General features: G+C 40.7%; 1 protein-coding gene across 18 annotated transcripts; it reads left to right on the forward strand.

Moving 5' to 3' along the window:
- Window positions 1-6127: 6127 nt before the first annotated feature.
- On the forward strand, window positions 6128-223301 carry LOC136866181 (piggyBac transposable element-derived protein 3). 18 transcript variants are annotated; one of them, XM_067142919.2, is made up of 4 exons: window positions 136462-136558; window positions 136876-137207; window positions 137313-138151; window positions 222678-223301. In XM_067142919.2, the coding sequence occupies exons 1-3, from the start codon at window positions 136531-136533 to the stop codon at window positions 137658-137660; spliced, it is 708 nt and encodes a 235-aa protein (XP_066999020.2). In that variant the 5' UTR covers window positions 136462-136530; the 3' UTR covers window positions 137661-138151; window positions 222678-223301. The 18 variants fall into 18 exon arrangements, 5 of the variants coding, with proteins under 5 accessions (XP_066999018.1, XP_066999020.2, XP_066999015.2 ...); XM_067142917.1 differs by lacking the exons at window positions 136462-136558; window positions 136876-137207; window positions 137313-138151 and adding an exon at window positions 6128-6415; XR_011017925.1 differs by lacking the exons at window positions 136462-136558; window positions 136876-137207; window positions 137313-138151 and adding an exon at window positions 26730-26749.
- The last annotated feature ends 65057 nt before the right edge of the window (window positions 223302-288358 follow it).

The raw sequence follows: 288358 nt of genomic DNA on the forward strand, positions 1-288358 counted from the left end.
AAGGGGTGGATGTATCCTGGTTTTGCGAGTTGGAACATAGGGAAAAGAAGGATGCAGTTGTCGGAAGAAGAGTTTGGCGATATCTTCGTTAGAAATCACTGTTGCAGATGTAATTACGTTATATCCCGGAAGAGATTCCTTTCCACGCCTGCGTTTATCAAACTTGTTTCATTGTCTTCTACAGGTTGTACCTGTAATTTTGAAACACCATGTATAACTAACTTTGCCGAGCGAGTTGGCTGTGCGGTTAGGGTCGCGTAGCTGTCATACGGGATACAGTGGGTTCGAGTCCCATCGCTGGCAGCTCTGAAGATGGTTTTTCGTGGTTTCCTATTTTTACACCAGGCAAATGCTGGGGTTGGACGTTAATTAAGGTCATGGACGCTACCTTTCCAATCCTAGCACTTTTCCATCCTTCCGTCGCTGAAAACCGTCGATATGGTAGTGCGACGTTAAAGACGTTAAAGAAATAACAAAAAAATCTAGTTTTAAAAATTATCAAAACAAGAACTCGTGCACCTGGGACATTTTTAAATGGACCAATTAAAAAAAACTATATCATTCCGAAAATATTTTATTAATTTAGGTGACATTTTTAAAGTTGCCTTAATTAGCGCTTTATTGGCGTTCTCCTAAAATTTGATGTAAATAGGACTAAAATTACACATTTCAGAAAACTCTCCTCGTAAATGCGAGATATTCTGTCAATACATTAGATAAACTGGAATGTTAAAGGACCTCTTTAGGGTCAAATTTCAGCACTCTGGTGTCACTCACTTATAAGCAGAGCCGCTCAAAACAATGGGAAAGGGACAGATATCGGAGGACTCGGGATTAAGGGGCCAGGAAGTTCAATAGATTGATTATACAACCTGTGACAATGAAGTTCGGTGAATGAAGTCAGAACGGTCGGTCCGGCAACACTAGCGACACGCAACCCTGCACCTGCGTAGCAGCAGGTTTTTACCACCTGCTACCAACGTTGTTCGGTTGAGCATCGTGTGTGTGTGCCGTGTAAGACCTGTTTGACACAGTGCGTGTTTAGTGCGTTGGTTCTGAACTGCGAACTGGAACATGAACGACCAAAAGATCAATGTACAGTTTTAAGCTTGGCAAGACACCGAAATAAATGCATGCGATGCTGGTACGTGTTTATGAAGAGCAAGCACTGTCTTTGAAGTGTGTGTACGAGTGGTTCGCCCGTTTTCGAGGAGACCGGGAAAGTGTTTCTGACAACCCTCGTAGCCAAAGACTGGCGACCGCCGTCAGTGACGAAAGCGTTGATAAGGTGAGGATATTTATCACGAACGATCGGCGATTAACTGTGCGCATGATAGCGGATGAACTGCAGATTAACCGTGAATCCGTGCGACAAACCGTTACTAAGAAGTTAGGGAAGAGGAAAACGTGTTCTCGTCTTGTGCCACATCACTTGACGGACGATCAGAAGCAGGCACGTTTGGAGGCTTCACAGGATATTGTCGAAACGGCGGATGCGACACCAAATTTCTTGAGCATCCAACGAAACGTGACGGGGCTTTTGAACACCATCCCAAAGGAAGCCTTCTTGCAAAGTTTCCAGGACATGTATCGCCGATCTCAGCAGTGCATAGTTATGGGCGGGGACTATTTCGAAGGACAGGAAGTTCACTGTAGTGCATTGTTCATCTATGTTGATAGTACAGGACTATTCACCGAACTTTATTGCACAGGTTGTATTATTCAAGGCCCCACACCGTTGGCTGCGGAGAAGCGTGTAACTGGGGAAGACATGTCCATGCGCGTACCGCCATGTTGCGGGCGCTCCTCAGTTGACGCGGAGACCGTACGGAATTCATGCTTTAACTTACATTTCGCACACATGAAAACATTCGCCTTAAAAAATTAATGACAGCCTACACCGACTACCGTGTACACACACAATAAATATACATAATATTAAGACTGTGGAAATATTAAAATATACTTCTGTATAAAACTGAACAATCTACACAAATCCTTTGGATAGCTTATAGATGGCGCACCTAAAAAGAGAAACCTTTAGCGGACTGAATAAGAAGACTGAAAAATACACCACTACAAAAATACACTAGCGGTACCTCGAAAATGATCATGTCGCTCACTTTAATATAAGGGTCATGTTTGTAACTGATGTGTTTGAACATTGTACATATGGCAAGAAGGCCAGACTCAAAGGACGAGAATAACGTGGCAATCTGTCTCTTGAGAAACCTAAGATCAACAACTATTTAGCTTTATTGAAAATCTGAAGACATGTTCAAAAAGCGGTCTACAACTTAAGTATGATTACATATCGTGAGATAAAAATTACCTGTCTCTCAGCTGACTGGAAAACACATAAATTAAGTATTTACAAACTCCTGTACCGATAACAGTAATCTTCAATATCAACAAAAAAGGAAACCTGTGAAATAAAATTATTCTATGAAAGGTACATATGATTCCTCTCAGATAAGTCATTACAGCAAATTTTACTCAATTATCTGAACAGATTGTTTAAAAAGTACCTGACTGCAGAAATCTTTCTAAAACAATCAGATACATGTTTTATCATTTTCTGAATATGAAATGCCGGCTCTGCGGTTTAAGGGTAGCGTGTCTACTTCTTACCCGGAGGCTCCGGGTTCAGTCCCTGACCAGGTCAGAGATTTGTACCTGGATCTGAGTGCTGGTTCGAGGTCCACTCAGCATACGTGATTACAGTTGCGGAGCTATCTGACGGTGACAACGGCCGAGAGGATTCGCCGTGCTGACCACATGACACCTCATAATCTGCAGGCCTTCAAGCTGAGCAGCGGTTGCTTGGTATGCCATGGCCTTTCTGGCCTGTTGTGCTATGGGGTTTGGTTTGGTTTGGTTTGGATATGATATAACGTAATTGGATGAGTAGAAGTTAAATTATCATATTTGTGTGATTTGGATTTAGGTAAGTTAAATGCTGCCTGACATTCGTTACACTGGTGCTAGTCTTCTATTGTGTATTTCTTAAAATGAAATTAATATCTAGGGTTAGTTTGAGTTTCTCTGCGTGGTTTAGGCTTAAGTTTTATTTTTTAGAATTTGCTTTACGTCGCGCCGGCACAGATAGGTCTTATGGCGACGATGGGATAGGAAAGGCCTAGGAATGGAAAGGAAGAGCCCATGGCCTTAATTAAAAGTACAGCCCTAGCATTTGGCTGGTGTGAACATGAGAAACCACGGAAAACCATCTTCAGTGCTGCCGACAGTGGGGTTCGAACCCACTATATCCCGGATGCAAGCTCACAGCTGAGCGATCCTAACCGCACGGCCAACTCGTCCGGTTAGGCTTAAGTAAGAATGTTATCATTTAAGACGTAAAACCCTCCTCATAATACTACCTTCTTAAAAACTTTTAAAAACTCATTCTGAATTAACATTATCTGAGCACATACAAATTGAAAGTGCATTCTATTTTTTCTCTAATATGAGCAGCATGATTTTCACCAGAAAGAAAATAAAATGAAATTGAAAGTAAAGCACTTGCAAACAAAAAATATTAATATCATAGTGAAAAGTTAATTTGATTAGCGTTTTCTAATGCATATTAGGATTGACAAGATTGTAATGAACTTTGTTTAGACTTCATACTGTCAGATTTTTCTGGAATAGCGTATTAACAAGTGTATTTTTTTAATTATAAAGCAAGTTGGAAAAATACGATACTAATAAATAATTTTTCAGATAACTGATAATTTGAAGCAATACCTTGCCGTAATATTAGTAGGTTTTATCAAGTTGTATCAATCATATCTTACGGATTCATGGCCCAGGTTTCTCAAATTTGTAATACCGCTATACAGTTTGTATGAAAAATATGTAGTCTTTTTCAGAACAGCTTTTTAGTTCTAAACAATTATCCCCCAAGAATTGGAAAAAGCCAAACAAGAAAAAGAAGCCTAAATATTCTAAATTTCATGTCCATGCATTCTCTGAATCAACCACCCTATAACCTGTTTAGTTCTCGATTATGGTAAATGAAAGTTATTTTTTAACAGTTCTGTTTCTACTCACATGTGAAAAGAAATACCAGATCCCATCTGAAAGCAATCTGTACAAATGAAGACTGCACACGAATATCTTTTTATTCCACAGGTAAGGCCTAATATTGCCGTTCAATTTAACTAACGTAATGTATCTTTTTTTTTCTTTTTGCTAGTGGTTTTACGTCGCACCGACACAGATAGGTCTTATGGCGACGATGGGACAGGGAAGGGCTAGGAGTGGGAAGGAAGCGGCCGTGGCCTTAATTAAGGTACAGCCTGGTGTGAAAATGGGAAACCACGGAAAACCATCTTCAGGGCTGCCGACAATGGGGTTCGAACCTACTATCTCCCGAATACTGGATACTGGCCGCACTTGAGCGACTGCAGCTATCGAGCTCGGTCGTAATGTATAAGCTCCCACATTCCTTGAAAATATTTGACAATGTATTAACACTCCGTCACATATAATACCAAACCAGATCCACTAACAGGCATGATTCATATCGAAAATATGCAAGGGTCTGTAAGCATTACCACGTGCTAGCCATGCATTCGAAGCTGAAGCGCCCGCAACATGGCGATGCGCGAGAGAGTTCAATATTCCGCTTAGCATCAGTGCGCTCTGTGAGTCTAGATAAGTAATATTAAAGTCTTTGGTATTATTAGATGCTCAATAAAAAGTGTCAGCTAAAAGCATTCGCGTACGGTATTCAGCCTAATATTTGTATAACATATCTCTTGATCTCTGTTTTATAACTACGATTGTTTGCGTTCATGTTTGACAATTCAAATTTAGATGAATGGCGGATGAATTGTTTTGGTTCACCCAATATTGCCTTGAGCTTTTATCATACATACTCTTTCTGAGGAAAGGTAGTGTGACTGTCAAAGAAAAAAATCTGGATGATGCCGATAATCTATTGAATATATAATACCACATCAGTATGCCATTGGATGTGAATCTTCTTAATGGGACAGTGGAAAATATTCAGGATATTTATAAAGTTATTTACCATTAATATTAAGTAAAATTTTTCATATGTTACCTGTTTAATGTACTAAATTGTATTTCTGAAAGAAAAAAAATCTGTGGCCGTTATTGTTGGAATTTTATTTTTTACTTTGTTGATGAACTTTGGGAAGAGGAGGCCTGCCACCTTGATTTGTTATGGGTCCCAGAACTTATATGGACAACGTTAAATACATAGAATTATTTATTTAATTAATTTATTTTTGCTATTTGTTTTACGTCGCACCGACAGAGACTGGTCTTATGGCGACGATGGGATAGGACTGTGAAGGAAGCGACCCTGTCTTGAATTAAGGTACAGCCCCAGCATTTTCTTGGTGTGAAAAATGGGAAACCACGGAAAATCATTGTCAAGGTTGCTGACAGTGGATTTCAAAACCACTGTCTCCCAAATGCAAGCTTACAACTACGTGATCAAACTCACTGCGTATTATTATTGTTATACAAATCCGGTATAACGTGGTCCGACACACCGCGATTCGGATATAACGCCGAGAAGAGCATTCCTCCCTAAAAAAGTTAATTATTTATTAAATATTTGTACGTCTTATCGAAATGGGGTTCGAATCCACTATCTACCGAATGATGCAAGGCGACAGCTCTTTATTAGTGAAGCTTATTGTAGAAATTCAGTGAAGTTTTTTTGTTCCTTGGCTTCCAATCTCAGGTCATTTCACTAGACTGTAGCTCAACGTTTTTGTTGTCCGCTAAGTTCTCGACCAAGAGGAAACAATACAGTATGGTTAGGTTATCAGCCTAGGAGGCTATAAAACGGCATTCGTGGAATTTCACAGAAGCAACCGGAAATAAACAATTGCTTGAGCTATTTGCGGCCTTTACTTTTCTAAGAATTATTTCCAAGGCAAGCAACAGCGTCCTCGAAAGTGAACACAGCCCTTACTCCCCTCTGTTGTCCGCGAAGTGTACGGTACAGTGTGAGTTCACTGCACATGTCGTGATGTCGCAGAAAAGGAAAGCGTATTCCGTTAGTGATAAACTCAAAATAATTGATCGTGTGAAGAATGGGAAGTCAAAGGCAAGTTTATCACGTGAGTGTGGCATTCCAGAAGGAACGATTAGAGGGTGGATGAAGGAAGAAAAGAAACTTAGAAGTTTCGTGGACACAGTAGAAAGTGGTGTGGGGTTGCAAAGAAAAAAGACTAAACTAGGAAAAGATAGCGAACTAGATGAATGTCTCTACAGGTGGTATGTAATAAAACGACGTGAAGGGGTACCACTTTCAGGACCCGTTATTAAAGCTCAAGCTGTGAAATTCCACAATGATTTACACGGCAACAATGATTTTAATGCGTCACATGGGTGGTTTTCGCGGTGGAAATCTCGTCATGGTATTACCCAGGTAAGCATAAAGTGCAAGCGAATTGTGTTTCTGTGTTTGGTGGCGTATTCGACTTATAGTTGTGCATTATATTGTAATCATTTTCCTCGTCCTTTACATATTTTGTCACTTCACAGGTCACCTCCCGATATAACGCGGCTAATCTATAACGCGGGGTGAATTCATTCCTCCAACAATTGCATTATAACGGGCTTCTACTATAATAATAATAATAATAATAATAATAATAATAATAATAATAATAATAATAATAATAATAATAATAATAATAATAATAATAACAACAGATCGAATGGTACAGGTTGAGCCCTTCCGGATGCAAACTGTATGGCTGACAATTTCTAAATAATGAAGTTTATTGATTTTCACTCAGGTATACGCCCTACTGCCGTCCCCGTGGTGTAGGGGGCAGCGTGCCTGCCTCTCGCCCTGAAGCCTCGGGTTCGATTCCCGGCTAGGTTAGGGACTTTTCTCTCGACCTGAGGGCTGGTTCGAGGTCCACTCATCCTACGCGATTAGAATTGAGGAGCTATCTGACGGTGAGATGGCAGCCCCGGTCTCGAAAGCCCAGAATAACGGCCGAGAGGATGCGTCGTGCTGACCACACGACCCCTAGTAATCTGCAGGCCTTCGGGCTGAGCAGCGGTTGCTGGGCAGGCCAAGGCCCTTTCAAGGGCGTTACACTTAAGGGCCGTGGGGTTTGGTTTTATAGGCCCTACTCTTATTTTTGCTTGTGGTGAGGCGGCTCTTGACATTGGTATGGGAGAGCCTTGGAATCATAAAGCCGTAAATCTGACCCAAGCCTAACTGGCTCCTGCCCGCAATTAGTGAAAGGGAGGAACAAGATTCCGAAATAGAACGCTCAATACAGTGAGTGCAAAAAATTTTCGTACAATGCCGCATATTTTAGAAAACAATGAATTTTTCATACGTTTAGGTAAGTTTATGAATTGAATAAAACAATTCATGTAGTATTCAAATATTTTTATTAATTCTACAAACAATATGAAAAGAAAACATTGTCATAAAGTTGTAAAAAAGAAGAAACAAATAATATCTCTTTTGGGACCAACAAAAAGTATTCGTATGACCCCTGTCTTCTGTACATTTCTCCATCAGTCTGTGGAAATCAATATTTTGTAGGATTGCCCCTGGCGGCTATGACAGGTTGGATGTGATTGGGCATTGATTTTACTAAATTAGCACAGCAAGAAGGGGGGATTTTCTCCCCTTCCTCCTTGAGAGCATTTTGTAAATCTCTCTTGTTTGAAATGCATCTAGACCTAATTTTTGTTCCAAGGTAGTGCCATCCATTTTCAATTTGGTTTATGTCAGGGGACTGGGGAGGAGTTTCCAAGCGTTAGGGAGTGATGTGCAACAACCACAGCTGGGTATTTCTAGCTTTGTGTTTCGGATCATTGTCCTGTTGAAAACGATAATCACTTCCCAGTCCCATTTTATCAATACTGGCAGGTAAGTTTTGCTTCAAAATATTGACGTACATTCGATGGTCCATCTTGCCTTCGATGAAATGAAGATTTTCCACTCCCTTAGCGCTCGTACACCCCCACACCATCACTGAATCACCCCCATGTTCCACAGTAGGAATCAAGTTCCGCTGATGTAGCTCGGTGTTTGGTTGCCGCCACACTTGGAGGCTCCCGCCTGACCCGAAGATGTTGTACTTGCTCTCATGGGTCCAGACAGTCCTGTTGAAGACCTCCAGACCTGTGTTTCGGTGCTCCATGGCAAAGCGTAGCCGTTTCAAACGATTAACCTTGATGACATACAACTTCTTACGTCCCTGACGCCCGTGGAAGTCCATTTGACAAAGGGTGCACTGTCGACTCGCTCACAGTAGCACCTCGCCATTCCAGCTGAACAGCAATTTTCGGGGCACTGCATCACGGATTTTTCTTCACTTCTCGGACAAGGAAGCGCCTGTTTGCCTGGGTCAGGGTCCGGGTACGTCCAGTTCTAGGCTTGTTACTGTAGCTTTTTGTCTCGGAAAAGCGGTCGATGATCGACTGCACGGTTGACTTAGGCCTCCCAACTGCTTCTGCGATCCTTTTGAGCGCCCATGTCTTGTTGTGAAGGTGGTTGATGACTTTTCATTCGCTGGGAGTAATTGTCGGACTCTTTAGCCCCAGTCTGACAACGTGTGAATGCACTCGAACGCTGTCCTGTCAACATCTGAGTCGAAATGAATGATTGGGATACGTCCGAGCCATAGCAGCATGCACAACGACATTATCAGAGTGGAGGGCTGATTTTACTCACGAAAACGGGGGTCGTACGAATACTTTGTGCGGGTCCACAAACGAAAATTTATTGTCTGTGAATTTTTACAAGTTTATGACAATGTTTTGCCTTCGTATTGTTTATGGAATGAATAAAGGTATGAATACTACATGAATGTTTTTTTTCAATACATAAACCTACCTAAACGTATGAAAAATTCATTATTTTCTAAAATATGTGTGGTCGTACGAATACTTTTTACACTCACTGTATGCCGGTAGTTGTCGCAAGAGGAATCATTCATAAACCTGTCACTGTAGGGGAACTGGTGTCAGATATCAGACCTACTGTATTATGTTAACAGATCTATTCGTTTCAATACCTTGGGTGAAATATAGTCAAATATTTACAATCTCCGCGGATAACTATTCGCGGACGAGGATGAAGGAAATGGAGAATGTTTAAATCGTGTGGAGGAGTTTAATGACCTAGGTGTAATTCTTAGTAACAGGAATGGCTTATCCTTTGAGAAAGACATCGATAATATTATATAATCTTCCAGGCTGTATGGGGTTTGTCAAAAGAAATTGTAAAGATTTCAGTAATATTGCATTTGCTACAACATTGTTTTGTTCCTGGTGAGACCCCTCTCGAGTATGGTTGTGAGATGTGGCTCCCGTATAAAAAAGGCCACAGGGTACCATCTCGAGAGAGTGCAGGTAATGTTCATGAAGTGGATTAGTTTTGGGTTCCTGGGCATGGCATTGTCTTCAAGTAGGTATGAAGAATTTGTAACAATGCTTGGAATGATTACGCTGACAACGCGCCGAAAATATGCGAACGGAAGGCTAGCACCTAAATGTTTGAAGAGTAAAGTGGACTGTCCGGCTAGACTGGGATTGATTCCACTTCACGTTCCAAGCAGGCGAACAAGGCAGAAATGTACATTCCACCTGCCCAAATGTAGAACCGTTGCACACGAAGACCTTAGGACCATAAATCAGCTGGAAGGGTCACTCGATATTTTTCACCGCCCTGCCACTGCAATTCGGAAAAGCTCTTCTCAATGGCGGAACGTGATCATTTTGCAAATTATATGAATTCTTATGTGAATAGTCTGTAGAAAAGTTGTGAAGATATATATGTGTAAGTTCGTATATATATATATATATTTGTATACAATATATATATTATTTAATTTTCACCGGGCGAGTTGGTCGTGCGGTTAGGGCCGCTCAGCTGTGAACTTGCATCCGGGAGATAGTGGGTTCGAACCCCACTGTCGGCAGCCCTCAAAATGGTTTTCCATTGTTTCCCGTTTTCACACCAAGCAAATGCTGGTGTTGTACGTTAATTAAGGGCACGGCCGCTTCCTTCCCACTACTAGGCCTTTCTATCCCATCGTCGCTGTAAGACCTGTCTGTGTCGGTGCGACGTAAAGCATATTGTTTTTAAATTTCTATTACATCATCTGTAATTTGGATATTTTATTGTATACATAGCGATGAAGGGATATGAAAGGGCTAGGACTGAGAAGGAAGCGACCGTGGCCTTAATTAAGGTACCGTACTGAATCCATAATTCTACGATGAAAAATAATTCCAGATATTTATTTCAGCTACAAATAACTTTTTTGAGAGTAGCCATGTTTTTATTTCAAGAGTCTCGCTCTCTCGTGGGAACCGAACTCACCGTGACAAGCTAGCCACCATCTCGTGAAATGCCGAGATATTTCGGTTGACCTCGAGCACTGAATAATTTATCAATTTCGGGAAATTCTTCATAACGAGAGACTTCGGCGACATGGTAAATCCAGGAATAAAGAATCTAAATTATTAATAAACTTTACGTGAAGACAGAATCCCCAGGGTAAATATAAATGCAGTTAAGCCTGGAGGAAAGTTGGCGTCATACTCACGGATTTGCGACACGTGTCAAGGTCATTTCTGAAGAAAGACCGCGAAACTACATGTCAGAAATAAATTCATTACGCCCGTCGCAAATATGGGAAAAATATAAAATTAACACCGTAATGAATTATAATTCTGTCTGAATTTGTGGAATAAATTTCAAGAAAATTGGTCCAGTGGATGTGAAATTAGCAGATTGCACCACCAAACGTCATGGTGAGGGTGGCGTCCTCTAAGAGGGTATAAAAGAAATCGCCTCCACCTACTTTAACTCATTCTATCTGAAGGTCTGGATGGTGAAACCCACGTCGCTCGTCTGCAAGAAAGTGCGGGGCTTAGTTCTCAAAATAACTTGTTATATATTCGTGTCAATGGTTCAACTAGAGTATTAAATGGAAGGTGATAGAAATTTTCCTGTACTTCCGCCGACGAAAACTGTGAAGGCATAGATATCTGTTTAAAATACGTAGCTGGGTTTCTCTCTGTATTATATTGTGTGTGTTTGATATTGTCAAAGGGAAGTATGGAGGCTAGCCAGTTAGGTCTGATTTTTGTTATCTATTGAAACACCTGGCCAGTATTGGGGTGAACTAAAGCAGCGTCCTGGGAAATCTATCGCAGTCGCCAGTAGAGAAGAAAGTTCGTCGCATGTTAAAACGCGAGGAAAGTGCGTTATTTGCGGTGTTAATCGATAGCGAGTGTAAAATGTATTAATGTTGTAGAATAGAATTTGTTAGTCCCAATAAAATGTTCAATGCGCGTGACGAATTAATATTTAATAATGATCAGGCGAATGTGTTATATTTCTGGTCGTCATGTGAAGCTCTTCAGGGCAGTAAAATTCACGTCGAGAAACTGTATATTGCGAAGTGTAAGCAATGGGCTAACATTCTTTAAGATAGTGTTCAAACTGAGTAAAGTTAGGAAGGTGATAACGATAATGTAGTCGTGGTGAATGCAATAATTTCGAATATCGTATGAGTTCAGAAATTTTATCGAAATAATAATAATAATAATAATAATAATAATAATAATAATAATAATAATAATAATAATATTTACAGCAGGATTACATTTTTCAATGTTAAAGGTGTATTTAACAGATATGTTGAGTAAGATTTGCGTTCGTCTCGAAATCTAGTGAAGTCTGATAAAGTTATATATATTCATGGGAAGGTAATTTTTGTGACACCGTGTATGTCGGTGATATAGGAAATCACGGTGTGTTATTGTATTCTTGAGGTCCGAAAGTTGTAGTAAAAATGAATGGAAAGGATTCTTATAAAAATTGTTCGTCACGGGAGTATTGAGGTTTGAAAAGTTTTGAAACAGGAAGAAAAGGATTGTGCCGGAATGATACGTTGATAGGATGGTTGTGTAGATGTTGGAGGCATAGGAAGCCTGTATTTCATGAGTAATGCCGCCGTGATAGGCGATGAAGATGAATTTTTGAGACAGGCTATATTTGTTAATGGCGAAGAATTTTTGAGACAGGCTGTATATTAAATGTGATATTTCTGAGGCAGGCTGTATTGATATTCCACCAACAATTCGGAACAGCTGACCGGGTGAAAGTTGGTTCGAAATGAGTGCTTGGTGATGCACATTATGATTTCAAGTCAAGATCTCCCAGTGAAAAAAAATTCTGTAGAAGATTGTAGCTCTTGGCAGTTTTAAGTCCAAATGACGATTTATGTGAAGTCAGCATAATGAATATTATAGTACGCGATCTCAAGAATAGAAGGGCATTCTGAATACACGGTTGGTGTTATTTGACTGTTATAACAAATTTCCATTCAGTAAATTTTATATATTACGAGACGATAAATTATCATTAAATCGGAAACATTACAGGATGAGATATTGGACGTTATTAAAGTGATAGTTTGGCTGTGTAGATTCATTGAATTTCGCTTCACTGGATAATTTATGGGTATGAATGTTTGGAATAGTGAGATGGTAGGCGATTTTGGGCCTCACCCTAGAATTACAGTGTGGATTTTTGCGATGGTGATGATTACTGTTTTGGCGATATTCACGTAAAGAAGACGTGTGCTGAAATTAATTATTATTTTTCCAAACTTCATTGCGTATGTCGAGATCGTGTTTGAGTTGTGGATTGTTGGCCACGCGTAATTTATTTTCATTTTCACGTTTTATTGACAAGACAGGGATTTAGTTGCATTTTCAAACTTGCGTTCATTCTGTGGAAAGATTCGTTTCGTTGTGTGCTATAGTTTCGACAAGGTTTCCAGCTAAATATCAAAGAGTGTGTTTGAAGTTACGATTTCACCTGACATTCTAGAGGATGGATAGACATCCCAGTTTCCGCTCGACAATAGATTTAGAACGTCACACGGTATCATAGGAGTATATGGATGAGCTGAAATCCCCATTTACGCTCAACGATAGGTTTAGGAGTGTGTGTGTGTGTGTACATAGATGTTAGAGTGTGTAGAAATTATGTAGGCTTGACGATAGGTTCAGGGTGTCGTCTGTATATATTCAAGTCTTAGGTTAGGTGTTTTGTGAAGTGACTTGAACGATGGTAGTGTCTGCAGTAGGGTATGCATGGCATGAACGTGAGGGTTGTCCAACATTTGATACTTAGCTTATGGTGTTTGAGTATTACTGCTGTTTGCCACGCGCATTTGAGTTCATGAACTTTAGTATTTTAATTTATTTACGGACTTAATTGTTTTGTCGTTCAGACGTCCGATTGCTTTGTTAGTGTGCGTGTTGACACTTAGCTTATTTATGTGAGACTTGAGTTACGAATGCGGGTTCGATTCGTCAGTTGGGAATATATTTTATTTTCAATTTTTCGTTCTTTCATTTTTATAATAGTTGACTGTGGTCTATCAATAACTTGTAGTTAGTTTATTGGGACAAACAATAAGTAGATGGATCTGTAATGGTAGTCGTAGTTGTAAAGGAAAGAATTCCCTAGTTTGTTTTAGTATTTTGATTTTACTTTATCATGTGGACTTGTAAGTTTATTAAACTTAACGCAACCGTTTATAACCTGAAAGTTGGTTTTATAAGAATATTTTTCAAGTGATGTACCACTTTTTCTTTAACTTCAGTGTTTGGCATTTCTTTTAAATGCATGATGAGTAAGTGTTTCCTGCATTTCGCAGTTTTGTTCCTTCAGAATGATGTAACGTAAGATCCTCTCGGATCGAATCGTTGTTGGTTCCTTCTGAACAGCTGTTTAGGTGATGCACGTTTCAGCATCGGGATTATTCCATAACTTAAGGGTGTCACGAGATGACAATATATGGTGGAATTTTATTTTTAATTATGACTGCTGCTTTTAACTTGTAGTGAACACCAGGCTTTCCAGTAGTATTTCGCAACCTATCCAAAGCAACTGATAGTCAATTTGGTTCGATAAAGGGTCCATTCGGCGGGTGTTCCCATATCCGACAGGGTATTTGACTGGTGGATAACCTTAATTAAATGTAAATCTCGAACGCTACTTGTTGAAGGTCAGATATTCCACGGATCGTGTATAATTCTCAGTTATCGTTTGGATCAATAGGTGCCCGATTTTCAGGTTTTCTTTTCATTTTTCTAGTTTTCGCTCTCCACTAATCCGTGATATTTCTACTTTTTCTCCGAAGAAAGTTCTTCGATAAATGTAACTGATAAAACTCACGCAGTGCAATGTGACTGCGTTAAAACATTAAATAATTAAATTTTTTGATGAATGATGTTATAAAACTATTTTTTCGCATTTAATTAATTCAATAAAAGTCAAGTATAAAAAGCCCAGCGCGCTCTCACCCTTGCGATTATTCCCGTGCAGTAGAGTACAGTACAGTACTGTCTGCGTCTCACGAGAAGTTGCGGCAGCTTGTAGGCACGGCACGAGTAACAGATACCACACTAAGCTACAAACATTAGTCGTGATAAACAGTGCGAGCTCTCTGAAAGAGATGCGTGTTCATTATGCAATACTTGCAGTAAATGTGTAACTAAAGCGCAATTGCACTACAGTTTGAAACTTCACAGCAGCACCTTAGTTCACAAGAATCACCGCGGACGGAGCTGATGTTTCTTGTCAGGCCTTGAGACTTGAGATTGGCGCATGCGCAGCGGCCATGCTTACCCTCCGCACCCCTTACGGGACTTCTCGTCAGACGATCACAGTACACGTTTTTGTTTTTCTTTAAAAAAAATATGGATTTGCGATTTCGGAGGTACTTCGGATAACCCGAGTTTCGGTTAACCGGGGTTTTACTGTACGTCTACTACTAAGATATTTATCCGCAATTTTGCACCCGCAGAATTCCTTCCAATTTGATATGAATTTCAACCTATAATAGCTCGCATCTCCGTGGCTCAGGTGGCAGCGCGCCAGCCTCTCACCGCTGGGTTCCGTGGTTCAAATCCATGTGAGATTTGTGCAGGACAAAGCTGAGGCGGGACAGGTTTTTCTCCGGGTACTCCGGTTTTCCCTGTCGTAATTCATTCCAGCAACACTCTTCAATATCAGTCATTTATCATTGCCCCAGAGGAGTGCGACAGGCTTCGGCAGCCGGCGCAATTCCTATCCTCGCCGCTAGATGGGGGCTTCATTCATTCCATTCTTGACCCGGTCAAGTGACTGGAAACAGGCTGTGGATTTTCAGTAGCTCGCATCTGGTTTCCTGCCCTCGAGCAGGCAGCTGAGTCTGGGCCTTGTGTTTGCGGGCTTCCTTCGTCTCGCAAGTAGAAAGAGTAAAAAACCCATCTCCCTTCACCTGCTTATCCGAGAGCAAGCGAGCGAAATCTGGCGTAGAAAAGGCAGGAGAGATTTCTTAAACACTTTCTAAATAATAGAGAAGTACATATGGTAGCGTATATTACTGATCGATATTGCAAAATGGTCAGGGTTGAGGCCTTCCGATCAGAGGGTCCCGGATTTGATTCCGAACCGGATAGGTTGCCTATAAATGTACAGAAATGTAAATATATCCGCTCAACTAGAGCAAGATCACCGTTATAATATCAAATTTCACTGTGCGATAAAAACCTGATGCCTTGCACCTCAGTAAAATTGCTTGGCAATTTAAAATGGAACAAACATGTTGAGGACATAAGGTACAAAGCATACAGAGTCTTGGGATTCATCCGCAGATCTCTACTGGGAACCAGAAAGAAAGCAGTTCAGACAGCCTATTTAGAATTAGTACTGTCGTACCGGCTTTCTTCTTGGCACCCCTCTACTAAGCCATGCCTAAACTAGAGGGAGTTCAACGCCGAGCGGAACGACTAATTACTCAACACGGTCATTTAAATACAGCCAGGTCACTGCCCCCCACCCTATGACAGCTCTCTGTAAACAAGTAGATATTTCTTTTCTGCGATAACCCCTCACAGGTAACATTCACATAAACCTTTTCAACCGCTTACCGCTCCGCTCAAGTAGGTCAAGGTGTGCCCCTTTTCCTTCCATTTACAAGAACAGCATCATATCAAAGTGGCTTCTTTATTCGTTCTGCTCGGCTGTGGAATGAACTCTCACCACAGACAAAAGAACTACCTGCAGATACATTTTGTAAAGAGATATAAATATTGTACATATAACGGAACCTTCTCTACATAACATAATTTATTTTTTAATTTTTTTTTTTTTTTTGCGAGGGGCTTTACGTCGCACCGACACAGATAGGTCTTATGGCGACGATGGGATAGGAAAGGCCTAGGAGTTGGAAAGAAGCGGCCGTGGCCTTAATTAAGGTACAGCCCCAGCATTTGCCTGGTGTGAAAATGGGAAACCACGGAAAACCATCTTCAGGGCTGCCGATAGTGGGATTCAAACCTACTATCTCCGGGATGCAAGCTCACAGCCGCGCGCCTATACGCGCACGGCCAACTCGCCCGGTAAACATAATTTTCCTCTGTGTGAATGTTCAGTATGCGTGGGAGGACGGATGAAAGTTTATGTGACCCCGAATGAGTGAGACTAAATGTGGGTATGAGTGAGCAGGCCTAGCTGAAGTATATGTGGGGATTCAGGCGTGTGTGTGTTTGAGTTGAACTACTTGAATGTTAAACAGGTCTTGTGAATATTATGTAAATATGTGTATATGTAAATACAGTAACTATAGGCACATTAATCTAGAGCCCTGTACGGATGCGGATATCCGCGGAGTTAGTGTCTTGGCGGATGTAAACTGTATGACAGCGAGGATAATTTTGTTGATAATTTCTAAAAAATGAACTTTATTGATTTTCTCTCAGGTACAATCTTATTTCTGCTTGTGGTTAGGCGACCGTTGACAGTGGTATGGGAGAGTGTGATATCTAAATAGCTAAGGGACCTAAGCCTGACTTGCTCCTGCCCGCAATTAATGGAAGGAATGAACAAAGGTCAATACGTCGATAGTTGTCGCAAGAGAAAATCTCTCATAAACCTGTGACTGTAGGGTTTCTGGTGTTGATGATGATGCTTGTTGTTTTAAGGGGCCTAACATCGAAGGTCATCGGCCCCGGTTTCTGGTGTTAGAGAGTCGATTGAAAAATGTTTAACAATTCTTTCTTTCTCTCTTATTTCTTGAGGCGTGGTGGTCCAAGGAGAAACTCAGTGAAAGAGTGTATAGAAATAACATTATTTTTAAACTAACATTTGTACGTGTCTTTGCATGCGTGGAAATTAATTTTGTGGGCATTTATAGAACTGATAATAATTTCGTATGGCTATCGCTAGCCTTGTAAAGCAGACCCCCGACGAGGGTAGGTGACGTCTGCTGAATGAGTTGCAGGAGTATTGGGGACAGTACAAACATCCAGTCCCTTAGCCAAGTAAATTAACCGTTTACTATTAAAATCCGAGACCAGGTCGGGAATCGAATCCGAAAACCGACGCTGACCACTCGGTTATGGACCTGGATGAACACTGGAAGTTGTATCATATTTTTTTTCAATATCCTTTTAGTAATGTTGGAACATTCTAGTTCCTGTTTATTTTGTGGTAAAAGTTAAATATTTTCAGAAAGAAGAGAGCGAGAATGTAGAGAATCAATGAACCCATAGAAAATCGAAGGAAGTTGATCTTTTATACCACAGTTAGTCTCCAATGTTGTGAACCACTAAAACAGAGGTCTCAAAAGATGTGTGATAAAGTAAAGAGTACCAATAAATTCGCGTCCTCGTCGCGGGGTGGTGCAACTTTTTTCACCGCCTCCCTCCCTCGCATACACTGGAGGTGAGTTGCGTGTTCTTTTTTAAATTATCCTACATTTCTGACATTGCCGGGAATCGAACCCGGCCCTCCAAGGACGGCAGTTAATAGTACTAACCGTTACCCCAGGGGGGTGGACAACATGTGTGGTAATAGAATAAGATACCGAGCTCGATAGCTGCAGTCGCTTAAGTGCGGCCAGTATTCAGTATTTGGGAGGTAGTGGGCTCGAACCGCACTGTCGGCAGCCCTGAAGATGGTTTTCCGTGGTTTCCCATTTTCACACCAGGCAAATGCGGGGGCTGTATCTTAATTAAGGCCTATCTGTGTCGGTGCGACGTAAAGCAAATTGTGAAAAAAAAGAAAGAAAGAAAGAAAGATATTTCGGATGACTTTGTATTCCACACAGCGAGCAGAAGGCAAGAAAATACCGAACTTAACGCTGTTGTAGCAAGGGTCAGTGGACCCCGGCATGGTATCAGTGATCCGTGAAGGAAGTAATCGACTTATTGTTCGCTTCTCTGTGTCTGAGTGGCAGTATTTGACGGACTGAGGTAAAACCAAGCGAAGAAACATTCTGGATGCCTCTACTTTAATCTTGTAAAGTTCCATGAAAAGTGGGTAGGCTTTCATTTTTCTTATTTTTCATTTTGCAATCCAAACCGAATGAGAGAGAACTTTCAAAACTGATGGAAATCGTCTCCGCATCGTGTATACCATCAGTCCTCTCAGAATTGCTACACGAAACGAATGTGCAGAGGATAGATACTGCATTATTATTAGGCCTGTAGTAAGAAGACAGGAGCCCCTGGTTACTCCTACTGATCGACCATGAATTGCGACATACGGTACTCATCTTTTTACAATGACAGGAACTTTGTTAGTCACACGATGTGGGTGGGTGCTGCTGACGTGAGTTATCATGTTGTTTACGCGTGATCCTGGGTGTAAACTCCATTAACGACTGGGCGATAAATGCATGAAGTATGAGGTTTGCAAGATACGCTCATATCTTATCTTCTCTGAAGTCTGATGTGCACACGAAATTACTTTCCTAAGACTGAACAATGAACGAGCGTAATTTTAAATAAAATTGTAAAACATATCTATTGTTGAATTTCCTTCTGTACGTATACTTGTACTGTTCGTTTGTACGTTAGTACAGCACACTCCAGTAACTGGAGGGACTGAAGAGGTGCTGCATTACTGGAAAAGCCGGATTATTGGGATGTACAGGCTAAACCTTTTGATTTTATAGGAATAAAAAATACGCGGTACGTTTTCAAAGAGATTAATTTGCACACTGTTTGATATTGTATATGCAGTATGTTTCGTTCGCACCGAGACTATTTTTTTGCTATTCGCTTTATGTCGCACCGACACAGATAGGTCGTATGAGGACGATGGTACAGGAACGGCCTATGAATGGGAAGGAAGCGGCCGTGGCCTTAATTAAGGCACAGCCCCAGCATTTGCCTGGTGTGAAAATGGGAAACCACGGAAAACCATTTTTAGGACTGCCGACAGTGGAATTCGAACCCACTATCTTCCGGATGCGAGCTCACAGCTGCGCGTCCCTAACCGAACGGCCAACTCGCCCGGTCCGAGACTATTTAAGGCAATAACTAAAAATTATACACTTTAATTAAAGAAAACTCTTACACACCACTGGAATAAACACAACATTACACTGTATTTTGGGAAAGGAAAGCAACCTACCCATTGTTATTTTCAGTAAAAAAGCTGTCGCTTGTACTTTGTTTCTTCACATATTGAGATATTTTGAAGGTTTTATAATCTCCTCAGAAACAAAACATAGCATTCAAATCCAAATGTTTAAAAGTATTATACCCAGGCGAAAAAAGAAAAAAGGCGCATTACTGGACGTGCCGCAATATGGAGATTATACTGTACTCGGGTACCTGCGAATACGGTTCGTTCGCTCAATGAGCAGTGTAGCGGCCTTCGGTACAGAGAGTCTCGGGTTCGATTTTCGCTGGGGATTTTAGTCGCGTCTGTTTCTTTTCTCTAGGTTGGGAACTGGGTATTTCTGTCCGCCTCAACACACAGGGTTGGCGTCAAGGAAGGTGGCCGTAGAACTTGGCTCAGTCCGCACGTCAAGTAATTGGGAAAATGCCAGTAAAGAAGGAAACGTGCTTTTTTTCTTTTGAAAACTGTCTAAATGCAGTAGCTATAAAAGTATTCATAACTATAATGACTTGGATTTAAAGTTCTCGGAGTGTTGTGGGGATTTAAAGTGTTACTACGCATCCTCTGTTTTGTGCTGGTGTGAAAAAAGTCAGCAAACTTCTCAATTTCTCGCAAATGATTATTGGAGAGTGCTGCACAGGTCAAAATTATTCTGTTATGAATTTTAGTTAATATTATGAAACGAAATTCTGTATGAATGAGTAATTAAGCCTTAGAACACATTACTATTGAAGGAATGTCCGGCTCCGTGGCTAAATGGTTAGCATGCTGACCTTTGATCACAGGGTACTAAGGATGTCAACTCAAAAGACGTGCATCTGGCGAGCCGAACTTGTCCTCGGACATTCCCGGCACTAAAAGCCATACGCCATTTCATTCTATTTAATTAAAGGAATCTATCTATATTATACATAAAACTACCTACTTATTTATTTTTTACAATCTGCTTTACGTCGCACCGATGGGAGAGGAGAGGGCCAGGAGTGGGAAGGAAGCACGTGGCCTTAATTACGGTACAACCCCGTTATGAAAATGGGAAACCACGGAAAACTATCTTCATGGCTGCTGACAGTGAGGTTCGAACCCACTATCGCCCGAATGCAAAAAGATAGCTACGTGACCCAGAAACCGCACAGCCAGTTGCTCGGTTTGTTATTTAAATACAATATGTAAATATAGATGATAATATGAGAATGACAGTTTCTTAACAGAATTATTCGGGCTCTCTTTCAGTCCTGTAGTGTAATTCTGGCAACGTGTTAGTGGATTTAGCTATGCTCTCATTGAAACAGTCGTATGGGGCGGAAGGAAAAGGACTTTAACCAAAGACAGTTAGTAGTATGCCATCATGAGAAAGAGAAAAGCATTTGAAACATTGCTGAAATGCTGCAAATGACGAGAAGCACACTGGCCGATATCAAGCATAGACATAACAATGGAGACAGTATAGAACTGAAACAACACAATGGCCGCCCCAAAGTCCTCACATACACAGAAGAATCGATGATTGTGAGACAAAAAAGAATCTTAGTTGAAGTGCTCCTAAGTTGGCTACTGAAGCTCAGTCAGCCACTGGTAAGAGAATCAAGACCTCTGGAAAAAGCCGGTTACAAGGGTAGGTTCGCGGGAATGATGCCTCAAATTTGCGAGAGAGATAGACGTAAAGTGGTATGATGATAAACAAGAACTTTGATGGTTCTGTTTTGCAGATGAGAGCAAATACAGTACAGCGTGCATAGTTCAGACGGTAGGCAATTAGTCTGGAGAAAGCCTAACCAAGAGCTAGCAACCAGCAATTTGATCGCGACTATAACACGGCGATGGACATGTGATAGTACGGAGCTGAATACCAGCTGTGGGTGTGGGTGAGCTGGTGTTTATTGAAGACATCTTGAAAAGAAAACATCCTTCGCCAAAATTTACGAAAAAGTGCAGAGAAACCTGGTACAATCAATCAATCAATCAATCAATCAATCAATCAATCAATCAATCAATCAATCAATCAATCAATCAATCAATCAATCAATCAATCAATCAATCAATCACTACTGATCTGCATTTAGGGCAGTCGCCCAGGTGGCAGATTCCCTATCTGTTGTTTTCCTAGCCTTTTCTTAAATGATCGCAAAGAAATTGGAAAATTATTGAACATTTCCTTTGGTAAGTTATTCCAGTCCCTAACTCCACTTCCTATAAATGAATATTTGCCCCAATTTGTCCTCTTGAATTCCAACTTTATCTTCATATTGTGATCTTTCCTACTTTTAAAGACACCATTCGAACTTATTCGTCTACTGATGTCCTCCCACGCCATATCTCCTCTGACAGCTCGGAACATACCATTTAATCGAGCAGCTCGTCTCCTTTCTCCCAAATCTTCCCAGCCCAAACTTTGCAACATTTTTGTAACGCTACTCTTTTGTCGGAAATCACCCAGAACAAATCGAGCTGCTTTTCTTTGGATTTTTTCCAGTTCTTGAATCAGGTAATCCTGGTGAGGGTCCCATACACTGGAACCATACTCTAGTTGGGGTCTTACCAGAGACTTATATGCCCTCTCCTTTACATCCTTACTACAACCCCTAAATACCCTCATAACCATGTGCAGAGATCTGTACCTTTTATTAACAATCATATTTATGTGATTACCCCAATGAAGGTCTTTTCACCGGGCGAGTTGGCCGTGCGTGTAGAGGCGCGCGGCTGTCAGCTTGCATCCGGGAGATAGTAGGTTCGAATCCCACTATCGGCAGCCCTGAAAATGGTTTTCCGTGGTTTCCCATTTTCACACCAGGCAAATGCTGGGGCTGTACCTTAATTAAGGCCACGTCCGCTTCCTTCCAACTCCTAGGCCTTTCCTATCCCATCGTCGCCATAAGACTTATCTGCGTCGGCGCGACGTAGCAAAAAAAAGGTATTTTCTTATATTAACATCTAGGTACTTACAATGATCCCCAAAAGGAACTTTCACCCCATCAACGCAGTAATTAAAACTGAGAGGACTTTTCCTATTTGTGAAACTCACAACCTGACTTTTAACCCCGTTTATCATACCATTGTCCACCGTCCATCTCACAACACTATCGAGGTCACCCTGCAGCTGCTCACAATCTTGTAACTTATTTATTACTCTGTACAGAATAACATCATCTGCAAACAGCCTTATCTCTGATTCCACTTCTTCACACATATCATTGATATAGGCCTATATAAGAAAACATAAAGGTCCAATGGGAAGTTCAGGTTCTGTCAAGACAACGACCCCAAGCATAACTCCCATATTGTTCAGATGTACAGTATCTGCTCTACAATTGTCCTAAAGTGCTCCATCCTCTACCACAAAGTCCAGATATGAACCCTATCGAACGCCTATAGGCTGAACTCAACGCCAAGGTTCAATCTACACTTCCAAAAACAAAAGTACTGAGCCACACCCCCTTGCATCGCGGAACCAATCCCAGTACAAATAAATACCATAAGAAATATGAGGCGTAGATCGCGACTAGGAAAGGCCTAAAAGCAAACAGCCTTGAACTGGAAAAGAGCCTGTTGACAAAAAAAATAAGGGACTAAATCTAATAAAATTCAAATACATGAAATAAAGGTTTATTGAAATCATGAAATGAAGGTAGAGGGAAAGGAAATTAACCAAATAAAAAGGATAAAGAACGGTTACATACATAAGCAGTCCAGGCCGAGTTGTTGGCACGACATTATTCCGTGAGTATGAAGTCACAAAAAAAAGTATCAAAACATTCGGCGGGCTCACTGAGTTAAGTACAAAACCATTTTAAAGGTGCCAGTATTAATATTGGTGCAACAGATCAAAAGAGATCGTTCTTTCCATGAGTATATTTAATATATTTTTCCACTCAACAACGTTCGGACACCACCCTCATTAATAACAATCACCACAGATCATATAACTCCTACGCATCAAGGAGAAATCCCCGAGTTGAAAAGAAAAGAAAATACGTAGGATTATCAGTATGGGATAAAAGAGAAATAACACTGGACCAAGGAGATAATATATAACAAAAGGGGAAAATCCCAGGCATGCATATAACCTAAATGAAGAAAACAAAAAATGGCGGCCCTATAGGTAAGTGAGCGGCCAAGGCAGGTGCGAAGACAAAGAAATAGCACCATACGAAAATGCATTAATAAAATACTGAAACAGGATACAAATTCAAATGATTGATACGTCTTTGTTACACTCCCCTCTCATACTAACACTCGTGCAAACATTCAGACACAGCCGGGATCGGCAAGCAATACGAGCAGCAGCGTCAGTTAAATGACGAACTCACTTTAATAAAACATGACCCCAAGGCCACGAACGAGGTCTCAGTTATTCAGAACTTGCGTGCACAGGTCAAACGAATTCAGCTGTGGGATCAGAGAAATCCCGCAGTCATGCACAAACCCATCAATGTTCGCACTTCGTACGACAGAGTGGAAGCTCGCGCCGACACAAAGAGCAAACAGTCATCAGATGGCGAATTACATAAAAATGTAGCGCACATACACAGAAGTAATATGAGACTCTACCATCAACATATCATAATCTCAATAACCACAAGAAAAAACATGCAGTCCATTCATACTGCGGAGCGAACAACACATATCAATCACCTATATATAATTGAAACAAATATTACGAAAGAATACCCATACCTGGAGTATATTAACTGTCAAAGAAAGGGGGAGGGTGGTAGTACAGGGTAAGTTTGAAGCGTTTAAAGACTTTTCTGTACGTCAAAAAACGCTATTCCGATACGCGTTGAGTCCATTTTTACATTCTCTCAAAGCAAAACCAACGATTCGAGACAAGGAGATAAAATTAACATATCGTCGGAAAGATACGACCATCAGTGCCCAACATCGAGGGAGCTGCCCTCTCTAGTATAATCATGGAAGTTGTCAAGTCATCCAAGGTGAAGCCGGAAGAGGCCATTAGCAATAACCGAACAGTAATATTTAGGAATTTGCCATGCAGATATGGCTCAGTACTGATAAAAGAGACTTCTCGAAGAATGGGAAAAATCTCCTCAGAAAAAAAAAAGCATTTAGTGCACAGCATGCGACGACGTTTAAGGTTATAAAGCGGAAGGGTGGTCCAACCAGTTATTAATTTGCAAGTATTAAAGTGAACTTTATTTTCACTGATATCTTCTTCTACCACTTTTCTCACATCTTGTGGGGTCGCGGATGTGAACTTTGTCGCTCATGTGGATTTGGCCCTGTTTTCCGGCTGGATGTCCTTCCTGACGCCAACCCTGTGTGTACTTGCCTGTTTCTGTGGTGGTTGGTAGTGCGGCGTGTTGTGTTGTGTTGTGTGCATATGAAGAGGATAGTGTTGAGACAGACACCAACAACCAGTTCTCGAGCCAATTAATCACACGGGATTAAAATCCCTTAACCGACCTGAAATCGAACCCCCGGCACCTTCTGAACCGAAGGTCTCAACGCTGACCATTCATCCAAGGAGTCGGACTTTTATCTTCACTGATATATGTCCGAAAATTTTGTTGTCAGGAAATGATTTCTTTCTTAATCTGTTTACCCTCCAGGGTTGGTTTTTCCTTCGGACTCAGCGAGGGATTCCACCTCCACCGCCTCAAGGGCAGTATGCCGTTCTTCAAAAATATTTTCACCATCAGAATGTTGGCCTGGATAAAATTCCAAACCTATCCGCAGTGCTAATGTAGAGTGAAGGCATATGACGCTGTTGATGGTGATTCGCCCGTCAGATGTAGACGTTAAGACTTGAGCAGACCCCTTGGTGCTCTTTGACAGGAGTAGGCTATGTACCGCCACCGGTTTTCACCCTCTACCATCATACTATAATATAATTATATCACATCATTCATTTCATCTCATTAACTCCTCTGATGAGGTTCACGTCAGGAAGGGCATCCGGTCATAAAAATCCGCCACGACAGTTTCATCTCACCTCGTACCCGACGCCGTAGAGAAACGAGACAAGGGTTGAACAAACAAACAAACAAACAAACAAACAAACAAACAAACAAACAAACTGTAACTGCTCGGTGTTCGACTTGACAATAGGGTTGCCAACTCTTAAAGCAAACTTCTCGTCAGCCTTCTCACAAATTTCCTATGATACACACGTCTTCAGTTCTAATAGGGTATACGACATTTGAAGTTCATGAAGCTCTTTATTGGTATTTTCCCAGCTACTTGACGCCAGCACTGCATGCAGATTAGGTCCAGTTCTACGACCGGATACCTTTCTTGATAATATACAGATCTATATGGTGAAATAAATGTTATTATTAGCCGTACTACCATCATACCGTACTTTATTTATTATTTTTACTCCACAAAAATTCTCCAAACATATGAATAATTGTAATTTATTACTTGAAATATTTTAGAACATGACAAGAATTTAGATTTCAGAAATTAAAGTTCCTATTTTAAATGTATACTTTGAACTAGAGGAAATTGCTTTGAGATGTCCTCTTTCATTCTAACAAATCTATAAAATTCCGTATGTGTAAATTTTAAATATGGAAATATTTAATCCAATTTGCAGCACTTGTAAGTGTATTATTTTGAGTAGGGGAATGTTCAGTTCCACGAAATTTACGCATGTATTTGTAAAGAGTTCTCCGTCAATTTATAGTTCAAAATTACGTGCAATTTGCCATTATAAGTGCAACATTTTATTCTACGCTAAGTGACAGTAAGTTTTACTTGATAACAATGATTAAAATACCGGTCATACAGAGAAGTCTTTAATAACCTTAATCCAAATAGCAGTTAGGTTTAAATTTCCTGCAATTGTTTGTGAAAGATCGGCCTGTGGACAACCGCAGTCGACAGGCTTTTTGTTTTTCTCTCCACAAGTTTAAGTGCGTGAGTTCCTGTAGCAAGGTCTCATGAGAACTGGGTTAAGGACAAAAGGCCTGAGAGTGGGACAATGTTATAGCAGAGTAGATTGGTGTACGGGTCCCTACTGTTGTGTGAGCAGGTCTGCCTAGTAATGTACTTCTTAGCGATCTGTTGATCAACTAATGACAATCAGACCTATTTGTTTTTGTCTACTCGTAGCTCAATTCAACAAAATCGTTACTAAATAGAAATATCCAAAATAGCAGACGGAAATTCGCCAGAAAAATTCATAATCTTTGCAGCGATTTCAAGAAGGCCCTATACACATACACTCCCAATCAACATTCACAGATACCGGTACCACAAGAAGTGCCAAATTATTCGGGAGTGCTTTACCCAGTTCCAATAACCACTAAGTGTGAACAAACGAAAAAAAAACAGGTAACAAGCTATCTGCAAATATAGGTATAGTATTCGAACAATTCACACTATCCCCAGTTTGGTTAAGTTTATTATAGATTTGTATCTTTTATTGCATATAGCAGGCAGTTACATACATCCCATTTACAATTTATGATCGTTTGAGTGTATTATTACGACGGTTAATATATATATCACTCGAGATGGTTAAACAAAAATTGTAGTATTACATAGAGAGGAAGTTCGCGAGTTCGTATATCGAGGGCAATGTCGGGAACTACTCAACCGATTTAAGCAATTTGTTCACCATTAGAAAGCTAATTTCGTCCAGATTATTATAGCAAAACAAAGCCATCCCCATAAAGGCCATAGGATTTATAGCAGCCAGTCCCGTTATGAATGGTGTAAAATGTCGCTTACAGGGTAGGTTGGTGCGTGGATTCCGGTGGACTTGGCAGACTGATGTGTACTAGCAACTTCTGGCTCAGTGAAGAAAAAATATTATGAGCTTTGTATGTTCTAAAACAATGGGTGATGAGTTAGCATATTCCCACAAGGCCATTGACCCCTAGTTAAGTAGTAAGGCTATGTAGATTATAGAATGAGGTCATTGACCCCTAGTTGAGTACCCCAAGGCCATGTAGGTTCTAGACTTGAACGCGGAATAACGTTATAACCTTATGTAAGAGAGTAAGCCTAACATCACAGACTCCATTGGATGGGTCTCATTGGTCAAGGAATGATCTGGGGTGCTCTTGCCACCCTACGCATACGTACGAGGGCAATGCTAACCTCACTGGCAAACCTGGAGTGTTTTTGACCGCTAGGTGAGGTTATGACGTCATACCCTTACATACGAGGGCAATGCTAACCTCACGGGCCACTTTGGAGGAGCCGAATCGTACGGACCTCCCTGGAGGAGGCGAATCGATCGGGCGCCCATGGAGGAGCCACAGATCGGTTAGATGACCTGAAGATGAGGTTAAGACGCCATTATGGCGCATTAATCTAACCTCGCGCTCGACCGCCAACATAACCTCACACACAGGCTCCCCTTGGAGGAGCCGAACTAGTGAGGTGACTTGTAGGTGTGGTTAACACGTGTGTTAACCTAACCTTGGCCACGAAATGGTAACCTAACCTCATACGTGCTCTTTGTCGTCCCCCCATGGAGTAGTGACGGAGTTGTGACGTAATAACCGCGGGCGATTTCAAAATGCATGCTTATCTTTACATAACCGAACGCGCAGGCCTTCTCCTGACAGAGCTTTGACGTCACAGCGTGACAAATGAATATCAGATCCCGCTACAGACATATCAGTGCGCTCTCGCGGTCACTTCTTGAGTTATTGTAATCAAAAGACTATCAGATCCCTCTAGAGACATAACAGTGCACTCTCGCCACGACTTCATGAGTTACTGTGAACAAACGACTATTATATCCCGCTAGAGTCATAAACAGGGGAGAATAACTAGTGCGCACGTCCGCATGTACATCAGCTTGAAGTACACTCTTACGGCGAGTTTGCAAGTTACTGTAAAACGGATTACTCACGCACTCACAGGCTCTTTGCCCTTCTCTCCCTTGGTGTAATGATGGAGCTGTGACGTAATAAGCGCGGGCGATTTAAAAATGCATGCTTATCTTTACATAACCGAACCCGTAGGCCTTACCCTGACAGAGTTGTGACGTCACAGCGAGGGTGATTTGAAATGCGGACTGCTGGCTAGGGGTGCATGACGTTATAACCTAACGTGTGTCCATTCGTTGTCCCGTTTCCCTACGGTGTCGAGTTTGTGCTGAGATGAATCTTTTTAGATGGATTTTTTATAACCAGATGCCCTTCCTGACTTCAACCACATCAGGGAATATAGTAAGATGAATTGAATGACATGATATATAATAGTAGGAAGCCGGTAGTTGCACATAGCCTTCTCCTGTCGAATAGCATCGAGAGGTCTGCTCAAGGCTTTACGTTTCCATGCGACGGACAAATAACAATCAACAGCATTATATGCCCTCACTCCATATGCGCACTGCGGAGAGGATTAGAATTTAATCAAGGCTTTTTGGGCACACGATCTAGTGATTAGAAATTTTATACAATCACCTACCTTACCCTGCCAGGCTGAATGCCTCAGATGGTTGAGACGCTGGCCTTCCGTCGCAAACTTTGCAGGTTCGATCATATTTACATAATGCTGACGGAATACTTCAGCCTTCTGTAAATTCTCAGAACTAGAAGTTCTTCAACCTACATTTTCAGAAAGATAAAATGGTGACGACTAGGAAAATATTTGATAGGTGTGAGGAGAGAAAGGGAATGCAATAAGTAGAACATTTTAAATTTAATGAAATATTTATTGTGCAATTATTTACAAAATTAAACAAACTACTACCGGTTATACTACAGTCTTGGTTATGCTACCGCCAACGTTGCTGTCCTCCGTAACATCTTACTGTGAAGAGATAGCATGCTCCCAGAATTGTAATGCCCCCCGCAACACTCATATTATAGAATACATTTATTGTTTATGAAATTAAGATTTCAAAATATATTATACTATGCATGTTATGCTTCGCAAAGAAGTTGATGCAGTTCTTACCTTAAAACCATCCATGTGTTTAGTTCCTTTCTGAATCATTATCAGGTACTGGAAAGAAGGGAAGAAGTTCATCTATACACTGTCTACAGTTTACAATATTCGGATTAGGTCCATGGCAATCGCATTTGATGTGATTTTCACTTCGATGCTTGTAATGTCGTCGACAGCCTCTACATGAAGCCACATCGATTGACATCTTACTGTGGAGAGGTACAATGTCCCAAAAAGCATCTACGAAAAAAGTGACGTACGTAGATAACAATCCTGGTGGTAAACACTGAATCAGATGTTTTGGCATCTGATATAAGGTTCTATGTTTATAGAACATCTTAGCCTCACTTCAGTGAGGTAAATAAGATGTAGCGTATTAGTTTCGCTGGCAGGCGAACAAGATGCACATTCACAGTTTTGTTTGTTATCAAGTCGATTGTCTGTAATCGTGTAGTCTTTTTCTTCTTTCCGTTCCATACTGTACGGTGTAGAAGCACACACTAATGATCATGATGTAGGGCTATCCTTATTTATAGTCTTGTAACAACATTCACTAGTAGATGGTAAGTGACATCACTCATATGAATAATAAGACAATAGGCTGTTGCGTTAGCAGAGATATTTTCAGATGTTTTAAATTCTAAACAAAGAACGACAGGAGATTCTTTTATAGATTCTTCATGATAAGAACAGTCTATAATTACAATCGGTACTTTATTTTTAAATTATTCGGCCGAAAATAGCGGACGATCTTCTTTCTGATAATGCGATGATTGGAATTTAGAAAACATCTTCTTTCTGATAATGCGATGATTGGAATTTAGAAAACATGTCATAGAAAACCCCAAATTAATTTTTCTCAATATTAATGTCGAAGTTTTCGAAGGGATACGTAGTTCGTTGAGATATAGTCCAATATTTTTTTTAATTTACAATGATCAAACTGTGAGCTACATTTTTCATGGTTAAATTTACGATGGGTTTGAAATCCACAAATAATATACAAAGGCTTTTCAGTAAAACGTGACGTTTTAACAGCCCAGCTATGCTTGTTTGTAGGTAGTAACACAGTATACTCATGCAGCTACCAACTTCGAAAACGTATAGGTAATGGTGTATCACTTTCTAAAATCTTGAACAAACGAAGTTTCTCTCGATCAGATAATGTTACATGTGAAATCCTCCGCAATATACGATGAAGTGTAATTTTCAAGTCTACTGGTGTTTTTACTCCTCTAAGAGAATTGTAATAACTTCGATCAAAGATCAGAATTAGCTCTTGTTTTGCGTTGATTATAATACGTCTAGAGCCATCAGCAAAGCCGAGAATATGTTTTAATGGTAACATACCAGAAAATGTAGCATCCTGATTAATCATCCAGTTGTTATTAGCTTTCGGACACCATCCTGCCATCCATAAAATATTTCTTTCTTCATCTCTATAAGAAGCGTAGAGTTTCATTGCACTTGTAAAACTAACATTCTTCGATCTATCTATTTCCACATTATTTAATTCATAAGGGACTTCACAAAAGAGGAAATCTAGATCATGGTTGTTTAGTTGAGATGTGCTTGGTCCATTTCCAACTCCCCTATCTTAGCATCCTTCAATATAGATGTAGCTTTCATGTGGTAGGTTGTATACACCTTTCTGATTAATGATAAAGCGAATTTCATCATTGTTATTAAGTCCAAACGTAAAAAGTTGATAATAATGAAGCTCACTTCGTACTACACCTTCATGAGTTTCTACTGTGTTCATAACGTCCAGCATTTCTTCCATTTTGTTGTAGTAGCGTATAACCTAGTATAATCTAAAACTAGGAGACTGTGCTTTTCGTCATCTGTTAACTCGTTGAGTCTTCGCAAACATGTAGTATGTCTCCTGAATGTACACCGTGTTTTATATATTTTTTCATACTGGTTTAAGATGAAGTTTGCAAGCTACGTACGTGTGCCGATCTAAATTAATGAGCTGACTATGTTTATTCACAATCCTAAGAGTGATGTTACTAATGTGTTTTACAGACACAGGATGATAAAGAACTACTGGCGGTTTCTCACGAAGAGTATAACCACTTTCCTCTGTGATAATAAAGTCGTGCAGGACGTGTGAAGGTTGTTGATTACTATACAAGTCTGTAATAATATTACAAGTGATGTTTATATGATGATCATCGAAGTGTGTTATAGGTTGAACAGACTCAACGTACGTTCGGTATGAGCTCTCTTGATGAAAATCCAAGCAATGGTCCAATCGAATCAGGTTGTGATTTGAAGTCAATCTTGAATGAAGACACAATAACACATTTATATGTGATGTTGCTCACAGTAATTGAGAACTTGTAATTATTATTACTAAAACTCTCATCACTAAACTGTTCAATTAACGTACTTTCAATGTAGTCATGAATATCGTCTACTGAATAACTGCCCGACGGTAGCGTTAGCACATACTCATCGTAATAGAACTTGTTTACGCCATCAAGCACATTATAGATTTTACTGTAGCTCTCAAACGACACATGTCCAAGACTATGCGGCTGATGACCGAGTTCGATCGGTGGATTAAAGTAGACGGTTTTTCGGGTCCTTCTCCGCATTCGGCGAAAGTTCTTACACCGTTGGTCATCACGTGCACACTGATGCTCTTTGTCTACTTTCTGGGTTTGATATAAGAACATAAGACATAATCGTCTGCACATGCGTGTATTGAATTTTTGCACACGGTTTTTATTTTAAATAATGTCTGCACTGCTTCCGATATAACGTATGAGCTCAAATAGAGGAGGTAAGTCTCTTTAGCTATCGAAATACCATACTTTAGATTTACATTTTAGGTAGGAAACGTAATAGTTCCAGGCCCGCGACTATTGTCCAAGTTAATTACAGCACCCTCACGTTTACGTGGGCATGCTGGTAGTTGATCGCGCATATACACAGCGCTAAAATAATGAATTCCTAGTTGTTTAACAAACGTAAAAACTTCTTCGTGGGTTAGAGCTCGATGTGGCAGTGAATTCAGTAGAATTTTCTTGTTGATATGTAGATGCCAAGCCCTTTTTTGCGTGGCGCTAGCTTCATGTGTATGCCTTTGCCTCGTATTGCAGTTGCCTCCATTGTCTTGTTATGGCGTTCACTCTCGTTCAACTGTTGCTTCGCTTCTTCTACTGCCTTAACAGTTCTTGCTACAGCATTACCTCCACCCAGCAAAGACCCTAAAGCGCAGGAAGAAATCCTCCTCGTTTTGGTACAGGAATAATTCGTCCACGTTTACAAAACATTGCTCTGCATTTTGAAGAAATTCTCGCTCTTGCTACGCGTAGTGCCTTAGTAATGGCTACTCGCAGATTGAATTCCCCTTCTTTCCATCTAACAATTTTAGTTTTCTTCTTCATAACGTTTGGATATCGTTGTTTCACCATTCTGTACACGACTTTACTCGTCAAGAGCGATTTATGAACTGACAGTTACTTGTTGCTTTGCTTGATATGTATATTACTATGGTCTACCTTATTATTCAGTTACCTTGAAGATTATAAAGCAGCAAGACACACTACCCGTTAGTGACATAGTACCACTATCTCTGGTACAACTACACAAAGACGTCATGGAACGTTGTGTCCTCTACTACTCGATGTATAACTGGCCCAGCAGGATGCGGAAAGACGAATCTTTTACTCACACTCATTACCCCCTTTAAATGGCACGCGCTTCGAGAATATTCACGTTTTCTGAACGTCACTCTATCAACCACTATATACTATTCTAAAAATTGTAATGCACGATATGGTTAAAGATGGTATGAAATATTTTCACTTTAATGCACATGAGCAAGCACCATCACCGGGTTATGTGCTTCCCAATTCTCTCATGATCTTTGACAATGTCGCTACAGAACAGCAAACGTTATTCGTGCATTTTAGTATGGGACGACATAAAAATGTAGATTGCATTTTGGGTATTTATGTCAAACCTATTCTCGTGTGCCTAAGCACTTGATACGCCGCAACGCAAATACTGTGCTTTTTCGGCAAGATGATCGCAACATGTGACATGTGTATGATGAGCATGTTAACACTGCTATGACATTCAATGACTTTAAACGTAAGTGTGCTACATGCTGGTCATCATATCGCTACGGATTTTTAGTTATTAATAAAGAAAGTGATGTTCATTATGGACGGTATCGCCTAGGTTTGATCATTTTATATGCATCAACACAGAGTTACAGACTCTACTTGATCAAAAACCGCCACCATGACAACATTACGCAACATACGTGCTCGAAACGATATTCGACGACAGTTTAAAGAGCTTGAACGCATTCAAGCAGATATTTATTTTCGAAAACGCAACTAGGTACACCATTGAAATACATTTTTAATAATACTTCATTGCAGCGATCATGTTCTTGCCCTGTCTTCCTACCTAGAAGTTGGTTTCGAGAAAAAGCTCAAAAGTGTTTCTGCCTTCCTAGATCTCTCAGCAGCCTATTACACAGTCTGGAGAAGAGGTATTCTCCTCAAACTTATAAAGGCAGTTCCTTACCTTAAAATAGGCACACTGATTGGTAATATGCTGAGTAACAGGCCATTCCAAGTTTCAACTGAAAATGTTAGGAGCAGTTTCCATACAATCAGTAATGGTCTACCGCAGGGATCTGTCCTATCACCTCTGCTATTCAACTTGTATACTCATGATCTACCCGAAACTCTATGTCGCAAATTCATCTATGCAGATGATATAAATCTTACAGTTCAAGCTACCACCTTTGATGAAGCTGAGAATATATTAAATGCAGATCTTGGGAAGATGGATGAGTACATCAGAAATTGGCGGCTCCAGCCAAGTGCCTCAAAATCTGAGGTTGCCACATTTCACCTTAGTAACCTACAAGCGAAGTATCATCCTAGAGTGAAGTTTAGGAATCAATACCTAAAGTAGAATAGCTGTCCTAAGTACTTAGGTGTGACATTGGACAGGACACTGACCTACCGAAATCATATTGGAAAAACGGCTGCAAAACTGAAAAGTCGTAATAACATACTTAGTAGGTTAGCTGGAACATCGTGGGGTGCCAACGCCAGTACACGCAGGACTACTGCTTTGGCTGTTGTATATTCCCCAGCTGAATATTGTGCAGGCATTTGGTTAAATAGCTCTCACTGCGATCTAGTGGATATTCAACTTCGCCAAACAATGCGTATCATCTCTGGTACTCTCTGTTGTACTCCCTCCCAGTGGTTTCCTGTACCATGTAACATAGCTCCACCCCATCTTAGGAGAAAGCAATCTCTTGTTCGCCTGTGGTGTAGGATCGTGGAAAATGATGCTCTTCCAATTCATCATGATGTCAAACGTCCTTCTAAACCGAGATTGAAATCAAGAAAGCCAGCTTGCAAGACGGCTGTAGATCTTTCGTCAACCAGGTTCAATCTCCGAAATGCCTGGAGAGATGAATGGATAAACTCGACACCTCATGGCCTACTTTCAATCAGTGATCCCACTACAAGGCTTGCTGGCTTTAATCTACCTCGGACAATCTGGTCAAGGTTAAACAGGATTCTGTGGTATGGATCGAACTAGTGCAGCCCTATATCAGTGGAATTGGATAAATTCTCCCCAATGTGATTGCGGTTTTGAATTGCAAACCATGAAACATATTGTGCAGGAGTGCCTTATACGTGCATATCCCGGATCCTTGGATGAACTCCACTCAGCATCTCCAGAACGAATTAGATGGATTACAGACCTTTCTATCCATATTTGAAAAGTGGTCATAATGCTGTAAACTGTATATACGTAACAATATAATTTAATGTAATTCTTATTGTCTTGTAAGCATCATACGCTAAATAATAATAATAATAATAATAATAATAATAATAATAATAATAATAATAATAATAATAATTGCCCAAGTTTACTACAAGTTTTCTTTCTATGCAAACATTTCGTGATAAAGAGAAGCTAGATCAAGAAAAGCCTGAAAAACAAGAAGAAGAGAAGCAGGATAGGGATGAAGAAGAAGAACTTAACGATACTTTACCATCTAAGCGAATTAAGGTTTTTAACTACAGAAGTTATTGCTGAAAAACCTGCTGCATCAACACAAGATCTGCCTTCTTTGTCTGAGGTTATGATCACACCTGAGTATCATAATCATTTTAAGACTTTTATTCAAAATACCTATTAATCGCTCTTTGCCCCATATATAGAAGAAATGTTTACAGGACAAACTGACACAACCTGCGGTTTTCGCTATGAAGTCGACTGTTTCTGGATAGGTAATGCAAATGTTAAGATTAATGTCAACAGACCCACCGCAAAAGGTGTTACCTATAAACCTACTAAACGTCCGTTAGAACTTCTTTTCTCACGAATACCTGACAAGGTTACAATTTCACATACATACATACATACATACATACATACATACATACATACATACATACATACATACATACATACATACATACATACATACATACATACATACATACATACATACATACATACATACATACATACATACATACATACATACATACATACATTATCATTATAGACTGTTATGCCTTTCAGCGTTCAGTCTGCAAGCCTCTGAGAATTTACTAAACGTCGCCAAAATCTTTGATTTGCAACTAGTGCTGTGGCCTCATTTAGTTCTATACATCTTATCTTTAGATCGTTAGAAACTGAGTCTAACCATCATCGTCTTGGCCTCCCTCTACTTCTCTTACCCTCCATAACAGAGTTCATTATTCTCCTAGGTGACCTATCCTCCATTCGCCTCACATGACCCCAGCACCGAAGCCGGTTTATGCGTACAGCTTCATCCGTCGAGTTCATTCCTAAATTAGCCGTTATCTCCTCATTCTGAGTACCCCCTTGCAATTGTTCCCACCTGTTTGTACCAGCGATCATTCTCGCTACTTTCATGTCTGTTACTTCTAACTTATGAATAAGATATCCTGAGTCCACCCAGCTTTCCCTTCCGTAAAGCAAAGTTGGTCTGAAAACAGACCGAAGTAAAGATAGTTTCGTCTGGGAGCTGACTTCCTTCTTACAGAATACTGTTGATCGCAACTGCGAGCTCACTGCATTAGCTTTACTTCACCTTGATTCAATCTCATTTACTATATTACCATCCTGGGAGAACACACAACCTAAATATTTGAAATGATCTACTTGTTCTAGCTTTGTATCACCAATCTGACATTCAATTCTGTTGAATTTCTTATCTACTGACATCAGTTTAGTCTTCGAAAGGCTAATTTTCATACCATACTCATTGCACCTATTTTCATGTTCCAAGATATTAGACTGCAGGCTTTCGGCACAATCTGCCATTAAGACCAAGTCGTCAGCATAGGCCAGACTGATTACTACATTTCCACCTAACTGAATCCCTCCTTGCCATTTTCTACCTTTCAGCAGATGATCCATGTAAACTACGAACAATAAAGGGGAAAGATTACAGCCTTGTCTAACCCCTGTAAGTACCCTGAAACAAGAACTCATTCTACCATCAATTCTCACTGAAGCCCAATTGTCAACGTAAATGCCTTGGATTGATTTTAATAATCTACCTTTAATTCCATACTCCTCCAGTATGGCGAATATCTTTTCCCTCGGTACCCTGTCACATGCTTTCTCTAGATCTACGAAACATAAACACAACTGCCTATTCCTCTCGTAGCATTTTTCAATTACCTGGCGCATGCTGAAAATCTGATCCTGACAGCCCCTCTGTGGTCTGAAACCACACTGGTTTTCATCCAACTTCCTCTCAACTACTGATTGCACCCTCCCTTCCAAGATGCCAGTGAATACTTTGCCTGGTATACTAATCAGTGAGATACTTCGATAGTTGTCGCAATCCTTCCTGTTGCCTTGCTTATAGATAGGTGCAATTACTGCTTTTGTCCAATCCGAAGGTACCTTACCAATACTCCATGCTAATCTTACTACTCTATGAAGCCATTTCATGCCTGCCTTCCCACTATACTTCACCATTTCAGGTCTAATTTCATCTATTCCTGCTGCTTTATGACAAGGGAGTATATTTACCATCCTTTCCACATCGTCAAGCGTAATTTCGCCAACATTTTCCTCCTCCCCATGAACTTGGCTGTTCGCAACACCACCAGGAAGATTTCCTTTTACGTTGAGAAGATGTTCAAAATATTCCCTCCACCTCACCAGTGATTCCCTGGGATCTATTGTGAGTTCACCCGAATTACTCAAAGCACTGTTTTTTTTCCTTTTTCCCTCCCTTCCTAAGATTCTTTATTACTGTCCAGAAAGGTTTCCCTGCTGCTTGACCTATCCTTTCTAGGTTATTACCAAAATCTCACACTTCTTTTTGGATTCAATAACTATTTGTTTCGCTCTCTTTCTTTCGTCTACGTACAAATCCTTGTCTGCATCGGCCCTTGTTTGGAGCCATATCTGATAAGCCTTCTTTTAACGTTTACAAGCTGCTCTCACTTCATCATTCCACCAAGACGTTCGCCTTTTCCCATCCGACAAACAATTTTTCCTAGGCATTCCCTTGCTGTTTCTACCATAGCATCCCTGTATGCCACCCATTCACGTTCTATATCCTGAATCTGCTTACTGTCTACTGTTCGAAACTTCTCACTAATCATATCCATGTACTTCTGTGTAATTTTCTCTTCCTGGAGATTTTCTACACTTATTCGTTTACAGACATATTTCACTGTCTCTACTCTAGGCCTAGAGATACTTAGTTCACTACAGATCAGATAGTGGTCTGTATCATCGAAAAATCCCCGGAAACTCGTACATTCTTAACAGATTTCCTGAATTCGAAGCCGGTTATGATATAGTCTATTATGGATCTGGTACCCCTAGCGTCCCATGTGTAGCGGTGAATAGCCTTATGCCTGAAGAATGTATTCGTAACAGCTAAACCCATACTAGCACAGAAGTCCAGCAAACGCTTCCCATTCCTATTAGCTTCCATATCTTCCTCACATTTACCAATCACCCTTTCGTATCCTTCAGTTCTTTTTCCAACTCTCGCATTGAAATCGCCCATTAGCACTATTCTATCCTTGCTGTTGACCCTGACCACGATGTCACTCAGTGCTTCATAAAACGTGTCAACTTCATCCTCATCTGCACCCTCACATGGTGAATACACTGAGACAATTCTCGTCCTAATTCCTCCAATTGCCAAATCTGCCCACATTATTCGCTCGTTTATGTGCCAAACAGTTGAGGCCAGTTAGCCCTAGGAAAGTGGAATGTTTGCCCTTGGAACAAGTTTTGCTATGTATAATCTCAGTTGCACCAGTTATAACTCTAGTCGAGGAGTATTTCTGTCTAAAAGCAAAGGGGCTGTTTTAGTCGAGGGATATTTCTGTCTAAAAGCAAGGGGGCTGTTTTCAAGGACATTTTCTCTATCAGACCAAATGTTCAACTCTTTAAATTGGCAGTACATGAAATTAATCCAAACGTTAAATGCCGGGCTGAGTGGCTCAGACGGTTAAGACGCTGGCCTTCTAACCCCAACTTGGCAGGTTCGATCCTGGCTCAGTCCGGTGGTATTTGAAGGTGCTCAAATACAACAGCCTCGTGTCGGTAGATTTACTGGCACGTAAAAGAACTCCTGCGGAACTAAATTCCGGCACCTCGGCGTCTCCGAAGACCGTAAAAGTAGTTAGTGGGACGCAAAGCAAATAACATTATTATTTCAAACATTAAATATTCTCCCAACAGTAGTTTTATTGATTCCGAATTTAAGGCCTAGATCTTCGTCAGATTTGTTGGTCCTTAGCTTCATAACTGTCAAGAAGAAACACAGTCTGTTTTCTCCCAGAACAGCAAACACCATATTACAATGTTGGACGTCTACAAACCCTGTATAAAGCTATATGACATCACGATTACGCATTGTTTACTCAACAACCAAATTACCTGTAGTATTTTTTGATTGCTGATGTCTTTGAAAATGGGAGTCACAAATGTAACATTCACTTCTTCGGGTATATTTACGATTTCTTCCCGTACTTCCAAGGTCATTTCTGCATATTTCGATAGTTTAGGCTTATCGTGGTAATCCGGCAATTTTCTGGTGTATGGCCTCTTCTTTGTTTTTGTTGTGTTCGTGGTTCATGGACAAAGCGATGGAACAGCGCCCGGTTTTAATCTTGCTCTCTCACCTTTAAATACAAACGCATAAATTCGCTGGTTATCAAAATGCCTAATCAGTTTATAGGTAGGAAATAGGAATTATTTCCCTTCGTAAATCGCACTTACCCTTCAAAGTTTTCGTGAAGTCACCGGGTTTTAAATAATGGGAACACACTTTAATATTTTCAGTCAGATTCTTCTCACCGAAATTTTTCCTTCTAACAGTATATAACAATTTTTTCCTCATTTCTTTATTTTGTGGAAACTGGTGAAACGAAAAAATGGGCTTCCCTGATTTTTTCAAAGAGGAACACTGCAACAGCTCGGCATAGTCACCAAAATAACAACTTAAGCAACTTAAATTCGTGGATATTTAGCGGCATGAGTACACAGGAGACAAATGAAGAGCGCATTGCGCTTACCCAGTACAACAGCAGTGCGCTCTATCGGTGCTAGTTCTATACATCCCTATTACGAGAGGACATACGCTGTAAATGCAGATAAGAGTCGCAAATATCGAGAGTTTATTTCTAAGCTGTTTCCGTCACATCAGCCGTCTGCACGTGGTCTTAATGTTATCTACAAGTCTTTGTTGCCGTATGTAGACGTAATATATTGGAATGGAATAACCCTTACTCGTAGAACGATTACAATTTCTAAGAGCTTCCCAAGATGCTGGTCACACAGGTCACTAGTCAGAAATTCTACAAATAGGGAGAGAATTACGTCATGCGGGTATTATCCAGTAATCGAGATAGGACCTCACCCGTAAAGATAAGCATCGCACACGTGTTGTATAAACCAGCTCGTCGCACCTGCTATCGCAGACGCGTTATTATACGCGGAAAAAATTATCTCTAGCAAGCAGACTTAATAGAAATGATTCCAAAGAGCTATAAGTATCTACTACCTTTACCAACAAGTTTGTCACCGGGCGAGTTGAACGTGCGGTTAGGCGCGCGCGGCTGTGAGCTTGCATCCGGAAGATAGTGGGTTCGAATCCCACTGTCGGCAACCCTGAAGACGATTTTCCGTGGTTTCCCATTTTCACACGAGGCAAATGCTGGGGCTGTACCTTAATTAAGGTTACGGCCGCTTCCTTCCAACTCCTAGCTTTTCCTATCCCATCGTCGCCATAACACCTATCTGTGTCGGTGTAACGCAGGGCCGGAACTAGGAGATTTGACAGGGGGGGCAAAGATTTTTTGCCGCCCCCCATCCTCGATCCCCCTCCCTATCCCTTCCCCTACCGCCAAAATATAATACCTCCGTAAGCTATTTTTTTTAAATGCGGCAGTTGAAATTACACACGATATGTATACTATTAAGAAGTTTTATTTATGAAAAACTCTTATATTTATACAATTATATATATTAATACATACATTACACTTATAATGAAAAACACTTATGCAATACTAATACAAATAATTTGTTTTTAGTATAACTCAATTGTAACTACGCAAAAAATTATTATGTATTGTACCTCAAAACTGAATTCTTCGGGCCTTCTTAGCTGCAAATGTACTGATGATGTCGTCAAAGTTGATTAAGGGGTGCTCGTTTGTGTTCAGTTGATATTATACTTAGATTAGAGAGTCTCTCCTCTCCCACTGTATTTCTCATGTAGTTTTTGATGATTCTGAGTTTGCTAAAACTTCGTTCTCCAAATGACACTGTAACTGGCAACGTGAGAAACGTTCTCAGTGCAATAGTAATGGTAGGGTAACCTTCCTCTAGTTTATTTTTATAAATAAGACAACATTTTTCTTGATGTGGCTTCGTTTAAATTTTTCGTCAACTGATAAAGCGTGGTGCTTGAAACTTTCTATTTCAAATTTGATTTGTTCAATGTTGAGATCAGCAGTGTAGATATTTGCCAATTTTCTGCTTCCATTTTTAGATCTTTTGTTTGCATTTCTTAAATTCTAACTCCATTCAAACATCCAAACTTGCTGTTTATGTTGTACAAAGCCTTAACCTTTAGATACTCGCGCTCAGTTTTCCCCCTTTATTACTCGCGTGGGGTCTTTAAGGCCTCCGGAACGGTATGCATTGAAAAAATACTCTAATTACAATAAAATTCCATCTTATTTTACTGCAAACACTGTACCACATTAAAAAGCATGTTTACAAGAAATCAATAAACATTAAGTAACATTAAGTTCATGACAGTGTTCTTTTTCTCATATTACACACAATTCTCGCATATTTTCATCATGTGCTCTCCACAGACATGTTCCTTGCATTTTTCACATCTAATTTTTATTTTCCTCTCCTTTGACCTAGGGCAAATCAGCATCTCTTTCTTGAAGTGTATGGATCCTCTACATCTGTCATCATTATCTGTACGTAGTCTTTTCTTGATATTTCTAGGCAGGCTAGGTATAGCAGCACGCGCCAAAAGCCATGGTTTCATTAGTTCTTTTGCCAGCTCTTTCAAAAATACTCTCCTTGGCATGTTTTTCTCGTGGCTGGAATTGAATTCCCATACAACGAAAGCGTTGATACCAACCACATTGAAGAGATGATAGAAAACAACGAGTGTCCATCTGTTGGTTTGTCGTGCTACATTGTAAGTTTGGCATGACTTGTAATTTGTGCCTACACCACCTTTTGTGCTGTTATCAAACAAAACTATTTCCGATTTCTTCTTCTCATCCTCTTCAATAGCTATCGTGATGAATGCTGGAGATAAATATTACCGCTTTATGATTGCTGAATATTTCACAGTCTGGATCAGAATCAGAAGCAACTGGGACATCATCATCATCATCATCATCATCATCGTTTTCATCTTCTTCTTCTAAAAGGCACTGTTCAATATCCTGTGCTTGACGACTGTGCCTTCCATCCATGTTCATCTGAAAGCAAAATCCAAGTAGAAGTAACCCGGAAATATGAGAGAAAATCAATAACACATCGCTCTAATTGCTGCACTGTATCTCATGTCAAAGTAGAAGCGCCTTATACTGTAGGTTATAGGCTTATGTCTTGTATATTAACAATTCCCAGACATCACAGGAGGTTCAAATACTGGCCAAAATATGTGTATTACACGTTCACATCATCAACACTAAATAAATAGTTAGTTATAAGCAAGAATATGAAAAGAGTTACCTTATTTTATTTTCATAAGTAATTACTCGCGTGGGGTCTTCCCGGCCTGGTCACTGCTCTCCACTGAGTACGTTACTTAGCAACAATGAGCCAACTACTGAACTGAGCTCCCCTACCCACTACATGAAGCTATTGCATGTGTCAAGGTCACACGGAGTCACTTCGGAAAAATATAACAATTTAAAAAGGGAGTGGGGCCTCAAAGACCCCGCGCGAGTAATTAAAGGTTAAACCTGTCACTGAGTTCCGTAATCATCTGATCAATAACCTCTAACATAGCTACTTGGTATACATTCTGAGTACTTGTCGGAGATTCATCGCCACGCAGCTCGTCAGACATTTTTTTCATTTTTCGTTTGTCCGGCTCCATGGCTAAATGGTTAGCGTGTTGGCCTTTGGCCACAGGAGTCCCGGGTTCGATTCCCCGCAGGGTCGGGAATTTTAACCTTAATTGGTTAATTTCGCTGGCATGGGGGCTGGGTGTATGTGTTGTCTTCATCATCATTTCATCCTCATCACGACGCGCAGGTCGCCTACGGGCGTCAAATTAAAAGACCTGCATCTGGCGAGCCGAACTTGTCCTCGGACACTCCCGGCACTAAAAGCCATACGCCATTATCATATTATTCGTTTTTCTTTGTCTTTTTTCTGAGAACTCAGATGGTAGATCACTCATGCTTGCTAAGAATTTGCTCTCAGTAATGGCCTCAGATGGAGCAAATTCTCTCCAAGACTTCAAGAGCGTTAAAAGACCTTGAAGTTTCCGGGCAGGCAAATCTACTGTTACATCTTTCCTTTGCAAAAACACATTGACATTATTGATCTTATTGAAGAAAGCATGCCAAAAACATGTGAAAACGATGAAGTCAAGTTTCCCAATATTTTTCAAAAGGGAGCTTCCCTCCCAGCCATATTTGCCCCATTGTCGTAGGAATGGCCTCTACAGTTCTCTAAGTTTAGTCCATCTTTGTCTAATTCTTTTAGGATTTCTTGGCTGAGACCTTCACCTGTTTTGTCACTAACTGGGAAAAAATCAATAAAATTTTCTTCTACCTCCAATGTATTTGTTTTGACGTAACGAACTACTTGAGTCATTTGCTCACTGTGGCTGATATCTGGAGTGCAGTCAAATATTAAGGAATGATATTTAGCATCCAAAATGTCTTGTATGATATTTTTCCTTATGTTACTGGCAATAATTTCAAGGAACTCATCTTGTATTTTATGTGAGAAATACGAGATTTGCCCTTTCTTATGCCGCTCAATATGTTGTAGAAGAGGGACATTGTAATGCGATATAAGTTCTACTGTGTTCAAGAACTTTCCACTGGATGGATCGCTGAAATCACAGTCTTCTTTAGTTCCTCGGAATGGACTCCCTTGCTTTGCTAGTAATAGAATAGCATCGATAATGCAGCGCAATACCGCCTTCCAGTGAGACTCTTCTTGATGGATCTGGTTTTGGAGTTCTGCATCAATACTTTCCTTTCCTAAACAAGATTCTAAAGTTTTCCACGAACAAAAGCAAAGATTGTGGTTGGATGAATTTTCGTGTTCAGGCAATTTTTCACTGAGTTTTCTCCAATGAGTAAGTCCTTTTTCTTTAGCTATGAAAGGCACTTGATTTGATGCTAAGTGTGAAAACAGCCTGCAGGGAACACAATATAGAGCTTTCTTACTTTCACTATAGCCTAACCATGATCTCTATACTTTTTCTCCATGTTTGAGAACTTTATAAAACCAAGCTTTGGTTAAGTTACGCCCTTCTCTGCTGCTATTACTTAAATGTCGCTTAATTAGATTTTCAAAGCTCATTTATGTTATGTAACACGTTTCAGAATCTGAAAAACTCTGTGGCCATGAACCAGGATCCCTAAAATCAAAGGAAAACTCGGACGTTTCTTGAACAGCAGTTGTAGGGTCTGGATCGGATAATAATTCATCTTCATTCGCTTCACCAGTAGGACTGAGTTTCTTGCAAAGTTCGAAATGTTGCGTGCCTTCCTCTCCAGCTTCAACGTCATCTAAAATACTAAAGCCGGGATTAAAATTCAATCAGTAATATGGTATATTAAAAATGAAGTATTAAAAAAATTGTCGTGAAGTCCGATAAGGCACAATTAATTCGTCTCTTCCCTAAGGTGCTATAATTTAATTGTTGAAATAAAATTAATATTTACCTGATTTTTCTTTTGAGCCTTCATCTTCATTAACATTAGGCTTTTTGAAAATGCTTCTAATTTTGGTGTTTGTGACAGCACATCGTTTTCTTTCTTCCTTCTTTCTTTGGCAAGTTTTCTCCACTGAGTCGTATTCTGCCATCCATAATTTGGAAACATAAAAACGCAGCTCAAAGTGTACTAAGCAATTCCGTTTTCCAGACGCTGATAAACGGTATCACGAATAACTAACCAACACTCCGAACACTAATACTAACTAAATACTAAATGCAAATAAAATAAAACAACTGCCGGTTCGTATCAACACACGCAGACAACAGTGTACGCAGGCTACTAATTATTCACATCAGTAGTAGACATAACAGTATAAGACTCACTCCAGACCCATGAATTACGTTAATTCTTGTGTCGCGTCTTATAATGAAGAAAATAACTTGGTATACAGTGTCAGTGTAATAAAGTTGGTGAATTGGGCAACAAAATTAAATAAAATTAGACAATATTAATTGTGGTATTATTATTTTAAAAACCTCATTATTATTTTTAATAAACTTTTCAAGATTTGCCGCCCCCTGAAATCTGCCGCCCGGGGCACGTGCTCCCCCTGCCCCGCCCTAGTTCCGGGCCTGGTGTGACGTAAAGCAACTAGCAAAAAAAAAAAAAAATATGTTTGTCACAGGTCCACGGAAGTATTTTTGCGTACAGGTCAGTTCCGCAAGAAATGCTCCAACTAGGCTATTGCCAACCCGTAGCTCGAAAGTATGATAGTTTTCCAGATTACAAGCACAAATACTGTATGTTACCCCGATATGTATGTATGTATGTGATTGTGTAATTTTCATATTAAAATTGTCCAGCTACTTGTTTTTTGTTTTTGTTTTACTTCGTGTATCTGATGACAGTATTACTAAAAAAAAACAGAAGAGCACAAGAAAGTTTCACCGAGCAAGTGGCTGCATGGTTTGAGTCACGTAGCTGTCAGCTTGCATTCGGGAGATAGTGGGTTCCCACCCCACTGTCGACAGTCCTGGAGATGGCTTTCCGTGGATTCCCATTTCCACACGAGGTAAATGCTGGGGCTGGTCTTTAATTAAGGCAACGGACACTTCCCTCCCGCTCCTAGCCCTTTCCTATTCCATCGTCTCCATAAGACCTGTGTCGGTAGGCCTACTACGTAAAGCAAATTACCTCCTACTGATCAATTCAGTTTTGAAACATCAGAACCAAATCCAGATTCAGAGCCTCCGACAATATAAGAAGTTGAACAAATAATACACGAGTTAAAAAACAACAAAGCTCCCGGGGAATATGTTATAATTGACAAAATGTGGAAACTAGGTTGCAGAAATCTCGCTCAGAAAATCAGCAAAATTCTTACAGATATCTGGACCAGTGTAACAATTCCTGACGACTGGAAGTGTGCAATAATTCACCCATTACATAAGAAAGGGGATAAAAATGACATAAATAAGTACAGAGGTATTTCCCTACCAACAAAATTCTTTCAAAACTCCTACTGAAGACAGTAGCGTAGCCAGGATCGGCCGATGGTGTTTTTGTTTTTTTTTGTTTTTTTTTGTAGTTGCAAAATGGTGGTAAAACACAATGAAGGTGCATGGATGACTTATCATTATAAAGGCATTGATACAAATAAGTTACAGATTTGTTGGTTCTACAATTATGTGTGAATGTTTATTTAGTTTATTGTCAGTTTCGGTATATGTTCTTTTTGTAAAAATTCCATGGGGTGTTCTAATCCCCGGTAATTCCCCCCCCCCCCCCCCCGCAGCTACGCCCCTGACTTGAGGGACTTGAAATGGAAATAGATCACTGGACTGGAGAATATCAGGCAAGGTTCAGGAAAGGCAGGTCGTGCGCAGAACAGATTCTGAATCTCAAGACCATCCTACAAATTTGTAAAAGCAGGCAAATGGTAATTACTTTTGGGGACTTCATAAAGGCGTGACTTTCGATAGACAGACCGCACTTTTCCCTGTACTGGAAGAATTCAAAGTAGACGGAAAAACAAGAGAATTAATCATGCAAACACTAACCGGCACCATTTCAAAGGTTGAATTCTTAGGGGAATTGTCTGAAACAATTGATGTTAAAACAGGAGTCTGACAAGGAGATGGGTTGTCTCCTTTATTGTTTAATCTTGTTTCGGAAAAAGAGATTTGGACTTGGGAGAAAGAAGGTAAAGAAATTGTTACGTGCTAGATGCGACCGTGCCGGATGCGACCCGGCCATTATCGTGCCAATAGCGACCGAGCGGAAAAGCACCGTGCCGCATGCGACCCATCAATCACTTACAATTGATCTGCATTAAGGGCTGTCACCAAGTGGCAGATCGCTTATAAGTAGCTAACTAGGTCTTTTCTAAAATAAATGTCTGACACCGTTGTTAGCAGGTTCGAGTGCCGTTGGTCGAAAGAAAAAAATAATAATGTTGCTGGCTTTACGTCCCATTAACTACTTTTATGGTTTAAGGAGACGCCGAGGTGCCGGAATTTAGTCCCGCAGGTCTTATTTTACGTGCCAGTAAATCCACCAACACAAAGCTGACGTATTTGAGCACGTTCAAATACCACCGGACTGAGCCAGGATCGAACCTGCCAAGTTGGAGTCGGAAGACCAGCATCTCAACCGTCTGAGCCACTTAACCTGGATGAAAAAAAAAAAAATCACCATCAGAATGTTGCCGGCAGGGTAGGAAAGTTGGTGGTAGACAGTTTCTAATCACTAGATTGCATGCCAAAAGCCGGGATTCAAATCCAAAACTTTTCGCAGTGTTCAAATAGTGTGAGGGGATATGATGCTGTTGATGGTGATTCGGCCGTCGGATGGCGATGTAAAGCATTGAGCAGACTCCTTGGTTATTCGAGAGGAGTAGGCTACGTGCCGAAACCGGGTTTCATCTCTCCCTACTTCATTATCATAATCCCACATCCAGACGCGCAGGCCGCCCAAGGGAGTCAGGTAGAAAGACCTGCACCAGGCAAGCTGAACACGTCCTCGGACACTCCTGGTACTAATAGGACACGATAAGTAAGTAGGCCTGGGAGAAGTCATCCAACTTTCAGGACTGAATCGTGAAGCAAACCACGAAAGGATCTACTATTCACTTGGAACCGGTATAATAAAAAATCCATATCCCGAAATGCAAAATTAAGGCATTACAACACTGTAATCAAGCCTGAAGTACTACATGCATCTGTAACACTGATCATTGGGGCAGATCACTGATTAAAGATGTAGAAAAGCAAGAAAGAAAAATCTTAAGGAAAATGTTTGGACAAGTCTGTACAGGCGGAATCTGGATGATAAGGAAATCTCATAACCTGTACCAACACTCAGACAAAATCTGAGACACATTTAGGAAAAGACATTTGAAATTCTACGGACATAATTCTCAAAATGAGTAATCAAGAGATTGACCAAAATAATTCTGAACCTTGCCCCATTAATGAAAGTAAAAAACAATTGGTCCGCCTCTGTGGTGTAGTGGTTAGTGTGATTAACTGCCACCCCCGGAGGCCCGGGTTCGATTCCCGGCTTAGCCACGAAATTTGAGAAGTTGTACGAGGGTTGGAACGGGGTCCACTCAGCCTCGGAAGGTCAACTAAGTAGAGGTGGGTTCGATTCCCACCTCAGCCATCCTGGAAGTGGTTTTCCGTGGTTTCCACTTCTCCTCCAGGCAAATGCCGGGATGGTACCTAACTTAAGGCCACGGCCGCTTCCTTCTCTCTTCCTTCTCTATCCCTTCCAACTTCCCATCCCCCACCAAGGCCCCTGTTCAACATAGAAGGTGAGGCCGCCTGGACGAGGTACTGGTCATCCTCCCCAGTTGTATCCCCCGACCCAATGTCTCATGCTCCAGGACACTGCCCTTGAAGCGGTAGAGGTGTGATCCCTCGCTGAGTCCGAGGGAAAAGCCAACCTTGGAGGGTAAGCAGATTAAGGAAAAAAGAAAGAAGAAAAAACAATTGGCTGCACGAAGTTGAAGAAGATATCCAGGAAATAGGCATCACAGATGACATTGTGTTAGATCTAAGTTCAGAAAATTAGTCGACAGTCAGGGTTTTACACACCATCCAAGCACTACCACCAGTAGCGGCGATTAGGAATTAGAGGTAGGGGGCACTGACAACAAAACTGTACGGTATAATAGCTGGGTTTGTGGGATATAGCCAACGGGGGGAGAGGAGGTTATATGCATCAAAACTGTTTTTTTTTTTTTTTTTAAACTACAAAGTGGTAAGTTTTCTGATGATGCTCTTTGAGCGAATTTCGACAGAGAGGTAAAGGTTGACTGTTTAACCAACTTAAGTGCGGTAATAATAGCTTTCTGAGATGTTGATATTACTCACTAAAACTTTCACCAAAGGAACAATATTATACATGTATTACAATTAGATGGACGTACGGCGTAAATATACGAATAAACATCATTTAGAAACTGATTACACACTTACAAATTAACAGACACTAAAGAAACTTGCAGACTGACGAATGCGCGCAACAAGCGGGTGCCTTTGTGTACATGACCTTGGCTACCCTTCCTCACAGCACATGCAAAGTCTCCACTACTTGCTGTGACGCTATACAAATCGGTTGGCTGCGACGAACGACATTTTCTGCGTATTTCCGTTAATAATTATGTTAATAAAAGAAAATAAAGGAAATAATTACCTGATAACACAACAGGGTTTGTACATATTGCCCTTTTTTTTTTTTTACAAATAATTCCTAGTTTCAGCCGGCTAAAGTGGAATAAAAATGTAATATTTTCTCTCGCCCCTTCCCCACCTAATCGCTGCTACTGACTACGACCAACGAAACCTGGTCAGAAGATCGCAAGATAAGCCACAGCGAGAAGATGAAGAGATTTTGGGAGAAGAAAAAAAAAGCAACATCAGCAAAATAAGTTCAATAAGTCTGGGATAACGAAGAAAGAATACATTACTCATTCGTACCATTGACATACAGTACGGAGGGAAGAAGGATAGAGTAGTTCTGAAAGGCACTAGCCAGGTTTGAATAGGTTTCATCCGACCCTGGCCTGACGTGTTGCGCAGTTATTTACATTCAATGTCGTTCCCCTCCGTGCACTACAAATAACCTCCAAATGGCCTGGTTCCTTTCACGCGCCGTGTAAGCCTTGGGAGGCTCCCGTAGGGTGAACCGGTCACAGCCGTGGAACCGGTGGAGTGACGCTGCAGCCTCGCAGCTGTCATGTTAAATAGAACGCAATAATAGTTATACTGTACGCAGAATATTCCATTAACCGTGAAAAGAACACATTCGTATAGACAAAACAGTTTTTTCATCATCATCATCATCATCTGTTTACCCTCCAGGTTCGGTTTTTCCCTCGGACTTAGCGAGGGATCCCACCTCTACCGCCTCAAGGGCAGTGTCCTGGAGCTTCAGACTCTTGGTCGGGGGATACAACTGGGGAGTATGACCAGTACCTCGCCCAGGCGGCCTCACCTGCTATGCTGAACAGGGGCCTTGTGGAGGGATGGGAAGATTGGAAGGGATAGGCAAGGAAGAGGGAAGGAAGCGGCCGTGGCCTTAAGTTAGGTACCATCCCGGCATTCGCCTGGAGGAGAAGTGGGAAACCACGGAAAACCACTTCCAGGATGGCTGAGGTGGGAATCGAACCCACCTCTACTCAGTTGACCTCCCGAGGCTGAGTGGACCCCGTTCCAGCCCTCGTACCACTTTTCAAATTTCGTGGCAGAGCCGGGAATCGAACCCGGGCCTCCGGGGGTGGCAGCTAATCACGCTAACCACTACACCACAGAGGCGGACCAAAACAGTTTTTTATTACAGAAATTATTGAAGTGAAATAATTTCCTAACACGAAAAATAACGTCTGTTCATTTTCGAGATTAAGAAGAAATCTAGATTTCATCATAATAAATTTAGTCTTCCTTTTCGCACCTTGGGCACAAATTCTGAAATACTTGCACTTCACCATGTACAATAACGACTTCATAATGGAGAGTGATCCGATTTATAAAAACTAACGGTGTCTTCCGCTGATACATGTATCAGGATGAAGTTCAGGTGTTCCTGACATTCTCTGGAGTAAACATTCATGGGTCCTGGAAAAAATTGCGTCCTCGAAGTTGTATTTCCAGAGTTGACGTTTGCTGACATGATTCGCTATTGTTATGTCCAGTTCTTTTCGTGGAAGAGTCCGGCTCCATGGCTATATAGTTAGCGTGCTGGCCTTTGGTCAGAGGGGTCCCGGGTTCGATTCCCGTTAGGGTCGAGAATTTTAACCATCATTGGTTAATTTCGCCGGCTCGAGGGCTGGGTGTATGTGTCGTCTTCATCATCATTTCATCCTCATCACGACGCGCAGGTCACCTACGGGTGTCAGATCAAAAGACCTGCACCAGGCGAGCCGAACATGTCCTCGGACACTCCCGGCACTAAAAAAGCCATACGCCATTTCATTTTTCGTGGAAGAACAATATGCCGAAAGAGTAATAATGTAGGACTCTCTATGTTATATTTTCAAAAATATCATAATAAGTCGTACACGAGACTGATATAATGCCAGAATGAGTGACAAGATCTTCTCAGTGATGCTATGTTCTACTAGCTAATCCAAGCGAGTTGGCTGCGCGTTTTGGGTCACGTAACTGTCAGCTTGCATTCGGGAGATAGTGGGTTCGAACCCCACTGTCGCCAGTCCTAAAATGGTTTTCCGTGGCTTTCCATTTTAACACCAGGTAATGCTGGTCACGACGTCTTCTTTCCCAGTTCTAGTCCTGACTTATTCAATCGTCGTCGTAGGACATACATAATTATGCGTTAGTGCGACGTAAAACAAATAGCAAAAATCTATCTCTAACATAGAATTTATTCCTCAAGAAATAGATTTCTATATTTGTTGTAAGTAACAAATAGGAAAATAACATATCATTTTCAAAGCCCGACATTTTCACATCGGTTTTTTTTTTTCTTTTCTATATTTGTTGTAAGTAACAAATAGGAAAATAACATATCATTTTCAAAGCCCGACATTTTCACATCTTTTTTTTTTTTAACGGGGCAGTTTATCGACTGATGGATATGTCGCTATTTGCATTTCACGTAGCCCTTGGCGTTTCAACACCACAAGTAATTGTTGCTGTTTGAATATAGTAACATCTTAAGTAATTGTCGGCGTTTACTCTTAAAGGAAGGAAGCTTTTCCGTGGTTTCCTATTCTCACATCAGGCAAATATTGGTGCTGTATCTTAATATTATTAAGGCCACGGTCTCCTTTCCCCTCCTACCCCATCGTCACCATACGACCTGTATCGGTGCAACGTAAAAGCAAACTGTAAAATGAAACAAAATCTGTTCAGCCGTTTTCTCGTGATATCAACACAGACAAAAATTGAACTGAGCGAATTTTTTACTTTTGTAGACCCAATCCATAATGAATACGAAGTATGAGGCAAGAATTTGAACTGTGCAAACAAAATTATAATTTCATCCATATACTGCGTGTTCCTTTCTTTGACTCGTGGGGACTTAAAAAAATCAGCCTATTACTTCATCTTTTTTTTTTTTTTTTTTGCAAAAGGGAGATCATTATTTTTTCATTTGATTCTTCGTGTTCTATCAACACAGTTCTTTGTGGAAGCCACGCCCTTACTAGAATACTTCTGAGTACTGATTCACTGATTTACTCACGTCACTCGACAGAATCTCATCCATTAACACGTAATTCCTTATAGTGTCCAGCAATAGTCGGGCAGTGAGGCAAACAGCAAAACGATTACGTGTCATGGATGTGGAAGGCAGATTCTGTCCAATCATTATTTTATTAAATCGCGCTGTTCAATTTGGCGTCTGCTTCTTCTCAAGACCCCGAGTACAAGAACACGCAGTAATATAAGCTGATGATCGTATTAACAAAAGTACCATATCTTCTCTCTGCCCCTTACAGCCCTAGATTTGATACTCAGATACTCTACGCTTTGTCAGAATAAATCTCAGGTATACAGTTTATAATATGAACTACAAACGGATGTCCGAAGATTAGAACAGAGAGCTGAACATAATTTGAATACTGAACTATAAATTAAAATAAAAACCTACAACCTGTTTTCCAGTCATTGACCGGGTCAGGGATGTAATGAATGAATCACATATAGGCAATTATTATGATGGGGTCGCCACTCCCAAAGTGATTTAGTAATGACTGATAGATGCTATGAAATGAGAATGGAGAGTGTTGCTGGAATGAAAGATGGCAGGGAAAACCGGAGTACCCGGAGAAAAACCTGTCCCGCCTCCGCTTTGTCCAGCAGAAATCTCACATGGAGTGACTGAACTATAAAATGGATGAAATATTAGAAACCTAATTTTGTAATATAATCAACTCATCTCCAAGTTACGAAACAACAAAATTATTGTATTTCGGGCGTACGAATAAATTAAAAAAACATAAAACAAACCAGGAGAATCATATAAATATAACGATTTTGAATATAATGAAAGCTTATTCTATCAACAAAATCAATACCGGTATTCGTTTAGGCTGATCAACTAAGTTACGGAAGAACTTGAGTTTCATACTTTCTATTCATTGTTTTTACATGAATAAACTCAAACGATTAAAATGTGCAACTAAAAATTAACGGTATGTAGTGCTGAAAAATGAAATAATAATGTTTTATGCAACCGAAATGAGAATATTACAGTTGAAGTGTGGCTTCGTTCGAACTTTATTAGTAATGACCCCAACATGGGCCTCCTAAACAAGGACACGGAATGAAGCCAGCAAGGCCCAGCCCCCATCTGGAGCCCCCTTAACGAGGCCACGCCAACCGACTTGCGCGTCAGCAAACTAAGCTGTAGTCTGTTATTGACTTTCTGGCGGCGGCCATCTCTGTATGTAACTACGTCACCAACCAACAACTCCTCCTGAACATCAGCGTGGCAACAACGCAGAGGTGTACGTGACTCACATCAATATGAAATCACCGCTATGACAAACCATCATATTTCACAACTGCCTGCAATCATGCTGACACGTTAGGAATTTTACACTAACCATGACTGTAAGATGCATAGAACTAACGTTCCCATTATATTATTATTATTATTATTATTATTATTATTATTATTATTATTATTATTATTATTATTATTATTATTAGAACGTACTCGTTGACAGTTACAGTTTTTAAAAATGCATACAGGTACGACCCTCTTACAGACTATATTTTAAGTTCACGTACTGGGATTTATTTTGATACTACTAACTATCTGGTCATTATTTTAGTCGGTAGTTCGTTCAGTAAATACTGTACATACAGTAGGCCTGCATATTAATGGCCGCCATTCCGGAGCGCCTGCTTTAACACAAAAGCGCAATATCCGTGAGACCCATTAGAGTTACAAAAATGTGTATGTGACCTTTCCCGTAGAAAACTGAACTGAAGTTCACTCATTGGCCTTCATTTGGTGATGTGACCCATTTGCCCATTGTTTTTTGGATTTTTAGTGCGTAAAACTTGTTCCAGTTCAGTAAATACCTACATATTAATTAGCGCCATTTTGAAACGATTAATTATTGAAAATTCAGAATAGGCTTGCGTTTAAACTGAATATCTGAGATATAGCCATACAAAATTTCAGCTCGATTGGTCCTGTAGTTTTGGAGTGATTGAGCGAGAAAGAATCATACACCATATAATTTAAGTTATTTGATGACTTTTACAAATAATTTCACAAATAACTCGTACGTTCAGATCATATTATGAAATAAAACTTAGTCATGTGAGAGTTCCCTTTGAGTGTGTGTGTGCAAAATTTCATGGAATTCCGCTTAGCTGTTTGGATGCGATATCATTTGGGAAGAGAGACACAGACAAGCCGCCTCTGTGGTGTAGTGGTTAGCGTGATTAGCTGCCACCCCCGGAGGTCCGGGTTCGATTCCCGGCTCTGCCACGAAATATGAAAAGTGGTACGAGGGCTGGAACGGGGTCCATTCAGCCTCGGGAGGTCAACTGAGTAGAGGTGGGTTCGATTCCCACCTCAGCCATCCTGGAAGTGGTTTTCCGTGGTTTCCCACTTCTCCTCCAGGCGAATGCCGGGATGGTACCTAACTTAAGGCCACGGCCGCTTCCTTCCCTCATCCTTGCCTATCCCTTCCAATCTTCCCATCCCTCCACAAGGCCCCTGTTCAGCATAGCAGGTGAGGCCGCCTGGGCGAGGTACTGGTCATACTCCCCAGTTGTATCCCCCGACCAAGAGTCTGAAGCTCCAGGACACTGCCCTTGAGGCGGTAGAGGTGGGATCCCTCGCTAAGTCCAAGGGAAAAGCCGAACCTGGAGGGTAAACAGATGATGATGATGATGAGACAGACAAACGTAATTTCATCTTTTATTATACATACATACATACATACATACATTATCAATATAGACTGTTATGCCTTTCAGCGTTCAGTCTGCAAGCCTCTGAGAATTTACTAAACGTCGCCACAATCCTCTATTTGGAACTAGTGCTGTGGCCTCATGTAATTCTATACCTGTTGTCTATCGTTAGAAACCGAGTCTAACCATCGTCGTCTTGGTCTCCCTCTACTTCTCTTACCCTCCATAGCAGAGTTCATTATTCTCCAAGGTAACCTATCCTCCTCCATTCGCCTCACATGACCCCACCACCGAAGCCGGTTTATGCGTACAGCTTCATCCATCGAGTTCATTCCTAAATTAGCCTTTATCTCCTCATTCCGAGTACCCTCCTGCCATTGTTCCCACCTGTTTGTACCAGCAATCATTCTTGCTACTTTCATGTCTGTTACTTCTAACTTATGAATAAGATATCCTGAATCCACCCAGCTTTCGCTCCCGGAAGGCAAAGTTGGTCTGAAAACAGACCGATGTAAAGATAGTTTCGTCTGGGAGCTGACTTCCTTCTTACAGAATACTGTTGATCGCAACTGCGAGCTCACTGCATTAGCTTTACTACACCTTGATTCAATCTCACTTACTATATTATCATCCTGGGAGAACACACAACCTAAATACTTGAAATTATCGACCTGTTCTAGCTTTGTATCACCAATCTGACATTCAGTTCTGTTGAATTTCTTACCTACTGACATCTATTATTATTATTATTATTATTATTATTATTATTATTATTATTATTATTATTATTATTATGTCCGACTCGTTGGCTGAATGGTCAGCGTACTGGCCTTCGGTTCAGAGGGTCCCGGGTTCGATTCCCGGCCGGGTCGGGGATTTTAACCTTAATTGGTTAATTCCAGTAGCCCGGGGGCTGGGTGTTTGTGCAGTCCCCAACATCCCTGCAACTCACACACCACACATAACACTATCCTCCACCACAATAACACGCAGTTACCTATAAATGGCAGATGCCGCCCACCCTCATCGGAGGGTCTGCCTTACAAGGGCTGCACTCGGCTAGAAATAGCCACACGAAATTATTATTATTATTATTATTATTATTATTATTATTATTATTATTATTATTATTATTATTATTATTATTATTATTATTATTATACATCCATTATAATTATAGACCGTTATGCCTTTCAGTGTTCAGTCTGCAAGTCTCTGTGAATTTACTAAACGTCGCCACAATCCTCTATTTGGAACTAGTGCTGTGGCCTCGTGTAATTCTATACCTCTTATCTTTAAATCGTTAGAAACTGAGTCTAAATTATTATTATTATTATATTATTATTATTATTATTATTATTATTATTATTATTATTATTATTATTATTATTATTATTATCCCTGCATAAGTCTGAATGTTTGGTATCCAAATAATCAGAAACTTCCAAGGTTATCACTGTTGTTCCTCAATTCTTTTCCTTTTCTTTTTAAAATGCTTCTCCACAAAAATCTTGGTATACTGAGTACGAGTTTAGTTCTATGATCTCCTCATTTCTTCACATACTGACTGTATCTTGAATAACGGATGAAAATATTGACCTAGAAGCAGTCCGGCCCCGCGGTTTAGGGGGCAACGCGTCCACCTGTCACCCGGCGGCCCCGGATACGATTCCCGGCTGGGTCAGGGGTTTTTAAGTGTAAATGATTAATATATCTGGCCTGGGAACTGGGTGTTTGTGTCGTTCTTAACGTTCATCCTTAATGTTCCTTTCGTCACATGCATCACTCTACACTTTCTTCATTCCAATTACACGAAGGTTCATATCACATGGTGCAAGTAGGGGCAAAAGATCTCTAGAGGTCGACGCCTCGAACAAATAGCATTAAAAAAAAAAAAAAGACCTAGAAAGAGCGAAAAGTCACTTTTATACCAGCTGTCCATCTCAGAATTATTATTGCGGGATTTCTTTAATATTCAGAATTCTCTCCGCAGCATCTGCAGATTGCCATAATAATGCAGTTTATCTAACACAAGCATTCAATATGTTGATGATAAATGGGGTGAAAAGTCATGTTTCACCAAGAGGAAAATAATCTCTTAAGTTTTAATTAGTGTTGATGGGGTTATCTCACGGGGATCACTTAAGTACTTGCATATTATAAGGAAAAATCTTCATTGGAGTAATAACATTAATCAGGTTGTAAATACGGATTACAGATCTCTTCACATGGTTATGAGGGTATTTAGAGGTTGTAGTAAGAACGTGAAGGAGAAGACGAGTAAGTCTCTGATAAGACCCCAAACAGAGTATGGTTCCAGTGTACATTGTAGAACGCACACCAGGATTACTTGATATAAGAACTGGAAAAGTTCCAAAGCAAAGCAGCACGTTTTGTTCTGGCTGATTTACGACTAAGAGTAGTGTTGCGAAAATATTGCAAACTGTAGGCTGGGAAGACTTGGGAGTAAGGAGACGAGCTGTTTGACTAAGCAGGATGTTCCGAGCTGACAGTGGTAAAATAGCGTGGGATGACATTAGTAGACAAATAGATTTGAGTGGAGCTTTTATTGAAAAGATCATAATCTATATATATATAAAATAACCGAACTCGATAGCTGCAGTCGCTTAAGTGCGGCCAGTATCCAGTATTCGGGAGACAGTAGGTTCGAACCCCACTGTCGGCAGCACTGAAGATAGTTTTCCGTGGTTTCCCATTTTCACACCAGGCAAATGCTGGGGCTGTACCTTAATTAAGGCCACGGCCGCTTCCTTCCCACTCCTAGCCCTTTCCTGTCCCATCGTCGCCATAAGACCAATCTGTGTCGGTGCGACGTAAAGCAACTAGCAAATATATATATATATATATATATTTATAAAATAAAGAGTTTTGTCTGTACATTGCTCAGAATGTAAAAGGAATAATATTTCTGTATCAGTCGTGTCCGCAGTAACAAGGAAATGCACTTTTTTATTTTCTGTAATGTCTGTCTGTCTGTCTGTCTGTCTGTCTGTCTGTCTGTCTGTCTGTCTGTCTGTCTGTCTGTCTGTCTGTCTGTCTGTCTCGACAAAACGGCTGAAGAGAATTTAATAAAAATCAGTATACGAAGTCGGGGAATAAGTCGTTACAATCTACGCCATAAATAATCTTATTCGCGCTGAGTAAAATGGTACCGGTAGTTTAGGAGAAGGCCTAAAATTTTATTCTCAAATATTTGTTATTAGTGGTCGTATCTTAATAAAAATCAATATGCAGAGTCGGGGGATAAGTCGCTATAATCTAGGACATAAATAATTGTATTCACGCTGAGTGAAATGGCACTTTAGGGGAAGGCCTAAAATTTAATTCTCAAATATTTATGTTATTAGTGGTCGTATCACAATGAAAACCCGTAGGCAAAGTCAGGGAATAAGTCGCTACAATCTAGACTGTAAATAATTGTGTTCACGCTGAGAAAAATGGCCGTTTAGGTGAAGGCCTAAAATGTAATTCTCAAATATGTATGCTACTAGTGATCCTATCTTAATGAGAATCGGTATGCAAAGTCGGGGAATAAGTTGCTATAATCTAAGCCATAAATAATTTTATTCACGCTGAGTGAAATGGTAGTTTAGGGGAAGTCCTAAAATGTAATTCTCAAATATTTGTTATTAGTGATCGTACTGATAAATACTACATAACTAAAGTTATATAGTATTACATTTTCGATCATTTATATCTTATACATTGTAGCGATATGATCACAGAGATATTCATGAATTTGAATGTTTGTTACTAAGTCCATATCAGCGCCGAGTCAAGAGAAAATGGGTAGACAGAATTTAATGAATGACGCCTAGGTTGTCTGTGATAGCTTTTGGTGGAGCTGTGGAGGATCAAACCAGCCTTCGGGCTGAATACCCAACACAAGTCGGAGAATAAGGAATTGCAGTCTACGCTACAAATAATTTTATAAAACGCCCTAATGTCACAGAGTCGAAAGAAAACTAAATATGAAGGCCTACAATATAGAAAGCTCATAAAATTGATCAACAATAACAATAGGAGGAAGAGAAAAGGTAGGAAAGGGAAATGTAGAGTAGAGGATAGGAAAAGACAGGTGGAACAGGAGCATGGGAAGGAGAAAAGGGAGGAGGAAGTAGCTTCTGCAGCTATCAGGAAAGATAGGGCTGACCAGGAGGGGAGGGGATCAAATGAGGTGGGTAGGGTTGAGGCTCTGGTCATGGGGGATTCCATCGTTAGACACGTGGGGAAAGTGTGTGGAGGAAAGGGAACCAGGGTAGAATGTTATCCAGGAATTAGGCTGAGGCAGATGTTGAGGAAAGTAGAAGAGAGGGAGGAGGGGAAGGAGAAGGTGGTAGTGTTTCACATTGGTACCAACAATGTAAGGAAAGCTGATATAAGTACCAACATAGTTGGAGATGTGTGGGATCTGGTAAATGCAACACGGGTGAAGTTTAAGAAAGCGGAGATTGTTATTAGTGGAATACTGTGTAGGAGGGATACTGACTGGAGGGTGATTGGGGATTTAAATGAGACTATGCAGTGGGTATGTGGGAAACTGGGAGTGAAATTTCTAGATCCTAATGGGTGGGTAGGAGATAGGGATCTACGCTCGGATGGCCTTCATTTAAACCGCAGTGGTACGTATAAGTTAGGAAATTTGTTTGGAAGGGTAATAGGGAGGTACATTCAGGGAAACGGGATGGCCTAGGGAGCGGTGATAAGGGAACAGGGAACTGGAAATCAAGTAGGGATGACATAAAATTGTTAGTGTTGAACTGTAGAAGTATTGTAAAGAAAGGAATAGAACTGAGCAATTTAATATATATATATATTGTAATAAGAGTTGAATCATGGCTGAGAAATGATATAATGGATGCAGAAATTTTCTCACCGCACTGGAGTGTGTATCGTAGAGATGGGATAGGAATGGTGGGAGGGGGAGTGTTCATTCTGGTGAAAGAAGAATTTGTAAGCTACGAAAATGTTAAAGATGAGACACATGAAATTCTAGGTGTAAGGCATAATAGGCAACTTGATATATTTGGAGTGTACAGATCGGGAAAGGGTAGCACTGACGCGGATTCGGAATTATTTGATAGGATAGTCAGCTGTGTGGGAAATGACATGGAAAGAAATGTGATTGTAGCGGGAGATCTGAATTTGCCAGATGTAAATTGGGAAGGAAATGCGAACGACAGGAAGCATGACCAACAAATGGCAAATAAGTTAATATGGGAAGGACAGCTGATTCAGAAAGTGATGGAACCAACCAGAGGGAAAAATATGTTGGATGTGGTGCTGATAAAACCAGATGAGCTCTATAGGGAAACTGAAGTAATAGATGGTATTAGTGATCATGAAGCTGTTTTTGTGGTAGTTAAAAATAAATGTGATAGAAAGGAAGATCTTAAAAGTAGGACTGTTAGGCAGTACCATATGGCTGATAAAGCAGGCATGGGGCAGTTTCTAAAAAGTAACTATGATCGGTGGAAAACGGTAAATACAAATGTAAACAGACTCTGGGATGGGTTTAAAGAAATTGTTGAGAAATGCGAAAACAGGTTTGTACCATTAAGGGTGGTAAGGAATGGTAAAGACCCACCTTATTATAATAGAGAAATAAGACTAAGAAGGAGGTGCAGACTGAAAAGAAATAGAGACAGAAATGGCTGTGCAAGTTTTATATGTATATATCTTTTTGTAAACTGAAACCGCAAGTTTTCTTCGAAATATTCAACTGTACAATTTTGCAAATCTTGGCAAGGTGGTTCGCAGCCAGAAGAGGTACGATTCCATAACATACCATCCAGTAGGGAATTAAGAGAAAAAAATAGCTCTTGGCTATATTTAGCCAAGGTCCTAATAAAGGAAGTAGTTTGATATCTTCAGATTACTCTCGCATCTGTAGTTACACCTTATTATTTTCAGAAGGTGTCCGTCCCCGTAGCGTAACGGTTAGTGTTATTAGCTGCCGTCCTCGGGGGCCCGGGTTCGATTCCCGGTACTGCCAGAAATTTAAGAATGGCAGGAGGGCTGGTATGTGGTTCAAATGGTACACGCAGCTCACCTCCAATGGGGGTGTGCCTGAAAAGAGCTGCACCACCTCGGGATGAGGACACGAGTTTACGTTTATTTTCAGAAGGTGATTGAAGCCGTGGAGGATAGTGGATTCCTTGTGATAAGAATTAAGACGGACAATACAAAATAAAAGTTTTCATGTTTAAACAGTTTGGATAACCTCAAATATCCAAATGATAATGTCACAGTCAATCTAAAAACAGAAAAAACAACTCCTAATTTGCGGGTACTTGGTTCGTATTGTTGAAGAGAGGACGGAGTGTGACATTTGCGTCGGCAACATCTCCTTGCCTACAACTTCGACACCAATAAATGGAACTGATTACGCATCAGGACAGAGGAGGACTTCGATACCTTGTTTTGTTGCTCTGATGAAGCATCTGTAGGAGTTTGTTGAAGCTACTGTGCCCTACTCTCGGAAGTTCTTCAAACGTACGAGCGCAATACGAGGACTTGCTACTTCAAACCCTTTCAGAATATGTTCTTTTGCAGTGTGAGGTCAAAGAATATCAGCAAACTGTTAGTGCTATTATCTTAACCAAGTTCGTAAGATCTCCATTAACTGATATTGCATTGGTAAGAACACAACATTTCAGCCACCCAGAGTATCACTCCAAGCTTTCGTCCTGGAAAAATCTTTAAGTTGTGACATGACGAGGCTACTATTACTTCATATAGTTAATAATACAGATATTTAATATTACTGATGTAATTTACTAGCTCAGTGAACATAAACACTATACTGCGTAGTGTTTTGTAGTCTGTCGTCATAATAATGCGTTAAGAACTTTGTGCGTCTATGCCTGCCATCTAGCGAAGAGATTCTGTAGCAGCCTATTCGCAAAAAAGCTTCGCATTGGGCAGGCAGTATAGGGTGATCGAGACGGCGGTGACTTTGTTTCTTCTGTTGCCACTCATCTCCGATAAATATACCTTAGCAACCGTAAAGAGGTGTTGTTTTGAATTTCGGAAAATAGTTAGAAAGTTTATTAGTATCCGCGTGGTACATTGAGGATTTCTGAGATCTGCATAACGTTTTTGCGATTGCGTTAGTGATTTTTTACGAGTTCATGCGGATCATTCAAGCTGTTCGCTTAAGTTCACAAGTGCACTGAGTGTGTCACGTGTGCTTCCTATACATTTGATATACTTCGTTTATCACTTAATCAATATTAATTGTTAGTTATTTGTGGGTACGATGGTCGCCTCCAGCGGAGGAGGCGGACATAATTTGAGTGATCAAATACCAATGAATCAGGAAGTAGAAGATTTAATGGAAAATAAATCACTTCAAAGCTCTGAACAATCACCTGCTCAAAAGAATAATCAAGTAAATAACGGTGCTAGTGTTCAAATAGAAAAGGATTTTTACCCTCCCAATCATTATGGCCCATTTAACGTATTCGTAGAATCCAATAATAACCAGCATCTTGGACAATTACACCCTATGGCACTTGGGCGATATTTTCACGAAAATGCTTTAAATGTGAAATCCATTACCCGAAAAGGGAGGAATCGTTTACAAGTGTCATTTACTACTGCCTTACAAGCTAACGATTTTTTGTGCCATTCCATTCTCGACACATTAAAGTTAAAAGCATACATTCCGTCCTCAAATATACTAAGAGTTGGCCTGATCCGAGACGTTGATAAAAACCTCACGGATGATGAAATACTCAAATACATACAATCTACCGTTCCCATTAAGTCAGTACAAAGACTCAACAGACGGGTAGTGAATAATGAGAATATTGAGTATCTACCTACAGGGTCTGTTAAAATTATTTTCCGAACCCAGGCTTTGCCGCAATACGTTTCTCTTTTTAGCGAATATTTACAAGTTGAACAGTTCATTTTCTCACCCATATTTTGTCGAAAATGCCAACGATATGGTCACACAGAAAAACAGTGCAAAGCTCAATTTGTCAGATGCAGAAAATGTTCTCTTGCACATCCCACCAATCAGTGTACCGAAGAGTTTCAAAAATGTGCATACTGTAAGGGTAGTCATTCAACCGGATCTAACGGATGTCCAGAGCATAAATACCAACAAGAAATAAAAAAAAGTTATGAGTACGGATTACCTTTCGTTTGAAGAGGCTAAAGCGAAAGTTACGCTACCCATTTACTATCCACAACAGCATCCAAATCACTTCCCCCCCCTTCCACGAAATGACCCCTCTACTCCCCTTCCTCCAGAAAATCCTAAAAAAAGAAAATTCACCCAAGTGGTAATACAAACTCCAAGACCCACTCCAACGCCCGGGTTTGATAAGGAGCAATATATAGCAATTTTACGTAATGAACGAACTCCCTCACAGGGGCCAGTCTATCTATCCCACCAGGTAACCCCTACTGATCCTTCCACTTCTTCTTCTTCTACCTCACCCCCTTCTAAGAGTATCAGCAATTCACAATCACAACAGGCAACTATTCTACATCAGAAAAAAAGTCAACTTCAACAAGAAATTCTAAAAATCATAGGACTCCTATTACAAAGTGCCGGAGAAGAAGGGCAACTCTCACATACTATATATCTTTTAAGGGATCAAATAACTAATATGATGCCATTATATGTTTCGCATTTTGCAGTGGAATGCAAGAAGCATAGTTCCTAAAAAACATGAGTTACAATTATTAATCCGCGAAACCTCTTCTAATATCATTATCATTCAGGAAACATGGTTTTCTAGCTCTTCCACATTTCGTTTACCGGGTTTCAATCTTGAACGACAAGATGGACCAGGTAGTGCTGGCGTAGCGGTTTTTATTCAACAAAATCTTACCTATCATATTTTACCTATCACTTGCCTAATTCCTTATACTTTCGCCATAGGTGTTACACACAATAATAGCCATTTCATTAATGTCTACTGCCCTCCTGATATTTACATTACTGCAAATCAATGGGCACAATTTTTTTGTCAATTTCATACTTTAGATCACGTCATTATCTTCGGAGACTTCAACTGTCACCATACGTTATGGGGAAGTCAGCATGATACACCAAAGGGAATTCATCTCCTATCTGAGTTTCAGCAATATGATTTCACATTATTAAATGATGGATCTCCCACGAGAATATCCCCTCCTGACACACCTCCTAGTGCTGTAGATCTAACTCTTTGTAGATCCCACATGGCTCCCATAATCACATGGCAAACACTATCAGACACATATTCCAGTGATCATTATCCTATATTTATCACGCATGGTATTGGAAAACTATGCTTACCGCAAGGAGCAACTCAAATCCGTAGCAATATCCGCTCATTTCACACTTTCGATAAGCAAACTTACTGCACATTTATACACAATCAACTTAGTAACCTTCAGCAAACTCCTATCTCGTATAATACACTTCATTCTATTATTAATACCTACATTGATACATTTCATCCTTACAAACCTTGTGTGTCCACGTATTTACGACCCTATCAGTATATACACTGGTGGGATAGTGCCACCAATTAGTATTAAAACGAAAACGTTTATTTCAGACGTACCGAAATGATATGACGTTACAACATTATTTATGTTTAAAGCGTCATAATGCAAGTATGAAACAAGTATTTCATGAAAAGAGACGGACAGCCTGGAAAACCTTCATATCATCTTTGACTTCACAAATGTCCACTGCCTGTTTGTGGAATGCAATTAGAACTCTTACGCGTGCTGCCCATCAACGCCCATATTCACCCATTCCGCGAGAGATTCTTACCCCGTTTCTCATTTCTCTTAGTCCAGATTATACCGTTCCCTTCCCTTTTCCTCAAAATGTTTCCCAATCTACTCTATATTCAACTTTGTTACAACCTATTCAACTTCATGAATTAACTCAAACACTTATATCTTCGACAAGTTCTGCTCCCGGTCCAGATTCAATAACTTATGCTATGCTTCAATTGTTGCCATCTTCAACCCATAAGATAATACTCGAATATTTTAATAATATGTTAGCTGCTGGAAATATCCCTACAGAATGGAACATCTTTCATCTTATACCAATACTTAAACCTGGAAAAACGCCAACCAACCCGGCGCATTATAGAGGAATCGGTGTTGGGTTCATGTGTAAGAAAAACATTCCTAAAAATACTATTAAATCGTTTGGTCTGGATTATGGAATATTATCACCTCATACCCAAATAACAATATGCTTTCCTTAAAGGAAGGTGTACACAAGACCCCCTTAATATTTTCATCGTTGATCTTTTGTTAGCTAGATATCGCAAACATAGTACAATTGCTCTATTTTTAGATATCAAAGGTGCATATGATTCAGTCCTCTTACATTTACTATGGGAAAAACTTGGGTCAGATGGATTTCCGTATAAGTTCATATTACTTTTATATCAATTACTTACATACCGCACTCTTATCGTTAAAACGCCACATACTCCACTTGAGGGTAGACAGACTTCGACCGGTTTACCACAGGGGAACGTTTTAAGCGGTGTTCTATTTGCTTTTTATATGCGTGAATTAGAACAGATAATTTCACCATACGCTAGAGTTTTGTCTTACGCTGATGATTTTACTATATATATCTCCCATGAGAGCATCCCTGAATGCAGGAGGATCTTAGCTAGTGTAATGCGTGACGTAATTAAGTGGTTGGATACCCATGGTCTAACTCTATCAATTCCTAAATGCACAGCAATGCTTTTTACGCACAAGAGATCGTATGACCACTCCCCCTTAATACTTGGTGAATTTCTAGTTCCGTTCTCACTTCAACACACATACCTCGGTATCATATTTGATCATAAGCTCTCGTGGAAACATCATATTAATGCAATTCGGCAAAAAACGGACGGGTATATCCAAATCCTTAAAACAGTGACACGTAGAAGTTGGGGAGCAGATCCATTAGTAGCTTTATCGCTTTATCGTGCTACAATTCGCTCTGTATTAGTTTATTGTGCATTTTTTATAGATATGGCCGCACCTTCCATAGTTTCACATCTCAATACCATACAATACAAAGCGCTTCGAATATGTATAGGTGCATTAAAAACTACTCCTACAAATGCCTTACTTGTAGAAACAGGTGAATATCCTTTGTGGATTCGTAGAAAGTCTTTAGCAGGTAAATACCTTCTAAAGAAATTTGCTTTGGCTCGGTCACCATTAATTCCAAAATTACAGCTTCTACGTGAATATTATACGAAACATCCCCCAAGAGGAGAACGAACCCCTGCTATCTATCAGGCATACAAACTGTTGTGCACGCACAGCGATAAATTTCTACGTTTGCCAAAACTTCCCATGTATTCTATCCCTTATAATAGCCTACTTTTGCAACCTAAGATCATAATATCCTCTACAACTCACCTTTCTCCTTTAGAACACAATGTTCTTCATAGTCCTTCCGAATCCAAAAAAAATTAAAATTTCCTTATCTGAGAACGAAATCAGTATATGTACTGACGGTTCTAAGTCCGAACAAGGCGTAGGAGCAGCATTCTTTATTCCCAATTTCAATATAAATGAAACTTTCCATTTACCAAATAATTTTTCTATATTTTCTGCAGAGTTATTTGCAATTAGACAAGCACTTATTCACGTTCAGCAACAGCATTATAAACGAACAACTATATATACGGATGCTCAAAGTATACTTCACGCATTAACCTCTCCCAAACTCTCTTATAATTGGTATTTATACCATGTGAAATATTTATTGTATCAACTCGAACAATCAGCCGTGTACATAACTGTAGTGTGGATCCCAGGGCATTCTGGTATTTTTGGAAATGAGCGAGCTGATTCTGCAGCTAAGGCAGCTAGTACTCAAAATAAAGCACCAATTCTTGTAGCCCTTCCTCCCCTTGACTTCTTTCCTGTACTTTACGATGTAGCATACAGTTCGTGGCAAGAGAATTGGCAATATTCCACTCATACAAAAGGCAATTTTTTTTATCGAATTCAGCCGCATATTCCTCATAAACCTTGGTTTTTTTATGGATCATACACTCGTAGGCATATCACAAATATCATACGTCTTCGTTTCAACCACGCACTTACACCACAATACAAGTACCATTTCCACCTTTCTAACCTCTCTACCTGCGTGTGTGGCCACCCACATGGTGACAGTAATCACATTTTATTTCAGTGTCCACAATTTGATTCTCCCCGTCGTCAATTTATGCATCGCCTTCTAAATTTATCCATTCCCCTTCCTACAAGTGTTTCCTGTTTATTGTCAACCCTCACTCCCACTTTAATTGATACAATAAATAAATTTATTGATTAGTCCAAATTGCATTTATAAAAGGTGAGCTATTCCCTCCTTCATATAGTAAAAATATGCTTCTTGTTTCCACTGTAAAATTTATTCCAACCTTTACAGATAAATACAAGCGAATCATAACAAAGCGTGTGATTTTTTTTTCCTTTCAATAATTGGTCCCATAACATATTATCTATCTCACATTCAAAATAAAACGCATATAACAAAATTTCATATCCAAGACACTTGAGTTTATACCATAAATATAGTGACTGGACGAAATTCACAGAGTCCAACCCACACCATCAAGAAGAAGAAGAATCTCCGATAAATAGGATTACTGATGCGTACCGAGTATTTTTTTTAAATTTGCTTTACGTCGCACCGAAACAGGTAGTTCTTATGGCGACGATGGGATAGGAAAGGGTTAGGAGTGTGAAGGAAGAGGCCTTGGCTCTTGGCCTTAATTAAGGTGCAGCCCCAGCATTTGCCTGGTGTGAAAACGGACAACCACGAAATGCCATCTTCAGGGCTGCTGACAGTGGGGCTCGAATCCACTATCTCCCGAATGCAAGCTCACAGCTGCGCCCCCCTAACCACACGGCAACTCGCCCCTCTAACCACACGGCAACTCGCCCGTCGTACCGAGTGTAACAGCCTGCCTGAATATTGGCGGGAAGTAGCTGGGGAGTTAGATAACTTTCTTCTTTAGCATGCCATTTCTCTGGTTCATAAATTTTCTGATACTACTGGTACGTAGCACACTGGTTCATCATAGAATTCGAGCTATTCAATCTCTATTCTGACGCACTAATTGGAATGAGCAGTGTGCATATTTAACGGAATAATGGGAGAGGAGTGTTCAGGGCTGTCTGCGGCCTGGTCATTCCAGCTCTGGAACTTTGGACTGTTAGATCGGCACAGTAGTACTATTCGTTGAAAGTGAGAAAATGTGCGGTTTTTCATTTGATCGAGTATTTTATATGATAACACTGCTTTTAATCGCTACATTCCTACTGACGTTTTTGTAATGACCTATATTGTCTTCAGTTAGGAAAACCACAAAGTCAGTCTTTCTGAGAATCCCGTAGCGAAGCACGGGTACATCAGCTACTATGAAGATAAAGTTGGAATTCAAGTGGACAAATTGCGGCAAATATTCATTTATAGGAAGAGTAATTAGGGAATGGAATAATTTATCAAGGGAAATTTTCGATACATTTCCATGATCTTTGAAGTAATTTAGTGCCTCAGCCCGTATTTTGTGATAAATGCTTATTTGAGCGCTTATTTCATATTCTAACTCTTGTTTTATTTTTCGCTCTTTTATGTTTTTTGGTTGGTGGGCGGAGAGTTACAGGCTATTTACGATTGTCGCAACAGACTGCAGACTGGCAGCAGAACGACTGTACGAGTAAAAGGAAATAGTCTAATCACTCCCTCACTTATCCGTGGTGGTTAGTGAGTTAGCCACAAGGTAGCGCTAAGAGCAATACGTGCGATCGCCAAACACGTGTATGCATCGCCCGGTAGATAAGTTAGTACACGATATGTAGTGCGTGAAGTACGCTCAACCGTTTATCCGTGTCCAAAGACGAATATGGTACTGTATCAGTACAGTTCCTTGTGCGTGATAAGCTGTAAGTGTATTAAATAATTGTTAAATAATCGTTATGCCGTTCTGTTTCGTTCCGGGTTGTAAATCGGGATACAACAAAATACCCGGCGTTAGGCATTTTTTCAGTTCGCCAAAACAAAAAGATCTGTTTGAGAAATGGACCAAAGCAATTCCGCGGAAGGATAGACAGTTGGCGGCGTGTAGCAGCATTTGTGACCTACATTTTTCGGAAGACCTTCTTATAAAATCTGACTGTTTTATAGTAAACGGTGAAAAGGTAGAAATTCCTCGAGAAAGATGGAAATTGAAATCCGGAGCAGTACCTCATATTTTCCCGAATTCACCGAAATGCCTGTCATCCCAGATAAAATCTCGAAAAGAGCTTGATAGACAAAAGTATGGAAACAAAAACAAGAAAGAAGTAAGTGCATTTTATTTTATTTCAGTTTTCTTTCGTGTATTTTGAATTTAAAGTAAACAAACTCCTTTAAAAACGTTTTCCAGTTCAACAACGGCCAGTACTGGCACCATAAGAAAAACAACAAAGCTAGCTAGTGGTGCATGGCAAATCGACAAGAGGGAAGGGCTACTACTACTACTACTACTACTACTACTAAGTTTTCATTCCTCCCCTGAAGGGCTTCTTAGACGGTGACGCCGTCTGTCAGGCCGGAAAATTTGTTACGGTGGAGGAGATGTTCGGAGAAGGTGAGGGGGTTGGCGGCCGTGGCCTATACTAGGAACTGTCCGGCATTTGCATTAGTTCAGGAGAATGGAAAACCATTCTCAGGACAGCCGACGGTTGGAGCCAGCCGTGTACCATCTCCCGAATGCAGAGGCGTAGAGCCGTGGCCACCCTTCCTCTGCTCGGTTGGCCGGTCAGAGTGCAGAGCTGTTTGACCACGAACCAGCTGTGGCCACTTATGGGCCGAGACTCGCTCTGCTTCTACCGACCGGGAAGGGGGAGCATGTTGTTACAGACTGGATAAAGAGGTACAACCATTTGCTTATTTCAGGGACATTCGGTAGCCAGATAAATACGGTGTCCGGATATTTCGTACTGCGGACATTCCGTACCACTTGATTTTTGAGGACATTTCGTACCACCTATTGTTCGGAGATCAGAAGAATGCACATGTTTAGTGTGACACGGAGCGAACGGGTTTTAGCCAGCAGAGCCAGTGACGTAATCGTTACCATAGCAAGCGGGCTACCCAGGTGACTTTATATTTACCTTTAAGGTACGTTTTCCTAGAAACGACTCTGGCGATAATCGCTCCGCAGTAGTCGCTCAGCGATTATCGCATGTGGGAAAATGATAACATGAAAACTCAGAAGAAGAGTCCTTCACGATGATCGCGGAGCGATTATTACTGGAGTCGTTCTAGAAAACGTACCTTTACTGGCAGCACTCTGCTCTTGTTAGTTGTAATCCAGCTATTGCTATTGCGTTGTTCTGCGTTCGTTCGTATTCCTTTCTCAGTTGTTGCCATTTATCCGTTGTTCTTGCTCTTCATTTCTCTTCTTATTTATGTGTAACTGTTTTGTAAAGACTGCGTAATGTCTTGCTAAAAATGTTCTGAGCTCGGTAATATCATGAAGCAGGATGCTATCCTACTTACACAAAGTCCAAGTGAGGATCTCTCCTCTAACGGGTAATGGACAACGGTGAATTGCATAGTCCTAGCCGCCTGAGCGCAAGGAGGGCCATGACTCAGAATATGTCCGAGATGCCCACTCCCACTCCATAGCAACTGGTATCCCGATTCTCAGGCCCACTTACAAGGTCACTCAGCCGTTGCCCATGGTTCACGAACATTACGTGACTACAGTCACCCACACCACGAACCAGGAATGCCTAGGAACAACTGTGTGTAAAGATGGGAAAAGGCGAACATCTTGGTGTGGAATGATGAAGTGAGAGCAGCTTGTAAACGTAAAAAGAGGGCTTATCAGAAATGGCTCCAAACAAGGGCCGAGGCAGACAAGGATTTGTACGTAGATGAAACAGAGCGAAACAAATAGTTCTTGAATCCAGAAAGAAGTCGTGGGAATATTGTGGTAATAACATGGAAGGGCTAGGTCAAGCAGCAGGGAAATATTTCTGGACAGTAATAAAGAATTAGGAAGGGAGGGAAAAAGGAAATTAACAGTGTTTTGAGTAATTCAGTTGAACTCATAATAGATCCCAGCGAATCACTGGAGAGGTGGAAGGAATATTTTAAACATCTTCTCAATGTAAAAGGAAATCTTCCTTGTGGTGTTGCGAACAGCCAAGCTCATGGGGAGGAGGAAAATGATGTTCGTGAAATTATGCTTGAGGAAGTGGAAAGGATGTAAATGAACTCCATTGTCATAAAGCAGCAGGAATAGATGAAATTAGACCTGAAATGGTGAAATATAGTGGGAAGGCAGGGATGAAATGGCTTCATAGAGTAATAAGATTAGCATGGAGTGTTGGTAAGGTACCTTCAGATTGGACAAAACCAGTATTTGCACCTATCTATAAGCAAGGGAACAGGAAGGATTGCAACACAACAACTATCGAGATATCTCATTGATTAGTATACCAGGCAAAGTATTCACTGGCATCTTGGAAGGGAGTGTTCGATCAGTCGTTTAGAGGAAGTTCGATGAAAACCAGTGTGGTTTCAAACCACAGAGAGGCTGTCAGGATCAGATTTTCAGTATGCGCCAGATAATTGAAAAATGCTACGAGAGGAATAGGCAGATGTGTTTATGTTTTGTAGATCTAGAGAAAGCATATGACAGGGTACCGAGGTAAAAGATGTTCGCCATACTGGGGGACTATGGAATTAAAGGAAGATTATTAAAATCAATCCAAGGCATTTATGTTGACAATTGGGTGGGCTTCAGTGAGAATTGATGGTAGAATGAGTTCTTGGTTCAGGGTACTTAACAGGGGTTAGACAAGGCTGTAATCTTTCCCCTTTATTGTTCGTAGTTTACATGGATCATCTGCTGAAAGGTATAAAATGTCAGGGAGGGATTCAATTAGGTGGAAATGTAGTAAGCAGTCTGGCCTATGCTGACGACTTGGTCTTAATGGCAGATTGTGCCAAAATCCTGCAGTCTGTTTTCAGACCAACTTTTCTTTATGGGAGCGAAAGCTGGGTGGACTCAGAATATCTTATTCATAAGTTAGAAGAACAGACATGAAAGTAGCGAGAATTATTGCTGGTACAAACGGGTGGGAACAATGGCAGGAGGGTACTCGGAATTAGGAGATAACGGCTAATTTAGGAATGAACTCGATGGATGAAGCTGTACGCATAAACCGGCTTCGGTGGTGGGGGCATGTGAGACGAATGGAGGAGGATAGGTTACCTAGGAGAATAATGGACTCTGTTATGGAGGGTAAGAGAAGTAGAGGTATACCAAGACGACGATGGTTAAACTCAGTTTCTAACGATTTAAAGATAAGAGGTATAGAACTAAATGCGGCCACAGCACTAGTTGCAAATAGAGGATTGTGGCGACGTTTAGTAAATTCACAGAGGCTTACAGACTGAACGCTGGAAGGCATAACAGTCTATAATGTATGTATGTATACTCATGCTCATAAATTAAGGATAATTGCATATTGTGGTGCCACACAACGTGGCACTACACAAAACTGGCCCTAATAACTTAGACACATATTGAACACAAACGAAACATATCTGTAAGTCCACGGTATTGGTGATAAGTCGATAAAACCGTCCCAAAACACATGTGCTACAAAATGCCACTGTTTCCTGCGCATGTACACCGACATCAATATGATATATGATCACCATGCACACGTACACAGGCCGCACAACGGGTTGGCATACTCTGGATCAGGTGATCTGGGGTATAGCCTCCCATTCTTGCACCAGAGCCTGTCGAAGCTCCTGAAGTGTCCTAAGGGTTTGAAGACGTGCAGCGATACGTCGACCGAGAGCATCCGAGACGTGCTCGATGGGGTTTAGGTCTGGAGAAGAGGCAGGCCACTCCATTCGCCGGATATCTTCTGTTTCATGGTACTCCTCCACGATGGCAGTTGGGTGGGACCGTGCGTTATCATCCATCAGGAGGAAGGTGGGACCCACTGCACCCCTGAAAAGGCGGACAACATCATCATCATCATCATCATCATCATCTGTTTACCCTCCAGGTTCGGTTTTTCTCTCGGACTTAGCGAGGGATCCCACCTCTACCGCCTCAAGGGCAGTTTCCTGGAGCTTCAGACTCCTGGTCGGGGGATACAACTGGGGAGTATGACCAGTACCTCGCCCAGGCGGCCTCACCTGCTATGCTGAACAGGGGCCTGGTGGAGGGATGGGAAGATTGGAAAGGATAGGCAAGGAAGAAGGAAGGAAGCGGCCGTGGCCTTAAGTTAGGTACCATCCCGGCATTCGCCTGGAGGAGAAGTGGGAAACCACGGAAAACCACTTCCAGGATGGCTGAGGTGGGAATCGAACCCACCTCTACTCAGTTGACCTCCCGAGGCTGAGTGGACCCCGTTCCAGCCCTCGTACCACTTTTCAAATTTCGTGGCAGAGCCGGGAATCGAACCCGGGCCTCCGGGGGTGGCAGCTAATCACGCTAACCACTACACCACAGAGGTGGACAAAGGCGGACATACTGGTGCAAAATGACGTCCCGATACATCTGACCTGTTACAGTTCCTCTGTCAAAGACATACAGGGGTGTACGTGCACCAATCATAATCCCACCCCACACCATCAAACTACTACCTCCATACAAGTCCCTTTCAAGGACATTACGGGGTTGGTATCTGGTTCCTGGTTCACACCAGATGAGAACCCGGCGAGAATCACTGTTCAGACTACACCTGGACTCGTCCGTGAACGTAACATGGGACCACTGTTCCATGACCATGTACTGTGTTCTTGACACCAGGCTTTACGGGCTCTTCTGTGAACAGGGGTCAGTGGAATGCACCTTGCAGGTCTCCGGGTGAATAAACCATGTCTGTTCAGTCGTCTGTAGACTGTGTGTCTGGAGACAAGTGTACCTGTGGCTGTGGCAAGGTCCTGAGCAAGGCTACCTGCAGTACTCCGTGGCCGTCTGCGGGCACTGATGGTGAGATACCGGTCTTCTTGTGGTGTTGTACACTGCGGACGTCCCGTACTGTAGCGCCTGGACACGTTTCCTGTCTGCTGGCATCGTTGTCATAACCTTGAGATCACACTTTGTGGAACACGGAGGGCCCGTGCTACGACCTGCTGTGTTTGACCAGCCTCCAGTCGCCCTATTATTCTACCCCTCATAACGTCAACAACATGTGTTCGTTGAGCCATTTCCACCACACAGTCACCATTAGCACGTCTGAAAACATCTGCACACTCACTCGCTGCACCGTACTCTGACATGCACCAACACACCTCTGCGTATTTGGACTGCTACCAGCGCCACCGTACGACGACCGCAGGTCAAATGCACCACATGGTCATACCCCGAGGTGATTTAAAACCGCACACCGCCCACCATAGCGTTGTTTCACCATGTATCAGCATTATCCTTAATTTCTGGGCATGTATGTATGTATGTATGTATGTATGTATGTATGTATGTATGTATGTATGTATGTATGTATGTATGTATGTATGTATGTATGTACGTATTCGTAATGTCTGTCGTAAGCAATAAGGGAAAGACAATTCACAGGGAAGCTAGAGAAGTGATCAGGAATATTATAAACCAGTGAGATGAGGAAGCTACACTTGTTAACAGAGAGTAACTTGCGGGCTGCTAATTACATTTGTATATATCATTTTCATTTCTTCCTCAGTACGGTATTTTATGCCATTTATTCAGTCTCAAACTGTTTAATCAATTAACTTCATCTTTTATATGTTCGCACAGTCTTCAAAGCATTTTTCTGAGCATCATATTGATAACCTTGATACTACCCTACTCTAATAATTTTTCAGTTATTTATTTGAAGATTTTGATAGAAAGTGCAAGTTTGATAATTCTCAGATTTTGTATGCATTGTAAAGTGATATTTACGAACTACTGTATGTTTTTTGTACTGAGACAGGTATACGTATCACAACACTGAGATATATTATTGATGATGATGATGATGATGATGATGATGATACTTCTTGTTTATATAGGCCTAACATCTATAGTAGGTCATCGGTCGCTAATGGTACCAAATGAGACGAAATGTAATGGTTTAAAAGTTCAAAATCATCCACTGACTAGATGATGAAGAATGAAAGGATGGAGATGAATTTAAAACAGTGGATCCGACCCGCAATGCCCTATCTTCCCAGAAACTATCATAAACAATACTATCACTGACCAAGGGACTGCTTCTAAAGCACAATCCTGAATTGAGGATGCTTGTTGTCTAATGGGGTACAAAATCCATGCCAACGGCTCCTCATATTGGTACTACTACTACTACTACTACTACTACTACTACTACTACTACTACTACTACTAATAATAATAATAATAATAATAATAATAATAATAATAATAATAATAATAATAATAATAATCTGAATGTCTAGCACTGAACTACAAGCTTAATAAATTAGAAATATTAGAAAGAAGAATTATAAGGAAAATATTAGGTCCTCCAAGAATTGCAGAGTTTTGGAAATTAAGAAGTAACAATGAAATTTACCAGAATGTAGAAAACATATCAGAAACAATAAGAAAAAGGAGATTGCTATTTCTTGGACACATTTACAGAATGGATGACAATAGACTGTGTGTTTGAGTCATCAGTCCATAGACTGGTTTGATGCAGCTCTCCATGCCACCCTATCATGTGCTAACCTTTTCATTTCTACGTAACTATTGCATCCTACATCTGGTCTAATCTGCTTGTCATATTCATACCTTGGTCTACCCCTACCGTTCTTACCCCCTACACTTCCTTCAAAAATCAACTGAACAAGTCCTGGGTGTCTTAAGATGTGTCCTATCATTCTATCTCTTCTTCTCGTCAAATTTAGCCAAATTGATCTCCTCTCACCAATTCGATTCAGTATCTCTTCATTCGTCCGCCTCTGTGGTGTAGTGGTTAGCGTGATTAGCTGCCACCCCCGGAGGTCCGGGTTCGATTCCCGGCTCTGCCACGAAATTTGAAAAGTGATACGAGGGCTGGAACGGGGTCCACTCAGCCTCGGGAGGTCAACTGAGTAGAGGTGGGTTCGATTCCCACCTCAGCCATCCTGGAAGTGGTTTTCCGTGGTTTCCCACTTCTCCTCCAGGCGAATGCCGGGATGGTACCTAACTTAAGGCCACGGCCGCTTACTTCCCTCTTCCTTGCCTATCCCTCCCAATCTTCCCATCCCTCCACAAGGCCCCTGTTCAGCATAGCAGGTGAGGCCGCCTGGGCGAGGTACTGGTCATTCTCCCCAGTTGTATCCCCGACCAAGAGTCTGAAGCTCCAGGACACTGCCCTTGAGGCGGTAGAGGTGGGATCCCTCGCTGAGTCCGAGGGAAAAACCAACCCTGGAGGGTAAACAGATTAAGATAGAAGATCTCTTCATTCGTGATTCGATCTATCCATCTCACCTTCAGCATTCTTCTGTAACACCACATTTCAAAAGCTTCTATTCTCTTTCTTTCTGAGCCAGTTATCGTCCATGTTTCACTTCCATATAATGCCACGCTCCACACGAAAGTCTTCAAAAACATCTTTCTAATTCCGATATCAATGTTTGAAGTGAGCAAATTTCTTTTCTTAAGAAAGCTCTTCCTTGCTTGTGCTAGTCTGCATTTTATGTCCTCCTTACTTCTGCCATCGTTAGTTATTTTACTACCCAAGTAACAATATTCATCTACTTCCTTTAAGACTTCATTTCCTAATCTAATATTTCCTGCATCACCTGCCTTCGTTCGACTGCACTCCATTTGTTTTGGACTTATTTATTTTCATCTTGTACTCCTTACCCAAGACTTCATCCATACCATTCAGCAACTTCTCGAGATCTTCTGCAGTCTCAGATAAAATAACAATATCGTCGGCAAATCTCAAGGTTTTGATTTCTTCTCCTTGGACTGTGATTCCCTTTCCAAATTTCTCTTTGATTTCCTTTACTGCCTGTTCTATGTAAACATTGAAAGGGAGAGGGGACAAACTGCAGCCTTGCCTCACTCCTTTCCGCATTGCTGCTTCTTTTTCAAAGCCCTCGATTCTTATAACTGCAGACTGATTTTTATACAGATTGTAGATAATTCTTCGTTCTCGGTATCTGATCCCTATCATCTTCAGAATCATAAATAGCTTGGTCCAATCAACATTATCGAATGCCTTTTCTAGATCTACGAATGCCATGTACGTGAGCTTGTCCTTCTTGATTCGATCCTCTAAGATCAGACGTAAAGTCAGGATTGCTTCACGTGTTCCTACATTTCTTCTGAAGCCAAATTGATCTTCTCCCAACTCAGCTTCAACTTGTTTTTCCATTCTTCTGTAAATAATACGTGTTAAAATTTTGCAGGCATGAGATACTAAACTAATAGTGCGGTAGTTTTCACGCCTGTCAGCACCGGCTTTCTTGGGAATAGGTATAACAACATTCTTCCGAAAATCGGATGGGACTTCTCCTGTCTCATACATCTTGCACACTAAATGAAATAACCTTGCCATGCTGGTTTCTCTTAAGGCAGTCAGTAATTCAGAGGGAATGTCATCAATTCCAGGTGCCTTGTTCCTATTGAGGTCACTCACAGCTCTGTCAAACTCTGACCTCAAAATTGGGTCTCCCTTTTCATCAGCATCAACAGCCTCTTCATGTTCCAGAACCAAATTATCTATATCTTTACCTTGATACAACTGTTGGATATGCTCCTGCCATCTTTCTGCCTTGTCTTCTTTCCCTAGAAGTGGTTTTCCATCTGAGCTCTTAATATTCATACACCTAGATTTCCTTTCTCCAAAGGTTTCCTTGATTTTCCTGTATGCAGCATCTACGTTTCCCAGGACCATACAGCCTTCGACATCCTTGCATTTCTCCTTCAGCCATTCCTCCTTAGCTACCTTGCACTTTCTATCCACTTCATTCTTTAATCGCCTGTATTCTTTTCTGCCCTCTTCATTTCTAGCATTCTTGTATTTTCGTCGTTCATCAAGCAGGTCTAGTATCTCCTGAGTTATCCACTGATTCTTAGTTGATCTTTTCTTCCTTCCTAACATTTCTTCAGCAGCCCTACTGACTTCATTTTTCATGACTCTCCACTCTTCCTCTATAGTGTTTCCTTCAGCCTTTTCATTTAGTCCTTGTGCAACATGTTCCTTGAAACAATCCCTCACATTCTTTTCTTTCAACTTGTCTAGATCCCATGTTTTTGCATTCTTTCCTTTCTTCAATTTCTTCAACTTCAGATGGCATTTCATGACCAACAAGTTGTGATCAGAGTCCACGTCTGCTCCTGGGAAAGTTTTGTAATCCAACACCTGGTTTCAGAATCTCTGCCTAATCATAATGAAGTCTATTTGATACCTTCCAGTGTCTCCAGGTCTCGTCCACGTATACAGCCGTCGTTTGTGGTGTTTGAACCAAATATTGGCAAGGACTAAATTATGATCAGTGCAGAATTCAACCAGACGACTTCCTCTTTCGTTCCTTTGTCCCAATCCAAATTCTCCTACTGTACTACCTTCTCTTCCTTGGCCTACCACTGCATTCCAGTCTCCCATCACAATTAGATTCTCGTCACCTTTTACATATTGTATTAAATCTTCTATCTTCTCATATATTCTTTCGATTTCTTCATCATCCGCTGAACTAGTAGGCATATAGACCTGCACTATTGTGGTGGGCATTGGTTTGGTGTCTATCTTGACGACAATAATTCTTTCACTATGCTGGTCGTAGTAGCTTACCCGCTGCCCTATTTTCTTATTCATTATTAAACCAACTCCTGCATTTCCTCTGTTTGATTTTGTGTTGATAATTCGGTAGTCGTCTGACCAAAAATCTTGTTCTTCCTGCCAACGTACTTCACTTATGCCAACTACATCTAACTTTAGCCTACCCATCTCCCTTTTCAGATTCTCTAACCTACCACAACGATTCAAACTTCTAACATTCCACGCTCCGACTCGCAGAATGTCAGTATCCATCTTCCTGATGATCGCTCCCTCTCGTGTAGTCCCCACCCGGAGATCCGAATGGGGGACTAGTTTACCTCCGGAATATTTTACCCGGGAGGAAGCCATCATCAGTACATCATTCATACAGAGAGAGCTAATTGTCCTCGGGAGTTAGTTACGGCTGTAGTTTCCCGTTGCTTTCAGCCGTGTAGCAGTATCAACACAGCTAAGCCATGTTGAGTATTATTACAAGGCCGTATCAGTCAATCATCCAGACTGCCGCCCTTGCACCTACCGAAAGTCTGCTACCGCCCTTTCGATGAACCATTCGTTAGTCTGGTCTCTCAACAGATACCCATCCGATATGGTTGCACCTGCGGCTCGGCTATCTGCATCATTGGGACACGCAAGCCTCCCCACCGCGGCAAGGTCACATGGTTCGCAGAGGAGGGACAATAGACTAACTAAACGAATCTTCAAGTACCTTTGGGAAAAGAAATCAGCTACCACCTGGATTCAAGAAGTCAAGAAAGACCTGGAAAGGAACAACATACGAGAAGAAGAATTATTGGAAAGAAAGATTTTTAGGAAGAAAGTCCTACAAATGGAAGGATTCCAAGGGAGGAAGGAAAAGAAAACAGGCACAAAGTGGACTGAAGACAGGAAAAAGAAACACAGTGAAACAATGAAAGTATACTGGAAGAAAAGGAAAGAACAACTAAGGAGGAACAATTGAAATTGTAACGTGGTCCTTACAAGGCCGGAACGCAAGAAGAAGAAGAAATAATCTGAGGTGGCGCAGCTCTTTTCAGGCACACTCCCATTGGAGGTGAGCTGCATGTACCATTTCAACCACATACCAGCCCTCCTGCCATTCTTAAATTACTGGCAGTACCCGGGCCCACAAGGAGGCAGCTAATAACACTAACCGTTACGCTACGGAGGCGGACATTTTGGTACGTATCGCTAGTGAAGTAGAACCATGGTATTACAGTACTAATCAAAAGTAGCGTAGACTCAGGGTGTTCCTCACATTATGGTACTACTCACAAGTATTGCACGTCGCACAGGTAACACAGACCTATGGTGATTCTCACATAATGGCGCCACTCATAGACAACGCAATCCCATGGTGTTCCTTACCTAGGTGTACTAATCATGGGAGCCAGTATTCTCGTGGTGTTCCTCACATAGTGGGTGCTAATCACAGGCAACGCAGACCTACGGTGTCGCTCATATAGTGGTGCTAATCAAAGGCAACGCCCAGACCCGTGGTGTTTCTCACAACTGTACTACCGGGCGAGCTGGCCGTGCGGTTAGGGGCGCGCGGCTTTGAGCTTGCATCCGGGAGATATTGGGTTCGAATCCCACTGTCGGCGGCGCTGAAGATGGTCTTCCGTGGTTTCCCATTTTCACACCAGGTAAATGCTGGGGGTGTACCTTAATTAAGGCCACGGCCGCTTCCTTCCAACTCCTACGCCTTCCCTATCCCATAAAACCTATTTGTGTTGGTGCGACGTAAAGCAAAAAAGAAAAAAAAACAATTGTACTAATCAAGGCTATTGGAAAACACATACTGATTCACCCTCTGTTGCTACTAATCACAAACCTATTGGGTACCTAACATAGTGGTACTACTCGCAAGCAAAGGCGACCCATAGTGTTCCCCGCGCGATAGTACTAATCACAAGTAATTTCATGGTTCTAATACTATCATCCCTTGGTCGCCTCTTACTACAGGCAGGGGATACCGTAGGTGTATTCTTCGTCTGCGTCCCCCACCCACAGAGGGATAGACAGAGAGAAATAAGAAGGAAAGAGAATGGATCCGTCACTTCGAAAAAATAAAGTAAGGAACGAAAAAAGGCAAGAGCGACGAAGGGCGTGAAAATGAGACTCCCTAGGCCTCGAATGCTCTAATACCATCGGGGTCGGGAAAAGAACAAGAGTTGACCAAGGAAGGTCAGACAGGATAGATGAAAGTGAGGAGACTGGCGCAAGTACGTGGAAGCAATGTCAGGACTCAGCTAAGGGCCCCGTGGTCACCAACCCACGCACCAATGTTGAGAGCAGCTGGGGACCCTTTTAGTCGCCTCTTACGACTGACCGTGTGTGTATTCTTCGTCTGTCTCCCCCACCAACAGGGGGTGAGACATATTATTAGGCCTATGTGTAATTCAGAATTAATTGTTTTGATATGTTAGATGTAGAAGCTGGGAGGTTTTCAGTAGTAGATATTGCAACATCTGGAAATGATGTTCAAATTACGGACTTGAAAAAATCTATTAAGAAGAGGAACCATGATTTTCCATGTATACAATATTATATCATCATTATCATCATCATCTGTTTACCCTCCAGGGTCGGCTTTTCCCTCGGACACAGCGAGGGATCCCACCTCTACCACCTCAAGGGCAGTGTCCTGGAGCTTCAGACTCTTGGTCGGGGATACAACTGGGGAGAATGCCCAGTACCTCGCCCAGGCGGCCTCACCTGCTATGCTGAACAGGGGCTTTGTGGAGGGATGGGAAGATTGGAAGGGATAGGCAAGGAAGAGGGAAGGAAGCGGCCGTGGAGAAGTGGGAAACCACGGAAAACCACATCCAGGATGGCTGAGGTGGGAATCGAACCCACCTCTACTCAGTTGACCTCCCGAGGCTGAGTGGACCCTGTTCCAGCCCTCATACCACTTTTCAAATTGCGTGGCAGAGCCGGGAATCGAACCCGGGCCTCCGGGGGTGGCAGCTAATCACGCTAACCACTACACCACAGAGGCGGACATATTATATACAACATGTTAACCTTCTAGTCTTTGGTTTATGTGTGTAAGGTTCATTATTACCGTATGCTTGTTTATAAGATACTAGTACGTACTGATAAAACGCTTACGTGTAGATATATTATAATGGAAAACAGCCGGTTGATTTCATGTCAGTTTGAATGTAGACAACCCAGATGCAGTTCCCTACCCTTTTAGTCGTTTTCAGCCGGTTAGATAAGCCCGATTAAGCAGCCCATAACACGGCCTGATGTACACGTCCTGAGAGAAAAGAGAATTATCATGCTTTATTAAACTGTGAGAGATTCATTTTGATGAAATTTCCGGATATTTATTATTATTATTATTATTATTATTATTATTATTATTATTATTATTCACATTTCAAGAGAAGTTTCAAAATAGACGATGTCTACAGACCTGCATTGCTTTTGTTGCATCACAAAAGATATAATAATTATATTATTAATTTTTACATCATTTCATTTCATTAATGGAATAAACTAAAAATAAGTACACTGTATATCTACTTCTTTTTTTAAAAGCTATTTGCTTTATGTCGCACCGACACAGATACGTCTTATGGCGACGATGGGATAAGAATGGCCTAGGAATGGGAAGGAAGCGGCCGTGGCCTTAACTACGGTGTGAAAATGGAAAACCATCTTCAGGGCTGCCGACAGTGGGGTTCGAACCCACTATCTCCGATTACTTGATACTGGCCGCACTTAAGCGACTGCAGGTATCGAGCTCGGTGTAGCTACTTCCATAAAGTATAATATCATGTAGGCCAATGTAATACAAATAGTATTTTTTATTATAATTAATATGGATTCATTGCTATGGTAGATAAATATGACGCTGAAAAGATTAAATACAGTTGATTTCTTAACGGATGAGTGAGACGCCGAGGATAATGAGACATCAGTGAAATGCAAAAACCGATGCAAATCTAAATAGGCCTACTGGAACACGAAATGTCTAATTATGTTTCACCATTATATTTGCCATGTAATTTTTTCGTCTGTGGTGTAGTGGTTAGTATGATTAGCTGCCACCCCCGGAGGCCCGGGTTCGATTCCCGGCTCTGCCACGAAATTTGAAAAGTGGTACGAGGGTTGGAACGGGGTCCACTCGGCCTCGGGAGGTCAACTGAGTAGAGGTGGGTTCGATTCCCACCTCAGCCATCCTGGAAGTGGTTTTCCGTGGTTTCCCACTTCTCCTCCAGGCAAATGCCGGGATGGTACCTAACTTAAGGCCACGTTCGCTTCCTTCCCTCTTCCTTGTCTATCCCTTTCAGTCTTCCCATCCCGCAGCAAGGCCCCTGTTCAGCATAACAGGTGAGGCCGCCTGGGCGAGTTACTGGTCATTCTCCCCAGTTGTATCCCCCGACCCAGAGTCTGAACCTCCAGAACACTGCCCTTGAGGCGGTAGAGTTGGGATCCCTCACTGAGTCCGAGGGAAAAAAGAGCAGATTAAGAAAGAAAGAAAGAAAGAAAGAAAGAAAGAAAGAAAGAAAATAATGTAATTCTTTCGCTAAAAAACTCAAATACAAAAAGCAGTGGCACCCGCCTTAAGAAGGAAATAATGTTTGCAAAAGATTTAGCCAATAATATTGCAGATTTTTGTTCTTGTTAATGCTGTGATTTGGTATGTGCGAGCAATACAAGTTGAAGCTAAGCAATATATGAACCTACTAAGTGAAAAAATCAGATTGATTCGTCCATATTCATCTGTGTTCACATATCTGGTTAGATGAGGCAAGACGCTGAATACTGCGAAGTGTGAGTCGACGTTTTCCTGTAGCAGATAGGAGCGGATAAGAGCCGACCTGTCTGGGCAGAACAGGAAGTTCGTACTTCCAGGCACATTCCTCGTTCTTGCATTCTTCTCATCTCCACATAATAGGTCGTTATCTACCTGCGAACGGTTTTCCTGTAATCCTCAGATATTTACGCCAGGACAATCCGTACCACTTGATGTCAAATTCGAATTCCATTTCCACGCCAGCGGACGTAATGAGCCTGACAGACACACTTTAGAAATCAGAAACAAAAATAATTTACAATGTTTGCTGAAGAAAACTTCCATATTGTTTTAATAATTGCCCTGTATACTATACTTATCACTTATGTTTACGTAAACATTATCATAAGAAAGTTGATTTTTTGAAATATAAATCCTGAAACAAAACAGTGCAATAGAAATATACATCGTGTTCGGGCGCAATGTGCCTGGTGAGCACAAGGATGGATAATATTACTATTATTGTGAATATAAACTACTGCATTATTTAATTATCAAGTATTAATAAGTAAAATAAAAGATTCTGATGAACTGGTCGATAGTTGCTTGAAGGTCACGCGGAAACAGGAAACTACTGAAAGATGGAAGGTAGCTAGGTCCCCGCGAATGACGGAATAAGAGATAAGAATTAACATGCGTGCCAATCATATCAGTTGCGCCAGTAGTGGACATTGGATATACAAATGAATACATGCAGTAGGATATCGTTTTTACTTCGCAATATTTCCCACTATTTCACGTGGAACGGAATGTCCTCTCCTAAATATTTTAAAGTCATTAACTGACACTTCACAAATTTCGCTGGCACGGGGGCTGGGTGTATGTGTAGTCTTCATCATAATTTCATCCTCATCACGACGCGGAGGTCGCCTACGGGCGTCAAATCAAAAGACCTGCACCTGGCGAGCCGAACATGTCCTCGGACACTCCCGGCACTAAAAGCCATATGCTATTTCATTTTTTCATCAGCCGGTCAAGTGGTACGAAATGTCATAGAACCGATAAATTTCACAACAACGTAAGGAAGTGACGCTCTTCATATTCCTACCTCATAATCTCGAGGACGAGTTTGTTCTCCAGATTTTTATAACGTTTCTACAGTAGATCAAACTGTTGCGACACCACATTCAGCTTATTAAACAGTGCCACGCCTGACTTTTGGTTACCCTGGACACCATTACTGTTAAAACAGGACCTACAATATAATATAAAGCTATTAGGAACGTATTTTAAAGCGGAATATCTTGTTCTCTTCTGTTCGAAACGTTCTGAACCAACCATCGTTCATAATTTCCATTTTCTAGTGTATTCCTTTATTGAAGTAAAATATACAACAGTATATACTACTCAAGACAAACTTCCAATCAATCAATCAATCAATCAATCAATCAATCAATCAATCAATCAATCAATCAATCAATCAATGCGGTTATTTCATTCCCGTTCCTCATACGAGGAAAGGCGGGCCATCAGCTCAACTGAGGAGCTCTTCGGCCATAGAGAGGAAGAAAAACAGAGAAAAAAATGGAAATGCAGTGTGTATGTGTCGTACATACCATAAAAGAGATTGTGTAGTGAACTGGCGTAAGGAGACCCGGCCAACAAGTCGGACCCCAGGGGAGACCCGCAAGGCACCCCGCACAAGCAAACCCCCGCGTACACCAGAGGGAAAGGGGATGAGAACTTTATTTATTGTTGGAGCAAAGCATCTCGGGCGCGCATTTCGCAAAAGACAAGGTTACAGAGCGGTACAGAGAGTTACATTACACATACTGAGCTGGAGAAATAAGGGGGTGTGCGAAGGAGTTGGAGGCAGGAGGAGGGTAGTGTTGTGAGAGAAGGTGGGACAGGGTTATGGTCATGTTGGTGACGGAAGTAGCGAATAAACGGAGAAGGTCCAAGATCGGGAGGGGTGGTAGAAAAAGTATGGGTGGGGGAGCGGGGACGTTGAGGGGAGGCGGGGGTGGGATGGGTGGCGCGACCGGTGATGGGCGAGGAGAAGTGTGGGGCGAAGAAGAACGGACATGGCGGGGCGGGGAGCGGGAAGGTTCCACTCGATAAGTTCTTCCGCGAAGACGGACGCCGGTGGTGATCAGCTGGTCAACGTCGACTGGAGATGAGAGCTGAAGACGGACCATGAACGTGGGGCCTTGGTCGATGAAGATCCGAAAGGCTCGACGGGTCGCAACACCAGCCAGTTGTAGTTCGGTCTGGATATCCTGTTCCGGGATGGCCGGGTCGATGCCACGGACTACGCAGCTCAGAGATGGGTGGAGAGGCGGTGCTGCCGCGTCGGGCTTGGATCCACGGCATGCATCCGGAGCCGCAGAGGTGGTAGCCGAAACATCGACAGAGGGAAGCAATGGACTCGGGAGAGAGGCTGGTAAGGAGATGAGGGGAGTATACATGATAGGAGAAGAGTGGCTAGTCGTGGTAAGTACTGGGGAAGTAGTCAGGGGAGTGGAGGCAGAAGTAGTGAAGGTGGGCGTAGTGTTGGTAAACGTAATGGAGGTTGGAGTTGGTGACGCCGTCTGGCGAGATAAACGTGGTCCAACTGTGAGAGGAGGGTCTATAATGGATCGTAGGTCACGGATGAGATAATCGGGAGTTGGAATCACCTCGTGCCGTCGACCAGCGATGATGGCGCCATCTGCGATGAAGTTCTCCACTTGGGCTTGTTCCCGGAAGAAGGCGGGGACGTCCGGTGAGGTCTGGCCAGAAGATCTGTCCTGAAGCCGGGCAACTTCCCAGATTGAGTGGCCGTGTCCATCAACTTCATTACAAATGAACCAGTCGGAGAAGGACGTGTCCACGCTTTTAATGAGACAGGTGTACATGGTGGGGGATAGGTGACAGCCAACTAGGCGTCTGCCCGTTTGATTGTTCTTAGGCCGACTGAGCAGAGAAGAGCGCCACCCAGCCGAAAAAATAGCGTGGAGATGTGAAAAAGAGTTATCACCGAAGCCCTGTTCGTAGTGTGACCGTGACAAACTTCCATAACACTTCAAATTGCATGAAACGTTGAGCGCACGGCACTTACATTTATTGCTTCTACATTTAGTTTTACAATGCCACCTGTGGTAACCCTGTGCTCCTGATATTCTGTTAGTTGAAACCACTGCTCTGAGACCTACTTCTCTCTATCTTTTGCGGATTCAAAGGTTTCCTCCTGCTCCACAAAATGTTCGATACCAGGATTTTATTTCTTGCCTGGCATATTTTTGCTCTAATATGCCCGGAGGTGTGCCTAAAGCGATAAAAACAAAGTAAATACGCTTCTCATTCAAGGAGCATTTAATTATAAAATAGTCAGTATTACCCGCATAAGCCCAGGCTTGGTAATTACAGGCTATACCTCTATTGTAAATTAAAATAGGGGTAAAATGTTACTTTTACATTTCCTTCAAAGGCTAGCCTATGTATTTTAAGGTTACAGTATGAATATAGTTATTTATGTCGGTGAGAACCTCCAATAGAGTCGACGTCTGGTATGGGAACACGTACAGTCCTTCCTGGTTTTTTCTTCCTTTCTTTCTTAGTCCTCAAGGGCAGTGTCCTGGAGCGTAACACATTTGGCCGGGGATACAACTGGGGAGGAAGACCATTATCTCGCCCAGGTGGCCTCACCTGTTAAAATGAACAGGGACCTTGTAGGGGATGGGACGATTGGAAGGGATAGGGAAGGAAGCGGCCGTGGCCTTAAGTTAGGTACTATCCCGACATTTGCTTGCAGAAGAAGTGGGAAACCACGAAAACCGACTTCGAGGATGGCGGGTGTGGGAATCGAACACCCTCTACTCAGTTGACCTCCTGAGGCTGAGTGAATCCCTTTCCAGTCCTCGTACCACTTTTCAAATTTCGTGGCAGAGCCGGGAATCGAACCCGGGCCTCCGGGGGTGACAGCTAATCACACTAACCACCACACCACAGAGGCGGACCTTCCTTTTTCTACTGGTGTAAATTTGCCTGTAGATAGTCTCAATATTTTAGCTGCTTGTTTCTGCAAATATTTTTTTTTAGATCTCTTTGCATTCCTTTTTGATGTCCTCAACCCTATAATCAACGAGAGAAACTCTGAAAATCAATTGAGCTACTTGCAGAATTCGAAGAGCCTGAAACAATCGAGGGCTAAAATCAGAAAGAATGATCAGTCATTGGTAGACTGTCTGTGAATGAAATCGTGAGTCAACGGGTAAAGCAATTTCTCGTTGTAAGTAGCAGTGGCGTGCGGTGAACACATCCGTTACCCCAGCTGCAAATATATATATTTAATGTAAGCAAACGTAGCCTCACTACACTCTCTAAAATCAACATTACAATTTTATAAGGCTGCATTTTTCGTGGAAAGGTCTACCTGAGAAAGGTTTTTCAGGAATATTTTCAACCACACACTCGCACGTATTTCCAAATAGATATTTACGGCAGTGACGACACCATCATAACTTAACATAGAGCAGATTTTAAACAATGTACTTACAGTTTCACCCGATGACGCTTCGTGACTTCCTGGGACTAAATATTTGTTTTTTACTGAAAAAACCTGAATCAGCAAAATTTAACTGGTATTTTACTGGTATTTTACCGTCGCCGAAGTTTTATAGTTTCGCTCGCTTACTGAGTAAACGTGCATCAACGACAAACGAGGGAAAATATTCGTCACGACGTATAACACACGTTATATTAATAAAGAATGGCACAGAACTCACGAAAACTTCACCCATAATCCAAGAGGAACACTACAAAACTTCACTATATACCACTATACAAAATTCTTTTACTTCGCGCTTAGCTCTGTGTTCATGCTGGGCAATCTAAATACTTTTCTGCGGCTATCGGAAAACATACTCTACACGTGCCATCAATGAATTGCTCAAAAAACTTTATACATGCCGAAATCCAAAAATAAAATATGTTCTTCTATATTAGAATTGATTTCATAAACTGGCTCTACTTTTATTAGCAAGACGATGTGCTATACTGTTAACATGTTGATATTTTTCCTGTAGTCTCTAGTGTGTGGCGCTGAATACTTCGAGTGTGAAGTATTAAAACTAACGTCCCTTACCTAAGCTAGCTGGCTTGTCGCCGTAAATTGCTGTCGGGGGAGGACCCACAGTCCCGCCCCGCTTCCAGGACAAGGAAGCTTCACGCGACTTACATTTCGCTGGGGTAGGAAATCCAGCTCGCTGGAGAAGCTGAATTGCGGTAGTGCGAGCGGATTGTCGAGACAGCTGTACTTGGCTTAAGGGGCCCATAGACGTGCAATATTATTGCGCAAAATGGATTGTACAATATATTGTTAGCTGCATATAGACGTACAATATTATTGCACAAAAATCGAGTTTGTGCAATATTTTTTTTCTAGTTGCTTAACGTCGCACCGACACAGATAGGTCTTATGGCGACGATGGGACAAGGAAGGGCTAGGAGTGGGAAGGAAGCGGCCGTGGCCTTAATTAAGGTACAGCCCCGGCATTTGCCTGGTGTGAAAATGGGAAACCACGGAAAAACCATTTTCAGGGCTGCCGATAGTGGGGTTCGAACCTACTATCTCCCGAATACTGGATACTGGCCACACTTAAGCGACTGCAGCTATCGAGCTCGGTGTGTGCAATAAATAGAATCGTGTGGAGATAATATTGATAGTTGTGCAATATATTGTGCAAAGCGGTCATAGACGTACAATATGCGTTGCAATATATAGTCAGTCCATGCCAGTATTTTATTTGGTGATTATATTGAGTGACACTTATCTTTGCTGCGTTTTGATCGCCGTGGGCGTAAGTGCCAAAAAGAAGCAGAAACGGAAAAGAAGCACAAGGGCCAAACAGTGGTTTCTAGACAGAGAAAAGTACACTCCTGAAACTTTACTCAATAAACTGAGAGAATGGGAACCAAATGATTTTCGAAACTTTCTGCGCATGAATGGTGAATTTATGGTGAATTCCTCGCTTTGCTCTTAACGTCCCACAGAGCCGGAAGGCCATGGTACACTTCGATAAACTCCAAAATAAACTTTTTCTCCTCCTTTTTGCCTGCCATCACGATACCTTCTGCAACGCTTATTGATACCAACTGGCGGGAGGACGGGATATTGCACAATATTGCCAACACACAGCACAGTATTTTGCGATTTGCTCAATATATTTCAAACTTTCTTGATTTCGTACAATATATTGCACAACCCTTCAATATTAAATACACACTATCAATTTTATTGCACAAACACCGATATTGTGCAATAATATTGCACGTCTATGGGCCACTTTATATATTCGCAATTTTTTAAACTTTGTACAAAGCGTTCTAAGGAATAATAAAAAAATGTAAACACAAAATTATTTACACCAGCAGCGCTGGGGTAGATGGGGTTCAGTGCACGCCACTGGTGAGTGGTGATGTTAGTTTGCTTTTGATCATGTTCTATTATTATCTGCATCGTAATACTGTATGTACTTTACTATACTATGGATTGAATTAAATAAATCACAAATATATCAAGACAAAAAATTGAATCATATCAACCTGCTAAATGGTTGTGGAGTTCCAAGATAGCACAAAGACGAAGGGATATTTTGGCTTGAACATAGCGTATCGAGGAGGAAGTGCGGCATCTTTTCCGTTCGCCCGTAATAGAGAGCTCAAGAGGTTGGTGGGACACCCGCTTGGTGGCAGCCCAGGCGATTGCGATGTTTTTTTTTTTTTTGTTATTTGTTTTACGTCGCACCGACACAGATATGTCTTCCGGCGACGGTGGTATAGGAGAGGCCTAGGATACTGGCCGCACTTAAGCGACTGCAGCTATCGAGCTCGGTAATTGCGATGTCAACAGAGACCCTTGGCCATTAGCCCGCGTTATATTCGCCTTCAGATGTAGTAATTTTTATTGCTCATTATTGTCGCTATCAGAGATGTTTCGACAGTTTGCATTATTAGTGTATTCACGATTGAGTGGTGTGAGCAGTGTTATGTTTTAAATACCTCGGTCTTCGTCGCTATTGTGCTATAAGGCAACGTACATCAGTGCGGGAGGAAACTATCACATCATGCCCTCGTGTTTTGTACCCGGCTGCAGATCTGGATATGACCGATCGTCTTCAGGTAGGCATTTCTTTAGGCCCCCTAAAGAGAGAGGTGTTTTACTGAAATGGGAAAAGGCTATCCATAGGAAAGACCGAAAATTAACTCATAACTGTTTCGTGTGTGACATTCATTTTTGCGATGACTTTCTAGTAAAAGTAGACTCGTTTACGGTGAATGGTGAAAGAGTAGAGATACCAAGACAGCGCTGGAAATTAAAACCAGATGCATTTCCTCACATATTTCCTAATCTACCCAAGTATATTTCTAAGGCAGTTAATAAACGTAACTTCCCCACGAACAGGCAATCCACACGAAGAGATTTCTCTAATAAAAGCCCTGAACAGATCGTAAATATCAGTGATAGTGATCAACCTGTATCCTCAGCAGTTGAAGATAGCTCTAACGTCGCAGATGGCAGCGAAATCATCCAGGAAATATTCCAAAGTGCCCAGCAGATGAAATCATTTTCAAACGTAAGTTGCATGCTTGAGTTTCTTAGTAGATTTTGAAGTAGTAGTCCCGATAATGCCTCTGTTATCCTCGCGCTCAGACATCACTGTGGATGGCAGTGCCATCTGTGCGGCGGTCCACGGTAACTCGTGATGATGTCGCACTTCCTCTTCGATACGCTATGGCTTGAGTTTAACACAGAGCCCCGATCATCACGATTTCAACTCAAAATGGCTGACGCCCCCACCATTTGCCACGACGTCAACGATTATTGAGTCCGGCTGCTTGGCTGAATGGTCAGCTCAGTGTTCTTCGGTTCAGAGGGCCCCGGGTTCAGTTGCCGACAGGGTCGCAAATTTTAATGTTAAATGGTTAATTTGCTTACCTCGGGGACATGGTGTTTGTGCTGTCCCCAACATCCCTGCAACTCACACACCACACATAACACCATCCTCCTCCACAATACACGCAGTTACCTACACATGGCAGATGCCGCCCACCCTCATCGGAGGGTCTGCCACTGCGTAACGAGCTCGGTGTCTTTTTCGCAAACATAACTTGCACATAAGCGCACTGCAATTTTTCATTAATTAATTTCTCGGAAACGGCTGAGAATTGCGCCTTACTACTTTCACCTGTTACACTCCTGGTCATGTGTACCAAAGATGGATCGAATCGGTCACCCATGCGCCCAAACCTCCCCCTGTAAGCGTGAATGAAGTTAAAACAGTTAAGAAGCCTAGCAAGGCTTAGCTTTATGATTTGAAAGGCGTATTGATAAAGTTTAAAATTAGGAGTATAAGTTTTCGTAAGTGGGTAAACAGGTCCTCTATGATTTAATTTTGGCCAGAATTATATCAATATAAAAGATGCTGCAGTGGATCTCTGCTTAGAACTGGTCTTGTTTGTTCTTTTGGACCTAATTTTGCCTCATTCAAACATTGAACTCGAGCGTGTGTTCAGTCAGGTCAACATCGTTTAAAACAAAGACACGCAAATTGAAAACCAAAATCTTGTCAGCAATTTTGAGCGGAAGTTTTGGACTAAGCCGTGTCAAAACTTGTTTTTACGTGTGAGGTCCCGCCGGAAATTCTTTGATTTGTTGGCACAAGCGCAACTTACACCTTATCGGAAAAATCAACGGTTACCTCAAGTGCTTCTAGAATAATAATAATAATAATAATAATAATAATAATAATAATAATAATAATAATAATAATAATAATAATAATAATAATGGCGTGTGGACTCCGAAGAGGACTGATGCAGGTCTTCCGAGTTGACGCCGAATAGGCAGCCTGCGCATCTGTTAGGATGGGGCTCTGCCTATGATGTATTCTATTGATGAAGACGGCACACATATCCAGCCCCCGAGCCAATTATGTTTAAAATCCCCGACCCCATCGGGAATCGAACTCGGGATCCTCTGGACCAAAGGCCAGCACTCTAACCATTTAGCCACGGAGCCGGTAATTAGCTGCCACCCCCGGAGGCCCGGGTTCGATTCCCGGCTCTGCCACAAAATTTGAAGAGTGGTACGAGGGCTGGAACGGGATCCAGTCAGCCTTGGGAGGTCAGCTGAGTAGAGGGGGTTCGATTCCCACCTCAGCCATCCTCGAAGTGGTTTTTCGTGGTTTCCCCACTTCTCCGCCAGGCAAATGCCGGGATGGTACATAACTTAAGGCCACGGACGCTTCCTTCCCTCTTCTTTCTATCCCTTCCAATCTTCCCATCCCGCCACAGGGCCCCTCTTCAGCCTAGCAAGTGAGGCAGCCTGGACGAGGTATTGGTCCTCCTCCCCAGTTGTATTCCATACCCAAAGTCTTTCGCTCCAGGATACTGCCCTTGAGGCGGTAGAGGTGGAATCCCTCGCTAAGTCTGAGGGAAAAACCAAAGAGGTTAAGAAATTAATAATAATAATAATAATAATAATAATAATAATAATAATAATAATCTATGACCTCAGCTACCGTGTGGAGGCATTTTAATTTGACGCCTTCTAGCTTCCTTCTTGTGAATATTGACGCCACATTGTACTCTAGGCCTATGTGTCAGAGTAAACCAAATCTCTCTTGGGCGACTATGGCTGAGTTTTCTTTCGGGTGAACACCAGATATGTCACAAAATATACCGACATCGTACGACATGGTGTGTCGAATGGACTTTTTTCCGTCCTTCAAAAATACGACTACCTCTGCCGGGATTTGGAGGTCGACACTCTACCACGGAGGATAATTATGTATATATTTGTTAAGCGAGTTCATTATTATTTAAAACGATTTGTATATATATATTTCTCTTTCACCCTCGGCCACTACTCTCAAAACACGTTTTTCTACGTGTATGTGAACCTACACTCTCATGATTGACCCTCATACAAATTACAGCGACCGGGCGAGTTGGCCGTGCGCGTAGAGGCGCGCGGCTCTGAGCTTGCATCCGGGAGATAGTAGGTTCGAATCCCACTATCGGCAGCCCTGAAGATGGTTTTCCGTGGTTTCCCATTTTCACACCAGGCAAATTCTGGGGCTGTACCTTAATTAAGGCCACGGCCGCTTCCTTCCAACTCCTAGGCCTTTCCTATCCCATCGTCGCCATAAGACCTATCTGTGTCGGTGCGACGTAAAGCCCCTAGCAAAAAAAAAAAATTACAGCGACTGCTTGCAGTCATTTTGGCAATCAATTTTAGCTACTTTTCGTCATCAAGTGCTGGCAACTCTAGGTAAATATAGTACAAGATCATCGAAAAAGAATACCCATATTATTAAAAGTTGATGCTTCAAGTTGGATGTATATGTTGAGGTGATTACAGCCTTGAACTAAAGAGGAAAGAAGGGAGGTTGTTTTTGTAAACCGCTGCTTGTAGTAGTTGCCTGACATTGACCTTGACCGGGTGATGTAACCCTCGCTATGAATAGCGCCACTGCACGCGTGCTGTTTGGCTAAGTCAGTAAGATGTGGACTATCCAGCAGAAAGTTCAGTGTGCGCTTTGGTTCGCGGAATTCAAATCAAATGTGCTTGTTCAACGTAAATTTAGAACTACTTACAAGTGTCGCGATGCACCGGACAATAAAACCATTCACCGATGGTACAATCAGTTTAAAGAAACAGGATGTATAACCAAAGGAAAATCACCAGGGCGGCCAAGAACATCACAGGTTAATGTTGAGCGTATTCGCTTGTCGTATGTCAGAAATCCGAAGAAATCTATTGCGCAGCGGAGTTTGGAATTAGGAATACCTAAGACTACTATCCAAAATGTTCTGCAAAAACTTATTAAGGTATGTAAAAAATCTCTAGTCTTTTCTCTTCACTTTAAGACTATACTGGCCTCAGTATGTTTATATTACTTGAACCAGAAAATTGTAAAAATTTGGGTGTTGTTTTCGATGACCCTGTATAACCAGATAATTCAAGACTGGGGCATGGTGCATGTACCGTGAGGTATCGTTCGTTGTGTTTGTGAAATCTATCGATATTTAGTCATTTTTGAGAGAAAGATTACAGCCATGTCTAACATAATATGTAAGTACCTTGAAACACGAATTCATTCTACCATCTTAGGCCCCTTAAAACAACAAGCATCATCATCATTCTACCACCAGTTCTCACGGCCGCCTAATTGTATGTTGGTTTTAATAGGAACATATTTACGCGGTTTGATTATGAGCACGGCGCTGCTCAAGCTTAGGAAGTGGAGCTAATTGTTGCTCAGTGGTTGCTATGTCTACCGCGAGGTCACCCGCTAAATGCAACGTTTAACGAAAATCCCCCTATCCGTTTTCTTGAGACTCAGTAATAGACAAATTAAATAGAACACGACATAGCCTATTATTTGTCCTGTCCGGTATAAAAACCAAGTATCAGGTTAATATAGGTTAATATAAAAAAATTACAGAGAGACGATTATATATAATACTAGCTGATGTACCCGCGCTTCGATGCGGAATTCTACATTGTATGCGGAATTCTAGCGTACACGTCGTGAGCAAGATAGTATTAAATTGTATAGCTCTTAACGTTACCCTAGAAACGCGATGGGGAAGTCACCAAACATCTTTTCTTATATGAAGACTGACTTAGGGAATTTTTACTGTAATGGTAGACCCGCTTGCATACCATCAGTCACAATAAGGTTGGGGAGTTTTCATTATAATGGTAGACACTCACTCTCCGCCTGCCTATTTACATCCTCAGAAAGACTGCCTTTGTGGTTTTCCCAACTGAAATGAACATACATTACAATGACGTCAGTAGGAATGGTTCGATTAAAAGCAATGCTTTCATATGAAATACTCGATCAAATGAAACACCATACATTTTCTCATTTTTAACGAACAGGACTACACTGCCGATCTAACAGACCAAAGTTCCAGAGCTGGAATGACCAAGCCGCAGACAGCCGTGATTCGTGAACACGCTTCATCGGGGAGAGGGTCGAATAGTGAAGACTCTCAGGGCAAAAACTATGCCCTTTTACTAATTTGTTTCCTAGGAGTACCCGATGAGTCGGAAAATATCAAGTTCACTACACTGGCGGCGGAAAAATATATCTGACTTGGATGCAAATCGTTCCTCCAAGCCAGAGGAGAACCCCCTCTTCACTGATAATATGGAGTAAAATGAATGTAGAATTTAATAAAAACGAAGAGGAAGAAGCTTTTCTTAAGCTTCTTGACCATGGCGTCATAGAAGCTTTTCCCCAGACCTTAAGCTCTTTTCAGAGTTGAATTTTGAGTTATTTAGTGAATTGTGGTGCTATAATTCGGAATAGGCCTAAATTGTTATTCTAGACCAGGCCATACTACTACTACTACTACTACTACTACTACTACTACTACTACTACTACTACTACTACTACTACTAAGTCAGCCTCTGCCTTAAGTATGCACACTGCTCATTCAAAACAGCGCGTCAGAGTAGGGATCGAATAACTAGTGATGTGCGCGAGTGATGCCTGGAATCGCGGTACTCGATTCTTTCGAGTCCAGGCTCGGACTCGCTTCGCTTGCGAAGGCTCGATGATAGCATGACGTCACACGTTCGCTCACTCGCCGGCTCGTAGATGGATGAAGCATGCGTACAAGCGGTCGCTGAGGGTTTATGGGATTGCGACAGCGCGGTACGATATGAAAAAACTGAATGAATGCGGAAAAGGAATAACCTAAATTTGATAATTACTTGAGAACGATAATAATGCCACTTAATACGCATAATAAGATATGAAAATATCCGTTTACGGCGTCTCGCACACACTTCACTGAATATGCCATCTATTCTAATATTGATAACATAGCTTATCTGGCCTTCATAGCCCAACTTGGCCGGTTCGATACTGGTTTATTCCGGTAGTATTTGAAGGTGCTCAAATACGTCAACCTAGTGTCGGTAGAATTATTGGGACGTAAAATATCTCCCGGGGGACTAAATGCGGTACCTCGGCATCCCCGAAAACCATACAAATGTACGTACTTGGACGTAAAAGTTATAACATTATTATTATTATTATTATTTCAAATCCCTGTCACGGTATGTATGTTGTAATTAGTGTATTTTAAACATGTGCTATTTTTTTTTTTGCTAGGGGTTTACGTCGCACCGACACAGATAGGTCTTATGGCGACGATGGGATAGGAAAGGCCTAGGAGTTGGAAGGAAGCGGCCGTGGCCTTAATTAAGGTACAGCCCCAGCATTTGCCTGGTGTGAAAATGGGAAACCACGGAAAACCATCTTCAGGGCTGCCGATAGTGGGATTCGAACCTACTATCTCCCGGATGCAAGCTCACAGCCGCGCGCCTCTACGCGCACGGCCAACTCGCCCGGTAACATGTGCTATTTGTAGACTATAGACGGTATTTCTGCACACATTGTATTGCTTCGCTACTGGTAAATTATATCTCATGTAGCCATTATGCATATACACGGGCGTAGATGTGCTAATATGATCGGTAGTATGACAGATTTATTGTAACCATAGCCTATTGCTAACCGTGCCAAAGCCTACAATCGTCCGGGGGAACAGGTGAATTACAGCAGTTTATATGTACATCTTACTTTCGGCAGATATAATGTCGGGTATTAAGATGAGGCGTCCAGAATGTGACGTACGTTCACGCAGCAAATCAGCGGACAGAACGTCATTCTGTTCTAGCTAAACAGCTGACAGTTTGTTAGTAAGTCACAACCTTTAGTGCCTATGATGATGATAATAATAATCATAACAATCGAATTATTGACGACCGATGACTGAACAACATCAATCATCAGCAGAAAACATATTGCACTCCACACCACAAAAATATTCTGTGGGTGACCCTGAATGCCGTGCACTCCAGTACAGTAGATTTTAGTTCTAAGGCATGTCCACAGATAGCGACACCAGTATGCTTGGACTCGAGTCTGGAGTCGAGTAATACCGATTCTAAGAGCACATTACTCGATTCTACTCGTCGCTAGCCCATCACTACGAATAACTGGATTACTGTGAAGAACTAGTGTGTTACGTACCAGCTGTGTCAGAAAATGTATGAACCAGAGGAATGGCATGCTAAAGAAGAAAGTTTTCTAACTCCCCGGCTATTTCCCGCCAATATTCAGTCAGGCTATTATACTCGGTACGCAGCCTAATCCCATCTATCAGTTTGAGAGGCAGCATAAGAGACAAATAACATCACAACAATCAATGGTCAGTGCAAGACCGACTCCAATCCCCAGACCTTAATGCTACTCTCGATCGTTCAAAGATGGCGAATCGAGTAGCCGGAATTGTTGGAAATCGGGGTTTGTTTTGGTTTGTTGTTATCGTACATAGCCTGTGTAATTTTATGAAAGTTGGCGATAAATGTTAATTTCTTTGTAGAATATAAGTGTGCGAGAGTATTTATATGAGTCAGTGGACACATACGATCTGAAATTATACGCAGCAATGTGAGAATATGCTTATTTTGATCGTGTTTCTACCAATTAAGAGTAGTTGTATGAGAGGCACTGCCATAGTTAGACTAAAACCTGGTCCACCTAGTGCACTCATGTTCCTACGGAATAGAACATTAAGATAGAAATGGATTAGGATTATACATCGTGATTATTTTGAAGTCCATGACAAAACTGTAGCGTGCATACATCATTTTGAGAATAAGTCTGAGGTTAGGGAAGCCATTTCTCTACTTCCAAACTATTCGTGTTCCATGAAAAATATTAATTTAGACAGTATATAATTGATATTGTGTTATTCCGTCAGTGTCTATGTGCTTCAAAGTGCCTAGTGATTTAGATGCAAGTTTATTTTACAATCATTTGTGCTTTGCCTGCGGAAATGTTTGACTGAATCTTGGAGTATAACAAAACAGTGTGACAGTTAGAGCAATCTGTATACTGTTACACAGAAAAAATAGTGACTTAGAGGGAATAGCTGGGTTTGTAACGTAGGGTTTTACACTACCAGCACCTTCCGATTCATGCTGTGGTTATCTGTTATCAAGCAGACTGCGCCGAACTGAAGCTCGTGCATGTGGTTAAATATCAATGTTTAGTCAATAGAGTTTTTGCACTCATGTTCGTTAATGGGTAAAAACCTATTATACAGGTATCTTCAGTGTCTGAACGTTTCATTACTAAGTTTACTGTCATTGTGTGAAGTGCTGTTATGCCATATGTCAACATTATGTTAACATTACCAGAGCCGTTCATTGGGTTAACATAATCATTTCGTGTGTACTTGGGCTGAGTGACTCAGACGGTTAAGGCGCTGGCCTTCTGACCCCAAGTTGGCAGATTCGTTCCTGGATCAGTCCGGTGGTATTTGAAAGTGCTCACATACGTCAGCGTCGTGTCGGTAGTTTTACTGGCATGTAAAAGAACTACTTCAGGAGTAAGTTTCGGCACTTCGACGTCTCCGAAAACCGTAACAAATGTAGTTAGTTTGAATTAAAGCCAATAACATTATTATTTCGGGTGTACTTCCCATTCATTGGGTGCTAAATTTAAGAAATTGTCCACTACTTCAAAATTAAGGCAACAAATTGTGTTTCACAGTTCTCATGAGAGCGAATAAATCGAGGAATTTCGTACCTTAATTTATTTTGAAACATCAAAATGATGTTAGAAGTATCATTTTAACAGTGGTATCATGTATTTTCATCTATCCAGCGAAGTTAAATCTAAGAAAAAGCGTTATTTGACGAATCGAAATTTCTAAATAATCAGCTTGTTGGTCTCTTTTCTAGTAGAACATATGTGGTTCTTGTTGGCGAAGAGTTTTCATACGTGTAAAAATGATTTTTCCTATGATGTTACATTGATCATGTTAATTTACCGCCGTTTATATAATATGTACGTGATATTTTCGTGTTAGCCAATACCAGTAATCCGGCCATTTCGGCCGCCATGTCTTTTTTTTTATATTACGGTCTGAGGATTGGAGTCTGTCTTGGTCAATGTAATGTTATTGTTGATCAATGTTATGAGCTTTCGACATTGTAGGCCTTCACATTAAGTTTTCTTCCGACTCTGAAATACCAATCATCATAGTCGGTACGGTAAAACTGAATAACACATAAATGAATGGAAATTGTATTCTCTGTAACTTTTGTTATGTAATACTTTTCGATAGGACCAAAAACACAGGAATTTAAAAATTAAAATTTAGGTGCCTTCCCCTAAACTACTATTTCATCCAGGGTGAATAAAATTGTTTATATCTTAGACTGTAGTTTATTATTTCCTGACTCTATAAGATACCGATTTTTATTAACCCATTTTCTCGTGGCTCGGCGTCGATATGGACTTAGCAACAAAAATACAAATTCATGAATATCTGTGTTATCATAGCCGGTACGGTAAAAATGTATACGACATAAATGGTCGGAAATGTAATTCTGTACAACTTTGGTTATGTAGTATTTTTCGATACGACCACTAATAATATAAATATTTGAGAATTAAATTTTAGGCCTTCCTCTAAACTACCATTTCTATCAGCGTGAATAAAATTATTTATGGCTGAGATTGTAGCGACTTACTCCCCGACTTTGTATACCAATTTTTAATAAGATAGGACCACTAATAACATAAATATTTGAGTATTAAATTTTAAGCATTCCCCTAAACTACCATTTCTATCAGCGTGAATAAAATTATTTATGGCTCAGATTATAGCGACTTATTCCCCGACTTTGCATACCGATTTTCATTAAATTCTCTATAGGCGTTTTCTAGTGATGCGTGTACATACATACATACATACAGACAGACAGACAGACAGACAGACAGACAGACAGACAGACAGAAATTACGGAAAATTAAAGAGTGCATTTCCTTGTTACTGCTGACATGACCGAAGCAGAATTACCATTCTTTTCAAATTCTGAGCAATGTACAGACAAAAACTCTTATTTTATATATATAGATATTATGCCCAATTAGACTGTGTTATGACTTTGCTGGCAAGACCTTGTGTTTACAGTGCACAGTCTTCAGGTGTGGGCTAGAACAATTGTGTTACTTTCACCGATCTGTCTCAGTCTCATCCTTGTGTTTGAAAAATGAAAGTGACTGAGGTATGAGGGATGCTAGTAATGCCATTCCCAATGCAGCCAGTCCCTGTTATGAATGGTGTGAAAATGTCGCTCATAGGCTCGGTTGGTGCACACAATCCAGTGGGCTTGGCAGACTGATATGTAATAGCAACTTTTTTTTTTTTTTTTTTTTTTTTTTTTTACAATTGGCTTTACACCGGACCATCACACATAGGTCTTAAGGCGACGATGGGAAAAGGAAGGACTAGGAGTGGGAAGGAAGCGGCCGTGGCCTTAATTAAGGTACAGGCCCAGCATTTGCCTGGTGTTAAAATGGGAAACCACGGAAACCATCTTCAGGGCTGCCGACAGTGGGGTTCGAACCCTCTCTCTCTCGGATGCAAGCTCACAGTTGCGCGCCTCTACCGCGCGGCCAACTCTCCCGGTTAATAACAACTTCTGGCTCCGTGCGAAAAGCAACAGGAAACTATATCACTCAGCATTTCATTAGTACACCTCTTCAGCCACCTATGACGGCTGGTGGCGGAGCTGTTAAGGTCCAAACCAGCCTCCGGGTTGAACACTTTACATACATTGTGACTTGTTTTTGGATTTGTTTCATCTGCGCATTAAGTCATGTTCTGGACATAAAATATCCAGGTACTACAGCCTTTAGGTGTTCCGATTAACTAGTTGTACCTGTCAAGAACGAATTAACTCGGCAAGTTGCTTGACCTGTTATCGATATCCATGCGTCCATAACTTGCTTTTCCCCTGTGGGTAGTAAAAATTTCGGAAACGAGTTTGTCATACATAATGAAGTAAGTTCTGCTTTGCTTTTATGGGGGGGGGCTGTCGATTCTATAGAAGACAGGCGTGGTGCCATGCATTCATCTAGTTTGACCCCTGCGTATACCAATGTGCTCCAACTGTTTTTATTTTTGTGAGCCATTATTTTCGAGCTAGTGACTAGGGAAAGTACATCTGTCCCAAAATCGTATTGATGTACTGTATGTATGTAGAGATGGAAAAAGTATGCTATGACTGCTTCGCTTGTAACTGATATGGTTGAGATATCTTGAGTGTCAGTTTGGTCCGAGGTCGTACGTCAGCCGAGATCCTTGCGCTGCATTGCCTCGGCTCGTGTTGAGAGCTAGCTCTAATCAACCACAGGAACACGCAATAGTGAAAACATCCCTCCACATAGGGTTGGCGTCAGGAAGGGCATGCTGCCGTAAAAATGGGCTTAACGGAAGTTAGTGCCCATCCCAGACAACTGGGAAAAAGGCCAGGACAGAAGAAATAGAAGTGGAATTGGCAGTGGAGTGTAACTTGCAGTGATCAGTCCGGTTCCGTCGCACCAAAGCAATAGACCGCTCACCATGGAACTTATGCTGAGTGAGAAAGGGAAAACATTGTGCGTGATCGACGGGTTCAAATTTCGGTATCACAAGCCACTCGCTAACAATAATCAGCGATGGATATGCTGTGCCAAAAACTGTAAGTCATATTTTGTTCTAAGTGATACGAAACATTTTGTTCGAAACTTAACACCGCACAATCATGAAAAACCTGATGAACTGCTACTCAAAAGACAACAGCTGAGTAATTCTTTAAAACGTAAAGCTACAGTTGATATTACTTCTCGGCCATCAAATCTTATACTTGGTGCTTTAGAAGAAGGTGACATCGCAGCTTTGACAGCTGTGGACGTAAGACTTATCACACGCACGATTTATCGAACTCGGGCAAAGGTACAACTTCCTCTCCTTAAATCGATAGCTGCAACTCACGAAGCTCCGAAACAAGTGGAAGTAAGGGCCAACGCTGGAGAATATTCTTCTAATGACGTAAGTATATAGTAGACTAAGTAGATTAAGTGGGAGTTACTGACATACGTACGGGACTGAACTGACGCACGTGGTGGGACTAAACTAATTCTAATAAACACATACGCAGGCTAAGCTGACCGGACCTGACTAACATAACAGGTGTTCCCGCAAAACCCGGCGCAGAAAGAAAAAACTTTTACAATTAATCGGCCAGTGCATTCCCTCCCACTTGAAACAGAACGTACGGTACTTGAATTTACCATATATATTTAATAAGCGATGGCATCTCCGCCCGCGTTGATGTCTCGGACAATTAGTTGTGATTTATTTTTCTGTGTGATATATTTACAAGTTACTTTACGTCGCACCGACACGGATGGCGACGATGGGTTAGGAAAGGGCTAGGAGTGGGAAAGAAGTGACCGTGGCCTTAATTAAGGAACAGCCTCAGCATTTGTCTGGTGTGAAAATGGAAAACCATGGAATGTGTGATATCTGAAGCCATCTAGTTTCAGTATCGACTCGGTTAATATATAACTATCAGGTTCTTTAGTCTGACGAAACTAATTTTGAATAAATACATTTATAAACTACCTGAAAAAGAAAATATATGTTTACAGAATTATACCTTAGAAGAAACAACTTAATTATCAAATCACACTCAAAAATATTTAGAAACTAGCTCGTGTACCTGTGCTTCGCTACGGAATTCGACATTGTATACGGAATTCTAGGTACCGGTGGTAAAGCTGCCCCTATTTTTTCCCGAATACATGCAAACAGCTAGGAAGTAAATGTCTCTTAAGGGGCCCATAGACGTACAATATTATTGCGAAAAATGGATTGTACAATATATTGTTAGCTGCCCACAGACATACAATATTATTGCACAATATTCAGGTTTGTGCAATAGATAGAATCGTGTGGAGATAATATTGCGGGTTGTGCAATATATTGTGCAAAAGCGGCCATAGACGTACAATATACTTGGCAATATATAGTCAGTCTATGCCGGCATTTTATTTGGTGAACACACTTTTCTGTATCACGAAGTCGCTTCACTTCCTTCCGGAAGTTTGTACGCAGAGAACTGATTTTTTAAAATAACTTTTTGCTTGTCGGCGTTCGGGTATTTTTCGCGATATTTCTCAATAAGCACCTCGTTCTGTTCACCTTTTTTTTAACGCGATTACTATGTCCCATAGAGCCGGAAGGCTTCGATAAACTCCAAAATAAACTTTTTCATCACCTGTTTGTCTGCCATCACGATACGTTCTCCCCCATTTGTTGATACCAACTGGCGGGAGGACGCGATATTGCACAATATTGCCAACACACGGCACAGTATTTTGTGATTTGCGCAATATATTTCAAACTTTTTAGATTTCGTACAATATATTGCACAACCCTTCAATATTAAATACACACTGTCAATTATATTGCACAAACTCCGATATTGCGTAATAATATTGCACGTCTATGGGCCCCTTTAATCCTATCTTGCGCAACATCTTACAGTATGTGCAGGTAACCCGATATGGACTTCCGCGCACAATGCAAAAACGGCGCAAGAGGCTGTAAGTGAGGCCCATCTCAAAATCACTGTGCCATTTTATGTAGAGCGGAGTCCAATACTCCAATCATTTTTACGAAATGTTACTGCACTGTACTGTCGGTAGAGAACTGCGCACCTGATTGGTTGAAGATGCCATTTTCTTTTGATAGAAAAGGGTGGTCACGGTATCATGGAACACGTGATAGGTTAGGACTAATTACGAACATGTCAATTCACCGCCATTTTGTATAGTCTCATCACACCGAAATTGATAGAAACGTGTTTTTCGCAGTATTTTATAATCTCTGGCAGGCAAATACTGTGCAGCAGATATGATAGCTTACGTCATGTAATTACTATTGTTACAGCGTTCAATAGTCATAAAATTGGACCGTAAGGCTGTAACACATCAATAACTTTACGAAGCGAGAACTTTTGCTCACCTCGTGAATACAGAGTTGTAGTAGCTAGATGTTCGCGCAAAAAGTAGCTAAGCGGAATTATGCATGTTAGGTGCACGTGGACAAGCTACACGGAGCAGTGAAGGTTCAAAACCTCATTGAGTCATGCCTTTTCTTTTAACTTTCATTTCATACTCTTCCAGGCATCGTTTACTAAGACTTGGCTCCTCTGTAGTCTCAGATATTCTTCTAAGGAAGTTATAATTAAACAGACAATAATTATCGCCACGTAAGCACCGACTACGGACACATTCATTGAGAATACCATCTGAAACAGGATGGATTCGTTCAACCAAGTAAGAAGCATTTATTTTAATTTATTTTATTTATTTATATGAAAAAGGCATATAGGACGTCATTTTTTAATGAGCGCACAATTGTAGCAAATTTGGAGTTGCGAACTTTCCCGATGTGTTCAAACAGAAATTCTTCTTTCTTTCTCCTTTATTGGCTATCTCCCATCTTGGGGAATGTGCCATAAACGTGAATAGTCGTTTCGCTGTAGGATTCGTTTCCACCTGACAAGTAAAGGTTGTTCCTGCCGACTGTATACAAACAATAGATTCTTTGCGCAGGTAGAAAAAAGTCTGACAATGATATCCCAATTTTTTACCTTTTCAATGCCTTTTGCGTATAAATAAATAAATAAATAAATAAATGAATTATTCACCTTTTTGCTTAACTGGAAAATGAATAATATAAAAGTTGACAGAAAAAACATTCTCCGCACAGGGAGTCGAACCCACGACTATCGAATTACGAGTCCGAGATCTTACCGCTACGCCAACAACTGCTTGGCGTGCGCACTAACGTAAGTGGCTTATACGGTGTAAGAGCCGCATCAACATTTTTATTTTAATTTTAATTTTAATTTTAATTTTAATTTTAATTTTAATTTTTATTTTTATTTTTAGTTCCTATACGCTTGGTTACGTGCCAGATGCGACCGTGCGGGATGCGACCCGGCCATTATCGTGCCAATAGCGACCGAGCGGATAAGCACCGTGCCGCATACGACCCATCAATCACTTACAGTTGATCTGCATTAAGGGCTGTCACCAAGTGGCACATCGCTTATAAGTAGCTAACTTGGTCTTTTCTAAAATAAAGGTCTGACACCGTTGTTAGCAGGTTCGAGTGCCATTGGTCGAAAGAAAAATTTAATAATGTTGCTGGCTTTACGTCCCATTAACTACTTTTATGGTTTAAGGAGACGCCGAGGTGCCGGAATTTAGTCCCGCAAGACTTGTTTTACGTGCCAGTAAATCCACCGACACAAAGCTGACGTATTTGAGCACGTTCAAATACCGCCGGACTGAGCCAGGATCGAACCTGCCAAGTTCGATTCGGACGACCAGCATCTCAACCGTCTGAGCCACTTAGCCCGGATGAAAAAAAAATTCACCATCAGAATGTTGGCCGGCAGGGTAGGAAAGTTGGTGGTAGACAGTTTCTAATCACTAGATTGCATGCCAAAAGCCGGGATTCAAATACAAACCTTTTCGCAGTGTTCAAATGGAGTGAGGGGATATGATGCTGTTGATGGTGATTCGGCCGTCCGATGGAGACGTAAAGCGTTGAGCAGACCCCTTGGTATTATTCGAGAGGAATAGGCTACGTTCCGAAACCTGGTTTCATCTCTCCCTACTTCATTATCATAACCCCACATCCAGACGCGCAGGCCGCCCAAGGGAGTCAGGTAGAAAGACCTGCACCAGGCAAGCCGAACACGTCCTCGGACACTCCTGGTATTAATAGGACACGATAAATAAGTAGGCCTAAGTCGTAAATAATTTCAGAGAATTAGGATATTTTTATTGCTAGTGGCATTACGTCACACCGACACAGACAGGTCTTAAGGCGACGATGGGATAGGAAAGAGCTAGGAATGGGAAGGAAGTGGCCCTGGTCTTAATTAAAGTACAGCCCCAGCATTTGCCTGGTGTGAAAATGGGAAACCACGGAAAACCATCTTCAGGGCTGCCGACAGTGGGATTCAAACCCACTATCTCCCGGATACAAGCTCAGGGCCGCGCGCCTCTAACCGCATGGCCAACTCGCCCGATAAAAACGTAAACGCATCACCATGTTTCGTACTGTAAAACGAGTTTCCCCCAGAAGTGTTATGTAAAGTAGGGGCAGTAGCTGCTTATAGGACTTATTGAAATGGCATTGCACTTCGTTTAGCTTAGCTTATCTTGGGTGATGGCACAACTTATCAAATGACAATTTGCTTGTCAACGCCGGTCGCATCCGGCACGGTTACAGATTATGCGGTCGCTAGTGGCATGGGTCGCATGCGGCACGGTCGCATCTGGCACGCCACCATACGCTTGGCCATCTGGAGTTCCGACTTCGGATACTTTCATTTCTAGCCAAGCCCTGCATGCCTATACTTGTTCACTGGCAACGACTGCTCGGAATATTATTCTGGCAAAGACTGCCTGATTTGACTTATGTAGTTGCTTATGGATTGAATCTTGTTCAGTCCTGGTTTTGAGTCCAACACCGCATTGAGTTTCCTTTTAACTTTTGTCTACGGTTTCACCACGGACATCATTTAAAGAACTAATGGGTGTTTTGAATTCACTGAAGGGATTCTCTAGGGGTGCACCGCGAGATTCTAGGCCCTTAATCGCCTTCGAAAGTGACGAATCATGCACATGGACGAAAGTGATACGTTTATATACAGTTTTAGATTCAAATGCGCACTTTGCTTCACGAACACACGCAGTATGGCTATTATAAATACTTTTAACTATACCTTTCACTTGATTTAAATTCTCCTGGTAGAACAATATTGCGAATAACCAAGTTCCTCATCTTGTTAGAACAGGTTCCGGCGGAAGAGAAGCCTCAGGAAGATGAGTTTTGTACAACAGTACACGAGCTGGTGCTTTTAGGAACAGAATTTTTCCCACTTGAAAATACTTTGTTGAAAGATGGAAAGAGAGTACCGTACGTATCTTTTCTGCAATACGATGCCATCCATGGGCCAAACATGTGACATTGATGCGATTTGGAGAAAAATACTCGAAGTGACTGACCAGCTTTCGTCATATACGAAGCTGCATCTGTGCCAAAAAGGCGCACTTTGTAACAATCAATCTCCGATTCACTAAGCCACAGAAGTCGCAGGGAATCGTTAACAAATCTTGCAACTGTAGCGTGGATGGATTTTTCTAGCACTTTGCACGAAAGTAAATGAGATTTACCGGATTCTTCAGAAGATAATTTACCCACTATGAAGTTCGCAATGTATCGACCACACGAATCGGTTGTTTCACCTACCGATATCCAAACACAGTTCTCTCCTATATCAGATTGTATTGAATCCACGACAGAAGCGTGCATTGAAAGTAAATAGCTCTTCCTAAGGGTAAATTCATCTGGTGTCCTTTGATTAGCACAATACTTTTCAAGAAACGAGCGTAGATGTGGATTATTGGGGTTGTAGTATGGATGTAAAGGAGAGGGCATATAAGTCTCTGGTAAGACCCCAACTAGAGTATGGTTCCAGTGTATGGGACCCTCACCAGGATTACCTGATTCAGGAACTGGAAAAAATTCAAAGAAAAGCAGTCCGATTTGTTCTGGGTGATTTACGACAAAAGAGTAGCGTTACAAAAATGTTGCAAAGTTTGGGCTGGGAAGAATTGGGAGAAAGAAGACGAGCTGCTCGACTAAGTGGTATGTTCCGAGCTGTCAGCGGAGAGATGGCGTGGAATGACATTAGTAGACGAATAAGTTTGAGTGGCGTTTATAAAAGTAGGGAAGATGACAATATGAAGATAAAGTTGGAATTTGGAAATCTAAGATAACAGCAAAAGTAACTGATGTTGGTGAATACGGCCTTAGTTGTAGATCGCCGAATGGAATTTCCAAATTGACGAGCCGGCAACCTAGAAGGCGGCGTTAAATTTAAAAGTCTCTACACGGTAGCTGAAGATATTATTATTATTATTATTATTATTATTATTATTATTAATATTATTATATAACAATACTAGATGATGTACCCGTACTTCGCTACGGAATTCTACATTGTATACAGAATTCTAGGTTAGGTAGTGTACACCTTGTGAGCAAGGTTGTATTATATTGCATAGCTCTTAATGTTACCCTAGAAACGCGACGGGGAAGTCACCAAAAGTCTTTTCTCATTTGAAGATTGAGTTAGGGAGTTTTCATTGTAATGGTAGGCCCGCTTGCCTACCATCAGTCACAATCAGGTTGAGGAATTTTCATTATAATGCCAGACTTGGAGGCAAATTTTTCTCCAAGCCAGAAGAGAAAACCCCTCTTCACTGCTAATTTGGAATATAATGATGTAGAATTTAATAAAAGTGAAGAGAAAGATGCTTTTCTTAAGAAACGGCTCTTTTCAGGGTTGAATTTTGAATTGTTTAGTGAATTGTAGTGCTATAATTTGGAACAGGCCTAAATTGTAATTCTAGACCAGGTCATACTACTATTACTAAGTGAGCCTCTGCCAAATGTGCACACTGCTTATTCAAAACACCGCGTCAGAGTAGGGATCGAATAGCTGGAATACTATGATTAACCAGTGTGTTAAGTACCAGAAGTATCAGACAATGTATGAACTAGAGGAATAGCATGCTAAAGAAAAAAGTTCCCTAACTCCCCAGCTATTTTCCGCCAATATTCAGTCAGGCTCTTCTACACGCAACAGTAATCAATCGGAGTTGAGGGCACCATAAGAGGCAAAGAACATCACAACTAACAATGGTCAATGTAATGGTATTGTTGTTCAGTATTATGTGCTTTCGATATTGCAGGCCTTCACATTTAATTTTCTTCCGACTGTGATATACTACTCTTAATGATCGGAAATTGTATTCTTTTTTTGCTATTTGTTTTACATCGTACCGACAGAGATAGGTCTTTGGCGACGATGGGATAGGAAAGGCCTAGAAAGTGGAAGGAAGCGGCCGTGGCCTTAATTAAGGTACAGCCCCGGCATTTGCCTGGTGTGAAAATGGGAAACCACGGAAAATCATCTTCAGGGCTGCCGACAGTGGGGCTCGAACCCACTATCTCCCGATTACTGGACACAGGCCGCACTTAAGCGACTGCAGCTATCGAACGCGGTGAAATTGTGTTCCCTATAACTTTTGTTATGTAGTACTTTTCTATAGGACCAATAGCAGAGGTAGGGTATTTAAAAATTAAATTTTAGGTGCTACCCCTAAACTACAATTTCATCCAGGGTCAGTAAAATTGTTTATAGCTTAGACTATAGTTTCTTCTTCCTCGACTCTATATACCGATTTTCAATAAATTCTGTGCACCTATTTTCTCGTGGCTCGGCGTTGATGTGGACTTAGCAACAAAAATCGAAATTTATGAATATCTCGGTTATCGTAGCCGCTACGGCAAATTCTGTGTAACTTTAGTTATGTAATGTTTATCGATAGGACCACTAATAATATAAATATTTGAGAATTTAATTTTAGGCCTTCCCCTAAACTACCATTTCACTCAGCGTGAATAAAATAATTTATAGCTTAGATTGTAGTGGCGCAACTCCCGACTTTACATACCGATTTTCATGAAATTATCTTCAGCCATTTTCTCGTGATGCGCATACATACATACATACATACATACAGACAGACAGACAGACAGACAGACAGACAGACAGACAGACAGACAGACAGACAGAAATTACGGAAAAGTAAAAAATGCATTTCCTTGTTACACATGACCGATACAGAAATACCTTTTTTTTTTTCCAAATTTTGAGCAATGTACAGACAAAACTCTTATTTTATAATATATATATATATATTTAAACTCTCAGCAGAATGCTTTGAAATATAAAATAGCAATGGCGCGATGTTACTAATCTAAGTACCGGGCGAGCTAGCTGTGAGGTTAGGCGCGCACAGCTGTGAGCTTGCATCTGGGAGGTAGTGGGTTCGAACCACACTGTCGGCAGCCCTGAATATGTTTTTGCGTGGTTTCCCATTTTTACACCAGGCAAATGCTGGGGCTGTACCTTAATTAATGCCACGGCCACTTCCTTTCCACTCCCAGTTCCTTCCTATCCCATCGTTGCCATAAGGCCTATCTGTATAGCTGCGACGTAAAGCAACTAAAAAAAAAAAACAACAACCTAATCTACGTTTAGACAAATAGCAATTCACCTTGTGAATGGTCGATTAGGACTCTAATTGAAAGTGTGGAGTAATTGGAAATGATATAGCCTATTGGGGAGGGGGGGGGGGGTAGAAACGATAATGTATTTGCGCAACTGGGCTATATATCAATGAAGGTCAGTTGTGGGCTGGGTAAGTACAAGTAGGACGTAAAAATGCCTGGGTGCTGAATTCATTTCCATAAAAATTAGGTTTTCTTTCCCGCAGACATCATTTTCTGTTGCAGGTTATAGTAAGTGTGGTAACTGCTCATTTGTCGTAGTCATCAGTGAACTATTTATGTCGCATTACTTCAACACACGTACAAACAATGAGGTCATCTAGTCGGGCAGTGCACGCAAGGCCAACTCGGTAAAACAAGAGAACAACGTTGCCAAATTTCAGCACGGAGTTATCTGTTTTTGTAATGATTTAAATTTGCGTAAAGGAAAACATATTTTTGCAATAACCTAATACTTAATTTTCCAGGTTTTGTGCAGTTGAAATACACCGATTTACTTGGCTACCCTGTATACATACGTAACTACTGGATGTAGACGGCGTTGAACAAGGTGAAATAAGTTAATTGTGTTTAATTTTTTTTTTTCGCAGGGATAAAAACAGTTCAAAGTTACTGAACACAGGCGTAGGTTGTGATTGTCAAGTGTTCTAGATCTAATGTGCTGACAGCCAGAACTACATTGATCATTGCTTAGGTTCTAATTTCAACTTTAGATAAAATGGAATTCATCAAAACTGTAACAAATCGTGGCGTTGAATGTATTATTATGGGTAATTTTAAATACAGAAAGCAGCGCAAAATAAAAACAGCGGATATATCATGGAGATGTACAGAAAGGAATTGTGTCGCAACTTTACAAACTAATTCAGAAGTGAGTGAAATAGTACGTTTACGAGACATCCATGATCATAAAAATAAAAGCGATAGGACAATTGAAACGCACGTTGTGCGGAATAATTTATTGTAAACGAAAAGCTTGTGAAGAAGTAACTCTGCAACCAAGTAAGATAGTACGATCACAGTTATCTAGCTCAGTCAGTTATGAAATGCAGAAAAAGGATACAACAAACTTTCTTTTATCATTGTACAGAGTACGAAGGAAACATTCCCCTACTCTTTCTCGTCCTGCAAATGACGGAATACAGCAGGTGAGTAGCTTAATATTGTATAACAAGTCAGTATGAGAAATTCTGCTTTGTAAAGATCGAAAATAATGTATACACACAGTGTTATAAAGCTAAATCCGTCCGACTTCTTTGCTGAATGACAGCGTTCAGGCCTTCAGTTCAGAGGTCCCAAGTACGATTCCCGGCCGGTCGGTGATTTTAATCGTGTCTGATTAATTATTCTGGCTCGGAGACTGGGCGTTTGTCTTTATCCCCACACACTCCCATTCACATTCAAACAAAACAACACACTTCCAACCACCACAGAAACACGCAGTAGTAAATGCAGCATGCCCCTCCATACAAGATTGGCGTCAGGAAGGACATTCAGCCATAAAACAGGGCCAGATCCACATGTTCGACACAGTTCGTACTCACGACCCCACATGTGCGGGAAAAGCGGTAGAAGAAGAAGACCGGGAGAGTTGGCCGTGCAACTGTGAGCTCGCATCCGGGAGATAGTGGGTTTGAATCCCACTGTCGGCAGCCCCGAAGATGGCTTTCCTTGGTTTCCCATTATCACACCAGGCTGTACCTTACTTGAGGCTACGGCCGCTTCCTTTCTATTCCTAGGTCTTTCCTGTCCCATCGTTGCCATAAGACTTATCTGTGTCGGTGCGACGTAAAGCAAATAGTAAGTTAATACAGAATAGAGAAGTACCTTCCGCCTTCTTCATCAGCACTACTGGAGAACTCCAAGGGCTTTCCGAGAGTTCTGTTACTTGCTACTCCACCCTTTTGAGCATCTCGTCCACTTTGCGTTGCTTCACGAGTGAAACTCGTCGAAACGGAGCCTTGATCGCCGCGCTGTCCCCTCGTCAATCCGATGCTGGACAAGTTTCGTCCGGCCTAGTCGTCTTAGATCCAAGAAGAAGACGTCCTGGTACTCCAGTAGTATATCTTCATGCTTCTCTTGTTCCGCACGTCCTAGGATCCCACTAAATCCCTCATACACCTTCCGCAGGACTTCTGGCATGTTCCGTCTTGCTCTTACTACTGTGTTTGCTTGCATAGGCCGATCCGATTCGATGGCTTCGTAGTGGGCAATGCATACAACAGGCTCGCAAACTCTGTGCTGTGCTTTGATGGATGATGATGTCGTAATCATTTAAGTTGGACAGTTGAATATAAGACTGATGAGATGTATGGCAGTTTCTGCATCCTCAATACGAAGCGTGTTGGAGTTCATGTCCAGGATGATTTTATGATCATTCAGGAAGTCGAGTACGATGATGATCTCGTCCATGGTATCTAACACAAGAACACGGTGCTTCACTCTCCTCCACCCCTCGGATAATTCCATTATCCTCTCGCTGCGGACAGGTGTCGTATCTTCTGCGACAGTAATCAGGCTAAGGTTCACCCCTAAAAGCCGAATTCTCCGATGCCGCTCAACCATTAGCTTGACGATGGTCCTCGCTGCTCTGGCGCCGATCAGCATGCTCCACACTATCCCGTCGACGGCTCCGTTTATCATCATGCTGCTGTCGTCGGCTTGACGACTATCCTGAGCCAATCTTCTTCCCGTAAGACTGCCTTATTGCCGTTTTCCTGACCGATGTCTTTCGCGACCGTCCTGACGACAGCTGGAGGCTCTCGTCTTCGACAGTCTTCGCAATTCCAAATCATGTGGCCTTTGTTACCTCAATTCCAGTAGGTGGCATATCTTCAGAGCGTCCACTGGTTCAAGCGTTGTTCCGTTGCCTCGTTTGCTGGATTTCGCCTGGCTTCGTAGAACCTTTTAACGCCGTTACCGTCTCGGCGACCCTCTGTACCCTGCCCGGATACGGATGCTTTTACCTCCCCACCACCACCTCTTGTTAATAGACCGAGTTGAATATGCTTCGGCTTAACAGCGACTATTTTTTGTTAGCCTTGCAACTCTACATTCAGGAGGTGGAGGGACTGGTCTTCACCGTCGGCTGTCCTGAGAATGTTTTTTATGGTTTTCCACTCTCTTGCAATAGGGCGAATCCCGTGATAGTTCCTATCATAAGCCATCTTCCATCCAGCCACCGTAAGCTGGCGGTGTAACTGTCATTTTTGGAACATAATCTGTGACCAGCGGTGCGAAAGAAGCGGCGAGATTTTCTTCCGTATCCTCCGATCATTTTGCCATCGTTAGTATTATGAATGTCTTTGCATTTTACAGACAATGCTCGGCGCTTGTGGCGCAACCCAGTGACTGAGTTATATGCTCGATGGCCTAAAAGACGATACATCATAGCCAATACTCCCCGGCTGTAAGCCCTTGAGATTTTGATTTTATTTTGGAAATTAAGGAACCGCTTCGTGGCATCCACTTGCGACCGGCCATTCTTCAGGTGGCTGACCGCTCTATTAGCATAATCTAGATTCTAGAGAACAGTTGCTGCAACAGATATACTCCGGTTTCGCATGGCTGACAGCGGGTTCCACACAGTGCTGTGACTACATCGAAGGACTCGACCCCAGGGAGGCAAGCGCGGCTTTTCATTAGGTTCGACGGTTCACTGGATCTCCTGTTACCAAGGGGCCACTTTTTTGCTTATTATTATTTTCCTAAGGGTAAATGCACAGAGGATATTGTTGGTAGTCTGGCTTTTTTCGTCTAGAACTAGATCATCTAGCCAGCCCAGCCGGGTGGTTCATTCTACAGGGTCTTTATTTATGCTTGGCAAGGACTTTCTCGCTCGACCTTGGCCGCCGATGACAGGCCGCTATCGGCCGCTGGCGCGCGCGGTTTCCGGCACTTACTGCAGTGCAGTTGTTGAGAGCTGAGCTCCGAGATAGTAGGGTGTTCAGTTAAGCTACTGCGTACTGTATGTCGTATTGTATAGTACTTTATTGTGATTGTGTATAGTACTGTAACGTATGTGAAATATTCGTTACGTGAACCTGTATATCTGCACAATACTTACATTAAGTGCAGAAAATCGTGTGCTAGAACAAGGCAAAAGTTTCGAGCGAAATGTCCAGGGAGACCCATTCCTATCAATCAATCGAACAATAAAACTACTGGCCAAGAGATTCAAACGTACAGGTTCAGTAAACAATAAAAATGGACGTAAAGGTCGTTATCTCCTTGCTGAAGCGTGTTTGGTAAAAATGGTGAGTAAAATGCATGATAAATGCATTATAATGAATGATAATGATTTTGAGCACCGTCTTCTGCCATACATACGCACGCGCGGTAGTCGGCAACTGAACCGTCACTGGCGGCCAAGGTCGAGTGAGAACGTCCTTGCCAAGCACAAATCTTCTTAAGCCGTCGTCTCCAAACGGAGGTAGACGATCCAAACGGCCAGCTCCGATCTTGACGTTGCAGCCATGTCATGTGGATTTATTGGAATATCTCTCAGGATCTTTAATGCAGCGGTTTCCCGTTGCCTTCTGCATCCTAATGCCGTTGACCAAAGTGGTTCCTCCGCCTTTGGGAACAAATTCTTGTCCCCGGGACAATAGAGTGCCCTTACCCATACCCGCTCATCCACTCTCAAAGAGACTGTTGGCACTTGGTAAAGGGGATCTCCTTATACCGGGAGATAAACGGTCCCTTCATTCGTTAGCCGCCTGCATATAAAATGTTATTTTAATATACCATTGCCCCCTCTCTACCGCGGGGAGGTGAATGTCAGGATTTCACCGTCATTGAAACAAGGACCAAATGGCATTTCCTTGTTTCTCTGGTTCTATAGAGAGGCAAGCACAAATGAAGACCCTTTATGAAGCAAACCAGCAGAAGCTTCGAAAATAGCTCTAGGCGGGAAACAAGCAATGGGCTATAAAAGGATTAAGGAAAATGTGCTTTACAATAAATGCAGACATTGCTACAGAAATGTGGGGCTCCTACACGTCCCTTCTCTGTTACACTACATGGAAATATTTGAGCAAATAATAGATTATACTCGTAAAAACAATAATGATACGGTAATAATTGGGGGAGATCTAAACTTACCTGAAGTTGAATGGAATGGAGCTGCAAGTGAAGCCCATGAACAGAAACTGGCAAATAAGTTAATTTGGGAGGGAGGATTTACACAAGTAGTACAAGAACCAACTCGTCTCAATAACTTGCTAGATGTATTCTTGGTTAAACCATGGGAAATTGTTGATAAAACTGAGGTAATTGAAGGAATAGGTGACCATAAGGCTGTAATAATGGATGTAGGACTTGTACCAAAAATGCTTAATAAGAGGGTCACAAAAGACAAGAAATTATACAGAAAAACTAAAGTTGATGAATTTGGGACTTACCTTAAATCACAATTCAGTTGTTGGATAAGTGAAGGGAATAATGTGGATACACTTTGGGCTAAATTTAAAGGAATCATTTGGGAAGGAGAGAAGAGATTTGTACCTGTTAAGAAGGGTAAAATGACCTCAGACCCTGTTTATTACACAAGGGAAATAAGAAAATTAAAAAGAAAATGTAGAATAGTAAACAGGAAAATCAAAGAAGGTAGGGAGAGTAGAGAAAGTAGAAAACAGCTAATGAGGGAACTGAATAGAGTGAAAAAGGAAGCAAAAGAGAATTATATGAATGGCATTCTTCAAGAGGGTAATGACCACAAAGGGAAATGGAAAAAGCTGTATTCATATATTAGGAATCAAAAAGGAAAAGGAATCCAAATTCCTACAATGGTGGGAGAAGGGGGTGAACACTATTTAACAGATACTGAGAAAGCAAACCTCTTTAGTAGGGAATTCCAAGATTCAGTAGAAGATTGTCAGGACTTGGAAACCGTAACAGAAGATAGAGAGGGAGAGACACAGAGGGAAACAAGAAGCTTCTCATTCACAAATGAAGATATTTTCAGAGAAATCCAACTGCTTCAGCAAGGAAAAGCAGCAGGAAGTGATCAAATTACTGGGGAGGTATTAAAGACAATGGGGTGGTATATAGTGCCTTATTTAAAATTTCTCTTTGACTATGTCATAAATAATAGTGTAATACCAAAGGAATGGAAGGAATCTATAATAATACCAATTTATAAAGGAAAGGGTGATAAAAGGAAACCAGAGAACTACAGACCAATCAGCCTGACCAGTATAGTTTGTAAAATACTGGAGAGTTCAATAGCAAAATACATCAGAGGGATATGTGATGATAAAAATTGGTTCATGAGGAGCCAGTATGGATTTAGAAAGAAATTTTCTTGCGAGGCACAACTGGTGGGATTTCAGCAGGACATATCAGATCAGTTAGATTCAGGAGGCCAGTTAGATTGCATAGCCATAGATCTTTCCAAAGCCTTTGATAGAGTGGAACATGGAATATTATTAAAGAAATTGGAGGGAATAGGATTGGATGTAAGGGTTATACGTTGGATAAGAACATTTCTAAATTCAAGGGTTCAGAAAGTCAAAGTAGGAAATAATATATCACAGGAAGAGAAAGTCTGGAAGGGAATTGCACAGGGTAGTATAATCGGTCCGTTACTTTTCTTAATATACGCAAATGATTTAGGGAACAATATAACATCGAAAATAAGATTGTATGCAGATGACATAATTGTTTATAGGGAAATAAATAACATTGAGGATTGTTCAGAATTACAAAGGGACCTTGACAGTATCCAAGAATGGGTTGAAGAAAATAATATGAAGATTAATGGAGGCAAATCAACTGTTACAACATTTACAAACAGGAGCTTTAAAACTGAATTTGAATATACTTTGGATGAGGTAGTTATCCCTAAAGATGGCAAGTGCAAATACTTAGGTGTGAGATTTGAAAGTAATTTGCACTGGAAGGGTCATGTTGATGACATTGTTGGGAAAGCATACAGATCGTTACATGTCATAATGAGACTACTTAAAGGATGCAACAAAGAATTAAAAGAAAAAAGTTACTTAAGTATGGTTCGTCCATTGTTGGAATATGCAAACAGTGTTTGGGATCCTCACCAAGAATACCTAATAAAAGAACTAGATGGTGTGCAGAGGAAAGCAGCAAGGTTTGTAACAGGGGATTTCAGGAGAAAGAGTAGTGTATCAGAAATGTTAAAGGAACTTGGGTGGGAAACTTTAAGTAAGAGAAGGGAGAAAACTAGACTTATAGGATTATATAGAGCCTATACAGGAGAAGAAGCATGGGGAGATATCCGTGAGAGGCTTCGGTTGGAAAATTATTATATTGGTAGAACTGACCACAAGTACAAAATTAGAAGGAATTTTAGCAGAAGCGATTGGGGTAAATTTTCTTTCATTGGGAAGGGCGTGAAGGAGTGGAACAGTTTACCAGGGGTAGTGTTTGATCCTTTTCCAAAATCTGTACAGATATTCAAGAAGAGAATGAACAACAACAGAGATAATAAATTAAATGTTAGAGGGCAATTGACCAGTGCAGGATATTGTAAATAATAAATGTGTGTGATTAAATTAATTCCATCCCCTGGTCTAAGGAGTTTGGACAGCCCAAGTAAGGGACTGCCTGTAGGGGTGAAGTACAGTGGGGACTTCGAGGGCCCTGGGACCGCTACGGTAGCTGTGAAGGCCCTTCAGGAACTCTGAAAAGTGGTGGCAAAAGGGGCTCTGGTTAAGACGCAGCAGGTCGTTATGCTACTTAGGTTCCAAAATGGGTAAAATATAAATATGTAAGTAAATTCAGTGTTAATTTTAATCTTATACCAGTTGTATAGTATTATTAGAAGTAATTTCACATACCGTACTGTGTATGAGTTGACTATGTTTGTAAGATATTATAAGTAGAATTTTGTAAACAATATAAATTTATTAAGGATGATGTGTGTGTTTGATAGAAAAAATTATTAGTGTAAATTGTATAATATTGTATTCTAGGAAAATTTTCTTCGTCTCCTGTTAATTTAAAATTTAGTGCTTGACAATAATGCATTTTAGTGTACCATTTGCCACCGAGGTAGACACCTCATTTGCAAATAGAGAGATTTTGATTTTTGATTTTTTACACTTCTTTGTACTCATACTATCCTTCTTCCTCACATTCGCACTATCCTCCTCTCTTCACTCCTAGATGGAACCAGTGGAACAAAAGCAAGGCTCGTCTTTGTTTTGTTAACGCTTAAATGACTATTAAGAAACATTTGTGACGTGTCAGTTCAGTTCCATTGACACCCATGACGTCAGGAGATGGAAGAGTTTGCGGACATGGAACTGGAAGTGATTGCTGTAAGTTACTGTGATACAGGATGAAGAGGAACGGCGTCAGGCGAAGTACGTACACGAGGCGAGAGTAGAATACGTGATGTAGAATTCGTTACCCTGTACAGTGAACTAATTGATGATGAGACATGAGACATTTTTCTTTCAATATTTCAGAAAATCTGAACATTGCTTTTAACAAGTCACCAGTTCTGTTTCGTGAAAACACTCTGTACGTCAAAATAAAAATATAACTTAGCTTTAATTTCTTTTCGTATCGTATTCCATATTTTACTTTTGAAACTGTTCTCCATATATTTTAGCTGCGATAAATCATAAAGAACATAAATGATACGAAAATAACGAACCAGTTCAAAAAGTTGCTCGTTATTCACTTTTGTTAAACACGTACAAACTCCACACACACAGCATATCCACGAACCAGTAAAACTGTCGTGGGGTGATGATACACAATGTTACGCAACGGATACTGCACTGATACAGATGCAAAAAATGTGGTGGTGTGTCTTATTTGTGTGAGTGCGTTTGTCAAGCTGAAAGAAACCACTTAAATAATAATAATAATAATAATAATAATAATAATAATAATAATAATAATAATAATAATGCCATTGGCTTTACGTCCCACTAACTAATTTTACGGATTTCAAAGACGCCGAGGTACCGGAATTTAGTCCCGCAGGAGTTCTTATTTACGTGGCAGTAAATCTACTGACACGAAGCTGACGTTATTTGAGCACCTTCAAATAGCATTGGACTGAGCCAGGATGAACCTGTGAAGTTGGGGTCAGAAGGCCAGCATCTCAACCGTCTGAGCCACTCATCCCAGCTCCAGGTATTCCTAGCGTGGGTCGTTCCTCCGTGCTTTCTTTATGAAAGCGTTACTTGAAGCGAAACATGACTGTGTCCCCATTGTATGCTTGCTATCTATTGTGAGAAAGCTATGTATGAGAACAACCGGACGATTCTGCTTGGAAGACATGTGAGAAATGGGGTGAGAAAGTCACGAGAGAACTTTTTATTCTGCTATTCAGTAGACTAGTGTGATATATTCATACCGGTTTCTTCTTGGGAACTGCTTCTTTAAAATCATGTTGTTTAATAACAGGTTACAGGATTTACTGGAATTATTGATTCACGGGCTGCCTGAGGGAATTTGCTCTTGCTACAACTTTTCCATTTACCGAGCTCGATAGTTGCAGTCACTTAAGTGCGGCCAGTGTCTACTAATCGGGAGATAGTGGGTTCGAGCCCCACTGTCGCCTGCGCTGAAGATGGTTTTCCGTGGTTTCCCATTTTCACACCAGGCAAATGCCGGGGCTGTACCTTAATTAAGAACACGGCCGCTTCCTTCCACTTCCTAGGCCTTTCCTATCCCATCGTCGCCATAAGACATATCTGTGTCAGCGCGACGTAAAGCAAATAGCAACTTTTCCATCGCCAAGGAGGACAAGGCCCTTAGTTCAGGGGGGTGATGTAAACTGCCTCCGATGGGGGCTGTTACTTTAAATTACGTAAATTATCTTCTGTTTAGTAAAGATTTGTACGTGAGTTTCTTTTGTCTACAGTATAGAATCTTCAAATTCGCCACTGAGTACATTTCAGACGGTACTACGTGTCCATCCGTCGAAATGACCTCTAACAGCGACGTTAAAGTAGTCATACATGCTTCTTTAGGTACACGTACATTTTTCAGTGTACGAATCATTCCATAGAAAACTTAACCGTGTTTTCAACGCCAGCCATACAAATATACTTTACTGAAGTATTATGAGCAAAACATATGATTCAAACATCGATGCCCTTGGGTCACTCATGACCTGTTTTAAATAGGAAAACAACAAATCTTTCAATCATTTAAGCAAATTGTCGCTAAAATGAAATTCGTTTCATAAGAAGTCAGATTATCCTAGCTCAGTCCGGTGGTATTTGAAGGTGCTCACATACGTCAGTATCGTGTCGGTAGATTTACTGGCACTTAAAGAACGCCTGCGGTACTAAGCTACGGCACTTCGGCGTCTCCGAAAATCATAAAAATAGTTAGTGAGACATAAAGACAATAACATTACTATGTAAATCATTTTATTCACGCTGAGTGCAATGGTAGTTTAGGGGAAGGCCTAAAATTCAATTCTCAAATATGTATGTTGTTAGTGGTCCTGTCGATAAATACTACATAACTAAAGTTATATAGAATTTAATTTCCGATCATTTATGTCATACATTTTTACCGTACCGGCTATGATGAATTTGTATTTTTGTTGCTAAGTCCATTTCAAGGCCGAGCCACGAGGAATGGGTAGAGAATCAAGACCGACACCAATCCTCAGACCTTAATGCTACTGTCAATAGTTCAAAAATGACGAATCGAGTAGCCGGAATTGTTGGAAATCTGGGTTTGTTTTGGTTTGTTGTTATCGTACATAGTCTGTGTAATTTTATGAAAGTTGACGATAAATGTTAGTTTCTTTGTAGAATATAAGTGTGCGAGTGTGTTTATATGAGTCAGTGGACACATACGATCTGTATTATGCGCAGTAATGTGAGAATATGCTTATTTTGGTCGTGTTTTTACCCATTAAAGAACTTGAATGCACTAGGTGGACCAGGTTTTAATCTAACTATGGCAGTGTCTCTCATACAACTACTCTTAAGTTTCCTACGGAATAGAACATTAAGATAGAAATGGATTCGGATTATACATCGTGATTATTTTGAAGTCCATGACAAAACTGTAGCGTGTATACCGGTACACCATTTTAAGAATAAGTCTGAAGTTAGGGAAGCCATTTCTCTACTTCCAAACTATTCGTGTTCCATGAAAAATATTAATTTAGACAGTATATAATTGATATTGTGTTATTCCGTCAGTGTCTATGTGCTTCAAAGTGTCGAGTGATTTAGATGCAAGTTTATTTTACAATCATTTGTGCTTTGCCTGCGGAAATGTTTGGCTGGATCTTGGCGTATAACAAAACAGTGTGACAGTTGGAGCAATCTGTATACTGTTACACAGAAGAAATAGTGACTTAGAGGGAATAGGTGGGTTTGTAACGTAGGATTTTACACTACCAACACCTTCCGATTCATGCTGTGGTTATCTGTTATCAAGCAGACTGCGCCGAACTGAAGCTCGTGCATGTGGTTAAATATCAATGTTTAGTCAATAGAGTTTTTGCACTCATGTTCGTTAATGGGTAAAAACCTATTATACAGGTATCTTCAGTGTCTGAACGTTTCATTACTAAGGTTACTGTCATTGTGTGAAGTGCTGTTATGCCATATGTCAACATTATGTTAACATTACCAGAGCCGTTCATTGGGTTAACATAATCATTTCGTGTGTACTTGGGCTGAGTGACTCAGACGGTTAAGGCGCTGGCCTTCTGACCCCAAGTTGGCAGATTCGTTCCTGGCTCAGTCCGGTGGTATTTGAAAGTGCTCACATACGTCAGCGTCGTGTCGGTAGTTTTACTGGCATGTAAAAGAACTACTGCAGGAGTAAGTTTCGGCACTTCGACGTCTCCGAAAACCGTAACAAATGTAGTTAGTGGGAATTAAAGCCAATAACATTATTATTTCGGGTGTACTTCCTATTCATTGGGTGCTGAATTTAAGAAATTGTCCACCACTTCAAAACTAAGGCAACAAATTGTGTTTTTTTTTGCTAGGGGCTTTACGTCGCACCGACACAGATAGGTCTTATGGCGACGATGGGATAGGAAAGGCCTAGGAGTGGGAAGGAAGCGGCCGTGTCCTTAATTAAGGTACAGCCCCGGCATTTGCCTGGTGTGAAAATGGGAAACCACGGAAAACCATTTTCAGGGCTGCCGATAGTGGGATTCGAACCTACTATCTCCCGGATGCAAGCTCACAGCCGCGCGCCTCTACGCGCACGGCCAACTCGCCCGGTCAAATTGTGTTTCACAGTTCTCATGAGAGCGAATAAATCGAGGAATTTCGTACCTTAATTTATTTTGAAACATCAAAATGATGTTAGAAGTATCATTTTAACAGTTTTATCATGTATTTTCATCTATCCAGCGAAGTTAAATCTAAGAAAAAAGCGTTATTTGACGAATCGAAATTTCTAAATAATCAGCTTGTTGGTCTTTTTTCTAGTAGAATTTATGTGATTCTTGTTGGCGAAGCGTTTTCATACGTGTAAAAGTGATTTTCCCTATGGTGTTACATTTCATGTTAATTTACCGCCGTTTATATAATATGTTCGTGATATTTTCGTGTTAGCTAATACCAGCAATCCGGCTACTTCGGCCGCCATGTTTTTAAAATATTTTTTAAATATTACGGTCTGAGGATTGGAGTCGGTCTTGACAGAATTTAGTGAAAATCGGTATATAGAGTCGGGGAATAAGAAACTACAGTCTAAGCCCCCCCCCCCCAAAGAAATGGCTGTTCACGGCTCACGGCTGTCCGCGGCCTGGTCATTCCAGCTCTGAAACTTTGGAATGTTAGATCGGCAGCGTAGTACTTACTGTTCGTTAAAAGTGAGAAAATGTGTGGTTTTTCATTTGATCGAGTATTTCATATGATAGCATTGATTTTAATAGCGACATTCCTACTGGCGTCATTGTAATGACCTCTGTTGATTTCCGTTGGGGAAACCACTAAAGCAGTCTTTCTGCGGATATAAAAAGGCAGGTGGAGAGTGAGAGTCTGCCATTATAATGAAAATTCTCCAACTTGATTGTGACTGATGGTAGGCAAGAGGGCCTACCATTACAATGAAAATTCCCTAACCCAGTGTTCACATAAAAAAGACGTTTGGTGACTTCCCCGTCGCGTTTCTAGGGTAACGTCAAGAGCTATGTAATTTAGTACAATCTTACTCACAACGTGTACAATACCTGACCTAGTATTCTGTATACAATGTAGAATTCCGTAGCGAAGCACGTGTACATCAGCTGGTATCTATATAAATATAAAATGAGGTGTCCTAACTGACTGATTCATCATCGCCGAGCCAAAACTACTGGACATAAATAAATTGAATTTTGGGGATACATTTATATTACAATGTACGTGCTTACTAAGTAAGGATTTTTGCATATTCCATCGCTAGGGGACGTGAAAAGGGGGTTGAATTTTTAAAATGAGTGCATCTATATCTCAAAAACTTAAAGAGTTTAAGGACTCGAAAATTGGTACTTGGAATCTCCTTTAAAAATAAGGAAACACGTATTTTTTTCTTTCAGTAAATCCTATTTACGCTGGCGAGGGGATGGGGGAATCGTTAAAAATGGGTTGAATACCTTTTATGAGGATACTTATATCTCAAAAACTGAAGATGTTACAGACATGAACATTGGAGTCACCTTCAAATATGAAGAATTACGTATTATTTTGTTTTCGGAAAATCCAATTAATGGGGTGGATTAAAAAAAAGACTATATCTACAGTATATCTCAGAAACTTTAGATGTTACAGGCGTGAAAACTAGTACTTTTAATCTTTTAAAAATAAAGAAACACGTATCTTTTTGTTTTCGGAAAAACTTAAGGGCGGGGGGGGGGGGGGTGAAAAAGGACTGAAAAGGGAGTTGAATTATTTTTACTAGGATACTGATATCTCAACAACTGAAAATGTTACAGAAGTGAAAATTGGTATTTGGTAGCTCCTTTATATAAAAAAGGTACGTATTTTTTGTTTCGGAAAATTCACTTACGGGGGGAGGGTGAAAGGCAGTGAAAAAATTGAATACATTTTACGGGGATACTTATATCTCAAAAACTGAAGGTTACAGACGTGAAAGTTGGTATTTGGAATCGTCTTTAAAGTTAAACAAACACGCACTTGTTATGGGCGGGGATCAACTTCATCGTCGGGGGCGGAGGGTGAGGGTGGTGGGCGAAAAAGGAGTTGAATTATTTTTATCAGGATACTTATATCTCAAAAACTGAAAATGTTACAGGAGTGAAAATTGGTATTTGGAATCTCCTTTAAAAATAACGAAACACGTCCTTTTTTTTGTTTTTGGAAAGTCCATTTAAGAGGGTGGGGGAAGAAGTTAATGATAATGCTATTGGTTTTACGTCCAACTAACTACTTTTATGATTTTCGGAGATTTAATTTAGCCCCGCAGGAGTTCTTTAACGTTCCAGTAAATCTACCGACATGGGGCTGACGTATTTGAGCACCTTCAAATACCACCGGATTGAGCCAGGATAGAACCAACACCACGATAGAACCTGCCAAGTTGGGGTCAGAAGGCTAAGCCACTCAGCCCGGCGGTGGAAAGAAGTTGAATTCTTTCGTACGGGTATACTTTTATCTCAGAAACTGAAAATGTTACAGACGTGAAAACTGGTATTTGGAATCTCCTTTAAAAATAAAGAAACACGCATTTTTCTGGTTTTCGGAAAAACCGCTTAAGGGGGTAAAAAAGAAAAAATGTGGATGAATTTTTAAAGTGAGTACCGGTATATCTACAATAATATGTAAAAAAGATAACATGTTGTTGTTGTTGTTGTTGTTGTTGTTGCTAGTTGCTTAACGTCGCACCGACACAGATAGGTCTTATGGCGACGATGGGACAGGGAAGGGCTAGGAGTGGGAAGGAAGCGGCCGTGGCCTTAATTAAGGTACACCCTGGTGTGAAAATGGGATACCACGGAAAACCATTTTCAGGGCTGCCGACAGTGGGGTTCGAACCTACTATCTCCCGAATACTGGATACTGGCCGCACTTAAGCGACTGCAGCTATCGAGCTCGGTAGATAATATGTTACAGGCGTGAAAATTGGTATTTGGAATCCCCTTTCAAAACAAAGAAACGTGCATTTTTTGAAAAGCCACTTAGGTGGGCGTGGGGGAAGGACTGAAAATATGTTTTAAATTATTTTTATGGGAATACTTATATCTAAAAAACTTAAGATGTAACAGACGTGGAAATAGGTATTTGGAATCTTCTTTAAAAAAGAAACTTTTTTTTTTGACTTGAGAGAATACTGTTTCTCACATGTACAGTTGTATGTCACATGGTTGTCTTAGCCCCAAAAGGCAGTTACCACAAACGTGGTTTACAATGACTTTCTGGGGTAAATGGAATTCACCCTGTGTATAAAGGAAAGGGTGATAGACATAAAGCTGAAAATTACAGGCCAGTCAGTTTGACATACATTGCTTGTAAGCTTTGGAAAAGCATTCTTTCTGATTATATTAGACATGTTTGTGAAATTAATAACTGGTTTGACAGAAGACAGTTTGGGTTTAGGAAAGGTTATTCCACTGAACCTCAACTTGTAGGATTCCAGCAAGATATAGCAGATAATCCTGGATTCAGGAGGTCAAATGGACTGCATTGCGATTGACCTAACTAAGGAATTTGATAGGGTCGATCATGGAAGACTACTGGCAAAAATGAGTCTTATTGGACTAGAAAAAAGAGTGACTGAATGGGTAGCTATATTTCTAGAAAATAGAAATCAGAGAATTAGAGTAGGCGAAGCTTTATCTGACCCTGTAATAATTAAGTGGGGAATTCCTCAAGGCAGTATTATTGGACCTTTATGTTTTCTTATATATATATATATATATATCAATGATATGTGTAAAGAAGTGGAATCAGAGATAAGGCTGTTTGCAGATGGCGTTATTCTGTACAGAGTAATAAATAAGTTACAAGATTGTGAGCGGCTGCAGGGTGACCTTGATAATGTTGTGAGGTGGACAGCAGGCAATGGTATGTTGATAAACGGGGTTAAAAGTCAGGTTGTGAGTTTCACAAGTAGGAAAAGTCCTCTCAGTTTTAATTACTGCGTTGATGGGGTGAAAGTTCCTTTTGGGGATCATTATAAGTACCTAGGTGTTAATATAAGAAAAGGCCTTCATTAGGGTAATCACATAAATATGATTGTAAATAAAGGGTACAGATCTCTGCACATGGTTATGAGGATATTTAGGGTTGTAGTAAGGATGTATAGGAGAGGGCGTATAAGTCTCTGGTAAGACCCCAGCCAGAGTATGGTTCCAGTGTACTGTATGTGACCCTCACCAGGATTACTTGATTCAAGAATTGGAAAAAATCCAAAGAAAAGCAGCTCGATTTGTTCTGGGTGATTTCCGACAAAAGAGTAGCGTTATAAAAATGTTGCAAAGTTTGGGCTGGGAAGACTTGGGAGGAAGGAGACGAGCTGCTCGACTAAGTGGTATGTTCCGAGCTGTCAGCGGAGAGATGGCGTGGAATGATATTAGTAGACGAATAAGTTTGAATGGCGTTTATAAAAGTAGGAAAGATCACAATATGAAGATAAAGTTGGAATTCAAGAGGACAAACTGGGGCAAATATTCATTTATAGGAAGGGGAGTTAGGGATTGGAATAACTTACCAAGGGAGATGTTCAATAAATTTCCAATTTCTTTGAAATCATTTCGGAAAAGGCTAGGAAAACAACAGATAGGGAATCTGTCATCTGGGCAACTGACCTAAATGCAGATCAGTATTGATTGATTGATTGATTGATTGATTGAATTTTCGATGAGTTTTTATACTTCAGGGATTTTCAGATAATGTCGTAGTACAGTACCGAGGAACGACAAATGATGAAATTCTCGCGAGCGAAGCCGCGGGTAACTGCTAGTTGTAAATAAATTTGACAGTACTGGTTCAGTGGGAAACTAGAAACGCAAGCGCAAACGAACAGTTTTAAGAGGGGAAAAGTTAGATGAAATTCGTGCAATTCTTGAACAAGAGCCAAATAAATATCTCCTGAAATTAGCACAAGTAGGGGTTTCGGTTTTTTCTGCACAGAAAGCAACAAAGCTGCTAAAATTCAAACCGCATAGGATGAACGACTCTTCAACGTGAGGAAAGTCAGAGGCTTGGGACCATAAAATTGAATACTCTGCCTAAACGGTTAAAAGTAGTCCTATTCCACGATGGAGCGCGTAAAGTGTACCTGAAATTCGATTTCTCAGTAAAAAGTTCATATTAACGTTCTTTATCTCTGATAGTTTCCGAGAAAAGAAAGGTTTTGCTGTGTTTTGGCGCATGCCTTATGCTTGGCCTCTGTCTTGGTTTTGTGATCGGCAGTAGGCAAGAGGCCTGCCATTATAATGAACATGAATACACCCTGACTCGATTGTGACCGGCAGTACCTTCAAATATTATCGGACATTAATGTAGATCGAACCCGCCATTTAGCGGTTAGCCCAACATTTAATGGTATTATCGATAATTAACTCTTGATACCCCTGCAGATGTTTTATTTACGTTATTATGTCGGTTTTATTGGCATTATTTTGGAGAATGAATATCACAGTGTTAGTTTTGAATATATCGTGGCTTTTTTTATTTTAGAAAATTCGTTACATTGCTTGCACCGGCAGATCTTTGTTTGGTGGGTTGCACATAACACCAATGGTGGGATGTATAATTATTATGTTAGTTTTAAGTATAGACAATTTTAAAGCATAATGAGGAAAAGGGAAGTACAGTTTTGTAGCGACGTTGTTAGCGAAAATATTCATTGAAATCTGTCAACGTTATAGGGTAGGCCTATGTCTAAAAACTACTAGCCATTATGGAATTTTCCAGGACAGAAAACTGACAACACTGCATACATAGCGGAAGATGCTGACACACCCCCAGGACGCGATCAATACTTCCCTGGGTGCGTGCGCCTGAGTATGAGGAAGCACAAAAGGCAAGGAGGGGAAGGTTCGAGAACAAAATGGAAGCCATCTTTAATCTTGGAGAACACCACACATGTCTTTCTTTCTCATCGTGCTGCGCAGTGCTGTGAGAACAAAATGGAAGCCATCTTTGCTTTTGGAGAATAACACGACATTTATCTTTCTCCTCGTGCTGCGCAGTGCCTTGCTGAGCTATTCTTGTGAGACGGAATCGTCTCTAATAAATTATAATTAGCAACTGCCGTACTAGATAGATACTCAATTTAAAGTGCTGAAAGAATAAATAAATAAAGCTATAGGTAAAACACATTATGTACAACAAATCAAGGAAGAATCACTGTACTATTTGCATTGTTAAATCTGAAATGCGATTATTCGGGGAATAATATGAATGTTACCGTAGTTTATTACAATCACTATCTGATGTACCCGTGCTTCGCTACGGGATTCTTAGAAAGACAGACTTTGTGGTTTTCCTAACTGAAGTCAACATAGGTACCGGTACATTACAAACACGTCAGTAGGAATGTAGCGATTAAAAGCAATGTTATCATATAAAACATTCGGTCAAATGAAAAACCGCACATTTTTCTCACTTTCAACGAACAGTAGGGCCTACTACGGTGCCGATCTAACAGTCCAAAGTTCCAGAGCTGGAAGGACCAGGCTACAAACAGCCGTGAACACTCGCTGCCATTATTCCCTTATATGCACACTGCTCATTCCAAACAGTGCCTCAGATTAGGGATTGAATAGCTCGAATGCTATTATGAACCAGTGTGTTATGTACCAGTACCGGTAGTATCAGAAAATTTATGAACCAGAGAAATGGCATGATAAAGGTGAAAGTTATGTAACTCCCCAGCTACTTCCCGCCAATATTCAGGCAGTCTGTTAAACTCTGTACGACAGGGAGAGTTGGTCGTGTGGTTAGGGGCACCCAGCTGTGAGCTTGCATCCGGAAGATAGTGGATTCGAGCCCCACTGTTGGCAGCCCTGAAGAAGATATTCCGTGTTTTCCCATTTTCACACCAGGCAAAGGCTGGGGCTGTACCTTAATTAAGGCCAAGGCCGCTTCCTTCACACTCCTAGCCCTATCCCATTGTCGCCATCATTCGATGCAACGTAAATGAAATTAAAAAATAATCGGTACGAAGCAGTAATCCTATCTATCGGAGATGAGTGGCAACAGAAGACACAAAACACATCACAACAAACAATGGTCAGTGTAATGTTATTGTTGATCAATTTTATAAGCTTTCTATATTGTAGGTCTTCACATTTAGTTTTCTTTCAACTCTGTGATATTAGGGCGTCTTATGAAATTATTTATGGCGTAGACTGTAGACTGTAGTTCCTTATTCTCCGACTTTACATAGGCTACCGATTTTCGTTAAATTCTGTTTACACATTTTCTCATGACTGGGCGCAAATATGGACTTAGTAACAAAAATCCAAATTCATGAATATCTTTGTGATAATAGCCGGTACTGTAACAATGTATAAGACATAAATGATCGGAAATTTAATACTATATAACTTTAGTTATGTAGTATTTATCGATACGACCACTAACAACTTATATATTTGAGAATTAAATATTAGGCCTTCCCCTAAACTACCATTTCAATCAGCGTAAATAAAATTATTTATGGCCTAGATTATAGCGACTTATTCCCCGACTTTGCATACCGATTTTTATTAAGATACGACCACTAATAGCAAATATTTGGGAATTAAATTTTAGGTCTTCTCTTAAACTACCATTTCACTCAGCGTGAATAAAGTTATTTATGGCCTAGGACCTAGGTTGTAGCAACTATTCCCCGACTTTGCATACCAATTTTCATTAAATTCTCTTCAGCAGTTTTCTCGTGATGCTTGTGCAGACAGACAGACAGACAGACAGACAGACAGAAATGAGGGAAAATTAAAAAGTGCATTTCCTTGTTACTGTGGACACGACTGATACAGAAATACCGTTCTTTTTAAATTCTGAGCAATGTCCAGACAAAACTCTTATCTATATTCTATATAATATTATAAAGAGGAAAAATTTGTTTGTTTGTAACGAATAGACTCAAAAACTACTGAACCGATTTTAAAAATTACTTCACCTATAGAAAGCTACATTGCCAGTGAGTAACATGGGCTGTATTTTATTTTCAAAACAATTCGAGGGGGGGGGGGGGCACGGGGAGAGATATAAAAATAATAGGCTAATATAGGCAAAATATCGAATTTGTCGTATAAGGACGAGACAAAGCTAAATTTAATCCTCTTGATGCAAAGAACAAAACTCGGACGGGCCCGTAAACCATGTTTTAAGGCCCTAAAACCAACCGTTACGGAGATATTGGCACCACACTACCCCTGCTCTAGGAATCGGATAAAGTAAGGAACTGCCGTAACCATGCCAACGTCAGCTCCAGGATTCTACAGCAGCGAAATTATCTGCAATAAATCACAAAAACCTAACATGTTACAGACATGAAAATTGATATTTGGAATCCCCTTTAAAAAGAAAAGAAAACAAATATTCGTTTTCAGAAAATCCACTTTAGGAGGAGGGGGGTGGGTGACAAGAAGTGAGGAATGAGTTGAATTATTTATATGAGGATACCCATATATCTCAAAAAGTGAAGATGTTACAGACATAAAATTGGTACTTGGAATCTCCTTTAAAAGTGAACACACTCTTTCTGGAAAATCCACTTAAGGGGGTGAAAAGAATAAAAAAGCGAGTGAATTTTTAAAATGAGTATCTTCTTCTTCTATCGCTTTACCCACACCTGTGGGGTTGCGGGTGCGAACTGTGTCCTCATGTGGATTTGACCCTGTTTTACGGCTGGATGCCCTTCCTGACGGCAACCGGATGTGTAGGGATGTAATCTATACTTCTATACTAATATTATAAAGAGGAAAAAATTGTTTATTTGTTTGTAACGGATAGACTCAATAACTACTGAACCGATTTTAAAAATTACGTCTCCTATAGAAACCTACATTGCTAGTGAGTAACATGGGCTGTATTTTATTTTCAAAATAATTCGAGGTGGGCCGACGGGGAAGATAGAAAAATATTAAAATAATAGGCTAATATAGGCGAAATCGAATTTGGCGTACAAGGACGAGATAAAGCTCATTTTAAGCCCCTTGACGCAAAGAACAAAACTCGGTAAACCATTCGGTCCCGAAAATCATGTTTAAGGCCCTAAAACCAACCGTTATGGAGATACTAGAACCACACTACCCCTGCTCTAGGAATCGGAATAAAGAAACGAACGGCCGTAACCATGGCAACGTCAGCTCCAGGATTCTACAGCAGCTAGATTATGCATGTACGTTACATTATGCCAACCAAAATTGATACACATATGACTTACTATCTGGAAAAAATAAACTGTTGTGTAAGACGCTCATAGCACTCCTTTGGGCGGGGATGGAAAGGGAGTGAAGTATAAAAATAATAGCCCCGGAGATCATCGTAGTACAGCGACCAGCGGTTGCCGACGGGCCTCCGTTTTTACGTACTGGCTTAGGATTCAGCATTTTGCGGAGTCTGTTACCTATAGTTTAAACTATTTTACATCAAATTATGGAATAGTAGGATCACTGATATTATTAGTGCCGATATTTTGGTCCACTATTACGATCATTGCAACCATGAAAACAACCTATATACTGTACACAATTGTCAAGATGGTGCGCCCATGACTTGAAAAAATTTCTCAACATTTATACTCAGATTCATTATATGATGTGCGACATGAGTGACAAGCCCTGAGAATTATAATTCTCGATAATTATAGTAGTTTCTTTTATGCATCGCGTATTTCCTTGATCATTTGTAATAGTTACTAAATGTCGGATCAAACAAATACATTCAATAATATTTATATTTGTAGTACTATCTAGCGGAAGTATACTTGCACTAAACCTGCAGCTTTGTGAAGGGAGCAGGTATATGTAGGTAGGAATGAAGGAATAACACGCTAGCAAAAGATCTTAGAGGTCGACGCTAATTGAGAACTAATATTTAGAGGCCCCCATGAATAAAAAGAAGATACACTAAAATTACAAACATGACAAATAATCTGTACGTACTTAAGTAAATACACCAGTGACATAAATATCTAATGAAGTCAGTCACACCGATAGTATGAGTAATTAAAGCTATTTTCTGATAACCCGTACGAAGAACTGGTACTTCTGCTAGTTATATATATATATATATATATATATATATAGATTTACAGCGCTCTTGTATTTGTATGTGTATAATACCTTCCTAGCTACAGTATATCCTCGGCCAGCTTGATGCGTCGCTGTAGCTAGCTCCTTACCGGCCTTGACAATCGGGTCCACGCACTGTAATCGGAATAGTTACACAGCTCGACACGTGGCGCTGGCGGCCTATCTATTTCCGATAGAAATGCATACTTCTTTTTGGAAAAGATGTTGACTTTGTTTGCCGATTTATCGTAATTTAGAGTTATGGAGAATGTTACATAGGTTAATACTGTTAAAATGATTAATCGTAAAGGTTGCTTTTGTTGATATGTGCCAAAATAACGTCGTGAAATGAAACTGCGGAGAGATGGAGTAGTCCAACTGACGTTCCTTAACTGTGAGAAATAATAGTAATCGCTTTTATTATCATGGCATTTGGATACATACGGTACCAGAACTTACCACAATACTTTTATCTTCTGGTGTTAACCTTGAGATTAAGAGTCATTGTTCAATTAGAGTTTTAAAATTCTTCAAGTGCTGCTCACAGGAAAAAGGCTGGACAAAACATAAAAATTCTACTCTTTTCTATATTCGTTGTATGGATAACATAAGTATTTTGACTCAAACATGTCAATATATATAGTATCAGATTATATTTCATTCATATCTTTCGCTAGAATTTTAAATACCGAGCGAGTTGGCCGTGCGGTTAGGGGCACGCAGCTGTGAGCTTGCATCCGGGAGATAGTGGGTTCGAACCCCACTGTCGGCAGCCCTGAAGATGGTTTTCCGTGGTTTCCCATTTTCACACCAGGCTGTACCTTAATTAAGGCCACGGCCGATTCCTTCCCACTTCTAGCCATTTCCTAATCCACCGTCGCCATAAGACCTATCTGTGTCGGTGCGACGTAAAACAAATTGCAAGAAAGAGAAGAAGAAGAAGAAGAAGAAGAAGAATTTTAAATAAAAATTCAGAGAGAGAAAAGTATTTTGAATAAATACATTGTTAACTGTTCATTACTCAGGTAACAACACTTCATACGTTGGTTTTACCGTCATAACAGTAATGGTTTTTACTTATCAGTGTTTAAATGTTAAAGTTCAGATTATCTTGGATGAAAATGGGTTGTGTTGCTGTCATATGGCAAATTCAACTCCGCCTTACCCTTTCAATCCCTGACCACACAATTGTGTGGGTACGTATTTTTATTTTTATTTCTTAGTAGAGATCGCTTTTGGGCCCCAGACCGGTCCACATCGATTGTGCGGGTAACTGGCTACATCAAGGCCCCACACCGCTGGCTGCGCAGAAGCGTGTGACTGGGGAAGACATGTCCATGCGCGTACCGCCATGTTGCGGGCGCTCCTCAGCTTGACGCGGAGGTCGTACGGAACTCATGCTTTAACTTACATTTCGTACACATGAAAACATTCGCCTTATAAAATTAATGACAGCCTACACCGACTACCGTGTACACACGCAATAAATATACATAATATCAAGACTGTGCTAATATTAAAATATACTTCTGTACAAAAACTGAAAAATCTACACAAATGCTTTGGATAGCGTATAGGTGGCGCACCTAAAAAAAAGAAACATTTAGCAGACTAAATAAGTAGACTGAAAAATACACTACTACAAAAAATACACTACCGGTACCTCGAAAATGATCATGTCGCTCACTTTAATATAAGGGTCATGTTTGTAACTGATGTGTTTGAACATTGTACGTATGGCAACAGGCCAGAAGGACGAGAATCACGTGGTAATCTGTTCTTGAGAAACCTAGGATCAACAATTATTTAGTTTTATTGAAAATATGAAGACATGTTCAAAAAGCGGTCTACAACTTAAGTATGATTACACATCGTGAGATAAAAATTGCCTGTCTCTCAGCAGACTGGAGAACACAAATTAAATATTTACACTCTCCTGCACCGATAACAATAATCTTCAATATCAACAAAAAGAAAACCTGTGAAATAAAATCTTTCTATGGAAGGTACATAGCTTATGATTCCTCTCAGATAAGTCATTACAGCAAATTTTACTCGATTATCTGAACAGACTGTTTAAAAAGTACACGACTGCAGAAATCTTTCTAAAACAATCAGATACATATTTTTTTTCATTTTCTGAATATGAAATGCCGGCTCTGCGGTGCAGGGGTACTTCTTACCCGGAGGCTCCGGGTTCAATCCCCGGCCAGGTCAGAGATTTGTACCTGGATCTGTGTGCTGGTTCGAGGTCCACTCAGCATACGTGATTACAATTGCTGAGCTATCTGACGGTGACATGCGGCCGAGAGGATTCGTCGTGCTGACCACATGACACCTCGTAATCTGCAGGCCTTCAGGCTGAGCAGCGGTCGCTTGGTAGGCCATCGCCTTTCGGCCTATTGTGCCATGGGGTTTGGTTTGGTTTGGTTTGGATATGAAGTAACGTAATTGGATGAGTAGAAGTTTAATTATCATGTTTGTGTGATTTGGATTTAGGTAAATGCTGCCTGACATTCGTTACACTGATGCTAGTCTTCTATTGTGAATTTCTTAAAATTAAATTAATGTCTAGGGTTAGTTTGAGTTTCTCTCCGTGGTTTAGGCTTCAGATTTATTTTTTACAATTTGCTGTACATCGCACCGGCACAGATAGGTCTTAAGGCGACGACAGGATAGGAAAGGCCTAGGAATGGGAAGGAAGAGCCCGTGACCTTAATTAAAAGTACAGCCCCAGCATTTGCCTGGTGTGGTTTCCCATTTTCAGGTGTATCAAATGTGTAATACCGCTACACAGTTTGTTTAAAAAATTGTAGTCTTTTTCAGAACAGCTTTAAAAGTTCTAAACAATTATCCCCGGTGGATTGGAAAAAGGCAAACAAGAAAAAGAAGCCTAAATATTCTAAATTTCATGCCCATGCGTTCTCTGAATCAACCACCCTATAACCTGTTTAGTTCTCGATTATGGTAAATGAAAGTTACTTTTTAACAATTCAATTCCTACTCACATGTGAAAAGAAATACTAGATCCCTTCTGATAGCAGTCTGTATAAATGAAGGCTGCATACGAATTCACCCTCGTGAATATCTTTCCATTCCACAGGTAATGCCTAACTTTAGGCCTAATATTGCCGATCAATTTAACTAACGTAATGTATCAGCTCCCACACTCCTTGAAAATATTTGACAATATATTATCACTCCGTCAAATATAATACCAAACCAGATCCACTTACAGGCATGATTCAAATCGAAAACATGCAAGGGTCGGGAAATATCACGTGCTAGCCATGCATTCGAAGCTGAAGCGCCCGCAACATGGCGATGCGCGAAAGTGTTCAATATACCGCTTAGCATCAGCGCGCTCTGTGAGTCTAGATAAGTAATATTAAAGTCTTTGGGCTACATGGAACTCAAATATGAAGCTCTCTTTCTATTCCACGAAGTTGTGAGATCTGTTTACTTTTCGTCTACAGACAGCATGGCTGCCAGCAACCACCGACCTCGAGGTAAACTTTAATTATGAGATTCTTAAATGCTATCTATAGCAGCAAGTTAACAGCTAGGTTATAATATAAATACCTTAACATAAGATTGTAGTATGTTATTTCACATATATAGTGCTCAGAGATTATTCTGTATTGTTATAAATATTTACCAACACAATTGTGTGGGTTAGGATTCTGTTTACAAATCTATACATAACCTACTCTGGTCACACATTATCTTTGTACTGTCGTAACAGTTTAATATACAAACTTCTCATTCATATACGATATCATTTGTATTGTTTATGCTTACTTCAAACATCTCACTTAATTTCTAGGTGTAAACTGTCCTGATGATGACGAAATTGTTCGATTACTACAAGATTTTGATTCCGACCAGTCTGTCAGTGATGAAGATTATGTTGATTGGGACCCTCCAGTTATATTGACTTCAGTCCAGGGTGAGCTGTCAGAAAGTGGTGATGATGATGATGATGATGATGATGAAGCATGTAATTATAGGAGCAGTCTTCAGACATTTAGGTCTACCGTACAAGATATTGACCAACATCCTACCACACCCACTAGTTCTCGCAAAAGGTCTGATGTTTGGAAAGCAAAGCCATTTCCTGAAATTGCAGTATCACCACTAAGCCAACAACAACTGCAGGTGAGATATTAAATCATATTAAGTATTATGTTTCAAGCAGCTGTGCATTAATTTTATTGTTCTGATGACTAAACATTTCCTTTTTTTTTTTTTTTCCAATTTTAGAACTCTTCCGTGGTTGGAACACCCCTGGATTATTATGAACGGTACCTCACCAACCAATTATTTGACTCAGATGCTCACTACACCAACTGCTATTGTCTGGCAAAAATGGGCAAAGAATTGTGCACCTCTGCTGTTGAAATTAAGACATTTTGTGGGATGCATTTGATCATGGGTTGCATTCCATACCCAAGGATTCACATGTACTGGAAGAATGGAATTAAATTAGAAGTAATTGCCAATGCTATGTGTAGAGACAGATTCTTTCCACTCAGGACATGTCTTCATTGGGTAGATACTGCACTGCCACCTACAGATGAAAAAGGCAATAAACTATGGAAGGTTCTGTGAGAGAAAGATGCCTTCAACTTCCTCGAGTAGAAAGTTCGTACTCAATTGATGAACACATGGTCCCTTTTACTGGTAGGTGCAAGCTAAAACAGTACATTAAAAACAAACCCAGACCTGTAGGACTGAAAAATTTTGTTATCACAACCACCTATGGCTTAGTCATTGATTTTGAATTTTATCAGGGGAAGAGTACACCGTTGCCAGAGACACAATTAGGATTAGGTCCTGCAGTAGTAATTCGACTTGCGGCTACAGTGCCAGAGGGGAGCTGTCTGTATTTTGACCGGTACTTCACCAGAGAGCTTAAGTTACATGCAACTGGTACAATAATGGCCAACAGAATTAAGAACGTGCATTTCAGCCCTGACAATAAACTGAAGCGAGGAGACATTCAGTCATACGTAAGAAGTGATGAACAGGTGGTCGCTGTTAAATGGCGTGATTCAAAGTGCGTAACAATGGCTTCAACATGTCATGGGGCAGATCCAGTGGTAAGTGTGAAGCGTTGGAACAAAAAGGTGCAAAAGTATGATGATGTGGATTGTCCTTGTTCGGTGAGTAAGCATAGGAGGTGTCGATATCCATGACCAGTTGTTGGAGTACTATAGTGCTTGGATAAAAACAAGAAAATGGACCCTCAAGGTATCATTGCATTTAAATGATATGGCAGTTACAAATGCGTGGCTGGAATATAGGGATGACTGCAGGAAGAGTTCTATTCCAAGAAACAAAGTCATGGACTTGCTAGAATTCAGAATGCAAGTTGGTTAATCATTGCTTTCCCTTGGTCCAGTTATGGAGAATGATAACTTGTACGCAGAAGAGGAGCCTCCCCAGAAGAAGCACTACCACAAATAGATAAACGGATGGATAGGTATGACCACTGGCCAATAGTTGATGATCTGAAGCAAGCCAGAATGTGTCGGTTGAAGGAGTGCGCAAGTCGAACACGATTCCGTTGTGAGAAGTGCAATGTGTACTTATGTATTAGTAAGGAAAAACACTGTTTCAAACTATTCCACACTCAGAAGTAAAAATGATTCTCGGACTGAGTTTTAGGTAGTAAGTAATTTTTAAGAAATGTATTTTTAACATAATTATTGTTCATTAATTATACATTGTGATACATGTTAATGTAACAAAACAGTTAATTGAAACCTTATTTTAATAAGTAACAACACAATACTAGAAATTCTTTATTTACTAAATAATAATACTGGTTGCCATAGGGAGATTGTGTATTATAATTTACTGAATGAAATCCTAGACCACACAATTGTGTGGGTCCTATTCTGAGAGAATGATAGTCATGAGAATTTTTTTACCATTTTTACTTAGCTATTTGATCATTATGCCTAATAATTTATGTGATCCATTTACTTTGGCTGAAAAAATTGCTCAGGATTGAAAGGGCTAAAAGATTATTCAATAAAAAATTTAGGGGTAAAAATATCCGATTAGCGTGATTAGCTGCCACCCCCGGAGGCCCGGGTTCGATTCCTGACCTTGCTACGAAATTTCGAAAGTGGCACGAGGGCTCTAACGGGGTCAACTCAACCTTGGGAGGTCAGCTGAGTAGAGGGGGATCGATTCCCACATCAGCCATTCTCGAAGTGCTTTTCCAGGCAAATGCGGGGATGGTACCTAACTTAAGGCCATGGCCGCTTCCTTCCCTCTTCCTTGTCTATCCCTTCCAATCTTACCATCCCCAACACAAGGCCCCTGTTCAGCATAGCAGTTGAGGCCGCCTAGGCGAGGTACTGGTCATCCATCCCAGTTGTATCCCTCGATCCGAAGTCTCACGCTCCAGGACACTACCCTTGAGGTGGTATCTCTCGCTGAGTCCGAGGGAAAAGCCAACCCTGGAGGGGTAAACAGATTAATAAGGAAATAAAGAAGATAAATACACGAAATAGAAACGGAAAACTAAGATGAAAGTGCTAACTGCTTTGAGCCACTCCGTAGTTTTGTCCTGGTGTACAGAGAATTCGTGAAATGATAGTGTCCCTTTGCTTTTCTTTTTCCTGTTCGAAATACAAAAAGGCACACAGCAATACATATTCGAATATTTCCAAACACAGTTCAAGAAAAGCAAATCACTACACCATAAAGGAACGTATTAGCGCATAAATTAAAATTCTTGTTTAGGACGAAGTTACAGCGAGGAAACACTTTGACCCACTCATTACATTTGTTCCTGTTTGCAGAAAATTTCTTCTCGAAGTCGAAGTACAAAAAGGCGCACAATAATGCCACAAATTCCAAGATTTGTAAACACAATTTTAAAAATATAATCACCACGCCACACACAATAATAAATTAAACTCACTAGCGCATAACTATCAGCAAATACAGTAGACAAAATGCGCGACACTTCCGGATTTAGCCTTGTTAAAATGGGAGACAATTCGCAAGTGGCGCTCCTAGTGGCGTGACCTAAAAATTAGCGCTAAATTCAAATATCAATATAAATGCATATACGGAAATGGATAAATAAATTACGTCTAGAAAGAAAGTGTTACTAAGATATTAACTTCAAAGTTGCTAAAGCAATTCTGGATAAATTAATGAAAAATTATTTAACAGGTTATTATTTAAAGACTGAAATTAGACATATAATCAAGATGTGAAATGGACTGCTGTGAAAGGGCTTGATCTTTCATTTATGCATTACTTTTTTAGCTTTAGTAATCCTGCCTGAACTTTCACAGCTAGATTTGTCTTTTTTCTCATTTAATAGCGTTGTATCATCACATTAAGGCACTTCTCAATAAAAATATAGGCACATTCCTTACATACATGGTTCAATTAATTTACATTTAAGAGCTGGACAATTTTCCTTTCAACTTGAAGCCTACTAACAGAAAGAAAATCTATAGTCTTGAGAACATTCAAAATTTCCCTATAAGCAATACTTGCCATTACATTATGGTAAAGCAAATTTGCATCATCATATTGTTTCAACAAAATATGTACATTTCTTATATCACCCATAATTTCTTCAGTGCTTGACAACGCATTACGGCATTCTAAATGGGGTAACTTTGGAACACAACCAGCCAAACACAGCGGCGACTAGAGGGGGGGGGGGCGAGGGAGAGGCAGTCTCCCCCCACTTTGTGGAGAAAATATTACGTTTCATTCCATTTTAGCTGGTTGAAACTAGGAATTAAAGGATTTTTTAAAAAAAAAGCAATTTGTACAAGCCATGTTGTCTTATCAGCTAATTCTTTCCTTAATTTTATTCAATTATTAACCAAATTCATCATCATCATCATCATGATCATCATCATCATCATATCCCTTTTTCCAGGTGTAGCCGGGTACGGGCAAATATGGTTCCTCTCCACTTTCTTAAGTAGGGGACACCCTAACATTTTCCGAGGCACCATATCTGCTTTATCCATATAGGCTATTGTAACGATTGGCTCGCCACACCCAAAGGCATTTTATACCTACTGCCAGGTTCAAAATTAGGCCGCCCCCAACATGGAGTCAGAAGCCTTTCGTAGCCGCTCCTCTAGAGTACAGACGCTACAGGTTTGCTCCTTCCGCCATCTCCACCGTACCGAAGTCCACCTTCTCCGCCGTAGATGCCGTTGAGGTCTTCACTCGTAACCCTGAGCTGGGACCCATACCAGATGTTACACACCGGGTAAGTATGCTCTGGAACTCACACAGGCAGGGGCGCCACTCCCTGGGTAGAGAGCTGCTTCCGAAGAGGGTACCTGGTACCCAGTGGCGTATCCTGGAATCTCCACTGAGGCATGCAACTAGTAACCATGCAGTTAACACAATGTATTAAGTAAATTTCAATTCTACTCACCTTAATTACATGTAGGTTGAACTCGAGCCAAACAGTTTTACTGTAAGTTTCTGGATTGAACGTGCGTACACAATTCTTGTTTTCTGTTTTTAAATTTACGAGGGTCCGCCTCTGTGGTGTAGTGGTTAGTGTGATTAGCTGCCACCCCCGGAGGCCCGGGTTCGATTCCCGGCTCTGCCACGAAATTTGAAAAGTGGAACGGGGTCCACTCAGCCTCGGGAGGTCCTCTGAGTAGAGGTGGGTTCGATTCCCACCTCAGCCATCCTCGAAGTGGCTTTCCGTGGTTTCCCACTTCTTCTCCAGGCAAATGCCGGGATGGTACCTAACTTCAGGCCACGGCAGCTTCCTTCCCTCTTCCTTGTCTATCCCTTCCAATCTTCCCATCCCCCGCAAGGCCCCTGTTCAGCATAGCAAGTGAGGCAGCCTGGGCGAGGTACTGGTCATCATCCCCAGTTGTATCCTCCGACCCAGAGTCTGAAGCTCCAGTACACTGCCCTTGAGGCGGTAGAGGTGGGATCCCTCGCTGAGTCCGAGGGAAAAGCCAACCCTGGAGGGTAAGCAGATTAAGAATAAGAAGAAGAAATTTACGAGGGAAGGTAGAGGTCTCCCGGCTTTAACTATTTGAATCTTTTCATCAAACGAACGGCCAGTAAATGGCTTTTCAAACTGATTTACAATTATATCCGTTTTAGACTCATCCATCGTTAATACCACATGTGCGCAAAATATAATAAAACACCGAAAACACAATGAATTAACTCACTAGTTAGCCACAACTCAAGCACTGGAGGTAAGTCACCCCAGTGGCATTGGTCAGTTTCGTCACGTTGGGTTATTATTCTTTATTCAAATAGTTATTTCATTCCTGCCCGGTAAGGGGCAGGCGGGCCACCAGCTAAACATGTAGCTCTTTGGCCGGTGAGTGAGTACATAAAAGTAGAATTTTGAAACACATACATAGAAGTATGTCTCGTACATACTGAAAACAAAACATAATCAAATACAGATTGAAGCAGAGAAAATAAAAAAACATAAACAAGTATATAACAAGGAAATATTATGTGATTTCTTCCATGTCAGTCTATTTTTCATTGATTTCGATTGGCACACAAAGTATAAACGCACAACACATCGTACTGAGAGAGAAATGTCTTCAGTTCATCTTGACGTACGATACGAAAAACACTATGGTGGAAGCAGAAAGAAATGGACGTACACTAGTGGAACAATGAGGACGCGAAAAACACAGAATGATTGAAAATGAACACGGATAGAGATGACACTGGTAGTGTCGTAAAGCACTCAGACACAGATATTGGAGGCCGGTACCACTGCCGCGAGGAGCATCGTAATATCCAGTAAAAGAAAAATTAGAATAAAAAGGCAGTGGGACAGGGGGGGAAGTTACGTGATAGGGGTGGGGAAAAGGTAAGAGATAGCAGGAGAGCGGTCATTATTAAGGATAGCGGTGGCAAGAGGAGAAAGGTTGAGGGCTTCTTTAATCGCAGAGTGATTGATGGCTAGGGCAGATTGTAAGTATTTGAGACGAAGATCATGGACATGAGTAAGGATGGTGGGGAAAGAATAAAGAGGTTGGAAGTCAGCAGAAGGGGTGTCAAAGGGGAGATGGTATGCAATACGCATAGCATGTCTGTCAAGTTTAAGCAAGGTCACGTATTGTTGTCTGTCAGCTGTGAGCCAGGTCAAGGAACTGTATGTTACGACAGGGCGAATAAAAGATTTATAAACTGTGAGGATTTGGGAAGGACGGAGGCCCCACGTTTTACCAGTGAGAATACGAAGGGCTCGGAAGCGTTGAAGGGCACGTTTGTATACTTGTGTTAAATGATGTTTCCAATGAAGGTTGTTCTGGAATTGAATACCAAGGTAGATTAGGGTATTAGTTTCTGTTAGTGGAGTATTATACAACGTTAAAAGAACTCGGTGACGGGGTCTAGTGAGGCGGGATTTTTTCCGAAATACAATAAATTGGGTCTTGGTGGGATTAACAGCAATATGCCAGGCGTCGAACCAGGATTCTAGAACGGAGAGGTAGGTCTGTAAATAACGGGTAAGAGTAACAGTAGTAGGTGTAAGTGCAAGGATAGCCAGATCATCGGCATATTGATAGAGTCTTAAAGGGGGGTCGGGATGTGGGATATCATAAGTGTATAAAATATATAAAAGTGGGGAAAGTGGGGAACCTTGGGCTACGCCCGCAGTCATACGAAAGGAATAGGAACGGGTACCACGGATGAGGATCTGTGCTGATCGATGTTGAAGATAGTTGAAAATAAATCGAATGATAGTGATAGGAATGGGAAGATGGCGTAACTTAAAAAGCAACCCAGCATGCCAGACTGAATCAAAAGCCTTATTCACATCGAGGCAAACTAAAGCGGCAGTTTTACGGGGGCGAAGATAGGCATTGAGAGAAGAGGATATGTGAAAGAGGTGATCGTGAGTGGAATGATGGGATCGAAAACCGGCTTGAGAGGATGGAATAAGACCTAGAGAGTCGAGATAGGAGGAAAGTCTCCTACTCAGAATCCCTTCTAGGATCTTGCTGAGGACAGGGAGTAAGGAGATTGGGCGATAAGACCGAATGTCAGATGGGAGTTTATGGGGTTTTAGGAATAGGAGAAGATTGGCGTTACCCCAATGATCGGGGTACGCGCCTGTATAAAGAATGTAGGTGTAAATAATGCTAAGAAGATAAAAAAGAATAGGAGGGGCTTCTTGAATATGACGATATGAGATGGTATCGGAGCCAGGGGAGGTGTTTTTCCGATGTTTCAGGAAAAGCCGGATATCAGTGGGTGTAATGGGAGCATTTAATGGATGAGTATAATCAACATGAGAAAAATGGAGGAATGAAGGTTGAAGTTCAGGGAGGTTAGGATCAGAGTAAGCAATGATGGTAGGTTCGTGAGGATGATGGAAATTAGGGGCGTGGGAGGGGGAAAACACAGTTTGATAATAGTCAGCGAAAAGATTAGCCTTGTCTTGGTCAGTTTGTGGATGAGTGGGGGGATGTGTAATAGGGTAGCGAGGAAGAGGGTTGGTAGTTTTGGTTAGTTTTCGAAAAGTCGTCCAAAAACGTCGAGGGTCGTGATAATCAGCTAGCTCAGTACACTTGTCCATCCACATTTTACGTTTAATAGCTTTAATATATGAGCGCGCGTGGCGTAAAGTTCGGCGGTGTTGTTGGAGCGTAGTAGGGTCCTTGGTTCGAGTATATGTAGTAAAGTAGTCATGAGCTAGCTGCAATAAGCGGAGAGCTGTGGGGGGTATAGGAGGTTTAGAGGGGTGGTAGGAGTGACGAGGAATATGAAGAGAATCTGCGGTAAGGATAGCTCGCTCTATTTTAGAAATTAGGGCGAATAGAGTGGGAATATTAGTAGGCGGTACAGCATCACTGAGTAAGTTAGTGAGAGTAGTGCGATAAGTATTCCAATTAGTGTGATTGAAACGACGAGTAGGGGGAGGGCGAGGAGGGGGTAAGGTCTGACGGGGAAGAACACCAGGAAAGGTGAGAAGGGCTGGGGCGTGATCGCTACCTATAGAAACGAGCTGCTGGATGGTGATAGATGTGGCAAGGGAGGGAGAAAGAAGGAGGACATCAGGGGTGGAATTATTGGCGGGGAGGGTGTGGAAAGGAAAATGGAAGCGCATGCCCCGGAGAGACGTACATAAATTAGTGAACTCGGAGATTTGAGTAGGGGTATATGAAGTAACATTAAGGTCTGCAACTATAATATATTCAGAAAATGTAGCGTCTATGTATTTAATAAAATCAGAGGGAATGAAAGGTTTAGACGGTATGTAGATAGTAGCTACCGTAATGGTTTTCTGAGGAGTAATTACTTCGAGTATTAGATATTCAGAGAAATTAGTAGGGAAGTGAAAGTAGTGCTGAATAACAGTAAAATCCCGTCTGACGCCGATAGCCACGCCACCACGGCCTTGAGTCGGACGATCAGCGCGATAGAAAGTAAACCGGGGAAATTGAGGCATTTGAGCCGGCGTCAGAATAGTCTCATTCAGAACAAAAATATCCGGGGCATACAATGAAAGGGAGGTGTCCAGCAGCGGCCGATTGGACTTAAGAGATCTTATGTTGGCATAGTAAAGCTTCAATACGCTAACGCATAAAGTGAACAGTACTTAGGGGAAAAAATGCAAAATGCATTTTATTCCCCGAGTACGCCACGTCGACATGAGTGTTCAAAACCAATCGAGCCGCTAGCTGAATCTGATTTAGGATGTGTGGGCGATGGAAGGGGAGGACGTTCTGTAACACCATCGTAATAAAACGAATGATGTTCTCAGAACTCGGAGGGAGGAGGAAGGAGGAAGAGGCAGGGGTAGGTAGGTCTTGAGATTGAACAGGGACAACGGTTTCAGGATGATCAGGTTCAGGAGCAGGTTTGGAACGACATTTATAACTGAAAGCAGGATGATTTTGATTACAATTAACACATTTTGGATTCGACTTATTGGGACAAGCATGAGTAGGATGCTCCTCACGTGAACAGATGGCACATACCTCCGGATGAACACATGGTGTCCCTGGGGCGTGGTCGAACCTCTGGCACGTCCCGCAGCGGATCTTCTGAGGTGGCGATGTTCTGGAGGGTTCCACCCGATGGCGCCGGGCGTAGATCATGGCGCCGTCACGGAGCAGGGCGTCGAGCGTCGAGACGTCGCGTGATAGAATGCGAACCAAGGAAGTGGGTCCTTGAGCGTTCCGAATACGGATGACTCGGTAGATGTGGTGACCCTCGAGTTGGAGTTGAGCAGCCACCTCATCGTCGGTGTAGTCTCGGTCGACTCCATAAGCAACCACAGATAGAATTGTTGCTGGTCGGGTGGGCGGTGCAGGACGTTGTGTTGGACGCTGTGTGGTGACATTAGTGGCCCGTGCATGTGTCCCCAGTTGATGAGCTCCGATGTTATTCATGAAGTGATGGTAAAATGGTTGGCAGGTTTTAAGATTATAACCATCTCTCGACCGTTGGATTTCAAGTTTATAATCCTGAAGATTGGGCGTAAATTTTGCAATTAGTTGATAGATGCACCTGACGTTGGCCTTGGTGATGTCCAGATTTGTAAGCTTTATCAGATAGAAAGGCGGTTGAACAGTTGGCTGGAGCGTTGGAGTAACAATACTGCGCTGGCGAATATTAGGTGGTATTGCTGGGTTTTGCGCCGCCTGAGCATAACTACGTACATGTGCAGGCATGTACGTTGCAGGTTGGTCCAACAGGTTGGGCAGTTGGTGGGCGGTCGATGGTCCAGGGCCCAGCAAATGAATCCCAAGGTCCGTTCCAGAAGATTCCAGACGAGCATGAGATCCCGGTGAGGTTTCGACAGAGCCTGGAGAACGTTGTATCAGGGATTGTGTCGGACAAATTCTTTTCCTTTCTCCATCAGGACTTCCAGAACCAGATTCCGATAAACGACGAGGTTGTTTGGTTTGAGTAGTTTCCATGTCCTTTGGTGGCGACCTGGGTGAACGTGATCGCGTTGGTGATGGCGGCGGTGAAGGAGTCATCGCGTAACTTCCAGAAACTTCTTGATATGTAGACGTAAGACTGTCGACGTGTAGAGATTCCGGTCCGATCATATACTGTAGACTGAGAGCCGTATGTCACGTTGGGTTCTCGCTGGGGGGTAATCTGTGGGTCCCGTTCGCTGTAAAGATGCCGACTTTCTCCAAGTTGCTAACAGATGGCAGAGGGTAGCACGGTTATGGGGTGACAAATTCTGACCAATTTCAATTGCAACGACGTCGTTCGGAGGGTTTTAGAACTACGTCTGCCACCGAATGCAATTTTAAGATTGAATGCAGGGGGGTGAAACTCTAATAGGGCTTTTGGTTCCAATCTGTAGCTAGCTTCAGGTAGTTTCAGTCTCTTTTTCTAGATGGCGCTGGAGGTCATTCATAACGTGTAAATAGTTATATACACGTTCTGTAGATGGCACGCAAGTAAGCATGAAATGAGCGGTGTTAATAATTAAAGGCAGTTTGTCTCGAAGTGAAGTATTTAAAGTATTTCAAGTCTGACCTCAATCAGTGGGCCCTTCTCACAAATTAATTAGTCATAAAATGTCAAGCATTGTGGAGATAATATTGCTGGATTGCATCGAATTCGACTTTACCCAATCGATTAACCTTGTTCGAACTTATATCGATTTTAATCGATAGTTCCCATGATGCTACAGTATTTGTGTTGTTTGAATTCCAAGTGCTCATGTGCTTGTGATGTAAATCTTAGTTCCTTGTGCTTGTTTATTTGAAATATATCTTCGCCAGTCCTCCTGAAATCCTGTATTTCCTGTTTGAGTACACATCAGGGGCTGAAAGCTGAATGGTTCTATTAATGTAGTTCTGTATGTTTCCTGTCTCAGTGCATTTAATTCTGTTATTTTTATTTTCATGTGGTACTTGGATATTGATGTGATACCCCATTCTCTTGCATATGGTGTGCTCTGCTGTCTTGTTTTCGAAGGGATTTCTTATTTGTTATAATACCAGCTTTGTGTTAATGTGTCAATCATTCATTTGAAGTTAAAGCTGCTTTGAGGTGTGAGGTTATGTTCTCAGTAACATAGTATGCCATACGAACTAGGGGTATCAGATCATTATTTACAACGTAGTAAGTACTTGGAAATAAAAATATATGAATTACAATGCATTGGGCATGGAAGTAGTAGAAGTGCATTATTATCGCCGTTTGGCGGGGGGGGGGGGGGTTGTGGCGAGGGGCAGGGAAAGGAAGGGGGAGGAGCCGTAAGCATACCCGGATATGCGTCACTGCGCCGGATGTTAATTCTCCGCGCTATCTGTTGATAGTAATACTAAGGTATTGCACCAGAATTCACATTGTGGCGCTATCTCGGAAAAGAGACTAAAACTACTAGCGCCAAGTGGCTTGGAACCGAAATTTATCATTGAGTTTCATCTCCATTCTATTCTATCCTCTTTGATTGAATGCCTTACATCCGTAACTCCTCCATTCGCTGTCTCTTCCTAGAGTGGTGTAGACGGCGAGACTACACCAGCACCACACGTAGTCAAGCAACGGAACCAGTACAGTTGCGCGGACCTTTTTGAACTTCTGAGAGATGAAATCGTTAATATTTGACTTGAAACAACCTAAAATCGTACATCAGACAGTTCTTTGTGTTATCATAACGCATGCAATGAATGCCTTGCATTCAAGGAGAATACGCCCCTGGCAACAAGCCACCGTTCTTTTAAAGCACTAATCACTGGAAACTTGTGAAATGAAATTCCATTACCTTTAATTTCTCGCGAATGACAATAAGGAACACAACAATAAACCATGATTGAAACTGCGAGTGCTTATTATCACAAGAATACACACATTCACAACCAACTCAGTAAACACATTCAAAGGCGCGAACCTGGTAAACAGGGGGCAAGAAAGCGATCCTAGCGGCCCGGCATTGAACTACAGTGTGACCACTTCGATAACGTTTTATGGGCCCTATTTCCAGGCCTTGTATTATAACGTAGGCAACGGTTCGAACCCACTATCTCCCGGATGCAAGATCACAGCTGCGCGCCTAACCGCACGGCCAACTCACCCGGTATTTAAAACCCTAGTGCAAGGTATGAATGAAATGTAATTTGAATATGTATATTGAAATTACATTTTAAACATGTTTGAGTCAAAATATTTGTTACCCATACAATGAATACAGAATAATGTAAGACTTTTATGTTTTGTCCAGCCCCCTTCCTGAGAGTAGTACTTGAAGAATTTTAAAACTCTCATTGAACAGTGACTCTTAATCTCAAGATTAACATCAGAAGACAAAAATGTTTTGGTAAGTTCTGGTTTGTATCTAAATGCCATGATAATAAAAGCGATTACTATGATTTCTCACAGTTAAGGAACGTCAGTTGGCTACTCAGTCTCTCCGCAGTTTCACTTCACGACGTTATTTTGGCACATATCAATGAAAGTAGCCTTTAGGATTAATCATTTCAACAGTATTAGTCAATGTAATATACTCCTTTATTCCCTAAATTAAGATAAATCGGCAATCAGAGTCAGTATCAGAACGTCAGCTGGACTACTCCATCTATCCGCAGTTTCATTTCACGACATTATTTTGGCAAATATCAACGAAAGTAACCTTTAGAATTAATCATCTTAACAGTATTAACCTATGTAACATTCTACATAACTCTAATTTACGATAAATCGGCAATTAGAGTCCATATCTTTTCCATAAAGAAGAAGGCATTTCTACCGCAAATAGTTAGGCCGCCAGCGCCACGTGTCGAGCTGTGCAACTACTCCGATTACAGTGCGTGGACCCGATTGTCAAGGCCGGTAAGAAGCTAGCTAGAGCGACGCATCAAGTCGGCCGTGTCAGCTGATTACTTTTTTCACGGTACACCCGCTACAAAAGCGAGGGCAGCGCCATCCTGACGCATATTTATGTTTATTTGCGGCTGCCGCTTACTCTAAGAGTTGAGGTTTGTTGAAACCAGCATGTTGAGTCGTAGGCGTAAGGAAGTGCTATTGATTGAGAAGTTTACGTTTTCTTTTCACAAACATCTCGCTGACGATGTGGAACGGTGGAAGTGCACAACCCGTGGATGTAAGGCGTATTTTAAGCGAAATAGTAAACATGAAATTTTTGACAAACATTTGGGACATAACCATTCGCATTTAGATGAAAGTGTTTTGAGACAAAAAGCTATTAGCAACACTTTAAAACGTAAAGCCCAAGACAGATTGCACGAACATCCTGCGGAACTTACAGGAGGTGAGCTTGAACCTGCTGATTTAAATGTGTTGACGATTCACGATGTCAACGTTATCCGGAAAAGTATGCATTATGCACGCTCAAAATGCTTACAGAAACTGTCTGCATCAATACAAGGAGTGCATCAAGTAAGTAGCTATTTTTATGTTCAGCTTCTGGATGACATTGTAATGTAAAGTTCTCTTTTACATACAGGGTCAGTTTCATTTGTAGATCCTTCTCTGGTAATTCTTAATTAACAACTGAAAGGTACGTACGATGATACAAAACGCACTCCAGGTAAGAAGCTGCAGGGCGCTGCAAAATCCCGCAGCTTGATGCTCTTTTGCTGCCAGCTGCTTTGGTACTTGATTATCAGTCATACCAACTGTTGGTAAGATATTTCTTAGTAGAGATGGGAACGAAGCGAGTAATACCGCTGAGTAAGCCGTTTGTAGCGGTCGAGTGCACCATCGACCCCCTCCGCTTACAACTGCAAGTATTCGCGGAGGACCAGGCACAGTGTAGTGCACGACATGTGAGTTCGAAGGGGAGGGCACGACGTTCGGATCATGGATTATCTTCAAACTATGTACACTTTTAGTAGTCCATTAGGACAACATAATGTGCAAGTAGTAAGGCGTACTACTTAGGCGTTCGCGAGAAAATCGCAAGAGAAGTTTTCGCGTCGAATATGTACCGGTGCGTGGCGATCATGAGGACGAGATGGCGACGGTCGAGTGGTTAGCGTTCCAACTCCGTAATCGCTGAATCGAGTCCCGCTCATCTTTTTTTTCTTTCAATAATGAGTATGTTTACTGCCACATAGTTATATGAACAGGTTTTCTCTACTCTCAAAATATGTAAGACACGTCTTATCACAGATTAGCGATAAACACTTGACGACTGTAATAATTCGGCTACATTGAAGTAGATAAATCTGCCCAGACATTTCACGCCTAATAGCAGCCTGCTATTTCTTAATGGATGGAATAATTTTGCATCTGTCTCGTGGCCCAGGCTAGAGGATGTAGCTACCTCCAAAATCTGTCTCATTAATGCCTGTGACAGTATGGCAGCTGTTGAGGTATGTGTGTTGGCGATTAATGATGCGTCTTGTGTGTTTGGATGTCACGGAAGGTGCTTCTCATAGGGCCGTACGTGCTACAATAATGCACTATCTGACCTAGTGAGAAAAGCAACGCAAACTACCTAATTCCTTATCATGACTTGTACGCTCATCATGGTGCCAACATCGGTTTTTCCGGTTTCTCGATAACCGTATAAACTTTTGTGGTACTGTCTAAGGATCCAGCCAGCTGAAGACTTAACAGAGAGACAACATTGTAGATTAAGGTGTATCCTTATAAGAAGAAATGCCTTTATTGATATTCTAATGCTAACATGTAATTGCTCTAAATTTCACTATATTCCTTATAAAATTATTGGTTTGTGTTTTCTTATAATCAAGCGACTTTTTTATATTTGTAATATTTTCATTTTTGTATATTCATAATAAGTTGTTGTGAAAAACAACTCTTCGTGTAATTCTTGTAGGTATTTATTCATAAACATCAAATAAAAAACATGACATGGCCTATATAGAATCCGTCACTGCGTTCAGTCATACCACACACTCTCATCGCGTCAATGCCCCGAATCAAATTCCAGATCAGGTCCCGTGCGCACTGCTGGTCTAAGTTGTCAAGGATGTATATTGTTGAATTCTGGGAGCTGCACCATCTATATTACCGGTATAGAGGCTATATCAAATCTTTTTTCTGTTTGTACTCTTCGAATATTAACCTGAGGCTTGGTTTTATGTACTGATCACGTCAAAATAACCTATGTCACGATCAGTTGAATTTTTATCTGTTTGTCTTTTACAGCATCACGAGACAATTGATTGAGGGATTTTCATGAGCATTTACGTTTAGGATAATGATAGGTAGGATCTTCTGTTCAAATTAATTGAGCAGGAGAGGGCTTTCAGAGGGAGCCTAGAACATGAAACTCGATTGGCCTTACAAGAAAATTGCTCATCATAAAATTTATTTAGAATCTTATTTACATTTTTCCGATCCAGTGAAAAATTGGGGGAATATCAGTAGCGATCGTGTGAAAATTTACGTCTAAGAACTGGACAACTAGGTTATGGAGAGTTTCTATGGAGATCATCCCTGTAACATTTCAGAGGCTTTGTACATCCTTCCTGTTACAGTCAAGTGCTAAATAGCTAAATACCAGGTTTGAAAAATTAGAATTGGATAATAATATATACCGGTATGCACATATATTGAAGTCTATCAGCACTATTTGTAACATGAACTAAAAATGACTTACAAGTACGGTCGGCGTGGTACTACTACTACTACTACTACTACTACTTTGTACTGTACTTGCGTATCATGATCCGGTGCACTCGCTCACAAACACCTCGTAATTGAATATCCGCCGCTGCCTTAACCCGCCAAGCAGATCTTCTGACCACCGGCGTCTCGTAAGTTCGACTCTTCTTGTAAGTAGACTCAAATGCACTGCAGCAACAACGTACGAACTCTGCTCCGTTACGCTCAACGTGACATACTCGAGACGGTGTTCAACTTATTGCGGGGAAACGGTACGTTTCTGGATATTGTTTCCTATTCATAATGTTATATACTCAGTCCCCTCTCCAAGCCATCAAATTTTTCAATAGGAATTTAAATGCACTTTGTAGTGTTCTGGTCATACTGCAGAGCACACTGACCTAGGTTAAGTACGTCACCAGTAGCCGTTTCCCACTGCTGGCATGGTTAAGGCCTGTACACATGATACAATCTGCTGGGTAGGTCTGGTTGGCGCGGTAAATCGGGTGCTGCCAGATGCTGCTCTCCACTAGTGATGGGACATTCGATTCATTTTACTGAATCGATTCATTTGATTCCGTTCACGTTACTGAATCGATACAGTGATCCGATTCACGGCTCATTGGTCACTGCTCCTACTGCATCAGTGTAGTATGTGCTGGTAAGACAGCAGCAACAGCATTCAGTGCTCGCAGCTGCCATCTGGTCTTCATACTATGAACTCCTTTCTTAGAAAAAATGCTAGTTACTCTAATACATCGAAGGTTTCCGGCAACGCAGGGTGGGAAAGGTTAGGATTAGGAAGGTAGCAGCCATGGCCTGAATTAAGGTACAGTCCCAGCATTTCCTGGTGTGAAAATGGGGAAACTACGGAAAAACCATCTTAACGGCTGCCGACGGTGGGATTCGAACCCACCATCCCCCGAATGCAAACGCATAGCCACGCGATATTAACCGCACGACAACTCACTCAGTCTTTTTTTAAAAAGTATTTTTCTATCAGCTGAGGATTTTTTTAAATCGTCATATTTTGTATAGGCTACTCGAGATGTACAGTAGCCCGCTGGTTTTCTGATTCAACATACTGTTATTGCGTCTGTCCACATATGATTGAAGTCTTGTGCAACGATGTGACATATGAACTGAGAAAATACTGAGCCGTTCTTCCCAATATAAAACAGGTACTTTTGAGTGGTCATGACTCATGAGCATGACTCATAGTCACAGGGCAGGCTAGAGTCGAGTTTAACTGTCAAATGTCAACTAAGTTATAATACTAAGATTCATTAAACTAATAAATAGTATAACCTAATAGCCTACCTACTTACTAGCTACTTCAGAATTATGTTGTGACTACCTTTTTAACACTGCAAATAAATCCATCTATTATTTAAACCTCCCTGTACGAAGAGGACAGTGAATGCAAATGGGTATTATTTTCAAATGAGCTGAGCTCGAGAGTCCATTATAGCATACGATTCTTTCAGTCTAGCATGTCTCACTGTATGTCTCGCTGCAGCGGAAGCTCGGCTCTCCGCGTGTCCAGTGAGCCGATAAGGAGCCGTGTGTATCATGTGTCTCACTGAGCCGCGCTCGTTCACGATTCTTTCGATGTGCCATGATTCACTGTATGCCTCGCTGCAGCGGAAGCTCGGCTCTCCGCGTGTCCAGTGAGCCGAAGGAGCCGTGTGTATCATGTGTCTCACTGAGCCGCGCTCGTTCACGATTCTTTCGATGTGCCATGATTCACTGTATGCCTCGCTGCAGCGGAAGCTCGGCTCTCCGCGTGTCCAGTGAGCCGAAGGAGCCGTGTGTATCATGTGTCTCACTGAGCCGCGCTCGTTCACGATTCTTTCGATGTGCCATGATACACTGTCTCGCTGCAGCGGAAGCTCGGCTCCCCGTCAACGTCCAGTGAGTGTGCTACTCAGCACTGTCCGCTGGGAGTAAGCTGAATCGTGTGCCGTGAGCTCGCCTTTCCTGTGAATCGATTCACTCGGACACTTGAATGAATCGATACACTGCTTCGAATCATGCATTCAGTAGCCAACACTACTCTCCACACGACACAATCTGATGAGCCCGATCTGTAGTAGGCTTGCTCTGCTCTGAAAACACGCGTGATCATGGCTCCTTCATTTTCTAAGTTTCAAAACATAGGAATTGCATTGACTTTATTAACAGTATCAGTGTGTAATGTGTGGGAGACGCTCCACTGTACTCTGTTAGCGAATAACCAGTCACCAACGAGCTATAATAACATAGAGGGGCCGTATACCAGACATTGGCGTTTCTTGTGGAAGCAAGTTCATAAAGAGCAGCCATGTTTTGAGTTTTTTTTAAAAAAAACGAGTTGGGGTGAGAACATATTATGATCAGGTGACAGGGAGGGAGTGCGTGGCGATTGAACATCGTATGTTTTAAGAAGTGAAAAGTTAGATTCTCGCCTTCAAGAATGCCATCCAGCCCTATGCTCAGCGTACGGCTGCACTAATGGGAGAGAGGTGGTGCGTATGTATTTAAAAAAATATCTGGCGCTACAGCCTTGTGTGAGCCTTGGCCTCTTCTACGATAGTCCGCCATCTACTTCGATCCTAAGCGGCTGGTCTCCATGGACGGATGTTCATTGCCCTCAGGTCGGCTTCAACTGTATCGCCCCATCTATTGCGGGGCCTTCATTGTCGCCGTCTTTAATCTATTCGGGATTTAACTACTTTTCTTGGCATTCGATCTTCCTCCAGTCTTTCCACATGGCCAAGCCATCGCAGTCTCAGTGCCTTAATAAATCTAACTATATCCTCCTGGTCTAATATGCTCTGTATTTCAGCATTCGTCCTTATCCTCCAAACATTCTGGTCTTGAATTGGTCCATAATATTCGTCTAATAATCTTTCTTTCAAATATTCTTTATTTGCATCATCAACTAAAAGGTTCCAGACTTCTGAACCATATGTCACTGCAGGTCTAATAAGGGTCTTTTATGTTTTGAGTTTTGTAGGTTTAGACAATAGACGAGATTTAAATAATATAAGATTTGCATAATAGGCCCTGTGTCCAGCTATTATTCTACGATGTATCTCCTCACTTAATCTATTATTGTCAACATGGTTCCCAAATACTCAAAAAAGTTCGTACATTCTCAAAACTATGTCCATTTATTGTCAAATTATCTTGACGCCTTCTGCTCTCTATAACAGTCACATGCATACACTTAGATTTACTGTCATTCACCTCCAATCGCATCCGTTTTCCTGCTTCCGCCATTTCAAGAAACATTTCCTTCAAATATCTATCATTCCTGGCCATTAACACTACATCATCTGCATACGCACAAATTTGTTTAGATTTATAAATCACCTTGTCTGACTCCTGTATTAAGAGCAAACTCATTTCCAATTCTTCCTTCCACCATCGCCTTTGCCCTTACTTCTCCCAAACTGATTCTGAACATCCTAATCAGTTTCTGTAGTATTCCTATTGTTTCCATATATTAATGTAGCTTATCCTTGTATATACTATCAAATGCTTGTCTAAAATCTACAAACAACATATATTATGCTCATAGCATTTTTCCATCGTTTGACGTACGGTACAACGAATATTTGATCCACGGTTACTAGACTAGACGGTAGGGGTCACGCGCAGGCTCGCTTTAGCTGGTGACGTCATCTGATCCCCACTGCCGGGCTTGCAGTGAAAACGACCCATTGTAATTGTGCGTTTCTATTAATGATTTGTTTGTTTTTATTTAACCACATGCTAAAAAATTTTCAGTTTTGTCAAATATAATTGCCAGTTGTTACGTGTAGGTAATTATGTTGTAATTTCAGTATTTTTCAGATCATTACAAGTAACACTGTGCTTAACACGAACTATTCCTGTAGCTTTCTCACTAGTTAATTATCTTTCGCCTCGCAAACATTTATGGTTCGGTTTTCGTATTTTCTATCCATCCAGTGATTTTAGAACAATTTTATACGTAGTTTTATTTCTAAAATTAGTTACAAAAATTAAAGAAACATGACCAATAGCGCGGGATGCTTTTTACCGTTGTTTTGGTGGATTGTTGGTGTTAAGTAGTATTACAACATCTAATATTATATTTTGTATAAGTTATTATTTATAAATGTGTATTGCCGGTTGAATGTTGGTCAAAATCCCCTGAAGAAACGTCAGCCTCTTCCACCATATTAGGGGTCACAATTTTTTGGTGGGGAAAGAGGTTTTCACAGGCTTAGGTCATATAGAAATGTGGTGCGGAGAAAACACTCAGTCAGAAAATGCGATCAAATGTTCAATATTTAAAAACACCTAATGAATACTCCTAATTATTATGGTAGTGAAACTGTATACATATTTACATTATATAGGTTCCACACATTATTTTTACTTGGTTGTTTTACATTACTTCAAAATCAGTCTATCGAACAACTCTTTAATTTTTTTCACACTTCTTTTTTCATTAGGAGTTCGTTTACACCTCTTGCAAGAATTCGTGTGCCTATGTTTGTTTATGTTTTTCATCCTTATGAACGTTCTGGTTCTAACGAAGCATAAAACAACGAAATATTCAAGATCAGGATGTTTTTCTTTTCTTTTTTCCTTTAAAAACCTAAAATCTCCTGGACATTTCTTAATGTAGTTTCCATGGAAGGCACTAAATTCATTTTCCATTTTCTTCTTCTTAATATGTTTACCCTCCAGGGTTGGTTTTTCCCTCGGACTCAGCGAGGGATCCCACTTTTACCACTTAAAGGGCAGTGTCCTGGAACGTGAGACATTGGGTCGGGGATACAACTGGGGAGAATGACCAGTACCTCTCCCAGGCGGCCTCACCTGCTATGCTGAACAGGGGCCTTGTGGGGGGGGGGATGGGACGACTGAAAGTGATAGACAAGGAAGAGGAAAGGAATTGGCCGTGGCCTTAAGTTAGGTACCATCCCGGCATTTGCCTGGAGAAGAAGCGGGAAACCACGGAAAACCACTTCCAGGATGACTCAGGTGGGAATAGAGCACATTTTTACTCATTTGACGTACGGAGGCTTAGTGCACCCCGTTCCATCCCTCGTACCACTTTTCAAATTTCGTGGCAGAGCCGGGAATCAAACCCGGGCCTCCGGGGGTGGCAGCTAATAACACTAACAACTACACCACCGAGGCGGACTGATGTTTACTTTTGTTATCTAATTCCTTCCTCAAGATTGCATTATTAACATTTTCTGCTTCAGTTGGCGGCTGCGATTGTAAAATTTACCATATCTCCTTACGATCATTTCGATTTTGTGCCCTTATTTCACGATCTTTACAGAACTGACTCGCTAAAGCATTACTACTCAGTGGCAAATTTAAATGTCAGGCCGTAAATCACGTCAAATGTTAAAGTTTCGCTGTTCTTTGGAAAACGATGCAATTTAATGTTTAAGTCCTTCTGATGTCTATCGTGGTTAGAGCAACCAGCGGCAGCACAACACACCATGGCACAGCACAGCGCAGAAAAATTAAACTCTTACACTGTTGAGAAGGTAAACACCATCACTAGACTAATGGTGTTCTGCTTCGTTTAGCGAACATGGGGAACGCGTGACGTCAGGAGGCGTAGCTTGCTATTGCGCACCCAACTGATGACCCCTACCGTCTAGTCTAGTAACCGTGATTTGATCTACTGTACCCCAATTTCGAATTAGGTTTCTGATTTATTTACCTGCAGTAGCCCTGAAATGAAGGATGAAAATCCGTCCGTCCAGGAGGGCGAAAACACATCTGTCCGAGAGAGCGTAGACACAGAAAACGTGAGTACGTCTATACAGAGCGAAGTAGGATACAAAACTTACAGGTGTCAGATATTTTGTGGTGAGACGAATGACTGTGACTCAGACTTGGATATGGAATCACCATTCTCAGAAGAAAGTTGTAGTGATGTGGACGACAACAGCACCTATATGAAAGAGGTAACATTTTCTGCAGTACCGTACTTGTATTTCTTATACCTTCGCTTTTCTTGTTTAAATTATGTCATTTCTGCGGCGCTTCGGTGTGCAAGACTATCACTGGAAACAAAGGAGCATGCATAGTTGTAAAAACGCATTGCATATATGACAATGTTTTTACCTGGGCATCCAGTCCTGTCGGTATTGCATCGGGTATGTATTTGTGCAAGTTGAACTTCAACTTAACGAAAGATTTTACACGTGTCTTAAAAGCGGCATTTTTTTCGAATCATACTTTTATAAACTTGTGAAAATATTGCTTTGAAATTAAATTTTGAGGGTGCTCTGAAATAAGATATTGTGTGTATATCAGGTTACGGACACTGTGATTCACCAGGTGCTTTATTTTGTATTCATTTGGCTACCAGGCTGTGCCCATTCAGCCAAAACTACTGTTCGGAGCTCACGTGTTTGCCTGTGCGGGGCGAAGTGGAGAGCTCGTCCTCCACACAGTTAACTGCCGTTACCATCGTAACCTCCTTACTACTACTACTACTACTACTACTACTACTACTACTACTACTACTGCTACTAAGGTTATTGGCTTTACGTCTCACTAACTACTTTTACGGTTTTCGGAGATGCCGATGTGCCAGAATTTAGTCCTGAAGAAGTTATTTTACGTGTCAGTAAGTCTACCGACACGAGGCTGTCGTATTTGAACACCTTCAAATACCACCGGACTGAGCCAGGATCGAACCTGCCATGTTGTGGTCAGAACCGTCTGAGCCACGCAGCCCAGCAAACCTCCTTACTGCTACGTAGTGGAAAATATCGGCCCGCTCTTCAGGTGTCAGTTCGTATCTGCGCTCTGTCTAAGTCGTTTCTGTCATTCATTGTTGTGGCATTTTTTTTTCAGAGATTTTTCTTTGAGGGTGCAAAGGTTTTTATGACTCGGTTGGTTAATTTTCTGCTTTCATTATGTCTACCGTTCGCAAGACGCGGAAAACAATTCGTAGTGAAGCTAGGCAAAATAGGGAACATTATTAAGCAGTATAATAAGGAAGCTTGAGAATGTAACAACCCGCATCATTAGCTAAATCACCCTGTTTGATTTTTAAACCATCATAATTAAATTCTTGATTATAATAATTGAACGAGTTGGCCGTGCGGTTAGAGTCGCGCAGCTGTGAGCTTGCATTTGGGAGGTAGTGGGTTCGAATCCCACTGTAGGCAGCCCTGAAGATGGTTTTCCGTGGTTTTCCATTTTCACACTAGGCAACTGTTGGGGCTGTACCTTAATTAAGGCCACAGCCGCTTCCTTTCCACTCATAGTCTTGGTGTAGACCTTCGAACATGATACCATTTAGGCGATCATTTTTGATAATTGTCCTTTAAGTGAAGACATCTGTGACTTAATTCCAGTTTTCAAATGAGTGTTTTATGCGCTCTGAATGTTATGATACCATGTTTTTAAGAAGATAGATACCGCTACGCTTCAGTCAGACTGGTTGATGCTGTGATTCCAGTGGTCACAGTCCTCAGCATAGCAATTAAGTGAGCTCCAAACAGTATATATATTACTAAATTAAAATACAAGATCATTAAAACTGATGATATTATTATAGTATTATAAGAATAATTGAGTAATTGAGTCTTTCCTTTTAAGGTAAACCCGGAAACAAACATAAGACAAATAAAATAAAAGAAGTCAAACTGATAACTGTAGGTCTTGTAGAAACAGATATAAAATTCATATGTTTGGTTGTTTGGTCCGGTCAGTAGAGATATGTCTTGTTGGTAATGAATAATCCAGTGAGACGGGTTTCTTGAGTAGAGCAATTTGAAAGAATACAGTATGATTCGTACCCCCTTCAGTAGGAGCAGTAGTAGCAAAAAGGTGACCGTATAACTCGTTTGCGGTGAAGATGATGGGAATCTTTCATGATTGAATTTGAGACGAGCTATAGTGACTATAAACTTTCTGGAACAGGAATGTTTCTTGTACCAATGAGCAGAAGGAACCACAGGATGCAATTGATAGTATTGGTGTCCTCATCATCGTGATGTGATCTGCCACTCATCGTTGCAAGCAGATAACAATATTTTCTCTTGAGGTGAGGTAACATATTATCAGCTGAGGAAACTGTATTGTATGTTTCACCTGGTTTCTCAGCAAAGCACGTAACTTACTCTATCTTGAATCAGAAAACAGATACAAGATTAGATGTTATTGTTGTTGCAATGGGGAACAGTAGTCGGAAATTTGGGAAGAACGGCTTGCGAAAATCTTTGGAACTCAATGGTTGAACAGTTACCCATAATAAAGATTTTTTTTTTTTTGTCGGATTGTCATACAGAAATCAGTCTCTCTTGAAAACAAACTTCAAAAACATGATTCATGAATTTAATGTTTAACATGTAGCGAAATCTTTCATGAAGAAAATCAGTAACAGCTGTGGTAAAAGTTCCGTTCTGCAAGAATGGAAACATTCATTGACAATAATTTATGGTAGTCTTCAGCTACTTGTGAGAGAAATAGTGAACTAAAAGATAAGTTTATTTTGATTCTTCGACATAAGCAATGGCCACTCCGGGGAAAAGGGGTGAAACATTACATTCTTGTGACTATAATACACTGAGTAATGAGAAAATAAATGTATGGCATGGATAAAAATGATTCCCAGGAATATAGTATATTGTTTATCATTCAAAACAAATAATTCTTGGGTGACTTGGAACATGTTAATAATTTTTTAGCACACAAGCACCCTTGAATCTTACCACAACGCCCATTGGAACAACAAGGAAGTTGTAGACAACATAATACACCTTTACGCCGAATTAAATTAAACTGCTTTTCTTCAGTAATAACATGTCGAATTTCTGTAAATTGTTCTGGTTGCAAATTAATTGAAAGTTTATATCAAGGATACTCGTAATAAAGCGAAACGAGTCAAGAAATCTCAATTTTATAGTATGCTTCTCATCTACTTTTATGAATTTTGTTAATGCAATATATCGCTCTTTGTTCTGAGGGATTAGTTCAATTTTTTCATCTGAAGCTCCAAATTCTCTAATAATAAAGTGTGAGTCGTAGCCAGATAAGTTACGTAGAATTACAGGAATTAATGTAGGAACTCTGTATTTAAGATTGCAGCTATTATACGCTGGTCATCTGTACAAGCCAGTTAAATGGTCATGATCTAAAACTTGGGTCATTTTCTGAAAATTCGCCATCACAGATACTACATTTCGTAGCACGTTTATGTTGTAACTGAATTTTAGTCAGTGGTTTCATATGGATGTTAGTATTTAGAATACAGCAAACACGTGCTACATCTCTTTCAAGTCTTTCTAAAAATGATTTAGCAGCATCAGGGCCTCTATACAGCTCTAACTTATTAAGCGTACTATCATAACTACACTTGATATAATACGCAAAGCTATACGGCACATGCATGTGAGTAGTATTAGTATAAGAGATGTCTGGATTGGACGCGCACGTGTTACATGGTTTGAGGATTGCTTCAAAGCCCGCGTAGATGACAAAAGGCACCCACAACTGCTTGTCATAATTTGTAAATTTTAAAACATTATTATCTGTGGTTGGAACAACAGGAATTAAGTCAAGTAAGTCATTGTCTGTGGTAGGTAACTCTGTACATACATGAATGCAGCCATTTTAGAATGGTTTGTTAACTGATATTCTGTTATAAAATCCTGCAAACGTCCATCTCATAGCCACTTTTTCCATCATGTTTTGACAACTGTCTACTAACAAGTCTACTCAAATTTGTAATCCAACAGAAGTGACTATTCTCACTATCTTCTACATATAGTAAGTTAACATGAGTACCCTTCTTATTACTTGTATAATACAGAGGTCCTACCACAGACTTTTTGTCTACGCCATACACATTAATACTAATATTATTTAGTTGTTCAAGCGCTTAACATATTTTAACTGCATAGGAAATAATATACCTTCTAAATTTAGTTGTGTTGAATAGTGAGGATACGATGATGTTCTTTTGGCTACGTCTGTTTTTATCGGGTGTAAAGTCGACATACCAGCCCATGCATAATACGCCTCGTCTTTGTTTTGGACGCTTACAACAGCTTCTTTTCGCTTAATCCACGTTGGTAGCTCGATGTACGAAGATCCTCGCAAGGGACTGTACTTATTGATATTAACCTCTAGATACCAATCTTCAACTAAAGCCTACCCTGATTCTTTCTTTTGAAACCGTTTACTTTTAGTAGAGATAACGTTTGAGATATCTCCAAAATATTACTAAAATCAGTTGACTCACAACTATATTCTTAGTATTAAATGATTTAATATCCGTTATTTCACTTTCATCTGTGCTCTTAATATACAGTACAACGCAAAAAGTTCAAAATTAACTTTAAATAAATTATGATCTGACAATGTATTTTTAAGAAGTTGTTGCACATCCCGTTTAACGCAATTAAAGAAGTTTTCAGTGCTTTGAATTTTCTTACTAGCACGAATTCTGCAACTCAAAATCCTACTTCTGAATGCACTGTCAATCACTACGATGTTTGTAGTAGCTGCAGTTCTACAAGAATTGTTTCTATGTGCATTACTTCTTTAGTGGCGCTGAAAATGTGAAGATTGTAATTGTTTGCAGTGTATAGTTTGAAGTTCTTCACTGTTCAACTTCATTTTTCCTAGGTTTTTTACTACAGCTTTCTTCGCCTACATCAGTATTTATACGCTTTCTTCGCATAGCTTGAGGGCTATAGTCGCAAGTAGATGCCTGAGCCTGCTGATGTAATGCTACTACGTGAGACTGGTACTCTTCTACATTAGCAAAATATACCCCGCAAACTTCACATAAGGCGGATGTTATGTTAGGATGTTTTATTTTAATATGACGTGCAAGGCTATCCCGTCTTGTAAACGTAGCCCTTCACTGCCAGCATGGGAACATAATGTGACTCTGTTCAGCACCTTTATGTCTAGCAAGAGCATCACGCCTTGCAAAGCGCTTAGTACACAGATCACGCTTAAAAATAGTGGATGCTAATATGAGTACTTCACGCTTAACCATAGATACTAATATGAGTACTTCAATTAACTGTTACAGCTTCTTGAATCTCTGCAAAAAAAAAATAATCGCAGGCTACCTTATGAAAGAGATATTTAATAATACACTTTATATTCTTTTTCACACCTAACAAAATAGAAGCACTCTTGCAGATAACAATGGATGAGGGTGTTCCCGCTGTTAAAAATGTAACAACTTCAGCTAACTCGTTAACTGACACTCTTCAGTTGAATGTCCTTCTGTCGAGTCGCAAGGTTAAAAACTAGAAGAAACGAAAAATCGATTAATAAAGGTCAGATAAGGTAATCAGTTTGTAGTTACAAGAGAACAAAAATTTATCAATAGAGATTAGATGTAAGAGTAAAGATTCAAACATAGTTGCAAACTTAAAATCGGAAGAAACCAAGTGTTGACCAATAGACGTCAGACATCGTCGCGAGTTTGAAGTTAGAAGAGACCAATAATTTAAGAATAGAGATTAAATGTAAGAGTAAAGGGTCACATATAGTTGCAAAGTTAAACACGGAAGAAACCAAGTTTTAACAATAGAGGTCAGACATCATCGCGAGTCTGAAGTTAGAAGAAAGCAACAATTTACTAATAGAGATGAAATGTAAGAGTAAAGGGTTACATAGAGTTGCAAAGTTAAAATCGGAAAAAAACACGTTTTGACCAATAGAGGTCATAGATAGTCGCGACTTTGAAGTTAGAAGATACCAACAATTTGTCAATAGAGATTGAATGTAATCGTAAAGAGTCCGTCGTGGTTGTAATGTTAAAAACTTCAAGCATGATTCAGTAATAATACTAATAAGAAGTAGAACGTGCCTTATCAAGCTTCCTGGTGAGTAATAACAGACACGCAGTTGATAACCCCCGACTTTAAATAACAATCCAAGGTTCAAACGTATGAATTTCTTTTCACCTGCAGACCGGACAATAGCATGTATAAACACCTGCAAAAAAGCTAGCTGTAACAGGAAACTTCCTGTTTGCTTGTCAGCATTATTTCGAGCCTTGTAGTTGCAACACAGTAACCGCTTTGGTCTGACAACGTGAGTGATGAACACGTTTTTATTCTTTATTTTGTAATACCCAGCTGGGTTGGGGATTTTATTCTTTATTGGGGAATTCTGATAACACGCGAACTCCTGCGGGACTAAATTCCAGCACCAGACTATATTCTAGATTTTTCAATTCCCAGCTAGGTCGATGATTTTATTCTAGTTAGGTCGGCGATTTTATTGGGCAATTCGGATATACGCGAACTCCTGCGGGGCTCAAAATTCAGCCACCAGATAAATTTTCTTATTGAGTACGCATGTTGAGTATTCATTACGAGGGTGGGTTCGATCCTCTAAATTCCGTGCAAGTTGGCCGTGCGGTTAGGGGCACGCAGATGATGATGTAAACATTATGTTAGGCAGTTGGAAGTCTCTAGGGTTCAAATCTATAAGCTCGAAATGTATCGCCAACTTATTCCAAGTTCAGCTTCAAGTCCTGGGAGGTTAGGTTAGGTTAACGCGTAGTCCGCTTAACGTTAGGCCTGCAGTTAAACCGGGTATCGAACTTAAGCCTTATAGCCGCCAACTTGTTCCAAGTTCAGCTCCAAGTCCTTTTTTTTTTTTTTTTTTGTAAGTTGCTTTACGTCGCACCGACACAGATAAGTGTTATGGCGACGACGGGATAGGAAAGGCCTAGGAATGGGAAGGAAGCGGCCGTGGCCTTAATTAAGGTACAGCCCCAGCATTTGCCAGGTGTGAAAATGGAAACCACGGAAAACCATGTTCAGGGCTGCCGACAGTGGGGTTCAAACCCACTATCTCCCGATTACTGGATACTGGCCGCACTTAAACGACTGCAGCTATCGAGCTCGGTAACTCCAAGTCCTGGGAGGTTAAGTTATTTTAACGCGTGGTCAGCGTAACGTTAGGCCGGCAGTTAGCCCGGGTATCGAACTTAAGCTTTATAGCCGCCATCTTGTTCCAAGTTCAGCTTCATGTCCTGGGAGATTAAGTTATGTTAACGCGTGGTCAGCATAACGTTAGGCCGGCAGTTAGCCCGGGTATCGAACTTAAGCTTTATAGCCGCCATTTTGTTCCAAGTTCAGCTCCAAGTCCTGGGAGGTTAAGTTAGGTTAACGCGTGGTCAGCGTAACGTTAGGCCTGTTGTTAGCCCGGATATCGAACTTAAAGCCTAAAAGCTTACATATTCAACCTTATAGCCGCCATCTTGTTCCAAGTTCAGCTCCAAGACCTGGGAGGTTAAGTTAGGTTAATGCGTGGTCATTGTAACGTTAGGCCTGCAGTTAGCCCGGGTATCGAAGTTAAGCCTCATAGCCGCCAACTTGTTTCAAGTTCAGCACCAAGTTCTGGGTGGTTATGTTAGGTGAACGCGTGGTTAGCGTAACGTTAGGCCTGCAGTTAGCCCGGGTATCGATCTTGAAGGGTGGGTCGGGGATTTTATTCTTAATTGGAGAATTCTGATAATACGCAAAATCCTGCGGAGCTAAATTCCAGCACCACATTATCTTTTCTTATTGTGCATGTATATATTGACTCTAAATTATTATTAGTGTGTGTTATTGTACATAAGTCGCGAACTTGTGGAAGCAATGAACTTTGTATTTACTGTCTTAGCAAATGGGTTACTTCCCAGACTAGTCAACTTGCTCGTGCAGTCATTCATTTTGCTGTTATGTGCATGCTAGGCTAAATGCGAAAAACAACGAACTTGGTATTTAATGTCTCAGCAAATACTTCCAAGTCTAATCAACTTGCATGTGCAATCAATTGTTTGCTGATATGTGCATACTAAGCTAAATGCTAAAACAACGAACTTGTTACTTCATGTCTCAGCAAATACTGCCAAGAATAATCAACTTGCTCATGTAGTCAATTTTTTTTGCTGAAATGCATTTCTTGTCACGACGTGACTTTAGCAGTATTCTCACTCCGTACTAACAGTCCACACTTTTCAGGGGAAAGAAGAGCTTGTCACCGATTTTTTCCTCTTATACACTTAACCTCTTTAGTTCTGAGTCCAAGTAATCTCCAGGTTCGAATCCTTAGCCAACCGCCGTAGTGAGGTCATGTGAGGTTATGCATGCACTCTTTGTCAGCACATTCCATGAGATGGAGGCCTCTCCCGGGTAGCCTGTGGTGGTGATGGCCGCCGAACTCTCCAAACTATCTATTCCGGCAGGGTAGGAGATGTCAGGGGCGTAGCCAGGAGGGTACTGGAGGGGGTCAGACCCCGCCCCCATGGAACATTTACAAAAAGAAAATACGGAAAAACTGGCAATAAACTATAAACTAAATAAACATTCTAAGATATAATTGTAGAACGAACAGATCTGTTAAAACTACTTTCTAAGAAACCTCAGAAATTGGACTTTAGATTGTATGCTAAACATACAATTTGGTGTAAAACTGTTGACCTTGATCATATTGTTCTTGTTCTGTATTTTAATGTAAGATTTTGTTGTGTACCGGTACTAACTAACGCCTTGGCATAGAGCGACCGCTGCTTAGCCCGAAGGCCTGCAGATTACGAGGTGTCGTGTGGTCAGCACGACGAATCATCTCGGCCGTTATTCTTGGTTTTCTAGACCGGAGTGTACCGCTACTGCAATCTGAATATCTGGAATCAACAAAACGCCCTTGCAGAAATAACAATATACGTGTCGATCATAGCTGTACCGAAATGCAAAGCGGGAGTAGTAAGTTCCTCCACTAATATACCTGGTACACATTTCTGTTATTATGCTGAGTGAACGCCTGGCGGGGGGAACTTTTCAAAATGTCAAATTACTCAGTTAATATTACCTATATCGAAAAACTGTACATCATAACAGTTGTGTAAAACATAATTTCGAATCTTTTATATTTCATGCACTTTTACCTTACGAATAATAATTTTTCATTTTCATTCATTCATGCCGTATCGGCCAACTTTGGATCACGTCATTTCAACTGGCTACTTCTGACTTTGATGTCTGCTCAGTACTTCCACAAGCGTTCTCGGTGTCGTTCTTTCCTCTCCTGCGTCCATGCCTTCCCTGGTTTTAATTTTAGCTTGTCTCGGAAACCCTGGAACACAGGAAGTTTCTTCTTAAGTGGGACACACTCCTGAGGGGCCTTGTAATGTATGGAGTTGTACATTTCTGTTCCACAAAAGATTGAAATTCTCTTGTATATTACCAGTGAACTGTTACAAGTTTTACAAGTGACGACATATCAATAAACATACAATATCATAGCATGAATCAACTGCTTAAGCCGCGTATACACTTGAGCATTCGCCCCGAATGAGCATGCGTTGCCGATGTGGGAGCGCACAAGCACGACTCGCATGCCAGCCTGTTGAGCAAGTTCCCACTGTGTTCGCACCTCGTGCGGACCGAAACACCGTCTGTGTTTAGGTGTAGTGTGGTGTTTTGCCTGACCTGAGGCTACAATGGTGAATCGAAAATTGATCGTTGCCAGTTATTGTTACGGTATATGTATTTATTGCATTCCTTGAAAACAAAAAGGAGAAAGCGGTGGTGGCAAAGAAAACTGTATGAAGAGAGATGATTTTTAGGTATTGTAATAGAACTCGTCCTTGGGGTTCCACAGAACGGGATACTTGTGGTAGTACCCCAGGAAGATAAGAGAATTATCCTGGGACAATTCCATTTCAACTTGAAATTACTTTCACACTCTTCTTTCACTTCACTTGCACGAGGAGATCGCATATGCATAGGCGGAAGCAGTCGGCTCAAACTGTTCGGGCAACCCCACTCGTCATCAACCGTCCACACTGAGCACGAACAGAGCACGTGCTCACTTTGAGGTGCCGACAACATTCGGATCGGGCTGAGACATGCGGATCCGTTCGGTTCGCCCTGTACTCATCTGAGCAAAACTGGACAAACGCATGCTCATTCGGGGCGAAAGCTCAAGTGTATACGCGGCTTTATGTTCGTATTCCATTCGTTGAATTAGGTTATGCTTGCCTCATTTATCGTAATATCGTATTTTAAGGTAAGTTATGCAGCAAAGATTCAAAGAACTCTAATATTTCTGTGAATTTCGTAATGCTAAAATGTTATTTTCAGTTTATTTCTTTGATGATAGGAAATTACTCCGTTATTATCACCAGTGCCGGATTAAGGTGTTTGGGGGCCCTGGGCTATTCAAAAATGTGTGGCCCCTTCTTCGTAACATCACATAAGACTAGCATACTGAAGTCGTTATAGAACTACTTCCACCTAAATTAATGAATAGGGAAGTGTTGAAATAGACTACAATTTTTCTCTATTTTTCATGTTAATATTTCATAATGCCAAGACATATTTTACATTTGTCTCATCACTATCAAATCGACATACAAAACAGAACTTACGTTTTTTGGCACCATTAGGATATTTTCTATCCATTTTACAAGAACATTACAGTTGTAACTTACGAATGGTTCAATAATCAGAGGTGAACTGGAAGTTCTCTTACTGATGAAAAGAGATAGTATAGCATGCGCATTCAACAATGCTTCCCCTGTCCTCTCCCGCTCACTTCCTAGACCTCTTCCTCATTTCCCCTCTGCCCGTACTCGCAAGCTGCCAGATTTAAATTTTCGTCAACAATAACCTTTACAATAATTACAGTGCGTGAGTAGCGAGGATTCGTGTCTCCGGACGGTAACTGATTTTAGCAGAGATGAAATATTAACGCCGACAGCTGATAAGAAGGAAGGAAGGAAGGAAGGAAGGAAGGAAGGAAGGAAGGAAGGAAGGAAGGAAGGAAGGAAGGAAGAGTGCGTGTTCGATATTTTGCGAGCGTAAATATTCATATACATCGACGGAGGTGGAGCAGCAGGCCTCTTTATACAATTTTAGGTTCGGCCAATGGCCGGGGCCCCTTAGCACGCGGGGCCCGGGGCTGCAGCCCCTCTAGCCCCCCCGTTAATCCGGCCCTGATTATCACCCATTCTGTTCTTCCGCGATCCTCGCATATGTTCCACGATAGTCTGACATACCCACCTTGGTCTGTCATTAGGAATCTTGCTTGTTGTTTTAAGGGGCCTAACATCGAAGGTTATCGGCCTCATTAGGAATCAGATGCCGCTAATAACGATATTCGGCCGCCAAACTTAATTGTTACGAAATTGCAAACTCTGCATGAATTGTTAAAATGGTGTCAAGAGAAAAGAAGTTATTCATTTTGAAGGAAATAGAAATAAGGAAAGATATTCTTTTCGGTGCATTCAGCGAGAGCCTGAAAAAACAAGACAAAATAATTGGTTGGATGGATGGAAATATTTGACTTGGGAAAAGCTCTTGGAGCTTTTGAGGGGAAAAGTTGGATTAATGATTGGAATTAATTGGAATTAATGAGTCCAGGAATGTCCTTCTTGGAACATGTTTGTTCAGTATTTTCAGGCCAACGAACAATTTGAGGAAATGTTATATCATTTATTGCAGCTACCACAGAACGTATCGACCTACAGACCGAAGATTTTGCCATCCCATGCATATCTGCAATACCATGGTACTGACCACCATTCCCTAGCCAATGCAGTGTTGTTAGTAACTGTTGTTTAGCAGAGAGAGATTTATTTCTATTCGTAGGATGTTTGAACCTATGCCCAATATCCATCAAAAAATTCTAAAACGCTCATTGTATTCAAATAGTGTTAAACTGGAAGTTTATTCTTTCCCTATACAGACGGTACTTTTCATTTTCATCGCCATCACTATCTCTACTGCTATACCACATATTTATCAAAATGTATCTGAGATAAGTATATTTAAATAGCCCTAGTACATTTATGTATTGTTGTCCTTTCACTGGAAGAGAATACTTCTCAATTCACTAGTAAGTTACAAGTACTAGTACTTTCGTGGAACACATCCATAAGAATTCACTGGTAATTTTTAAGTATGGAGTAGTAAAGTACAACTGTAGAAAATTCTTTTTTTTTGGAACAGAAACTCTGGCATTTGTACTAGTTACTAGAGAATTTACTTGTAATGTACAAGACCATACTTTTGTGGAATAGGCCCCGGATGTCATTATGTGCGATACCCACTTCTTCAAGGTCTCTATCCACCTCAATGAACCAAACCCCTCTGATTTTCTTCTGCTGAAAGAAGATAATGATGTGGTTGCTAGTGGCTTTACGTCGCACCGACACATATAGGTCTTATGACGACGATGGGATAGGAAAGGCGAAGGAGTTGGAAGGAAGTGGCCGTGGCCTTAATTAAGGTACAGCCCCAGCATTTGCCTGGTGTGAAATAGGAAACCACGGAAAACCATCTTCAGGGCTGCCGACAGTGGGATTCGAACCCACCATCTCCCGGATGCGAGCTCACAGCTGCGCGCACCTAACCGCCGGTCAACTCGCCCGGTCACAAGCATTTCTTATACTTGCGACATGGTGAGGAAATGTAGCAGCCTACATACACATCTTCGCGGAGAAAGCAACTTCTAGAAGCAAATGGCGGTCCTCAGAGAAAAGAAAGTTGAAGTCAATGACCTTTCACTTTAAACAGCGGTGCACGGCATCGACATACTGTAATTAAACGATACAATGATTTACTTGGGAAAGATTGACACGGCCCGAATGACTGGTTTCTGGACTATCTATTTATTTATTTATTTATTTATTTATTTATTTATTTATTTATTTATTTATTTATTTATTTATTTATTTATTTATTTATTTATAAGTGGTGAACGTAAGGATCGTCGCCCTCTCTTAACCACATTCTTGAATACAGGTTAGATTGTATTATTCTTACAAATTTATAAGTTGATGATTATGATAATGATGTGATGGTGGTGGTAGTGGTGGGGAGAAGAGACTTTAATATTCAGTCCGCAGTGAGAAATAGAGAACAGGATAGCATATTGACTAACTTAATTCTGTATGTACTGAACGAGTTGTTTGTGCGGTTAGGAACACGTAGCTTTGAGCATGCATTAGGGAGATGGTTGGTTCGAATCCCAGCCAGGAATATGATTTCCGATTTTCACATTAGGCAATACTGCGGTTTGTCTCAATTAAGGCAACGGCCGCTACCTTCCCAATCTAGCCCCTTCCTATCTTTGCGTTCCCGAAAGCGTTCGATGTGTTGGTGCGCTTAGCAAAAAGAAATCTGTGTCTACAGTAGGTATATGACTGTGGATAATAAATATGATACTAACAATAATAAAAATCGTTATGCGCGTTGTGCCGTGTGCTAATAATAATAATAATTTTAATTTTAAAATGACCCACTATAGACCGCTAGGAACCAAGACTATGTTATAGTATGTTTCTTTTCCGTTTCTTCCCAGAACTTCATGCGTCGACTGATTGCCTACCTCCGTTCCTCCGATAACACTCTCCGAGGTTGACGTCGAATTTTCAAAAGCAAAAAATCCGCAGTAATCTGTCGCCGGAAGTCCACCCTGTTAGTTATGATGTCATCTATTATCTTCAGTCTTCGTAGATCCCATCGTATCTCTTCCAGCCAAACGATAGTGTTTACATTTGGTCTTAGATAGCCTGTCGTTGTTCATTCTGTGAAGGTGACCATTGTAGTTTTCCTCGTTTAATTGTGTCTGTAATTTTCTCTATATTGTGATAGAGGTCTTCATTTTTCTCTTCATCCAAATGTCTTTATTCTTTGGGGATCCCAAAATTTTTCGTAAGTATTTTCCCTTTTTTTTTCAGTTCTACTTGTTCACTTTTTGTTCAACGTTAAACAATAGATAATGATACTACTACTACTACTACTACTACTACTACTAATAATAATAATAATAATAATAACGGAGATATTCGCGATTGTTACTTTTTCATAAACTTCCTAACATCTAAGGAAACATTTGTTCAGTCTCAAACTAAAACAAATAATATTATAGTAACTATAATTTCCAATCATTTATATATCATACATTTTCACCACACGGGCTACGATAACATATTATATCTTCACGAATTAAGATTTTCATTGCAGAGTCTATCAACGCCGAGCATCGCTGATATGAAAATATTGTTCAGTCGTGATGGTAACGAGCTGCTTGCGATGGTGGTGGTGGTCTGTAAAACCGCGTGGTCATTAGCTCTTACTGATAAGGGAGATGATGAAGAAGAGGAATGAGAAGAAAAACGAGAAGGAACGACCGATCACTTGAAGAACGAGGGGGAGAAGGAATCATAAAAATGGGGGTTGAAAGGCAAGGCTTCGAACTTTGTAACATTGCGAAGTCGGAAGAAAATAAAATGTGTTGTCCTACAATGTACCAAGCCCTTAAAACGTTGCTTTGCCTCTTCTGCTGCCACTCACTTCTGTCTGATGGCATTACTGCTGCAATTACAAAAAGCAATTTGCGGGTAAAAAACAGCTAGGTAATATATACTGTATGTTACCTTGTATTAGGAAAACTGCATGTTGTAATGTTTACGTCCAGGATCCCTTCAAATTCCTGGGAGACTTCAGAATAGTCAGAGGGTGTGGTTCCGGTCCTTTCTGGGTTATAGCGGTATTGATCCCGAGTGCGCTGTGGAGTGTTCCAGAATGTTCACAAGGGTATTAGGGCTGACCAAAGTGAAGGCCAAGAGGATAGCAGGCATTTGTTGGACCACCCCAACAGCCTGGCCAGAGAGAGTCGACATGAAAACGTTCGTTTCTCGCCCAAGACAGAGGGGAAAGCCATCAGTATGCCACCACATCCTTACGAAGGATTAGTTGTTAGGGATGAATGAAGGAAAATATTTATAAATCGAATGTAAGAATGCTTGTTATTATGAACGATGATGTTTTATTTATAAATGTGTACTTTGGTTTTTTAAATTATAAATTTGTTTTATAGTGGGTAATTTAGAACGAGGGCCTATTTCGTACGTATAACACCTGGTTATATGTATGTATGTATGTATGTATGTATGTATGTATGTATGTATGTATGTATGTATGTATGTATGTATGTATGTATGTATGTATGTATGTATCAGTGTGTCCTGTTATCTTGAGAACAGAGGGACAGATTTTTTTGTAAGTAGCGAATATTTCAGATAGGCTAAACTTAAAAATTATATTTTAGTAGTCCGCCAATTCAATACACACGTTATTTATTACATCTAGTACCACACATGTTTCGTCCCCTAAGGGACATCATAAGGTAGAATAAACTACAATAATATATTAGAATACAAAAATTACATTATTAGTTTGGAAGGACAAATTAAAAACACTTTTACATACGAGGAATTTATTTTAAATGTCCTTTTAAATACCTATCTGTGTCGGTGCGACGTAAAACAAATAGCAAAAAAAAAAAAAAAAAGTGAAATTATTTTCGAATCCGGCGTGCATATGATTTCTACATACCGGCGTTGCGCCTGCCGAAACCGCTATGTGAAATATTTCAGCTTAGAACTTTGGCCGGTAAGGTTCTATCATATCAGTGGCGTAGATATTTTTCCTTGGAGAATAATAATAATAATTTTAATGCACAGGTTGGCAGAGAGAGGAAACACAAATGGATTGTTGGTCATAACTCGGCACATTGGAGAACGAACAAGAATGGAGAACGTCTTATAGACTTCTGTAAAACATTTGTCTTAAAACTAATGTCTACCCATTTTGCGAGACCCCCACATAAGAAGAAAACGTGGAAATCACCAAACCCGTTATTGGGCGAATTCCAGATCGATCACGTCGCAATCTCCAGAAAGAATATGTGTGAGATCCAAAATGTTAGAGTACGGAAGGGATTTGTCGACTCGGACCACTACCTAACACAAATCAAAGTGAGATTCCAACCCAACAGATGCAGACCTAAACACAAAAGATCTCTAAGAGTTGATCCAGAATGTCTTCGACAGAACGCCACGACCTTTCTACAAGACATACGAGAGCAGGACCCCAAGGACTGGCCAGGCCTTCGTAAAACACTTCAGACATCAGCCATGAAATTAGGGCAGCCTCCAAGGAAACGCAAACATAGGTGGTGGAACACGACCTGTGATAAAGCCATTGGTGAACGGATGAAAGCATGGAATCATTGGAATGGACATCAAACAACTAAGAGATGGGAGACCTTCCTAAAAGTTCAGAAAATCTCCTCAAAAATAATCCGCAGGGAGAAACGAGCCTATGACAAAAATAGACTCATGGAAATCGAACAAGATTTCCTTAGAAACAACTCCAGGAATTTCTACAAGACCTTCCGTGAGAATTTATCTAGCTATCAACCACCATCTTTATGTTTCCGTCGAGCAAATGGAACATTAGAAACGAACACCAAGGAGAACTGCACTATTCTAGCTGACTACTTCCGAGACCTCCTCAATTGTGATCCTCCAAAGGAAAGACTGAACTTTGAAAAGCCCATGCCCAACCCCGATTCACAGCCACCGACAATACAGGAAACAGCAGAGATTATACGATCGCTTAAAAATAATAAAGCTCCTGGAGAGGACGGCATCACTGCGGAGATGTGTAAACTTGGAGATGATCTTGTAAGCAAAATTCATGCAATCCTAGTAGAAATATGGGAAACGGAAATGATTCCACAGGATTGGAAGTGTGCATTAATACACCCATTGCACAAGAAAGGTGACAAGGCAGATCCAAACAACTATAGAGGCATATCTCTACTGCCAATCGCATACAAAATCCTTTCCAAAGCTCTCTTGAACCGGTTAGAAAAACAGACAGATCATCTGATTGGCGAGTACCAAGCGGGTTTCAGGAAAGGTCGATCATGTGCAGAACAAATATGGAACTTGAAGACGATATTAAGGATTCGCCGAAGTGCCAGCACGATCGTCACCTTTGTGGATTTTAAGAAGGCGTATGACTCTGTGGACAGACAGACAGTATTTGATACCCTAGAAGAACTCAGAGTGGACAAGAAGACCAGAGCACTTATCCAGCAGACCCTCACAAGTACGACCTCTAAAGTGAAATTCCTTGGAGAAATCTCTGAGCCTTTTGAAATATGTACGGGCGTTCGTCAAGGTGACAGCATCTCCCCTATTCTGTTTAACTTAGTTCTAGACAAAGTTATTAGAGAGTGGGAAAAGGATATCAAGGGTGTGAACATCGGAAATATGGGAAGCAAGGTCAATGTGAAATGTTTAGCATTTGCTGATGATCTCGCAATCATTACTAAGACCAAGGATGAAACAAGGTATGCCATACAGAGACTACACAATATAGCATCAAAGGCAGGCCTCCAGATATCCTACGAGAAAACCAAGTACATGGAAAATCTACGTCAAAATAGCAAAAGAACTCCGCTAGAGATGGAAAACGGCACAATTTCACAGGTGCCCTCCTTCAAATACCTTGGAGAAATTATACTACCATCAGGATTAGACAGTAGTGCCAATGTAGAAAGAAACACCAAACTACATAAGGCATACAGACTGACGTGGAATTACTACAACAAAAGAGTCATATCGCGTAATGCAAAATTACGACACTACAAGACAGTTGTATTGCCTGAAGCTTTATATGCCTCAGAAACCATATGCTTAGGTGGTCACTCTAAAATTACAGAAATTGAAAAGCAGGAGCGGAAAATTCTCAGGAAAATTTATGGTCCTACGAGAGAAAATGGAATGTGGATTAAGAGGAAAACAACGGACCTCTACTCCTTCACCGACAGGTTTACTGATGCTGTACGGAAAAGGCGCCTTAATTTCTATGGCCATATCTACAGAATGAACAGCGACAGACTAACTAAAAGATTATTCAAAGTAATCAACTCAAAGAAGGTCAAAATAAAATGGCTAGAAGAAACTAAGGCGGACCTCCAAGAAATAAATATTACAGACGACATCATGGAAAATCGTGGAGCTTTTAGAACCAAAGTAGCTAATCATAAATTTAGGGAGAAACCAAAAAAGACAACTGGTAGGAAGTGGTCGACAGAACGCAAGATGCAACACAGTGCATTCATGAAGAGATTTTGGGAGGATAAGGCACAAACCATCAAACCAACTATCAAGTTCAAACGCGCTCTATGAATGGGCATAACGAAGGAAGAAGAATAATAATAATAATAATAATAATAATAATAATAATAATAATAAATGGGTGATTTTTCAGGTGGATGTTTTAATATTTAATCATTTACCTTTGTAAAAATAATAAGTGTATCTATTTATAATAAGAAGAAAAAGTGCCTCATGGGAGATACATCCCCCTTATCCCCTCCCTTATAACGCCACTGCGTGCCATTGAATGCTTAATATTGTGCGAGAGACTTCAAGCGGTTTTCCCAAGCGCAACAACGATATGGCCTTTCTGTAAAATACGCGAAGTGAAAGCGGCAGCAGATACAGTAACATATCGATTGATATTCCTGGACTGCATAATTCGTGAATGCTCGTAAGGTTAAACTTGTATCAGATACAGATGACGAATTGGATTCTCTAAAATTTTGCTTATGTACACTTTTTCGATATTTGGACGTTTGTGAAAACTGTAATAATCGCAAATCGTTATTATTCGTCGTACAGATAAAAATGAATGAGATATAAACAATCGGATAGCATATTTTGCAAAACTACCGGTAACATGTACAGTTCTTCGACTTATTAAAATTTTTTACTTAATTCCTGTTGTTCCTCGTGGAACATAGGGCATCAACAAAGCATCTCCATCTGGTCCTGTTGACAGCCAGCCTCTTTACCTCACTCCAGGTCTTGCCTACTTCCATCGCTTCCATATGAACAGATCATCGCCACGTTTGCTTTGGGTCTCCCTCTCTTCCTTTTACCCAGCGCCTCTCTCTCAATTCGTTCCCCCTTCCTCAGTGTATGCCCGATCCATGTCCATTTCCGCCGCTTTATCTCTATGACCACTCATTCTCTCCCGTCCTACTCCAGAGTCCATGGTTGGAGATTACTTCCGGCCAGTAGATGGTCTGCAACTTGGATGTAATTACTCCAGTCACTTTCCAAGTCTCGACCTGCATAATAGAACAGACTTGACATTACTTCGGAAGATGCGCTGTTTGGGCCTGATAGATATTCTGTTGTTCTTCCACACCGGAAAGAGCCGAACAAAGGCACCATTTGCTCTTTGAACGCTCTGCGAGACATCTAGTGCAGCTCCCCTATCTTGGCAGCTACACTGTCCAAGTAAGTGAAGTTATCCACATCTTCGATAGATTCACCATTGAAGACAAATGGGTCTGATAGTTGGTGTTAATCCTTAGGTCCTTAGTCGTCTTTGAGTTGATCATTAATCCCACCCTTTTCCCTTTCTCTACCAAATCTTCGAGCTTTGCTTGCATTTCCCCATGTGCCTCACACAGGAGACACAAATCGTCACAAATTCCAGATCTCCAAGCCTATTGACTAATCCCCATTGGACACCACGTTTCACATTTCGAGTCACGTTTTGCATTATCGCGTCAGTCACAACCAAGAACATAGTTGGCGACAGGATACACCCTTGACGAACTCCTGAACGTATAGATATAGGCTCAGATATACGCCCCCCTCCCCATGAATGACTCTACATGTATAATCACGGTACGTTTCCTGAATGAGATCGACAATTCGAGCTGGCACTCCGTAACGTTTCACTTCCTTCCACACGGCTTCTCTGTTGATCGAGTCAAAAGCTTTATCAAAGTTAACGAACACTGCGTAGAGGCGAGATGACAATTCGGCACACTGCTCTAGAATTATCCTCAAGGTGTTTATTCGGTCGGTGCCTGAGCGATTCGGACGAAAGCCTGCCTGTTCTCGTCGGAGCCTTAAGTTGACATACTCTTGAATTCTGTACAGCAGAATCCTGGTGCAGACTTTGCTAGGGACTGAAAGAAGCGTAATGTCCCTCCAGTTGTTGCAATTAGACCTATCCACCTTTTTGGGTAACTTCACCAACAACCCACATTTTCAATCTGCCTGAATTTTTCCAGTAACCCATACCTTCTCGAATAGAGGCTGTAATATATTGGGCATGGTGTCCATATCAGTCTTCATGACTTCTGATGGAATGTTGTCAACTCCTGCTGCCTTACCAATATGCAACGACCTGAATGCCTTATTGATTTATTCTACTGTTGGAATGCAGGTTTTAATCCTTGGGTCAGACTGAATCTCTTCTTCTTCCCCCACATCTGAATGATCTTCTATGGAGCGGTTTATAACTGCAGAAAAATGTTCCTGCCATCGTTTCAGTTGATCCTCAGGGTTAGTTAAGAGGGTTCCGTCTTTGTTCCTGACTGGACGGCTTTTCTGCATCTGCTTCCTTGCCAGAATTCTCGTGGTGGTATAGAGTTCTTTGAAATTTCCCTATGTTGGCTGCCTTTTCTGCCTGTTGAGACAGTTCCTTTGATCCCTCCTCACACTTCTCTTTACTTCCCTATCCTTTGCAGCATATTTTGATTGCAGTTCTGCCTTTCTTGCTTGTGTCTTACAAGCGTTCATTGCCTCCTTTATCTCCTATCTCTATTGATTTCCCATGTCTGTTCGGTCATCCAGTCTTTTTTCCTGCTATCCTGAAAACCCAGGATATTTTCACTTACTTCCGTAAAGACAGATTTAGTCTTCACCCATTTTTCCTCAACAGTTTCATCCTCCACCTCAGTGAGTGCTTGAAATCGCTTCTTTAGTTCTGTCCTGAAGATTTCCTTCACCTTATTGTCACCCTTTAGCTTTTCAACATCATACCGCTTCTTTATCTGTTCTGACCTCCTTTTCTGTGCCTGGATCTTTATCCTAAAGGTAGCCACAACAAGATGATGATCGTTACCTGTGTCTGTACCTCTCTTATTCCTCACATCCAACAGTGAACTTTATGGCAATCTTTATGTGGAAATACCGTACCACCGATCACCAGATCGTAGCTGGCGCAGAAGTCCACAAATAGCTGTCCGTTCTCATTTCGTTCTCCTATGCCTTGCCTTCCCATGATGTGCTCAAGTCCTTCATTATTCTGGCCCACTTTTGCATTCAAATCTCCTCCAACTATAATAATATCCTTCCTCTTCTGTTTTTTAATCGTGCTATTTATATATATATATAGATATATATATAATCCCTCTGTCTTCCTCCTTTGCTGTCTCAGTGGGTACATAGCACACTACCATCACAACATTCTGATATTGGTCTTGAAACGTGCCACAATTATCCTTGCCGCCACGGGATACCACTCCGTAAGGCTCCTCCTAGCCTCCTTGTCCATCAAAATACACACACCTTCACAACTCACTTCATCGTCCTCAGAGTATTTATACATGTAGCTCCATCATGGGTGCCAAATTCCCCAAACTCGCTCCATCTCACCTCACTTAATCCTAAGATGTTCAGGCTATAACTCTTCATACATGCCACTTCCTGTCGTAGTCTTCCACTTTCCCGCAGAGTTTTCACATTCCATAACCCAATTTTTGTTATTTTTTAAGCCAAAAGTCGTCATCTTCGGATCAGTCTGGTTTCTCTTTATTGATGTTTCTGTAATGGTTTAATTTAAGATTGTGCGAGTTATTGGCTCACAGCACCCGAGCCTGGTGGTGACGCTGCCTCCTGAAGCCTCCAGGCATGCTGTTTTCTGTTCTGGTTGTTTCCCTTAGCCTTTGAATATACCTCTTCACCACAAGGCAGTGGTTTCCCTTTTTATTTAACCCGAAAAGGGAGGGTTGCCTCCTCCGCCAAATTTGCCGTACCAAAGGTCTCCTTTTTCGCCTCAGTTGCCGTTAAGGACTTCACCAGAGCCCCGTTAGCTGTTACTTTTCAGGTTTTCTGTAAGACCTTTAAGCTACCGTAGAGGTCCTGGGACACACGCGGTCCCCATTGTACTTCTCCCTTACAGGCTATTCCCTACTTCATACTGTTGCCCGTCCCCCACGACACGGATTTGTATCCCCAATCTGGCATTCATTTCTCTTGGATTTCTTACCTACTGACATCAGTTTAATTTTGGAAAGGCTAATTTTCATACCATACTCATTGCACTTATTTTCAAGATCCAAGATATTACACTGCAGGCTTTCACCACAATCTGCCATTATGGCGAACATCTTTTTCCTCGGTACTCTGTCATATCCTTTCTCTAGATCTACGAAACATAAACATAACTGTCTATTCCACTCGTAGCATTTTTCAGTTACCTGGCGCATACTGAAAATCTGATCCTGACAGCCCCTTTGTGGTCTGAAATCACACTAGTTTTCATCCAACTTCCTCTCAACCATTGACCGCACCCTCCCTTTCAAGATGCCAGTGAATACTTTGCCTGGTATACATTATTTTTTGTACAATTTACTTTACATCGCGCCGACACAGACAGGTCTTATGGCTTCGATGGGATAGGAAAGGACTAGGAGTTGGAAGTGAACGGCCATGGCCTTAATTAAGGTACAGCCCCAGCATTTGCCTGGTGTGAAAATGGGAAACCACAGAAAACCATCTTCAGGGATGCCGACAGTGGGTTTCGAATTCACTATCTCCCGGATGCAAGCGCATAGCTGCGCGCACCTAACCGCACGCCCAACTCGCCCTTTGCCTGGTATACTAATCAATGAGATACCTCGACGGTTATTGCAATCCTTCCTGTTTCCTTGCTTATAGATAGGTGCAATTACTGCTTTTGTTCAATCTGAAGGTACCTTGCCAGCACCCCAGGCTAATCCTATTACTCTATGAAGACATTTCGTCCCTGCCCTACCACTATACTTCACCATTTCAGATCTAATTTAATCTATCCCTGCTGCTTTATGACAATGGAGTTTATTTACCATCCTTTCCACTTCCTCAAGCGTAATTCATTTCGTCATCAATCTGCCCATGAGCTCGGTTGCTCGCGACGTCACCAGGAAGATTTCCTTTTACGTTGAGAAGAAATATTCCTTCCACCTGTCCAGTGATTCCTTGGGATCTATTATGAGTTCACCTGAATTTAATACCCAAAACATTATTAATTTCCTTTTCCCCCTTTTCCCCCTCCCTTTATAAGATTCTTTATTACTGTCCAGAAAGGTTTCCCTGCTGCTTGGCCTTTCCAGGTTATTACCAAAATCTTCCCACGACTTCTTTTTGGATTCAACAACTATTTGTTTCGCTCTGTTTCTTTCATCTACGCACAATTCCCTGTCTGCATTAGCCTTTGTTTGGAGCCATTTCTGATAAGCCTTCTTTTTACGTTTACAAGCTGCTCTCACTTCATTATTCCACCAAGATGTTCGCCTTTCCCCATCTTTACACACAGTTGTTCCTAGGTATTCTCTTGCTCTTTCTACTACAGCATCCCTGTATGCCACGCATTCTCTTTCTATATCCTGAATCTGCTTACTGTCCACTGTTCGGAACATCTCATTAATCATATCCATGTACTTCTGTCTAATTTCCTCGTCCTGGAGATTTTCTACCCTTATTCGTTTGCAGACAGATTACACTTTTTCTATCCGAGGCCTAGAGATACTTAGTTCACTACAGACCAGATAGGTGTCCTGTATCATCGAAAAATTCCACACACACAAAAAAAAAAGTGCATTCCTGAATTCGAAGTCGGTTAAGATATAGCCTATTATGGATCTGGTGCCCCTAGCCTCCCATGTGTAGCGGTGAATAGGCTTATGCTTGAAGACTGTACTGCATTCGTAACTGATGTAACTGATAAACCCATACTAGCACAGAAGTGCAGCAAACGTTTCCCATTCCTATTAGCTTTCATATCTTCTCCACATTTACCAATCACCCTTTCGTATCCTTCAGTTCTATTTGCAACTCTCGCATTGAAATGACCTATTAGCACTATCTTGTTGACCCTGACTACGATGTCACTCAATGCTCCATAAAACTTGCCAGCTCCATCCTCATCTGCACCCTCACATAGGGTAAATACACTGAGCCAGTTCTCGTCGTAATTTCTCCAATTGCCAAATTTAACCACATCATTCGCTCATTTACGTGCCTAACAAAAACAAAAAAATGTTGCGTGCAATAGCATTCCTGTTGAACAGCCCTGCCCCACACTCTGCCCTTCCCTTTTTAACACCCGTCAAGTACACTTTATAATCTTCTATCTCTTCCCCGTTATCTCCTCTTACCCGAATACCATTTACTCCTAGCATATCCAGATGCATCCTCTTTGCTGACTCAACCAATTCTACTTTCTTCCATAAGCCCCATTCATATTGATAGCTCCCCATTTCGTTCGCATAGTTGTTTCCAAGGAGTGTCTCGCCTGTCAGATGGGAGTGGGACTCCGTTACTCCCATAGGTCCGATGCTTGTTTAAGATGTGCCTCAAAATGTAAAAAAAAAGTTAATAATAATAATAATAATAATAATAATAATAATAATAATAATAATAATAATAATAATAATAATAATAATGACGTGTGGCCTCCGAAAGACCTGGAGAGGTCTTCGAGTTGACGCCGTATAGGCGACCTGCGCGTCTCTGAGAATGGGGCCCTATATATGATAAATTGTAATGATGCAGACGGCACACATACCCAGCCCCCGAGCCATTGGAATTAACCAATGAAGGTTAAAATCCCTAGCCGGCCGGAAATCGAACTCGGTAACCCCCAGAACCAAAGGTCAGTACGCTAACCATTCAGCCGTGGAGTCGGACATAATTATTACATCTGCCTTTGCTGACAAGATTTAGTGTTTACAGTGCACTATGTCTTCTGGTGTAGACTAAAGTGAATTTGTTACTTAAATTGACCTGCCTCTGTCTCATCCTCGATTTTGACAGTATGGAAGTGACTGAGTTATGAGCGATGTTAGTAACACCGTACTTTATGCAGCCAGTCCCTGGAATGAATGGTGTGAAAACGTTACTCATAGGGTCGGTTCCTGCGTACATTTCAGGGGATTGACTGACAAACTTGTTAAGGGAAATGAGGAGTGAGGTAGTTTCCTGTTGCTTGTCTCACCGAGCTGGAAGTTGCTATTACATTATCATGGCGTGACCGAGGTAGGTGACGTAATGTGCATGACTTCATCACAAGATGGCCGCCGATACAGTTTAACGTTTTTGCCGGTCGGAAGTCGGTTACCGCGCGGGGTAGCTTGGCGTGTAGATCTTGCTCAGAGATGAGTGAAGTGTAATTCAATCTTATTAATGAAAACACCTGAAAAAATTAAAGTATATAGAGAAGGTTTTGTGACTGAAAATTGACTAATTTTGGCATACTACAAAATTGCCCAAATATATGACTAATAGGCAGGTAAAAGCTGTAACAAACATATGCAAGAGGGAGCTAGACTTGATAAGGAATCGAATAAAACCAAAAGTATACAATTGTACAGAAGAAATGAAACGGCTACGTAGAGCGTCACAAACTTTAGCTCTGAGGACGTTGAAAATCATACAACTCTTACTTTACACACCATTAACCATTTTTCAGTACAGTTTTGACAGTTGCTGAAAAAATATTCAAAATGAAAATTTAATTGAGTAAATCAGAATCTCTGAAAATTGTACTTTGTTTCTTATTTCTATTTACAGTTCACGATACACTTCTTATTCATCATCATCATCATCATCATCATCATCATCATCATCATCATCATCATCATCTTCTTCTTCTTCTTCTTCTTCTCCTACCGCTTTGTCCCACACCTGTGGGGTCGCAGGTGCGAACTATGTTGCACATGTGATTTGGCTCTATTTTAAGGCCGGATGCCCTTCCTGACGACAACATTATGTGGGGGGGGGATGTAATAACTAATGCGTGTTTCTGTGGTAGTGGTAGTTTGGTGTGTTGTCTGAATATGAAGAGGAGAGTGTTGGGACAAACACCACCCAGTCCCCGAGCCAGGAGAATTAATGAAATGCAATTAAAATCCTTAGCCCTGTTGGGAATCGAACCCGGAACCCTCTGAAACGACAGCCTCAACGCTGACCATTCAGCCAACGGACTAAAATACACTATACATGTTTCATGTAAGTAACATTAGCGACTGTACCTAGTATAGTCTACCACATCTTTTTAAGCTGTCAATCTAGGTCTGAGAGAAACCAGTTATCTTAACATTCTCGATGCATTCAGTTGGCTGCGGGCGGCAGAGAATAGTCAATGTAGCGTAGGAGACACACAAGGTCACTTTCAATATTTTGTATGTTTGGTCTGGAACACTCTTATGTTCAACAGTGTTTTTCATTAAGCCTTTTCTGTTATATTACAACATACGGCGATTTTTCATCAACTTTGATACTAGGCTAGGTTGGTTTTATAACAATAATAGAGCGCATGAATGTGCATAAAGTTGTATGTTTATGATTATTTGGTATATTCTCTTAACGTGTTTGTACGTGTTAAACATTTGTAGAAATGGCGCCTAGGCATTTCTTCGCACAAGAAACAAACACTCTCTCTCTCTCCGATTGATGAAAAAATTTCACAGAAGCCTTGTGAAGACGCGACGTGGTGCCCGGTTGGATCTCGACCAGATTCTATCACAGCATTCGATGAGTGAAACCCCTGGAAAAACTAGACTCTTTGTCGGATATACTCTTCTCCCTGTCGTGCAGAAGGCATCATCATGCTGTGTTTTATGTCTTCGATGAAGTACGTCTTTGTTTTCAGGACTCGAGATGTATCGAGAATATTAAAAAATCATATTGACATTTTCATTACTCTGTCCCATTCAATAAGAACAACAAATAGAGCCGTGGTTCTCAAAGTGTGGTACTATTAGGGGGTTGGTGAGCAGTTTGCAAGACAAAATTTGAAGAAGACAAAATGAAAAGAAATGCAAAGAAAGTATAAATATTTACTCTAAAAATCCCGTTCTAGCTTTGAACTCAATACGTCGTCATGTATTAAAAGTGTATTTTTTCTACAAATTTCCTTAATTATTTAAATTATGTATTTAAAAGAACTATTGTAATTCATAAATAAAAAAAGGGCTGCCTTAATAATTTGCCAGGAACTCGTAATTTCTTGAACATGTCATTTAGGAAAATGTTATCGTGTGGGTGGGGGTACATTACATGTTTAGTTACAATCTAAAAGAATTGACGCGAGCTGCGCAACGAGTTAAAATCATGGCATCCCATAGCGCCGCGGTGCGCAACATCCTCCTTACTCCCACCTCTCTTTTCCGTCTGTCCGAGCACATAGCAAGCTGTGCTTGCGCAGCATGCACCCAAATTCTCCGCGACCCAGCCACCACCCCCTCCATTCCCCTTACGCTATCTTCTCCCTGGCATGTCCTCTTTTCCGTGTCACGTCGGTATTGACATAACAGTAGGCCGTCATGATATCGATGCTCAGTCAAAATGGGAGACAACTTAAACTTCTGGATGGCTTTAAATATCGCAGCTACTATCAGAACAATAAAAAGAAAAGATGGAGGTGTACAAAAAAATCGTGCAACGCAAAAATTGTAACAGATATTGAAGGTGACGTTCTGATAAACCTCGAAGGAACCCACACCCACCAGCAAGATGAAAATGTATATCGGCAAGTGATTTCAAATAGTGCTAAACGTAGAGCTTGTGATACCTTATTTAATACACCCATTAAAGTGATCAAAAGTGAAATCGTTTCTGCCCCTTCTGAAGTTGCCGAGAGACTGACCTCGCGGGACATAGTGTTAGCAAGAAGAAATTTGGCTTTGCGAAGAAGAAAGACCTCTCCAGCCGTTTCCAACTCCAACGACCAAGTGCATAAAACTCTAATGATGATTGATCCTGTAAGTAACGTAGTGGTCATTTTACCTTGAAACCGATGATGATGATGATGTATCTTCAGCTTATCACAGTTATTTTGAAAGTTGCTGAAGTTACCTTGCTCTTGGCAATATTGGTTGGACGTTGCCTTTCTCTTTCCAGAATAGTGGGTTCGATTCCGACTGCGATTGGTAGGATTTAATTACTCCGCATCAGTAGCTTCTGATACGCAAAAGAAAAAAAAAGACCTTTTATGATGCTTATAATGTATGTTCCTGAGCTAGCTATGCGGTTTAGGTCACGTAGAGTTGTTCGCTTGTATTCAGGAGATGGTGAGTTCGAATCCGTCTGTCTGCAGCCCTGAAATTGGTTTTTCGCGACTTCCTCATTTTCACACCAGGCAAATGCTGCGGCTGTACCTTAATTAAGGCCACGGTCACTTCCTTCCCACTCCTAACCCTTTCCTATCACATCGTCGCTGTAAGACTTCTTTGTCTGTGCGACGTAAAGCAAATTGTAAGTAAAAACGTGTCCAACACAATAGGAATGAAAAAAAACATGCTAGTGGGTCAGATGTCACGAACAGTTATCTTATTAAACCGAAAGCAAATGAAGAAAATAAGATAGCTCTGGCGCAAATCTATAGATAGTCTCAGATTTTATAAAGACTCATTATAGCTTATGAGTCAAGTCATGGTCCCAAAGCGGTAAGTAGGCTATTACCACGAATGTTTCAGGGCCAAAGGTCGAAGGAATAGTAATTTATAATTCTACCTCCTGAATTTTCCTGGTTGAAAGGTGACTACCCTGCCTCCCAAATAGCTGGACAGTATGTTACTGCATCGCCCTCACTATGACTGCGTAGAGGGCGATGGTTACTGTCAGCTGCTGCGTTCCCTTTCCGTAGCCGTGTTGGCGGGGTTATACCATCTCTCGCGAGGAGAGAGGGGCAGTCTACCTGTTCGCGGCAGCGTGACTACGCTCAATTAGGAACAAAGTTTAGACTAGAGTGTGGCGAAGTGTGTGCTGTGCTGCTTGTAAACACTCGGTTGTAGGGGTTGTGTTACTAGTGGTTCTTTCGTGTGGTACTGTCATGGCCCTCCGAAAATCGCACGGGATGATTCGTAGTGAAGCTAGGGAAGTCATTGCCAATATTATACAGAAGTGTGACGAGGAAAAGCGACGTAAGTACTTGCTAGTGCCACTCCCGAAAGCTACGGAACGTGCTGCTGCATATGCTGGGGTATCTTACGCTACGATTAAAACTATAAGAAAGGAGGACAAGAAACGAATGGAAATCGACCCCAGTAGCTGTCTTAAGTTCCCAGACAAGAAGAGAAGACGCATTTCTTACAGTTCTGTGAGTGTAGAGGATTTTTACATATACATTATTAGCAAGAGCCTCAGTGGCTCAGACGGCAGCACGTCGGCCTCTCACCGCTGGATACCGTGGTTCAAATCCCGGTCACTCCATGTGAGATTTGTGCTGGACCAAGCGGAGGCGGGACAGATTTTTCTCCGGGTACTCCGGTTTTCCCTGTCATCTTTCATTCCAGCAACAGTCTCCATTCTCATTTCATAGCATCTATCAGTCATTAATATATCACTTTGGGAGTGGCGACCCCATCGTACTAACAGCCTATATATGCTTCATTCATTACAGCCCTGACCCGGTCAGTGACTGGAAAACAGGTTGTAGGTTTTCATTTTCACATTATTAGCAAAGAAATTAAAAATGTAGATGTTCAGGAGAAGAAAAGTTTGTCGACTGTTCCTAAGCTGTTGCCAGTAATTACAAGTAAAAGAAATTGTCCAGGGGTCAGTGGCGGTAGGCTCTCAAGAGCACATGAGCACGTGAACATCCAGTTCTCATGCATATTCACGCATTCTTGGGTAATTTAAAATAGTTTCCTTTGTTTCAGCATGTTACCGCAATCGATCGAAAACATCCGACTTATATCGAAGCTCCGTTACACTGACAAATGTTCGTTTTGACTGACAGTGCAGGGAGTAGAGATGGGGAGATTCTGAACGAGTGATCCATAATGAACGAATCATTGCACTGAACGATTGAATCATGATTCAGTGAACGAAACGAATGGACTCATTTGTGAATCGAAAGCTCAGTCGACAGGTGGCAGTCGCAACTCGTTCCTCGTTTGTTCTGATTCATATCGCCAAATCGGGTATCCACCATTTTTTTTAATCAAATGGCCACTTGTGAAGAACGACTCTGTTATTTTTTATTTAACCTGAACTAAAAGTCCGGTTCACAAGTCAATCACTCCTAACCTAACCTTATAGGAAATATATATATATATATTTTAATAAGAAAACCGGGCGAGTTGGCCTTGCGGTTAGCGGCGCGCGGCTGTGAGCTTGCATCCGGGAGATAGTGGGTTCGAATCCCACTGTCGGCAGCCCTGAAGATGGTTTTCTGTGGTTTCCCATTTTCACACCAGGAAAATGCTGTGGCTGTATCTTAATTTTTTTTGCTAGTTGCTTTACGTCGCACCGACACAGATAGGTCTTGTGGCGACGATGGGACAGGGAAGGGCTAGGAGTGGGAAGGAAGCGGCCGTGGCCTTAATTAAGGTACAGTCCCAGCATTTGCCTGGTGTGAAAATGGGAAACCACGGAAAACCATTTCCAGGGCTGCCGATAGTGGGGTTCGAACCTACTATCTCCCGAATACTGGATATTGGCCGCACTTAAGCGACAGCAGCTATCGAGCTCGGTGTGTACCTTAATTGAGGCCACGGCCGCTTCCTTCCAACTCGACCTTTCCTATCCCACCGTCGCCATAAGACATATCTGCGTCGGTGCTACATAAAGCAATATATATATATGATCATGTCGTTTCAAGTCGCACACTTCACGGAACTGTAATATATCCTCAACTTCCAGCTCGTTGTGAAATGTTAGGTTAAGTTTACTTCAAGGTTCCCGTTCCCGTTCTCATTCTCGTGAACTGCTGTGAACTAACGTGTGGAACATGGCCACAAAATGTTCATATCTATACTGTATATATAAAATAAGAGTTTTGTCTGTACATTGCTCAAAATTTAAGAAGGGTGGTATTTCTGTATCAGTCATGTCCATAGTGACAAGGAAATGCATTTTTTAACTTTCCGTAATTTCTGTCTGTCTGTCTGTCTGTCTGTCTGTCTGTCTGTCTGTCTGTCTGTCTGTCTGTCTGTCTGTCTGTCTGTCTGTACACGCATCACGAGAAAACGGCTGAAGATAATTTAATGACAATCGATATGTGAAGTCCGGGGATAAGCCGCTATAATCTAGGCTATAATTAATCATTTTCACGCTGAGAGAAATGGTAGTTTAGGGGAAGGCCTAAAATTTAATTCTCAAATATTTGTTATTAGTTATCCCATCCTCCTCTGCGAACCATGTGACCTTGCCGCGGTGGGGAGGCTTGCGTGTCCCAATGATGCAGATAGCCGAGCCGTAGGTGCAACCATATCGGATGGGTATCTGTTGAGAGACCAGACTAACGAATGGTTCATCGAAAGGGGGGTAGCAGCCTTTCGGTAGTTGCAAGGGCAGCAGTCTAGATGATTGACTGATACGGCCTTGTAATAATACTCAACATGGCTTAGCTGTGTTGATACTGCTACACGGCTGAAAGCAACGGGAAACTACAGCCGTAACTACCTCCCGAGGACATGCAGCTCTCTCTGTATGAATGATGTACTGATGATGGCTTCCTCCCGGGTAAAATATTGCGGAGGTAAACTAGTCCCCCATTCGGATCTCCGGGTGGGGACTACATGAGAGGGGGCGATCATCACGAAGAAGGATACTGACATTCTGCGAGTCGGAGCGTGGAATGTTAGAAGTTTGAATCGTGGTAGGTTAGAGAATCTGAAAAGGGAGATGGATAGGCTAAAGTTAGTTGTAGTTGGTATAAGTGAAGTACGTTGGCAGGAAGAACAGGATTTTTGGTCAGGCGACTACCGAATTATCAACACGAAATCAAACAGGGGAAATGCAGAAGTTGGTTTAATAATGAATAAGAAAATAGGGCAGCGGATAAGCTACTACGACCAGCATAGTGAAAGAATTATTGTTGTCAAGATAGACACCAAACCAATGCCCACCACAATAGTGCAGGTCTATATGCCTACTAGTTCAGCGGATGATGAAGAAATTGAAAAAATATATGAGGAGATAGAAGATTTAATTCAATATGTAAAAGGTGACGAGAATCTAATTGTGATGGGAGACTGGAATGCAGTGGTAGGCCAAGGAAGAGAAGGTAGTACAGTAGGAGAATTTGGATTGGGGTAAAGGAACGAAAGAGGAAGTCGGCTGGTTGAATTCTGCACTGATCATAATTTAGTCCTTGCCAATATTTGGTTCAAACACCACAAACGACGGCTGTATACGTGGACGAGACCTGGAGACACTGGAAGGTATCAAATAGACTTCATTATGATTAGGCGGAGATTCAGAAACCAGGTGTTAGATTGCAAAACTTTCCCAGGAGCAGACGTGGACTCTGACCACAACTTGTTGGTCATGAAATGTCATCTAAAGTTGAAGAAATTGAAGAAAGGAAAGAATGAAAAAAGATGGGATCTAGACAAGTTGAAAGAACAGAGTGTGAGGGATTGTTTCAAGGAAAATGTTGCACAAGCACTAAATGAAAAGGCTGAAGGAAACGCTATAGAGGAAGAGTGGAGAGTCATGAAAAATGAAGTCAGTAGGGCTGCTGAAGAAATGTTAGGAAGGAAGAAAAGATCAACTAAGAATCAGTGGATAACTCAGGAGATACTAGACCTGATTGATGAACGACGAAAATACAAGAATGCTAGAAATGAAGAGGGCAGAAAAGAATACAGGCGATTAAAGAATGAAGTGGATAGAAAGTGCAAGGTAGCTAAGGAAGAATGGCTGAAGGAGAAGTGCAAGGATGTCGAAGGCTGTATGGTCCTGGGAAAGGTAGATGCTGCATACAGGAAAATCAAGGAAACCTTTGGAGAAAGGAAATCTAGGTGTATGAATATTAAGAGCTCAGATGGAAAGCCACTTCTAGGGAAAGAAGACAAAGCAGAAAGATGGCAGGAGCATATCCAACAGTTGTATCAAGGTAACGATGTAGATAATTTGGTTCTGGAACATGAAGAGGCTGTTGATACTGATGAAATGGGAGACCCAATTTTGAGGTCAGAGTTTGACAGAGCTGTGAGTGACCTAAATAGGAACAAGGCACCTGGAATTGATGATATTCCCTCTGAACTACTGACTGCCTTAGGAGAAACCAGCATGGTAAGGTTATTTCATTTAGTGTGCAGGATGTATGAGACAGGAGAAGTCCCATCCGATTTTCGGCAGAATGTTGTTATGCCTATTCCCAAGAAAGCCGGTGCTGACAGGTGTGAAAACTACCGCACCATTAGTTTAGTATCTCATGCCTGCAAAATTTTAACACGTATTATTTACAGAAGAATGGAAAAACAAGTTGAAGCTGAGTTGGGAGAAGATCAATTTGGCTTCAGAAGAAATGTAGGAACACGTGAAGCAATCCTGACTTTACGTCTGATCTTAGAGGATCGAATCAAGAAGGACAAGCCCACGTACATGGCATTCGTAGATCTAGAAAAGGCATTCGATAATGTTGATTGGAACAAGCTATTTATGATTGTGAGGATGATAGGGATCAGATACCGAGAACGAAGAATTATCTACAACCTGTATAAAAATCAGTCTGCATGATAAGAATCGAGGGCTTTGAAAAAGAAGCAGCAATCCAGAAAGGAGTGAGGCAAGGCTGCAGTTTGTCCCCTCTCCTTTTCAATGTTTACATAGAACAGGCAGTAAAGGAAATCAAAGAGAAATTTGGAAAGGGAATCACAGTCCAAGGAGAGGAAATCAAAACCTTGAGATTTGTTGATGATATTGTTATTTTATCTGAGACTGCAGAAGATCTCGAGAAGTTGCTGAATGGTATGGATGAAGTGTTGGGTAAGGAGTACAAGATGAAAATAAATAAGTCCAAAACAAAAGTAATGGAGTGCAGTCGAACGAAGGCAGGTGATGTAGGAAATATTAGATTAGGAAACGAAGTCTTAAAGGAAGTAGATGGATATTGTTACTTGGGTAGTAAAGTAACTAACGATGGCAGAAGTAAGGAGGACATAAAATGCAGACTAGCACAAGCAAGGAAGAGCTTTCTTAAGAAAAGAAATTTGCTCACTTCAAGCATTGATATCGGAATTAGAAAGATGTTTTTGAAGACTTTCGTGTGGAGTGTGGCATTGTATGGAAGTGAAACATGGACGATAACTAGCTCAGAAAGAAAGAGAATAGAAGCTTTTGAAATGTGGTGTTACAGAAGAATGCTGAAGGTGAGATAAATAGATCGAATCACGAATGAAGAGATACTGAATCGAATTGGTGAGAGGAGATCGATTTGGCTAAATTTGACGAGAAGAAGAGATAGAATGATAGGACACATCTTAAGACACCCAGGACTTGTTCAGTTGGTTTTTGAAGGAAGTGTAGGTGGTAAGAACGGTAGGGGTAGACCAAGGTATGAATATGACAAACAGATTAGAGCAGATGTAGGATGCAATAGTTACGTAGAAATGAAAAGGTTAGCACAGGATAGGCTGGCATGGAGAGCTGCATCAAACCAGTCTATGGACTGATGACTCAAACACACAACAACAGTTATCCCATCGTAAATAAAATCGGTATGCACAGTTGGGGAATAAATCGCTACAATCTAGGCCATAAATAACTTTATTCACGCTGACCGAAATGGTAGTTTAGGGGAAGGCCCAAAATTTAATTCTGTAATATTTGTGTTATTAGTGGTCTTATTGACAATGTTGTTCCTTTAGTGAAAGTTTATTGTACACAGTTCAAAAAAATTAAGGGAACACGTTTTTGAACGAATGCCATGCTCCACAAAACAATACCTCACACCCAGGTATATTACCAACTAAACATTTATTCTTTACCGTTGAAGTATACAACAGAACATCGATGGATTCGCGTTCATTTTCAGAACGAAATAGGGACGAAAACAAAAGTGATAACAGTCCTCCAGGATGGATTTTTATCACCGTTGGAGAGCTTCAGTATGGTGTATGTTCTCCGCGAGCATTTATCACAGCTTGGCACTTATAGTACATGGCATGCTCATAAGTCGACGGAGGTCACGTTGGGGTTATCAGGTCCCATTCTTCAACGAGAGTCTGTTCGAGGTCTTGGAGAGTCTGTGGTGGAACAGGGCGCTCATGAACACTTCTGTCAAGCCTGTTCCACACGTTCTCGATGGGATTAAGGTCGGGACTCACTGCTGGTCATTCCATCTCTTGAACGTCCAGTTCTCGCAAGACAGCTCTGGCGATGCGCGCTACATGAGCCCTACCATAGTCATGCATGCGTACGAATTCAGGGCCAACACCGTATGCAGCTACCAGCACATGCTGTAGCAGTATCTGCTCGATGTACCCCGCAGCGGTAAGATTACCACGAACGTCGACAAGATCCGTACGGCCATCACTATTGATGTCACCCCAAACCATCACAGAACCTTGTCCGAATCGGTCGCCTTCCTGGACATTTGGCATGTACTGCTCACCACGGCGTCTCCTTACACGTTGACATCCATCACGCTGTGTCAGTAAAAATCTGGACTCGTCTGTGAACAACACAGATCTCCAGTGGCGAAGTTGCCAGTTGACGTGGGTACGGGCAAACAGAAGGCGAACTCCGCGATGTTGTATTAAACGGGGCTCTCGAATAGGGCGTCTGGGTCGTAAGGACACTTCTCTTAACCTGGTCCCTACTGTCTGTTCAGACACCGTGACTCCAGTGGCCCTCCTGAGGTCTTATTGCAGTTCTCTGGCAGTTACTAAACGACGCCGCAACCCACAGATGGTCAGATATCGGTCATCCTGTGGGGTTGTCATGCGTTCACGACCTTGTACAACCCTCCTTGTTAACTGGCCTGTCTCACTGTAGCGATTCCACAAGCGTTGAATAACTGATGGAGAGACATTCAGATCCATAGCAACACGACGAAAAGTCTATCCTTCCTGGATCAGAGTGACGGCCCTTGCGACTTGAACCTCGTTAAGGTGTCTCAGGGGATGTGGTGATTTACATACAACGTGCTAAAATGACTTAGTCTGTGTACCTCACAACGACACACTGACGCACCGCTATTCACTTTGTTTTGAGGGGTCACCTGACAGTTCAATGCATGGCTACGCCTACAGATGGAGCATAACTTCGGTTTGACATACTCTGAGTAGCTAAGGTTCCAAGGTATGCTGTACGACCATTGGAACCCCATCTACCAAATTAACGTTCACATACCTGACGTTACAAAACATGCTTTCCTAATTTTTTGAACTATGTATAATATTGAATCAAAATCTGAAAAAAAAAACATTATTACCATAGTTAAGTTAGTAAACTGTCAATCTTTACTTCTCTGTCGAAATTCGCTCAAAGAGCATCAAAAAATTACCATATTGTAGTTATTTTTGTTGTCTTAACCCCCCCCCCCACACTACATACCACAGAACACAGGTTTTTGTCTATACATCCCCCACACACACACATTTCTAATTCCCAGTTGCAGCTACTGACTTAAAATGCTTGTAGGAGAAAGAGAGAGAGATGTTCTTCGTCAATGCTAAAATCCTAGCATCCCGTCCCCAGAGGAAACATCCTTTTATAACCAACCAAACCATAGAAACCTTGTGCCATTACCCACAACCCTCTGCTGAGCACTTGCTGCCTTTGGATGCATCTCATGAAGCACGGCGTCACTCTCGGAATTCAACGCAGTTAGACGTAACAGCCTACTCCGCCTCGCTAATCGACCCTAAGAAATCAGTTCTAAATCTCATATTATGCGTTGCTATGTTGGCCAATGGCTGGCACAAAACTCTCTTCATTTTCTTCGAGAGGCTTTCTGCTAAACACCCCTGACATATTAGACCAATGGTTTTTTGTTACAAACCAGGACGTCTGCTGTACCGACCGAGTTTGCCGCGCAGTTAGCGGCGCGCACCTTTAGGCTTGCATTCGAGAGATAGTGAGTTCGAACCCCACTGGCGGCAGGCCTGAAGATGGTTTCCCATTTACACACCAGGCAAATGCTGGGGCTGTACCCCAGTAAAGTGCACGGCCGCTTCCTTCCCACGCCTAGTCTTTTCCTATCCCGTCGTCGCCGTAAGACCTATCTGTGTCGGTGCGACGAAAAGCAACTTGTAAAAAAAAAAAAAAAAAAAAAAATCCTGTTGTTGTCTTTGGTCTGCCATCGCTTCTCTTACCCTTCGCGGCAGAGCCCATTATTCTCCAAGGTAACCTACTCTCTTCCATTCGCCTCCACTTTCGAAGCCAGGGTTCGAAAGTGGAGAATCAAAATTAATGTTACCAAGAGCAGTGCTACACTCTTTTCTAAACACACCAGATTTGACCCCAACTACTGGTCTTGTTTGGAGAAGTGATCCGGTGCCCAGTGCCACGGAAGACATTCGGCATGTTCTTTATCCGCCTCGTTGATTTGCTCATTTTTGGATTGTGGAGACCAGTAAGAGTGTCTTCTTTCATAGCATTGTTCTCGGTTATGTGGCGTCGGCGACAATGTGGATTAAGCTCTTTTACAGCCGGATGTCTGCCTCGCGCCAACCCTATGTGGAGGGATGTATACACTGTTGCAGGTTCCTATGGAGGTTTGTAGTGTGATATATATTGTGTGTAAGTGAAGATCTGTGTTAAGACGATCAGAGCTAGAGGAATCAAACAAACGGACATTAACATCCCCGACACGGCTGGGAATCGAACCCGGGGCCCCTGAACCGAAGGCTACTATCCTGACTATTCAGCCGAACACCAGTAAGAATAGTCTGACGACGTAAATAATGGCGTAAAACACAACAAGCTAATACAGTTGTTAGTATGCGATCGAATCGTAAGTTTATACCAGCATGAAAAATCTAAATCTTGACATTATTTCGAAAATGTTTTCCACAGTTCTACTTGCCCTCGAAAGTCGATAGTAAAGCACCTTTCGTTCTGGAGTAAATATCCTTCGTCCTAAACGCTTTAAAAAGTATTTGCTTGAAGCACATGTTTTAGTCTCCCTCTGATATGTGAGGAAGTTCGATTGCACTGTTTCACAGTCGTCTAGGTTGTGGCAAGCGTATATAGAAATCCAGCCAGTAATTTTTGATTGAATCGAGTGTTTTCCAATACACCTCCATCCGAAATTCGATCATTGATTCCAATGTCACAGTATGTGTATGTAGGGTATTCAGCCCAAAGGCTAGTTTGATCCTCTACAGCTCCACCAATAGCTGTCATAGGTAGCCTAGGTGTTACTGAAGAGGCATACTAGGGAAATGAGCAGTGAGGTAGTTTCCCATTGCTTTCCTCACCGAGACAGAAGTTGCTATTACATATCAGTCTGCCAAGCCCACCGAAAGGCATGCACCAACCGACCCCATGAGCGATATTTTCACACCATTCATAACAGGGACTGGCTGCATAAGGAATGGCATTACTGGCATCGCTCATACCTCGGTCACTTTCATATTGTCAAAGCCAAGGATGAGACTGAGACAGATCAATGAAAGTAGCAAATTTATTCTAGCCCATACCAGAAGACATAGTGCACTGTAAACACTACATCCCGCCAGCAAAGGCATAATGTCACAGTAAATGAATCAATAATTTCTATTCACGATAGCCATTAAAACCATACTGTTTGGTCCTTTGTACAGTAGTTCCAAAAGCAGGATCCACTTCCTTTGAGAGGAATTATTTTTACGTGCTTCTATCAACTAACCCCCACCAGACAATGCCGAAATTGTCACCTGCCTTGGAAATTCTTCAGCAAATTCTTAATCACTCCTGTCTGCTTGACAGGATCTGAAAAAAAAAAAAAAAAAAAAAGCATTTAATTATTTTTCTTTATTTTCGGCTTGCAGAAAAACATTAAACAGTGATAGCCTATAATAATAATAATAATAATAATAATAATAATAATAATAATAATAATAATAATAATAATATGGACTCAGCTAGGTATGCGGGCATTTTAATTTGACGCCATATAGCCTACCTGCGTGTCAGTTTTGACGTTCCGTTTTACTCCATCAGATGGGCAGAAACGGATCTCTCCAGGGCGATCAGTGGCTAATTTTTAATTAATTTGTCACGTGTCATTGACGGGTTAATTTCTAGAATTGCGACAGTAATGCCATCTAGCAGGGATGAGTGACACCAGAAGAGACAGAGCACACCTCAACTAACAAGCAGTAGTCCCGTAGTCGGTTAGTGCTAGAGATGGGCGAAATTTTTCATTTTTGTGGAACACTTCCGGTTGTTCTTGTTCCGGAAAAAATACTGTGTTCCTAATAACTGTTTCACAATGACAGTCCTGGGTTTAGGAAGTGGGGGAATTAGAAAATACTATATCAACAACTCTTGTGTTCGTGTTTCCTTATTGCTAGTTTCATGCTTTGTTTTAATTGGATGCGCTCTATGGTAGCTGAGTCTAAACAAGGTAAAATGATACCTCTTTATCCAGAGAGAACTAGGAGCAATAAGAGTAGGATCGCAGGAATTCAGAGCGAAGTTGCCTATGCCTCATCTGATGGTATTTATACATTTAAAATCATTGTTAGGATAGCTTCTAACACCATCGATTTACGAATTGTTGTAGATAGTACAGCACCAACAGCTATAATGCGTGGTGAACAATAGTGGCAGTTGATGATGCACGTGATTAAACGCAGTGAGAATTAGAAGGAATGAAGATCAATAATTTATCAGTGTCATGTCATGGGTACTTGCAAGGCCACACTAGATATACGTACTTGCAGCGAATTCTCTGTCTATCGAATTGCTGACAAGACACGCGCCTCTTACATATTCATATTTCACGGGTTCCCTTCTGTGGTCGCTTAGTGTCCACTGCTATTCATTTCACTTAGTGACAACTGTAGTCCCAAAGAACATCGAAACACGTGTAGGGAACTAGTATTCTACGTTCTCCCGGAGTCGGAACAATCAGCCAACCACTGGTGCTTGCGAGGTTCTCACGGCAGACGTCTGGACCGGGGCGCTGCCAGACCAATCCCACTAGAGTACGGGCGATACGGAACACTGTTATTTCGGACAGAATGTTGCCAGACCAATCCCACTAGAGTGCGGAAGATACGGAACACTGTTATTTCGGACAGAATGTTGCCAGACCAATCCCACTAGAGTACGGGCGGTACGGAACACTGTTATTTCGGACAGAATGTTGCCAGACCAATCCCGCTGGTGCAGGCGATACGAAACACTGTTATTTCGGAACAGAATGTTGCCAGACCAATCCCGCTGGTGCAGGCGATACGGAACACTGTTATTTCGGAACAGAATGTTGCCAGACCAATCCCGCTGGTGCAGGCGATACGAAACACTGTTATTTCGGAACAGAATGTTGCCAGACCAATCCCACTAGAGCACGGGGGATACGGAACACTGTTATTTCGGAACACAATGTTGCCAGACCAATCCCGCTGGAGTACGGGCGATACGGAACACTGTTATTTTGGAACACAATGTTGCCAGACCAATCCCACTGGTGCAGGCGATACGGAACACTGTTATTTCGGAACAGAATGTTGCCAGACCAATCCCGCTGGAGTACGGGCGATACGGAACACTTATTTCGGAACACAATGTTGCCAGACCAATCCCGCTGGAGTGCAGGCGATACGGAACACTTTTATTTCGGCACAGGATTTTTCAGCGTATTGTTTATTTTAAGAACAGTTCTGAGTCGGAGCAGTTCCAAAATATTTTGTTGCTATTGTGCTCGTCTCTATTCAGTGCAGTGTTGTTGACAAGTGTTAAAGGAGCTTAGGACAGTGGAAGCTATCACATTTTTAGTTTCTGGCTCGGTGGTACCAGAGCATCTGTGGTCAGAGAGAGTTTCCTTCAGTTTCCTTCAGTAGTAGTAGTCTTCACGTTTTCCTTCTAATTCCAATGATCATCTTCAGTAGTTTCCTGATCTTATAAGAACAATCGCGACAACGACTATCATCGGTAGTTCGCTCCTTACCATGGCGATTGAATAATAATTCCATATCAGCGATGCTCGATGCTGATGGACTTATTACCAATAACTTAAATTCGTGAATATCTTCAGCCTAGAGGCTGGTTGGATCCTCAAAAAGTACCACAAACGTTATGCGGTTATAAGGAAACCGCGAAAACCGATGGCGGCGCGAAAATGAGGAGTAGGGTAGTTTGCCTTTGCTTTCCTCACTGGGCCAGAAAGAGATATTGCAGCTCGACTGACCCTCTGAGAAACATTTTTCACAATACTCAGACGCATTAGTCGCGCTCTGAATGTCATTATTCAGCACCATCCACACCTCGGCAGCTTCCATATTGTCACAGCCATGGATGAGATTGGAACTTCCATGGAAGCTACATTTTACTCTGACCTGTACCAAGAGACAGATGCCAAAATACTGCATCCTAGAGCTGGGAACGGAGCAGTTGCTCCTATGATTGCAGTCGGTAGTGCGAGTGCAGCGCTTCCTCCGGTATTCTCCGGTAGTAAACTGTTGCTTGGAAACCAATCGGCGTTTTCGGTGGGCGAGCGGAGGACGGAGGAACAGTACTGAATGTATGGTCGCTTGCAGTAGTGGAGCGCAACGGATGTGCTAGCGACGTAGTAAATACTGCTTTATAAGTACGAAGAAGGCGAATATATGAAATATATACATTCTCATTTATCGTTAGTGCTTAATAATTAAGGCTCGGATGTTTAAGACCTAAAATAGCCCAAATAAGCAAGCAAATATGACCTCAAAAGTGACGAAATATGACGTAAAAATTACAAAATATGACCCGAAAGTGATTAATCTAAATATGGCCATTTAAAAATAAGTTATAAATCGAAACGTCAATTCCTTTGATACATATTTGTTAACTACATTCTTTATTCTTACTTTCATATTAATTTTCTGAATATACACGTTTAGCAGTTATTCACAGTGCATTGTCCTTGATTCACTTATCAAACATTCGTGAATACATACCTAGAATCACACCAGGCGAATGCTGGGGCTGTACCTTAATTAAGGCCACGGCCGCTTCCTTCCAACTCCTAGGCCTTTCCTATCCCATCGTCGCCATAAGACCTATCTGTGTCGGTGCGACGTAAAGCCCCTAGCAAAAAAAAACATACCTAGAAAGTACTAAGTTCGCTAAGATTATAGATCACACAACATTTTAAAAGTCAAAATATGTTTGTACCCTTCATTGGTGGTTTGAAATACTAAGAAAACTAGAAATCAATCTATTTAAAAAAAATATTTTAAAACTTTTAAGTTTTGATTACATTAATATTGCTCAAATGCGTTAAAGTTTAAATTGAGCACCACAAAACGAATTAAGTAGATGTCTTTCGATACATTATGGTAGGACGACTCGGCATATAGTGCAAATTCGTATAACTTTTTCATTCTTCTCCGCGGGTGGTGTTGAAGTGTATGACAAGATTCATCTTCAAAGCATCAGGCGCAAAAGATCTCCGATTATCACATAACACATTCTTTAAGAAGGGAAGCTCCTTTCTACGTCACAAGACGCTGTTGGTGCACATTTAAATGATATTAAATCTCTGCTGTCGAGTATGCACTCATCTTGAAATGCACTGGTACATTCTTCTCTAAGAACATCATTTATCTTGCACACACAGCGAAAACCGTCACTTTGATTAAGCAAATTTTAAAGTTTCCATATTACACCTACGCCAGCTATTCCATGTGATTGTTGTGCTGAAAGTTCAACACTTCTCACAATTTCAATACTTGCATGTATTTCTAAGCTAGCAGCTTCTAAGCGAGTAATTGCACTCGATATAATTCTAAAGTTCGACTTAATATATGTCCGACTTGCTGACAAACTGTAGGAAAACAATTCCTGCGCAATCTTGATAGAAGAGACAGAGTATTCCATTTGTATTAACTACAGATTTGATACGGAAAGGGAGTTTTGTAAATACTAGTTCTCATTCGGAAAGTTGACGATGACTTTGCACAGCTACAGTTGTCGCCAAACCGCCGAAATATGACGTTTCTACGGATATAGCACAAAATATGACCTTATGACAAAAAATAGCCAAAATATGCATTTATATGACAAATAAAAATCACTTAATTGTGACTATAATCACCTGATTTGTACGAAAATCCAACCAGCCAAGAAAATAGAGACAAAGAAAAAATATGACTGTTCCTAAACATCCGAGCCCTATTAATAATATATACAGTATATATCTCCGATAAAAGTCCATTCAAATAGAATACATCTTTTTCATTATATTACCTGAAGTGTAATATATATGATAGACTATGACAAGTGTTGTCCGGCCTCGCGGTGTAGGAGGCAACGCGTCCGCATGTCACCCAGTGGTCCCGGATTCGATTTCCAGCCGGGTCAGGTAGTTTTAATTGTAATTATTAATATCCTTGGCCTGGGGACTGGGTGTTTGTGACGTCCTTAATCTTCCTTTCCTCACACACAACATTCCACACTACCGCCATTCCAATTACACGCAGGTTCATACACTATGGTGCCAGTAGGGGCAAAAGATCCACACGGGTCGACGCCCCGAACAAATAGCATTTAAAAGAAAATGACCAGTGTTGAACAAAGCGAGAAGCGGGACTTGAACCAGCGATTACGGAGCTTGAACGCTAACTACTCGACCACCGCCGTTTCGTGTTCGTGACCCCAACGCACCAGTACATATTCGACGCGAAAATTTATCTTGCGATTTTCTCGAGAACGCCTTGGTAGTACGCTTTACTACTTGCACATTATGTTGTCCTAATGGACTACTAAATACGTACAAGGTTTGAAGGTAGTCCATGATCCGAACGTCGTGGCCTCTCCTTGTAAGTGTATTGTACCTGTATTCAGTCTGTGCTTATGAAATTTGCGTCTATATTTCCTCTGCTTGTTGTGTTTTGTAGATAATGCAAAGTATATTAGAAAATAATTGTGGTATTAGTTTGATATTTAATCCCATTTTAAAATGGTATTCATGTTTTAGAATATTTAAAGGAATTTTATAATTTTTTACAGAAATTTGTACCACAAATGCCACGAAGACCGTTTGATGCATGGCATTTCTTTGAAATTACTGATGATAAACATCAGCAAAATGAAAATTTTGCGGCTGCATTTACGCGACGGGTGGTAGTGCATCAAATTTGTGGGATCATATCAAGAGGCATCACAAGGATGAAATGAGCAGGTCGGTTTTAGCAACAGAAATCAACATTGCTGTATTCAGAGAAACAGTTATGTTGTGAGAAAAGGGCACTGAATAGACGGGTGAAATACCTTTACGTTGTCATTCCAGTAACGTGTTTAAACGTGACGCTACAGTACATTCACTCGGTAGTTTACTCGGTACAACCGGGTGATGTCACAACTGCTCCGCTCCGCACCGCTCCGTTCCAACCACTAGCCAGCGCTCTACCGTCTGAACTACTCAGTTCGGTACAGGATATAAACAATTCCAATCAGTTCAGTAATAAATTAGCTACGAGTATAATTTATGTAACTATTATAATAATGTAAATGCATTTGCAAGGGCATAATATATGGCAATATTCAATCTACATTATTCTATCCACCTGCACCTATTGAAAACTGATTTTTCTTCTTCTTCTTCTTCTTCTTCTTCTTCTTTTATCTGTTTGCCCTCCAGAGTCGGTTTTTCCCTCGGATGGTTCGGGGGCTGGGTGTTTGTGCCTTTTTTAGCAGTATGATTCGTCATAGGTAGGGCCCCATTCTCACAGACGCGCAAGTCGCCTATCAGGTGTCAACTCGAAGACCTGCACTAGGCCTCTCAGGTCACACGTCATTGTCATTATTATTATTATTATTATTATTATTATTATTATTATTATCACCATCATCATCATCATTCATCAAATAATGTATAGCATAGGGCACTTCCCGGCTATTCCTGAGCTTGAATACCGAGTTTCGGGAAATTCTGTTAAGTAGTTTTCCTTTGAAGTTGCCACAAACAAACAATGAAGTATTGAAAGCACAACACTTAGGTTATCGACCCTTCAGATCTTCCTACACGACGCTGTCAGTTGGTAGAAAGTGAGTTCGTTAGTGAAAACGGTAACTAATAAAGGCAACGAATGCATCGTGTACTCCAATTATAAAGACAGGAAGTTCCGTGTATTGAATAGTGGTGACGTTTCATGGAGGTGTACTTCAGGAAAGTATGATGCTTCCGTCCATAGAGACGCAAATATAAATACTGTGTTATATAAAATTAACACTCATAATCAATGTAGGATTGTGGACGGTGATATTGAGAAATCCATTGTCCGTGATGTGTGTAATAGAAAAGCTTGTAAAGACTTAGAACACAGACCCTTGCATCCGGGAGATAGTTGGTTCGAATCCCACTGTCGGCAGCCCTGAAGATGGTTTTCCGTGGTTTCCAATTTTCACACCAGACAAATGCTGGGGCTGTACCTTACTTGAGGCCACGGCTCCGTCCTTCCCAGTCCTAGCCCTTTCCTCTCCCATTGTCGCCATAAGACCTATCTGTGTCGGTGCGACATAAAGCCACTAGCAAAAAAGAAAAAAAGAACACAGATCGCTTAAACTAATCAGAACCGCTCCCAATAACGAAAGGAATTCATATATGACACACAGTCATATGTCAATGGTGTAAGACAGGCTATTTATCGCGAACGGTGGAATAATTGTTTCCTAAAAATCCTATTTCGTTTCAAGACGCCTTGTGGTGGATGTCGTACCGAATAGGAATGAAACATTTTATTTTCCATTTGAAAACATGGTACTCCTAACATGTGATATAAGTCTCACAGGTTTTAGTGAAATATGGGGGAAATAGTTGTATCAAATGGAGAAATGTTATGCTAGTACACGGTTTTCTTTTTCAGGAACTGTACACTCTACATACATGTTTATTATGGTGAAAATGATCATTGATCATAAAGTTATATTTTGTTTTTAATATGTAAATCAAACGATGTGGACAAGGCTTTACTCTTTGTAGGCCTATAATGAATGATCGACTTGCTCCCAAACGTATCATTTTAGACTTAGAGGCAGCTTAGGGTGGCCATTTTCAAATCACTAAAAAATGAGGAAACAGAACTGAATTAATTACCCACACCGTGAAAACCTGTTCTCGGCGTTATCTTATTCATACTTGTTCATCAGTATTTTCCATAATCTTCGTTTTATACAGCTTTTCCTACGCCTGTAGGTTCACGGGTGCGAACTGTAGAATATGTGGATCTGGCCCTGTTTTACGGCCGGATGCCCTTACTGACGCCAACCCTGTGTAGGCCTAGAGGGATGTAATCGCCATTGCGTGTTTCTGTGGTGGTTGGTAGTGTGGCGTGTTGTCTGAATATGAAGAGGAAAGTGTTACGACAAACACAAACACTCACTTCCCCAGCCAGAAGACGCGATTAAAATCCTTGACCTGGCGGGAATCGAACCCAGGTCTCACTGAACCGAAGGCCTCAACGCTGAACATTCAGCCGAGGAGTCGGACAGTATTTTCCATAATATCTTTTTTAATTTATCGATATTTCAAAACTGTATAGGAATAATGAGATCTGAAAACTATATTGGGGAAATAATTGATTGAATAACTACACTGGAAAAGAAATTTTAAACAAAAGTTGGGTCTTACTTTTTAATTACATATCACTCACCAAATAAGAGACGTTTTCCTCGGGACACCACAGGCACTCCAGTACATCTCTAATCATGATGTACAATTACAAATATTGCTCATGTACGCCATATGACGACCTTCCAGTGTCGACTTAGTTAATGTAGCTTAATTTGATTTGTTTAACCCTCTCCAGGCGTATGATTCCAATTGGAATCATTAACCTTCATGTTTCCTGTGAATTTCCTAAGTAACTCTTTCACATTCCATTTGGAATTTTATACTAAAATTGTATGGATTTTTGCGCAGAAACTTTATTCATAACTATTTGAAGGGGATTTTCAAGCATTTTCTTTTCCATGTGTCAAATAAATTTGGGCTGGAGAGGGTTATTAGTGTTTTTTAACAGGTATGTTATAGCGTTATGTATTATGTTTTGAACCAGTGTGTTTGACAGACTGAAAATCTTTTACTTGCATACGATAAACAAATAGGCCTACTCATCACCTTTATGGGATATTTTTTGTCCCTTTCTTGCCATTACCGGAATTTTATGGTGTCCATAAAATATTTCTACATGAACTTACGCCTTGACAGAGAACATGCTACATCGAGCTGTGTTTCGAAAATCGAACATCTCGCGGTCACGTAGTTTCCGTGTTATGTACCGATAGCATACATACATCATCATTATAGTCCGTTATGCCTTTCAGCGTTTAGTCTGCAAGCCTTTGTGAATTTACTAAATGTCGCCACAATCCTCTGTTTGCAACTAGTGCTGTGGCCTCATTTAGCATCAGCAAGCATATTTTGATTTAATGCTAACAGATATTTTCAGGCATGTTACATTATTCATTTGAAAGTTCCCTCCTGACGATATTGACATGCGTGCGGTATAAATAAATCCTTACTGAAAAGAGGACAAATTAACATCCGACGGAAAGTGGCAGCGGATGGAGGAATTCAGACCGGAAACCCGTACTACCCGACCTAAAATCGGATGACTGGCCACCGTAAAGCTGAACGTGTTGCATAAAAAGTTGTACTGTATTTATTTCCGTCACGCTTCACTATTGCCAATTTCATCTGGGGGCAAATCTGGTACCGCAAAATTTGGGTTGACAAGCTTGTATAAGAGCAAAGGGGAATGTAATGAATTGCTTAAGATGCGTTATTTGACTTCGACAGATACCGAAGAAACATTTGTGAACCTGATCAGTGTTTCACCGCAAGTGGACACAGTTGTAATTTTTTCCGAATACAGTATATAATTGAAACTTAAGTCGCAGAAGATAATTCCTTTCCTCCTGTACTTTGGGTTTGTACGAGTTTACACACTCCTCACACCACGAAAGGCGCTGAATGCTTCCACAAGTATCTCAAAGAGAATTTGTATATATCCAATCCATCAGTAGACATAACCAGTGATCTGCTTTTACAATATCAGGCTGAAACATATTTTAAATTTCAAGGTGTCAGCAGAAAGCAGCTCAGAAGAAGGTACAACAAATATTCGTGAAAATGTGATTTCGTGACCTAATTCCAAGATGGTGACGCTATTTTCAGCCCCCCCCCCCCCCCGAATGGAGGTGAAATTCGTGTACCTTTTTAACCCTATACCAGCCCTCTTGCCATTCTTATGTTTCTGGGAGTACCGGGCCTCCGAGGACAGCAGCAAGTACACTGATCGCCTGAACTTGCCTGTAAACTGAAACAGCAGATAGACGTCTGTTTAACGAGCCAAAGTACAGAATTTACAAACACAATTTGTCATTTTTTCGTCTGTGGTGAGGAGTAGACAATTCTAAGCCTGTAGAAGTGGGAAGGAAAATTAAGTGCATTTTTATTACTTTCCGCAGTGCGTTTACAAAGTATGTTATTATTATTATGATTCGTTTTTGATAGAAAGAAAAATACAACTGTGTGTGCATGAACTGTATTTACTTTCAAGGTTAGTATGTATACCTTATCGGGGATGAAAACGAAGTAAAGGCAAACATTTGAAGTGTAGGCTACAGACAAAAGTATCATTTATTTATATAGATAACGCACTAGAGTGTTATTATTTTTTATCTTAATTTAATAGGATTAATGAATTTTCTCCGAAGTATTCATAAATATGTGTTCTTTTTGTTCTTCTTTTACCGCTTTTACCACATATATGGGGTCGCGGGTGCGAACTGCGTCGAACATGTGGAATTGTCTCTGTTTTATGGCTGGATGTCCTTCCTGACGTCAACTCTATATGAAGGGATGTAATCACTATTGCGTGTTTCTGTGGTTGTTGGTAGTGTGATGTGTTGTTTGAATATGAGGAGGGGAGTGTTGGGATAGACACAAACACCCAATCCCTGAGCCAGAAGGATTAATCAGAAGAGATTAGAATCCCCAACCCGACCGCAAATCGAACCAGGGACTCTCTGAACCGAGAGGCAGTACGCTGAGTCGTCTCACGAGAAGTCGCGTGGATGCCGGGTAAGGAGTGCGAGGGGTGCGCATGCGCCATCTCAAATCTCAAGGCCTGACGATAAACATCTGTTCCGTCTTGCGAACTGAGCTTCTCTTGTGGTGGTAGTGCAATTGTGTTTTAGTTACGTATGTACTGTAACTACTGAATGATGAAGCGTTTAGTAATGAACATGCATTTGTTTCAAAGAGCTCGTACTGCCTGTCACAACTACGGCAATGTTTGTAGTATCCGTTATTCGTGCCGTACCTACAAGCTGCCGCGACTTCTCGTCACACACAGATAGTATATGCTGTTATTTCTGTGAAAGATACAGCATTGTGTCAAATATAAAAACATTTTTCATTCTTCTACCGCGTTCCCCCTCTCCCCGTCCCATTTTGACATTCTGCGGTGCGCGAACTACATTTCTGTCAACTTTCAGACGTGCCAACTTTCAAAAGTCAGAAATCAGGAGATTGTTTAGGACATGTAATGATGTACTACGACGCTCAAGCGATGACATAAATCGCATCAATTCAATAGTATTTAACACATCATACTACTCTATTACACAATTTATTCTATGTATAGACACCAAAATCCTGCACGTACCTGAGAACACATGACTCTTCATATAACTGTCTTAGCTCTGTACAGACACAATGAACTGAGTTTTTGCTCAAAGCACTTGCCTTGCTTAACAACTTGTGTTTAAATGTTTTTCCAAAGTTTTTCATAAAGCATAGATCTGAACTGTGTTTTTGTCTTTGTAAATTTGCTAAATATCTTCTCACTCACAGCACTGCTATGTGGACTTGCGCAAATGGCAAGCGTCGCCTCTAGAGAGTGTCATATTTCAACACCGTTCATTTCACCTGCCCTGCCAGTGCGTACTGAATAGCAATTCTCTCCCACTTCGATAAAACGAGGAAAAGCGAGGGAAGTCGCTGACTCAGTGTTCGCTTCTGTCTGAGAGGCAGTATTCTGAAGGTTATTTCTCAGAATTCTGAAGAATATTTCTCAGCTCCTACTAAACGGACAGAGATAAAAAACAAACTGTGGGATAGTTTGCATATGTCTGCTTTGATATTCGCAAGTTCGTGAAAAATTGGTTAGGATTTTTTGCGTTTATTTAATCTATTAATAAACCGAATACAGGCACTCGGACCAGATAAAGCTTTTTAAAAAAATGATGGATATCGCCTCTTCATCCAGTATATGTACACTGACTGACAGAGCAAATGCAACACCAAGAAGGAGTGGTCAGAACTTTATGCCAATTGCAGGGTAGACTGACGTCACTGAGGTATGCTCATGATGTGAAATGCGCCGCTGTGCTGCGCACGTAGCGAACGATAAATGGGACACGGCGTTGGCGAATGGCCCACTTCGTACCGTGATTTCTCAGCCGACAGTCATTGTAGAACGTGTTGTCGTGTGCCACAGGACACGTGTATAGCTAAGAATGCCAGGCCGCCGTCAACGGAGGCATTTCCAGCAGACAGACGACTTTACGAGGGGTATGGTGATCGGACTGAGAAGGGCAGGTTGGTCGCTTCGTCAAATCGCAGCCGATACCCATAGGGATGTGTCCACGGTGCAGCGCCTGTGGCGAAGATGGTTGGCGCAGGGACATGTGGCACGTGCGAGGGGTCCAGGCGCAGCCCGAGTGACGTCAGCACGCGAGGATCGGCGCATCCGCCGCCAAGCGGTGGCAGCCCCGCACGCCACGTCAACCGCCATTCTTCAGCATGTGCAAGACACCCTGGCTGTTCCAATATCGACCAGAACAATTTCCCGTCGATTGGTTGAAGGAGGCCTGCACTCCCGGCGTCCGCTCAGAAGACTACCATTGACTCCACAGCATAGACGTGCACGCCTGGCATGGTGCCGGGCTAGAGCGACTTGGATGAGGGAATGGCGGAACGTCGTGTTCTCCGATGAGTCACGCTTCTGTTCTGTCAGTGATAGTCACCGCAGACGAGTGTGGCGTCGGCGTGGAGAAAGGTCAAATCCGGCAGTAACTGTGGAGCGCCCTACCGCTAGACAGCGCGGCATCATGGTTTGGGGCGCTATTGCGTATGATTCCACGTCACCTCTAGTGCGTATTCAAGGCACGTTAAATGCCCACCGCTACGTGCAGCATGTGCTGCGGCCGGTGGCACTCCCGTACCTTCAGGGGCTGCCCAATGCTCTGTTTCAGCAGGATAATGCCCGCCCACACACTGCTCGCATCTCCCAACAGGCTCTAAGAGGTGTACAGATGCTTCCGTGGCCAACGTACTCTCCGGATCTCTCACCAATCGAACACGTGTGGGATCTCATTGGACGCCGTTTGCAAACTCTGCCCCAGCCTCGTACGGACGACCAACTGTGGCAAATGGTTGACAGAGAATGGAGAACCATCCCTCAGGACACCATCCGCACTCTTATTGACTCTGTACCTCGACGTGTTTCTGCGTGCATCGCCGCTCGCGGTGGTCCTACATCCTACCGAGTCGATGCCGTGCGCATTGTGTAACCTGCATATCGGTTTGAAATAAACATCAATTATTCGTCCGTGCCGTCTCTGTTTTTTCCCCAACTTTCATCCCTTTCGAACCACTCCTTCTTGGTGTTGCATTTGCTCTGTCAGTCAGTGTACTATCGTCTTATCATCCCTCTCAAAATTGCCACAAAAACGAATGTTCGGACAGATACTGCATTCTTATAATATGTATTAGTAAGTTTACAGACTGTTTTTGGAGCAAGGTTTCTTTCAGTGTTTATTGTTTTCTGTTCGTCATGTATTGTTCGAATGCTTCTGTCCAGATGGCAATCATTACTAGTGTGTCATTTATGTATTTTTATATACAGGCATTTTTTATATCTAGCAACTGTATTTTACAATTACGCAGGAAGGAGGAAAGCGAATGACGAACTCTTAGTGAATAACAGAGACAAAACATTCAGATATGCTAGAAAATGTATATAAATATTGAACTTCAGGCCACAGAATCTGCGATGTTGTGGAGGCAAGTCGAAACACAGATGATCGCGCGGGAGGGAAGGGAAGGAGGTGTTTCTTTTGTATGCGATTTGCCCGGTCTTGCAAGTTGCGCCCGAACACAATAAAGCTGAGAGCAGTAGTATGCTCCCTCCCTCTGCGGAATGTTCTAACAGTGGATCTCTTACAAACAACCCATTCCCGGTTCTCGAATTCCCCTACGCGCGAAAGCGTTATCCCCGGAAAAATCATGTCGTACCATCTGAAAAGTCACTACACTCGCCGCGAACTAATGAGCTGACTATATTTATGTCGTGTTCGTTGACGACTGGCGCAGAAACATTGTGGCAAAGATCTTGAGATTTCCAGCTCACTGGTTCCAGCTCCCAGGTAACTGGCGAAAAACCGTTGCCCCGAAGATGGAGGCCAAGTTACAAATGCGAAGAGTGAAATTGTGCATTTGATCTGCGTGGGTAACTACACGATTCTTCATCTTCAACGTCGTATTATTATTATTATTATTATTATTATTATTATTATTATTATTATTATTATTATTATTATTATTATTATTCGACTTCCTGGCCCTTGCCCCAATTTATTGGAGTCGGCGATTGATTGGGATTTGACCCAGTTTTACGCTCAGATGACCTTCCCGACTAGAAACCTTTGTGGAGGGATGTGTTCATTATTGCGTCTTTGTGTGGTAGTTGGTAGTGTGATATGGTGTCTATAAGTGAAGATGTGTATTAAGACGATCACAAACACCCAGCCCCCGAACTAGAGAAATTAACCAAAGGTGGTTAAAATCCTCGAATCGTTCGGAATTTGAACCCGAGACCCTCTGACACGAAGGCCACTACTCTAGTTAGGCTCGTGTAGGTGTGAGCTTGCATTCGGGAGATGGTGCGTTTGAATCTCGCCGTCGGCAGCCCTGAAGATGGTTTTTATTTTTCGTGGCTTCTCATTTTCATACCAGTCAATTGCTGGGGCTGTACCTTAATTAAGTCCACGGCCGGTACTTTCCAAATCCTAGCCCTTCCCCATCCTTCCGTCGCCGAAAACCTTCGATATGATGTAAATGTAAATCTAATGTAAATACAATTTGTTATTTAACATTACAGGAAATGGTCTAAATGTATCAAAGTTGTATCTAAATAATAAAATAATAATGTCGCCTCTGGTAGAAAATGTGTGCTACGGCCACCAAACTAAGAAAAGAGTCCCAACAGGCGTGGCGCGGCGGGCCTATGTTTACTGTGTTAGCCCAGCTAACACAATCTAAAACGAAAGATCGACGAATATGACTACATAATATAACGGCATATAAATTGTTTACTTAATAATGTCTAATTCTCTTCCGTGTAAATAAAACATTAATTGACGAAAGATTCGCACCTGTCGAACGACGAAGACATGTCTACTACACGCTCTGTTTGCCGTTTCACCGAGGCAAACATGAAGAAAGGAGCTTGAATTCAGTCGGGGCGCGCTTGCGCATTCGATGCATTCCGAAACACAGCATAGAGCTGGCCACGCTGACTAGTAGGCTCGCGTGTCGCGTGTTTGCCACAGTCGAGAGGCTAACTTAAGAGTAATCGCTTGCAGTGTTCAGTGGTGATTGTTATGAGCGTGTCTTGTGCCTGCAACGGCTTTGTTGTTGTTTAAGGGAGATTCAGTTATGACGGAGGACGAATGCGGCTGTGTTATTGAGAACTTACTAAAACGTTCGTTCTCTAGCAGAACTTTTTCTGCTAAGAAACAAATCGTAGACAATGGGAGACCCACTCCTAGTATACCAGCTATGGTAACAGAAAGAAGAGGCAAAGTGCGTCGTTTTAATGATTCCTGGTACACAAATGATACATGGTTGTGTGGCTGTAGGAAATCGTGTTCCTTATATTGCTGGCCTTGCCTTTTATTTTCAACAGACACAAATGTTTGGACAACAAAGGGAGTTTGTGATGTTAATAGTTATTATGTATTAAAGAAACGACATGAACAATCTGTAGACCATGTTAATTCCAAAATAGCTTTACTGAAATTCGGTAGCACTAGAATAGAGGAATCCCTGAGACTTGCCTTCAGAATTAATCGGGACAAACATAACGAAAAAGTTAAAGCAAACAGGTATGTAGTTAGTTGTCTAATAGATGCTGTTTGTTTCCTGGCAGAGCAAGAGCTGCCTTTTAGGGGCCATACTGAAAACCACGACTCAGTTAATAGAGGAAGTTTTGTTGAATTGCTCCATTATAGAGCCACCTATGATGAAAGATTACGGAACTATTTGGAAACCTCTGCTGCGTTTCTTAGTACTTCCCATGATATCCAAAACGGCTTAATTGATTCAGTCTCAGCTGTTTTGTTAAATAAAATAAAAGAAGAGATCAAAGAAGCACCATTTGTAGCTCTGATAGAAGATGAGTCCACGGACTTAACACAAACATCCCAGCTTTATTCTGTGCTTCGTTATGTTACAGATGATGATATTCAGGAGAGATTTATTAGGTTCATTGATGTGAGTTCTGATCGCTCTGCTGCTTCTCTGGCTGGGCATGTTTTCAATTTAATCAGTGAATTCCAGTTTGGTGACAAATTGGTCGCTCAAACGTACGATGGGTGTTCTGTTATGGGTGGAGCACATAACGGTCTTCAACAGATTATTCTTGCCAAATATCAGTCAGCCTTATTTGTGCACTGCTATACACACAATCTAAACCTAGTACTTAAACAGTCTGTTACAGGTATTAAGGAATGTAAAGTATTTTTTGAAAATCTATCTGGGTTCGCAACTTTTTTCTCGAGATCTTCAAAAAGAAAAGCTGCATTTGAGGCGTTTGCTACTAACCATTTGCCATCAGGTGCCCCGACCCGCTGGATATACACAGATCGATTGGTTGAAGTAATATCAGAAGTGAAAGAGGATCTGATGAAATTCTTCATATCAGTCATAAGCAACACCGAGGAATGGGATGGTGAAACGAGAATATGTTCAAAAGGTTTCTTTGCTACTCTGCTAGATTTTGAATTTATTTTTCTTTTGAATTTATTCTCATCTGTACTGCTACAAACAAAAATCTTGTGCAACAAAATTAATGATATAAGACATTGTGCTGTTAAGGTCGATGAATTCAAGAGATTTCTGAATGACAAGCGTGATAAATTTGATTTGTTTTGGAAGCAATGCACAGACGAACATTCATCAGTTTCATCAAATGAAAATGTAGTTAGAGCTAAAAGGCAGCGCATTGGTGATGTGGAAATCGACAAAAAGGAATCATACTGCAGACTGTATTGTGAAGTGCTTGATACAATGGTTGGACATATAACCAACCGGTTTTCCGGACTGAAAAAGTTGGAATTTCTTGCTCTTTTGGATTTTGATTTATTTGAAACATACAAAGACTCTTTTCCTGCTCGGCCATTCGAGTCCCTCGTTAAATCATATGGTAACTACTTTAACGTCCTGGTACTCAAAACCGAGTTATCGGCCCTCTATGCATCAACAGAATTTAAGAAGTCCTGCATACTAGAGCTTTATAAATATTTAACATGTTCAGGATTAAATGTGGCACTACCTGAAGTAACCAAACTCTGTTCTTTAATTTTGACTATTCCTGCTACCACTGAAGTCGAGCGATCATTCTCGGCCATGAAGCGGATAAAAACTTATTTAAGAAGTACGCAAACACAAGAAAGATTATCGAAACTGTCATTAATTTCAATTGAGAAGAACCTTCTGAAAAGCTGTAAGAAGAATCCAGGGTTTCATGATTCTGTTATAGACATATTTGCTGCCAGAAATCACCGGATAGATCTGTGTTACAAGAATGTAATATCTGCAGATTTACGGGCAAGATTGATTTGTGTAAGTTAAACATGCATGCTTCTATTTGAGCTTTAATACCCATAAATTATTTTTATTCATGTTTGTACAAACTTGTGAAATATTTGTGTAGTAGAAGTATCCCTAGAAACTCTTTTACTAGAATTATTTTGTTGTAGTTAGAATGGGCTTAACTGCAGTTTAGTGTAATTCTTCTATATTCCTTTCGGTATTCAGAAATTAACGGCAGTTTTCATCCTATTAGGATGTTGTGGGATAAAATTATAGTACGACTAAGTAGTGTTGTAGTGTAATAGTGTATTATTTACCTTATTGTCGTGTGATATTTGTGTACTATCCTAGACAATATTTCTTTCCTTTCATTCTTTTTCTGTGCACAGAATAAGTTATTTTAATTTTATTTGCATTATTCCGTAAAGAATGACTAAGGAGTGCAAGTGTAGGAACTGTAGGTGTGGCCAGGCATTAAGGAAGATGGGGATGAGGGAGGAGTTGGAGAGTTTGAGGGAGATAATAAGGATTCTCTCAGACAGCAAGGACAGTAGGCCTCCCTCAAACCATGTACAGGATGCAGTATGTGTAAAAGGGGGATGGGAAGGAAATTGGGGAATTGTAGAAGACAGGTGGTGTAATGTTTTAAGAGGAAGGACTTCGCAGGCTAAGGGCTCTGTTCAGGATCAGAATTCAGGATAGGTGTCTGTGAGAAATATGAGTCACTGCAGATAGAACAACACAGGGAAGGTGAGGAACAGGGAACTGTTGCTGAGAAGTGTGGGAATAATAGGAAAGGAAAAGGTGGGAAAGAGGATAGGAAAAGACAGGTGGAACAGAGTCATGGGAGGGAGAAAAGGGAGGAAGAAATAGATTCTGCAGCCGTCAGGAAAGATAGGGATGACCAGGAGGGGAGGGGATCAAATGAGGTGGGTAGGGTTAAGGCTCTGGTCATAAGGAATTCCATTATTAGACATGTGGAGCGAGTGTATGGAGGAAAGGGAACCAGGGTAGAGTGTTATCCAGAAATTAGGTTTAGGCAGATGTTGAGGAAAGTAGAAGAGAAGAAAGAGGGAAAGGAGAAGGTGGTAGTGTTTCATGTTGGTACCAACAATGTAAGGCAAGTAGGTACAGTATAAGTACCAACATAATTGGAGATGTATGGGATCTGGTAAATGCAGCACAGGTGAGGTTTACGGAAGCAGAGATTTTTATCAGTGGAATAATGTGTAGGAGGGGTATTCTCTGGAAGGTGATTGGGAATTTAAATGAGGGGTATTCTCTGGAAGGTGATTGGGGATTTAAATGAGACTATGTAGTGGATATGTGGGAAACTGGGAGTGAGAAAAGCAGCTGGATTTGTTCTGGGTGATTTCCGACAAAAGAGTAGTGTTACAAAAATGTTGCAAAGTTTGGGCTGGGAAGAACTGGAAGAAAGGAGACGAGCTGCTCGATTAAGTGGTATGTTCCGAGCTGTCAGTGAAGAGATGGCGTGGGAGGATATCAGTAGACGAATAAGTTTGAGTGGTGTCTTTAAAAGTAGGAAAGATCACAATGTGAAGATAAAGTTGGAATTCAAGAGGACAAATTGGGGCAAATATTCATTTATAGGAAGGGGAATTAGGGATTGGAATAACTTACCAAGGGAAATGTTCAATAATTTTCCAATTTCTTTGCGAAAAGGCTAGGAAAACAACAGATAAGGAATCTGCCACCTGGGCGACTGCCCTAAATGCAGATCAGTATTGATTGATTGATTGATTGATTGATTGATTGATTGATTGATTGATTGATTGATTGATTGATTGATTGATTGATTGATTGATTGATTGATTGAGATTTGTAGATCCTCATGGGTGGGTTGGAGATAGTGATCTGCGCTTAGATGGCCTTTACTTAAACCGCAGTGGCAAGCATAAATTAGGAAATTTGTTTACATGGATTATAGTGAGGTACATTCATGGAAATGGGGTGGTCTAGGGAGCAGTGATAAGGGTACAGGGATCAGGAAGTCAAGTAGGGATGACATAAAAATATTAGTGTTGAACTGTAGAAGTATTGTAAAGAAAGGAATAGAATTAAATAATTTAATAGATTTATACTTTCCCGATATTGTAATAGGAGTTGAATCACGACTGAGAAATGATATAATGGATGCAGAAATTTTCTCATGGAACTGAAATGTGTATCGTAGAGATAGGATAGGAATGGTAGAAAGAGGAGTATTTATTCTGGTGAAAGAAGAATTTGTAAGCTACAAAAATGTTAAAGATGACAAACATGAAATTCTTGGTGTAAGGCTCATCTCTAAAGATAATAGACAACTAGATGTCTTTGGAGTGTACAGACCGCGAAAGGGTAGCGCTGACGCTGATTCGAAATTATTTGATAAGATAATCAGCGGTGCGGGAAACGGTATGGAAAGGAATGTGATTGTACCGGGTAATCTTAATTTAGTACAATTTACGAACTTCATCCGCCGGGCGAAAGAAAACACTACTATAACACGCGCAATAGCGTGGCAAGAAGCAAGTCAGAGCGAGGCTCAGTGGTGAACCAGCTTTAGGAAGTTTCATCCAATTTGATGGTAAGCTTTTACGTTATACATTCGTGACGGAATATCATTTCTTAGACACCCGAGGGTTTTAAACCCGTTAATTTTTATCTCTCTTTCTTTCCAGACCTTGCCCTTTTTTTAAAGGAATATTCTTAATATTTAAGCCACAAATATGGTGGTCATGCAGCGGTGATCTTTGCCATACGACAGGCGATCTCGTAAGGCTTCAGATTTCTTCTACCAGAATAGTTCAATTTGAAAGTATTCCTTACAAGTTAAAGTTTTTAAATGTTTTGATGTGAATTTGTACCAATCCTATTTCCGAGGCCAGAATTTCGATCTCCCCAGTCAACACACTGAAACTGCCAGATCCCAACAATGCTTGCAACTTTTTCAAGTAAGGTCGTTCATATTTAACATTGCAGAAAGATTGTTTGCAAGAAATGTTAAACTACTTCATTAAATATGTGTATGTTCTCCAGTGTTTTCTCAACAGTTCATAGAGGAACTTCCGTTTTAAATCCGGACAGCAACAATGGACATTGTTTTGCAAGAAGTGAGGTCATTTTGTGTAAATAATGAATATATATATTTTATATCTTTTGCGTTTCTCAAATAACCCTTAAAAAGGCATTGGGTTCTTCCATTTGTTTCCGAACAATGAGTTTTTTAATCTACCACGTGATTTTATGGCTGATGAAGTCTCAGATAGAGACGAACGATGTCCCTAATATTTAATATGTTTTTTAATTAAATAGTTTTTCACTTGTAAAGTGATGTGCATTGATTGGGTGGACGAAAACCTAACATGGTTTCTTAGTTCTTAATCTCATTTTACCAAATGTCAATTAAGAAGGTAATGCGAACTACAGGAAGCATGACCAACAAATTGCAAATAAGTTAGTGGGAAGGAGAGCTGATTTAGAAAGTGATGGAACCAATTAGAGGGAAGAATATTCTGGATGTGGTGCTGGTAGAAACCAAATGAGCTCTATAGAGAAACCAAAGTAATATAAGGTATTAGTGATCACAAAGCTGTTTTTGTTGTAGTTAAAAATAAATGTGATAGAAAGAAAGGTCTTAAAAGTATGACTGTTAGGCAGTACAGTACCACATGGCTGATAAAACAGGCACAAGGGAGTTTTTAAACAGTAAATATGAACGATGGAAAATGGTAAATAAAAATGTAAACATACTTTGGGATGGGTTTAAAGCAATTGCTGAGGAACGTGAAAACAGGTTTGTACCTTAAGGTAGGTAAGGAATGGTAAAGACCCACTATTATTATAACAAAGAAGTAAAGAGTCTAAGGAGGAGGTGCAGGTTGGAAAGAAATAGAAATGGCTGTCGAAGTAAGGAGAAACTGAAGGAACTTATTAAGAAATTGAATCTAGCAAAGAAGTCGGCTAAGGATAACATGTTGGCAAGCATATTTGGCAGTCATACAAATTTCAAAAAAATGAAAGGGTATGTACAGGTACTTTAAGGCAGAAACAGGTTCCAAGAAGGACATTCCAGGAATCATTAATGAACAAGGGGAGTATGATACAAAAGATGAAAACTAGAAAAGCAGCTGGAATTGATAAGATTTCAAGGGATATGCTAAAGACAATGGGCTGGGATATAGTACCATATCTGAAGTATTTATTCGATTATTGTTTGCATGAAGGAGCTATACCAAATGAATGGAGAGTTGCTATAGTAGACCCTGTGAATAAAGGAGAAGGTGATAGACATTAAGGTGAAAATTACAGGCCAGTCAGTTTGACATGCATTGCATTTAGGCTTTGGGAAAGCATTCTTTCTGATTATATTAGACATGTTTGCAGAATTAATAATTGGTTCGAGAGAAGGCAGTTGGTATTTAGGAAAGGTTATTCCTCTGAATCTCAACTTGTAGGATTCTAGATATGGCAGATATCTTGGATTCAGGATGTCAAATGGACTGTATCGTGATTGACCTATCTAAGGCATTTGATAGAGTAGATCATGAGAGACTACTGGTAACAATGAGTGCAATTGGACGAGACAAAAGTGTGACTGAATGGGTGGCTATATTTCTAGAAAATAGAACTCAGAGAATTAGAGTAAGCGAAGCTTTTATCTGACCCTGTAATAATTAAGAGGGGAATTCCTCAAGGCAGTATTATTGAACCTTTATATTTTCTTATATAGGCTATATAAATTGATATGGGTAAAGGAGTGGAATCACAGATAAGGCTCTCTGCAGATTACGGTATGTTATTCTGTATAGAGTAATAAATAAGTTACAAGATTGAGAGCAAGTGCAAAATGAAATCAATAATGTTGTGAGATGGACAGTAGGCATATATACCCAAAATCTGTTCAGTAATTTTCAAATGAAATGCATATCGAAACCTACTCCTGGATGAGTAGACTCTGAATATGAAGTTTGGTCGATAGTGTATGAGAAAATTGAAAAGAACCCTTCTAGTCTTCCTATAAACCCCCGGTCTGTTCAGTGATTTTTAAATGATATGCATGTTGGAACCTGCTCCTGGATGAGTAGACTCTAAATATGAAGTTTGGTCGAGATATATTAAATAGTGTAAGGGAAATTTTAAAAAAGAACTGTAGGTCTTCCTATAAACTCCCAGACTTTTCAGTGCTTTTTGAACGATATCCGACTCCATGGCTAAATGGTTGGCGTGCTGGCCTTTGGTCACAGGGGTCCCGGGTTCGATTCCCGTCAGGGTCGGGAATTTTAACCATCCATCATTGGTTAATTTCGCTGGCACTGGGGCTGGGTGTATATGTCGTCTTCATCACCATGTCATCCTCATCACGACGCGCAGGTCGCCAACGAGCGTCAGATCAAAAGACGTGCATCTGGCGAGCTGAACTTTTCCTCGGGCATTCCCGGCACTATACGCCATTTCATTTCATCGAAACCTGTTCGTGGATGAGTAGACTCTAAATATGAAGTTTGGTGGAGATGTAATCAATAGTATGGGAGAAAATTGAAAAAAAAAATCCTTCTGGTCTTCCTACAAACCCCCAGTCTGTTCAGTGATTTTAAGTGATATGCATATCGAAACCTGTGCCTGGATGAGTCGACTCTAAATATGAAGTTTGGTTGAGATATAATTAATAGTGTAAGAGAAAATTTTAAAAATATTCTGATCTTCCTATAAACCACCAGTCTTTTCAGTCATTTTAAAATGATATGTGTATCAAAACCTGTTCCTAGATGAGTAGACTCTAAATATGAAGTTTGGTTGAGATCTATACAGCCATGTACTCGTGATGGTGGAATAAACAGACACGAAAGCTAAAAACCACTGATACGGTCTTGAGTTCACCTAAAACGGATAAATATATAAACATTTGGCAAAACAAATGACATTACAGACACCCTAAAATTTTATTTGTAAGATGAAGCAAGTACATTCTTTTTCAAGCCTCCTAGGTCGAAACTTCACAAGTTTACGCTTGTGAAATAATGCAAAATGTGTTTTATACGAAATGTACATTTTAATGCAGAAATCTGATTTTTTCAACGGTTGTTTTTTCTGGAGAAGTTTCGAATTTCTGTGTAACATTTAACAAAGAACACCCAATCCATAAAGTCCGGTCCTGGAATTGAGGGTCAGACTGGTTCCTGACTCGTCGGGTTAGCCGGGACGTCATAGCTTGTAATCGCAACACTCCCAGTACATCGCGTGACGCAAAAGAACATTCCATTCTGTATTTTTTAACACTAGTTACAGTTACTACGGTTATTACCTAAGCCTACCTGTTTTATACAGACATTGGTGTATTAGGCTATAAACTAAACAATTAAAGCTGCGTTTAGAATATAAAATACGAAGTATTACATGCATTTATCGAGTAGTAGGAATGATAAATGAGAGCTTATGTCTCGAGAAGCCTAAGAACTTGTCACATTCGTAAAACTATGCATATTAATACGCCCTTCGTATTTGTGCAATGGTGATAGCAATAGTCGAGCCCTCGTTCGACAGTGCTTTGACTTTTAGCGAATAAGGAAGTTTGAAGTTTGTGTGTTCAGTACAAAGCGCAATATATTGAAGTACAAGTTCTGCATTGTACAGATTTAGTGGAAAAAAGCACGATAAGTACGTTCAGCACTGTAAGAAACTGCTAAACACATTACAAACGAAAAAAGAAAAAAAAAAGATGGATAAGGCGACAATCTTCTTCATGTTGATGAAGAAATGCATGTAATACTTCGTATTTTATATTCTAAATGCAGCTTTAATTGTTTGGATTGTAGTCTAATACACTGGTTTCTGTGTACAACAGCTAGGTTTAGGTAATTACTGTACGGTCGTAATCGTAACTAGTGTTAAAAATAATACTACCGGCCGAGTTGGCCGTGCGCGTAGAGGCGCGCGGCTGTGACCTTGCATCCGGGAGATCGTGGGTTCGAATCCCACTGTCGGCAGCCCTGAAGATTGTTTTCCGTGGTTTCCCATTTTCACACCAGGCAAATGCTGGGGCTGTACCTTAATTATGGCCACGGCCGCTTCCTTCCAACTCCTAGGCCTTTCCTATTCCATCGTCGCCATAAGACCTATCTGTGTCGGTGCGACGTAAAGCCCGTAGCAAAATAATAATAATAATAATAATACGGAATGAACGCGTGAAGTTCAGATCAGTTGTGTTTGTAGAAATAAGCAATTGCACCATGAGGAAAGTAAAAGTGTTTTGTTTAATAACGCCGAATTTACGATTTCATACAAAATAACACTGAAATTAATACCATCTGTATACCGAAATATAATACGAGTTTTATTCGTCAAAAAATAGAGCCCTATTGTCGTACATTTTAATCCAAGTAGAAAATGTACCAGTCCCGATACCAGGATGTACTTTCTGTCCCTCGTCGAATGGAGCAATCTCTGCCTGAATATTGGCGAGCAGGACTTTATCTCACCATTCGTCTGGATCGTACAAATTCTGACAACTATTGTTACACTCTAGTCTATCATAGTATTGGAGCTGTTCGATTCGTACTGTGGAGACGCTGAGAAGAATGGGGAGTTTTACACACTGAAAGGAACATAGAACAGTCTTCATCATTCCAGCACTGGGATATAGCATTAATAGATTGTAAGTGTCATCATTTGATCGAGCTTTTTATATGAGAACATTGCTTTTAACGGCAGCATTAGCTTACACGGCATATCTATCGAAGGAGGGTACGATAGCTTGTACGAAATATACTGATATGACCGGGCGAGTTGGCCGTGTGGTTAGGAGCGCGCGGCAGTGAGCTTGCATCCGGGAGATAGTGGGATCGAATCCCACTGTCGGCAGCCCTAAATATGGTTTTCCGTGGTTTCCCATTTTCACACCAGGCAAATGCTGGGGCTGTAGCTGAATTAAGGCCACGGCCGCTTCCTTCCCACTCCTAGGCCTTTCCTACCCCATCGTTGCCATAAGACCTGTCTGTGTCGGTGCGACGAAAACCCACTAGCAAATATATATATACTGATGTAATAATAACTCTTAAATGTAAGTGTATGTCATAATTGAATAAAGTGCCATGTAATTTAGAATTTATTTAAATTTTATTTTTATTAACCTTGGTTTAAAAGGAATACAGTACATATTTGTACCACATAGATTGAATTTTTCAAACATTCTCAATTTGAATGTTCAGTGAAATTAAAAAATTGCACTCCATAGATCAAATATTTCAAATGTTCTCAGTTTTAATTTTCAGCGAACTTCTTTCTTCACTGATGTTGTCTTTCGGAATGTGCAGATTAAATACAGTACTATATTTTTCTGTTCTTGATGACTTCAGTTTGTCTAAACTATATTTGTAATCACCTTCACATATTTGTGTTTCAGGATTCCTCTAATGCTGCATCAGAAGAGACAAATGAAGACGATCCTCTGTCGGAAAATCCACATCAATCAGATGGCGATTTACAACCTGTATGTAGTGATTCCGTTATGCAGGATTGTAAGCATGAAATCGTGTTTGAAGAGCGAGTAACAAAGATCGAACCGTCAGTTGATTCGAGTGATACGACTTCTGGTATAGACATAGTGAAATTTGATCCAGATTTCGAGTTCTCTCCAGTGTTGAAGAAAAGGGACTCGGAGCAAAACGAAGTTTTGGAACACGTGTCCACTGTTAAAAAAGAAAGAGACAATTTTGACATTTTTGGAGAACTTGTTGCTCATAAACTTCGACATCTGCGCACTGATTACGCCAGGACTACAGTGGAGCATTTAATTTCAAATATATTATATGAAGCCAGCATGGGGAAATACGATTTTCCCGAGTCTAATGCTTCATCGTCCGCATCCTCGCAAGTCACGTCATCTTTGATTTCTAATCTCTAGCGGGAGAAATCTTCTAGAGAAGCTCAGTAGCCGATTTTTAATCCTCTTCGCAAACTTCCAGTGTACTAAAAAGATATTTATCTTTGTTAAACTTTGTTAAATTAAACTGTTTGCTACTTGTAACATGTTCATTTTTGGAAAATCATTGATTATACAACTTAGAACACACGATATTGAATTTTATGGAACATTTTGGCACTGAATTGTTGCAAACGATACATTTAATTGTATTTAATATAAATCGTTCAATACATCAGTTATTCCTGCATACTTATTTTCGTGGGTAACTGAAAAAGCTACTGTCGGTTTACCGTAGCACGTGTTTGATATTCCGTGTTCCTTAGTCAGGCTTCGTCGCTTGCCATATTTCTGCATCAAGCAAGTGGCAGTTAACATTTGTGTGTACTGAATTGATGCTTTGGTATCAGCATCCTGTTAACTTCAAATCAGTGCAAAAATATTCCAAAAAACTACAGTATTGTGCGTTCTCTACAATAAGTACTCCGCTCCTGATCTCCTGATCTGAATATAGACAGATCTACCAATTAATACTGTTATGAATGACTTACATGACTTGGATACATTTTACCCCTGTTAAACCACGAAGTGCGAGGTAAGTTTCAAAGGTAAGTTTGAGACACAAAATAAGATACTGTTTTGACGTGATAACGTCTAATTCCACAGCCTTGCATACACGGAAAGTGGGCGTTACGAAAATGTCTGTTTATCACAGGTTTTTTCTGGCGAACTATAAGTGATACAGTCAATATTCTGATATCACTAGGTAATTTCCTAATTTTCAATTTCAAACATTGTGTTGCAAATTTTTAAAGTTGATCTCTTATTCACAAACTATATATTTTTAATTGCTTTAATGTAATTGATTTGTGTTAGCCTGCCTACTTCCGAGCAAAATGAGATCAGAATCTTATTAACAGCTCGATGCATTCATTCGCTACGATGCTCCGAAGTGTACTGAGTGCGATGACAGGTGCTATAGCTAATACTGTACACACAGCGTGATTATAGAACCTCTCCCTGCGGGGGCCTCGTGCTTTGAGTACTTGAATATGCGCACTCAGTACACTTCGGAGCATCGTAGCGAGTGAATGCATCGAGCGGTTTAAAAGATTCTTATCTCATTTTGCTCGGAAGTAGGCAGGCTAACACAAATCAATTACATTAAAGCAATTAAAAATATATAGTTTGTGAATAAGAGATCAACTTTAAAAATTTGCAACACAATGTTTGAAATATTGGCAATTTGACCACCTTAATATCAATTCTATAAGTAGCACAGATAAAGCATTTTCCTAGCAGTCATAATGTTGTGATTATAAATTTTAATGGAACATATTATTAACAAAAGAACGTATGAAAAGAGTCATACAGATGAATACAACACTAATTATGAAAATATTCGCCATAATAAAGGCTCGAACCTGCGTACTTGAAGTTACGAAGTGAGCGCGTTAGCCAGTACTCAGTTTTGTATTGATATATTTTTCTTATTCTTGTAACTCTCTCTTTGTTTTTCTTGTATTTTTCTGTTTTTAAGGACGACACACACCCAGTTCCCGGGCCAGTGGAAATAACCAATTAAGGTTAAAATCTCCGACCCGGTCGGGATTCAAACCCGGTTCTCCTTGATCCAAAGGTCAGCATGCTAACCATTTAGCCATGGAGCTGGGTACTCTATGAGATCGCTTGGTATAATTCAGATACATATACTAACTTATACATAGTATCTGAAAAATTAAAATTAGGAAATTAAAGACGATTTGAGATGATTTTCAAATAGGTTTGGATTTTATATCCTTGTAGAGTTTCTTTGCAAAAGCTTGACGAGTTTCTTTGCAAAAGCTTGACAAATAAAATGTGTCCCCTACGCTGTCGATGCGAGAGGCTGTTGTGACCATTGCAGCTCAACGGGTGCATTAATGTTCAAAATCGTGCAATACAGTATCTATCACTGTTACGGTATCATGCTTTTATCAATATATTAAGCTAATTTAAGCTGCATGTCACCAGAAATACAGCTAATAATGTTCAGCTCTCAAAATTTGCTCGGCAGGTAAAGTCTTAACGGGCCTTCGAAGTGGCCGATAAATTACGCGCCGGGTAACTTATGATTTATGCTGCCGATAGTGCTACCCGGGAGTGGGAGAACTGAAACATCCTTTCATGCAGAGGGCAAATTACGCGCTACTTTACCTGTAGGTGGTAAATCCGGCCCTAAGACGTCAGAATGTCACTATACGGCTGCCCTTAAAACATAGGCTGCCACAGAATAACAAAATGAGTGATTCTGAGCAAAATTCCAGTAGTTTGTGCTAATAAAGGATTATATATTAATAGCACGCTTATCTACAGGGCGTAACGGAGCTATTCCAACAAAAAAAAAATCAGATATTCTTCGTGTCATGTTAAGAACGATGGTGCAATCGGATTAGCGGAGAAATATTTTTTTTCGAGAAATTTAGGTGTCCGCTTATGTGGTATATCGGTTAGTGTGATTAGCTGCCACCCCCGGAGGCCCTGGTTCGATTCCCGGCTCTGCCACGAAATTTGAAAAGTGGTACGAGGGCTGGAACGGGCTCCACTCAGCCTCGGGAGGTCAACTGAGTAGAGGTGGGTTCATTTCTCACCTCAACCATCCTAGGAGTGGTTTTCCGTGGTTTCTCACTTCTCCAGCCAAATGCCAGGATGGTACCTAACTTAAGGCCACGGCCGCTTTATTCCCTCTTCCTTGTCTATCCCTTCCAATCTTCCCATCCCCCGGCAAGGCCCCTATTCAGCATAGCAGGTGAGGCCGCCTGGGCGAGGTACTGGTCATCCTCCCCAGTTGTATCCCCGACCCACAGTCTGAAGCTCCAGGACACTGCCCTTGAGGCGGTAGAGGTGGGATCCCTTGCTGTGTCCGAGGGAAAAACCGACCCTGGAGGGTAAAAAGATAAAGAAGAAGAAGAGAATTGAGGTTATTTTGTTACTTCCGGGCGCGCGATTCAAATTGACGAACTTGCCGTTTTTGCTATGACAGAGAGCCAATCGCTGTCTGTTGCTGTGTGTTGGAGGAGAGAAGAGAGGGGAAGTGGGAAAAGGGAGAGAATAATGCCACTTGATTTACGTCCCACTAACTACTCTTACGGTTTTCGGAGACGTCGAGATGCCGGAACTTTGTCCCGCAGGAGTTCTTTTACGTGCCAGTAAATCTACCGACACGAGGCTGACATATTTGAGCACCTTCAAATATCACCGGACTGAGCCAGGATCGAACCTGCCAAGTTGGGGTCAGAAGGCCAGCGCCACTCAGCCCGGCAAAAGGGAGAGAGGTAATGCTCCGTGCGAACGCACAAGTTTATCGTTCGTTTCGCATAGTCACTTCTCAGCCACAGTAGGCAGTGTACAGTTTGTTCTGCACAAATTGGCTACTATGCTAACCCCGTAGAAAGAAAAGATGAGCTTGTACCAAGAATACAGGCAGCTTTCCAGGTCGTTCGCGACACACTACGCATCAGACTCCAAAGATAACTACTACACGGTTGTCAAGTGTGCATCGAAGTAGGACAGGGGCATATTGAACATCTACTGTAATCAAACCATTCAGCGTATTGTTTCCTTCGTTCAGTATTTCATTCCACTTACAATGTTGTGAGTGAAGGAGTGAAGGAATACAAAATCGTGGGGCGGCAGCGCTGCATCTTCGCGCAGTAAAGAACGTTACTGCGACCAACAGACGAGAGGAGAAACCATCTGGTGAATTTCTTGGCCGACAAGTGTGTCTTAATTACTCTGTGTGTGTGTGTGTGTGTAGTTACGGCTGTTTAATAAACAAACTGTGGATATTTCCTGTAAGAGAAAAGGACAATCCTGTGCGAGTCGAACGAGGAAACGTGTGCATACGCGCGGAGCATTATCTCTGTCTCCAACGTACATCCTACTTCCCCTCCCTCCTCTTCTCTTCTCTTCTCTTCTCTTCTCTTCTCTTCTCTTCTCTTCTCTTCTCTTCTCTTCTCTTCTCTTCTCTTCCCTGAAGCACGGCAGCGGCTTGTGCTCTGGCTAAACAAAGACGGCAAGTTCGTCAATTTGAATCGCGCGCCCAGAAGTAACACAGTAACCTCAGGTTTTCGAAAAGAAAATGAGCTTCGCTAATCTGATTGCACCATCGTTCTTAACATGACACGAAGAGCATCGTCGGTTTTTTTTCTTTTTTTTTTCTTTTGTCGGTATAGTTATGATGCATTCTTTATACATGATTGCTCTTATTGGCGTTGGAGATGATGAGGAAATCCGTTCGACTATGGAGCTGCTGAATAGAAGGGAGAGGGTAAGTAAAAAGGTCACATAATGTTACTGTTTGCGTACTGTTAGTTGACGATTGTTTGTAAGGGCCGGTATTATAATAGAGGTTTAAACTGTTGGTTTAGTTTAAACTTTGGTTTATCTGTTAGTCTCGTATTATAAAACGTAATCTTCAGTTTAACTAGAGATTAATTTTACTGCCACTCGTCTACCGTTTAAACTGCAGTTTAAGAATAGATAACAGTAACATGACAGAAGAAATGGTTCTCGAGGTATTTGAAGACATAGCGATGACGAAGAAGTGCTTCAAATTATTGAACGACCACGATCAGCAGGAATGTTTCGATCAGGGGCACGCCAGTTTAGGGGGAAGGTGTACACTGTGTATTGATGCGACTGTTTGGGTAACCTTTACTGTGACCTGTGTGTTTCATTTGGTGTGAATTTGCAATCATATATTCTTGCAATGATGAACTACCTGTCACATCGCTTTTGAATAAAATTACCTTGCCCCTGAGGAAGTTGCATGTTTTTTTCTGCGGTGTACATTGTTTCCAGAGTTCAGGGGTTACGGTACGTAAGGTTTATCGGAATAAAGCGTCAATTGCTTCTATACCTCTACCATTTTCTAATGTGTTAGCCACATTTGTTTTTGCTTTCTTCCCTTTTACGTAAGACCAAATATGCTCGATTGGATTAAGCTCGAAATGGGCCAATGGTAACCAAATAAGTTGTACATCTGGTTGAAGTCGTTTGGTCAGTTGTTCCAGCTTCTTTACCGGTGTTAGAAAATAAGGCCTGGCAAGGATAATCAGCTCTGATTTACTTTATTTGTTATAATCTTCAACTCCAGGCGATAGTGAAATATTCTTTGATGTAATATAAGATTTAATTTCAGGTTTGAGCCATTACATATTAGGATTTTTGGTTGAAGGATCGAACATCGTATGATATGGAGCTTGATCTAGGACTTGCGTGAACCATACTTTACAACGAGTCAAGTTCATCTCACCCTGGTAATCGTCAACTCCCTTTCTTGCCAATAAAACAAAGTTCTACACCGTCAATAAATCCTTCTTCACTTCCGATTTGTAAAATTCCAATGCGTTTCCCAGCTCTAGACGGTGTTTCGAAACCTCCACGCTATCCATAAATTCGCTGAATGTACCCTCTGTATTCATTGTAGTTATCAAAGTTATTTTCTTGCCACCCATATTTCATCGTATGGTTCTGCCCGCGCCAGGTCCCGCTCGTCTGTAAAGAAGATCTTGTAGCTCTGTGCTCATAAATCTCTAATTCGTCTAACGTAGGTATGTCGGGATGCAGCAACTGTCACAGAATTCAATTAGCACTGGTTTTCTGTTCAGTTCTTTGAATTGAAATCGCAAGCTTTTAACTACTTTCAAAAGCGTAGGAATTGACATTTAAGGAAAATCCGGCATATTTTCTAACAGTTTCGTGAGGTAGCTTTTAATTGTGGGGAATACTTTCTTTATTTATGTACGTAAAAATAATGTATATTTCTTCGTATTGTGCCCAAAGTAAAATCATCCAATTGGATTTTCGGACGTCCCGCCCTCACACACCGGTTCTTTCTTGACCTAGATGACAAATATCCATCATTCTCCTTTGAAGCGTCTGCTACTCTCTTCAATGACGACAGCGATAATCCAAGACAGTCTGCCACTTTCTGCTACACAGAAACCTCTTGCCCCCTACTTTCCCCCCTCACTTTGAAAGAATCAAAATAGCAGTCAAAAACATTGCAAGTTCACCCTCTGACAACGGTGATCTCGGAGGCGTCTTATAGTGCAGAACATGGCAGACTGAAAACAACAGACGGATAAACCGACGTCACGAACATTCCATTTCACAACTGCCCCGGGCGATTGTACGCGGCAGCACAGCACCCTTTTTCACAACGATCCAGCATACACAACAACTTCCATCAATATTATTCGTAAATTTAGTATCACACTGTACGTTTACAGTGGTTTCTGATAAGCACGACTGATTCCTTCAAAACAAGCCCACGTTTCCTGTTGAACGTTTATCCTGAGCTGAGAAAGAGTTGATTTAGAAAAATTACAAGAACTTTTTTGGGGGAAGCTGAAAAAATTGTAACTTGAGTATTACACCATGAATACATGTGGTTATAACATATAAAAATGCCGTTACCATCAGACAAGTAGTTTTCCATGTATATACTCCTAAATGAGCGGTTCCTAGAGATGGAGCTAAAAACCCGGACAATATTTACTACAACCGCAAAAAAGAACTTCAAAAACATTGTCTTATACTGTACACCCTAAAGCAGAATTTAAAAAGGAAAATGTTGGTATAACTGTTTTTTTTTCAATAGGCCCGTCGGTTCGTTCGTTTGTAATTAAAGCCTAAAATCGAGTGTCCATAATAAAAACTCCGACAGTAGTGTGTCACTTTCTTCTGTCTAGAAAGCAATTAAGTGGTTAAAAGTGAAATCCAGTAAACTCCCAACCGTCCATAATTTAAGTGAGCCTGACATCATGCCGATTACCGGTAAGTCATTCTGTCTCTTAGTTTCATCAGAAAAACAGTAGCTTTCTGTGACTTGTTAGACGCTGCGTAGTGCGCATTTTACCGGTCAGGGGACGAGTGACATTGCCGAAACTTACCGTGGTTTGGTTTGTGTGGTGCTGCACAGTTATACAATAAAGACACTGTACCTCTGACCAGCCGGGAATATTTCATATACACATACATCCACATACGTGAATGAAATGTAAAACCTTATGCCTCGCTTCGATCGGCATATACTGTATGTATTGAAAGCAGGCCAATACAATCTAAAATTCTACAATAATTCCCTACCCCCATAGTTGTAATTAAATGGAATTATACTAAGGATCTGCCTGCTGTCATTTCTTGATGGATACAGTACTTTCGCATCCATCTCTTGGCACAGGCCAGAGTAAAGTGTAGCTTCCACCGAAGTTCCAGTCTCATCCATGGCTGTGACAATATGGAAGTTGCTGGGGTATGGGTAGTGCCGAGTAATGACATTCAGAGCACGACTAGTGCATCTGAGTGTTATGAAAGGTGCTGCTCATAGGGTCAGTCGTGCTGAATAGTACTTTCTGACCCAGTGAGGAAAGCAATGGCAAACTACCTCACTCCTCATCTTGCCTAGTATGCCTCATTTTGGTGCTGCCATTGGTTTTTGGGGTTTTCTTATAACCGCATAACCTTTGGTGGTGCTATTTGAGGATCCAACCAGCCTCTGGGCTGATGACCTAACAGACAGACATACTAAGGATTATAATGCGAAAGTCGACATTCTCCAACATATTGGTTCATCCAATTATCTTGGAACCGGGGCGGCTGCTGGGTCTGACTAAACAGACAGCTGCGCGGAGGGAGGGGAGCCTGCGGGGATTACCGGGTTTGGCTTTGTCTCGCAACGCAGTTTGTTTCGAGTTTCAGTGAGAGCAACACCGGTGTGTAAAGTGAACTGATAATAAATGGAAAATAATAATAATAGGCCTAATTATTCTATACTACATCGAGTGTTTATTTACGATTCGTATGTCCGTACAGAATCCGCCCGTGCTGTTACGAGATTATTTCAAGAGAAATTCCCAGGCGTTCGAGTTCCAAGTCGGGGAACGGTTCATAGATTGGTTCATAAATTTCGTTCAACGGGAAGCGTTCAAGATACGAAACGAAGTAGAAGACGTACAGTGCTTACAGAAGAAAATCTCGATGACATTGCACACCTCATAGAAAATTCTTCTCAGAATTCTCTTAGCCGTCTTTGTAAGCAAACGGGGATTTCTTACGGTTCTATTCAAAGGGCTACAAAGTTACTTGGGCTGAAGACAGGCAGTTCCAGCATTTCCTTGCGTGATATGGGTGAGTACGAATTTTTAAGGGCATTAGGATTGATTTACTTTGGTGTTGCTGCAACTGACTCTTGTAATATCAACGTTGCTGACCAGAAAGTTTTGTTTAAAAAACAAAGTATATCCGAGACAGTCAGAAAAGACTGCATTCTAATGAAAGAATTATCAACTTTGGTAACTATAACGCTAATACGACCATTATAGAGGAAATTTTGCGATCACTGAATTACTTTTACATTTTCGCTGTTCTAGGGTCATCATCTTCTGTGTCCGGCTCCATGGCTAAATGGTTAGCGTGCTGGCCTTTGGTCCAGAGGGTCCCGGGTTCGATTCCCGGCCGGGTCGGGGATTTTAACCTTCATTGGTTAATTCCAATGGCTGGGTGTGTGTGTCGTCTTCAGCATTAGAATTCATCATAGGTAGGGCCCCATTCTCATAGACGCGCAGGTCGCCTATGCGGCGTCAACTCGAAAAACCTGCACTCGGCCTCTTCGGAGGCCACATGCCATTAATTATCATCTTCTGTATAAATAAAATTATAATGTTTCTGTTCTTCAAATTTTCGCTTCGTACCTCGTATTCAACTGGAATTTAGTATACGAAATCCAAAGTAGGTCGAGTTCAATTTTTGTGTGCGTTTTTTACATCACTGGAAAACGACTTAACTGATCATGCACACTCAACCCAGGGGCGTAGCCAAGGGGAGGTTACTAGGGGTTAGAACACCCCCAGTCCACCTCTGTGGTGTAGTGATTAGTGTGATTAGCTGCCACCCCCGGAGGCCCGGGTTCGATTCCCGGCTCTGCCATGAAATTTGGAAAGTGGTACTAGGGCTGGAACGGGGTCCACGCAGCCTCGAGAGATCAACTGAGTAGAGGTGGGTTCGATTTCCGCCTCAACCATCCTGGAAGTGGTTTTCCGTAGTTTCCCACTTCTTCTCCAGGCAAATGCCGCGATGGTACCTAACTTAAGGCCACGGCCGCTTCCTTCCCCCTTCCTTGTCTATCACTTCCAATCTTCCCATCCCCCACAAGGCCCCTGTTCAGCATAGCAGGTGAGGCCGCCTGGGCGAGGTACTGGGCATCCTCCCCAGTTGTATCCCCGACCCGATGTCTGAAGCTCCAGGACACTGCCCTTGAGGCGGTAGAGGTGGGATCCCTCGCTGAGTCCGAGGGAAAAACCGACCCTGGAGGGTAAACAGATTAAGAAAGAAAGAACATCCCCCTTAATAGGTAACATAACTGCCCGAAGGCAGGTTCGAACCATCGCAGAGGTGTGTCTGAGCCGGAGTTTACGTACGGTAGGGTGGCCAGTTCCTTTCCCCCACCAACAGCGGGTGGCAACCCATCCAAATGTTGACCACGGAGATCTCACGGGATCCGGTGTTTCAACACGGCTACGGCCGTTGGCCCCCCTTAATAGAATTTTTACAAAATAAAATAAACAGAAACTGAGAATAAACAAGTGAAAATTGACTAAGGGCCTGTACTACGACTGTCAGATAAACAGCTAGATACGTAGGCTGCAGTTTTGCAAACTAGAAGTTAAATATTTTCTTGCGTACTACCAACGGATTTTAATGGCGGGATTGTAATGCGGAAGATGTAGTAACATTTTTATTGGGTTGGTAATAAGGTTACTGAAAATATAGTGAAATTTAGCGCGGTGGTATACGTGTTCCCTGGTGTTTTCGTTTGTTTAGCTCTATTCCTTTTGAAATTGTATTACTAGAATCCAATATCAGACTCTTATTAAGCTATAATGTGGAAGTCCAGGTCAAAAACAGAATTAGGACTGAAATATACACATACGAAGGAATGTTAAAATTAATTAACTGTATAACGAAATTGAAACTGTTATAGAAAATAAAAAGACTGAAAATGTAACCTGGACGCAAAAGTAAAGTTTCAGGTTATGTATCTTTTCTTGTCTAGTACTATTTACGAGGTTGCGCGTTACGACGAAAGTAAAGTTTATATTCGTAATTAATGCTACTGATGCAGCGTGGGATCATTAATTTTATTATTAATTCAATTTATTGTTTGCTCACTGAATAAGTAGTTAGTTTCTTTCTTTTCAATACAATGTGAGAATAGTAACTGGCAAGCATTTAACTCACTTTAGCGTAAATACTTTTGTAGCAAGTTGTTATGAAGTAAAAGAAATATAACCTCCTTAACATCCTCATTCGACGGACGAATCGCCATGAACAAAGTCGTATACCTTTACTCCATATGTGCGTCGCGGATAGATTTGGAATAGAACCCACGCTTTTGACACGCATTTTAAGGCCGCGTGCACACCGAGCGCGCTTCGCATAGTGTGTCGCGTGTAGCGTGAAATGCTATGCACAGCGCGAGGCGTGCTGGCTGTTCACACCGAAAACTCTACGCCGTGCTCTAAGCTTAGTTTGGTGCGAGGCGTTTTAGGGTGGTCACAAACTAATGCCGTTATCCAAGTACACTAGAAAAAGTTTAATGATGGATAACAGTTACCTAAAATTGAAAATTAGGGAAAAGAATCGAAAGTGGGTTCATGAATTTAATAAAGAACGAATTAAGGTACTTTCAGAGAATTCCATCGTTTGCACAGAGATGCAAGACTATATCGCGATAAATTTTATGATTACTTATGACAAAAAAATACCTTTGACCTTCCAAACCCTACAACTGAAATGTGGCGTCAACTAGCAGAGAAGTATTGGGAGAAATTCAATTTTCCGAATTATCTAGGAGCACCGTGCAGCAAACACGAGGAAATTAAATTTCTGGCTAAATCACGCTCTTTATATAATAATTATAAATAGTATTTTTTAATATTGTTACAATTAGCATACACAATTAATCATCGTAACAAAAGTGGAGTAAATGTGTGACAAATATAATTAATAAACATAAATATTTACTTCCAAGCCCACTACTAGCCTGCAGAGTGATATTCTTCATGTTACCACCCTCCATTGGCTAAATTATAAACCTATATGACAGAGTCTGGGGGATTCTATGCACTTTGTCATAAAGTGTCGGGCTACATGGCTAAATGGTTACCGTACTGGCCTTTGGTCACAGAGTCCCGGGTTCGATTCCCGGCAGAGTCGGGAATTGTAATCATAATTAGTAAATTGCATTGGCACGGTGGCTGGGTGTATGTGTGTATTTATAATAATTTCATCCTCATCATGATGCAGGTCATCTACGGGCGTCAATTCAAAAGACCTGCAGCTGGTAAGCCGAACTTCTCCTCGGACACTTCCGACACTAAAATCCATACCCAATTTCATCCTGTCACAATCTTAAGCGCAGTAAAGTGTGACAGTAGAAGTAATATTACTGTATATGTTTACTGTAGGAATGCGATACAACTGTTGTAGATACTTAAGTCCACTTATTTTGCAAAACAATTACATTTTTATAGTTTTTGCGGCTTGGGTTCGTTATTTCTTCTCTTTGAAACACTGCATGAACAATTTCTTCCATAGATTCAGAACCAGCTAGGTAACGCTAAGCAATTAACCAACACTGCGCGTTGTCTGGCGCTTCGCTTAGCTGTAAGGTAGGCGTTCAGCGCAGCAGAGCGCGGACGGTGTGAACACCTGGATTACGAACAAAGCACTGGTTATGCTCAGCGTGACGCTTAGCGTTGAGCAACACGCGACACACTATGCGAAGCGCGTTCGGTGTGCACGCGGCCTAATGATTAGGAAATGTGTACTGTCACCTCTAGTACCCTACCGACGACCATTTACAAAGTAAAAAAAAGTTACACTATTGGGACTCGAACGCGCGAAAAACTGCTTAAGGTATATGTACACCCAGAAATTGCCAAAAAGTCTCAATTTTTTCAATTTTGAATTTCACATTATCTGGATTAGTTATTTTATTATCTTTAATTTGTTGTAAATTACATAACCCTATCTTAACTACTTTTTGAGATATTGACATTTATGTAAAATGCAGCACACTGAGCCACGCCCCCTTTTATGGACACAAGTGTTTATTCTTTGCCTTCTGCTCATGCTGATGATCTGTGACTTTTGTTTTCTTTCTAATTACTGATGTACAATATAAAGGTCACTCCACACTAACCCTGTGCTGCTATCTATGAGAATTGCTCTTAATTATTTGACTAAACAGCTGTGAATGTTTTGAGCACCCTTGCATTTTGTAGGCCTACTATTTATATTGATACACTGTACTTTTAGAAAGTTTTCCAGCAATTCTAATTTGTTTATTTTCAATATTGTTGTACATTGTTGTTATAACCATGGGTAACAGAAAAACTAAAAGGAGGCCTGTAAGGAAGATCCATGGAAACCAGTTTACAAACATGAAGAAAGTTGATAGGTTAGAGGAGGACAATACAATTGGATACCCAAAGGTGAAGGCAGTTGGTGTTCCTTCCAAACAGCATTGGCACATAGCACAATGGATAAATATAAGCCTCAAAATGGACTACCTGGCAATTACTTGAAGCTGTCAAGCCAGTGTACTCCAAGCTGACTGATCCTGCTATGCTGAGGCGTTGTCTCCATGGCAAATGCAAATGCAAATTCAAAATGAAATTTTAATGGCATGATATGGAGCAGATGCCCAAAAGATGGTTATGTAGGACTAAAAACATTGAATTTTTGTGTTATGGATGCTATTTGCCATTATAATTTTGGCCCAAATGTAGAATTGGAAACTCTAAAGCGAGTGGGTGTTACTATTGGTAAACATACTCGAGCCAGTGTGGAGTTGACTAAAGCTCCAAAACAGAAAAATTATCACCTACAAAACACCCTAGAGCAGAAAACCAGGAGGAGGTACCTGAGAGGAAGAAGAAAGATGAAGGAAGACCAGAATACTGCATTACACGGGACATCATATGATACAGGAGGTTTCTAAAACTGTGTTAAAACTTTGAGGTGGATTTCTCTGGAATATAATTTTTAATGCTTTCCGTATTTTAAAAAATCATAACATTAGACCTAATTATCGTATTTCACTGAATATTCTTTTAAATAAAAGCCAAAAGCCTACTCCAGGGTACAAACCTCAGATATGTAACTATTGTTGTAAAATATAATTGATTATGTAATTTGTTTATAAACACTCACCAAAACATTTGTATCAACTAAAGTAATAGGACATCAACAGGCACAATTTCATTCTAAGATCATGTCTTTTAGGTTTATGCTCTACCTATAAGTGTTGTGAAGAAAATGCAAAAAACAGATTTGAGAAATGTCAATTAGTTTGGGAGCTATGATGTTCAAAACAATATCATACATTTTTAAACAAAATAATTTGTTATAAACAAATAATGCAATATTTTTAGTTTATATATATACTGATCTTTCTACTTTTTCTTGCTCATTCCAGTAACCTAAATTCCAAACAGGAAACCTTGTAATTAAAAAAAATAAAATTCTGGGTGTACACATACCTTCAGCAAACTCTGATGCCCTAACGACCGCGGCTACCTATGAAGTATGCGCTTGAATGCTTGTGTATTACTGATATACTCAGTAGCAACAACTTACTAGCTTGGAAATTTTTTAAGAATTCTGTGATAGCTGGACAGAAAGCATGACATACTTTATAAATATATACATAAATTACATTGTAACAACTTAATTTCGCACAGCATCATGCAGATGTAGATTCATCTTCATGAGTAGCCATCTTGATTCTTTACAGCAGCGTCCCCGATAAGAGCTAAGTCCCAGATAAGAGCGTTAACAGCCTCTCCAACTTCGGCATAGCTATACTCGAGAATATTTTCCCAGATTGCACATAAACGAAAGTCGTAGTACGCGGTTTCAACCGAACTTCCAGATAAATGTCCAAACTGCCAAATAAATTTATACCGCACTTTTATCTGGCTGTCGTAGTACAGGCCCTAAGTGGATTGGCTCTTTTGAACATTCACAGAGACACAATTTTAAAACCAACATATCTCATGAATCTATTTTCTAACAAGCCTCAAAAGTTGGATTTTAGATTGTAATCTGAACATACCATTCGCCGTAAAACCATTCCCCTTGGTCATATTGTTCTTGTTCTGTACTGTAACGTAAGATTTTGTAATGTACTGGTACTGAGGTCTGAATATCAACATAATTTACTTGTATAATGTCCTTATAACGACACTGATGCATGCGCGCACCACACACCACAAGCACCTTCATTATGTCCTATTATGATTTTGTAACTATAACCCCCCATCGGTCGATCCTGGCTACACTACTGACTCAACGGCACAAAAATTGGCTGGCAAAGAAATCTCTAATTTTATACATTGTCGAAACGCGAAGATATACGAAAACTGTGGGTAGCCGGTGGCCGAAGAGATTATACTTGGAATCCTGCCACCTGTACAATATGCTCGCGATGCAACGATTCATCCTATTTCAAACAAGATGATCGTGATTGCCAAATTTTGAGCGGTTGAGTGTACATGGGGCTCAACCTTTTTTCTCTAGATTTTCGATATTTCTGCTCAGAATTGTGGTAAGTAAAATTCCTTGAAACTCAGCTTCATAATAATATTTATGATGTTATTGGGTTTACGTCCCGCTAACTACTTTACGGTTTTCGGAGAGGCCGAGGTGCCGGAATTTAGTTCCGCAGAAGTTCTATTTTTCACATGGATTACAATTAAATAGAAGTACGGTGTGATAATACAGTTACAGTCCATTTGGTATTTGACTTCGAAGACACTGGCATACTGACGAATGCGGGCGTCAAGCGGGTGAATCACGCCTCAGTGCCCATGACCTTGACAAAAAAAAATACCCCTGCTATCTTTCCTCACAGCACATGCAAAGTCTCCACTACTTGCTGTGGCGCTATATACAGTGCATAACAGTCTTGTTTGTACACCCCACTTAGCAGACATAATGTCTTTATAATTTCTAAATAGTGCATAACCAACGCACGAGACTTGGATAAGTTGTTGCACAAGGTGTTTAGAACTTGATGTTAGCGATCAAAAGTCTCGGTACATAATTTTAAAAGAATAGGAGTGAAATATGTTTTGTAGTGTCCTATTTGCTTGCAACAGTCTTGTTTGTACATGTTCCCTACCTTGCATTCGTTCGGGAACGCTCCTAGTTAAATGGTGTCTATCTGTGCTGTGCTATAGTCCATCTTCGTAGTAAGCGTCTTTCTGGACGACCGGAGGTGTGGCCTAGCCTCGTGTGCGAGGAACTATGGGAGCGTTCGCGCTGGTGGTGGGGGAAGAACTTGAACCTTTCCTCCAGCTGACACAGTCGAGTTCAGGCAGCGGACGTAGCCCTGGGAACTGACTGAAATAGTGTGGAAAGCTTAGGCGCGATACGTTCCCGGGTCGGGGTGGTCATTATGCAATGGCTCATCGGTGTACATACATCACACTAACTCAAAGGTGTAGGAATTACTTAATATGATAAACTAGTGAAAATAAAATAGTACCGTACATTGTACAAATCGAGTCTTATCTTTCGATTGTCTGCCTTAAAACCTTGTCAATTAACTACACAGGCCTTTGAGCATAACATTCTAAAATTTCAGTTCTATTCCAGTACGGAAATACTTCGTAACTTTCGTCGTAAATGTTGGTGACGTCAAGAAATCAGAGGGTCATGCCTAAAAGAATTCATATCGGATGATGCTTTCGACACAATTGAAATAAATCTCAGTGTATAGTAAAAGTGGAGGTGAATATTTTGGCACTCTGTAGCCTTTAATTTATTCTTATACATTCTTATTATACATTCTTACGAATATGAAATCTGTTATATAAAATTGAAAGGTTTGAACCATTTGATAGAAAATCAATTGAACATAAGACAGTAACTTGCAACTGGTAATACTGCGAATAAAGGAAGTTCGTTTGAAACTGTACTGTACTGTATACCAAGGAAAGGCGCATCGGTACGCGCTATCAGTTCATCAATCGCCTAACGAATAGGAGGAAGTTGTTTCCACTGACAGCCTGGAGATATAATCTACTTAACGTGATTTCTAGTGAAATACGTATAAAAGAGATTAATTAATGCAAATTTGTCGCGAAAATGAAGAGAAGAAGCATTAGCAGAAATACTTCAGCTACTTTCATAATAACATTAACAATGTCTACTTTTCTTGTCCATCAGAAGAAATATAATAATATATAATACTCTTGAATAACCTGCTATTGTTATGACTGAGAGAACAGGTCTCCTACAGCAACAGCAGCAACAAAAACAACGAAAACAGCAACAAAATGCTCCGGAACAATAGACAATATAAATCTGTCTCATAAAATCAGAGCAAAAATATTATCGGACTTCTTACGTGTTCTATGATCACGTTTGTTTAATATTCGGAGTTCAGGGATCGTATTTACAAATTATTCAGAATAATCTTCACTCTCGTCTGAATCAGTGTCATCTGAAGTTTCACCGAGGTTGATGTCGGACTGGTCTAATTCTAATTCCTTATGCATGGTGTTGTCACGCTCCCAGTATTCCTGCTCAGTGTCTTTTACGGGGTCGCAACATTTTTTCCGTTTGTCTTGCGAATACTGTGCAAGCAATATCCGCAAAGAGCTTCCTTTTTGTCGAGTGTGTCTGCTGTCAAGTCACGAGTGATCTATAAGACAGAGAAATATTTCGTACAGAATAAGCATTTTTATTTATACTGGGAATAGGAGCGCCTCATTTATGAACAGTGAAGGCATTAGAGATGCTATGGCACACATTTTTATGCTAAAAAACTAATTATGCTGTATTACTATTAATTGAGATATATTCTTTTTTTTGCTAGGGGCTTTACGTCGCACCGACACAGATAGGTCTTATGGCGACGATGGGATAGGAAAGGCCTAGGAGTTGGAAGGAAGCGGCCGTGGCATTAATTAAGGTACAGCCCCAGCATTTGCCTGGTGTGAAAATGGGAAACCACGGAAAACCATCTTCAGGGCTGCCGATAGTGGGATTCGAACCTACTATCTCCCGGATGCAAGCTCACAGCCACGGGCCTCTACGCGCACGGCCAACTCGCCCGGTGAGATATATTCTTATCACGGACCTCTCCTTTGATATCTCCCCAAACCGACTCGGTGTGATTGAGATCTGGATGATATGTTTCATATGTTCACTCATGGTATAAACACTTTCACGTGCCTAGCCTCGCAGTGGTCTCCCAGATTTAGAAGAGGACCTAGAAGCCATGCTCGTCACTTCAGTAATTTCAACTTCACGTAACAACACGCGCCGCTTGAGAGACGTTTTCACTTCAGCGCTAGCCTGGCGACTGGACCTGCTGTAGGAGTGGGGGGACGATAGCTCCCACCACTGCATGCGCAACTATTTCTCGCGCAGGACGCTTTCAACCAAAACGGACTATAGTCGGTATAGTTTTGCAGTTAGTGCACCAGGCCGTGTGTTACATAATGGGTAAAAGAACAGAGTTAAGTGACGAACTAAAAAATGTAATTGTATCTCTCGGATTGCAAGGGTATTAATCCGTGTGAAACCGGACGCAAAGTAAATAAACCGCATTCCACAATGCACTATGTGTTGAACAAATTCAGATATTGAGGAACCACAAAGAATTTGCCAAAAAAAGCAAAAGAAAAGATACTGAATAGGCAAGATGAACGTTATAATGTGAAACAAGTAAAACAGAATCCACAATTAAGTGCGCCTAAGATCCGCGTAATGGTGGAAGAAAGTACGATGAAGAAAATGTCAAGTCAGACAATTCGTAGGGTATTGTGGAAATATGATTATCACGGTAGACGACCACGGAAAAGGTCATTTGTTACTAAGAAAAACCGACAAGCCAGAATGAAATTTTACAGAGAGTATGAAAACAAGGATTTTACATTCTGGAACAAAGTTATTTGGTCAGCTTACACCAAAATATCTCTATACACTTCGGACGGAAACAGTTATGTATGGAGAAAAGTAAATACAGCCAATTAACCTGCAAATATGCTACCCACCGTAAAATATGCAGGTGGATCAATTATGATTTGGGGGTGCATATCGTTTTCTGGAGTGAGAAATAGCGAAATCATCAATGGCATCATGGGCAGATGGGGTTATTTAAACATTTTAAAGAACAAAGTCAAGCAGAGTGCAGTAAAAATGGAGTTGAGGTCTCGCTACATCCTTCAGTAAGACAACGACCCCAAGCTCACAGGTGATATTTGCAAGCAGTGGCTGATATGGAACGTACCATCGCAACTGCGAACTCCTGCCCAATCCCCTGACTTGAAACCCATAGAACATTTATGGGTCGATCTAAAAAGAAGGGTTCAGGCAAGGAAACCTCAATCACTTGAACAGTTAAGAAGTAGGCCTATAGTCAATGAAGAATGGAGTAAAACCGACCCAAGAGATGTGAGAAACTGGTTCATTCCATGCAGCGAAGGGACAATTCTCAAGGCCAGAGGATACTCATCAGAGTATTAAATTCAAGGTAACAAGTGTTTTTGAGTGAACTTTTCATTTTTTCTGTAAGTGTACAGACAAGATTGTTGCAGGATGAAACGCCCGGTTTTGGTACATTACTTGTATGTGTATTAAATTGTAAGATCACAGATCCGTTTCTTTATTATTTACATTATTTAATAGTGTATCTATTACGATATGGGCAATAAAATACAACACAATAATTGTATACAAAAGTTTAACAGTTATTTCGTTGCAATAAATTGGTGTACAAACAAGACTGTTATGCACTGTATATCGGTTAGCTGCGACAAACTACATGCGTATTACCGTTAATAATTTTGTGAAATAATTAAAGAAAATAAGGGAAGAATTAGATGATGAGACAACAAGGCTTGTACATTTTTTTAAAATCATTCCTATAATTCCTAGTTTCAGCCGGCTAAAATGGAATACAAATATAATGTGTTCTCCACAAAGTGGGGCCCCCTCGCTCCCCCTAATCGCTGCTACTGACTTGCACTACCATCACATTTTAAGCGTCATTGCGCTTGTTCACTCTGTGTGTTAGCCCAACAGGCTAATCACATGTTTACATGTAAGTGCTCATTAACTTCTAAGTTAAAGGAGCAGTATCCTTTCTTGGAAAGCAGAAGATTATGAGTAAAACAACTTTCACACAACACCATGTTTGCCTGTTCATCTTTAAAGTCTAAACCGCAGTGGTTAGATGTGGAAGCCAGTATTTCACTAAACAAATGTGGGTAATGATGAAATTGACAATTAACTTTGATGAATTTTGCATGGCTAAAGCCGTTGTTCTAGAAAAAGTACCATGTATGAATGGAATTGTAACACTATACAAATACAATATATGTGGTTGGCAGTTTTCAAAATATTGAAGGACAGGAACCTTCCTCTTCTAATAAATAACTATACTTCTCAAAACTGCAAATTTATCATTTGCCTTCTGGGATCAAATGCGTCCGTAGAACATGTCCGGATATTTTCAAAGATGAATAATTACTTATTACAAGTAACTCTCATTATTGTTCCATATTGAAGATGACGTTAGGCATAGAATTTCAAAGATAATTTAATAATAATAATAATAATAATAATAATAAAAAATATAATAATAATAATAATAATAATAATAATAAATAATAATAATTTTTTTAAATAAAAACCACCTTTCCAGGTTTAATGTGGTTTGAATCTACATGAATTTATGAAGACTTATTAGGTCAGGTACATGTTTCACCCATTATTTTGGGCATCTTCAGCCTGTAGACAATCTTTAGATCAAGGTTTGGGACCTTTTTAACCAATATATACAAACCATACAGGCTGAAGATGCCCAAAATAATGGGTGAAACATGTACCTGACCTAATAAGTCTACATACAGTAATGTAGATTCAAACCACATTAAATGTGGAAAGTATTGAATAGGTGGTTTTTATTAAATTATCCTTGAAATTCTATGCCTAATAATTACTTGTCAGAAAATCTATAGTTTTGTGTACAGTATTAGACATGCTTTAATGATAGAGAGTGATTTCTATTTTTCCTGTATAGAAATTAACTGTTGGATAACAAAATAGTGTGTAAAAATAAAGTTATAAATAACTGAACATCACAAATAAACCCTGTGTGAAAGGTACTGTGAGGCAGAAGATTTTTAAAAAGGAAGAGTATAAATACATTTCCTCCAATAAACATTGTTAACTCACCCCTTGCTTTCTTTCTTAATCTGCTTACCCTCCAGGGTTGGTTTTTCCTGCGGACTCGGCGAGGGATCCCACCTCTACCGCCTCAAGGGCAGTGTCCTGGAGCTTCAGACTTTGGGTCGAGGATACAACTGGGGAGGATGACCAGTACTGCGCCCAGGCGGCCTCACCTGCTATGCTGAACAGGGGCCTTGGTGGGGGATGGGAAGATTGGAAGGGATAGACAAGGAAGTGGGAAGGAAGCGGCCGTGGCCTTAAGTTTGGTACCATCCCGGCATTTGCCTGGAGGAGAAGTGGGAAACCACGGAAAGCCACTTCCAGGATGGCTGAGGTGGGAATCGAACCCACCTCTACTCAGTTGACCTCCCGAGGCTGAGTGGACCCCATTCCAGCCCTCGTACTACTTTTCAAATTTTCGTGGCAGAGCCGGGAATCGAACCCGGGCCTCTGGGGGTGGCAGCTAATCACACTACACCACAGAGGCGGACCACTTTTCATTAACTACTAATTTTAATTTTCTTAGAAAACCTTTTATAGAATGTTTCCCGTATTGCAAAGAAAATATTATATTAGGTTTGCATATGAACAAAACCATCAAAATATTCAGACCAACCATAGAATGTGGCCTGGATTTACTGATAAAGGCAAAAGTATAACAGAAGAAAAGTACTGCTATAATATCCATATAAGACTCTTCTAAAGAGTACATCTGTTTACAACATCTACACGCCGATTGCGATCGTCTCGACCTTCTGGCGTGGCGGCAAGTTTTACGCGTTAAGCTCAATAATGCATTGCGCTTAACTTGCTGTGTTTAGATTGTCCTCTTCATAACTTCAATCTCACAGTGACTGGTTTCGAATTTGTACATGTGTTTGAAATACTTGCTTGCTACAAGCGTTCGTTGTACTTCGCCATGTGTTGACGAGTAACATACAGTGCGAGCCTCAGTTGTGTTGCTGGTTATTGTCATTACTGTGACTGGGCGAGTGGATGATTCAAAAGCCGCCTGAAGCTTGTCCAGTTTCAGCTAGTCTGCGATAAACTCCGGTACAGCATACAACGCGCTTTCTTCTTATACAACCGTAATAGACAGGTTTGGTACGTTCCATGGCCTCTGAATTTAGTGTTGAACAGCGTATTTTCGTGTGCTGTAGATTTTTGAAGCACGAATCTGCTGGGAGAGTGAGAAGAGAATTCCGCGAACAGTTTCCTGGAACGCGAGTGCCAACGTGTTACGGAATTAAGAAAATTGTGAATAAATTCAAAACTGAGGGTTCAGTGCTAAACAAAAAACGTGTTATACAACGGACTGTCTTAACTGACGAAAAAATTAAGGATATTTGTGAAAGATTTCAGCAATCTCCCCGAAAATCTTTAAGGAAACTGGCTCAGCAAAGCGAGGTTTCATATTCCTCTGTTCGACGGGCGTTAAAAAAACTGAAACGGGGTAAGTTTTATTGATGTTTAAAATCTGATTATCCATTCGATTCTGCGGGCGTACGGGAACGGTGAGACGGTGGCCGCGCTGTCGTTTGTCGGCACCCTTTGAGGAATAAGATTAAACAACATTGCTATATAGTATGACATTATTTCTCATATATATAAACATTTAACATATTTAAATAAAACAACCTAGAAGTTTAACTACAGTCTCCTTTCTCGTATAGTTTGTTTCTGTGTTCAAATATTTCAGAACTACCCACGGTGTTGAGATGGATGAGCCTGCATTTTTGATATTACACTTCCAATATCTGCGCAGGTTGCTAAAAGTTGAAGTCTGAAGTCAAGCTCTGCATGAAGTCAGTTTCTTTATCTATTCTTGAAACACATAAGGGATGAGAAGCCACTTTCACATAAATAAGTTTTACATACATCATCATTATAGATCGTTATGCCTTTCAGCGTTCAGCCTCTGTGAATTTACTAAACATCGCCACAATCCTCTATTTGCACCAGTGCTCTGGCCTCATTTACTTTTATACCTCTTATCTTTAAATCGTTATAAACTGAGCCTAACCATCGTCGTCTTGGTATACCTCTACTTCTCTTACCCTCCATAACAGAGTCCATTATTCTCCTAGGTAACCTATCTTCCTCCATTCGCCGCACATGACCCCACCACCGAAGCCGGTTTATGCGTACAGCTTCATCCATCGAGTTCATTCCTAACTTAGCCTTTATCTCATCATTCTGAGTACCCTCCTGCCATTGTTCCCACCCGTTTGTACCAGCATTCATTCTCGCTACTTTCATGTCTGTTACTTCTAAATTATGAATAAGATGAATAAGTTTTAAAAGGCACAAAAAATTCACAGCTTCTTAGGCTATTGCTGGGTATCCCTGCTGCATTTGGATGCAAAAGTCTGATCTTGACAATTGAATCTTATTTGCAGTATTCAAGAGAAGAACTCTGAGAGGGGAGGAATGGCAATATCTCTACATGTGATACAGTATATATGTATAATACTAAATGAGAAAGTAGGGCCTACTCGGTTCCCATTAGTTCAAATAAGTTATTTGCGTAGATATTTTGTTTATAACTCTTTTTGAAACCAGGCGTCATTTTAACATTTGTTCTATGATATTTCCTTCTTTTGTATACAACAGGAACATTTTATGTATGGCTAGCTGTCCCCACGTTGAAGTTGACTTTAATTAGTTTTGATGACTATTCGTACTGGCCCAGCGACCGTGCCTGTCGTTCCGAGACTCTAGCCTCTGGTTCGAGGCCCACTCAGCCTATGTGTGAACAGTTGAGAGGATATCTGAAAGGCAAGAATAAAGGCCGAGAGAATTTGTTGCGTTGACCCTGTGTCACCTAATCTGCAGGCCTTCGGGGCGAGGAGCGATAGAATGCTAGACCAAGGCGTGTCGGTTCTGTAGCGCCGTGTCTTCTTTTGAAGAAGTTAAATAATTGAACGAAATGTACCGTAACTACTCTTGATCGGAAGGAAAGGATACCGTGGTATGAGTTTCTTGAAAAAAAGACGATAGGAACAGGAAATCATAATCAACGTATCCTGTGACAAGGCATATTGTACAAGGCAACGAAAAGTTACCGGCACTTTAACCGGAGCTGCCGCGCAAGTGGACTGGGGAAATGCTTGCTTTGTTTTCGAGTGGCGGGGATGGAGCGGTCAGGCAGCGCAGGGATCATAGTTAGCGGTTAGTGTACGGAATGCATGTTTAGTTTTACGAGTGTTCTTTTTGGACTCATGTTATTAGTGTTCTTGAACATAAACTTTTAGCGCCCATTATGGTGACATATAGTATTGGACAACGGATATTTCTAGTTGAGACATTTCTCCTAAAGAAGAAATCGTACGACAGAACCGTTCGCAAATTTCTACGTCATTTCCGTGGCGCTGCAATGCCTTCGAGACAATACATAATCAAGTTGCTCACGAAATGGCGAGAAACAGGGTCTGTTTTAAACAAAAAAAGAGAACCACTGAAGAAGGTATTAACAGAGGAGAAGCTTGCAGATATTAAAGCAAGAATGGATGTAAGTCCCAAGAAATCTTCACGCCTGTTGGCGCGGGAATGTGGTATTTCACAAAGATCGGCATTACGAGGACTGAAAATACTGTGTCGAGAAAGACGAAAATCATTTTCAACAGCTGCTTTGATGGAAGGTAAGGTGTTCCTTAGTTCTCAACTTAATACAGTCTTAACGAAGAATTTAGGCCTACCGTACCTTAAATGAAACTGAACGCCTACCCTCCTGCTACAGCGTATGGGCGAGTCCAGCAATGTATTGCGGTTAATCTGTTCCCCCGGCGTCCCCTGCATAGCCCGGTAACTTTCGCAGCCACTCCCTATAATCAATACGAAGCTAGCTGTATCCCTTAGGATTACCAGAACAGTGAAATGTAAAAAGAGTACATTTTTCAAGGGCTTCCGAGAACACGAAAAGATTTACTAATACTGTTAGCGGAGATGGTGGCGATGGTTGGCCTATATGCTTCGTCTTTATTAGGCCTATCTTACCTAGTATAAGTTGTAAGCTGTAAGACAGTTATAAAATATCGTAACTTTTTTTCATTATTCATCTTACCTTACATTGTATTTTGAAGAAATACTGATGTGAACTATGTTTATAACATACCAGTTATTAGAAATTGAACTGAATAAACAATAAGCTTTTCACTGAATTCACCAGTGGGCTATGGCCCTGTTCTTTCATCAAACAAAAAATTATTTCTACATTGGCATTGTGAACAGGTATGGTATAAAAAATTGGATATCTTCTGAAATAATTGTAGCTATAATAGTTGTAACGATCTAAGTAGGTCCTACTTAGTTTTAACCACATTTCTACAGTATTATTTCCATTAATTAGTTGAAATTAAGATCCTCTTAAGTCAAGTTTGGAACTGTAGTGAAGTTATTTTATTATTAGATATGGTACGGTTTATCTTCCTTGTATTCTTTACTGTTGTGTAATTCTTGAGTATTCCTTTCAAAATTCAGTTATAAACTGCAGTTTACATTTCTTTTCGTGTGTAGTGGGCTAAAATAATAATATAATATGCCTAAGCAGGGTTACGGTACACAAGGCCGCTATCTCCTGTTCCTTGTGTAATATCGTAGACAGTATTTCTTTCCTTTGATTTTTAATTCACAGAATAATTTATATTATTTTTGTTGATTTTTCATATATACATATAAAAGAACTTGTCCTGACTGACTGACTGACTGATTCATCATCGCCGAGCCAAAACTATTGGACATAAAGAAATGAAATTTTGGGGATACATTCATATTAACACCTAGGTACTCGCTAAGGGAGGATTTCTGGATATTCCGTCTCTAAGGGGGGGAAAAGGGGGGTGAATATTTAAAATGATGTCTATATCTCAAAAACTTAAAAGTTTACAGATCTAAAAATTGGTATTTGGAATCCCCTTTAAAAATAAAGAGACACGTATTTTTTTGTTTTCGGAAAATCCCATTAAGGGGGGTGAAAATGGGAGAAAGGGGTTCAACACCTTTTATGAGGAGACTTATATCTCAAAAATTGAAGATGTTACAGACATGAAATTTGGAATCTCCTTTGAAGGTAAAGAAACACATATTTTTGTGTTTTTGGATAATCCGTTGAATAAGGGGTGAACAGGAGTGAAAAACGGGGTGAATTTTTAAAAAGACTATATCTGCAAATTATCTCAGACATGTAACATATTATAGATTTGAAAACTGGTATTTGGAATTTCCTGTAAAAGTAACATAAATATTTTTTCGGTAAATCCACGTAAGTTGAACTGAAAAAGTGGGTGAATTTTTAAAATTACCGTATCTACAGTATATCTCAAGAACATAACATGTTGCAGACGTGAAAATTGGTATTTGGAATCTCCTTTAAAAATAACGAAGCACGTATTCTTTGGTTTTCGGAAAAGACCCTTAACGGGGGGGGGGGGCGGCGGGGGGAGGTTGAAAGGATTGAAACATTAGTTGAATTATTTGTATGAGAATGTATATACACATACCAAAAATCTAAAGATGTTAGAAACGTGAAAACTGGTATTTGGAATCTGCTTTAAAAATAAGGATGCATGCAAACATGCGTTTGCGGGGAGCGAGGGTAATCAACTTGGTAGAGGGGGGGGGGGGTGAAAAGGGAGATGAATTCCTTTTACGAGGATACATATATCTCAAAAACTGAGGATGTTACAGAACTGATAATTGGTATTTGGAAGTTCTTTTAAAGAAACAAGTACTGTTTGTTTTTGACAAATTCACTTGAGTGGAGAGTGTGATAGGAAGTAAAACAATTGAATACTTTTTCTGGAGGAGCTTATATCTCAAAACTGAAGGTTACAAACGTGGAAATAGGTATTTGGAATCTCCTTTAAAAAGAAAGAAACATGCATTTCTTGGGTGGGGGGAAACCAACTTAGCCTAACGGGCGTGGGTGGAGTGATAAAGGAGATTAATTCTTTACCTGAGGATACTTATATCTCAAAAACTGAAGATGTTACAGACATGACAATTTGCATTAGGAATTTTCTTTCAAACTACAGAAACACGTAATCTTTTGTCTTTGGGAAATCCACTTAAGGGGGTGAATTAATTTTAAAATTAGTTGAATACTTTGTATGAGGATACTTATATCTCAAAAACTAAAGATGTTACAGACGTGAAAATTAGTATTTGGAATCTCCTTTAAAAATAAACACACATTTGGGGGGGGGGGGGGGGATGGAATCAACTTGGGGGTGGGGCCGATGAAAAATGGAGTTTAATTCCTTTTTGTGAGGGTACATATATCTCAAAACTGAAGATCTTAGAGTCGTGATAATTGGCATTTGGAAGCTCCTTTATAAACAAAGAAACAAGTTTTTTGGTTTTCAGAAAATTCACTTCAGGGGTGAAGGTGAAAGGAAGTGAGAAAAATTTAATTATTTTTTATGGAGAAACTTATATATCAAAACTTAAGGTTGCACACGTGAAAATTTTTACTTGGAATCACCTTAAAAAAATAAAGTAACCTGCATTTTTGGTGGGGGAAGGGGGGAATCAACTTAACGGGCTGGGGTGAAAAAGGAGTTGAATTATTTTTATGAGGATACTTATATCTCAAAAACTGAAGATGTTAGAGGCTTGAACATTTATATTTGGAATCTTCTTTCAAAGTAAAGAAACACGTGTTCTTTTGTTTATGGAAAATCCACTTCAGGGGGTGAATGAATTGAAAAATTTGTTGAATTCTTCGTGTGAGGATACTTAAATCTCAAAAAATTAAAAATGTTGTCCGGCTCCATGGCTAAACGGTTAGCGTGCTGACCTTTGGTCACAGGAGTGCCGGGTTCGATTCCCGGCAGGATCGGGAATTATAACCATCATTGGTTAATTTCCCCGGCACGGGGGCTGGGTGTATGTGTTGTCTTCATCATCATTTCATCCTCATCACGGCTCGCAGGTTGCCTACGGGCGTGACATCAAAAGACCAGCACCTGGCGAGCCAAACCCGTCCTGGGATCTCCCGGCACTAAAAGCCATACGCCATTTCATTTCGTCTAAAAATGTTAAAGACGTGAACATTGGTATTTGGTATCTCATCTATATATATAAAATAGCTTGTCCTGACTGACTGACTGACTGACTGACTGATTCATCATCGCCGAGCCAAAACTACTGAACATAATGAAATGAAATTTTGGATATACATTCATATTAAGATGTAGGTGCTCGCTAAGAGAGGATTTTTGGATATTCCGTCGCTAAGGGGGTGAAAAACGGGGTGAAATTTTAAAATGAGTGTATCTATATCTCAAAACTTTTAAAGTTTACAAATGTAAAAATTGGTATTTAGACTCTTCATTAAAAATAAGGAAACACGTATTTTTTGGTTTTCAGAAAATCCCAATAGGAGGGGCGAAAAAGGGTGAAAAAAGGGTTGAAAGCCTTTAATCAGGATACCGGTACTTATATCTCAGAAACTAAAGGTTTTACAGACCTGAAAATTGGTACTTTTGATCACTTTTAAAAATAAAGAAACACGTATTTTTTGTTTTTGGTAAATCCAGTTAATGGGAGGGTGAAAAGGGGGGTTAATTTTTAAAATCAGTGTATCTATATCTCAAAACGTTGAAAGTTTACAGTTGTAAAAATTGGTATTTAGAATCTTCATTAAAAATAAAGAAACACTTATTTTTTTGTTTTCTGAAAATCCTAATAGGAAAGGAGGAAAGGGGTGAAAAAAGGGTTGAATGCATTTAATGAGGATACTTATATCTCAGAAACTGAAGATGTCACAGACCTTAAAATTGGTGTTTTGTATCTCCTTTAATAATAAAGAACCACGTATTTTTTTGTTTTTGGAAAATCCAATTAATGGGGGGTAAGAAGGGGTGAATTTCTAAAATTAGTGTATCTATATATATAACAAAACTTTTAAAGTTTATAGATGTAAAAATTAGTATTTAGAATCTCCTTTAAAAATAAAGAAACACGTATATTTTTCTTTTCGGAAAATCCCAATAGGAAGGGTGGAAAAGGGTGAAAATATGTTAAATACCTTTAATGAGGCTAATTATATTTCAGAACCTGAAGATATTACAGACCTGAAAATTGGTATTTGGGATCTACTTAAAAATAATAAAGAAACAGGTATTTTTCGTTTTTGGAAAATCCAATAATGGGGGGGGGGGTGAAAAGGGGTGTGAATTTTTAGAATGAGTGTATCTACATATGAAAATTTTAAAAATTTACAGATGTAACAATTGGTAGTTAGAATCTCCTCTAAAAATAAAGAAACGCGTATTTTTTTGTTTCCTGTAAATCCCAATAGGAGGGGTGTAAAAGGGTGAAAAATGGGTTGAATGCCTTTAATGAGGATACATATATCTCAGAAACGGAAGATATTACAGAACTGAAAATTTGTATAAGGGATCTCCTTTAAAAATAAAGAAACACGTATTTTTTTAGTTTTTGGAAATTCAAATTAATGGCGGTTAAATAGGAGTGACAAATTGGGGTGAATTTTTGAAAGACTATATCTACAGAATATCTTGGAAACGTAAAATGTTACAGACGTAAAAAGTGGGTGTTTGGAATCTCCTGTAAATGTAAAGAAACATAGGTGATTTGTTTTTGGAAACTCCACTTAAGGGGAATTCAAAAGGGGTGAAATTTTTAAATGAGAACTTTTGCGGTAAATCTAAAAACTTAACATGTTACAGAAGTGAAAAATGGTATTTTTTATCTCTATTAAACATAAAGAAACGTGTATTTTTAGTTTTCGGAAATACCACTTGTGTGGAGAGGGGGTAAAAGTGACTGAAAATGGTGTTGAATCCTTTTAATTAGGCTACTGATATCCCAAAAATTAAGATGTTATTAGACGTGAAATTTGATATTTGCAATCTGCTTTAAAAGTAAAGAAACACGCGTTTTGAGGGGAAACAATTTTTGGGGGCGGGAGTGTAAAGGAGTTGAATTCCTTTCATGTGGACACATAAATAAAAAACTGAAGAAGTTAGAGTCGCGATAATTGGTATTTAGAAGATCCTTTACTATTAAACAAACAGGTACTTTTTGCGGGAAAATTCACTTAGGGGGAGGGGGGAGCAGTGTGAAATGAAGTGAAAAAAGTGAATTATTTTTATGGGGATACATATATCTCAAAACTGGAGGTAATAGACGTGAACATTGGTGTTTGGAATCTCCTTTAAACTTAAAGAAACACGCCTTCTTTTAATTATTTTTTTTTTGGGGGGGGAGGGTTTGCTGTAAATAAACTTAACGGCGTTGGGGTGTAAAAGGAGGTGAGACCAATTGATTTTACTGTCCTTAATGTACTTATAAGGATCCTCCGTTGCTCAGGTGGCAGCGCGCCGGCCTCTCACAGCTGGGTTCCCTGGTTCAAATCCCGGTCACTACATGTGACATTCGTGCTGGACAAAACGGAGGCGGGACAGGTTTTTCTCCGGATACTCCCGTTCTCGCTGTCATCATTCATTCCAGAAACACATAATAATAATAATAATAATAATAATAATAATAATAATAATAATAATAATAATAAAAATAATATTAATAATAATGTTCCGAACCGTCGTCAAATGTGCGGACCGCGCTAGAAACGGCTCCTGGATGGGTAATGACTAAGAATGCAGTCCAGCCGCGGGTTCAGTGCCGCCAAGGCACCCAATATGACACCACGCCGTATCTTCTGAAGGATTTTATCCATATTAAAAATGATTATAGGAAGAGATGGCCAAAGATTTACGGACCCAACTGACCGGGAGGAATACCTGAGCCTAGCCCGGGAAGTACGAAATCGATTGCTGGAAAGGAAGATTGAAAAATGGGAGGAAACGTGCCGTAATCTAATAGAAAACCAGTCAGATCGGGAATTTTGGTGGATTCTCGCAAAAAGCGAGTCAGATCGTGAATTTCGGCAGATTATATATCTAAAACAATAAGCATTCAATTATAAATTTCAGTATAATACCGTAGCGAAGCACGGGTATCTTGCTAGTTTAAAAATAAAGAAATACACACTTTTGGAGAGGGGGAATCAACTTAACGGGTAGGAAGGGGGGTGAAAGAGTTGAATTACTTTCATGATAATATCTCAAAAACTGAAGATGTTACAGACGTGAAAATTAGTACCTTGGAATCTCCTTTAAAAATAAAGAAACACGCACTTGTTTTTTTCTTCGTAAAGTCGACGTAAGGGGTGTAGGATTGAAAATAAGTAAATAAAGAGTTGATATACGTTTATGAGGATACCTTATCTTTATGAGTATACATTTATCTCAAAAACTTGAAGGTGTTACAGACGTACAGGTATGAAAACTGGTATTTAAATATCCTTTAAAAATAACGAAACACATTTTTTTTTTTTTGCTTTCGGAAAATCCAATCGAGGGGCTGAATAGAATTGGAAAAGCGGGTGAAATTTTAAAATGAGTACCGGTATATCTACATTATATGTCGTCCGTCTCCATGGCTAAATAGTTAGCGTGCAGGCCTTTGGTCACAGGGGTCCCGAGTTCAATTCCCGGCAGGGTCGGAAATTGTAATCATCATTGGTTAATTTCCCTGGCACGCGGGCTGGGTGTATGTGTTGCCTTCATCATCATTTCATCCTCATCACGACGCGCAGGTCGCCTACGGGAGCCAAATCAAAAGACCTGCACCTGGCGAGCCGAACCCGTCCTGGGATCTCCCGGCACTAAAAGCCATACGCTATTTCATTTTACATTATATGTCTAAAACTTAACATGCTAGAGACAAGAAACTTGGTATTTGGAAAGTCCTTTAAAAATTCAGGAACTTGTACCTTTTTGTCTTCGGAGAGAGCGCTTAACAGGGGGTGAAAAATAGTGAAAAATTGTTGAATTATTTTTTATGAGGATACTCGTATCTTAAAAATTGAAAATGTTACAAACGTGAAAACTGATATTTGGAATCTCCTTTAAAAATAAGGAAACATGTATTTCGGTTTTCGGAAAATACACTCAGATGGAGTTGGGGAAGGACTGATAAAGGGGTTGAATTCTTTTTTATGGGGATAGGCCTACTTAGGAATATCTCAAAAACAGAATATGTTACAGATGTGGGAATAGGTATTTGGAATCTCCTTGAAAAATATAGAAACATGAATTTATTTTTTGACTTGAGAGAAGACTGTTTCTTGCATGTACAGTTCTATGTCGCATGGTCGTCTTAGCCCCAAAATGTAATACCACAAACATGGTTTACAAAGAATTTCTGGGGTAAATGGAACTCAATTTTTGGGTGAGTTTTTATACTTTAGAATTTTCAGATAGTCTCTTAGTACAATGCCGAGGAATGATTACTCTGATCAAATTATGAAATCCACGCAAGCGAAGCTGCGGGTAATTGCTAGTTATTCTATAAAGAAGAGTATTGTATGCCAAAGGAATGCAGGTGTAGAGGCTGTGGGTGTCAGTAGGCATTAATGAGTTTAATGGAGATACCGGTAATTAGGATTCTCACAGAGGACAGGAAGGAATATACGTCTCCCTCAAGCAATGTACTGGATACCATAGATGTACAATAGAGATGGGAATGAACAGGGAAATTTGTAGAAGGGAAAGGAAGGAAAGTGCAAGGGGCAGAATTCAGGACAGATATTGGTGAGAAATCTGTATGAGTCACTGCAGGTAGAAGAGCAGAGGGAAGTTGAGGAATAAGGCACTGTTGCGCTGGAGAGGAGAAGTAGTAGGGAAGGGAAGTGCAGACTAGAGGATAGGAAAAGTGAAATAGAGTCATGAGAAGGAGAAAGTAGGTTCTGCAACCATCAGCAAAGATAGAGGAGACCAGGACAGGAGGGAATCAAATGAGGTGGGAGGGATTGAGGCTCTGGTCATGTGGGGAAAGGGGGTGGAGGAAAGGGAACCAGGATAGTTCATTATCCAGGAATTAGGATAAAACAGATGTGAGAAAAGTAGAAGAGAAGGAGGAGGGAAAGGAGTAGGTGGTAGTTTTTCATGTTGGTAGCAACAGCGTAAGGAGAGCAGGTATAAGTACCAACTCAGTAGCAGTTGTGTGGGATCTCATTAATGAAGAAGATGAGTAGGATCTTGTTAATGCAGCGAGGAAGAAGTTTAAGGAGCAGAGATTGTTATCAGTGCAATACTGTCTAGGAAGGATACTGACAGGAATGTGATCAAGGATTTAAATGAGACTATAGGAGTGAGTATGTGGGAAAATAGGAGTGAGATTTGTAAAGCATAATGGGTGGATAGGAGATAGGGATCTGTACTCAAATGGTGTTCACTTGAACCACAGTGGCACATATACATTAGGAGGTTTGTTCAGAAGGGCTATAGAGAGAGGCACCTTCAGGGAAATGGGATAGAATAGAGAGTGGTGATAAGATTACAGGGAGCTGTAATTCAAGTGAGGAGGACATAAAAACATTAGTGTTAAACTGTAGATGTACTGCATGGAAAGGTGTAGAAGTAATTTAATATGGTAAGTATATATTTACTGATAATGGGAGTTGAATCGTGGCTGAAGAGTGATAACTTATTATGGATATGGAAATTTTCTCATGGAACTGGAGTGTTTATCGTAGAGACAGGATAGGAACGATAGGAGGGGGAGTATTCATACTGGTGAAAGAACAACTTGTAAGCTACAAAAGTTACGGATGAGAAACATGAAATTCTTGGTGTAAGACGTATTTCTAAAGATAATTGGCAACTTAATGATTTTGGAATGTACAGACCTCAAGAGGGTGGCGCTGACACTGATGTGGAATTATTTTATAAGATAATCAGCTATGTGGAAGGTGGCACGGAGAAGAATGTGATCTGTGTCAGTTGGGAAGGTAATGCGAATGACAGGAAGCATGACCAACAAATGGTAAAGAAGTTAATCTAGAAAGGATAGTTGAATAAGTAAGTGATGAAACCAACTAGAGGGAAGAATATTGTGGATATGGTGGTGGTAAAACCAGATGAGCTCAGAGGAACTGAAGTTGTAGACGTATATGTGATCACAAAGCTGATTTCATTTGTCGTTAAAAATAAATGTGATAGGAAGGAAAGTTGTAAAAGTACGACATATTAGGCAGTTGTTGATAAGACAGACATGGGAGAGTTTTTAAAAGTTCATTATGATCCATATAAAATGTAAACTGTCTGTGGGATGGGTAAAATTTAAAGGTGGTGAGTAGTAGTAAAGACCTGCTACCAGAATATTATAACAGAGAAGTAAAGAGACTGAGAAGGAGGTGTAGGTTGGAAAGAAAGAAATAGGCCTAGAGTTAGAATGGTTGTGGAAGTAGTGATAAATTGAAGGTACTTACCATGAATTTGATTGTAGCAAAGAAATCAGCAGAGGATAACAAAATGGCAAGCATAATTAGCAGTCATACAAATTTTAGTGAAAAATGGAAGGGTATGTATTTTAAAAATAGACTACTTAAAAGCAGAAAGGACCAAGAAGGGCATTCCAGGAATCATTAATGAACAGGGTAAGTGTATATGTGAGGATTTACAGATTGCAGACGTATTGTCAGCAGTATGTGAAGAATGCTGGTTACAAGAATAATGTCCAAATAAAGGAGGTGACTAGTGCTAAGGAAGTATCAGCATTTATATATGATAACAAAGACATTTATAATAAGATACAAAAGATGAAAAGTAGAAAAGCAGCTGGAATTGATAAGATTTCTGAGAATATACAAAAGGCAATGGACTGCAATAGAGTACCATATCTGAAGTTCTCATTTGATTGTTGTCTGCATGAAGGAGCTGTACTGAATGAATGGTGTGTAAGTAGACCCTGTATATGCAGAAGCGGGTGATAAACATAATGCTAACAATTACAGGCCTGTCAGCTTGACGTGTGTTGCATTTAAGCTTCGGGGACACATTCTTTCTCATTATATTAGACATGTTTGCAAAATGACTAAACGGTTTGATAGAAGGCTGTTTGGGTTTAAGAAACTTTAATCCACTGAAGCTCAGCTTGTAGGATTGCAGCACGATATTTGAGATTCAGGAAGCCAAATGGACTGTATCATGTTTGACTTATCTAAGGCTTTCAATGGGGTAGAATATTATTATTATTATTATTATTATTATTATTATTATTATTATTATTATTATTATTATTATTATTATTATTATTATTATTATTATTATTATTATTATTTATTGTACATGTACAATTTAGGAGTGATAGATGGAGAAAGGGTAAGTCCCACATACACGGAAGTGCCTCCATCCCCACATGTACGTGTACATAAACTTTATTGAATATTTACATATATGTAGACAGTTTTAAATTTACATATTTACACTTCAAACACTGTACTCTTAGAATAATAATTATCTTGATTTTTTCTATATATATATTAGAGTAAGAAGACCCAGTCATTTATACCCTCACTCATACCCCTGTATACACACTCATTCACAACCACTTCCACATGCGCATGCATACACATTCGCCTACATTCAACTGTACTTGCACACACCTTTCTTACAATTCTTATTTATACAAGTTATAAACATCACATATGGGCTTCTATTTACATATGCATTTTCTTTACTGCGTGGAGGAAGTGAGGAAGAGGAAGCAGTTTTACCTCAGATGGTACAACCGGGTGAGTTGGCCGTGCGGTTAGGGGTGTGCAGCTGTGAGCTTGCATCCGGGAGATAGTGGGTTCGAATCCCACTGTTGGCAGCCCTGAAGATGATTTTCCGTAGTTTTCCATTTTCACACCAGGCAAATGCTGGGGCTGTACCTTAATTAAGGCCATGGCCATTCACTTCCAACTCCTAGGCCTTTCCTATCCCATCGTCGCCATAAGACCTATCTGTGTTGGTGCGACATAAAGCCACTAGCAAAAAAAAAAAAAAGCAGATGGTACAAGATTCTAGATATGAGAAGACTGTGCGTAAAATCCATTTAAATACTGAAAGGTCAGCTTGTGAGTTTCACAATTTTAACTACTGCATTGATGGGGTGAAAGTTCCCCATGGGAATCATTGTAAGTATCTACTGTAGCTGTTGATATAAGGAAACATCTTCATTTTGGTAATCACATAAATGGGATTGTAAATAGAGTTTACAGATCTCTTCATATGGGTAAGAGAGTAATTAAGGGTTGTAAAGCAGTAGGGATATGGGCATATGAGTCCCTGATAAGACCACAATTAGAGTATGGTTGTCGTGTATGGGACCCTCACCTGGATTACTTGATTCTAAAACTGGAAAAAATCGAAAGAATAGCAGCCTGATTTTTTCTGGTAATTTCTGACATAAGAGTAGCATTACCAAAATATTACAAAGTTTGGGCTGGGAGTACTTGGAAGAAAAGAGACGAACCATAAGTCGTATATGTGTCATGACGTAAAGCACATAGTAAAATAAGGAAATGTACTGTCGTCAGTCATGAAGGTATGCATATATCCATGATAAGGCATTGTCTGAAAAGTGATATGACTGTAGTTTGGACAGGAGATGTCAAAATCTACAGTAGCAAATTATCATGAGAGAATATTGACAAAACTAGGGCTATTTGACTAGACAAAATAATGAAACATTATCTGATCCTGTAATGGGGTGTTCTGCAAGGCAGTATTATAGAACCTGTGTTTTCAAATAAATATATAATACGTGGATAAAGAATTGCAATCACACATAAGGCTTTTTGCGGCTGATGTTATACTCTTCATAGAAATAAGTTATCAGATTTTGAACAACTGCAAAAAGACCTTGACAAAGTTGTGAGATTGACAGCGAACAATGGTATGATGGTACATGGGGTGGAGAGTGAGGCTGTGAGTTTCACCTAGCGGAAAAGTCCTCTCTGATTTAACTACTGCATTGTTGGAGTGAAATTACCTCGTGGGGGCTGTTGTAAGTACCTAGGTAAGGAAAGATCTTCCTTGGGGTAATCGCATTAATGAGATTATAAATAAAGTTACAGATCTCTTCACATGGTTATGATGGTATTCAGAGGTTATAGTAAGGATGTAAAGGAGATGGCATATAAGTCACTGGTAGGACCCCAGTTAGAATATGGATGCATTGTATGGAACACTCACCAGAATTACTGTACTTCATTCGAGGACCAGAAATGATCCAGAGGAAAGCAGCATGATTAGTTTTGGATGATTTCTGACAAAAGAATAAATAGTTTTATCAAAATGTTGCAAACTTTGGGGTTGGGAAGACTTGGCAGTAGGGAGACGAGCACCTCAACTAAGCGGTATGTTTCGAACTGTCAGTGGAGACATGGCTTGGAATGACATTAGTAGATGAATATGCTTGTATGGAGTTTTGAAGGTACCTATAGAGATAAAGTTGGAATTCAAGAGGAGAGATTGGAGAAATATCTGTTTATAGGAAGAGGAATTATGAATTGGGACAATTTACCAAGGGAGATGTTTGATAAATATTCAACTGCTTTGAAATAATTTAAGAAAAGTCCAAATAAACAATTCATAAGGACTCTGTCACCTGGGCGATTTTCCTAAATGCAGATCATTGGAGACTGTTTGACTGAATTTTTTAAAGAATTACATCAACCAACACAGATAGGTCTTATGGCGACGATGGGATACAAAAGGGCTAGGAGTGGGAAGGAAGTGACTGCTGCCTTATTTAAGGTACAGCCCCAACATTTGCTGGTGTGAAAATAGGAAACCATGGCAAACCATCTTCAGGGCTGCTGACAGTGGGGTTCGAACCCACTACTCCCGAATACATGCTCACAGCTGCGCGCCCCTAACCGCACAGCCAACTCACTAGGTGATTGAAAATGTTTTGGTATCGGATTTTGAAATGAGTGGAGCCATTAAGAAAAAGAGATTTTTGCTTTTTAGTGTAGAACCTTACGTGCCAAGTACTATACTTCCTCTTAAAACTAATGTGTCCCGCTCCCAGCGGGGCCGGCGGTCGACATCCACATGCACGCTCCGAGCGGTGTATTCATAACCTCATGCTGACTCACTGAATACACACGAGGCGGTCAGTCACTCGAGTTTGTGTGTCGTGGGAAGCCGTGAAGCCGTAAAGTGATGCGTTTGTTGCAAGAGCACGTGTGGCTGAATTACAGTAGAATTAATTAGATTAATTACATTATTACCCCATCGAAATGCCAGTGAAATTCACGCTTGAACAAAGAGTTTTTATGTATGACACATATGTAACAACCGAATCGTGTAGAGAAGTGTGCAGGCGATTTCAGGAGGTATTTCCCGGGGTTCCAGTTCCAGGTAGAGAAACAGTTAGATGTCTCGTGAATAAGTTACGAACAACGGGATCACTTAATGCTGTTATTCCTAAACCGAAAAGAAGGGTTCTGTCGGCAGAAAAAATCGACGACATTAACACATCATTTGGACGATCTCCCACTAAATCTGTACGACGTGTTGCACAACAAGTCGGAATCTCAAAATCCTCAGTACATAGGGCTACTAAAATATTGAAAGGAGACTACCTGAAGGACACCACTTTCAACACCGCCTGTAAAAGAGGTTAGTACTCATGATAAAAAACTATTGGGTGTATAAATAAGCCATAAATGTAATAATATCAGTAATAGAATACGCGGGAGGTTTTGAATATACCACTCGGAATATGCATGTTGTCTGCCAGCCCCACTGGGAGTGGGACACACTGTATGTATAAACACCACTACCACCACCACCACCACCACCTACCCGCCCGTACCTATTTGTTTTCACTGCCGATTTAATGTTACAACTTCTTGATGATGATTGCTGTTTTAAGGGATCTAACATCTAAGTCATCGGCCCCTAAAATTTCTTCTTCATTATCTTTTTTTTTTTTGTTAGTTGTTTTACGTCGCACCGACACAGGTAGGTCTTACGGCGACGATGGGATAGGAAAGGGCTAGGAGTGGGAAGGAAGCGGCCGTGGCCTTAATTAAGGTACAGCCACAGCATTTGCCTGCTGTGAAAATGGGAAACCACGGAAAACCATTTTCAGGACTGTCGACAGTGGGGTTCGAACCTACTGTCTCCCGAATACTGGATACTGGCCACACTTAAGCGACTGCAGCTATCGAGCTCGGTTTCTTCATTATCATTAACCTAATATTGTAAATATAGTGTATAATGAAGGACCGCCAAATCCTCGCTACTCTGTAACTTTCGGCGGCGGAAGAGAGTAATGATTAACCAAGCAAGATCGCATAAGAATGGGCAAGGCGAGGAAACTGACCAAGTAAGTGAAGACAATATCACACTCGGCTATGCGCCCCGTCATCATCATCTTTCACAGTCCAAAGTTGAAGGGCTCCTTGAAATCTATTACAATATACCTAAAGTTACCAAACCAAACCCCATGGCACTACAGCCCTTGAAGGGCCATGGTCCACCAAGCGACTGCTGCTCAGCCCATAGACTTGCAGAATACGATGTGCAGTGTGGTGAGTACGACGAATCCTCTCGGCCGTTATTCTTCGCTTTATGGACCGGAATAATAACATACATACATACATACATACATACATACATACATACATACATACATACATACATACATACATACATACATACATAATCATTATAGACTATTATGCCTTTCATCGTTCAGTCTGCAAGCCTCTGAGAATTTACTAAACGTCGCCACAGTCCTCGATTTGCAACTAGTGTTGTGATCTCATTTAGTTCTATACCTCTTATCTTTAAATCATTAGAAACCGAGTCTAACCATCGTCGTCTTGGTCTCCCTCTACTTCTCTTACCCTCCACAACAGAATCCATTATTCTCTTAGGTAACCTATCCTCCTCCATTCGCCTCACATGACCCCACCACCGAAGCCGGTTTATGCGTACAGCTTCATCCATCGAGTTCATTCCTAAATTAGCCTTTATCTCCTCATTCCGAGTATCCTCCTGCCATTGTTCCCACCTGTTTGTACCAGCAATCATTCTCGCTACTTTCATGTCTGTTACTTCTAACTTATGAATAAGATATCCTGAGTCCACCCAGCTTTCGCTCCCGAAAAGCAAAGTTGGTCTGAAAACAGACCGATGTAAAGATAGTTTCGTCTGGGAGCAGACTTCCTTCTTACAGAATACTGCTGATCGCAACTGCGAGCTCACTGCATTAGCTTTACTACACCTTGATTCAATCTCACTTACTATATTACCATCCTGGGAGAACACACAACCTAAATACTTGAAATTATCGACCTGTTCTAGCTTTGTATCACCAATCTGACATTCAATTCTGTTGAATTTCTTACCTACTGACATCAATTTAGTCTTCGAGAGGCTAATTTTCATACCATACTCATTGCACCTACTTTCAAGTTCCAAGATATTAGACTGCAGGCTTTCGGCACAGTCTGCCATTAAGACCAAGTCGTCAGCATAGGCCAAACTGCTTATTACATTTCCACCTAACTGAATCCCACCCTGCCATTTTATACCTTTCAGCAGATGATCCATGTAAACTACGAACAGCAAAGGTGAAAGATTACAGCCTTGTCTAACTCCTGTAAGTACCCTGAACCAAGAACTCATTCTACCATCAATTCTCACTGAAGCCCAATTGTCAACATAAATGCCTTTGATTGATTTTAATAATCTACCTTTAATTCCGTAGTCACCGAGCTCGATAGCTGCAGTCGCTTAAGTGCGGCCAGTATCCAGTAATCGGGAGATAGTGGGTTCAAGTCCCACTGTCGGCAGCCTTGAAGATGGTTTTCCGTGGTTTCCCATTTTCACACCAGGTAAATGCCGGGGCTGTACCATAATTAAGGCCACGGCCGCTTCCTTCCAACTCCTAGGCCTTTCCTATCCCATCGTCGCCATAAGACCTATCTGTGTCAGTGCGACGTAAAGCAAATAGCAAAAAAAAAATTCCATAGTCCCCCAGTATGGCGAACATCTTTTCCCTCGGTACCCTGTCATATGCTTTCTCTAGATCTACGAAACATAAACACAACTGCCTATTCCTCTCGTAGCATTTTTCAATTACCTGACGCATACTGAAAATCTGATCCTGACAGCCTCTCTGTGGTCTGAAACCACACTGGTTTTCATCCAACTTCCTCTCAACGACTGATCGCACCCTCCCTTCCAGGATGCCTGTGAATACTTTGCCTGGTATACTAATCAATCAGATAATAATAATAATAATAATAATAATAATAATAATAATAATAATAATAATAATAATAATAATGACAATAATAATAATAATAACGTGTCGTCTAAAAACTCACGAGCAGGGCCAGTTCTTCTCTGAATGGATAAATGTCCAGCCTATTAGTGATGGGGTAATGGAATAATTTAAATTTAAATAATTTAAATATAAATAATCGAAAGTTTCAAATATCATTCATTTACATCGCACAGGATAATCGGATGCGTCACGAATAATTTGTTTCGGTTTAAGTGTATCGGGTAGACAATCTATTGAAATAAGCGAATAGATGAACTCTTACGAAAAATAGAAATACGCTTTTTTTCCCAAATGAATTCCAAGTGTTGTAACTAAATGAGTGAATTAACTATCTTGATCTTTAATATTCTGTGAATAAAATTCCTTATTCATGTAAATGCCGCCTTCTGGCCACATAATGGAACCAAACCCCAGCACTACCAACAGAAAGTTTCTTTTAACTAGCAGCGGGCAACATATCTACTTTCATTTTATTATGTCCTGCCTGCATGCATCAATTGTTCCGAGTTCGGTTTGCGGTCGAGTGGGAGATTTTAACTTCCATAAGTTAATTCGTGTGGCTCGGGGACTGGGTGTTCGTGCCATCTTCAGCATTAGCCTTCATCTTAGGAAGGACCCCATCCTCACAGACGCGCAGGTCACCTATACGGCGTCAACTCTAAAGACCTGCACCAAACCTCTCCGGAGGCCACACGTCATAATTATAAATTTATGTGAAAGGTAAGAAATGCATTATATTAGCTTTAAGACAACAGAGCATATTTTAATAATAATACACCTCGTTCTCTTTCATTCACCAGCCATTATTTTTCCCCTGTGGGTTGGGTGGCAGAATAACATTCACAGTATCCTGTGCCTGTCGTAAGGGAAGCGTGAGTCAGCGGGCACCTTATTTATCCCTGTGGTCATTGCAAGCACCTGCTGTCCGGAGTCGTGAATTTTGATACTACTTGTAACTAATTTTAGCCCGTGAGTTTTGAAACTCGTGAGTTTTGAGACGTAACCAATAATAATAATAATAATAATAATAATAATAATAATAATAATAATAATAATAATAATAATAATAATAATAATAATAATAATAATGCCAAGAACATGTTCAATTAAGGTTCTAATACAAGCTGACAAATCTAGGGATATGACTGACGTATTCTGCCCCCCTCCCAGAGCTATAGTTCGGAATAAGTATACACGAAAACATTAATCTATATTCTCTTGGTTATGTTCTCTGGTGGTGTCTGAGTGAAGAACTTTCACATTCTCTTCTGCTAGCATTTACTTATTTTAATATCTCAGTTTTGTAAACCAATTATACTGCAGATGTAGCAGTTGAAAAAAAAAAGGAATAGAGATTTGTATTGTTAAGATGGTTGGTTGGTTGGTTGTGTAGTTGAGTCCTCAGCCTGAAGGCTGGTTGGATCCTCGGCTGTATCAGAATTAATTCACTAACGTCCGAATTTATTCCTGGCTTCTTACGAAGGGTTTGTCCGAATTGATTCCAAAGTTTTAAGAAAGAACACGTCCGAATTAATTCCGTGGTGTGTAGCTACTACGTTGTCCTTCCTATTTTTTACAGACTTAGGACTGTCTACTTGTTTTAAGTATGGTTGCAATGTGTGGCTTTCTAGTGATTATCGCTATTAATGTGCAACTTTCATATAAAATCAAATATAATCGGGCGTTAAATTTCGAATGGAAAGTTTCGTGACAGTTATAGTAGTGGTTATAATACGTCCAGGTAGATCAGTAGCGTCGATTGGGAGTTAGAAATTAGGTGAGGGGGGGGCACAAAAATTTATAGACAACAAATTTTACCCGAGATTAAGGGCTAAAGCAGAGGGAGGAATTGGGGGGGGGGGGGGGTGAGGGAGGAAATCAAAATTGAAAAAGTTACGAAATGGTATTTTTAATGCTGTCTGAGCGAATTTCTACAGCGACGTAAAGGGGCCCATAGACGTGCAATATTATTGCGCAATATCGGGGTTTGTGCAATATAATTGATAGTGCGTATTTAATATTGAAGGGTTGTGCAATATCTTGTACGAAATCAAAAAGTTTGAAATATACTATACTGCGCAAATCGCAAAATACTGTGCCGTGTGTTGGCAGTATTGTGCAATATCGCGTCCTCCCGCCAGTTGGTACCTGGTACCTATCAACAAGTGGGGGACAACGTATCATGATGGCAGACAAACAGGTGGGGAAAAAGTTTATTTTGGAGTTTATCGAAGCCTTCCGGCTCTATGGGACGTTAAGAGCAAAGATTACAGTAATCGCGTTAAAAAAGGGTGAACAGAACGAGGTGTTTATTGAGAATATCGCAAAAAATATCCGAATGCCGACAAGCAAGAAGTTATTTAAAAAAATCAGTTCCCTGCGTATAAACTTCCGGAAGGAAGTAAAGCGGCTTCGTGATACAGACAAGAAAGTTCACCAAACAAAATACCGGCATGGAATGACTATATATTACCATGCATATTGTACGTCTATGACCGCTTTTGCACAATATATTGCACGACCAGCAATATTATCTCCACACGATTCTATTTATTGCACAAACCCATTTGTTGTGCAATAATATTGTATGTTTGTGGCCAGATAACTATATATTGTACAATCCATTTTGTTCAATAATATTGCATGTTTATGTGCACCTTAAAGGTTGAGTCTATCAAATTGAGTGCGGTAATAATATAATAATAGTATAGTACTATACAATAAAACTTTCAACAAAGGGACAACAATTACATGTGTATTACAGTGAAATAAAGTTCGGCGTGATTATACAATTAAAATGTCTTAGTATTTGACTACACATTAACAAGGTAATAGACACTAGACAACTACACAGACACATTTTTTATTAAGTGAGACTGCCAGACTAACGAATGCGCGCAGAAGGCGGGTGAATCATATCTCAGTGTCCGTGACTTTGACAAATATATATATATATATATATACCCCAGCTACCCTTCCTCACAGCACATACTACACGCTGCTGCGCTGTATGAATCGGTTAGCCGCAACGAACGACATTTTGTGCGTATTTCCCCCAAGTATTTTTCTTAATAATATAAAAATTGCGGGAAGGAATTAGGTGAAAAAACAATAGGGATTGTACAAATTGCTTTTTTTAATCATATTTTTAGTTTCAGGCGATTTTTAGTAGGGGCGACTACCCCCCACCCCCCACCTAATTGCCGCTACTGACGGATATCACTTAACCCGCAAGGACGCAGCTAGAAATCACTGCGATCCTCAAAAATAAAGAGAGCAGAATATGAGTTGTCCGTGCGCGTAGTGGGTCCGGTGCTGCCGCGATGATGGCCATGGACATGGCGGTAATCCCGAGCTTCGTGGGAACAGTCTGAGCTTAACAGCTGCTAAATCCGCACGTATAGATTAGTGTACTAAGGAAGCTATGCCTAAGTATTCTATTCCACAACGAATATTTATTTACGATTCGTATGTACGTATAGAATCGGCTCGCGCTGTCAGGAGATTATTTGAAGAGAAATTCCCTGGTGATCGAGCTCCAAGTCGAACTGCGATTCATAAATTAGCAAAAAAATTTCGGGAAACGGGGAGTGTTCGAGATAAGAAGCGAAGACGACGATGCACAGTGCTGACAGAAGAAGTTCTTAATGATATCAGACATCACCTACAAAATTCTCCTAGAAAATCAATACGGTATCTTTCTCAGCAAACTGGAATTTCCTATGGTTCTGTACGAACGGCGAGAAATGTTTGGAAAATGAAGGAAAGCAGTTCGAACACTTCGCGTGACGCGGGTGAGTACATGGCATTTAAGTGATTCCTTTTTTGGGGGCGGGGGGGTCCTTTCAGGAGCGCAGCGAATGCGATACGGGCTCTCGTGCCAAAATAAAATTCGGGCTCCCCTCAAATAAAAGGTAAAAACCTGTGAATAATGCACATAAATTTAATTACAGCAGGTAGAATAATGAAATACATTGTCAAGTTATATAAACAAAGGGATTATTCGTTATCGTAAGATTATTAAACAATCGTGTTTATTGTGTTGTATTTGACTGCCCCCGTGGTTTAATGGCTAAGCTGCTAAGTTGCCAACCATGAACCACTTAGATGTTCGTACTTACCTTAAATTGATTTCATTTTTCAGTAACTACAGAACTATACTCTATAATGGGTACTGAAGTTTCGGTTTTTAAAATGTAATCAATTTTAAAAAAAGATGAAGAACAAAATGAAATTAAAAGTTTGAAAAATGTCAAACCACACAACTTTTGTTTTTTTGTTTTTTGCTAGGGGCTTTACGTCGCACCGGCACAGATAGGTCTTATGGCGACGATGGGATAGGAAAGGCCTAGGAGTTGGAAGGAAGCGGCCGTGGTCTTAATTAAGGTACAGCCCCAGCATTTGCCTGGTGTAAAAATGGGAAACCACGGAAAACCATCTTCAGGGCTGCCGACAGTGAGATTGGAACCCACTATCTCCCGGATGCAAACCACACAACTGATAAGCTGGTCCATTATTAACTTCGCGCAGAGAGAGCTCATTCGAAATCGAAATTGAGTTGACTGATTGTGACTACTGTACACCAAATTCTTATTAGCATTGTACATTGTTGTCTAATAAATGTGTGATAAAAATTAAATGTTCAGCAAAATTCATGCGTAATACGATCTCAGGTGCATTACACAACATTTTCTAAATAAAATATGATATTTTGGTATCAGTTTTCATTGTTGTAATTATTTGTCAATAATTTGATGCCGGTCTTTTATGAAGAGCATGTCGCGGTGTTCCGGGAGACGGCACAGCAGTGCTGCTAGATGCAACCAATTCCTCTACGTACAAATTGTAAAAAAAACAAACAAGTATTTCGACTAATTCTACAAAACTGCCCTGATCATTTCCGTGCAGAGTGACATTAGGCTAGATATATACAGTATAATAATAATAATAATAATAATTATTATTATTATTATTATTTTGCGAGGATTCTGCAGGGCCCCATAAAGGCCCGGGCCCGTCTGTATTGCAGGCCCTGCAAGCCCTAACGTTTCGCGCCTGTAGTACTTTGATAAAGCGTAAACTCACGTTCTCGGGAATCCAAACCATCAGAAATTTACTCGGGACAAAAAGTTAGATCATGTTTTTAACATGGGAACTGGCAAAATGCAGCCAGAGTATTTGAAAAGAACTAAACAGTAATGCCTGGAAGGAAAGGATATTGTGAAATTAAATAGAGGACCGAATCAAAAACCAGTAGCCTGCTGAGGTAGGTGCTGGAATATACGTCTGTGGAACAAGAATCCCCTTTAGTCTTGGTCAGTTGTTGTTATTGTTGTTTGAGTTGTCCGTCCATAGACTGGTTTGATGCAGCCCTCCATGCCAGCCTATCCCGTGCTAACCTTTTCATTTCAACGTAACTATTGCATCCTACATCCACTCTAACCTGCTTGTCATATTGATACATTGGTCTACACTACCGTTCTTACCGCCTGCGCTTCCCTCAAAAACCAACTGAACAAGTTCTGGGTGTCTTCGATGTGTCCTATCATTCTATCTCTTCTTCAGTCCGACTCGTTGGCTGAATGGTCAGCGTACTGACCTTCGGTTCAGAGGGTCCCGGTTCGATTCTCGGCCGGGTCGGGGATTTTAACCTTAATTGGTAAATTCCAATGGCCCGGGGGCTGAGTGTTTGTGCTGTCCCGAACATCACTGCAACTCACACACCACACATAACACTATCCTCCACCACAATAACACGCAGTTACGTACACATGGCAGATGCCGCCAACCCTTATCAGAGGGTCTGCCTTACAAGGGCAGAAATAGCCACACGAAATTTAAATTTATCTCTTCTTCTCGTCAAATTTAGCCAAATCAATCACCAATTCGATTCAGTATCTTCATACAGGACGAATAGAAATTAATAGTATGACGTCTCCCTCTGGAGGGGCCGATGACCTAGCTGTTAGGCCTCTTTAAACAACAAACATCATCACGACTCCATCTGAATCACATGTTAACAGTACCACCGTCTCGATCCTCTTATACAGCCTGCTCTCCACTAGTTGAACACAGGAAGGCGCGAATACCAGTACTTCAAGTCGGCGAAAGAGTACAGTCATAGACGCACAAACTTCGCATTGTGTTATTGGTGCATGCATGTGTGTGAAAAGCTAATTTATTTCGTACAATGAGTGTCTGTTCCCTTTCGGTTGTGCAAGTGATAGTTTGTATAGAACTGTGAAATGAATTAATCACGTTATGCTTATAGAGACGTTTTAATTTACGTCGCACCGACACAGATAGGTCTTGTGCGACGATGGGATAGAAAATGGCTAGGAGTGGGAAGGAGGCAGCCGTGGCCTTAATTAAGATACAACCCCAGCATTTGCCTAGTGTGTAAATGGGAAACCACGGAAAAGCATCTTCAGAGCTGCCAACAGTGGGGTTCAAAACCACTATCTCCCGGATCCAGGCTCACAGCTGCGCGCCCCTAACCGCACGGCCAACTCGCCCGGTATATATATTTTAAAAATGATTTTCAGGTGTACTTGTTTCCTTCCGTTCGTGCAAGTTATATGTTTTTGTGGAACTAAAATTTCAGATTTTTTCCCCGAAGTATTCAACTGTTGTATATCATTTTGCCAATCTCGGCAAGATGGTTCGCAGCCAGAAGAGATACGACTCCATGAAATACCGTCTAGAAGGGAATTAAGAGAAAAGCTGCTGTCGGCTATATCTAGGCAAGGGCCCAATAAAGGAAGTAACCGAATATTCTCAGATTACTCTCGCGTCTGTAGCCTTTGCACCTTTACACCTTATTTCAGAAGGTGATAAAAGCCGTGGAGGATGGTAGATTCCTTGTGGTAAGAATTGTGACGGAGGGTCACAAAACAAACGTCTTCATGTTCAGAGATTTTGGACAACCTCAAATATCCAGACGATAATGTCCCAGTCAATCTAGAAACAGGAAATCAAATCCTAATTTGCGGGTACCTGGTTCGTGTTGTTGAAGAGAGATGGAGTGTGACATTTTCGTCAGCAACATCTCACTGTCTAGAGCTTCGACACCGCTAAATAGAACTGATTATACATCAGGACAGAGGAGGAGTTCGATACCCAAAACCTTGTTTTGTTACTCTGGTGAAGCATCTGCAGGAGTTCGTTGAAGCTGTTGTGCTCTTCAAACTTACTAGCGTAATACGAGGACTTGGTACTTCTTCCCTTTCAGAATGTGTTTTGTTACAGTGTGGGGTCAAAGAACATCAGCAAACTGAATGATATTATCCTAACCAAGCTCGTAAGACCTCTATTAACTTACAGATATTGCGTTGGCAAGAACGGTGTACCACTCCAAGCCTCCGTACAGGAAAATCTTTAAATTGTGAAATGAAGAGGTCAAGTAAGACTTCATACAGGTAATATTGCCGATATTTAATATTACTGATGTTATTTTAGAGCTTCAGTGAACATAAGAATATACTGCATAGTGTTTCGTAGTCTATCGTCATTAAAATAATATTAGGGCATTGTGCGTCTATGCCTGCCATCTAGCGGACAATTTTTGTATTTGAAGTATTTAGGAGAGGAGGGCCATTCTCTCATCATTACGAAGACGGAACTGACATACATCTCTCATAATGGGTGAAGCGCAATAGACCTGGTGTTTACAAACTACAATCACATCCACGTAATATATTCGGGCAGAAAAAAGAACTTGCCAATAAGGAAGCATCTACCAGCCTAGAGGTAATCTTCCACTTCAGTTGAAAAAAAAAACCCTTCTCCCGCCACAAAATACGTTACCTAAGGAAACTGAACGTCATGAAGTTACAAGCGAAAAAGGAAAGAACCCGGCCCTGAACCACATGACATTCTCCTCCGGTTAGACACAACTCTATTGGAAGTAATTGAACGTCGCACTTCAAATCCGAGGACATCTAAACCATGGTTCAATGCAACCTGTTATAAGGCCAGGAAAGCCTGCACGCCTTACACAAAACTTTGAAGATAAACACAGCTGAATCAAAATGTGACTACACTGACAAAAGAAAGACTTAAAAAAAAAAAAACCCTCAAAGCTGAAAGGAAATAATTTCTGAAAATACAAAAGAGGGCATTACTAGAAAAGGCCAAGGAAAAGCCATACAAAGCCCTCCAACCAAGAACACCAAAGTTCTCCAGAGTAATACCCATTGATAGGTGGCCAGATCACTTCACGTCTATTCTACAGACCAAAGATACCCTCATCTGTCCCTCAGACCACATTAGACAACGCAATGAATATAAAACCCTTTACGACTGACGAAGTAAATGAAGTAATCAACCAATTGAAGAACGGCAAAGCATGTGGACCGGACGGCATATTCAACGATTGAGGCCTGGACTGTGTTACTCAACCAGTGCGTGGCTCAGGCTAAGATACCAGAGAAATGGAGATACTCCATCATAAAACCCCTATACAAGGGCAAAGGCAAGACGGATGATCCAAATTCTTATCGAGATATAGCTTTGGAGAATACGGGGCTCAAGCTCCTGTCCACTCCAATACTTAACCGACTAACAGCTCGAACGGACTCAGTGCTACCTGATGAAAAATTTGACTTCCGGAAAGGGCGCTCAACCACTCATGCTATCCAATGCCTAATAGGAAACATTACTGAAGCTCTCCGTCTTCCAAAAGGAAAACTTCATGTATCGCTTATAGACTGCTAAAGCACTCGACTTTCTAGACCGGAATGTACTAACAAGTAAACTGGCACAACTTATAGGCCAGGATCACTACCTATTCCTATCGAAAAATGTTATATACATTGATGGTTCATGTTTGTGGGTTACTGTAGTCACGTCCTAGTTCGTGAACCATGGGCAACGGCTGAGTGGCCTAGTAAGTGGTCCTGAGAGTCGGGATACCAGTTGCTATGGAATGGGAGTGGGCATCTCGGACATATTCTGAGTCGTGGCCCTCCTTGTGCTCAGGCGGCTAGGACTACACAATTCACCGGTGGTCCATAACCCGTTAGAGGAGAGATCCTCACTTGGACTATGTGCAAGTAGGGCAGCATCCTGCTTCATGAATTTACCGAGCTCAGAACACTTTAAGTAAGCCTCGGACCTATGGGAGTAATGGAGTCCCACTCCCATTTGACAGGCGAGGGACTCCTTGGAAACAACTTGGCGAACGAAATGGAATTCGATGGGGAGCTATCAATATTAATGGGGCTTATGGAAGAAAGAAGGTAGAACTTGCTGAGTCAGCAAAGAGGATGCATCTGGATGTGCTAGGAGTAAGTGATATTCGGGTAAGGGGAGATAAGGAGGAAGGGATAGGAGATTATAAAGTGTACTTGAAAGTGAAATCTGTCTGCAAACGAATAAGGGTAGAAAATCTCCAGAAAGGGAAGGGCAGAGTCTGGGGTAGGGCTCTTTATCAGGAATACCATTGCACGCAACATAGTTTCTGTTAGGCACGTAAGTGAGCGAATGATGTGGGTAGATTTGTCAGTGGGAGGAATTAGGACAAGAATTGTGTCCGTGTATTCACCATGTGAGGGTGTAGATGAGGATGAAGTTGACAAGTTTTATGAAGCATTGAGTGACATCGTGGTCAGGGTCAACAGCACGGATAGAATAGTGCTAATGGGCGATTTCAATGCGAGAGTTGGGAATGGAACTGAAGGATACGAAAGGGTGATTGGTAAATGTGGGGAAGATATGGAAGCTAATGGGAATGGGAAGCGTTTGCTGGACTTCTGTGCTAGTATGGGTTTAGCTGTTACGAATACATTCTTCAAGCATAAGGCTATTCACTGCTACACATGGGAGGCTAGGGGTAGCAGATCCATAATAGACTATATCTTAACAGACTTTGAATTCAGGAAATCTTTTAGGAAACTACGAGTTTTCGGGGATTTTTCGATGATACAGACCATTATCTGATCTGTAGTGAACTAAGTATCTCTAGGCCTAGGGTAGAGAAAGTGAAATCTGTCTGCAAACGAATAAGGGTAGAAAATCTCCAGGACGAGGAAATTAGACAGAAGTACATGGATATGATTAGTGAGAAGTTTCGAACAGTAGACAGTAAGCAGGTTCAGGATATAGAAAGTGAATGGGTGGCATACAGGGATGCTGTAGCAGAAACAGCAAGGGAATGCCTAGGAACAACTGTGTGTAAAGATGGGAAAAGGCGAACATCTTGGTGGAATGATGAAGTGAGAGCAGCCTGTAAACGTAAAAAGAAGGCTTATCAGAAATGGCTCCAAACAAGGGCCGAGGCAGACAGGGATTTGTACGTAGATGAAAGAAACAGAGCGAAACAAATAGTTGTTGAATCCAAAAAGAAGTCATGGGAAGATTTTGGTAATAACCTGGAAAGGCTAGGTCAAGCAGCAGGGAAACCTTTCTGGACAGTAATAAAGAATCTTAGGAAGGGAGGGAAAAAAGAAATGAACAGTGTTTTGAGTAATTCAGGTGAACTCATAACAGATCCCAGGGAATCACTGGAGAGGTGGAGGGAATATTTTGAAGATCTTCTCAATGTAAAAGGAAATCGTCATGGTGGTGTTGCAAACAGTCAAGCTCATGGGGAGGAGGAAAATGATGTTGGTGAAATTATGCTTGAGGAAGTGGAAAGGATAGTAAATAAACTCCATTGTCATAAGGCAGCAGGAATAGATGAAATTAGACCTGAAATGGTGAAGTGTAGTGGGAAGGCAGGGATGAAATGGCTTCATAGAGTAGTCAAATTAGCGTGGAATGTTGGTAAGGTACCTTCAGATTGGACAAAATCAGTAATTGCACCTATCTATAAGCAAGGGAACAGGAAGGATTGCAACAATTATCGAGGTATCTCATTGATTAGTATTAGTTAGGTGGAAATGTAGTAAGCAGCCTGGCCTATGCTGACGACTTGGTCTTAATGGCAGACTGTGCCGAAAGCCTGCAGTCTAACATCTTGGAACTTGAAAATAGGTGCAATGAGTATGGTATGAAAATTAGCCTCTCGAAGACTAAATTGATGTCAGTAGGTAAGAAATCCAACAGAATTGAATGTCAGATTGGTGATACAAAGCTAGAACAGGTCGATAATTTCAAGTATTTAGGTTGTGTGTTTTCCCAGGATGATAATATAGTAAGTGAGATTGAATCAAGGTGTAGTAAAGCTAATGCAGTGAGCTCGCAGTTGCGATCAGCAGTATTCTGTAAGAAGGAAGTCAGCTCCCAGACTAAACTATCTTTACATCGGTCTGTTTTCAGACCAACTTTGCTTTATGGGAGCGAAAGCTGGGTGGACTCAGGATATCTTATTCATAAGTTAGAAGTAACAGACATGAAAGTAGCAAGAATGATTGCTGGTACAAACAGGTGGGAACAATGGAGGAGGGAACTCGGAATGAGGAGATAAAGGCTAATTTAGGAATGAACTCGATGGATGAAGCTGTACGCATAAACCGGCTTCGGTGGTGGGCTTATGTGAGGCGAATGGAGGAGGATAGGTTACCTAGGAGAATAATGGACTCTGTTATGGAGGGTAGGAGAAGTAGAGGGAGACCAAGACGACGATGGTTAGACTCTGTTTCTAACGATTTAAAGATAAGAGGTATAGAACTAAATGAAGCCACAACACTAGTTGCAAATCGAGGATTGTGGCGACGTTTCGTAAATTCTCAGAGGCTTGGATACTGAACGCTGAAAGGCATAACAGTCTATAATGATAATGATAATGACGACAACCTCTCTAGATCAGAGGCAATCTACATTCAGCAGACGACGGGAGTGTTACAGAGAGATCCTCTAAATCCGATATTGTTCAACATTGCCACAAGGGATGTAGTTGAATTAATCACCAGTGAGGAGGACTCCATTTACATATATGCTGATGACATGGCGTTAGCCTCAACATCACATAAAAAGCTACAGGAATCGTTTGATAAATTTATTACTTGGTCGAATACAGATGGTCTAAGTATTAATTTATAGAAAACAGTCCAAATGACATTTAGAAGAGGTGGGAAATTCCCAACTGCAGAGTACATAAAATTCAAGAATAAAGATCTTGCCAGGGTCAAATCCTGTAAGTACTTAGGCGTGACTTTACAATCAAACGGAAAAAGCTTCACCAAACACATCAGAGACAAAGCAGCTTCTGCAGTCGCAGCAATGAATGACATCAAGGTTCTTCGACAATTATCTATAGAGAGACGGCAGTAGCCCTATTCCACATCAAGATCTCCCCCATCATGACATACGCGTTAGAGATTTTCTGGGATTACCTACCAAAGGACAACCTAGCAGTACTTGAACGAGTGAAGGCCACGTATCTCAAGAAAGCTCTCTTCCTGGCAAAGAACGCTCCTTCGAGGTTAACTTAGCAGCTGACAAGACAACCCGTCTATATAGAAGATCTACGATTAAGATTATCATTGTCTTCCACGTCACAATACCAAGCCTTACTTCAAGAGCTACAGGATAAAAAAAAGCCAATATTTGGATAGATTTCCACTGAACAGACGCCATGATGACGTCAGAATGGAAGAATTCTGGCTATGACCTGCGACACACCATGACACGCTTTGCGGTCCATGGATTTCACTACATAATTTGCAATAGAAAGTACCGGTACTTCCACGAATCAGATGGAAAGTGTGCTTGTGAACTGTGCGGAAAAATTTGCCAACGATACCACACAGACCTGTGCTCCAAAAGAACAGTACCGTATACCTAGTTGAACTACTCAGTTAAGATAATTTATCTTTCCTGTATGCACATTGTGTGCTATCCTCCTGTAACAATTTTGTCGCAGCCTGTTAGCAAAAAGCTTCACACAGAGCAGGCAGTGTGGGAGGATCGAGACGGCGGTGGCTAACAGACACGGTATACATCTTCTCCGCCAACTGCAGCGATGCTGTCGATAAAAAGTCCAAGTACGCGCGATTTTTGTCAGCTTAATGTGGATGTGTGTAAACAGTTTGTGGCCTTTTTCGGTAGTTGTATACGTTCTCCAGTTTTATACATTCAAAATATCTGGTGTTAACTTTTCGTGAACTGATAAGTGAAAAAGATAAGCATTTGAGAAGTAGGACTTATAATTTGGCATATGCTTCAATTTACTACCGCATGTGAATATGCCTACAACTTGCTATGTCCCAGGTTGAAAGTCGGGTTACGATAAACATTGGAATGAAAAACGGCATTTTTTTTTCATCTCCAAAAGATCCCACTCTGTTCTCAAAGTGCTCGAAGGCTATCTCACGTCAACATCTGTCTTTAAGTGATAGTACTCTTAACATAATTTTTCAGTCAGATTAGAGCCATAGCAAAAGCTGTTGTCAATGAGAAATCATAAGTACAGTTCAGAAAAAATCTTACAGCAAGCTTACCCTTGATCAGCCTCCATGATCAAGTTGGGAAGATGAACAAATAGCTCCTTTCATCAGTTCAAACATGAATCTTATTCATTACTTCTGTGGGTATATTGTTAAACATGCAAGCAAAGTGACAGGCTGTACAGCATGTATTGGTTCTCTGCAAAACAATACAGAGGAGGCAAAAGGCAGTCCGTTTTCAACCCTAACAAGTCTACAAGAATAATGTAACTCATCCAACTATCTCATTTTTATTTATTTTATTTATTGGTGACAAACGGTCCCATGAGCCTCTGGCTTGTGAGAGGGACAGTACAGTACATACGTTTCTTAAGGCAACACAATAATTACATTTCACATACAATAGCTTTTTCAGTAAAGTGGCAAGTATATTTTTAGATAAGAAAGACATAGTGTTTTTTTAACATGTTAGTTTCGTAGTTTATCAGAAGTATATTCAGCTATTGCATGGCTGTAAGATATTAAATACGGAGAATATAGTATTGTATTCATTAAAGTAAGTTATATATGTATTATATTAAGATATCCGTATAAGAGTAATATCCCTTCAGTTTTTTCTTAAAACATATAACCGATTTAGAATTCTTTATAACAAGAGGCAACACATTATATTCCCTAAGCATTGATGATTCTATGGCTTTCACTCCATACTTTACTGAATTGGAACGAGAGGGATATATCATTAATGGTGCTCTAGTTTCATATCTATGAATTTCACTAAAATGGGAAAAGCTAACAGTAGAGCAGGTTAATTTCCTATCTAGCTTATGCTTATGCATAAAGACTGATGATGAAAATGCAATTTGTTTATAGAATGGCAGAATATTTGAATTTGAAAAAACTTCATGTGATGGTTTGAGGAAGGGGAATCCATACATGATTTCGATGGCTCCTTTTTTTTGTAGGATTTCCAAATTATTAAACATAATCTTTCCTACATCTTCCCCAAATGAAGTTTATGTATGTTAGATATGGATGGATCATTGCATAATATATATACTTCAATTGTTGATAATTGTTGATGAGAGAAATTACTGTATCTTAATCTGTGCATTATTCCTATCAAAGGGGTAAGTTTGCTGATTATATAATCAATATGGCTTTTCCAGGAAAGTGTTGAGTCTAATATTACACCAAGATACTTAGCTAAGTTGACTCTCTCTATTACTTCGTCCTTTAGGGTAACAGTGTTAGCCGCTGTGATCTTATGGGCTGTTTTATGAAAGATTAAGTATTTTGTTTTAGTCACATTTATGATCATTTTTTGAGATAAAGCTCAATCTGATAACTTGTTCAAGTTACAATTTATATATTCCATAACTTGTGTTTCACTTAGTCTTTTATCAGTTATTAAGATATAATCGGTAAATAATTTACATTTTCCCTTTAGTATTAAAGATTGTATGTCATTAATAGACCTGGGATTTTAGGCTCTAAAAAAATTAGTTTTAGGCGCCTAAAATAGGCTTTTAAAACAAGTAAATAGGCTTTTAAAAGGGAAAATAGGCACTTAAAATATGTTTTAGAAATGTGTGGATAGGCAGGAAATAGACTTTAAAATATTACAATATACACCTAAACTGTAACGTGATACTTTTTTACTTTAACAAACGTGGTATCCCTATTCTTAACCGAAATAACTGCAAAATTAAGACAGAATAAAAAAGATATTTATCAAAAACAATATAAAAAAGTCATGTGTCAAAAAGTTATGGATTATATGATATATCATTATCAGTACTGATCTAAAACCCTAATACTAAAATCACTGTACACAATTACAGCACTGTAGGCATCCAATAACGGCGTAAACACGAATGGAGTATGTGTTTATTATTTGTGAGGAACATTCCTACAGTAGCCTACTTTCATTCGTAGTTTGCTCTACAGTACATAACAATAATCTTCTCCAAATTTTCCACAGTCAAGCTGTGTCTTTTGTCTATTAAAATCATTTTGAAAGCAGAAGAAGAGCGCTCCACACTCACAGATGTTAGAGGGGCATAGGAACATTTATCTACATTTTTCAATTCAATTTCACTTGGTACGTCTACCTTTTCCCCATCCATTACCTGATGTACTCTTTTCAGCACTGAATAACCTGAGTTCTCTGCAGTACACTAGACCACTTGTATCTTATTTTATCCCCTACCTTGTCCCTAGCACTTGGTATGTTATTCTCAGATTCCTCAGTTACAGAAAATTGCTGTTTGAGACTGTTTCCTTTTTCCTCCATTTTTGTAATGGTGACTGGAAGAAATGAAAATTTGCCTGAATATACGCAATGTCTCTCTGAACACTGGAACAATCATTTAACAGCTCTTTGACAGACAACACACATGCAGAGTTGTCCGTTAAAGGCAAATTGTCTGTCACAGTCATGATTTCCTCAAGATGTTCTGCATAATACAGGGCATTTTCCATCCAGGAACCCCAACGGGTGATGATTGGCTATGGCGGAAGGGGAATAGAGGAGAGTTTCTCTCGAAATATGGCTATTCTTGATGGAGCCTTACAGAACACTTTCTTCATTGTTGAAATGGGAGTATTTACTGCAGGAAACTCGGCCCTAACTGTTTCTGCGAGTCTATGTAAGGCATGGGCCATTCAAGTAACATGAATTAAAGAAGGATAGAAAGTTTTCAGGAGAAGTGCAGTGGCAATCATGTAGGAAGCAGCATCGGAGACAAGGAGAAGGACTTTAGAGTCATCAACACTCCCAGGATACAACAACTGCAACCCCTTGTTGATGAAGTTGGAATGCTTTAACTATTGACTTTTTCAAGTTGTTTAGAGCACAGAAGGTGAGCAGTAGATGTCTGATTGGGTTACAGTTTTCCTACTATAAGGTTAGCAATGTACCTGCCCACAGAGTCGGTGGTTTCGTCCACACACAACCATATGCAAGACTCCCCAATATCCTCCCTGATTGACAAAATGACCTTATTGTAACAAATACCTGTAGTTTTTCTTTAATGTAGATGCTGATGGGATGTGCTGCTTGGTGTATTTCTGTAAAAATCTCTGAAAACCGGATTATGCACAGCATTCCAGGGGATATTTGCTGCAACTAGGGCTCTACACATATCAGCATAGAAACCATTATGGCTTGTAGGACATATAGTTTGTGTGAGCAGAGTCTGTCTAATGTTACTTTTCATGGCTGCTTTCGATTTGTGACTGGCAGTATCTGCATGCTGCTGAAGGTGGCATTTTTTCTCATGTGAAATCCAAAACACAATAAAATGATGTCAATTAGAGACTAAGATGAGGAATAGAAAAGGTGATCTATTGAATAAAATTTGTAATTTTGAACTATTTAAATTAAGCCATTATTACTCTAAAAGTTAATTAAGAACAAGAACACTACAGTCCCCGAAAGGCCTTGGCTTTCAATAACGGTTGCTGCCCAGCTCATGGCCTGCAGATATTGGGTGGCGTGTGGTCAGCACGATACATCCCTCAGCCGTATTGCCTTGCCTCCGTGACCCCTGCCCACTGTAGCTTCCCAATTGTCCTCATGATGCTGGGTCAACACCGTTCCAGACCTCATAGATTTCTAAATTACTGCCGGTACTGGAAATCGAACCGAGGTCGCCTGGACTAGGTCTCTAAAATTAATTAGAGGAGCCAATATCAAAACCTTAATTTTAGATTAATATGAATTTTAAGATATATGCACATACCTGTTTATTGCAGTACTGGCAGAAAATAATCTTGACATCAAAAGTCATCCCTGGAAATTATACAAGCCATTGTTGTGTAAGCGCACTCTTAGATGATTTCGTTTTAGGCATGATTAACTAAATTCACTTAAACAGGTGTTCTTTCACTGGCGACTTGACGCAGTATGTCCTTTCTTACTACCTGCTACTTGTTCTTCCTAGATAATCCTCCCCCTCACCCCGTCACTCGACACAGTACGTCCTTTACTACCTGCTCCTTGTTCTTTTGAGCTAAATCCTCCACCTCCACCCTTCACTCAGCATTCCTTTGGTGACACTTGTCCGGGAAGAGCACATTTCTGTGAAAAACCCACCCTCTGCTGTTCTGCTCGTTCCAGGGATGTCCATTGTGTGATTGCAAAAATTACAGAAGTTGAATTTTATTTTAAATGTAGAAAATAGGCAGTTTTAGGCACTAAAATAGTGAAATAGGCTCTAGAAATAGAATAGAATAGAAATATATTTATTTAAAGTTAATTACAAGTAGGACCAGAGGTCCCTTTGGCTGTAACTAACTGCCACTTTAACTTAAATGTATCACCTAACATACAAAATCTAATGAAAGAATACATAAAAAGCGTAAGATACATTTTCCTACTGAGGATATAAGAATAAGATTAAAAACTAAACATCTAGGAGGTTACAATAATACTTTAACATTTCATAAACATACACTATACTAACAAGGAACAGAAGACGAAACAGAAACCTAAGATTTTTAAAGCCGAGGATGAATTAAGAGTAAGACTGAGCATCTAAAATGTATCTAGGGGATTATGATATTTCGTACTATTTAATTAATTTGGTGAAAATTCATTTACATGGCTTAATAAGTGGAAAGGTAGCGGTATTTAAGATATTTTTTCTGAGTTCCAACACTACTTTGCTGAATTTCATATAGTTTAAGATCGTTGTATAATTGAGAGGCAGTGACAATGAACGACTTACTGCACTTTACCGTACGATGCTGTGGAACCTGAAGGGTGTTAGCTGTAAACCTATTGTCCCGGTCGTGCACTTGACTCATCTGAACAAAGGACTTGGTCAAATATGAGGGAGCATTAGATTTTAAAATTCTCAGAAGTAAACAAGCAGCTGAGTATGATCGTCTATCCCTGAGTTTCAACCACTCTGCGGCTTTGTAGTAAGATGTTACGTGACAGTCTTTACGAATATTGAAGACGAATCGAACACAGGCATTCTGAATACGTTGGAGTTTGCTATTATATTTCTCAGAGATATCGCTGTAAATTACAGCGCCGTAATCTAAAATAGGAAATACCATAGTTTGGATCAGCATCCTTCTCACCGAGAAAGGAAGATACGGCAAGTTTCGTCGAAACTGATGCAATATGCCAGACACTTTCTTGACCAAGTGCTTGGCATGAAAGGTCCAGGACAGAGTGTTATCCATTAGAATACCTAAATTCTTAACACATTCCTGATACTTGACTACAGAACCGTTTACAATTACTGGAGGAATGTCCCTGTTGAAAAGATTTGATAAGTTTCTTCGATATCCTAGAAAAATAGCTAAAGTTTTGTTTTCATTTAATAGTAAATTATGACTTAGTGTATATTGATGTAGTCTGTCTATATCTAGATTTATTTTACTAATACTTTCGACAACACGATTCACAGGAAAATGGTAATAGATCTGTAAATCATCGGCATACATATGATGTCTCGTGTAGCGTAAAACTCCAGGCAGATCGTTTATATACAGCGAAAACAAAACGGGACCCAACACGGAACCCTGAGGGACGCCAGAATGCACACTAGACCACTTAGAAAAATTTTGTTTGTCAAATACTACACGCTGAGATCTCCCTTTCAAGAACGATTCAAACCAAGAGAGAGCTGATAGAGATATGCCCATTGTGCGTAATTTAGTCAGAAGGAGGTCATGATGAACTCTATCAAATGCCTTACTTAAATCGAATAATACCAGAAGCGTTAGTTCCTTTCTGTCCATTGCAAACTTGATATCATCGGTGACTTTGAGAAGTGCCGTCGTAGTGCTATGGCCTGTTCGAAAACCAGACTGAAATGTGTTAAGTATAGAATGAGTATTTAAATACGAAGTGAGTTGTTGGTAAACAATCCTTTCTAATCCTTTACCTAATATTGACAAAATACTGATTGGCCTGAAATCATCAAATTTTTGAGGAGAAGGAACTTTAGGAACAGGTCTTATATTGGCCATTTTCCATACAGCTGGAAATACTCCTGATTGTAAACAGAAATTATACAGGTGAGCTATAACCGGAGTGATTATATCCAAACAGTTCATTAGGAGGGGATGTGAGATACCATCTGGTCCAACAGCCTTGGTATTCATGCTCTTAAATACCTTGACTATATCCTCTGGGTAAATGTACGAAAAGTGAAAGAGATCATGTTGAGGTTCTTTTGTGTTCATGTAACTATGAATAATTTCGGATAATCTGTGAGAATTGTTCACTGGTGAGATCCTTAAGAAATTATCATTTTGCAATTCTGCAGATATGAATGAGGAAGTATGTTGCGAATTTTTCTTAGCAATACCTAGTGATTTTATAGTTCCCCAGAGAGCAGACGGAGTTGTTCTCTTACTGAACAAAGAATGCATGTGTTTGACTTTAGCATCACGGATCGCGAGTTTGGTTTTATTACGCAAGATGCGAAAGGTTTCAAAGTCTTCAGGTTTCCTGGTTTTGATGTGCTTTCTTTTTGCCTTGTCCCGCGCAGAGATTAATTTCTTTATTGTAGACGTTATCCACGGGTTAGGTGGGTGTTTGGCTCGAATTAGTTTTAATGGGGCATGCTTGTCGTACAACGCGGAAATTAAACTATTAAATTTGATGACTTTATCATCGATATTACGCTGAGAAAATACTTCATACCAGGGAGCGGAAATTACGTCTTTTCGAAAATCTTCAGGATTAAAACTGCGGAAATCCCTAAATGTGATCCATTTTCTTTCATATTTGGGTGTCGATATAGAGAAGACAGCATATAGCATATCATGTCCAGAAAATCCACTCGCTGGGGTCTGCCCAAATTTAAGAAGGGTATCATTACAATTTGAAGCTATGGTATCGAGATTAGAATGACAATATGCAGTATGGTATGTGTCATCAAATGGTATTCTAGTTAAATTGCATGAGTCAAGTGCATCATCGATTACTACAGTTTCCGAGGACCCTGATCCAAAATGCCCATTCATATCACCTGCAAGTATAACATATTTATAATGAAAAACGTAATTATACATCGCCTCTACAAACGAATCCATGAAACCAATTTTGGGAGGACGGTAGATGCATGAAAATAATACTTTACCTATAGGTAATTCAAGTTCTAGGAAAATATACTCTGGCTTACGACAATATTCTGCAGGGGAGGTGTGAACTATTTTACATTTTATATTGCTCCTCACGTACACAGCCACCCCTCCTCCTCTCTTGCCCAATCTATCGTTTCTATATAGATTAAAGCCAGGAATGTTAATCTCTGAGTCCGGAATGGACCCCTTGAAAAATGTCTCACTTACAGCAATAACGTTAATATTTGAATCAACAAAGCAGTCAAAAAACTCATCGAAATGTACCTTATCAACTAATGACTGAGCATTTAAGTGAATTATTTTCAAATCAGAGGGATAGGTTTCTGATAGATCTTCAATGATTTTGTGAATTTCAGAACACTTAAGTTTAGAAGACATACTTGAATTTGGCTGGTTGCAAAATTCCAGAAAATTAATATTCAGTTATAGGTCCTAATAAAATTACATACAGTTTTAGATTACCTGAAGCAAAGTAGAGAAGAGAATACTGAATAGAACATACTAATTTAATTTCAGCGAGGAGAGATCTTTTTAAGTTCGACAGTATTTCTCACACGGTGTTTAACACCCCCTTGTAGTACGATAATTGTGCCATCAGAAGTCCACACCTGCTTTTCGCCAAAGATGGAAATTGCCTGTTTCAACAGATGATGTCTGGTAGAGGTAAGATCTTCACGAATCGTCACCTTGGATCCACGTAACAGCCTCTTCGCACGGAAAACTGCCGATCTCTTGGTGTAGGAGACAAATTTACATATGATAGCCCTTGACTTCCCAGACCCAGGGGAACCAACCCTATGCGAGCGGTCAATATCTTCAGCGCTTAAGGGGACTTTCAATTTTTGGGCCACATTGAGCACTAAGTGAGTTGTATCCTCACCAGATTCTTCGGGCAACCCAAAAATTCGAATACTGTTTCGCCTTTGGTATTGTTCAATTTCGTCCATTTTATAATTCAATAAAGACTTTAATTCCAGAATTTCATTTTCGCGAGCTTTTAACTCATTTCTTAAATCGCTGATAACTTTAGAATTGAAGTCTATTGTTTCTTTTAGTTCTTCACAAACTTTTTGTGCGAGAACTGTTACCAAGGGTTGAAGGAAGTCGCTATTTTGTTATAAGTTCCCCACTATACCTTGCACCAGGGTCACAATCTTGTCTTCAGTTAAATTAGTGTTACCTGTGATGTAGGAGGGCTCTGTGTTCGGCATGTTGGTGTTGCCGCTAGTTGGTGTTGTGAGGGAGAGCTGCTCACTTACAGCTGACGATCGTGAGGCCCGGGTCGAGCCAGATTGTAGGGATGGCGCTGCTTCCTGCGAGGTGGTGGTGGTCCCGTCAGTCTCCGAGGGAGAGCGCTTGCGTTCAGCCGAAGGTAGAGTAGCAGAAGGGTGGAGGGTTGACCGTGTTTGTGAACGCTGTCTGGTAACAGTTGACAAGCGTGATGTGGGAGTCGTAGCTGCTCCCTGACCCTGGACAGCTGAAGATCGCGCCACATTTCTTCTGTTTTTCTTACTTCCGGCCATACCTAACCTAACTTCGAAACTTATGGATTTAAAAGAAATAAATGCTATATTTCCACAACGAGATACACTGCCCTAACACATTCACAGGTCACTTTCACTTCACTAAATCAATGCTTGCACACAGGACCGTACTAAGAGTACTATACACCTTCAAAACACCTGGAATTATGAGCCGCAAATTACGCCACCATGACACTTAGGCATTTTAGGGCACTATAGAACTCTATTAGTGTAAGGGGTTTATCATAAAACGTCAACATATTAAAAAAATCATGTTATTTCGTAAGGAACGAAATAGGCATTTGCCTTAAAATCCCAGGTCTAGTCATTAATATAAATAAAAAATAGAATGAGACCTAGTACTGAGCCTTGCGATACTCCCGTTTTTGTTTGTTGCTTAGAACTTTTAGTATCATTAATCATCACATATTGTGTTCGGTTTGATAAATAATTTATCCATCGAATGAATTATTATTTATGTTTTTTCATGTAGAGGAAGTTGTGAGAAATCGTAGTGTGCAAGAAGCACTATGGGGAGAAATATTTAAAGAATGCCTGGATAGTTAACTTCCAATTACTGTTTCTCATAGATTTGGGTGCTGTACTGAACATGCTCAGGACTTGGTACCAAAATTAATTTTCCATTACATACGATGCCGATTTTTTTTTTCGAATAAAATAAGTAAGGAAAGAGATGCAAGCTCGTACGACCGCGAAACATCCCCGGAAAATGTCTAAGGTATCCAGTTAACTGACTGATAGGGTGAAATGCTGGTAAGATTCATTAAGCTGAGCATGTTACCATATAAATTAAGTAGTTATGTAGGAATTAATTGTGTATGACATACCGGTACGTAACAATCATATGGGAGCCTGCAGAGTTTTAATATGTAGCATGTACACTATCAGTTGAACATGTGTTTTAAAGGTTATAATTGCAACTGAGTTTGATTTTGTGTAAATGAATGAAAGACCACTTAACTCTATAGACACATACACGTTTGAGATATTCGTTAAGATACTGACGGAACAATTTCAGAAGTAATGTCATTAAATTATTACTAAATGTAAAATATTCCCTACATATTTTTCACAAATTACTTTCACAAGGAACACTATATCTTTTTTATACTATTTTGTTCGGGGCGTCGACCTCTACTTGCACCATGTGATATAAACCTGCGTATAATTGGAATGGATGAAGTGTGGAGTGTTGAATGTGAGGAAAGGAACGCGAAGGACGGCACAAACACCCAGTCCCCAGGCCAGGTATATTAATCATTTACAATTACAAACTCCTGACCCAGCCGGGAATCGAACCCGGGGCCGCTGGATGACAGGCGGACGCGTTGCCCCCTACACCGCGGGGTCGGACTAACACTATATCTTAATTCGAACGAAACATAGATCGCACATACAAAGTCATTTGTCAATAAACAGAATGCACAGTCCTGAAACATCAGAATAATGAACACTTCTTCTTCTTAATCTTTTTACCCTCCAGGGTCGGTCTTTCCCTCTGACTCAGCGAGGGATCACACCTTTACCGCCTCAAGGGCAGTGTCCTGGAGCTCCAGACTTTGGGTCGGGGGATACAACTGGGGAGAATGACCAGTACATCGCCTAGGCGGCCTCACCTGCTATGCTGAACAGGGGACTTGTGGAGGGATGGGAAGATTGGATGGGACAGGCAAGGAAGAGGGAAGGAAGCGGCCGTGGCCCGGCATTTACCTGGAGAAATGGGAAACCACTTCCAGGATGGCTGAGGTGGGAATCGAACCCACCTCTACTCAGTTGACCTCCCGAGGCTCAGTGGACCCCGTTCCAGCCCTCGTACCACTTTTTCAAATTTCGTAGCAGAGCCGGGAATCGAACTCGGACCTCCGGCGGTGGCAGCTAATCACGCTAACCACTACTTCACAGAGGCGGACAATAATGAACACACGGGTTTAAATAATTTTATAAACGACAATTTCCGAATTTAGTCACATCAGATCTAATTTAGAATCACATAGTCACATCAGATCTAATTTAGAATCACATGTTCGGAGACAGCTGATCACTATCTACCTACACCAGCGCCACTTAGTGTAGGAACATATTGCCCCCTATTTCACGGGCAGGCTCAACCGGTGAACGAGACTTCCAGAGGTGGATCGTTCGTTAACTTGCGTCGCTTACTTTTAGAGGCAGTTAATGCGACAAGGACTGGCGACAATGGAAAAACAAACAATTCTAATGGCTTGACATTTATTGCTAATAGCACACTTTTAAACACAAATTAAACAAAATTTTACAAAGATTCTTGATGTCGTTTTCATGTCTTCTCATAAGATTGATTTACAAAATTCTGACGTTCTGGTCCTTCCACATCGAAGCCTGAATTACTCTGAAACATAAATAAAAAACCAAAATTAGCCTTCATCTGGCTTAAGAAAATCAAAGTGGTAGAGGGTGAACCTCGTCTAAACTTCTTTGAACCATAAAATTAACAAAATTTGGCTATCGCTGTAGCACATTTACAACTCAAGAAAAATGGAAATTTTATCCTAATTAATTTTTAAAATTATCATTAGCACCGTGAAAATTCTCACAAATAATATTTAAAGCATTTAGATTGTCATCTCGTCTTAATCGTTGATAAATTTCACTGATACTGTTGAAATAATTTCCGATAAACTTGAATATCTTGCATTCTCGATAATATTTTAATATTAATGCAATCTCAAAT

Source organism: Anabrus simplex, chromosome 3, assembly GCF_040414725.1.
Source record: "Anabrus simplex isolate iqAnaSimp1 chromosome 3, ASM4041472v1, whole genome shotgun sequence".
Classification (NCBI taxonomy): Eukaryota; Metazoa; Arthropoda; class Insecta; order Orthoptera; family Tettigoniidae; genus Anabrus; species Anabrus simplex.

Bases quoted from the DNA above. Each gene is read 5' to 3' on its own strand.
- LOC136866181 (XM_067142914.2), top strand. From the start codon at position 137,645: ATGGAAGGTTCTGTGAGAGAAAGATGCCTTCAACTTCCTCGAGTAGAA. The intron at 138,152-222,677 runs GTAAGTGTGAAG...TTTGTGTTTCAG, and splicing joins GTCATGGGGCAGATCCAGTG to GATTCCTCTAATGCTGCATC.